General features: G+C 33.5%; 1 long non-coding RNA gene across 1 annotated transcript; it reads right to left on the bottom strand.

The window, feature by feature from the left end:
- Positions 1-61,296: 61,296 nt before the first annotated feature.
- On the bottom strand, positions 61,297-284,849 carry LOC127561883 (uncharacterized). Its single transcript, XR_007953559.1, has 3 exons — positions 284,714-284,849; positions 284,475-284,626; positions 61,297-61,460 (listed from the first exon to the last, which is right to left on the bottom strand). It is a non-coding gene; the product is annotated as an uncharacterized LOC127561883 (long non-coding RNA).
- Between the last annotated feature and the right edge of the window lie 3,509 nt (positions 284,850-288,358).

The raw sequence follows: 288,358 nt of genomic DNA, 5'->3' as shown, positions 1-288,358 counted from the left end.
GAGACAGAAGGACAATAGTAAACTGGGCTTCATTCTGGAAAGGACTGGGTTAAAGTTCCAACAATGATATACAATGGTTGTGTGACACTGAGCAAATCATTTACCTCTTAGTGGTCTGTGTCAATTCTTTAAGTCAATACATTGCATAGAAGATGTCAATCTGCATTGGAAGAAGGAATTTTCCCATCTAGGAGTTCCCTATATCAGTGAAACCACAGGTTTAATCCCTAATCATCTAAAATAAATGAAAATTTTACTATTCATTCCAATATGTTCATGATTATTTTGAATCACTTGGACATTTATAGCCTTAATACTTTCAATGACTCAAAATAACTTTTATCTGTGACAGTTATCTTGATCATTTATGAACCCTGTGAACTTGGTTAAGTTATTCTCCTCTATGAACTCAATTTCATTATCCGTAACATAAAAGAGTTGGAGTAGAATGATCTCTAAAGTCCCTTCCAGGTTTCTAGTAAAGTAGTTAAACAGGAAGCATGCAAAAATTAAAAAATCCTATCTCCTCTTTCTCTCCCTCTCTCCCTTCTTCCCCTTTTTCTCGCTCTACCCTCCCTCCCTCTCCCCTTTCTTCCCTCCCTCCTCTCTCACTTCTCTCTGTCTTTCTTTCTATTTCTCTGTCTCTCCGTCTCTCTTTGTCCCTCTCAGTGTGTGTTTCTGTCTCTATTTCTGTCTGTCTCTTGTTTCTGTGTGTGTGTTTTTCTCTGTGAATCTCTCTGTGTCTCTGTCTCTCCTCTCTCTTTCTCTCTCTGTCTCTCTCTGTCTTTGTCTCTGTCTCTCTCTGTCTCTCTCTCTCTCTCTCTCTCTCACACACACACACACACACACACACACACACACACACACACACAACACACACATATACACATTACCAAAAACAACCTGCTGTCAGATTCTTATCTTTAGCTTCTGAATTTTGTATTTCATGCATTAAAATAATAGAGCTGGAGCATAAAGGAGTATCAGAAGACATCTATTCAAATATATTCATATTACAGAGAAAACCGAATCTCATAGAATATAAATTACATCCAAGGTATCACAAAGATAATATGAGAGTCAAAATTTGAAGTCAGGTCATCAAACTAAAGGATTAAAAAAAAAGGAAAATATTGGAAAAACAGAGGTAAAATATGCACATCAATGCACTGTTGATGTAATTGTGAATTGTTCTAACCTAACCTTTCTAAAAAGAAATTTGTAATCATGCCTCAAAAAAAAATCATGCCCAAATAGAATATGCCCTTTAACTGAGTGATATGATTGCTAAATCTAAGCCCCAATGAGATTTTTTTAAAAAGAGAGAGAATAATGTCCTATATTTTATAAAATTCAGAGAGTAAGCATCAATTAGAGTGGTTGAAGAAATTATGTTATATGAATATATGAGATACAATAAAAAATGAAAAAGAGCTATATCAAAGAAACCCAGGAACACTAGTATAAAGTGATACAAGTGAGCAAAACTAGGAATATAAACTGATTAAAATGTATAACAGTTGTTTAAAAAAGTAAAGGATTTTTAGAAATATTCAACTAAATGATCAAAGGTGTTTCCAAAGAACTGACAAAAAAGAATGCTATCATATTACAAAAAGATGATGGGTGAATATACAAATTCGGAAATGGATTTTGGCTGATAGAGGAATTGTTTTTTATGCTTCTGTGATAAAGGGATTATGTCTTTTTTCTTTTTGTTCTCTTGTTTTCCTTTCTTTTGCTTGCTTTCTCCTCTCTTTCATTCCAGTGAATGATAGAAAACGAGGGAGAAAAGAACTACTCAATAATTTGGGATGGGAGGAAGAAGGGAGAATAGAAAGAAATCCAAAGGAATCACAAAATTCTATTCTACAAATAGGTAAGATAAATTGGAAAGTTACATATGAAATGTATTATCTATTTTAAAAGAAAAGCTCCACAATTTTACATAAACTTCCTGTTATATGCTGCATATGGCCATTTTATTTGGTATTAATTGGGTTTAGAAAAGTAAAAAATAAAAGTGAAAAAAAACCTTTTTAAATCATCCACTTAAGGCTGATTCTTGACTCCAGAAATTCACTAAAAACTGAAAAATATCTCTCAAATATCCATAGAGTCTACATGTACATATGGCATACTGATACTTGACAAGATTTCACATTTTGGACTATATGTTTCGTATTTCTTCCCATTATGAAGAACAGAAAGTCATTTGTCCAGTAGGATAAACCAGAAACTAAATCCATAGGAAACTGAGGGGGGTGGGATGTTAAAACTGGTTATAATATCCTGTGCAACAACGTCTGCCCTGAATGTCATGCTGTGTGTCATAGGCTGTCGCTCCAATATATCCAATGTCACAACCCAATTGTAAATGACATCTCTTGATAAGTTATTGCTTGTAGAATAACTAATTGCTTGGGGTTAGTTAATTTATTAAGCATAGTAAATGATTAGTTTAAAGAAATTCCCATTCTGAAAAGAGATGGCAAAGGTCCTCTTCTAAAGTATAAAGTGCAAGAATCTTGTTACATTTGAAGAAAACCTATACACAAACACTGTTTTCTTCTAACACCAAATGTAACTTTTTTTTTCTTCTTTCTCATCACAAATTCATAGAATTTTAGAGTTGTAAGGGACCTTGGCAGACAACTAGTACAATCTATATTCAAAACAAAAATTCTTGTCATATATTCAATAAGTGGCTATCTAGCCCCCATGGAAAGACTTTTCAAGGAAGTTCAATCTATTTTTGAACAGCTGTAATTGCTATGAAATTTTTTTTCCTGACATCAAGACTAAATTTGTGCCCTTGCTACATCCAACCATTCTATCTTCTGAAATTAAACAGAATGAATCTCATGTATCTCTTTCATATGAGAGTCTTTCAAATACCTAAAGACAGTTATCATGTCCCTCCTGGGCTTTGTCTTCTTCAAGCTAAACAATTTAAATTCTTTTATCTGTTCCTCACATTTGAATTTGACTCAAAACCTTCTATTCTGATTACCTTCCTCTGCCATTTTCAGCCCAAAATATCAATGTTCTTCTTAAATTATGACACTCAAAATTGAATACAATACTTCAGGTGTGATCTGATCAAGATACAATAAAGAGTGCCTGCCACTTTATCATTTTTCCCTCTAAAAAAAAAGAAACTATTCTTCTCCTAATTTGATTCAAAATCCTACTGGTTCTTTTGACTATCATTTCATATACTTATATTGAAATGGCAATCTACTAAAATTCCAAGATGTTTTTTAGACAAACATGTGTCTAACCATATGGCTTTACTCCATCACCTACTTTTTTAAAAGGTTTTTTTAATCTAAAGTTAAAATTTTTAATTTTATATTTATGAAAATTTAACTGATTAGATTTAGCTTATTGCTCTAGTTTTATGATCTTTAGGGAAAATGATTTTGTTATCTAGTGTGTTAACTATCATTTCCACCACTGTGTCTTCTGAAAATTTGATGAGGATGATTTCTAAGTCTTTATCCAAATAACTAATAAAAAAATGTAAAGTAGCAAAGAATGAAAGCACATTATTGGGACACTCAACTACAGACTTTCTTTCTAGGTGACATGGGGCCATCAATGTCTGTCCTATAAATTCAGTCTTTCAGAAACTTCTGTCTCCATTTAATTATATTTTTGTGCAACACATATTTCTCCATATTTTTACAAGAATAATATAGGTTACCAAATGATATATATTTTTTTAAAATCTAGATAATCTATAACATTTCCCCAGTTTCAAGTTTAATAACCCTGATGTCCCTTTTTAAAAAAAAATAGTGAAAAGGTTTAGAGTGCCAGATGGCTCAATGAAGCTGAGATGAGTCAGGCAATTACCTCAGAAGGAGCCTATAAAAAAGAGGAGCACACATGAAAAGTCAAATTATTTCCAAAAAGTGTCAGAAATGCCTACTATGTGAAAGCCAGAAATTATTACCTTGGCTGAAATATCCATGATCAAAGCTGAGATAAGCCAAGAATCACTTTGGTATTAGTCACATCCTAACAAGTTATATTAAGTTCTAACTAAACTTCCAGGAGTTGACAAAGATTTTTTAAAATATTTATTATTTGATAGAATTCCCTCTCTCACTTTGAGAATCATCCCTAATAACAAAGAATAAAAAAATAAAATGGGAAAAAATAGAAAAGCAAAATTAACAAATATTAATTAACAAAATCTAACTACATGTGTTATTTCATCTTCCTTGTCCTCTCATTTTTGCAAAGTAGGATGCATGTTGTGATATGTCTTCTTTGGGTCTAAGCTTTATATTTAGTTATTACTATGCAGTGTACATCTCCGATTTTTTTATTGTTATTATTCTTTATAGATACATGTTATTTTAATAGTTATACGGTATTGTATGGTATTCTTTTGTTTTAGTTATTATCCAACTTTATTGTAAAAATCAAGATATAAAAATATTCTTTCAGTTTTTCCAGCTTTTCCTTTATTTTACAAAAACAACAACAAAAAAGACATTAAAAACCTTTTCTGTCATTTGCACAGTGATATATTCAGGCAGTTGCATCCTTCTCTTCCTCCCCTCCCACTCATAAAATCATGCTTCATTCTGGTCCAATTTTCTTTCCCTGGGTGCTTTGGTTCTTTTTCTACTATGGTAAAATTCTGAAATCCTAGAATTACACAAGGAAGAATAGTAACAGGTGCAGAATATGAGGAATGGCCTAAAACTTAAGGTACAAGGACTACTTGTAGGGTTTCTGTCTCTACCCAGCCACAAGGGTTCCACGTGACTTTAAGCTTTCTGACTTTATCATGTTCAAAATAAGGAAATAACGAAAGAAGTCACAGAATCACCAGATTAACTTGAGGAGATATTGTTGTAGTTTCTCCTTCATTCTCAAAGAGGATCATGACATCAGGCAGGTGATACCAGGACATGCAAATTAATTGGATTTAAGTGAGGGAGGGCTATTCAAGATCACCTGTCTCACTTTCTTCTCCAGAGCATCTGGGTTCAGTAGTCAGATATAAATCAGAATGGCTAAAAGTGGCCCTGAAAGCAATGGGAGATCTTGGCTTTTTTAAGTCAAGTTCAACAGGTCTCAGGTTGACTGAGACCACACCCATTAAGTGATTAAGATCCAGTAGTAATTGAGGCAAAGAATCTCTTTTTTTATTCCTTTCTGTTAAAAATAGAAATAGAGACAGAGAAGGGTAATTGGATTACCAAATCTCCTACTAAGAAAGACAAAATTACAGAATGCCAAAATTGAATAGGAATTTAGAGTTACCTACTTCACCTTACATTTTCATTTTACAAAGCAGGAAACTGAGATTCAGAGATAAGAAATGACTTACAAAAGATCCTAGGACTCTAAAGTCAAAATGAAGACTTTTAATAAGTTGATTGCTGTCTGTGAGTGAAAAAAGAGGATTTTATATAAAAGATGTTGTAAAGCCAGGAATGACAAATACAACCCAGATCTCTACTATAATGTTCTTTCCACTATAGCATGGTTAGGGAATGCTGACATAGTAGAAAAAGTACTAGATGTTGGAATCAAAAGATCTGAGGATGAACCCTGGCCTTGGCTCTGATATTCAATAGCTGAGTGATTCTGGGTATATCACATTACATTTTTGAGACTTTATTTCTCCATTCTAGAATGGGACTCATACTTGTATTAAAGGTTTTATTGGGAGAAAAAGTTCCACAAAAATTACAGCACATAGATTTAGATCTGAAAGCATCAGAAGCCATTCAGTCCATCTTCCCTGCTTTCTTTACAGATGTAGATACGAAGTCCAGGGAGGTTAAGTAACTCGCTCAACATCACACAGGGAATATATGTGAATGACAGGGTTTAAACTCTGGCCCTCTGATATCAGAGCCAGTATACTTTCTATTCTATCACTCAGCCCTGAGTAATGTTAGCTACTATTATAGATAATTTTAAGATTAAGGTATTTATTAGCTTCCAGATGTCCTGACCCCATTCATATTGGCTTTATTGTTTTTACTGCTTCAGTTATACACTTACATTTTGATAGCACAATATTTTGGAAATGAAATACCATCTCTAGACCATCATTGGTCAAGTCATCAAGTAGTCATAAATCAAGATCTTCCTCATCTACTAACCTAATCCCAGAAGAAGCAGCAGAAACTCATTTTTCTTTCCCTTTTACTGTCAAATTTTAATATGATGTCTTTGTCACAGTGCAAAGGAAGGACAGTGTGAGACTAAGTATAGCATCCTCAAAGTCATTCTTTAAAAATGACTGTCAAAGTACAGAGCATCAATACCACAAAATAACAGAAACCAACAATAAATTTAGTTAATTTTCTCAGCAATAAATTGAATTATTGAATTGAATTGAATAGCTTATCATTTAGGAATTACCCTTATCATTTTATTAATAATCAATATAAATGTAATTTTCTCAATGTGAAGAACTTGGTATGTGAATTCTCCTTCTATATATAAGGCCTAGAAAGTTGTATATGGCACAGAAAGATTGATAACTTGTCCTGTATTTTTTAAAAAAGTATCAGAGGTATTATTTGGGCACAAGCTCTCCTAACTCTAAGCTCTAACCATTTCGCCATATTAATGCTATCATTAGCAACTGTGATTTCATTAGAATAGGAAACTGCTGAATGAAGAAACTCTCTCTACCAATGCAAATTGTCATCACTAAATTTTATAGTCCTAGAGAACTGCCCAGAGCCTTGGGAGTTGTTAAGATACATTAGGGTTTCTGCTATATAGGAGTAGTATACCATCTTTGATGGTGATGACAATTAGCCTTTTCATAATGAATAAAACTTCTTCAAGTTATGACCATAAGGGTCACAAGAACCCAGAATAATAAATTTAATGTTGGAAAGAAAATTTAAAGATCATCTAAGTCAACTCATATTTTGCAGATGAGATGGAGTTTGGTTGTGTGAAGGCCAGCAAGTAAAGACAATATAGCAGTATTTTAAAGTTCATGAGTGAAGTATAAGAAGACTAGAAATGTAGAAAGGTTGTACAGGGCTTTAAACATCAACCAGGACTTTATATTTGATCCTCGTGGGAATAGCCATTGGAGCTTAGGGGGAATGAAGTGATTAGAACCGTACTTTAGGAAAATCACTTTGGCAAATGAATGGAGAGTGGATTGGAGTGGGAAGATGTGAGACACACTAGAAAATTATTGCAACAGTCCAGATAAGAGGTAATGAAGACTTTTAATAAGTTGATGGCTGTCTGTGAGTGAAGAAAGAGGATTTTATATAAAAGATGTTGTAAAGCCATAAATGACAAGATTTAACAACAGATTAGATATATAGGGTTAAGTCAGAATGAAGACGTGAAGATGAAACTGAAATCATAAGAACAGATAATTGGTAGAATGGTAGAATCTTTAGCAATAATAGAAAATTTGGGAAGAAGAAAGTATATGTGTGTCTGAGTATGCATGTGTGTTTGCATGCATAAGCATGTATACAACATTTGGAAATGTAGAAAATGAATTCTGTTACACATTGACTTGGATATAACAACAGAACATCAACTTTGAAATGTTGAAAATGCAGCTGTTAATGCTTGATTGTAACTCAGAAAGGAGACAAGAGCTAGATATATATTTCTGGAAATCATCTGCATAAAGATGATAATTGAACCCATGGGAGCTGAGGGGAGCAGAAAGAAGGGGGAAAGAAGTGAGAAAAGAAAGAAAAAACAACAAAACATTTACAATAAGAGAATGAAATTAAGGAGATATAGACAAGAAGAGTAATTGGTTGCTGTTATATAGGGTTTAACATACAAAATTTCAAAAAATAAACAATATAAAATAAAAGTTTTCCCAACTATTTCTGTTTTCTGTTATGTGTTAAATTATTCATGTTTGTGGATATTTGTCAAGTTCAAAAGTAAAAGAATAACTCATTTCAAAGGAATAAAAATCCAAATATTCTGCATGAACAATGCAGTGACTTAAGAATGTTTTTTTTTAATTATAGGATTTGATACAGAAAACTATAATCTTTTTTTTTAAATTGTAACTTTTTATTGACAAAACATATGCCTGGGTAATTTTTTTATAACATTATCCCTTGCACTCACTTTTGTTCCACTTCAACTTCTCTCCTTTCACCCCCTCCCCTAGATGGCAAGCAGTCTTATACATGTTAAATATGGTATAGTATATCCTAGATACAATATATGTGTGCAGAACTGAATAGTTCTCTTGTTACACAGGAAGAATTGGATTCAGAAGGTAAAAATAACCTGGGAAGAAAAACAAAAATGCCAACAGTTCACACTCATTTCCCAGTGTTCTTTCTTTAGGTGTAGCTGCTTCTGTCCATCATTGATCAACTGGAACTGAATTAGTTAGATCTTCTCTTTGTCGAAGAAATCCACTTCCATCAGAATACATCCTCATACAGTATTGTTGTTGAAGTATATAATGATCTCCTGGTTCTGCTCATTTCACTTAGCATCAGTTCATGTAAGTCTCTCCAAGCCTCTCTGTATTCATCCTGCTGGTCATTTCTTACAGAACAATAATATTCTATAACATTCATATACCACAATTTACCCAGCCATTCTCCAATGATGAACATCCATTAATTGTCCAGTTTCTAGCCACTACAAACAGGGCCGCCATAAACATTTTGGCACATACAGGTCCCTTTCCCTTCTTTAGTATTTCTTTGGGATATAAGCCCATAATAGCACTGCTGGATCAAAAGGTATACACAGTTTGATAATGTTTTTGGGCATAATTCCAGATTGCTCTCCAGAATTCACAGAATTCACAACTCCACCAACAATGCATAAATGTCCCAGTATAAAATTATAATCTTACATGTAAAATGATAGACATCCAAAATTTATAGAAAACTAATTTTAAAATTTTATAAGATTAAGAGCTTGGTGATCAAAAGAAATTAGTGATTTTCTAGAAAAAAAAAAAACTATCAATTCTCATTTAGATCATTCTTCAAAATCACCAATCACCAAAATCATCAACAATGCTAAGAATAATACTAGTTAGTACTTATTTATCACTTTAAGGTTTGCAAAGTGCTTTATTCTTATTATCTCATTTTTTCCTATACAAAAACCCTAGGCCATAAGTATTATTATCATCTCCATTTTATATATGAGAAAATTAATTCAAAGAAAAATTAACATAACACTAACCACTGCATCTACTAATCAGAAAAGTATACATTTAAACAATTTTTAGATATTTCCTCAGAGCCAACAAATTGGCAAAGATGGTAGTTCTAAAATGGTGGGGAGGGAAAATTTAATTTGCATTGGCCTTGAGAAGACAGATACTATAATGTACTGCTGATGAAAATGTGAATTGTTTTGAAAGTTATGTTGTTTTAAGAAATTATTAAAGAAAAATTATTTATATCATTGAATTGAGAGATCCTACTACTATTAGTATCATATGTTAAAATAGGGATTTAGGAAACTTATTAGAAGCAAAAGAAGTGATCTGACTATCCAACCCATTTCCCCCATCATTTAAAACCTACTATTTTCCAAATGGGTGTTATTGTGGTAAGTACAACTCTGTGGGGCTGGCCACATTGTTCAAATGCCAAATGTATGCTTGCCAAAAAAGACTATTTTATAGAGAACTCACTGAGGGCCAATGATCATCTGTTGATAAGAAGAAGTGATATCCTCAAGTTCTTTCTTAAGAATTTTAGAAATTATTGCATGACATGGGAGACACTGGCACAGGACCACCCAGCATGGTGTATTCTCATGGAGAAGGTGCTGTGCTCTATGAACAAAGCAGAATTGAAGTAGCTAAAAGAAACACAATATGAGACGAATAAAATTAGAGAAGCTACTCTAAATATTCATATAGACTATTTGTGCCCAACTTGTGGTAGAGCATTCTAAGCTCATATTGATCTGATCAGCTACAGTTAGACATTATAACTTGATGCTAACTAGTAATGTCATTTTGATCCTCTTTGAGAATGAAGGACAACAATCAAGTAACCAACTAACCAAGACGTTTTTCCTTAAAGAGGAAAGATAGTCATGCATAAAATTATTTATATAGAGTCAAATTTAATAGCATGAAAAATTGGTATGTAGTCAGCTGACTTTGGGTAACTGGGAGCTTTGGACATTCTATACCCACAGAAAATAAATTTTAAAAAACCTCACTTCCCACTTAACTTTGACTTTTCTAATGGTTTTCCCCTACTTCTCAATTTTATTTTGCATTTTGTAAAATATTAATTAGAGGGAAGACAAAATATATTAGTTACTCCTCTTCATGAATCTATTTTTTGATATTCCTCTATTGCTTCAATGAGCAAAGGAAGAAATAATGAAAGGAAATGTAAAGAAAGCCTGGAGCATCCCATGGCTGGTCTCATATTTATTATCCCCTTCATAAAATGAGGCTCTATCTCATGAGGTCTTTGAGACTCCATTATCTATCTTTTTTTCCAAAGCTAGATCTTTCAGAGATAGATTTTCCAGAGAAGATCTCTTCCACAGAGACAGTCATCTCTACCTACCTTTAGACAGGGGTTTCATGACTTAGGAATGGAGAAATAGCAAATAGCTACACACACACACACACACACACACACACACACACACACACACACTATGCCATTTAAGTTTGTATATGGCCTAAATATCTTGACAAGCATTAATTCTCCCTAGCCAGTCTCCAACCTTTAAAGCTTGCTATACAAATACAATAAGTAGGTTTATATTTAGTAACATCCCAGCAGGAGTTAGAGGGCAAAACCAACTCAATTCCCTAAGAATCCTTCCTCAATGCTTCAATTTACCTGCTCAGTTTCCAACATTTCACATAAATCTCTCTTCCTCAACAGTTGTTTGCCCAAGAAGGACCCAATGACAGTGGGATACTGCTCTGATAAGCAAGGAGTCACCTTTGCTATCTGCCTAGATTTTTGCAGCAACCTAAAGGCCACAGGACTTTTCCATATGCCTGAAGTTTTGCCCTTCAAATATGCTCCATACTATAATTTAAGTGTGAGTTTTTTTAGAGAAGGGACTATCTTGCTTGATTATTTGTGTCCGCAACTCTTATAGTAATGCTTAGCTAATATTAATCAACTATAAATGCCTTTTGTACTCATCCATTTACTCATTCATTCATTACTCATTCAGGATTTTTGTTCAATACTCCGTATTTTCGGACATAGTTCATTCATAGGTGACTATGGACAAGCACAGGAGGCTTAAAAAAAGATCACTATCACATTGCTAAGGAGATAAATAATAACAGAAGACCCAAATATACCAAAAAAAAAAATTCACTATAGCATTATTTTTTATAAAAAATAAAACTGATGGGTAGAATATAAAATTTGGGGAATGGCTGAAAAAAAAAGTGACAGAGAAGTATATTGGACCATAAAGCTTGTTGAATGTGAAGAATCCCAAGAAACATGCATAGATTTATCTGAAGTGATGCAAAAGGTAGAAAATAGAACAGAGAATAATATACACAATGACTACAACAATCTAAACAATGACAGTATTAAAGGACAATAAAACTCAAGTCATGTGCCACAGAACATCTGGGACTCTTGTGGTATTTTTTTTTCAGTCATTCAGTAAACTGCAAAATGGAAAGTGATTTGTACTATCAATCACTATCCATCAATTAACCATCATTTGTTAAATATCCACTATGTATTAGGGACTGTGCTAGATGCTAAAGAATACATATATAGAAATGAGGAATTTCTTATCCAAAAGAATTCATGTTCTACTGAGGGAATATCACATGTTCACAGATAAATAAATGTAGGATAATCTACAAAATAACTGGACAGTAAAGAGTACACACTAACAACTCAGGATTCAGGAAAAATCTATTGGAAGAAGTACAATGGGAGCCAAACCTTGAATATACCTAGGGATTACAAGATGTAGAGGTAAGAAGGAAGAATATTGTAGGCATGAGGGGACAACCTTGTGAAATTACTGGAGTGAACAATGGGGAATATTCAATAGACATAGAATAGATAGAGGGAGTAATGTGAAATAAGCCTGAAAAGATAGGTTGGAACCAGATTTTTCAGGGTATTTAAATGTCAGAAGCGTAATTTGTATTTTTTCTTAAAGCAATGTAGAATCATTTCCTTTGTTTTTGTTTTTATTTTGAGCGGAGTAGTGACATAATAGAACCTATGCTATTAGACAGTTTTACTGAACTACTTTCAACAAATAAATAGTACTCACTAACAAGGGGATAAAGAGGAAGGATTTGGGGGATTTTGTTTAGAATAGTCATGTTGTATAAAAACAGAATACATCAATCATTAAAACAAAATGAATATAAGAGTTAGAATCTCTTTCCCCAACCCTTGTCAAGAGTTTCTTTGGATAAACCCTCAAGGAAAATGCTTGACAGTGGGATATAGTGGGTGCATGGTTCAAGAAAAAGAAAAGTTCAACTCAGGACTCAAGTCTTAATCTTGTAGAAATTGCTTCTCTTTCTCTTGAGTTTTTTCATCTGCTCAATGACAAAACTGAGTTAGGGTAGTCTCTAAGATCATTTTTTTCTCTGATATTCATTGACTGAGGTTGCTTGTGACATACAGAATTCACTAATGCTTTTTCAAGGGAAAACAAAACATACCTATATATGAATAATCCACCAGGTGATGCTCTAAAATTATACCTCCTCATTTCTATTGTGCATACAAAAGCAAGAACTAGCAGGCTTCATGACTCTCAGTCTTTCTGCTTTAGTATTTCCCTCTTTCTTTAAATTCCAGATATTAAGTTTAAGGTCAAGATATTCAATACTGAATAACTCCCATATATCCCTTGCTGCTTAGCTCCCCAATCTTGTTTTTATTCCTTAGAATGTCCTCAAAAGAATTATCTAAATTGATATTTAAATCATATTGCATATATTAAAGCAAAATCATATTAATGATAACAGTTAAAATAACTATTTAGCTTTGAAATTCAGGAGTATTAGAACTCATAAGATCTGAATTATTTCTACTCTATTTTCTGTATCTTTTTATATATTTACACAAAGACTTTATTAGCCAAGCTTTGTCTTAGGATCACTAAGATTTGTGGATGATAGGACTTATCATCTTCCCCCATGTTTCCATTGGGAAAAACAAACTATAGTCACCTGCAGAATACATGCTGCCAAGTTTAAATTCCAGAAATTGTCCTCATTCTTCCATTCCAATAGGGGAAGTTTTCACATGCTTGCAGTAGACCCTCAACCCCTACCACCACCATCCCACCACCACCCCACCACCAATTACCTGATGGATTTGAAACCTGTTGGTTACTTTCAACCTAGTTTAGCCCACCTGATGAGATGGTTTTACCAGGGTGTGGCCGCTACACAGTATGCAACTTCTTTAGAGCCACAGGTGATCCAATCCCTATTATTACCCTGACAATCTGTTGTTTATAGTATGCTAGCCTAGAGCTATACAATTCCATACTTTTGTCTCATCATGCTTCACAACAAAGCCTCTGGGATAAGAGAAACAGGGTTCCAATCTCATCTTTGATATATATAAGCCCATGTGATATGATATACACATGAAAAATGATACCATAAACAAATTAAGAAAGCACAGAATAGATTATCTGTCAGATTTATAGATAAGGGAAGAATTTAGGACCCAAGAAAATATAAAGAGCATTACAAAATGTAAAATAGATAATGCAACTAAAAGGAAATAAGAAAAGGGGACGGAGGAGAGAGGGGAGGAATTTGCAACAAATTATCTCTGAAAAAGGCTTCATTTCACAAGTATATAGAGAACAAAGTCAAATTTGTAAAAAAAAATACAAGTCATTTTCAAATTGATAAACAGTTAAAGAATATGAAACAAAGTTTTCAAAGTTTGAAATACATTTTCAAACAAAGAAATCAACGTTTTCTATAGTTATATGAAAAAGTACATTCAATCTCTATTGATTAGAGAAACGCAAATTAAAACAACTCTGAGATACCACTTCACACTTATATTAGTTCATATGTCAAGAGGAAAATGTTGGATTTTGAAGGGAATATAGGAAAACTGGGACACTGATTCACTGTTAGTGGACTTGTGAATGGATCCAACAATTCTGGAGAGCATTTTGGAACTATGCCAAAGGGCTGTAAACTATGTATACTCTTTGATCTAGCAATATTATTTCTAGATTTGTATCTTAAAGATACTTCCCAAAAGGGGAAAAAAAAACTTATTTGTACAAAAATATTCATAGCAGCCCTTTTTTTGTCATGGATAAGATTTGAACATCAAAAGGATGCCCATCAATTGGGGGATAGCTAAAGTATAATATATGATTTTCATGGAATATTATTGTGATATAAGAAATGACAAGCAGGATGATTTCATAAAAGCCTGGAAAGATTAACAGGAACTGATATATAGTGAAGTGAACAGAATCAGGAGAACATTGTACATAGTAACAGGAATATTGTTTGATGAAGAAATATGAATGATTTAGCTATTCTCAACAATACAATGATCAAAGACAATCTCAAAAGACAAATAATGAAGCATCTATACCCCTCTAGAAAAAGAACTAATATCATTTACCATTTGAATATAAATTGAAGTACACTACTTTTCACTTTCTTATTTTATTTTTGTTATTTCAGTCTTCTTAGTCAAAATGACTAATATGGAAATGTTTTTACACAATTGAGCATCTTTTGCCTATATTTGATTGCTTGCTATCTCAGAGAGGAAAGAGGGGAGAAGAGAGGAATAGAATTTGTAAACTAAAACTTTAAATGAAAATGTTTAAAATTTAAAAAATACTAAAGGTTAAACATTGCTACAGAAAAGGTTTATCTATAATATATACCTATTGTTTCAAATGTGAACATGTGATGATTAGGCTAAGAAATCTAATTTCTTTTTCCATTTTTGAAACCATTCTTTTCTGCTTATTAACTTCAAGCTTCTTATTCTTTGTAATGGTATAATAATCAATAAGGAATTATAAAGTATCTACTATATACCATATAATTTGTTAGGAGTTGGGGATATAAATACAAAAAGAATATCATTATTCTATTCTTATGGAAATGTTTATTATATTTCATAAATTGAAAATAAAATAAGTAAAATTTTAAAATAAATAAAGAAGTGAAAAGATAATGAAAGGAAAAAAAGATTTTGTAATTAATTGGATAATATGGGGTGAAGAAGAGTGGAGATTCTAGTATGCTGGTGAGCTTACAAACAAGGATGGTGTTTATCTTCAATATAGGTGGGTAAGTTGAGAGAAGGGGAAAGAGGGAAGACAGAATGTAATAATGAGTTCAATTATGGAATTGTCCATAAAATCCATGACATATTCATTTCAAATATTTAATAGTCAATTAGTAGTGTGAGACTAAAGTTGAGGAAAAACTGGATTTGAAAATGCAGATATAAATATATATTTCTTTTTATCTAAAATAACACAACATCCAAAATTGTACAGCTAGTGAAATCCTTTCATAACCATTTACTCAGACCAAATTCCTCATTGTATAGATGATGAAACTGAGTATCAAATATATGACCAGAGACACCTATTGAAGCATTAGAATCAGAATTTGAACCCATATTACTTATATGTAAATATAAAATTACCAAAGCTATATTAGTTGCCAAAGCTAAAGGTCTTTTCTAAGTCATTTTTCTTCTTGCGTTTTCTGATATATTTGACATTGTCAACAATTCTATCCATATATATATGAGACACACACATATGGGACAGCAACTATTCAGGCATCCATTGCCTGAAGGCCAGGTATATTATTTCATCCTCTCTCCCTTCTTCTTCAGTGTCCTTAAAGAATTTTGGAGGTATCTAGTTTCTGCCATCGTATCAGCCTCCAGAGACAGTGTCTCCTCAGTTTTAAATGTTATCCAATCTCATTTAATAATTTACAAATTAAATTTACTCTTACAAAGAGCAACTATTTATTTCAAAGCTATAGGAAGAAATCAATATGCAAATATCTCTTCCCAATTAATGGGAGAATATACCCTCTCTACACCACCTTAGTCTGGAGAGAAGAAGGTGACCAGATTCACAATTTAACTCAGTTCCTATATAGCACAAACTTAAAAGGACAAATAAAATATATCAGACCAAAATCCTCCAAGTCTGATTCTTTGGTCTACAGGGCCAAAAAGAGAGGCAGGGAGTAGCCCTCCCTCCTATCTTGTTCAATTCATAGTGCATGTCTTTATGTGAACAGTACCTTTATCTCCTCTCCTATGCAACTGGAAAAAAAGAGCGAGGGCGAGAGCAAGAGCGAGAGAGATTGAGAGAGACTACTAGCCTGGCTGTGGTAAAGATGTAACTCATTCTAAGTATATAGCCCCTAGAAAAAAAATTACTCCCAAATACATGGGAGCAGGAGTTCTCCCTGAAACAGATCCTTGAAAGCTCCTACTAGGTACCTCCATATTAGGTGATCTCAGTACACACAAAGCAATGGCCTACTACCTATAAATAATTTTATTTAATACAAATATTATTTACATAGTATAATATTGTAATCAAAAAATAAATAAAATTTGCGCATTACACAAAGTATGTCAGACACTAAACTTGTAAAAAATTCAGTAAAAATGGCTGATTTTAAAAGGAAAAAAGAAAATTTTCATTCATGAGTCTCCCAGTTCTCCTATATTGTGTCCAGTTCTCAAAGTAAAGAATACCATGACACAAGCAAGAGAAGCTTAAGGACTTTGACTGAAGTAGACAATCATAAAGGCATATCTCAGCTCTAAATCCTAGCTTTTCTCCCCAATTAATTTCCATGTTACTTAAAACTATCTCTTTCTCACATAGCCTAATATTTGTCTTAAAAACATGAAGCAGAACCTTGTTTAGAAGGGTTTTTAAATTAGCATGAATGCACAAAATTATTTCCAGCTACCAAAATTAATTATCAGTTTCATGTTATCAATTATTTCTTCGTCATTACACATTTAAGTGATGGCATAAATACAAAATAATGTGATATGAATGAAATTTCCCATTCTTGGATTCAGATATATTTTTTTCGGGTCAGCAGATTATGTTTCTTCAGATTCTTACAATGGTTCCTGTTAATCAGATGAAGCTCCTCCCTAAAAATGCAAAGAATCCAAGCTGAATTAGAAGCAGAAAAGTTTTTTGATGGAAGAAAATCAGATACTACTACCATGGCACCCCAGAACAAAATACAAAAGAGCCCCCAGCTTCAGAAAGGCAACAAGCAATTTATGGTGGAAAACCATGAAGGGGAGATGATGAGAGGATTTAGGGTAAAGAATGGACAGTTTTTGTAATATTCTTTAAAATGTAATTTTCTCTGTGAGCAGGTTTCTTGGGGGGGCTTCTAGAGGCAGCCTTAGTTTCAGTTCTGAGTAATCACCCCAAATGCATCCAGGTATTAAAGTCAAATCCTTTATTGGAAATATAGAGTTAGTAATTTTATCTGTGAATGTGAAAGGGATGAACTCTCCCATAAAACACCATATTAAAAGCCAGAATCCTACAATTTGTTGTTTACAAGAAATTCATTTAAAGCAGAGTGATACATTTAGAGTAAAGATAAAAAGCTGGAGCAAAGTCTATTATGCTTCAGCTAAGCTGAAAAAAATTTAAAAAGTAAGGGTAGCAATCTTGATCTCAGAACAAGCAAGAGCAAAAATAGATCTAATTAAAAGAGATAAGAGAGGAAACTACATCCTACTTAAAGGATAAAGTAATGTCAATACTAAACATATATGCATGCACCAAGTGTATAGCATCCCAATTCCTAGAGGAGTTAAGAGTGCTGTAAGAAGAATTAGAAAGCAAAAGTATACTAGTCAGGGATCTCAACCTTGCTCTCTCAGAGCTAGGTAAATCAAACCAAAAATAAATAAGAAAAAAGTTAAAGAGATAAATAAAATCCTAGAAAAGTTAGGGATGTTAGACTTTTGGAGAAAATTGAATGGAGACAGAAAAGAATATACTTTTTTCTTGGAAGTTACATGGAACCTATATAAAAATTGACCATGTATTAGGGCATAAAAACCTCAAAATAAAATGCAAAGAGACAGAAAGAGTAAGTACATTTTTTAAATCATAATGCAATAAAAATTATATTCAATAAAAGGCCAGGGGAAGATAAAGCAAAAATTAATTGGAAACAAAATCTAATCCTAAAGAATGAATGAGTGAAATCACAGAAACAATCAATAATTTCTTCCAAGATAATGACAATAATGAGACAATATACAAAACTTTGTGGGATGTAACCAAAGTAGTAATAAGGGGAAATTTTATATCTCTAGTTGCTTCCTTGCATAAAATAGAGAAAGAGAAGATCAATGAATTGGGCTTGCAATTAAAAAAGCTACAAAAAAGCGCAAGTTAAAAACCCCCCAATCAAATACCAAACTTAAAATGCTACAAATAAAAGGAGAGATTAATAAAATTGAAATTTAAAAAACTATTAAATTAATAAAACTGAGAGTTGGTTTTATGAAAAAAAACAAAATAGGTAAAACTTTAGTTAATTTGATTAGAAAAGGGATAGAGGAAAATCAAATTTTTAGTCTCAAAAATGAAAAGGGAGAACTTTCTACTAATGAAGAGGAAATTAGAGCAATAACTAGAATTTATTTTGTCCAACTTTATGCCAATAAACTTGGATAGCCTAAGTGAAATGGAGGAATACATACAAAAATATAGATTGCCCAGATTAACAGAAGAGGCAATAAATTATTTAAATAGTCCCATTTTTAAAAAAGAGATAGAACAAGCTATCATTCAACTCCCTAAGAAAAAATCCCCAGGATCCAGATGGATTTACATGTGAATTCTACCAAACATTTAAAGAACAATTAACTCCAATAGTACATAAACTATTTGAAAAAATAGGGAAGGAAGGATTCCTACCAAATTCCTTTATAACATAGATATGATGCTGATACCTAAATCCAGTAGGGTAAAAACAGAGAAAGAAAATTATAGATCAATTTCTCTAATGAATATTGATGCAAAAAATCTTTAATAAAATATTAGCAAAGAGATTACAGAAAGTCATGCCCAATACACTTGGTGCTATACTTAGAGAACCCTAGAGAATCAACTAAAAAGCTATTAGAAACAATTCACAACTATAGCAAAGTTTCAGGATACAAAATAAATTCACAAAAATCAGTAGCATTTTTATATATTATCAACAAAGTCCAACAACAAGAAATACAAAGAGAAATTACATTTAAAATAACTGTCAATAATATAAAATACTTGGGAGTCTACCTGCCAAAGCAAAGTCAGGAACTATATGAACACAACTACAAAACACTTTCCACATTGTATGTTCTCTTCTTTTCTAAATTACAATGGTTCTCTCTGGGAGCAGGTTTCTTGGGGAGGTTTTTTGGAGACAGCCTTAATTTCGGTTCAGAGTAATAATCATCTCAAATGCAGCCAGGTGTTAAAAGTTTAAATCCTTTATTGTCTCTTTCAAAATAGCCCGGTTAGTTTTCTTAGAGGCCTATCTCCCTCCTTGGTTCCAAGAGCTCTTACAGCTTGTCTGCCAGCTTCAGCTTCCAGCTCTCTCTCTGAATCTTGGTTCTCCTTCTTTCAACTGACTCCAGGAGTGCTTTATATATGATCTCTTAAAGGTGTGAACCCAAAGGTTGACTCCTCCTCTGAGAGAGTAGGATTGTGGGAGGTGTAAACTAGTGAATCTCATACTGAATCCTGAAATCTCCCAAACTTGTGAACTAATGTGTGAGCTAATATGTGAACTCTCAAAAATGTAAACATAAGCATTATTTCTATCAATTTCATTGAGTTAACATTTTGTAAGGATTCTAACACTGCACAAATAAAATCAGATCTAATCAATTGGAAAAATATCAAGTACTCATGGATAGACCGAGCAAATATAATAAAAATTACAATCCTACCTAAATTAATCTACTTATTCAGTGCCATACCAATCAAACTCCCAAGAAATTATTTTACAGATCTAGAAAAAATAATAACAAAGTTAATCTGGAAGAGCAAAAGGTCAAGAATCTCAAGGGAATTAATGAAAAATGCAAATGAAGTTGGCTCAGCTATGCCAAACCTAAAACTATATTATAAAGCAGTGATCATAAAACCATTTGGTACTGGCTAAGAAATAGAGTAGTTGATTATTGGAACAGGTTAGGTACACAGGTTAAATAGTCAATGATTATAGTAATTTAATGTTTGACAAATCCAAAGACTCCAGCTTTTGGGATAAGAACTCACTGTTTGACAAAAAAAATGCTGGGAAAATTGGAAACTAGTATTGTAGAAACTAGGTATTGACCCATAGCTAACACCATATAATAAAATAAGATCGAAATGGGTTCATGATTTAGACATCAAGAGTGATGTTATAAGCAAATTAGAAGAACAAAGGATAGTTTGCCTCTCAGATCTGTGGAAAAGGAAGGAATTTGTGGCCTAAGAAGAACTCCAGTTCTTTATTGAACACAAAATAGATAATTTTGACTATATTAAGTTAAAAAGTTTTTGTACAAACAAAACTAATATGAGCAAGATTAGAAAGGAAGCAATAAACTGGGAAAGCATTTTTACATTCAAAGGTGTTGATAAAGGCCTTGTTTCTAAAATATATAGAGAATTGACCCAAATTTATAAGAATTCAAGCCATTCTCCGATTGCTAAATGGTCAAAGGAAATGAACAGACATTCTTTATATGAAGAAATTGAAACCATTTCTAATCATAAGAGAAGGTATTCTAAATCACTATTGATCAGAGAAATGCAAATTAAGACAACTCTGAAGTGCAACAACTCCTCTCAGATAGGCTAAGATGACAGGAAAAGATGATGAATGTGGAAGGAGATGTGGGAAAACTGGGATACTAATACATTGCTGGTGGAGTTATAAAGTGATCCAACCATTCTGGAGAGCAATTTGGAACTATGCCCAAAGGGCTATCAAAATGTGCATACGATTTGATCCAGCAGTGTTTCTACTGGGCTTATATCCCAAAGAAATCATAAAGGAGAGAAAAGGACCCACATGTGCAAAAATATTTGTGGCAGCCCTTTTTGTAGTGGCAAGAAACTTTGTAGTAGCCCATCAATTAGAGAATGGCTGAATAAGTTATGATATATGAATATTATGGAATATTGTTGTTCCATAAAAAATGACCAGCAGGATGATTTCCGAGAGGCCTGGAGAGACTTACATGAACTGATGCTAAGTGAAATGAGCAGAATTAGGAGATCATTGTACACAGCAACAACAAGATTATATGATGATTAGATTAATTCTGATGGACGTGTCTTTTCTCAACAATGATTGAGGCCAGTTCCAATGGTCTTGTGATGAAGAGAGCCATCTACATCCAGAGAGAGGACTGTGGAAACTGAATATGGATCACGACATGGCATTTTCACTCTTTTTGTTGTTGTTTGCTTGCATTTTATTTTCTTTCTCATTTTTTCTCTTTTTGATCTGATTTTTCTTGTGCAGCAAGATAATTGTATAAATATGTATGCATATATTGAATTTAAATTTTTTAAACATATATTGGATTACTTGATGTCTAGGGGAGGTTTTGGAGGGGAAGAAGGGAAAAATTGGAACACAAGGTTTTAAAAGCATCAGTGTTGAAAAATGATTTGTGCACGTTTTGAAAATAAAAAGCTTTAATTAAAAATTAAAAAAGAAATTTTATATATATGTATGTATATATGCACGCATCTTAAAGGTATAACTTAATTTATACCTTTAATTTATACTTTTATACCTTAAAAGGTATAACTTAAATTAGATCTTTGCTGTTTGTAAATTATTCCCACAGTCTGAACTAACACAGGAATATAACAGCAACAATAATAAACATTTGTCTAAAACAATCACATTATGCCAAGTACTTTACAATTATATCATTTTATCCTCACAACTTTGCGAGGTAGGTGCCATTATTAGCCCCATTTTGCTAAAGGGGAAACTGAGCCAACCAGAGATTAAGTCTCACACAGAAGGTCAGATTGATGGTCACACACCTAGTAAGTGTCTGAGACTGTATTTGAACTCATGTCTTTTTGCCTTGAGGTCTGGCACTCTGACCTCAGCATCTCCTAGGATATAAATCTTCTGTACTTGGTATTGACATCTTAGGCCTCCTTTCTTTCCTCCTCACTTCAACCAGTGAAAGTGTGAATAGAGAGTGGATTGGGTGTGCTGGAAATCAGGCATACCCAGCCCATATTTTATCAACGTAACAATCAACAACTATTTTTAAGTGCCTACCATGTGTCAATCAGTATGCTAGACCCTGAGGAATGCAAGTACAAAGAATACTATAATCTTATTCACTGAGAATTTACATTCCAATGGTATGAAAAAACAAATAAATATTAAAATATATATAATATTAATATAAAGTTAACAAATACAAATAAAAAACAAGAAAAATATTTTAAGAGAGAGAGAGCAAGAGCATTTAAGGGGATCAGGAAAAACTTCATGAAGATCATAATGTCTTAGCTTAGCTTCTTCTTAAAGAAAGAGAGGATTTCTATGAAATAAAGGTAAGAAGGATGTACATTCCACAAATAACAAATGTTCATGGCAAAGGCATGGAAAGAAAAAGATGGAATGTCGTGAGTAAAAAACAAAGAGAAAGGCAGTTTTCCTAGATCACAGAGAGAGGGAGGGAGAAAAGTCTAATGAGACTGAAAAGCCATCTTGAGACTATGTAAGAGAATCATGTGGTCAGATTTATATTTAAGGATATACTTAAGGTCAAATTTATACTTTGGCAGCTGTTTATACACAAGAGGGATGTCAGTCTGTAGATGAGGGTGAAAAAGAGCATTTATTAAGTTCCTATGATGTGCAAGCTACTATGCTATATGTTTTGCAAGTATCTCATCTGATCTTTAAAACCTCTGTGATAACTGTTCTTTTCAGTTCATAATTGAGGAAACTGAGGCAGATAGCAGTTAAGTGACTTGTCCAGAATTATATAGCTAGTAAGTATCTGAAGACACATTTAAATTCAGGTCTTTCTAATGAACAGCAGGATGAATACAGAGAGGCTTGGAGAGACTTACATGAACTGATGCTAAGTGAAATGAGCAGAACCAGGAGATCATTATATACTTCAACAAAGATACTGTATGAAGATGTATTCTGATGGAAGTGGATTTCGTTGACAAAGAGACCTAACTCAGTTTCAATTGATCAATGATGGACAGAAGCAGCTACACCCAAAGAAAGAACACTGGGAAATGAATATAAACTATTTGCATTTTTGTTTTTCTTCCCGGGTTATTTATACCTTCTGAATTCAATTCTCCCTGTGCAATAAGAGAACTATTCGACTCTGCACACATATATTGTATCTAGGATATACGGTGACATATTCAACATGTATAGGACTGCTTGCCATCTAGGGGAGGGGGTGGAGGGAGGGAGGAGAAAAATCAGAACAGAAGTGAGTGCAAGGGATAATATTGTAAAAAATTACCCTGGCATGGGTTCTGTCAATAAAATGTTATTATAAAAAAAAAATTCAGGTCTTTCTGATTCTGGACTCAAAACTCTATTCACCAATCTACCTAGTTGCTAGGGAGGACAGTTAGAAGTCTATAGAAATAAGGAGAGCTTTTGTAGACATCAAAAAGTTAAAGAATGAAGTACCATTTTATTGAATCAATTTGATGTCAAGCAACAGGGAAAGTAGATCCAAATGTTAGCATCTGGTTCCTTGGAAAGCTCATTAGCCAATATCAGTAATTGATGTAAAGTTCCAGATTTATGTCATGAATTAAGCCAGTGTATAAAGAGAGGCCTCTTGCCATCTTGCTAAGAACAAAACCAGAGTCTTTTCAATTTCATCCTGAGTAATTCTTATTGTTGGTCTGATAATTTTCACTATGAATCCCTAAAGATCTGGATTCTAGATAAGGATTACTTTTCAAACTTTCAGGAAAGGTATAGGAGAGAAGGAAGTGTGCTATATTTACTTCCATATAAGTTCAGAGTACACTTTAGTATCACATTAAATTTTCTTTAATGGTTAAAAGAACAATGAAAAGTTGGGGTTTTCCCCTGCATTTTCTTGTTCTCTGAACTGACATATTTGTGGAAGGCTGGTTTTTATGAATAGCAGGCAAACAGTAGAATTGACAATAAGTATTTCTTTATGTTCAATAATTTTCTATAGTATTCATTATTTGTTTAAATAACTTTTTCTAACCTATTGTTATCATGTATATATAAAGCTGAACTGGTTTTCTTTACAAAGTGTTTTAGTGGATATTTGCTTTCTCTTCTTCATGCATTCATTTTCTAACTATGACTGCTAGATTGTAAACTAACCATCAGTGTCAAAAGGATTGATTAATGGGGCTCATTCTCTACTTAATTCTAATGTTCTCTTTCAGCAGTTATTTTTTTCCTTAACAATGTGTTATTTTCCCAAAATAAATAACACAGAGAACAGAATGGTAGAATTATATGAGACTTTGGTGATTATTTAGCCCATCTCCCTCATTTTATAGACTGGCAAAAGGAGACCTAGTTTGAATGACATGCTCTGATAGCAATGGACAGATCTAGGAACAAGACTTAAGTTTTTTGTTTCCTTTTTCCAGGAAAAAGACATTATGGTATAATAGAAGTAGGACTGGACTAGATTGGTATTCAAGAGACCTGCATTAGCTAGGTCAACAACTAACTGTGTGATCTTAATAATAAGGTAATAACTACCATTTAGATAATGTTGAAAATTTGCAAAGTACTTCACAAATTATCTTATTTATTCTTTCCATCATTCCAGGAATTAGAAGCTGTTATTATCCTTATTTTATGAATAAAGAAACTGAGAGGGGGTTCAGTAATATGCCCAATGTCCATAGATAATAGAATCTGGATTTGAATTCAGGTCTTCCTGACATCAGTTTCAATACTCTCTTCACTGAGCCAACTAGCTGTCTTGAATAAAAGATGTAAACATTCTGGTCTTCAGCTTTCCCATCTATACAAGGATCATTTCTCAATTAAAACTATACTGCTGACTGGTAAAATATGTTATCTCTCACTGAAATTATCTTTTATGTGATAGATGAATGCTATGCAATGTTATTTATTATGCTTTTAAAATGATGAATATGAAGAATTCAGAGAATCATAAATTGAAAAAAATAAAGCAATGAATACAATAAACTTTTTTCCTTCATTTTAAAAATTTTTTATCAGGCATAACTCTCTGAAATGGGGAGTGGGAGGCATATGCTAGGAAATTAATGTAACAAAAATAGTTATCATTTTAAAAATAGGGAGATAATAGAAACTATAAACTGTAAGCCTGTAAGATTGTTTTAAAATCCTGTGGCCAAAAAAAAAATTTTAGAATGAATTAAGGTATAGTTAAGGTACATGTAGAGAGAAAACAATGATTATTAGAGACAGAGAGTACCATTTGCCCCAAGGGAAGCAATTAGTTATCCTTTTTATAAGACAGAACATACCTGCCTAACCTTATTTCTTTTCTTTTTGACAAGGTTACTAGACTAACATATCAGAGGATTCAGAACCCATTACAAATAAATGCAGACTTGAAAAAGGACACATATGTAAAAATATATTTATATTTTTGTGGTAGCAAAGAATTGAAATTGAGGGGATGTCCATCACTGGGAAATGACTAAACAAATTATGATATATGAATAGAATGGAATATTATTGTTCTATAAGAAATGAGGAGCAAATAAATTTCAGGAAAAACTTACTAAGATTTACCTGAACTGATGTTGAGTGAAGTAAGCAGAAAAATGAGAAAATTGAACACACTAACAGCAACACTGTGTGGTTATCAACTATGATAAATTTAGCTCTTCTCAGCAACGCAATGATCTAACAAAATTCCAAGAATCTCCTGATGGAAAATGCTGACCACATCCTAAGAAAGAATTATGGAGTTTGAATACAGATCAAAGTATATTACATTCACTGTTTTTATTTTTTGCTTTCTTTCTTGCTGTTTGTCCCTTTTCTGAGTCTTCTTTTACAACATAATTTATGTAGAAATATGTTTAACATGATTGTCTATGTATAACCTATATTAGATTGCTTGCTGTCTTGGGAAGGGAGGGAAAAGGGAAAGAGGGAGAAAACTTTGGAGCTCAAAATTTTATAAAGCACATGTTGAAAACTATCTTTAGATGAAATTGGAAAAAATAACCTATTATTAAGTAAAAATAAATGCAAAACATTAAAAATGCAAACTCCTCAGTCTGGATTTTTTTTCAACTTTTTTATTTAAAGTTTTAAGTTGCAAATTCTGTTCCTTCCTCTACCTCCTTTCTCCCCTCCTTACTCTCTGAGTGGCAAGCAGTCAAATATAGTTTATACATATGTAATTATATAAAAAATTTTCCATATTAATATTTTTGTATAAGAAGATTCAAATAAAAGGAAAAAATGAGAAAGTGAAAAGTAATATGCTTCATTCTATATTCAAATAACTTTTTTTTGAGAGAAGGATAGTATGCTTCATCATGAGTCTTTTGGGATTGTCTTGGATCATTGTATTGTAGAGAATAGCTAAGTCATTCACAATTCTTCATCAAATAATATTACTGTTACTGTATACAATGTTCTCTTAATTCTGTTCGCTTCACTATGCATCAGTTTTTATTAGTCTTTCCAAGCTTTTATGAAATCATCCTGCTTATCATTTTTATAGTGCAATAATATTCCATTAAAATTATGTACCATAACCCATATGCACAAAATATTTTGTAGCAGCTCTTTTTGTAGTGGCAAGGAAATGGAAATTGAGTGGATGCCCATCAGTTGGGAAACGGCTGAAAAAGTTATGATATTGAAGGTAATTGAAAGTAATTAATGTTTTATAAAAAATGATGAGGAGGTTGATTCCAGAAAAGCTTGGATAGCTACATGAACTGATGCTGAGTGAAGTGAACAGAACCAGGAAAACAATGTACACAATAATAACAAGAGTATGCAATAACCAAGTGTGACAAACTTAGCTCTTTTCAATAATGAGATCATTTAAGGCAATTCCAAGAGACTTATGATGGAAAGTGATCATCAATTTACAGTTATAAGAAGTAATTGTAGATGCCATTGTATCAAATCTCTCCCTTCCCTTCCAAGCTGATGTGGAAGAAAGCTGTATAAGAAGTCACAGGACCACAAGTTTAAAACAAGAAAAGGTCTCAGAGACCATATAGTCAAAGAGCTCATTTTACAGATGGGAAAAAATGAGTCCCATTGAGGTTAAGTGACTTGTATAATGTAAAGGGTAGAGCTAGGATTTGAAACCAAGTCTTCTGTTTTCAAATCTAGTATGCTTAGGACAATATCTCTTAATCAATACTTTAATACTTATCTGAAGCCCGGTCACCCTTAAACTCTAATCTCAATTCAGCTTTTAATACCATTCTAACACAGTGGCAAATGGCTTAATTACTTTGGGTATTCCTCTCCTGCTTTCATTTTCCTACTAACACAATTGTGCCAAAATTTTTCATTTCCCCATCTTTGCTAATCAAAAATTTGCTTTTGATTTTGGGTATGATTAGTTGTTTCATTTACATAGCTTTCTTTTTTTTTTTTTTCAGAGAACAGAACCAAAAAAATCTTCTGTAAGTTAGATGTCATGGAAGAAATTAAGTCAGCATCCATCAAACAAAGATTTACCCCATAAATACAATGGTGAGATACATAGACAAATTTGTTATGTCAAAATTAATGAGAGCAATGATACTCATATCCATGTTGCTCCCATGGGCTTCAGCTTAGAAAGAAAGAATGATAAAACTTTTATAAAAAGGAAAGGAGTGATTCTGTTTATTAGATTCTAGTGAATAAATTAGAATTGATGATTAAAAGATAACCTCCCTCCAAAAAAACTTACTTTATTTCACTTGGGGAGGAGTGATTAGAGAGTTGGTGGGACAGGGAATATTGAACTCCATTTGAGAATAAAAACAAAAGAATCATGGCCCAGTGGAATTGGCATTAGATTCAAAATCAAAGTATATAAATTTAAATCCTGCATTTGTCCTCTTAGTATCTATAAGACTTTGAGGAAATTAATTAAACTCCCTTTGCCTCAGTTTCTTTATCTATAAAGCAAGATTGGGGTGGAGAGGAGAATTGGGCTCTAAGATTTTTTTGAGCTTTAAATTTATAATCACTAAGGATGGGGAAAAGAAATGACAATTTAAGGCTAGGCTGAAATTTTCCTTTCTTTTCCCTTTCCCCAAGATAATTGGGAAAGTGGCAGTGAAAGGGGAACATGCAAGCTACCAATGGCACAGGTTCACCTTTCATTGAAATACCACTGGTGGAGATGAGTGGGAAAAGGACTAATCTCCAGATAAGAAATTTAAAGCTATTTTCTTCTCTGCCTTGTTAATTTTAACAAAAGAGTCCTACTTGCTGACATCTTATAATCCCTGGAAAGATATCATAATACTAACCAGTACTGGTTTAGCAAATATTAGGTGTTTTTTTAGACATTAGTGGTTATTTTTTTTTCCTCTTGGGGATTTTTTTTAAAGTTAGTGCAATAAATTATTCTAAGTTATTAAACAGGTGGGTAAAAGGTATCTCTATGCAAAGAGACCATAAGATCAAAGCAAGAGGAAATAAAGTCAGGAAGAGATAATAATAAAAAAAGAAAAGGTAAACCAAGACCTAGGACAAAGGAATAATATGATTACATACTATTAGAAAGTCAGAAATATGGGAGTTCTAATCCCAACTGAGACAATTGCTAGCTATATGATTCTCTGCCCCTTAATTTTTTTCTTCTCTAAAATAGAGGATTGGTCTCAAGGTACCTTTCAACACCTAAGTCTACAAGCCTATGATTCCATATCTAGAAATTCAGTACATACTGCCTAAAATGAGACCAGGAATATAATAGAGCAAGTTGACAAAGTAGATAGCAGTACTGAGCTTAGAATCAAAATCCTTGCTCTGATTCATATTAGTTGGGTAATCCTGGATCATTTAACCAGTATGTGCCTCAGGCCAATATAATGCCCTACAACATTGCTACTAAATTACATGTGTATTTCTATATAAGTTATAATTCTACTTTGATTTGTGAAAACAGTGCTCAAGGTTGTGGAGAGATATTTTATCCTGGGAATTCATTGTGGTGATTCTTCTAAGATCATATTCAAATAAATCCTAAACAGAAACTGCACTGTCCATTCATTGCTCTCCTGGTCTAACTCCAGGAATGAAATTAAAATGAGCAAGAACTCATGAGGTTATATTGCAAGGGGTATTCCCAAACTCCTATTCACTCACAATTCAAATAATTTCTATGGGAATTAGGATGGCTTCTAGACCAGATCAGTAAATATGCTTTAGATTCTTGGCACATGACAACCAACCTATTCTCTAGGACTATCTGCAAAGACATGAAAATCTGTCAACTGTCAAAAAATATGGGTCATCCAAGATAAATGAACTTCTTATGGTTACTTTTTTTTTAATGACTTCAACTAACCCCACTTTGTACTCACAAGTTTGAAACAATGTAGAATAGCTTTGGGACCAGAGAGCAGAGAAGACTCTATCTCATTACTGGACTTGCCTATAAAGTAAGTTTCTATAAAGGTTTCTAATTCATTCCTTAATGTGTCAAGAATAAATAAGTGACACCAGAGTTCTATATGCTGAATATAAATGAGCTAATCATTAAACTGGCTACTATTGAATAAAATAGTCCTAAAAAGGTAAAATATCTTATTCAACAGGTTTTGATGGCCAAGTAGATAGGCTCTCATCTGTAGTCATACAATATGTTATTTTATGAAAATCCATCCTCTTATTTAAAAAAAATTGTACATAAGCAATCTGAAAATGATAAAGAACCTTCCATGGAAATTCTTCAATAAATGCAAGAAAACATCCAAGTGAAAAAAAAAATGTGCAAAACCCTAGATCTCTAGGGACAGCACCAGAGCCAAGATAAATCACATTTGTCTTCCTCCCTCCTTTCCAAAAGGAAGTGTTAAATTAATACCTTTTGGAGGTGATGATCATTGATGGCGACATACTGCTACTCTACTGACCTTTTGAAGAGTAATTTGCAATCTATTCACAGTCTTTCTATCAACCCAACCACTGAACTACTGATCCTTAATAGATTGACCATCCATTCCTCTTTATTTCACCTGGTAGAGAGTTGTACTCACTGAATATTGAGATCCCAGTGGAAGCCTCAGCAAAAGAAATGTGAAATACAAAAACCCACACAGGAATACTAGTCACCATATGGGGAGCTCCACTAAATGAGAGTCTATACAATGAATTTCTCAGAGAAGCAATAAAACTCCTGAGAGTTACACACACACACACACACACACACACACACACACACACACACACACACCCTTTGTACCAAGATGAAGTAGAATTTGTTTTCTAGTTGAAATTAAGACTTTCAGTCACAAGACTAAGAAAAATATTGCAAGGACTATCCACTAAGTAAACTTTTCTTTCATTTGACAAATCTGCATTGATTACTCAGATTGATCAAAATGGTCACATTTCTTGTGCCAAGGCTAGTGTTCATCTGGCTGTTTTCTGTCTTACATTTAAATGCCCTGATATCCCAAAAGATTGTTTTCCTTCTAATGAGTTAGGTCCAACTTGATAGGACTCATTAAATTCACTTTAATTGTATCTCTTACCTTAGTTTCTTCCTCAAAAGATTTTGGAGATTTTTAACTTTTTTCAATCATTCTGAATTAAAACCACTTTTGCACCTATATTCTCATATACATAAACATATTTTAAAATGCACAATACAAGAAAAATACCCATCAATTTCAAGAGGATAAGTGGCTATGATCTGTGAGCTGACTGTATACAGCATTATTGGAAAATGCAGTTTGATTCAATGTCTAATCTGCTGTGACATTCGAGTTTTAAGTGATGTTCAAGGAGATGGAAGGGTTGGTTCCAAACATCTCCCAATGTGCACTGGTCTTCTGTCTGTTAACTTGCTAATGAACCATGATTGAGTAAAGTAATGAAGAGTTTACAGAGAGCCCCAGGAAACCAATTTCCAATTTTGCAACCAGCAGGCTTTAACTTCACTGAAGCCTTTGCTAATTTTGTCTGGAAGCGGGCGGACTTGGATACTAAATGCCATTTCTGCTTTGTGAGTCAGGCAGACTTTTGTAATGTCCATATAGTTGCCTACTAATGAATGTCTCTTCTCAAAATCCGTTTCCTAACCCCTCCCCCCAATCCCGAGTTGTTATAACTAGGCCAAGTGGCTAAAAAATTATTACAGTAAGAAATGAAATTATAATCACTTTGAAAATCAAAAGTATTGAAAGGCACTGGCAAAGAGATATTTTAATCTACAGTAAGATTTAAGTGAAGCAGAGAGAATTATAAGGGAAATATGTCAGGTAACCTTTATTAAAAAATTAAATAAGTATATGCAATATATTTATACTTCACTTGTTACTGAAATTCAAAGGAAAGGCTTTTAAAAAGCTATCTAGTATATAAGAATATGTATCTGCTATCAGTATTTTGATGTATAACTGTACAATGTGAGCTATCTGACCTCAAAAACACACATAAACACATAACAAAGGGCTAAAATCATAGACACATAAATGTATTAAGACTATTATAAATCAGAAATGCTGAGGGTCAAAAGATGCATGACTGATATGAATATTTTTTTATAAAACCGCACAGACAAACAGGGCTAGGGCCATAATTCCAGATAATGTGTGACAGAGGAATACTCTTAAAAGTCAAGTCCTATAATTCTTGCTAGTTTTAAACAACTTTTGTTTGTTGCTCAACCAACTTGGCATTAGTGACCAGAAATATCTCTCACTATATAAGGAAATGCTTGAACTAAGTACAATTTATCTGTCTTTGAAATCCTTCAAGAGTGCTTCCATCCAATTCAAAAGAGAGAAAGGGGTTAGCTCTATGGAAACCTTTCTATAGCTGACTTTAATGACTTATATAAGAAGAAAAAGTAACAGAGATGAAGGAGAAACCAGAAAGTAAAATAGAAAAGATGTGTTAGAAACTTAAAAAAAAATTTATTAAATCAATAATAGCAAGTAAGAAGTGCACAGGGTAGCTTTCCTTTGGAAAAGGCTGCAGCAAGCAGCAGACTATAGATGAAGAACACTACAGACATCAGATTGAAATTTTTCAATAAATTCGTTAGTTTTGCTGAACTGCTTACATACTGTATAGGAAATACAGTTTCCTATACACTTGAACCTGTGTGTGTGTGTGTGTGTGTGTGTGTGTGTGTGTGTGTGTGTTCACACTATAAAAGGTGGTTTTCTGGTAGGATAAGATAGGATAGATCAGTGTAAAACAATCAATGTAAAAAAAAAAACAGATATCACTAAAATTTTGCTTTAGAAATTAAAAAAGAAAGAGCTGTCAGTTCTTTCATTGGAAAACAGAGTTGAGAAGGAAGTAAAACTAATCCTTTTATTCCTTCCTTCTTTAAAGATAATTTGTATATGATCTCTCATCATCAAAAGCTACTTCTAGTAAAATATACTTCTGAAGTAAATGGAAGGCAGTCAACAGCATATTAAGGAGCAAGATGAGCTATCCAATTAAAACAAAAGAAAAAGAAAAGGCCACATTTTCTCTTCTTTCAGAAGCAGAGAAAATAAAAAGCACCATCAAGATGAAAATCACTGTAGACATTCCAGCCAGAATGTTGTTATCTCAGTCATCCTTTCAGTTGTTCCAGCTGAGTGAAGACTGTGGTACTCTTGGGGATAAAAATCTAAGCATTTCAGCAGCAGCACACACACAAAAAGACCAAAATGCCTATCAGTATTAGCAAAGTTGGACATTTCTGTTGCATTTGCCTTGTGGAATTTGAATGCTTATTTAAAATTTAGATGTCTTTTGATTTAAGGAAGGAAGGTTAAGGAAGTAAGATATTGAACAAACCCAAGCTTAAGGATTTTGAAATGCCTTTGACATGTTTTAAACCCCCTTTCCTCTTCAACCCTGTGGATGTCTAAAAAGAAGTTTAATAAATGCTGACACTCAGTTAAATTAACAATGAACAAGCTATGTGAAAACACAGTGGGATCTCAGGAGCCATGCTATAGAGTGCTCCAAAGACTGTTCTGTCAGTCAGGGATCCCAAATTCTAACCCTTTAGATCCTAGATCAAGAGGCAGAAGGAATCTCTAAGATCATCTAGCCCAAACTTTTTATTTTACAAATGAAAACACTGAAGCCCAGGAAGGTTTATATATTTGCCCAAAGTCACATAGGTCTCTAAGAGCAGAGCTAGGTTTGAATCTAAGGCCTTTGATTTCAAATCCAGCATTATCCCCACTTTTCTCTTTTTTCTTACTCTCAGAAAAGCCATGGATAACTGTTTCAGGCAAGTTGGACAAGAGCATTACAGCACCACATTTTTATCAAGTTGTCAATTAACAGGTTTATTGCAGTCATCAATTTTCCACACTTGTAGAGAAATAGAGATCACACCATCTCTGCCAAATGTATGTGGACCACTTAAGTAGACTAAATGAAACTTTGACCTATTCTTGGTGCTATGAATATTGAAAAAAAAAATCCAGTCAGCGCGATGCTATACTAAAGGTATAATCACTTTCTATAAGATGAATGAGCCACATAGGCAGGGCCTTTTCTAAGAATGGCTTTATATTCATACAAATTTTTTCTCACCTTCCTAAAATGTACCCTCTGTGGCCAATAATGTAGATTTTCAAGATGTTTATTTAAAGTGTGGTCTTTAAATTAGGGACAGAGATAAACTGAGTTCAGAATCTACATAGGAACCAGGAACATGTTGATATGAATTTTTTATTTTGAAATATTCTGTTTGAAATATTCTTTGACTTTATATTACTCTCATTTCTTGATAGACCTTCTTTTCCCCTCACCCCAAAATATCATTCTTCCTTGTAACAAAAAAAAAAATGTTAAGCACAAACAAATATAATGATCACATCTGACAATATTTACAAAATTCTGCCCTAGTAGGTCCCCATATTTCTGCAAAGAAGAGACATCATAGGATCAACAAAGCACAAAGCTAGAGTGGAAAGGGTACCATGGAGACCAAATAATCCATTTTAATTTTATAGTTGAGGAAATTGAGGTTCAGGTAGGTTACATGACTTATATAAGGAACATTCTTGGGTTGGGGGGGTGTTTGTTTGTGTGTGTGTGTGTGTGTGTGTGTGTGTGTGTGTGAAAGAGAGACAGACAGAGAGACAAAGAGACAGAGACAGAGACAGAGAGAATGTTTTTATTTACATTGTTATATATATATATATATATATATATATATATATATATAGAGAGAGAGAGAGAGAGAGAGAGAGAGAGAGAGAGAGAGAGAGAGAGAGAGAGAGAGAGAGAGAGAGAGAAAGAGAGAGAGAGAGTTATCTTGGTTCTGTATCAGTTCAGTTCCTACAGCTGTTCTATATCAACTCATATAAAATCTTTTCATGTTTCTCCAAATTTCCTCATATTCATCATTTCTGTTGATCTAATCTGTATCACAGTTTTTGTATCACAGTTTGTTCCATCATTATCTGAGATGAATACCAATTTTGTTTTCAGTTTGTTGCTGCTTCAAAAATTGTTGAATGATTGCAACGTGGAAGAGGGATAAGACTTAATTATTAAGTCCAGAGGAACTACTAGAAGCAAAAAGTAGTAGCTGCTAAAATACAAATTCAGTCTTGATGCAAGGGAACTTTCTAACAATTCGATTCATCTAAAAGGACCTGGACTAACTCAGGAACTTATAGGTTCTTTCCACTAGAAATCATTGAGCAAAGGCTGGATGATCATTTGTATATAAATTACACAGGAACTCCTTTATACTTATAGGTTGTAGTAGATAGCTTTAAAAATCTGTTCTGGTTTTAAGATTATGTGACATCTAACTGTGTCTTAGGAAAGCTGTAATAAATGCCACTTGATAACAAAAGTGCTAGTTATACTCTTCATAAAATGCTTCATAACGTCTGTGTCTCTGTCTCTTCCCCTTTTTCTCTTCTCCCTCTCTCCTTCCCTCTCTCCCTCTCTCTCCCTTTTTTCTCTCTTTCTTCTTCCATTTTTCCAGATCCATCTGGATCCATTCATCACCAGATCCATCTCTCTCCCTCTATCTTTCTCTTCATCCCTGCATCACATGAACATTTTCGGTATTTCCACTGTGCAAATATTACTAATGTCAATAAAATCATATAATTTCTTTTCTTGTTCTTCAATAGCCTATTCTAAGAGCAGTCTATTCAATTTAGATAATCTCAGTGGAAGGTAGACTAGACTCTTCAGTAAATACCACCAATTAATAAGCAATTTGGAAATATTGGAACCAGAAAAACAAAAATGATACTACTATATCAAAGTAATTAAAAAATGTAGCATTCCTATAGCAAGGACTAGTGATAATAACTCATCAGTTAGCCCCAAAGACAAAGAATCTGAATAGCATATCTTTTCCATTGATTGGAATAAGTCAAATAGATCCAGCTCTCTTTATATCACATAGGAAAAAAGTGACAGAAATTCCACCAGTTTCCACATCACAAATTTATATTTAGCATCATAAATCAGACTAGAAATGAAAACATGTCATAAGAAGAAAACATATGGACTTATTGTAACATAAAAGCTTCTGTTGTCCAAAAAAGATAGTATATGCTTCATACTTTTCAAACCAATATATTGCCTCACTAGCTATACATTCTGAGTTTAAGGTGAGTTCAAATATGTGCCCAAGTTTAGAAGGGCACACAGTTACTTATAATAGCTAATTGTTTACTAGGAATTGAGATATCCCCAAGAGATTAGTATCAGAGATAGTGGTAAACATAAGCCCTTGAGCACTTATGTTCTTCAGATGAAGAGTAAATCAAGAGAATTAAACCATCATAGTGAGAAGCAGAGTGATTGATAAAGAGTAAAATATATTGTGAATGGGAGCAGTAGAGGCAGCATCATGTACAAGGAACTATCAAGTACCTGATCTCAAAAATCTATCTGCATTAGGGGGAGGGGGGGGTGAAGGGAATTTTTCAAGAAAGGCTCTATGTTATAGAGAGATAAGGAGGAAATATTAAAAAATTTAGCTCTCTCTCATAGAGATACTGCCTGTGTGAGAAAGAATGAATGATAGGGCAAGAACAGGTTTTTATACTATGGTCCCATATTGAGTTCCTGAGTAAGTGGGAGTCTGTATCTTAATGTCTTCTCTCATGCAGGGATGAAAATATTTTAAAACAATAAGGAGGGTGTTCCAGTCAGAATACACACACACACACACACACTCTTAATGGCAAATTACTGAGTTCTCAGTAGACTCTGTAGTCAAAATGAAGATAAAGGATAGGAGAAGATGAGATACTTGAGGATGGGGAGTGGGAGGTTACATGTGATGAAATCATGTGTATGTCCACCAATGACTATAGGTGAGTCTGTGATACTCTACCAGGGGTCCTCAAACTTTTTAAATAGGGGGCCAGTTCACTGTCCCTCAGACTGTTGGAGGGCCGGACTATAATAAAAACAAAAACTTTGTTTTGTGGGCCTTTAAATAAAGAAACTTCATAGCCCTGGGTGAGGGGGATAATTGTCCTCAGCTGCTGCATCTGGCCGGCGGCCGTAATTTGAGGACCCCTGTAAGCACATAATAAAAAAAATATGAAGTTGAAATATATGAGTACACTTTCATTTATTCTTTCAAAAATTTTGGATGCCTATAGGTCTTAAGTATTGAAGATATAAAGATAGGCAAATTTAATTTAATACATAGAAATCAGTATTTTTATTTAAATTCTTCAAAAAGTCCTTGAGAATTACATGTATCTCAGGAGGAAAATGGGGAAGTATTAAAATAACCTAATCTCTAGCCAAGTAAATCAAAGAACAAGGGAAACAAGTGATTTGTTCAATGTTATATGATAAGTCAATGATAGAGTCAGAAATAAATCCTAGTTTGTTTTTTTCCCTCATTCTCAGCCAAGTTCTAAAATCAGCATGATTACATGCACCAGGAAATAATGATAGAGATTATCATACATGGGTTCCTCAAATAGAAATTCAGGAAATCTTCTTATAAAGTCCCAAACAATATTGGTCAAATTAACCCTTCACTGTTACTGGAATAACTACCAAATTTGCTTCATGGCAGACAAAAAGTCACGAAGACCAAGACTGAATTCATCTCTTAATTGTGTGCTTCCTATCTCCAATTCTAAAGGTAAAGTATCTCTAGAAAATGGGCCTTGCTAATAAATGGACCCTTTTGATTCAGTCATTGAAATTGATTCAAATTACCAATATTTACATTATTCCAGTTTCCCACTTTCTTTCTGGAATGCCCCATGCTCAGGAGAGATGTTTCAAAAGTATATTTTGCACACATATCCTTAGTCATAAATTGAAAATGCACTTTGAAAGGACTGCATCACTGAAACACTTCAATTCATTTCCAGTAACTGATTTGATGACATTTGCAGCAAAAGCCCTCCCATTATCTACATTTTATTACTTGGTAAATTTAGCAGAAAGGAGATGCAAAATATGAAAACAAGAAATGTGAAAATAATGAAACTTTAATGTAACACAAAAACTGGGACAGATGTAAAGTCACAAAGAATCATTAAATACTTCCCAGACCAACTCTTTTTTATCTCTTTCATCCTTTCACCATCAATTATTCCTAATGTTGCTCCTCTTTTTCTGCTAACCTTATGGGAGAAAAATTAATTTGTGTTGTTTGCTTATTATCTCCATCTTAGGTATCTTCTGCCATCTCCATACCCTAAACCAATTCACATGGAAGTTCTCTAGGTAAAGAAAATTCTAATCATCTCATCAGAAATGTTATTAGTCATTTTAGAAATTAAATAGTTTATCTTACCCTTGTCTTAAAAGGAGCAAGGCAGAAAGGAGCTTCCATTGTTTTTGGCTTTGGTTCAAGTAATCTGCTTATCTAAAATATGCTTGTTTTTTAGGTCCACAACATATTCCATTAGAAGCTATATTAGTCTCCTTAGCATGGATCAATGCAGATGAAGAGTGCCCTCAGTCCAGCTCATTTGTCCTTGTCAATTGTGGGAATAGCCACCCAAATACACAGCATAAAATGATGCTAGAATAACCTGAGCCTATCAACTTTGTTTAAAGGAATAAGAACTATTAAGTCTTTAAGGGCCAATTTTACAATGTGATAACTTTAAAAGATGTAGGCAGGGTGCTTACAGCAGTCCTTAAAATCATTGTTATAAAATGCAACCTACTTGACTATTTCCTTCTAATTTTTTGTCTTTCCTAGAAATAAGCACAAAATCTAACATACTGAACAATATATAGTACAGTAGGTACTTAATAAATCAAATTGAATTAGCTGACATACTATAGGTTGTAATGAAGCACCTAGAGTTCTTAAGAAATCTCTTCAGTGCAATTTTTTCCTCCCTTCCTCCCTCCTTCTCTCCCTCTATTCCTTCTTTCCCTCCTTCTTTCTTTCATTTCTTAATTTCTTTCCTTCTTTCTTCCTTTCTTCCCTCCAAGTATTAAATAGCTTTTGATTTCATCAGGAAATTTCACATAGGAAATTTGTGTAGGGAATTCACATAAAGAATTCTAGATAGGAACCTCCCTCTACCAAAGCAAATCAGTAACTTTCCTGCAATTTAGAGTCTTTGGAGATTTGCCTGGAGAAACAAAGAGATTTAACCTGTCAGCAGGCTTCCCATAATCAGTATTTGTCAGAGTAGAAACTCAAACCCACATTTTCCTCACCCCAAGACTGGTCTTTTATCCTCTCTTTCATACTTCCTTTCTTCCATTCCTTAATAATATCACCTGTTTATATATGATAATCTTAAAGATATTCTATATTGGACACAATATGATACAGTGATAATTATGGGGGACTCAGGTCTTCAAATTTCAGCTCTGCTATTTACTACCTGTGACGATTGACCTGAGCTTTTGCTATATACTACGCACTATGCTAAGTGGTAGAGATAACACAGAAAGACAAAAAAAAAAAAAAATGCTTTCTGATGCTTTCTGTTCTCAAGGAACTCATAGTTTAAAGGGGAAGACAATATGTAAATGATTAGGTAGAAACAAGATATATACAAGAAAAATTGGACATAATCAGTAGAGGAAAAGTGCTGGGGGAATGTAAATCAGAAGGTGAGAGTTTAGCTAAGACTTGAAGAAAGTCAGGAAAATCAGGAGAAAGAGATTTTAAAAAAAAGGTAAACCGTTCCAGATTAGGAGACAGTCAGTGAAAATGCTCAAAATCAGGAAAAGGAATATGTTCTTTGAGGAAAAGCAAAGAAGCCTGAGTCCCTTAACAATATGAATGGAAGTTGGGGAGGTGTAGAGTATATAATAAGCAACTAGAAAAGTTGGGAGAAGGGCAGTGTTACACAGTGCTAAATAGAGGATTTTATATTTGATCATGGAAGTCATAAAGAATCACTGGAGTTTATTGAAAGGGAAGTTACATGCTAGTGTGTGACATGGTCAGACTTGAATTTTGGGAAGAGCACTTTAAGAGTAGAAATTTGTGGCAAGTAGACCAAACATCAGGCTACTATCTACTGGACAGATCACTTCAGTATCAATTATAAAATTGAAATGTTGAATTAGGTAGCTTTTATTGTCCTTTCTAGCTCCAAATCAAAGATTCATTTAATATATTCTTCCCAGATAGATAACCAACATGTATTTCAATTTGACAAATACTTATTAAGCTCCTATTCAAGTGTTATGCAAAAAAGTATGATGGATACTCAGGATACAAGGGTGAAAAAATATATTCTGTAAGTTGTTGATTTAACCAAGAGAGGAATAGGAAGAATTAGGTATATATTCAAATAACTTCAGGTTGTGATAGAAGGATCCAAGAAAAATGATTGAGCAAAATTTGAGGAGGGTAATATTTTCATTTGGGGTCTAAAGGAAAGGCTTCATGAAAGAGGTGGCAGCTATATTGGGCTTTGAAAGTACTGAAATAAAAGAGAAAATAAAATGGATAATTCTAATCAGAGGAAAATGTGTGAATACAAAGAATGTAAATGTAGGGCAAGATCAGGTTATAGCTACTTCTCTCAAATCAGGGATATTAAAAAATATGAAGGTTAAGGAATATGAAATAAGGCTAGAGGGAAGTCGGAGTCAAATTTTGGAGGGCCTTGAATGTCAGGAGAAAATGAATTTAATTTTATATCATCTGATCAGTTCTCAACTTCATTTGATTTCAAGTCTAAAATGGGAAAATAGGTGATGAAAATTTGTAGATTTTATCACTGCCACAATCTCAAATGAAACAGTAAGTACTTATTTTGTAGAATGACTTAAGAAAATAAGATTATAGATTTAGAGCTGGGAGGAAATTCTGAAATCATTGAGTCCAAATTCTTAATTTTATGGATGAGGCTGATGGAGATTAAATGAATTGTCCAAGGTCACTTAACTAGTATCTGAGGAAGGATTAACTACAGACCTTCCTGACTCAAAGTCTAGATCCACATCTACTATAAGATGTTGCTTCTAACAAGGAATCACAGAATATTTTAAGGTGATCATTAATAATTAGGTTGTATATATGATAGTATTAAGGAAAAATTGAGTCAATATAGTGCACATTTGCCTTTGTACTCTGAAGCTCTAACCTAGAGTAGAAGTGATCCTCAGTACCTTAAAACTATGCCAGCAGAACACAATGTTTGGCAAGTCCTATGAAACTGGGTCCATCCAGAGAGGAAATATGTGTCTAGATGTCTAGGTGACATGGTGCTTACAGTGCTGACCTTTGAGTTCAAATACTGTTTCCAAGGTTTATTAGCTGAGTTATTCAGCCAAGTAAAACTTTCTCAGTATCAGTCTTTTAATCAGTAAAATGGAAATAATGAGGGAGTTCTTAGTGTGAAGTCAAAATGGGGGAAAGAAGCCCAGGACACTGTTTGAGTTCTCCTAGTTTCACATGAAACCAACTCTCTGAATGGAGACTGAAGAAATGAAACTGTTCTATAATTCAAGATAGATTGGAAAGACTTCAAGAAAGGTCAGAAAGGGTGTTCAGCCCAGCTGAGATGTGTCTAGAAAAGCCAGTGAGAAGGTCTTACTCACAGTAGATCAGCACCTGAGATCCTCACTCTTGGCTCAATAATAGAGCAACCAAGAGAGAAGCCTCCATTTCCAGCTCAGAAGGCAAATTGCCAGCTAGAGAAACCAGCATGCTTCCTGGAAAGAGCAGGTAGGGCTTCAAGTTGCAAGGAAAAAAAAAGAAGAAGAATTTGAATATCAAGGAGCCACAGTCAGGATTATCCAGGATCTGGCAACTTCTGGAATACCATATTATGGAAGACAAAGGACCTGGAATTACAACTAAGGATTAACTGCCTAGCAAGTCTGAGCATCATATTTCAAAGGAGAAGATAGATCTTCAATGAAGAGACTTTCAATCATTCTTATGAAAAATCCAGAACTAAACAGAAAATTTGATCTTCAAACACAGGATTCAAGAGAAGCACAGAAAGGTAAACAGGGCAAAATTATATATATATATATATATATTATTTAAAGATTAAACTGTTGATATCCTTAGATGGGAAAATTATATTTGTAACTCTTTAGAACTGTATATGATTTATGGGCAGTTAGTGCATTCATGGATGGAGGATGTAGCTATGAATGGACTCTGATGTGATATCAAAGAAAAAGATATTTGAGGGATGGGAAAAAGGATTGTACTGGGAGAAAAGGAAAAGGGAGATAAAATGGGACAAATTATATTACAGGAAGAGGACAAAACAAACAAACAAAAAAAACTGAAGCTTAATCTCATCAGGTTTGGCTCTAAGAGGAAATAGCATAATCACTTAGTTGGGATATAAAAACTTATCCTATCCTATGAGGAGGTAGGAGGAGAAAAGAGGAATAAAAAGGGAAGGACTAGACAGAAGAGAGGATCAAAAAATGAGGAGAAAGAGGTGAGAGAAGGGGGAAGGATGGTAGAAGATAGGGTATATAGACAGCAGAATGATTTAGAAACAAAACACCATCAAGGAGGAAAGGTTGAAAAGAGAGAATAAAAGAATATACCGGGGAGAAAATAGAATGGAGGGAAATACATAGCTGGTAATCATAATTGTAAATGGAAATGGGATGAACTCTCCCATAAAATAGAAATGGATAACAGACTGGATTAAAAGCCAGAATCCTAAAATATGTTGTTTACAAGAAATTCATTTAAAACAGAGAGATATATACAAGTAAGGATAAAAAACTGGAACAGAATTTATTATGCTTCAGTCAAAGTAAAAAAAAAAAAAAAAGCAAGAAAAGCAATTTTGATCTCAGCTAGAACAAAAGTAAAACAAAGATCTAATTAAAAGAGATAAGGAAAGAAACAACATTCTGTTAAAGAGCACTATAAACAATGAAGTAGTATCAATAGTAAATTAATATGCATCAAGTGTTAGAACATCCAAATTCTTAGAGAAGTGAAGCCAGTCACAGGAAGAAATAGACAGCAAAACTACATTAATTAGGGACTTCAAACTCCCCCTCTCCAAATTAGATAACTCTAACCACAAAATAAACAAGAAACTGGGGGAGTTAATAGAATCCTAGACAATTTAGATATGATAGATCTCTGGAGAAAATTGTATAGAGACAGAAAGGAATATACCTTTTTCTCGACAGTGCATGACACACAAAAAAATTGACATATATTAGGGCATAAATACCTCCCAATCATTTGCATAAAAGCAAAAATAGTAAATGCTTCCTTTTCAAACCACTATGCAATAAAAATTATATTCAATAAAGGGCCAAGGAAAGATAGACTAAAACCAGTTGGAAATTTAAAAAATCTAATTCTAAAGAATGAGTGGGTCAAACAACAAATCACAGAAACAATGCATAATTTCATCCAAGAGAATGACAATAATGAGACAATATAACAAAATTTATGGAATGCAGCCAAAGTACTTCTCAGGAAAAAATTTAAGTCTTTAAATAGTTATATGAATAAAATATAAAAAGAGGAGAATAATGAATTGTATATGCAACTAAAAAAGCTAGAAAAAAAAATTAAAACCTCTCCAATACCAAATTAGAAATTTTGAAACTAAAGGAGAGATTAATAAAATTGAAACTAAGAAAAGTTGTTTATTGAACTAATAATAAAATGAAAATTTGGTTTTATGAAAAACCCAACAAAATAGATAAATTTTTGGTTTAATATGATTAGAAAAAGGAAAGAAAAAAACCAAATCACCAACATCAAAAATGAAAAGGGTGAACTTTGCATTAATGAAAAAAAATTAAAGCAATAATTAGGAGCTATTTTGCCCAATTGTGTGGCAGCATATCTGCCAATCTACCCAAAATGAATGAATTTACAAAAATATAAATTACCCAGATTAACAAAAGAGGAAATAATTTACTTAAATAGTCCCATTTTAGAAAAAGAAATTGAACAAGCCACCAATGAACTCCCTAAGAAAAAATCCCCAGGACCCAATGCATTAACAAGTAAATTCAACCAAACATTTAAAGAGCCATCAATTCCAATGTTATGAAAACTATTTGGAAAAATAGGTAAAGAAGTCCTGCCAAATTTCTTCTTTGACATAAATATGGTACAAATACCTAAACCAAGAAGAGCCAAAACAGAGAAAGAAAATTACAAATCCTCCTTCCTAATAAATATTGAAGCAAAAATTTTAAATAAAATATTAGCCAAAAAATTACAGTAACTTATTTACAGCAGCTTATGAACAGGATAATGCACTATGACCAAGTGGGATTTCTATGAGGAATTAAGGGCTAGTGCAGTATCAGGAAAACTACTACCATAACTGACCACATACATAACGAAACTAACAGAAATCATATAATAATAATGAAGAAAAAACTTTTAACAAAATACAGCACCAATTCCTATAAAAAAACACTCGAGAACACAGGGATGAAGGAAGTCTTCTTTAAAGTGATAAGCAGCATCTATCTAAAACCATCAGCAAATATTATCTGTAGTAGAAAGTGGACGCATTTCCAATAACATCAGAGTGAAACCAGAATGCCTATTATCATCATATTATTCAATATTGTACTAGAAATGTCAGTTTTAGCAAAAAAAGATTTCTTATTCTAAAGGAATTAGAATAGTCAAGGAGATAAAACTATCACTCTTTGCTGACACTATGATGCTGTACTAGAGAATTCTAGAGAATCATCCAAAAAAATCTCCTTGAAACAATTAACAGCTTTAGTAAAGTTGAAGGATGTAAAAAATAATGTCACACAAGTCATTAGCATTTCTATATATTACAGACAAACTCTAGCAACAAGAGATAAAAAGAAAAATTCTGCTTAAAATAATTATAGATAAATTAAATTTGGGGGATGTTTATTTGTCAAGACAAAACCAGGAACTATATGAACACAATAACAAAAAATTCTCACATGAATAATGTCTGATAAAATACTCATGAATAGGCTGAGTTAATAAAATAAAAATGACAATTCTATCTAAATTAGATTACTTGTTCAGTGCCATTTCAAACTGCCAAAAAGTATTTTATAGAGCCAGAAAAAATAATAATCAAATTCTTCCGGAAGAAGACAAGTGCAAGAATATCAAGGGAAACAATGAAAAAAAATTAGTGACCCAGCAGGGACACTAATGGGTCTGTATTTCAAGGAAATCATAAAGAAAGGAAAAGGTCCCACAAGTGCAAAAATGTTTGTAGTAGCTCTTTTTATGGTAGCAAAGAATTGGAAAATGAGTAGATGCCTTTCAATCGGGGAATAGCTAAATAAGTTGTGGTATATGAAGATAATGGAACATTATTATTCTATTAAAAATTATGAACAAGCTGATTTTAGAAAGCCTGGAAAGATTTATATGAACTGATGCTGAGTAAAATAAGCAGGAACAGGAATACATTGTACACAATGACAGCAAAATTATGTGATGATCAACTATGAAGATCTGGTTCTTCTCAGAGGTTTAATGATCCATGGCAATTCCAATAAAGTTTGGATAGAAAATGCTATCTGCATCCAGAGGAAAAATATATGGAGAATGAATGTAAAACAACAAATTCTATGTTCAATTTTTTTTCTTTTTATATTTTTTTTCTTTTGGTTTTTCCCTTTTATTCTGATTTTTCTCTCCCAACATGACTCATAAAGAAATGTGTATTTAAAAAAAAATAATAATGTACAAGAATAACTAGGGGGAGAAAGAAAGCAATAAAAATGGAGGAAAATGGAGATAATTATAGCACCTATCTTATAGAGTTATTGTGAAGTGCAAGTAATATTGTATATAGAAGGAGTCTTGCATACTTTACAATGCTATAGAAATACTATTTTTATCCAATGTTTGGCACATACTAACTACTTATTAAGTTTTTGTTGACTGTACCTTCTCCGTAGACCTGATTAGCTAAATTCAGAGACTAATTGGCATCTTGATGCTATGCTGATTATTCTTAGCCATAAAAATTTATAAAACTATCCCCTAAAAGGACTTTTATGATATGCCTTAGTTGAGGGAACAACCTACATACAAATGAATCATGAATTTTTTTATATTTTGAGAAATGGATAAGACACTGTACTTGCATTAGGAATCAACCAAAAGACATTTAGTAAGTGCCTACAGGGCAGCTAGGTGGCACATTGGGGTTGGAATCAGGAAGAGCCATGATCCTGAGTTCAAATCATGTCTCAGACACTGACTGTGGACCCTGTACAAATCACTTATCCCTGTTCATCTCAGTTTCCTCATTGATAAAATAAACTAGAGAAGGAAATGGGAAACTACTATAATATCTTTACCATGAAAACCTAAAATGATTTTATAGTCAGATACATGAGCACATAACAACAACTATGTGCCAAACATGTTGAGCACTGGCAGTACAAAAATAGAAGTGAAAGTGTCCCTGCCTTCAATATATAATATTCCAGAGGAAAAGAAAACACATATACAATAAACAAAATGAACACAAACTAATTTCTAAAAAAAGAAATTTATCAGATTGAGTCAGGGAGGGGAAAGAGATCAGAAAAGATCTGATGCTGTAGATGCTATTTGAATAGACAATCTGGATTTGAACACAGATTTTTTTACCTCAAATAAGTTGCAGAGTCAAGAAGTATTTATTAAGCATTTTCTAATAATATAACCATTGGTTTTTTGATGCAAATAAAAACAAAAAGAAAGATAATACCTCCCTTCAAGAAATTTGTATCCTACTGGAAGAGGTCAACCCATGAAAAGAAGCTAAAAAGAAGGAGAAGAAAGAAGGTATGAGCTTGGGGCCATGATAGAAGAATCTAGATTGCAGTTTGACAACAATTGAAGAAATAGATGGCCTAAGTCCCTTCTTGAATTATACTACACAGCTTTCATTCAGTGGTTCTGATAGGTCCCTAAGCTTCCATTAATTATCAATAGTTCATTATTTAAAATAATTTTACAATGACATTGCTGTAATAACCCACCACAAAGGTATTATTTATATTATGAAATATCTATGGCAAATTTCAAATTGCAAATCATCCACTCAGAACAATTCTTGAGGCAATATGAAACAATACATAGACAGAAATCCTGCCCTTGAGGAATTTATATTCTACTGCAAAAGATATGAATGTATATAGGTTTACATAAAATTGATATGAAGTAATTTTAAGATCAAAAGTCATTGTGGCTAAGTGGACTAGAAAAAAAGTGTCTTAAAGATACTTAAAGACACTAAAGAAGATGAAGGTTGATTATCCTTTTTTTTTTAAATAATAACTTTTTATTTTTGAAATACATGCAAAGATAGTTTTCAACATTCACCCATGCAAAACTTTGTGTTTCAAATTTTTTTCCCTTCCTTTGTCTACATTCCCCTCCCCTAGGCAGCAAGTAATCCAATATAGGTTAAACATGTAATTCTTCTATACATTTTTTCACTTTTACCATGCTGCACAAAAAAAAAAAAAAATCAGATCAAAAAAGAAAAAATAAGAAAGAAAGAAAAAAAAGCAAGCAAACAACAAAAAAGGTGAAAATACTATATTGTGTTCCACATTTAGTCCCCGCAGTCCTCTCTTTGGATGCAGATGGCTCTCTTCATCACAAGTATATTGAAATTGGTCTGAATCACCTGATTATTGAAAAGAGGCAAGTCCATTGGAGTTTATTATCACATAAAGACTGATTAGTCTTAAAGAAAATCAGAGATTCAAAAAGACGGAGCCTATGAAAAAGAACATTTTAGCTATGGGGATAGCCAGAGCAAAGACTGATATAGGAAATGAGGCATCATGTATATAGCAAAGTAAATATACCAGTTCAATTGAGCCATAAAGTGTAAGAAAAGGAATAATGTGTTTTTAAAAAATTGGAAAGATAAGGAGCCAACATATGAAGACATTTAAATGTCAAACAGAGAAGTTTATATTTAATCTTGGAGATAATCAAAAGACTCTGGAATTTATTGAGTAAGTGATGTGACATAGTGAGACCAGCACTTTCAGAAAAAATATTTTGTTGACTATGTGGAAAAGATGAACTGAAGTAAGGAGAAACCTGATATAGGAAGACAAATAGAAGACTATGACAATACTGTGGATAAGAGATGATGAAGAACCTGAGGTAAAGGGCTGATTGTGTGAATAGAGAGAAGGGGCTATACGGAACAGTTGTTGTGGAGACAAAAATGATAAAATTTAATACTATAATGCTGCCAGAGTTCCTCCACCTACCCACACTCAACCATTAACTCTTGCCTAGTTATTGCTCTTGCACATTCCACTATTTGCATTTAGGTTTAGGACATAGGACACAGCTTAGGACATATAGGTCATTGAAAATTTGGAAGGAGTAACTCTTAAAGCTTTAACTTACCTTATTTCTCATTGTAAATAACTTTCAGGTCATGGGGGAAAAGGAGGAAGAAAGAACATAGAATTAACTGAGGAGAAATGCCATAATCTGTAATGAAAGGGTTACAGAAAAAGGAAACTGAAATCAATTCAGTGACATGGTATTGAGAGAAGTGATTATTTTTCTATGATATTAATAACCAATTATTAAATTAGAATTGAGGTTTTTCATTTCTGTTCTCTCATTCAGGGACAAGTGCCTGGAGATCCAGTCTCTGAAGAACAAGACTGATAGGGTGAGGTTGACATAATCTTCAGGATTAGAAATTTAGGAATAAAAAGGACATATTTTAATTCTCTCTTTTATTGAGATTAAGTGACTGACCTTAAGTCATACACTCATGCTCAGTGATTTTGGTTACAACCTCACCCAACTAGGGAATCTTACTTTTGTTTATAGTGTAAACAAAATCTAATACAGATTATTCCAGTCATAAAGCCTTGAGTCATAAAGCCTGTATGGCTCCCACTGTATGATTCCCAATTCAGCTAATAGTGAAAATCAATCAAAGTGGTTGGTGTAGAAATGGATTCCTCTGTCTAGTTTGCAGGAGGCAACTAAGCCTCACAATCAAGTCATATTCTCACCCAGAGAGCTGAATGAAGCCATTTAGTCCACCTTCTCCTCAATATGTCCATTAATTGTTCACTAATCAAGGTTGATTTTCATCTGTCAGAGGTACCTCCATTTCTAAAGTCATTTAGGCATTCTGGGATCTCCATGTCTTTGGTTATCAAGATAGACCACTAACCATCAATTTATTGATTGTCATATAGCCTAATTAAGAAATGGATTATTAATTACTCAGAAACTGTCTCTTCTGCTTTTAATTCATATCATTATGGGAGGAGGGAATAATTGCATTTGGATACAGAGGGCTTGAGTTCAAGTCCCGACTTGATATTTATAAGTTGTGTAACTTAGGGTCAGTTTCTTAATCTCTCTTTATTGTAAAAAAGAGAATTAAAATAGACATGTTCTTTTCATCCCTAAATCTATGCAAATATGAAAAAATAAACAAATATACATGTATATAGATGGTCCCTCCCTCAAAAATCCTGTAATCTAAATTATGTGAGATTATACAGGAATACACATAAGTATAATATAAAATTATAGCATGATAAGAATATAAAAGCGGTACAAAGAAAGTGCTAAGAAAACTTAAAAAGAAAAAAGGCTTCAGGTTGGGAAAAAGGATCCATTTATCAGGAAGGACATCATGAAGAAGATTGTAAATAAGGTAGGTTTTGAAGAATAGAAATTATTCTAATAAGTAAAGAGGGAAAGAGTAAAGAGGATATAAAGAAATAGTATGATAAAGCCTTGCACATGGGAAAGAGTAGGACAAATACAAAGAATGGAAATCAGTTAAGTTTGATTATTTAAAAAAACTACATGAAGGGGAATAGTGCATAAGATTAGAAAGATAGGTTGAAACCAGATAACAGATGACCTTGTATGTCAAGTAATATAATTTGCACTTTATATTGATGAGCAATTGGGACTCCTTGAAAATTTTTGGGAAGAGAAATGACATGATTAGTTTGTGCACTTAAATAATTCTGGAAGCACCATGAAGGATAGATTGGAACAGAAAAACTAAAATCAAAGAAACCTGGTAAGAAGTTATTGCAATAGTCTAACATCAAGGAAAAACTATATTTCACCCTTCATCTCCCACTTATCTTTTCCTGCCATCTACTCCCACTATTTGATCCACTCACACAAGAAAAATGTTGATTTTATGTCCCATAAAACTTTATCTCCAAAGGTCTCACATCACATTATAGATGGTAAAAAGAATCACATGTCATACCCTGAAATATAGTTTCCAGCAAACTGGTATGCTACAGTCATTCAGTGTCAGGGATACTGCATGAGACTTGAAGGGAAAGAAATTTCAGATATATTTTCTTCAGTTTTCAAAGAATGTTTAACTTTAGCTTTTCAGGATTACATGGCACCCAGTCAGCCCTCCCTCTGTAGTTTATGAAATATGTATTCCAAACCATATTCACAATTTCTGCTTCATTCGTGCTTCTTATGTTATTCATTTCTCAGACTAAGGAAAATTGGTGATTTAAGGAATAAAGAATAATAAAGAGAACTGAAATGAGTTGGTTTTTTAACTATTTACAAAGTCACACATACATTTACATTAATATATCCTTTGTCCTTTGATTTTTATTTTTATTGTTCAGTCATTTTTCAGTTCTGTCCAACTCTCTGTGATTCCATTTGAGAGGAAAAAGGGGTTGGCAAAGATACTACAGTGGTTTGCCATGTCTTTCTCCAGTTCATTTTATAGATAAAAGGATTGAGGCAAATAGGGTTAAATGACACAGCTAGGATCTGTCTGAAGCAAGAGTTGAACTCAGAAAGACTCATCTTCCTGACTCCAGACCTAGCAATTTATCTGTAGAACCACCTAGCTGCCCTTGGATGTTCACTAATATATCCTATATCTTTTGAATTTTTACAACTCTATGAGAATAATTATATAGATGAAGAAATAGAGATTCAGAAAGTTTGTTATCATGCATGTTACCATGCAAGGAGTAAATTGCAAAGTACATATCCAAACCCAGGTTATCTAACTCTAAATCCAGTATGTTTTTCATTTTCTCATAATATTTCTAAGTAGAACCCTGATGATGGAATGCATCCAGGATTTTTAAATTAGCAGGACTATAATTTTAAAATTAACACAAGGCTTTTAAAAACTGAGATAGGGATTTGTGTTTTGGTAGAAATGTTTAAAGTGATAACCTTAAGCAGACTCATAGCTAACATTTTGAAGCAACGATATGAATATCATTTGAAGCTGCAAAGATTTTGTACCAGAGGAAATATAAACTGTGTACCAGGAAAGCAGCACTAAGCATGTCCTCAAATATAAGCTCTGTTGTATAACTGAAAGGCTGCAAGTGTTTTGAACACCTTGGGACTTCATTGTTCCCTACCCTAATTATACCACTCCTGTAGAATATGAATATTTAGTGCCAGCATACCAAATGTGCCATAAAGTAAGAGGACAAATAATTTCTAAATTACTTTTATCACTTCTTGAAGGACTTCCACAGATGTACTAATCCAGTATAGCCTGGCTTAGAGCATCCTTATGTAAGATAATTTTCAGTCAGTCATTTCTTCAGTCATAATTCCATCTGATATTTTCTTGGCAAAAATACTAGAGTGGTTTGCTGCTTACTTCTCCAGGTCATTTTATAAATAAAGAAATTAAGACAAAGTTAAGTGACTTGGCAGAGTCACATAGATAATAAATGATTAAGACCAGATTTGAATTTGAAAAGATGAATGAATCTTCCTGAGCCCAGGTTGTACTCTATCCACGGCTCTATTTAGCTACCCTTACCAAAAAAAATCTACTTATCAGTTAATGTCAGTTAATAATCTCCCCCCCAAAAAAAGCTAAATCAATCCAAAAAAGGAGCAAAAAAACTCCAGAAAAATGTAGAATCTTTTATTTTAAAAAATACAAATAACAGTAATAAATTGTCTATCATGCCTGTAAAAAAAAAATCACATTTGATAAACCAAAGCAAGAATATGAGTCTGCAATGTTGGTTTCACATTTATAGCAGGAGTTTTTCCTATGGATAGACTGTTTGATCTCATATAAATTACATTTTCATATAAATTACGTTTTTGGAGAATCACATGACTTCACTCCAGTTTAATTAAATCAGGAAGACATTAGGCTATTCAAACAATGTATGTGGTGGGTTTATTCCCTCCAGTCACTAACTTTTGCAGAACAAATTCAATACTGTTAACATTTTTTGAAGGATTAGTTGTTCCAGAGCTAAAAGAAGAGCCTCTAACATTTGCCATAAATGCTTCTGTACCTTAGGCTCTGACAATGGGGAGGATGCTCTAAGCATATTATGATGTGCCAGGCAATTTCTTATTTAAGTCAATAACATTGCTTTAATGGATATTGGTGTCTTTTCCCTAAAGATATAACTCCTGCAAATATTTGGTTTTTTTATAGAAGAGCACTGATTTGATTCAGTTCAATTGAACAAACATTTATTAAATACGTAACATATGCCAGGCACTATTCTGTGTTCTGAAGATATAAAGAAAAAATTAAAAATAGTCAATTCAGCAAGCATTTATTAAATGTCTCCTCTGTTCTTGGCATTATGATAGATTATGGAGATACAAAGCTAAAATGAAACATTTCTCTGCTCTCAAGAAAGGCTCCTCTTGTATAGCACATGAAGAGCTGAAATCAGGGTCAAGAATACCTGAGTTCAAGTTCTCCCCCAGACATATATTGGCTTTGAAACACTAAACAAGATATTATACTCTCTAGTATACTCTCTAGTGCTTTGGGCAACTCTCTTAATAATATAAGTTGTAGAAGAGGTATCAAACTATGTTGGGCAAAATATATCTAGGAGTTTTTATATCAATAAAATAATGGATACACTCCCTATCCAGAATACTTTGACTGGCATATAAAGAATATGAGGGAAAGCACAGTAAAATTCATCTGGAAAAAAAGAAGCTGAAGTCAAATTATGATGTGTTTTAAATGAAAAATAGAGCAGTTAGTATTTTATTTTAGAAAGAATAGGGAAACGCTAAAGCTTTCTGAATAGGAAATGGTAAGCCTTGTGTTTTAAGAATATAGATCTGCAACTCTGATGGAAGTGACTATCTTCGGCAATGAGAGATCCAATTCAGTTCCAATTAATCAGTGATAAACAGAACCAGCTACACCCAGTGAAAGAACACTGGGAAATGAGAATGGACTGCTTGCATTTTTGTTTTTCTTCCCAAGTTATTTTTACCTTTCTAAATACGATTTTTCTTGTGCAACAAGAAGAACTATATAAATATGTACATGTATATTGTATTTAAGATATACCTTATCATGTTTAACATGTATCAGACTGTCTGTCATTTAGGGGAAGGGGTGGAGAGAAGGAAGGGGAAAGGTAGAACAGAAGTGATTGCAAGAGTCAATGTTGAAAAATTACCCATGCATATGTTCTGTCAATAAAAAGGTATAATAAATTTTTTTTTAAAAAGAATATAGATATGGTAATTCTGTGATGAATTGACGGAAGAGTTGGCATTAGATAATGCCAACTAGCTAAGTAGGAAATTGTTGCAATAAAGCAGACAAAAGGTGATAAGGGGATAACTATGGCAATATTTGTGAGTAGAAAGAAGAGAATGGATGTAATATATATAATGTAAATAGTTTTGACATGTCAATTTTTTGGATATGGAAGTTAGGGAGAGAGAAGGAAGTCAAATAGGACTTCAAGACTAGGACTAGGCTGATGACATGCTTAACAGAAATAAAGAAATTCTAACCCTCAAGGATCTTACATTGTAAATATAAAATATTATAAATAAATACAAAGCCTCAAGGGGAAGATTGTATAACTACACAATTGCTAGTTGCATAATTAGCATGCAAAACTGTAGTTCTGAATAATTCTTTTTCATTGAGATGGAAAGTAGATAAAGAAAACCAGGTGTCTTAAAAAAACTTTGAAATGGATATTTAAGATAAGTTTAAACCAGTCTGTTACTCATCTATGTAACTGAGTAATCCCATGGTATGTTAGTAGCAATAGAGTATTCACCACACACAAAAGAGAGAATAAAGTCAGTGACTTATTTCAGTGAGAACTCAGACATGACACTTCTAAAACGTTTGCATAAAAAACTCCATTCCAATTCTGTTAGGTGGAAGATATCTCACAATCTTATATATAACCTGGAGCCTTGATGAATAACATCTCTTACTTAATTAAATCAGATTATTCTATTCCCTAAAAGAAGGTTATTCTAACAATGGAATAGTTTATGATCCTTTCTGGATCACAAATGGAGTCTGATAAGTCATAGTTACAGCCAGATCTAAGAATTTTAACCAGAGGCCATAGAGAGACACTGAAGCTTTCTGACTTGTGGGTTTAATAGGAAGCTGGTAGTTCTATAAAGAGCAGATTAGAGAATTGAGATGTCTAATATCAGTAAACTAAGTAAAAGGTTGTTGCAAAAATAAATAAAAAAGCAAAAAATGATGAGGCCCTGAAGAGGATCTCTGTGGTCCTTGAGAGATCGTCATTGAAAACACCAATCAATCTCTATTTCTATTTTCTACAATCCAAAACTAGCCAATAGCATTAGAAAGATATGTGGACTTTTTTCTTTTCCCTTGATCTGATTTTGAAAATTGTATACTATTCTTCTTCTTCTACAGGTTTCGAAGGCCTTCAGCACTAAGTGCTATAGAGAAATACATAAAAGATGAAAATAGCAAATGAAAGAAAAATGTTATAGAAGTTGAATGGTTAAATCTATTCTGAGAGAGAAAGACAAGAGAGTCAGAGAGAGAACGTGTGAGATTTTTTAAATTTTATTTTCAACACATTTCTTCTTCCTTGTTCCTTTTCCCCTCCTGTGTACAGCAGGCTCAATCTTGTAGAGGCTTCAATTAATTCTAAGTTTTTTTAGCTTAACAAATTTAAAGATTTTTGGTTTTGAGGTTATAAAAAATTCAAGAATCTGTTTCTACAACCACTTAGCTCCAAAAGTGGGAGTCTTAAGTTTATGAAATGTACACTTCTCTTTCTCTTTCTTAAGGTTTCCATCATTTTGTTGGTTAGAGAATGTTCTCCCTCCACAGAGCTACCCAAACAGGTACTTGGCACCCAATTAGCTTTGATCCCTTAATTTTAAAACTCCCAGAATCAAATGATTTACTAGTCTCAGACACTTAGATAACAAGGATTACAGGTATATACCACCATGATCAGTCAGGCTTCAAGCCTATAAAGATTAATAACAAATCACTTTTTAACTATGACCCCAAGGGAGCATAATCCTTGACCTCTGATTTTCTGGATAGGAAAGAGCCATTTAACCTCCCAAAACTTCCCACTTTGAATTTTGGCTTTTAACAACTGATTTTGGATAACTCCCTGCTGCATACTCCTAAAAGTCTTGAAAGTTCTCTCATCCTTTTTGTTTTTTGTTAGTTTGTTTTTGTCAGAAATAGTTTATTGAAACAAATATTGTAAACACAATTAACATCTACTTTTGTTTTTTACATTGAACTTGGTGCCTTTCCCCGGTTGTCTCTGAATCCTCTCATTTTTGGAAGTAATGTAACCTCTGAATTGTTTAGTATATAGGACACTAGGATCCTCTTCCTAGAATAGCATTGATTCTGCCAGATTGACCTATTTTTTATTCAGATACATTCCATAACTTCAGTATTCAGAGCATAGGGAGTCTAGTTAGTTTATTTTTTCTGCTTAAATGAAGGTGAAATAAGTTTATGTTATTGACTATTGTGAAAAAGATATAATTGGCAAATAAATACAATGGCTATAAACTGTGGGATCTGATTAAGCTTTCCTTCTGTATGTATTTATATGTATATGTGTATATGTATACATATATAAATACATCTATCATATTCATATATATATAACTACCTAGGCTTTGTTCTAAGTTTCCCCACTAGAATTTCACTTTTTCATTGATCACTGGAATTCTTTTCTTTCTCTCTGCCTCCAAAGGTGTAGTTTGCTACTTTTCCACTTAATTTATGCTTTTATCTGCTGAAACCCTAATCTCTTTATTACTATTGTTGCTTCTTTGTAGAGTGAAATGGGAGGGGCACCATGGATTGTGTCATCATTCTTTGATAAAGCTTCCCAAGACCAAATAGTAAATCAACATATTTTCAGATCTCCTTTTAGAAAGGTCTCCCACAAATAATAACTATCAAAAATTTCTTCCTTACCTGTCCCATTCCGCATACCAAAGTCCTTACTCCTCCTATGTAATACTCCTAGGTAGAGCATTGCAAATAAATTCCTCTCATCTCTTTTATAATATAAAGAACATAGGTTTTCCATCTCCACTACCATTCTACTACTGGTACACAATTCCCACTAAATTTTGGGAGACTAACTATTTTCATTTGTCCTTTAATTCTCATTAAGCCCTGAGCAGCCAGCTCCAAAGCCTTTCAAATTGCCTGAAAAGTTTGATAAACTTCAAAGAGAAACTTAAAACACTGCATTTGGAATAAGCAACAATTTTTCCCTGATTTCTTCTTGTCAAAGAAAAAAAAATTATTGTTTCTCCTATATATGTGTATATATACATATATGAATAAGAACAATATTATATTCGTATTTTAATGTTTTTACTCTGTTGTCTATATGTACATGTCATATGTAACTTTCTGTCTCATACTCCTACGCTCTATTGAAGAATTGATCAAGTAATCTATATTTCTTTTTAATTGAGACATTCTTGCTTCTTGAAGTTGCAAGGGAAGAACCAAACCATAGACATGCTAATAGAAAACATGACCAAATTCTCCTATGAATTAATAAAGACCATAGGCTTGAGAAAACAGTCAATGGGAATCATACAGAATTAAAAGCTATGCATATAGTACAGAGCTCTATGCATAAGGTGTGTCAATGGGATACAATTTTCAAGTTCTAGTTGGACCACATGAAGAAAAAAGTAATTCTTAGAAAATATATTATATCCAGTGAACAAGTGCTGTATGTTGTTCTAGAATTTGCCTTTCATGTGGGAAAGACAATTTCTCACAGTTCTTCAGAGTAGCAATGTTTAATTTACTGATCATCCTTCTTAGTAATGTCAATCTCTAGGAGCAAAGCAAGACAAAACCTAGAAAGTTAATTAAAACTTCTAGAGGGCAAAGTCCTAGCTAAGTGATAGAGTAATTGTTGGGCTTTTTAAGTAAAAAAGACAATCTATTTTGGTGGAAGTTGCAAGGAGACACTTTTAGGCTCCATGTAAAAATAAATTTCATAAAAATTAGAGCTAAATGAAAAATGAAATATACTGTATCAAAAAGTAGTGGGTTTATTTCCCTAAAGGTGTTCCTGGTGAAGTTTATTATGGAAAACTTTCCTATTTAGATTTATTTTGTAAGAAATGGACATATAAGATCCCTTTCAACTGTAATACTATGATTCTTTCCATACTCAGATCAGAGATCAGTAATCATAGTACATATTTGGGTGATAATATATATGTGTATATATCTATATGCCATGTTAATTAATAAGGTTGTACAAAGCAAAATATACATCTTACCTTATAATTTGATAGATAAGGTATTATGAGCCAGAACTTGAAACAAGGTGTTAACTCAATGGAATTAATAGAAACAATGCTTAAGTAATTGGTTCACACATTAGAGCTCACACATTAGAGTTTACAAGTCGGGAGATATCAAGTTTACACCTCCCACAATCCCACTGTCTCGGAGGAGGAGTCAACTTTTAGGTCCACACCTTTAAGAGATCATATATAAGAAGCTCTCAGTCTCAGCGAGAGTTCAGTTGGAGATAGTGGGAGCCAGGAGTCAGAAGTTAGTCAGTTGAGTTGGAGATTGAGAAGCCAGGAGTCAGAGTTGAGCTAGAGGCAGAAGCTGGAAGAGCTAAAAGACAAGCTGCAAGAGTTCTTGGAACCAAGGAGAGAGCGAGGCCTCTAAGAAAATTAACTGGGCTATTTTGGAAGAGACAATAAAAGATTGGATTTCAACTCTTGGCTGTATTTGAAGTGATTATTACATTGAACTGAAACTAAGGCTGCCTCCAGAAAACCTCCCCAAGAAACCTGCTCCCGGAGAACGATCATATATTATAGAAAAAGAAAAGAACACTACAATAAGGCAAATGATGTTGATGTCAGTAGGGCAAATTTTTGACATTTAATAAAACATTAAAATTATGGGCAAGAAAGGGTGAGACTAGTTATAACTCAGACTTCCTTAATCAAAACCTTTTTATAAAATCCTTTCACATAATTACTAATAATCCTAACATTTTACATATCCTTTTCAATATGTAATTCTGAGCTTTAATTTCCTTTAATAATGTTCTGGTCTATAAATTAAACATATATTTGTCAAAGTACCCTCAAATTCTAAAATGTGGATTAATGGGAATTTTTCTATATTTTTCCCTCTAACACCAAATTTCATAAATATACTCTTTGAGCTTGCGTTTATGGCTGTAAATAGGGGAGAAAGCAGCATCTCAACATTGAAAACTACGTCAGTTGTGGACACTCCCATAATTAGGAGTTCATTTTTATTCCCATTCAGCCAAAGTTCAAGCTCTGAAAACCTTTAGAAATCCCTGTTGACTATTATTATCAGCTTGAGGACTTGAGGATTCTAGGAATGGTTTTAAACTCTAGGTAAATCCTGAATTCTTGGATGTATCATTAAGCTTCCCTAGATAATGTGCATCACCAAAAGAGCTGATGAAATGGACTATCATCTTAACAAGGACCTCTGATTAGAGAAGATTCAGGACCAAGTCCTTTTACATCTTGGATTAAACTAGCCTCAAGATTGTAACATTGTAGATATACCTCATCATTTCTAAAACTGTGAATCCTGTAATTTACCTTACTGTATCTGTCTTAACATCATCTGAAAATTTCGAGCTCCCACCTTATCAATATTACAATCATATTCCCCCTTTGTGGTTCTGTCTTTGGGATTCCATCTCCCATAGATATTTACAAGAAGTTTTTTGTTTTTTGTTTTTGCTTTTTTATCATTAGTTGTTCTGAAATGTCTCATTGTATGAGGATAAAAAGTAGGAAAATGGTAATTTAGCTGTCTCCCAAGTCATACATTCTCCTGACACATTCATGGACCTTATTTTGTTTACTTTGGCACAGTTTTGCCAAATATCACAAATGACATAATGTACTGTGAAATGCACTTGGTTTGGAATCTCAAGTACTGAATTTTAATCCCAGCTCTGGCACTTACTATAAGACCTTAGGCATTATTATATGAATTTGGGCATACAAATCACATCTCCTTAGGATTCCATTTCAGTCTTTCCAGACAATAATCATTGAATTCATCCTCCCTAACAAGGAAGTAACCCTCATACAGGCCTTTTTCTCCTGATCCTCAAGACCAATTCCTCCTCATTTTTCTCCTTAACCCCACCCCCATCTCTACCATTCTTATCTCTATTCCTTCCCCCAAGCTGATTCTAAAATAATTGTTTCTGCCAGCATCCACAGAGCTATGAAAAGAAAGGAATATTAGTGATAGGAATGGTGGGAAAGAGAGTCATCATGTCAACTTCTTCTCTTCCTCCTTGTTTTTATCCTCCTTCTTCCCATTCTCATTCTTCTTCATTAAAGGATCGGTATTAAATTGTCAAAGATAAAATAATGAGCTGGAAATTAATATAAAAATTTTAGAAAGCATTTAGGAATTGTGCAAGTGACTAAAATATTCATATTCCTTAGTCTAGAATCTACTACTACTAGGCAGATGTCCCAAGAAGGGCCCTGAGAGCAAATTTTTATTTAAACCAAATATTTCTAGCAATGCTTTCTGTAGTAGTGAAAAATTGGGGGGGGGGGGGGGGAAAGGTAGAACCTGTCATTGAGGAATGGCTTAACAAACTGAGATACATACATATATATATACATATATACATATATGTGTATATATATATATAATGTAATGTTAAGATGTTATAAAAAAAATTATAAATATGATATATACAGAATCACATGGAAAGATTTACATGAATAGATACAAAAAAGTGCCAAGAAAACAAATATACAATTACAACAATGAAAATGGAATTAGCAACGACCACAAACAAATAAACAATGAATATTGCAAAATTCCAAAGCCCAAGCATGGTCTCAAAAAAGCTATATGGAGAGAGACTTTCATCTTACTCCTTTGAAGGGATGAGAAATACAAAGATAAGAAACATTGCATATAATTTGATGAGAGTAGAGCTGATACATTGCTCGGTGTTGATGTTTTTTTCTTCTACTTTTTTCTTCTAAAAAAGCTTTTAGAGAAGGAATAACTCTGGGAGAGGAAGAATATTAAAGAAATTTCTGTTATATAAAACCAAAATATATCAATAAAATTTATATTTAAAAGAAAAGTAAGATATATTTTTGGAATGTTTCACATATATTGGATTACTTGACATCTGGGGGAGTGGGTAGGGGGAGGGAGTGAAAAATTGGAACACCAGGTTTTGCAAGAGTCAGTGTTGAAAAATTATCCTTGCATAAGTTTTTAAAATAAAAAGCTTCAACAAAAAAAATTAAAATTAAAAAAAGAAAGAAAAAAGAAAAGCATGAAATTGGACTGTGTGTTCAATGAGATGCTTTCTAGCCTTAATTCTATGAACCTAGTGCTAGAGAGAATGTGGCATAATAAATTGGATTTTAAATCAAAGTACCTGGGTTTAAATCTTTGTTTGGCTACTTATTACATGTGACCTTAGGTGACAAGTCATTTACCTTCAGGCCTCAGTTTCTTAACATATAGAAGCAGATGGTAGGACTAGATGGCATCTAAGGCCCTTTCCATTTTTAAACCTACTATCCTACTAATACATAATAACAACTGTCAATAATGAAATGAATAAATGCCTTTCAACATTCAATAACACCTGGGGCAGGGAAAAGGAGGCTCAAAAAGAGAAAGATATTATGAGTTCTGCTGTTCTATGTATGTCTGGGAGGACAAAATATATAAAATCAGTTATAGTACTTCTTAATGCATAATATCTTTAAACAAAACACAGGATAATTGACAACAAAATGACTTCTTGGTCTCTCCTGCTCTCCTTTGAATACTTGGGACAAGCTATTCTGATGAATGAGTCATATCAATAATTTCATTTTTCCTGCTTCATGCTAAAGAGACAGCTAGACCATGGCATCAGTGGAAATTATATCCTAAATTACTTACAACCTATCAACAGGAAAAACTATTCTTCAGAGCAGGTAAAAATTCATCTTCAATGTTTATTAGACCAGGGCAAGGACATTTCACTAAATGCTTGAACAACCAAATATCCCTCCTATTCTAGTAGGAAATCTCTGAGTTATACTTGAACTTGAAAAGTAATAATATTTCAAAGGAGAAGCATTACAGTTTAATGTTACTCTTTTCATTCAAGAGCACAAAGTGCTGGGCTTTATTTACACAATGATATAAATTTGATGTTACATGTTTAGGTTTAGTAACATCACAAAATAAATCATTTGAAATTAAATTGTAGAAAAGATGATTATAAATTGAACAAACACTTGATTAGGACTTAACCTTAGGGAATATAAGAATAAATTATACAAGCTTCCATTCAAAAGTGTCACTTGCTTTGTTTATTAAATTCAAACTTAGTCAAGACTTATCAAATTTTACCTGGAGCCAAGGAAGTTAGCAGTTTAGTGAAGAAAATATTACACAGAATCATAGGTAGAGTTTTTCTTTATGGAGCAGCATGAAACATGTCCCCGGACTTTGTATAACAACTTCAACTGGAAGAAAAGGAAAAAGAGAACATTAAAACAAAGCAGAAGAGAACAGAACAACATCCCATAGAGGAAGAGATACTTTTATAACACCAGATTATTACACTTAAAGCCCCATCAGGGATTGGAAGAATATTTGAAATAGAGGCATGAGATATAGGAGCTCTCTAAGGATCTAGTAGCAGTGTGGAAGGAAATCATCTTATAACTTGTTAATTTAATTATTGTTACAATGAGAAATTAGGCTACTCTTTTTCAATTTTACTGAAGGAATAATAGAGTAACCCTCTAATTTTGTTGCTTTCTGGGAAAGCACCATTCATTTTATGCTAGTTATGACTTTAGATTATGCATAGAACTCTAAGTTAACAGATTAAAATACAAGGTTCCCAAATGATTTGTGTTCTCATATTTATAACAAATCAAGTTTTCTCAGAGAAAGAATTTTTTTTTGGACAATTATTAGGAAAACTGGAAAACAGTTTGGAAGAAATTCACTTTGGAATATATTACATCCAATATGATGATGGACTAAATATAAAAGCTCTTACTATTAAAAAAGTTAGAAGAGGCAACTAGATAGCACAGTGGATAGAGCACCAGCTGTGGAGTCAGGAGAATCTGAGTTCAAATCCAGCCCTAGACACTTAGCACTTCCTAGGGTGTGATTCTGGGGAAGTCACTTAACCCCAATTGCCTCACACAATAAATAAATAAATAACCTTAATGTTAAAAAAAAATTAGAAGAGAATGAAATCAGACAGTTTTTATAACTTTATCAATAGAGTTCTTAACCAAACAAGAAATGGAGGGAATCACAAAAGTCACCTTATTTTATCTTTGTGAAATTGAAAGTTTTTGCATTTTTAAAAATGCCAACAGTGCAATTAGAATAAGAGAAGTTAGTAATTTGGGAGAAAAAAAAATTTTTCATCAAGCATCATTTTTAAGTGTCTAAGATTAATTGCATATGGTATATGTATGTTTATGTATATACAATATTTTTCCAAAAATTATAAACATTTATTTGTATTTATTCCATATGTGTATGTATGGAAACAACACAAATATGGAAAGAAAAGCTACATTTCTCAATGAATATAGTTAAATTATATTAAAAAAAAACAATTCTCAAAAGACTATTAAATTTTTCAAAACCATATAAAAGTTTTTACACTAATAAGTAAAATGCCCATCACAATATCTTTGAAGTTTCCCCTTAAACTCAGAAAATATAAAACAAAAGATGTAAATAGTCAGTGGTAGAGAAGCTTTGGAAAAATAGGCACATTAATACACTGTTGGAAAAGCTGTGAATTGGCTCAATCGTTCCTAAAAATGATTTGTATTTATGAAAAGAAAGTGACTTAAATGGTTATACTTAGTGCTTTATAGATCCTACTAATGAGCACAAATCTCAAAAAACCAAAAATAGAAAAGTTCCATATACAACAAAAGATCTGTAGTAACATTTTCTTTTATGAAGAAGTAAAGAATTAGAAACAAAGCATATTTACATCAATTAAGAAATAGTTAAGCAAACTGTGGAACATTGGGAAATTAATGTGCTATAAGAAATGATAAATGTGAGAAATTCAGAGGGAAAAAAGAAGACTTAGAAAAACTGATATAGAGAGAAACAAACCAAAATCCAGGACCAAAATTTATAAAATGACTAGAATAAATTAAATGGAAATTAGGAAGAAAAAAAACTAAACAATAAACTATAATATGGACAAAAGAAGACTTTAAAGAAGATATGAGAAATGGCATCTCTCACTCTTTATGGAACATTATGTGATACTGCCATATTCCTCTGCTGTGTTGGTTATTTTAGCTGAAATTTTTTTTATTTTTTTTTTTATGTTTAGTATTAGGGATGATGGCTCTCTGGATAAGAGGGGGAGAAGAAATATTTTCAGAAATAAAAGTGACATAAAAACAAGATATCAACATAAATTTTGTAAAAATAAAGGTTTCAATCACTTTAGTATGACATTTGAAAAGCTTCAGAATAACCTTCCCTATTATTTGTACAGAAAAAGCAAATCATATGTGTAGTTTTCAAAAAGCAAAATATACACTAAAATCTTACAAAATGTCATTTAGCAGAAGATTTTAGTGAAGGTACTTGGATAAATCCACAAAAAAGAAACTGAATAAAATAGAACACATGAAAATGGAACATTAGAGCTGAAAAAGATTTTAAAGATAATTTAAATCTGTTCTCCATGATATAGATAAGGGAGAAGGAAAATGACTTGTTCAAAGTCACACGAGAACTTAAATGACAGAATTGTCATTATCAGTGGCTACTGCTAATGTACCTGAGAACATTTTAACCTTTTATCTTTGATCCTATCAATTATGAAGATCAATGGAAGATCATGATGAAATTTGATTGCCCAGATTGCATGGATTCTACATAATGGATGATGCTGTTTTACTTTCCCAGTCATTGATAAAGTTATGCTAGGATGTGAATTTGCTCCCAGGCTTTTTTAGTGTAACGTTTTCCAAGATGTTGTCAGATGCCTTCAGTGAAGACTAAAATGACATTAAAATCAGTTACCAGAAATCAGTTGATTTCTGTTGATCAGTTGAAAAGGTTACAAGCCAAGACTAAAGTAAAGGGTTCTGTGACTTTTTGTTTACAGATAATTCTGCACTCAATGAAGCTTCTAAAGCTGAGTTGAACAGAGTATTAATCAATTCTTCATTGCTTGTGTTAATCTGAAAACGCCAAGAAAATAGAGGTTTTTCATTGACCAGCACCTCATGATTTGAATGTGGAATTATTGTTTACATCCAATGGAGAAATTGTGATTGTTGTGGACAAGTTTATTGACCTTAGTAGCATACTTTTCAGGGATGTCCACATAGATGATGAAATTGAGGCACACATTGCCAGCATTAGCACAGTGTTTGGGAGGCTTGAAAAAAAAGTGTGATGGAGAAGAGGTATTAGGCTACCTACTAACCTAAAAATCTATAGAGATGCAACTCTGACTTCAATGTTGTATGTCTATGAAACCTGGACAATTTAACAGCACCACACAAGAAAACTGAATTGTCTTAAATTTGAATTGTTTTAAGTAGATTCTGGAAATTACTAGGCAAGATAAGAACTGAGGTTCTTTCTTGAGCTGAACTGCCAAGTTTTCAAACTATACTAGCGAAAACAATTCCAATAGGTTAGCCATATAGCCCAAATGCCAAATGTTCATTTACCTAAAAGATCATTTTATGCAGAACTCTCACAAGACAATCATTCACAGAGAAGTCAAAAGAAGTGATTCAAGGATAATCTTAAAGTCTCTCTGAAAATCCCTGGTAAAACTGTAAAACAAAGGAAATGCTAACACAGGATTGCTCAACATGGTGCACTCATATCAAAGTTAGTAATATGTACTATGAAAATAGTATCACAGGTACATAAAAGAAACATGAAATGTACAAATCTACAGATGCTCAAATAGACTATTTCTAGCCAATCTTTTGGTGTTTATAATGGACCAATTAGCCACAATAGAATATTCTGTACCTTTACCCTAACAACATGATGTCATTAATCCTTTCTAAGTATGGAAAAAAAAAAACCCAATATTCCACAAAAATGGATCACTGAACCTTAAGATATTTTTTCTCTAAAATAAATTCTATATAGGCCTTTTGTTTTATATTATTATGGGAATTAACTACCTTCTCCTATTTTACCCCCAAAATTAAGTGTGGCTTGTTAAAAAAAAAAAAAAAAAAAAGCAACTAAGGATAAGCACCTAACATGGTCTCATCTGACTATACAAAATATTCTGCCCTAATTGCCACTTACATCTTTGCCGAGAAAATCTAGTAAAGAATATATTATCTGACTTCCTAGACCACTATTTTTCCCCAGTTACTTAGCTTTCTAGAGATACTTTACATTTACATAGCTGTAGTTATAGTATATACATTTCATATTGTTTTTTCTGATTTCTCTTTTATCTACTCATATGAATCTGCCCATTTCCTCTATATTCCTCATATTTCTCATATTTTATTGTATAATATTCTACAACTTTCTTATACTACTGTTTGTTCAGCCATTACTTAGACAATCAACTTCTACTTCTTGTATTAATTTATATTTTGTTCCATGTTTGCTTCATTTTTTTTCTTTTAAACAGACCTGTGATTTCATTTGTAGAGTTAACTTCTCACATGAGGAAACTAGAACTACTAACATAGATATCACCAGCCCTATATCTTATAGCCTTACAGAGTTTCCTAAGCATTAAAATTTAAGAGACTTTTTCAGGATCACACAGATATTACCTGTCAAAGGCAGAATTTGAACTCAGATTTTCTTGATCTACTACATCGCACTGCTTTTCTTTCATACAATTATTAGAAAATGCTGTTATAAATATTTATTTTGATATTTATTGTTTTTTTTTCTTTCTTTGCCTTTCTTAAGGTATATGACCAATATTAGAATAATAAAGACAAAGATTTAAAATAATTTAGTCACTACTTTTGCATTATTCCAAATTGCTTTCCAGAATGATTGGAACAATTCACTGTTCCATCATTAGCAAATTAGGGATCATCTCTCCAATGTCCCTCTAATATTTCCTATTTCTATGCTTATGCTGTTTTGTCAGGGCCCAAAAAATTGAAGTTTTATGAGCAAAACCAAAAGTCCTTCAGGAGGAGTGAAAATAATTAAACTGAAAAGAATTTGTATAAAACTCCATGTTCACATAAGCAACATGAATCTGAGTCATTTGTGCACCAATGAAATAGGTCATTACATGCAAACTACAAAGGAATTAGACAAAAGGAGTTCAAGAGGCACCTTGCCAATGAGCATATAGCTTAAATGGTATATAGCTAATGAAAAGGCTGACCATCATTGACTGTAGATTCTAATACACCAGCTCATAGTAAATTTCTCTTTGGGTATATTACATCACTGGCAAGAACTCGTGGAGGTGGAACTCACTGAGTCAAGGAACAGATGGGCCAACCTTTGCTCAGCTTAACTTTGGATCATTTGGCTGTGTGTACTTTGTAAACATAGTTAATGGTTTTATAATTGCTTTCAGTAGGTATACTGGTGCTCATTTCTAAAGTTCTGGCATAAGAGGGTGTCTTCTGTTGTTGTTCAGTACTAAATTTAGGGCCAATAGGACCTAACTAAACAAATGAATACATGTCTCTGACCAATAAATATTTGGATAATTGTTGGGAAGTTTGAATAGGTTGATTTATAATAATTAAACCCAAATGCATGTTGAAAGAGGAATACTCATATGATGATAAATTTAGAACAAGAAAAAACTTTAGAGGTCATCTATTTTAATTCATCTCATCCTGCAGATGATAAACCAAAGTATGAAAAGGTAAAGTGTCTGGCTTAGTAAGCTTACATTGGTAAGTACAGTAAATATCAGAGTCAGTATTTTAACCCAGTGCTTGACACCAAATCAAGCATTCTTTCCACTATACCATAATAAAAGTCAATGATATTGAGTAATGTTTCAACATTTAAGCTTAAAGGAAAATACTGGTCATGTTTTGAAGAGAGGATGAGCAGAATCAATAAAGGAGAATCGATCAGTGGGTGTCTATTAAGCACCCATTATATTCACAATCCTGTACTAAGTACTGGGTATAAAGTAACAAAAGTGAAACAGAACTTGTCTTCAGGGAAACGAAGTTCTAATGTGGAAAATAATGTATATGTGCATTTTATATATATATATAATATATACACACACACACACATATATATACACACACACATATATATACATATATATAGTACATATTTACATATACATATTTATAATGCATAATTGGTCTCCACAAAGAAGTTTTAGGAGGAAGAACACTAGCATGGAAGATGAGGAATCAAGAAAGGGTAATAGAGGTCTCAACTGAGCTGAATTATGAAGAAACTCAGAAATACCAAGAGGTGGAAGGAGGAAGGAAAAGTATTAGGCTATTATGAGCCAGAACTCTGAACTTGAAACAAAGGATACTTACAAAATACTAAGTCAGTGCAACTGATAGAGACAATAGTTATCTAATTTAGCATGGTTCAGTATGATTGATTTAATCCTACAAGCAGATGCTATGGGCCAGAGTTTGAAACAAGGTACTAAGTAGAACTGAGGAAACAATGGTTAAATCTAGTTTAGCATTAATTTAATCCTATAACAAATAATGGTTTCCTAATGATATAATGATTGGTGTATATTCAGTGTGGAGCATATAAGCTAGAAACTCTCAGGACCAGGAGAGACAAGTGCACTAGAAGCTCTTGGAGGCTGAGACAGATTCATTCCATCGCCCATCTTTGTGGTGGTTGGAGACTGAAGCACAAACCTTTGGATTCAGGGAGATTCAGAAGCCAGAAAAGGCAGACAAGAGCTCAAGCTCTCGGAACCAAAGAGAGAGATAGGGCTCTAACAAAACTAGCTGAGCCGCAAGGGAAGGAGATAGGACTTTGAAGGAGACAATAAAGAATTTGGACTTTAACTCTTGGCTGTACTCGTGTAGTGATTTCTAAACTGAAACGAAGGCTGCCTCCAGAGACCCCAAGAAAACCTCAACAGAGAACATTAGATTTTAGAGAAGAATATTACCTTAGGCTGTGACTGCAGTTAGTGCAAGGGCATGGCTATGGGTAATGGAGACACATAGATGTAAAACAACAAATAGGCAAGCCACTATGGCTAAATTATAAATGGATAAAGAGAAATATAGTTATCCTGGAAACAGAGAAACAGGTTTGGTTTTTGAAGTTTTCAAATTTACCTGCATGATTTAGGTTTTTGAAAAATTTTAGAAGAAATTTGATTTGGTTGTTTTACAGAATGGGGGGGAAGGGGGAACCACTGTCCCAATGTTTACTACAATAAGACAACTGTGATTTAAATTCATTCCAGATAATTATTATTTGTATAAGCTGAAGCAACTCACTTATTCTTCCTGGCCCTCTGTTTTCTCATCTGTAAAATTAGGAAATTGGGCTAGAGGTTCTCTTATGTACCTTTCATTTCTAAACCCAAAATGACATTTTATTTGTTTAAGGGTAAAATAGTTTGAAGAAATAGTTTAGGGTACTTAATAAGATACTTTGTCCGATAAAAGTACAGAAAAGACCTGCTTTTATGATTTATGATTATAAAGATGGCTGCAATGAATTGTTTCCCAGTAACTAATTTGAATATGACTAGTTTGGAGCTGGGAACTGTTTGGAGGAAAATGTGGATGCTGAGAGCTGATTGAAGAAAATAGAATCCACTGCTGTTATGAAAGTCTGGCTTGGGTTTACTGCCTTATTCTTTAATATATTCACAACTTGCTATTTGCCTGAGATTGACAATCTCTGTACTTTATCTGGAAACCAGTTTTATTAGAGAGCTCTGAAGTTAGAAACTTATTAGAGGAAACCCCTGATTCCCTTATGATTTGAAAAGCAAACAATACTTGGCTGCCTTGCACTGTCTATCTATAGTTTGAAAGAGGAGGAATCTCAATATGACTGTTCTGCCCTCTACTTATTTCTTCAGATAGACTAAACAATATTTTCCCAGAGCACAGAGCAGACCTGCATAGTTTTGTAGATTCCAGGCTTAAAAGAACTGCTTGTCACTGAAAGAACATTAACAATGCCATTTTATTAAAAGAGCTTAACATTATTTCCATGGCCAAGAATAGCAAAAAATTAGTTTGTCCAGTAAGAGAACAGAGAAATCCAGAAGAAGAATACTACTTATCAAATGATATGTGTTTTGTATCATTTCCTAAAAAGACATTAAATTCTACAGAACAGATTTGAGTTTCCAGGGCACAAGTGTTCAATCATTTAGTCATGTTCAACTCTTCTTAACTCCATGGACCATATTGTCTGTGGTGTTTTATTAGCAAAGATGCTGAAATGATTTGCCATTTCCTTCTCCAGTGAATTAAGGCAAACAGCAGATAAGTAATTTACTTAGTCACTCACCTAGTAATTGTTTTAGACCAAATTTGAATTCGGGTTTTCATGACTTTAGGCCCAGTACTTTCCTCACTGAGCCATCTAGATGCTTCTTTCCTACTCGTGTATTGTTGCTGTTCAGTTGTTCAATTGTAACTGAATTTATTTGACCCTATAGACTTTGTCCATGGGCTTTTCTTCGTAAAGAATGGTTTGTATGCAACAAGAGAACTGTTCGGTTCTGCAAACATATATTGTATCTAGGATATACTGCAACATATCCATCATATAAAGGACTGCTAGGGGAGGGGATGGAGGGAGGGAGGGAAAAAAAAAATCGGAACAGAAACGAGTGTCAATATAAAGTAATTATTAAATAAAAATTTTTAAAAAAAAAGATGTAGAGCATATTAGAAAAAAAATAAAATAAAAAAATAAAAAATAAAAAATAAAAAAAAAAAGAATGGTTTGCCATTTCCTTCTCCAGTAGGTTCTCATCTTATAGATAAGGAATCAAGACAAATAAAAGTTAAGTGACTTGTTTAGGATCACATAGCTCAAGTACCACATTCCTAATGGAGAGTGCCCATTCTCCTCTCACCAGACATTATATGTTAGAGTTTGAGACAGGTTTTATGTGTGAGCAGTTATATTTTGACTATTTCTATTTTAATATTCTCATTTTATAAATATTTTGCTTTAGAGTTGACAGCATTCTTTTGTCTTTTTTTTTTTTTTTTTTTTGCAAATAGGAAACATATTAGTAGGAACTCAGCAGCTACAATAGTGAATAAGAGAAATGTATACCCCCCCTAAATATTAGGCTTCCCCTAGTACCCAAATAGGATATTGTAGTTTTCTGGCCATTCCCCAGGTAACTTCCTTGACCTAATGGTGAAAACAGGTAGGCTGAGTGAACCAGTCCTCAACCAATAAGACAGAGAGAACTTCAAGATGTTTGGGGACTGAGCAGTTCCCTGTACTCAGAATATATACTATACTTTTTTTTTTCTTATCTTTTCTTTTTAACACAATAACAAAATCCTTGAAGAAATGCCTCTTCCTGTCCTAAATTTAATGCAAGGAGTGGTGATTTGTGCCATTTAAAATTAGAAAATAAAAGTGAACTTAACATGTTATTTGAGGAAGGTACTTTCATTCCTACAGAAATAAAAGCTCATCCCTATGAACAGGCATTTGACACAGAAACTTAGAACCAATTATTACAAAATACTTACAAAACTAAAAATACTACTCTTCTGAAATCCATTCTCAATTTCAATAATCTATATTCCTGTTTTCCTTATTGAACAGCTCCTTATTAAAGATCATCTACAAAGGTCTTTTTTTCATGCCTTTCCCCACCTTCAACTATTAACCTGCTCTCTCTTTTGAAATTACTTTGTATATTATTTGTATATTATAGACTTGTAATGGAAAGAGCCATCTGCATCTAAAGATAAAACTAGGGAGACTGAATGTGGATCATGGCATTATATTTTCACCTTTTTTGTTGTTGTTTGCTTGCTTCTTTTTTTTTCTTTCTCATTTTTTCTCTCTTTGATCTGAATTTTCTTATGCAACATGATACATGTGGAAATATGTTTAGAAGAATTGCACATATTTAACGTATAGTGGATTATTTACGGTCTAGAGGAGGAGAAAAGTGGTGAAAAGAGAAAAAATTGGCACACCGACTTTTGCAAGAATGAATGCTGAAAACTATCTTTGCATATAGTCTGAAAAATAAAAAGATTATTTTTAAAAGATTAAAAAAAAAGAAATTTCTTTGTATTACTCTATATTGACCAACTTTTTGTGTACCTCCACAGTAGAATGCAATTTCTGTCTGTCTGTCTGTCTGTCTATCTATCTATCTATAATGTTCCCTTTTAATTTTTGTGTTTCCAGCACCAAGTGCATTGCTTTTATATGTAGTGTAGGCATCTAGCAAATGTTGAATCCAGAACAATGATGTAACTTCACTCTAAAAAGGAGAGCATTGTTTTATCAATTATCTGGTTACTTAATGGTTCAAAAATTTAGTTCAATTAAATAGTGAGTACTTATTGATTTTAATGATTAATCAATTGTAATTGAACACTTAAAGCTAAGAGGAACTTCAGAAGTCATTTAGTCCAACACTCACTTTACAGATGAAAAAACTGAGACCAAAGAAGTTGTAAACTTTCTTGGGGTCATACAAGTGTGATATTTAAAAATATTTGAGAAACTTAATTTCTAAGTAATTTAATCTTTCTATTAATAAGGCTAGTGGGATATTTAATAAAAAGATGGCAATTTGGCTAACTCTCTTAGACCAATGACAATCATGGTGGTGTTGTGCCACAGTTCTCTTTTAATGTCCTGACCCACTTTCCCTACTTGTCCTATTTAGTTACTCTGCCTCAGATTATAACCATTCCCTCTTAATGTTTGGTAGGATAAAGGTCTTATATCTTAGACCTTAAGGTATACTTATTCCCTCTTAATGTTTGATGAGATAAAGGTCTTTATCCATTTTAGACATCATTAGAATATCAGGAGCCTCTCCAGTACCTCCCATTATGTCATCCTTGGTGCCTCCCCCAATTAGGTCATCCCCATCCAGGTACCTCCCCCATTATGTCATTGTTCTTGTTACCCTATAAAAGAATCTTGTACCCCACAGTCCATGCTGGATTGAGTCTCATTCAGCATTTGGTCCCAGTAAATCTCTCCATTTAATAAACTATTAAATTGTTCTCTAATCTCTATATTGCTCAGTTTCTCTGGCATTACAGCGGTAGGGTTCATATCTTATACATACCCCTTCAAAAAAAATTATTTATTGAACAAAAAGCAAAATAAGAAAAAAACAGTATAGAAAAAAGAAAGAAAAGTAAAACAAAACAAAACAAAATAAACATTGTCAAATGCCCTTGCATCAGGGAGGATTCAAAATATGTAGCAATAAATTTCCATCTCAATAAAGCATATATATTAATAGAAGAAATTGTATGCATGAATGTCCATCTTTTTTTTTCTTCCTTGTAGATTGTTCTTTTGTTCTCCACTGAGCACTTTTTATTTTATTTTTTTCCCCTTTCATCCCCCCCATCTCTTTCAAACAAACTATAATTGAGCACTGATATATTTATACATACATATACACACATATATACATATTCACTCACAGATTGATACACATATACATATATTTTTACATACACAAATATAGACCTGCATGCATAGATACCCACATATACTCAGACATACACTTACATATATACATACCCAATTATCTATATGTAAACATGCACCTAAAACAATATATATATATATATACACACACACACACACACACACACACACACACACACACACATAATATAGATTTCTCTCTTGACTGAATCTTTAAGCTTGACTTTGCCTAAGAGTACTAAGCCCTACTTTTTTTTCCTAATAAAATCTGCTTAGGATCCTTGTTATAGTGTTTGTATATCTCTTATTTCCTATCCCTGATAGCTCTTCTACTTTAATTGTGCTCCTTAACTATCCTTGCAATTACCTAACCTTCCCTACCCATGGATCCCTCCTTTATCTTCTCTTCCCCACCTCTTCCTTCCCTCTTTTTCCCTTTCCCATTAATATACACAATTTGTCCCACTACTGTTACTCTACACACTCTTCTATACCCCACCTTATCCTTTAACCCTTGCCCATACTTTGCCCTACTTTGTCCCATTGTCATAAACCTACACATCCTTCTATATACTCCACCTCATCCTATTCTCTCACCCCTTTATTATTTTGTGGATTTTGGAGTGTTATACCCTCTATTGTGTATCTAGTTATCTATTTACCTATCTGTCTATCTATCATGTTCCCTTTTAATCCATTCCTGATGTGAGTGGGTTTTCAAAACTACAAACCCTCATCTTCACTCTAATGTCTCTCTATCAGTTCTTTCTTTGCACCTCATTTATATAACATATTTACTATTTTTTACCTTTTCCTAGACATTATTGCTTTTTAGAATCAGATCATACTCAATTCTGCCCCAATCTTTCTTTTGAGCTATCCAATTACGGATGTCAATCTTAAATATATGATATATAATCCCATGTGTGTGGGACAGGTCGGGCACAAGATCCCCTTTCTCAGTTAATCAGAGACATCATCAGGTACAAAGAAAAAGCATTTATTTAATCCCTGCAGGGAGAGGCCCAGACACACCTGGGAGCCATCCCAGCTCCCACTATGTGCTAGTGGAAACTGGCCAACTTCCCCCTTGTCCAGTTTAAAAGCAAAAGACCCAAGCCTTCTCATTGGATAGACTAAAAGGACATAACCATCCTTGATCAATGGTCACCAATGTTGGCTGCCTCCCACAGGTCACATCATTTCCTGCAACTTCCTGTATCCCAGGATTCAAAGTTCATCCCACCAGAAATCAAATGACCTCCCCAGGGTCCCAGCTGTGGGAACAGGGATCATGTGACTCAATACTGAGAAATACTTCATCCAATCAGTCCCAATCACATGTAAAAAAACATAAACTACTTGTCCATATTGAGTTCTTTGAAATTAATCTTTGATATTAGATCTTATATGTAAAATTTCCTATTAAGGTAGGCTTTGATTGAAACAAAGTGCTGAAATCTGCAAGTTCATTGAATGTCATTTTTTTTTCATTCAATATGATGGATAATTTTTGCTGGGTATGATATTTTTGACCACAGACAATTCTTTTGATTGCTGGTATATATGATCCCAGTATCTGCAGTTTTTTACTGTGGCTGCTGATAGGTCCTATACAATTCTAATTGTAGCTCTAGCATATTTGAATTGACTTTTGTTATTGTTTCTTGCAAAATTTTCTCTTTGACCTGGAAGTTTCAAAATTTGTCAATAATATTCCCATGTGTATTCCATAAAGGATCTCTTTGAGGCAATGACCAATGGATTTTTTTTTTCTCTTTCTACTTTCCCCTTCTGTTCTATCACTCCAGGACAATTTTCATTGAATACTTCTTGCTTTCTTGTGACAAGGTCATAGGAATAGCATTTGAATTGACCCTTGAGAGAAAGATTTAAACTGAAAGAGATTTTGAGCAAATTTCAGGTGTAGGACAACCTGCATGAATGTACATAGTCAAGATAAGGAAGGATAAAATTGGCAAATACATGGTAGTCCAGTTTGGCTAAAAAGAAAAGTATATGAAGAAAAGTGCAAAATAAAAGTAAAAAAGATCCAGATAATAGTTTAATATCAGGCTGCATTCCCACTATAAGAAGACTTTATGCAATGACCATAAAATATGGATCTTAATTTTTTTAAAGTATATTGATCTTCAAAGATGATCAAATATTAAGTGACTGAAATATTAATATGTGTTATTGATGCATCAAATAAGGGTTCAAAGGATCTCTAAAAATAAGGAAAGTTTTGCTCTGAATTCAATTTTCTAGAACTAAAGTAATAAAATATTTTCTTTTTAAAACTTTTTTTCATGTTTTTATTGGTATCTTTTGCTTTGGCATCAACTTCATTTTCCTATATAATCCTCTCCCCTGCCCTCCTCCCTAATCTAATTTTTAAACAAAGAAAAAAAAAGCCCACTCAGAAATGTTAATCAATTCATCTACCAAATGTGATATGAGCAGGTTCCCACAGCCATAATCCCTTTGTCAGAAGGAATATCTACCAGGATATCCAGCCATGTAAACTAAAATAGTTCTTTTTCTTAAAAGATATTGAAATTCTCTTAGAAACGTGATTAACTCAGAGGACTAAAGGTTCTGGTAGTTGATGTGTCTCTGTGATCACCTGAGTACAAAAAAGTTATAAGGAAATTGTGAGGAGTGAATATTTCACTCTTGCATTTAACAACTAATTATTGAATTTAGGACCAAGGTTTTTCTCCTATTCTACTTCCTCATCCAGAAACCAACCAGTATACAAAATCTCTCTTAAGACCTAATCAGACAGTTTAAAAAAAAATTCTAAGCTTAGATTCATGGGTATATTCCTGCTCATTGCCTTTGCTCAGATAGATCTGGGGAAATGTTGATTCTCCCTTTTGTCAAGATACATGATATGGAAATTAATGTCTCTATGATCAAGATTTGGATGAACCAAGTTACTACCCCAAGACCCTAACTTTAATATAGCCCACCTTCCATTATATTAACCAATCAAAGTTAATTAATACCTCTCAGGAACTCCTACTTTTTGAAGGACATATAAACTGTGAGCCCACCACCAGTAGGAGTCTTTAGTCTAAGAAAGTCAAATAATCATCTTTTTATTAATAATGTGCTGGCTTTATTAATAAAAATGTTAAATCATCTCAAAGTCCAATTCCATTGTTTGAATAACCATTCAAACAATGGAATTGGACTTTGAAATGATTGACTAATTGAGATGACCAATACTAGCTTAAGGAGGTTGTTTTGAAATGAATCAAGGTTATATCATCTCTGAATATCATTTGCTACTCTAAAAGTCCTTGCCCTGTTATGACTAAACAGAACTTGTTTTGTTAAATACAAAATGTTCCATAAATGTTTTTTTTTTCATTCCAAATGAAAACCTAAAGTATTGTATTGACCTGGTTGTGCCTGTTCTACTCTAGACGTCTACCTCTGAAAAGAAGAAAGTAACATTCTCATATTTCTTTGAAATAATTAAGAATCTTCTGTACTAATTATTATATTAATAAGTTATTGTATTAGGTGGTTTTTACTCCCATTTATATTTGTAAAACAATCAATATGTGAATAAGTTAAAAAGACCCTCAGGAGATCATAAACTAATTATCAAATTATCTCTACAACCAGAATTCTATCTCTCAGATTAAAAAAAAAAAAAAAGCAATTACAAGCTCATACAAATATTTCTACCATGCTCTAAAAGAAAACAATAGTTTCTGGAAACAGTTTAAGATAAATCCCATATATTGCCTCCAAACAGACAAGCAGTTAGAGTACTAAAATGATTCTAAGCATCTTTCTTTTCTGAAATGATTGACAATTCAAGCGCTTCTTCCACTATATATTATTTGTAACATTGTAGAATTCTTTGAAAGCAAGGAGGAACTGTTCCTACTTTCTTTGTATCGTTAGTGTTTGGCATGGTGCCTAGCACATAAATGCCAATAAATGGCAGTATTGGGCAATAAATGATTATTAAAAATAGGTTGCGTAACCACTCTAGGTCTCAAATTTCCTCATCTGTAAAATGAAGACAAGAACCTTTATGCAGGAAAATGGTGAAGAACAGTAGGTAAAAGGTTAGCTTGGAGCAAAAACATGGATTTAGATTCTACTTCTGATACATACTGGTTTTTTTTTTAAATTCATCTTTTTTCCCATGAGGCAATTAGGGTTGTGACTTCATCTTAGTGACACCGCTAGATGTAAAGTGTCTAAGGTCAGATTTGAATTCAGGTCCTCCTGACTTCAAGGCTATTTTAATCCAGTGTGCCATCTAATGGTCCCCTATATATTGCTTGTTATGAAGACTCAACTTGTTATCTCAGGCAATTCTATAAGACTAAAAATTACAGGTGAGATACTAATTTTAAAGACAGAGAGGCTTTCTACTAGAAGAGATACCCCTACAATGATGCAATCCCTGGTCTAGATTAAGACAAACTCCTGATACCATCCCCTCTCACATTATTACTGTAAGGGAATTTCTTTTTCACTGTATTACTCAAACAAATGTGAGATATTTCGCACCTTCCAGGGCCAGCAATGAGGAGAGATAGCAGAACTGAATAATTAAAGGCACTGATTCAAAAACTTTCCCAATAGGCACAACTCAGGGAAAAGCTCATATTCAGCCAAGAATCCCAATGTAAGCTTCTGTTTAGCTGAATGGTGACTCAAAATGACATTTCCTGTCATAACATTCTTCGAAAACCCAGTAAACCACCATTGTGAGGGATCTTGCTATTCCACATATTCAGTTATACTTCAGGTCTAATCATGTCCCTTCTGCACCCCACCATGCACAATGCATTTTCTCACTAGAAACATAGATTACCTATAACAGGCATTCTCCTTCTGCTTATGTTGCAATGGTGCCCATATGTACCTTTCTGAGACCAGTTCTTTCTAGACAATATCCTTATAACAGATACTGAAACAATGGCCTATAGGGGAAATGGGCAAAAGAAAAGATTTATAAATTGACATCATTTTTTTTTAATTTTAGAAATTTTTCCTTCCTCCCAACTCCACTCCCATCCCCAAAAGGCAAGGAGCATATAAAATTTGCTTTAGGGAAAAAAAAATTGAAAGGAGACAAAGAGGATAGTATGAAAGACTTTAATTATTGAGAGCATAAAAGTTCTATTATATAATGACATTCTTTAAGGCTAATTAAATATAAGTTAAAATTAAATATCTTTTATACAAATTCAGTGTTTTATTCATCAATGATTATATACAATTAGCTAAAAATGAACACATTATATAAAATATATAGGGAAAAAGAAAGACAAAGACAAATGACAACCAAAAATATTCAAAGAGGAAATCTGCTTCAGGATTTCTTTATAGTTATCCTAGTTGCATCTCAGGTTTTCTTTCTACTATAACAAGGAAGACTTTACTTCAATGCATTTTTTGTCATTTCTATGTATCACCTCCTTTCATTTTGCCTCTTGAAAAAGAAAAAAGACACCTTTTTCCATGAGACACCTTCATTTATATAATACTAGAAAATTTTTTCCAAACCCAACTTGATACTTCATAGCTCCTTAAATAGCAATCATCACTGAAAAGATTTAAATTAAGCATCATTTCAATCCTCTCTCCTCAATATGATCGAGTTCTGATGTTTCATTTGTATATATCTCCATGGTGTAGGAGGTCCAGGAATGATGAATGTTTATACCTCTTTTTCACATATAGAATGCTATCCTTGTGGACTCCCATATTCTGAATATACTTTGCTTCAAAGTTATGGTGTTTAATTCATTTAATTAATATTATCCCCAGGTTTAAACATAGTGTTTCATCTACTAAACTTGATGATGGATTCTTGCGGTTTGCTTGGTGAAGGTGTGGCTGCTAAACATAGAGAGTTCATTAATGAAGATACATTATTTAAAGCATATTGAACACTGCCAGCATGACTAAATGTGGGGTATTCAATTTTGTATACTGTATATGTCAGATTGCTCCCTAAATCATCTGGTGACCTGCCCATAATTCCTTAATGGGAAAGAAACTGATCTTACAGAGACATCAGTAATTGCTTCTCTTCCCCTCAAATCCCTACACACCAAAAGATTAAAATTGAATCTTTGGAACAAGTAACCCATAACTGACTTCTCAGCAATTTGATCTTTTTAGGCCTTTGTGTATAAGCTCATTTCTTCTTGCATGAGGATTTTTTTTTTAATGGAGATCCATGATTAATCATGTATATTGTTTGTTCATTTTCTGTTTCTAATCTTCCTGTCTCTTGAAAGGTTCATGTCCCTTATTTTCTTCCTCTGTGTATTTTAGGCAGTCATGTTTGGGAAGTTGCCATGCTAAGCTATATTTGTAAAACCTATTAAAAGCCCAGTCTTATTCATGATACAATTAGAGAGAGAGCAGCCACCTCTCTATATACCCCACAACACAATCATATGAGTGGGGATTATCTGCAAAATGGATCCACAATGCATTGTAATTACCATTTTAAATCATTTTTAAAACAGAAATTATTTAACCCAATCATCTCTCTTTGGAGAATATTTAGTAACATGCTTTTCATGATGAAAATGATGAGTATTGCTTCTAATGATGAGGGTAGATTTGTGATAATCTAGTTACACATTCTGACTAACTCTGCTTGCAACAAACTAGAGACATTTGCAATGCCTGGACAGAGAGAAAAGAATAATGAAAACTCATGTGATAAAGGTTTGGGGTGGTGTGGTCTTCACTTGTGAATTTCATCATGTGGAAAACTTTCTGGTTTGAAAATTTCTTTCTTCAATGCAGGTAGACACTCATCTGCTATTTCTAGTTTTAGAGAGTTGCTTATGGCACTGAGATGTGTTTTTTGCTAATAATTACAGAGCTACTATGTTTCAGAGATATAATCATAAACAAGATTATAGTTTTAGAGCTGAAAGGGATCTTATATGTCATCCAGTCCAATTCTTTCATTTTACAGATAAGGAAATTGAGAGAGAGATAGTTTAAGTGATGTGTCCTAGATCACAGAGCTAGAAAGTATTGGATCTGAACCAAAATCTTCCTGACTCTAAAGCCAACTTTTAAATATGAGACTTGGACCAAGGTCTTTACTCCAACACCAAAACTCTATTCGCCTTGACATATTGCTTCTCATTTGGCCAAAAGGGATAAAATCAAAGAATTAAAATCCATGACAATTATTTTATTAACTCCATGATCTATCCATCATTCCTAATGATATAAAGCATATCTTATAATAAATTAAATTATTAGATTAGTGTCTATATTAGGATGCTACCTAGAACATTAGCTACCTATGGAACTTTGGTAAATTAGTTGAGGACCTAGGAATATTAGCTAAAGAAGAGAAAAATTGAAGGGAGCATGATGGCTGAATTTAAATATTAGATTGAATGGTGTGTGAAGGAGGATTCATAAGTGCCTAGATATAGAGCTGGAAGAAATATGACATGTTTTTATTTGCCTGGAAAATAGAATTGGGAACAATGGTTAGATATTATGGGGAAGTGATTTTTTTTTTATCTTTGAAGATAAAGAAAAAATTATTCCTAACTGAAAGAGCCATCCTAGAGTTAAATTGACTGTTTCAGAAGGTGCAGTATTTTACTTTTTTGGAGATCTTCAAGCAGTGGCTTGATGCTCTTGAGTTTGTTTTATAAGAGATCTTTGGCAGAATGTGGAAGGAATACTGTATCTGGAGTCAGAAATGACATGAGATCAAATCTTAGTTCTAACACTTATACTTTTGTGAGCTGGGATTGTCATTTAACCTGTATCATCGGGAGTTTCCTCACCTAAAAAATATGGCTCTAATGTCCCATCCAGTTTTGAGCTATAATATGAGACCACCATATATTCCCCCGTATATAAAAAGGAAATAAATATTTTCACCACTATCTCACAGATTGTTGTAAGAAATATATTCTGAAAAATTTCTTTTTTTTAATAACTTTTTTATTGATAGAACACATGCCAGGGTAATTTTTTACAGCATTATCCCTTGCATTCACTTTTGTTCCGATTTTTCCCCTCCCTCCCACCACCCCCTACCCCAGATGGCAAGCAGTCCTTTACATGTTGAATAGGTTACAGTATATCCTAAATACAATATATGTGTGCAGAACCGAACAGTTTTCTTGTTGCACAGGGAGAATTGAATTCAGAAGGTATAAATAACCTGGGAAGAAAAACAAAAATGCAAGCAGTTTATATTCATTTCCCAGTGTTCTTTCTTTGGGTGTAGCTGCTTCTGTCCATCTTTGATCAATTAAAGCTCTCTTTATCAAAGAGATCCACTTCCATCAGAATACATCCTCAAACAGTATCGTTATTGAGGTATATAATGATCTCTTGGTTCTGCTCATTTCGCTTAGCATCAGTTCATGTAAGTCTCGCTAGTCCTCTCTGTATTCATCCTGCTGGTCATTCCTTACAGAACAATAATATTCCATAACATTCATATACCACAATTTACTCAACCATTCTCCAATTGATGGGCATCCTTTCATTTTCCAGCTTCTAGCCACTACAAACAGAGCTGCCACAAACATTTTGGCACATACAGGTCCCTTTCCTTTCTTTAGTATCTCTTTGGGGTATAAGCCCAGTAGAAACACTGCTGGATCAAAAGGTATGCACAGTTTGATAACTTTTTGAGCATAGTTCTAAATTGCTCTCCAGAGTGGCTGGATGTGTTCACAATTCCACCAACCATGTATCAGTGTCCCTGTTTTCCCACATCCCCTCCAACATTCCACATTATCTTTCCCTGTCACTCTAGCCAATCTGACAGGTGTGAAGTGGTATCTCAAAGTTGTCTTAATTTGCATTTCTCTGATTAATAATGATTTGGAGCATATTTTCATATATCTATAAATAGTTTCAATTTCTTCGTCTGAGAATTGTCTGTTCATATCCTTTGACCATTTATCAATTGGAGAATGGTTTGATTTCTTATAGATTAGAGTCAATTCTCTATATGTTTTGGAAATGAGGCCTTTATCAGAACCTTTGATTGTAAAAATGTTTTCCCGGTTTATTGTTTCCCTTCTAATCTTGTCTGCATTTGTTTTGTTTGTACAAAAACTTTTCAATTTGATATAATCAAAATTTTCTATTTTGTGGTCAATAGTGATCTCTAGTTCTTCTTTGGTCATAAATTCCTCCCTGTTCCACAGGTCTGAGAGGTAAACTAACCTATGCTCTTCCAATTTATTTATAATCTCATTCTTTATGCCTAGGTTATGAACCCATTTTGACCTTATCTTGGTGTACGGTGTTAAGTGTAGGTAAATGCCTAGTTTCTGCCATACTGATTTCCAATTTTCCCAGCAATTTTTGTCAAATAATGCATTCTTATCCCAGAAACTGGTATCTTTGGGTTTGTCAAACACTGTATTATTAAAGTTATGGGTTGTTTTGTCCTTTGAACCTAACCTATTCCATTGATCAACTAATCTATTTCTTAGCCAATACCAGATGGTTTTAGTAACTGCTGCTTTATAATATAATGTTAGATCTGGTACAGCTAGGCCACCTTCATTTGATTTTTTTTTTCATTAATTCCCTTGAAATTCTTGACCTTTGTTTTTCCAAATGAACTTTGTTATTATTTTTTCTAGTTCATCAAAGTAGTTTTTTGGGAGTCTGATTGGCATAGTGCTAAATAAATAGATTAATTTAGGTAGTATTGTCATCTTTATTATATTTGCTCACCTAATACAAGAGCATCTAATATTTTTCCAGTTGGTTAGATCCTGAAAAATTTCAAAGGACCATACAAATATGTCCCATTACTGTGGTCATTATCATCATCTTAATCATATAATAAAAAATATTCACAATTACATTTATTCCATGATTGAATATCAGAAACTGAAATGGGATAAGTTAATGGTTTAGGTATAAGGGACAGAAAAGAAGAGGTGTTCAAATTTATAAGAAAGGGAGAATACTGGAATAACAAAGCATAGCCTCAGAAGAAAACTGAAGACAAATGGGAAAAGTCATTGAACATTCTATTAAAATTGGGGGTTAAGAAGCTTGGTTTTAGTAATAAATTAGGAAAGGATTTCATAAGCATGGAAAATCATTCCTGAATGTGTTTAAGAAATGATTTGTTGTAATGGGCTGAGGCTTGAGTTGATGCACTGAGGTCCCAAGCACATGAGGCTAAATAGTAATTGGACCATACTCTATTAATATATAAGCTTGGAGAAAGAATGGCCCCCACCCACTCTTTGTGCAAGTCCTGATGTGTTGTATAGGAAATGACGATTTTGGTGGGTGGAGGCAGGGGAGTGGAAAAGGAAGGGGAAGGAGAGACTGCTTGCTTTTTGTCATTGCGATGACCTTTCAGCTTGTTTCTCTTCTTCTTTTTGCTTTTGCTGAGGCAGTTGGGGTTAAGTGACTTGCCCATGGTCACACAACCAGGAATTGTTAAGTGTCTGAGGCTGGATTTGAACTCATGTCCTCCTGACTTCAGGACTGGTGCTCTACCCACTGAGCCATCTCCTCCCCTTCCTTTCGGTTTTTTAAGCAGGGCTGCTGTTGAAGGCCTGCCAACACTTTCACCTGTTCCTATCCAATGGAAAACTGATACACCAGTGTGGATAGAACAGTGGCCCTTAGGTAGTGATAAAATTCAGGCCTTATTAGATATAGTACAGGAACAGCTTGAACAAGGACATTTACAACCTTCTCTAAGTCCTTGGAATTCCTCAGTGTTCGTTGTAAAAAAGAAATCAGGAAAATGGAGGATGCTCACTGATTTAAGAAAAGTAAATGAACAGATGGAAACTATGGGAACTCTTCAGCCTGGACTTCCATCTCCTACTCAATTGCCTAGAGAGTGGCCTCTTTGGGTCATCGATATTAAGGATTGTTTCTATTCTATCCCTCTGGATAAGGAGGATATGAAAAGATTTGCCTTTTCAGTGCCCAGCGTTAACTTAGCTGAGCCTTATAAAAGATATGAATGGACAGTTTTGCCACAGGGAATGAAAAACAGCCCCACTATGTGTCAAATGTATGTTGCTGCTGCTCTTGCTCCAATAAGAAAAGCATTTCCAAAAGTTATGCTATTACATTATATGGATGATATATTGGGATGTGCACCTGAGGAACAAATGCTAGAAGCATGTCTACAAAAGACCATAGAAACACTAAGATACTACAAATTATACATAGCTGAAGAGAAAATTCAAAGACATGCTCCTTTTCAATATTTAGGATATGAAGTATACCCTAAAGTGCTTACAGTACAAAAACTGTCCTTAAGAACAGAGAAGCTAAACACCTTAAATGATTTTCAGAAATTGATAGGAGATATCCAATGGATGCGACCAGTGTTAGGCTTGACTACCTATCAGTTACAACCATTATATGATATTTTAAGGGGAGACAGTGCTTTAAATTCACCACGCCAGCTTACAAAAGAAGCTCAAGAGGCTTTGAGAGAAGTTGAACTGGCTTTATCCAATGTGGTTGAAAGAGTCACTCAAAAGCCCTTGGAAATATCAGTTTTTGCCACACAAGAGGCACCCACAGCAGTCCTTCATCAAGGAGACAGTGTGATAGAGCGGGTGAACCTCCCGGCACAACCAGAACAAAGCCTTACTCCTTACCCAGTGCTTGTGGCTAGAATTTTGTAAAAGGCCATTAAGCGAGCAGTACAATTATCTGGGGCAAGATCTGATAAGATATACACCTTTTACACCAATACACAAATTAATGTGTGTTGTGAGACCATCCCAGAGTGGCAAATTTTATTAGCCATGGCTCCAAATTTTATACATGGGTCTCCATTAAAGATAACCAGACTTTTACATAATTGGCGATGGATTCTTGAAGAAAAAGTTTCTAAAGTTCCTCTTAAAGGACCAACTATCTTTACAGATGCATCCAAACACAATATTTGTGCTGTATACTCTCATGACTTAACTATAAAGAGAGTAGTCAGAACTTCTTTTCAGTCCACTCAGCAGAACGAATTATATGCAATCATGTTAGCTCTCACTTATTACCCAGGAGACATAAATATAATATCTGATTCAGCCTATTCAGTAGGTGTGGTACAAAGAATTGCCACAGCCCAAATAAAATTTGCAGCTTCTAATATATATCAGCTCTTTAAGGAACTTCAGGAGCAAGTGAGAAAATATCCAGGTAAGATTTATATCTTGCATGTCCACTCACATAGTGGACTCCCAGGCCCTACTTTTGATGGGAATTCAAAGGCAGATAGCCTTTTAACTATGTTAGCCAGTACGCCTTTATTTCAGGAGGCCCAGGAATCCCATTCTAAGTACCATCAGGCTGCTCGAGCTTTGCGTTTACAATTTGGGATTACAAAAGAGGAAGCTAGGAGCATAGTAAAAAGCTGTACAGCTTGCCTTCCTTTCCATGCTCCTACACTGCCTCCAGGGAAGAACCCTCGTGGTTTGAGACCCAATGAAATCTGGCAAATGGATGTGACCCATTATAAATCTTTCGGTCATCTGTCTTTTATCCATGTTGTGGTAGACACCTTTTCAGGATTCACTTTTGCCATACCAGCAGCAAAAGAGACTGCCCGAGTGGTCACTGAATTCCTCATGCAAGCATTTGCCATTATGGGTGTGCCACAAGCAATAAAAACAGACAATGGTCCTGCATACACCTCCAAACATTTTGCACACTTTTGTGCACAGTATAAGATTTTACACACCACTGGCATATCCTTTAATCCTCAAGGACAGGCAATAGTAGAGAGGAGAAACAGGGACATTATGATGCTCCTCCAAAAACAAAAGAAAGGGGGAGCCACAGGTAACCCTAGAGAACTACTAAATCTAGCACTTTATACTATTAACTTCTTGATTTTTGACAAAGATGCACTGGCTCCGGCAGACAGGTTTTATAACCCACCAGAAGGGCAATGTCCAGTGCGAGCAGCTCCACTATCTTTAGATAATCGCCAGGTGATGTGGAGAGACCCAGAAAGTGGTGAATGGAAGGGACCAGATAGGCTAACTGCTTGGGGGAGAGGGTTTGCTTGTATCTCTACAGGTGGAGAAGGAATCAGATGGGTGCCAACGAGCCGTATTCGCCTTGTCCATCACAGAGAGACAGAGCAGACCTTGAAACGAAGGAGAAGACCCAAGAAACATCGGGTGGTTCTGTTGCTGACTGTGCTCACCATTGAAAGAGTGTGGCAGTTATGGCGTTTGACCCATGGACATAGAAAATCACTGGACTTCAAAACCCTCAGAAATCATTGGATTCTCTGAGACATAAGACTGTTGTAGGACTTTAAATCCCTCAGGAATCATTGGATTCTTTGAGACATAAGACTTGAACGCCCTCAGGAATCATTGGATTTTCTGAGAAATGATGAGACTATTACAGGACTTCAAAATCTACTGGAATCGTTGGATTCCCTAAGACAGAAAGACTTTTGCTGGACTTCAAAAACTTGGGGGAATCATTGGATTCCCTGATATGTGAAGCAATGGACAATAGATTGGTTTTGGACTATCTCTTGGCTGCTGAAGAGGTGTATATGTGACTGCTGTTTACATACTCTCCTTCTAGGACTTCTGGCAATCTTTTACATCATAATGTTGATTTATATTGTTTGTTATACCGTTACTTGGGTGTAAAATTCATGTTTGTTACACCACATCAAGCCTGCACTGACTGTGGGGAGAGTCATCACTAATAGTCTCTGCGTTGTTGCTATGTGCTATGTGTTCCCATGCTGATGGGTTTGTGCATAATAAGACCCTTGAGCCCAGAAACCTGCTAGCAACCCCCACTTCCCTTTGGTGCTTTTCATCTCCCTTCCTTAGATGTCAGGGAGGGCATGATTATCTCCTTTTTAGTGCTTTCACCTCCTTTCCTGAGAAATCAGGGAGGTTGTGATCACCTCCCATTGGGGGCTCTGACCTCCCTGAGGAGTCAGGGATGGCATGATCACCTGTGTTCTAAAATAAAAGAAAGCGAGAGATGTAATGGGCTGAGGCTTGAGTTGATGCACTGAGGTCCCAAGCACATGAGGCTAAATAGTAATTGGACCATACTCTATTAATATATAAGCTTGGAGAAAGAATGACCCCCACCCACTCTTTGTGCAAGTCCTGATGTGTTGTATAGGAAATGACGATTTTGGTGGGTGGAGGTAGGGGAGTGGAAAATTTGTTGGAAGTGTCATGAAAAAAATTTAAATCTAATAAGTTCATAAAGCATTTTCTAAAATTTGTTTTAAGGTAAAATTTTTATCTTCCAGATTAGAGCTCTGAATATATCATTGTTACTAGCTCAAGAAAATGTAGCAAGTCAGGATCTAGCTAGAAAAAAGAATATAAAAATTTTCATAATGTCTAGAGAGATTAGACAATTACAATTACAAATTTTGAGGACAAAGATTTAGAAAATGATTTAGAGTGTAAAAATTGAATAGTTAATGACTTTACTGACCACTTTGATTTGCTTGAGCTACCTTACTATCCAGAAGATAGTATCAGAATCAGCCAATCCAGGAGGCAAACGGAACATCCCTTGTTTGACATATTAGAGAACCTTTGTGGTTCTTGCTGAACTCAGAACTCCCTCTTCTCAGCCAGAAACCACAGGACCAGCTCAGACTGGCTTGACCCCCAACAAACTAAGGGGGCTCAGGGGACTTTCACTCTGACCCACTTCCCTTTACCCAGTGGGTATCTCATGATCTCTAAGAACAGCTCAGTCCTACATGAAATTTGATTAAAAATCAGGTCTTGAAGCAATTGTGCCCAATCCTACTCTAGACTTGAGATTTTGTCTTTCTAATTCCTATTGCCCAATCCCACACCAAGCTCAGTTCTAATTGAAGCTACGTGGGAAAAATAAAAGCATGCATACAATCCAATTCTATTTGTCTTTCTTAGACCAAATTCTGAGGTTGATATTTTGGTGCTGTGACTCTGATAGGACAAGTAACTGGAGATTCAACCCTTCCCTCAAGAGTTTCACAATTTGGTGCCACAGAACTTTGTTCTGAAGTTTCTGTTGTAATTGAGTCTCTTTTCCAAATCCTGCTCGTATGTTGGACTCTCCCTTATTCCATCACAGTCCACATTTCTCTCTAAGCCAGCTCCAGGGCCAGAGACCCTCTGGTGGTGATGCTCTGTATTGCCTCCTCTGAAAGTAAGGAAATACGATTTATTTTGTCATGGGTCGGTCAGATTCTAAATTAGAATTGACCAAAAAGCTGTCTCTTGAACGATCAGTCTGATAATCATAAATATTGCCAATGCTCATATTAGCTAACTAAAAACAACCCTGAATTATGCTGGGGTTCCTATAATTGGTCCAAATTGATTTAAAACAAATTAAGTCCAAAGGCCTCTATCAGAGTGGGAATGTTTCCCCAACTGATTTGCTGAAAGAGGCTTTTTCCCTAAAAATTCAGGTAACTGCCTCACCATCGCTGTGCTCCTCAGGACCCTCATTTTCTCCTTCCCTATCTACCCTTCCCTCTTGCTCTACTGTGCCTGAAAGTCCCCTTCCTCCTGCTGTGGATCCTCCACTTTATTCATCCCATCCCTCCATTTAGTTCTAGATTGATAACAATGACTCCATCCTACCCACAGAACAAATTTCCTAACTCAATCCCATCAACCCCTCCCTCTATTAAATTCCTCAGTCAGTTTGTATCACATGATACCATCTTCTTCAATTCTGCTTAGGTTGCAGGGATCAGGGATTTTCCCCTTCTGATTGCTTATAAGGTAACTTCAGACTTTTTGGACCTCTCTAAGTATATTGCCTTTCTTGGAAAACTGAGTTTTCTGTTCTGACTGCCCCCTCTGTCTCTCTGAAAAGTAATGCAGGGCCATTTAGGACCTCAAGGCCTCCCTCTCAAACCACTTGATCTTAATAAGTATACCCTTCTCTGTTCTAGTTGCAGACATGTATTAGCTATGTAATCTTAGGCAAGTTATCTTATTTCTTTTTGCCCCAATTTTTTGATTTGTAAAAAGAAAAAAATAATGATACCCACTTCCCAGCATTATTGTTGTGAAATCAAAATAATATGAGTATAAAATGCTTAACACAGTGACTTGCATAGGCTAAACACTACATTATCTAATAACTCTAAAATGGTTTTAAAATATCAAAGATAAAATATTTTTATATGTAAGAACTTGAAAATTCAAATGGTGTCATTTGAAGTATTTTGTTTGTGTTAATATTTCATTTCTAAAATTATATTGTAAAATTACTATTATAAGACAGAAATGCTGTTAGACAAAACTTCCCTTTTGAGCTGGATATTATTATGTAATAATATGATAAAAATATTTGTAAACTGTGAAATATTTAATGAAATATATTTAATTATAAAACATGTAATAATAATAATATCATTTATTTGATGTGTCTGAAGTTCCAGAATGTGGGTAGTTTTAATTTATAAGTAAAGAATTAATGAATGTTAATTTTTTAAATTATCTTTTTATTAGATACAGTTGCTTCATACTTGATAATTTTATATATGTTTTTAGATGTGATCAATATATAAGCGCAATGTTGAATTATTGATCTTCTGTGTGAATGAGTCTGATTGGATGAAACTTTCTCGTATTGAGATTAGGCCCAAATTACATGATTCCCTATTCCCAGAGCCAGAAGATGAGGTCTTGAACTCTGAGTCCAAGAAGGATCCTGGGAAGTTACATGATTTCTAAAAGGACAGATAGGAAGTTACAGGAAGTAGTCTATGGGAAGCAGACAACATTGGTGACCATTGATCAAGGATGGTTATGTCCTTTTAGTCTATCCAATGAAAAGGCTTGGGTCTTTTGCTTTTTAAATCTTAGACAAACCAGCAAATGGCCAGGTTCCTAGGGCACATGGTGGGAGTTGGGATGACTTCCAAGTGTGTCTGGGCCTCTCCCTGCAGGGATTAAATAAATGTTTTCTCTTTATACTTGAAGATGTCTCCAATTAGTTAATTTGAGAAAGGGAGTCTAGCACCCATCACATACATGTGAAAGGTAATTTGGAATCTCATTCAACTAAATGAAAGTTACCTGATTAACAATTAATTAGTTTGTTTCAAGTTTAAAATACATAATATTATTGATGGTATTATTATATTTCTAAATGGTTTACATCATGTAATTTGGCAAACAAAAAATGAATGGATTAAGAAGCAGTTGCATCATTCTGCTGACTATGAGCTAAAATCTTCTGAAGCCCTGTAATTAAGAAGTTATAAATTTCCAAATTTTCTCTATATTTCACCTAAAATTATTTGGCTATCATTTATAAAAATTATGAGATTGTTAGCTAAGTTATTTGCAGTTATTATTATAATGAAATATTTACATAGGTATTTTAAAGTGAATAATTGGTGATTATATATAAAAAAAAGACCTTGCAAAATCTCCTTTATAAACTTAGAAGGATTCTTAGAATCATCTAGTCATAAATTTTTATCAATCCTATACAAGGTTTTTCTGAATTGTAGAATTTCTGCTGAGTAAATGGGATACAAAATGGGAATCCTTGCAAAAAATGGGAATGAAATTTTCAAGCCTACTTATAATGTACAGTGAGTATATTTAAAGAGAAAGGGGAAAAAATGACAGAAAAATTTTAAAGGCATGGTAAACTTTGTTATTGTGATAAGGCTAATTTAATTGGGTATCTTTTTATTTTAGGCTTATAAAAACTTTATCTCCTCCTCATTGTAATCATCTTTGAACAAAAAGAAGGTAGGGACTAGGAATTTTGTAATAATTAGGAATTTATTTTGTTATAGTACTTTAGTGATATATTTATATTGCTTAGACATTTTATACCAACTTTGTTATGATAAATTCCAATTTTGAAGATTCAATTTTGTTTTTAAGATAAACAAGATATTTCTTTCATTTTAGAGATTCTCAAATAATTTACTTCATAAAAATTCCATGACTATTCATTTTAACATCAGATTAAATTTTAATCTATTTTTAGAAAGGGGAATACTATTAAGAAGAAATGTTAAAGCTTAAAAAAATTGTGAAAAATTTTTGTGAGATTTTTAGAAGACCTACTAAATTTCATTTGTAAGCTACTTTATTGCAATAGTAATTTGATACTGATAATAATGTCTAAACCATCTGTGACTGTGAGACTTCAGCACTCTGAATGTCTTTTGTGGAGTTTCATTCTTATGTTTGCTCATAAAAGAAATTTGTCCATATGATTCTATATACTAGGCTACCTATCATGATTTATGCCTTGAGGATTAGTTTTCATTTTGTTACAACCATGTCCCTGCGTATCGCTCTCATAATCAGTTTTTATTATCAGGGTAGACAAAAAGTGGAAGTTTTTTATTGCCATATTGAATTGTTAGTTATTAGAATTATTAGTTGTTAGAATACCAAAGTATCTAAGTTATTGAAATAAGCTATAAGTGGAAAAAACCTTGCTGTTTTGATCTGAATTTGTTGTCATTCCATGGCTTAAGCAAGACTTAAATGAGTATTTAAACTTGTTATATCTATTAGATTCAGTTCCTGGATTATCTCATTCTTTCAAATGATACAAATATAATTAGATAAAGGTAAACAAACTTGTGAAACAAAAATGTAAATTTATTAAGTTGTGAGATTAACATTAGGAATCGCTTGTTGTTGTTGTTTTTCTTTTTCTTTTTTTAAGGAATAGGATTATAGTACAGACAGCTATATTATGAAGAGTAGTAATTTATGAGCTTGTGTTATCTTAATGGGAAATCTGATTTTACTTAAATTCATCATTTAATTTGGAATTTGAACAAGAAATAAAATGTATGCAAACTACTTAAGAGTTACCCATTGGTTATAGGGATTCTGAAAGCAGAAGTCTATGCTTATGTCCATTGAATATGATTAATAATTGAACATGTTTTACTATAGACAACATTTCATAAAATCTGTTCTCTGTATACAATTTAGAATTATCGCAATTGCACATTCTAAGACTTTTGTTTGTTACTAAGGATCTTAAAGCAAAATCATTAGTGTAATGTTGAACTTAAGTAGAATGGGGCGGGGGTGGGAGGGGGGGAGAACATAAACTTAGCATGAGTAATAGCTATATCAAAATAAGTTGTGATTTTTCTGTGATGGATCTTTTACTATTACCAATGTGAGATTAGATAAATAACTTATTGTCTACCATGTATGACCCTTGAGAGCTGAACCCACCTGAATATTGAAATTTATCTGGTTATTGGAACTTGTTTTTTAAGACATTATAGCACTGTCAACTGATAATTATTCTGAATCTGACTCCAGATATGATCATCAAGGAATGCTATTGCACAGATAATTCATAATGACAGGAACTGTATGGGATTCTACATATATGTGGAGTTCTCTTGAGAAAGCCTGGGAGACTGATTATTAGTATGAGCTGAGGTAGGATTCTCCTGACTCAGTTCCCCTAATATGATATTTCTTGAATGGAAAATTTCTCACCTAGCTGACTTTAAACTTAGCTCAATGCAATTAGCCACCTTCATAACTACTGTCTAGAATTGACATCAAACTAAAGGAACACTTTTCTTTATGTCCCTATTCTTTTATAGCAATTTTCTATAATCCAGAAGATATATAAGTTTAATACTAAATCTATTAAATAATAAATTGATACTGGAACATCTCTGAGTTATTAGAATAGGATATAAGTGTGAACAACTTATAATTTTAACCTATATTTATCAGGTGATAATATAGGAATAATATCCTCCAAAGGGGAAAATGATTAGAAAAGGTAATAAGCTGTAATGTAAAAGATTTTTTTTAATTAAATGGAATAGCAGATTTTGAGAAAAGCAACAAGATTAGCCTGTTCTCTTTAAGAACGATAGATAGATGATAGATAGATAGATAGATAGATAGATAGATAGATGTATCATGGGGATTTCAAAATGTATCATGGGAATTCAAGCTCTAGGTATGTTTTGGTAATAAAGATTTACTAAGAATTAATCAATTAATTAAGGATTATATATAAAAATTGTATTGATAATGGTTTTAAAAAGTGAAATTATTTCTCATTTAAGAATCTGTGTGAGAATTTTAAAAGGCAGAAAAACAGGCCATAAATGCACTTCTTAGGGGAAAAAAAAAGCACCAGGATCAGACAAATTTATAAGTGATTCTGCCCAACACTTAAAGATCAACTAAATCCAAGATTTGATAAATTATTTGGAATAATAGATAAGAAAAGGATCCTACCAATTTGCTTTTGTTAAATAAATATAAAACTGATATCTAAAGCCAGGAAGATTGAAAACAAAAAAAAAGAAAATTATAGACCAATTTCATTAATGAATATGAATACAAAAATAAATGGATTTTTCCTTATGTTGAAAAAAGCAAGTTTATACAAACCGCGAGCAAGAATTTTTTGTAATGAGGATAAGCTAGAGATACTATTAAGATCAGATGTGATACAAAGATTGTATTGGAAATCCTAACAATAGCAATAGAAGAAGAAAAAGAAATAGAAGGAATCAAAATTTTAAATGAGGTAATAAAACTATCTCTTTTTATAGACACTGATGCATCAATATTCCTGTACATAAAATAAACCAACCCTGCAAGAAGAGATAGTAAGAGATACCCCATCTAAAATACCTCCACAATGTAAACACCTGGAAGTTCATTTGCAAAACAAATGTAACAACTGTATTAGTATAAATGGAGAAATGTAAATTATAAATTGGTAGGCATGCCACAATTTCCTTTGATTGTTCTACCTCGGTTTCCCTTAATTGTTCTACCTCAGTTTCCCTGAATTGTTCTGCCTGGTTGCAATATTCCCACTCCTAACCATTAATGCTGATATAACTTAGGGCTAGCCATTCTGAGGTTATAAACGGTGAATGTTTAATTAAGATCTTCTATATTAACTTCAGACCTTCCTATCTTATCTTAATATCCAGTGCTCACTCTGCCTCCCCCATCCTATCATTGTTCTTTCCAATCACTAAACCCTGTAAAGAATCTCTAGGACCCCACATTCAATACTGGATACTTGGAGATGAGAGTCCAATCCAGTCACTTAATCAAACTCTCCAATAAATTAATTATTATAACTCTCTAATCTCTACCCTGCCTCAGTTTCTCAGGCATTACAAGAGTAGCTAAGGAACTTTTTTTTTTTTAGTGTAAAGGGAGAAGGGTTAGCAGTATAAGATCTTAAATTATAAGGTAGTAATTGTCAAAACTATCTGATACTGGCTAAGAAATAGAAAAATAGCTCATAAAATTTAAAAGAGATTATTATATCAGGTACAGAATTTAAGTAAGGATAGAAGCAGCAAGTGACAGATGAAATAAAATTCTCCAAAGTCTCAAAATTGGAGGACCAAATCTACATAATATTACTAGCAGAATAATCTAAGATCCTTTAGATTTGGAACTAGAGAAGCAGAGCCTCTTTTAGAGTTGTCCTGAGAATAAAGCACATTGTCCAAGAAAAGATACCTAAACACCAAATAAATATTGAGACATCTGGGATTCAAAATGTGCTGGTTAAATAGATATTGGGAATGGGTTACTAGAATACAAGGAGAGGATGCTGATGTTGGTGATAATCATTGTGTTGCTTTGGCCTGTTGTTTCAAGATGTTTATGTTTAAGTTTTCTTGGTTACCTTGGTGACATATAAATCCCCCTTCTCAGAGCACCATTGGGAGTCCTCTAAGTAATTTGAGGTACCTGATGTAATCTAATTATACAAATATGCGAATTGTAAGAAAAACACTATTGCATTGTTTACCATAGCCACATGTGGTTGAATCATTTCTATATATTGTTTAGAGACTTAATTTTGGACCTATGTTATGCTGAACAGAAATCACAGATTAAAAGACTAATGCAAGAAATTTTCTCTAAGGGCTCTTACCAGATCCTTCTTACTACCCCCACAGCTACCAAACTTGTGGATATGGACTCTGGTATTTGGGAAAAAAACAAAAACAAAAACAAAAACAAAAACAAAAAAAAAAACTTCTGTTCCTGAATAGATGGCTGAACTCTCCAGGAACCTCAAGGTTCATTTTGACATTGTCGCTATCAATTCCACTGATTTAGTACCTTGTAAGAATCCTTTGTGTCAAATTCAGAGGTCTGGCCCACAACATCTCCCGCTTTCTTTTGTTTTAGAACATAGGTGGTCATAACCTCCCTGACTTCTCAAGGAGGTGAGAACCTCAAAAAAGGAGGTGATCACACCCACCCTGATGTCTTAGGAAAGGAGATGAAAACACTAAAGGAAATGGGAAATCAAATCAGATTAGCAGCTTTCTGAAGGGACTCACTCTTAAAACAGGTATACATAAATCCATCAATATGGGAGGTATTACACATAATTACATAAATTACATAAGTACATAGTAACATAACACAGGCTAATAGTGATGTAACAAATAACATGAATCAACATGAGGAATTACACATGTCCATAAGTCCTAGAAAGTCAAAAAGGACTCTATTGTGCATTACTTCATGTGCCAGGAATCCAATAATTCCTGCAAGTTTTGAAGTCCTGCAATAGTCTTATTATGTATTAGGGAATCCAATGATTCCTGATGGTTTTCAAGTCCTGTAGCAGTCTTTATCAACAATTTTTTATCTCAGGAAATCCAATGATTCCTGCAGGTTTTGAAGTTCTGTAATAGTCTCATTATCAGCCATGCTCTTTCAGTGTCAGATGTTCTTTAGGTCTTCTCCTTTGTTCTGAGGTTTTTCTCTTTTTTCTGTCTCTCTCCAAGGGACAATGTGAATATGGCTCATTGGCGCCCATCTGATCCCTTCTCTAGATGTACAAATACAAGCAAACCTTTTCTCCCAAGCAGTTAACCTATCTACTCCCTTCTATTTACCACTTTCTAAATTTCTCCTCATCATCTGGCAATTGGAGATGTTCACACTGGACACTGCCCTGCTTTCTGCTATCTGATTGCTTTTCTGCTGATTGATCATGTAATCACTTTCTGCCATCTGTTTGCTTTTTGGCTGATTGATCATATCAGAGAATTGAGCTTCTAAAGGTGTAGCCCTCACCTGTTTTTTATTTGATATCTTGGAGCTGGGCCCTGCCTCTCATTTCTCTGGGTTGATCTACATTCTAAGGCCCAGGGGAAGCCTCTGTTGATTTTATACATGGGGTTTTGGGTCTTGTTCTCTCACTCTGTCTTCTCACTCTATCTCTTTGCCTACATCGGGCTTTCAGATGTCCAATTTTTCCACACTGAAAGCATCTACGAGTTTCTCTTGAAGTCCCTTGCCAAGAGGGACCTGCCTTCCCATGTTCATCATAGTCTGGGTATAATAAACACTTGTGCTCACTGTGACACAGCATCTTATGATCACCTCTAAAGGAGCATCTTTGTGTAGTACCCATATAAATCTTCTGCAAACCTCATTAGCATTTTCCTTAGCCAGTTGTCTTATCATAATTCTTGTAGCTACATTTTCTCCAATGGTTCTTGTGACAGCTGTCTGCAAATGTCCCATAAAATCAGCAAAAGGTTCATTGGGACCTTGCATTATTTTTGTGAAGGCTTCCCATTAATCTTTTCCTGGGAGAGATTTTATGGCCCTATCCTATTTTTGTTATTTTATAGTAAAAAATACTAAAATATATATATATTATTATTATTATTATTATTATATAATTAAATAATACAATAAAATTTATAATAATTTTTTAACTTCATAATTTTAAAATTCCACATATAAGCATAATGTTTAGTATCTCTTACTTTTAAAGTATATAATCCCAAATGGTACAGTGAACAACAAACACAAATTTTCTTCTGACTGAATTTATAGAATGTTAGAAATAAAGATTTAGAGTCAGAATAGATCCATGATTATCTAGTATTCATCCTCAATTAAGCTCAAAAGACTTAATGAATTGTTCAAAATTAGAAAGATAATAAATGGAAGAGCTAGAATTTTAATTTGCCTTAATATGAGAAGTTTATACAGTATTACACCAGGAGTAAAAAAAAAAAAAAAAAAGGATCAAAATCCTACCTGTATTACTTGCTATGTGACCATAGGCATTTAATTTGACTTTATGAACATTGGGTTCCTCATCTGTGAAATAGATAAAAATACCTTTGGTACCTACCTCATAGAGATGGGAGGTTCAAATTGGATAATGAATATAAAAGTAATTTGGAAATTTTAAAGCATCGCATAAAATGTCAATTATTACTAAATAATTCTTGCACGATTTGACAAGTTATTTAGCCTCTCCATTTTATAAAATCATTGAAAATATAGTTTAAAACTATATTCAGTCAGATCCCAATTACAACAAATAATGAATCTATTGAAGTGGTCACATATACTAAATTTCATGCTATTTGAAGTTATAGTTATGTAAAATATGATCATTAGTGACCACAGAAGAGATTCAGTATTTTTAGTAATTGAGATTTAGGTATATTCACCAAAAGTATACAATTATTAAAAATAGATAAAATTCATTTTGTATATTTGGCACCTTTAGCTTTTTGTACCTAATCTATTTTGGCATCTGTTTTTTGTGGGATGTTTCTATTCATAGTCAGTGTAAAGACTTTCTATTTTTCCTGTTATTTGCAAAATTCATAATTTGGACTATTCAGATGGATTTCAAGGTCCCTTTTAGTTTTCATCTATGATCCTATGATTCTCTATAATAGTTTCTTGAACTCTGAAATTGTCCACTTCTCCTTTATAATTTTTCAGTAACAATGATGTCATGACCTTTGTTCTGTGAATTTCTTCCCTATCTAAACTCTGATCAATACAATGGCCAACAATGATTCTGGAAGATTGTTGAAATATGCTCCCTTCTTTTTCAAAGGAACATAATTACATAATCATCACTATGTAAATCCTACAAATATTGACATAAAGACTTATTTTTAAAATGTTTTACAGAAAATGAGATTGAAAATACTAAAAAAAAAGTGAAATTTGAAGATGAATTGTGGATTGTGTTTATATGCTTTTTTCTTGTTATTAAAATTGCTAATTTAGTACTTAATAATTCCTTAGAGCCACTGACAAAGATGCAAATCTGGCCTTCAAAAATAAGAAGGAAATAGAAGTAGCTACTGCTCCATTAGAATGACCTGTAGTTTTTTACCTGCACAGTTGGTGTGATTAACCAAAATATTTCATCATAAAGGAGAATCCGCATCTGAAAGATTTGTTAAGAATTCTTAAATTAGCCCTCAGAAATCTGGGAACAGAAAAAACTTGAATGTAGAAGAAAGCTGAAAGAATTATTACTGAAGCAATGAACATAAGGTAACATTGAATCCCTGGGTATAATAACTTTCACCAGTATTGATGAATCCTACTAGTACTTCCCTCACTAGAGTGAGCCAAGTATGTCCTATTTGAGTTCCTCCCCACAGTATAGAAGGGAGGGCAGAAATACAAAGGGGAAAAGTAAGGGAAGGGAAGAAGGATCGCTAGAAGATAAGGAAGTAGGTGAAGTAGGTTAAAAAAAATTACTAAGAGAAGGGAGAAAGATGATAAGAGATAAGATAGTGGATGGGGTGGGTGAAAAAACACTCCACTAAGGTGGAAAGAAAGAACAAAATTATATACAGGGGAGAAAATAAGATGGAAGGAAATACAGAGCTAATAATCATAATTGTGAATGTGAATGGGATGAACTCGCCTATGAAACGGAAACAAATAGCAGAGTAAATTAAAAACCATATCTTGTTTACAGGAAACACATTTGACACAGAGAATCACATACACAGTAAAGGTAAAAGGCTGGAACAGAATTTATGCTGTTTCAGCTGAAGTTTAAAAAAAAAGCAGCACAGCAATTCTGATCATAGATAAATCAAAAGTAAAAATAGATCTTATTAAAAGAGATAAGGAGAAGAGTGCCTTTTGTTAAGGGTATAGTAAATAGTAAATGTATATGAACCAAGTGCATGAGCAGACAAATTCTTAAAGAAGATTTTTAAAGCACTTACAGAAAGAAATAGACAGCAAAACTATTTTAGTGGGAGATCTCAATCTTTCCTTCTTAGAATTAAACAAATCTAACCACAAAAGAAACAAGAAAGAAACTAGGGAGGTTAATAGGATCCAAGAAATGATATTATAGATCTCTGGAGAAAATTGAATAGGACAGAAAGGAATACACTTTTTTTCCTCAGTATTACATGGCACCTACACAAAAATTGAGCATGTATTAAGGCATAAAAACCAGTTATGTTTCTCCCATGATTGTGACCTCACTTGAGCAATTGCTTTGGATTTTAGGGATATTTCAAGGAATGGCATGGCATAAAAAAAGATGACCTATAATCTTATGTTCTGGAAAAGAATTTATTAAGTGCTTGATTACTATGTGCTCAATACTGTGAATATAGATAGAATAACATAACAATATCTTATCTCATATTCTGTTTAGAGAAGACAACTCATATAGCAAATGACAATATTTGGAGATCTGGAGGGAACAGGGGCAAGTGAAAAAAGTTGGTGATTCTTAGGACTCAGTGTCAGAGTGGAAGTATTATAGTTAATAACTCTCTGGTCATCATTAAAAAGATGTGAGCAACCATGTCTTCCCCATAACCTAGGCCCACGATAAGAGAGAAAAGAAGGTCCTGGGCATGTAGACAGATAAGGTGAAACTTTTAGGGAAAGAAATGCCATTTAGTTTGATAGACTTCACTAAAATCTATTCTAAATCTAATGAATACACTTAGGATTCTTGACCAGGCAATGTCTAGGCCCTATGTCAGTTAAAAGTATTTTCAGATACTTTTCAGCTATATAGCTTTAGTTTCTTACTAATGTTTAGTTTATCTTTATGCCTGAATGTATAATATAGACAATTAGATAATAAAACCTATTTTATTTTAAAATAAATATTGCAAAATTTAAAGAGCAAGTATTATAACCTTCAAAGTAGTACCTTGGAAGACTTCAAACTTTTCCCAACAATGACACCATTGCAATCCATGTTTTTTATCTTTTTTTCTTTCAGAACCAACTCTGCATCCTTTAGAACATTCTTTTCAATATAGACTTAGTGCTGAATATTCATCCTTTGAGGATATGCTTTTTTTTTTAAATAACCAGCCCAATTCTGTATTAAATCTGGTCAGTAACTAGGGGTGATAAAGTTGGTTAAATCCACTTTTGGACAAAACTGAAATGCGATGAAGTACAGGATTAGTTTATTTCTGAAAATCAAAAACTAACTTTAAAGGCATTTTCAGGAGTTCTAAAAATATTTAGATAAATGACAGCATTAGTTAACTAAGGTTGCAGCCACAAAAAGGAATTAATTTGAAAAAGAATAGGAGATCAGGGAATAGACTTTTAATTTTATGTAGAAATAAGAGGGCAAGGGAATAGGTTGGGAGGGGCAGTATAAAAGGATGTGGAGATTAACAGGAATGGAATAAGGTGTATAGATTAGAGAGGGAAAACCATATTTTTGGAAAACTATAAGTCTTCTAAATTCAAATAAAAAAAAAAGAGAGCAAGAGGAAAGAGTCCAGAGTGAAGATGAGAGGGATCACTGGGGGACTAGGTTAAGTAATAGGAGAGCAAGATAATAGGTAGAAGTAAAGGAGAAGAGTCAAGAGGGATAGGAAATGAGATAAATATTGGAATATTACAGAAATATTATGTAAAAATAAGGGTAGTGATTATGATGTCAGACAAAGGGAAAGCTAAAATAATTTAATCAAAAGAGAAAAAAATAGAAAAATTACACTATATGTCAGCCATGTTAATCAATATTGTTTTAAACTATTTCAAATAATGAAAAGGCATAAGGGGAAATGTTGCTGTGGTATAGGAAACTCCTCTAGCTGATGGAGTTAGAAAAATATGAAAAGATTTAGATTTATGAAGGGAGATATTATTCACATTCAGAGAAAACAGAGGACAAACAAACATATACATAAATGCATATGAATGTATATGTGTGCATATAAGTATGATTATAATTATTGTTATATGTGTGTACATGTATGAATATGTTCATGTATGTTTATGTGTATGGATATATACATGCATGTGTGTACTCATACACAGGTATATCCATGGTTAATTGTAGCCTTCTTGATTGCAGAGGAGGAAGCAAAAAAAAAAAAAAAGAATGATGTAAAAAGTATACAGTAGAGAATTAAAGATAATTTACAAAGAAGCAAAGATGGACAGGTCTAAACACAATGTGTGGTATTTATTACATAGACTTTCTTGAAATGGAACTTTATTTCTTTATATTTTGAATCATCTACTTTATATTCAGCTAAATACAAGGCAATGTTTTCTTTTTTTTCCTTTCCTATTTTGTATTTAACTTTAAAAAGAAAAAAAGAGAAATTGATGCTGGGTTTTATGTGATCATCTCCTTATCTCTAAAAGCATGATAATAACATGGCATAAAAATTTAGCCTTTTTTAAAATCATATATTCATATAACCTATTCACACATTCTGAAATTCAGCAATTGCTTCTCTTATCAGTTGGTAAATCTTGCCATTGGATCACTTTCTCAAGCTTCTTTTCACCCAATTCCCTCTTTTTTCTTGATTTTTCTTCCCACCCATAACATCCATTTGATTGCATGAAACCTGACTAAATACATGAAGAATCTATGAGTTGATAAATATAGCGAATTCTATTCACCAATGCACATCACAAACCTAAAGAAAAGTACTAAAGTGTTGTCTGAGACAATACTGAAGTTAAATGAGTTATCCAGAATCATATAGCTAGTAATTTCAGAAACAAATTTTGGGCATAATTCAGTGAGCAATCTGCATCAAGTCTGGCTAATTAATCATTGCTTCACACTGTCCTTGTGGTCTGATTCTTTAAAAATCATCCAGTTGTCCTTCCTTTAGTTACACATTGGATAATGTGTTGTCTTGTCCTTACTATACAACATTTACTAGAATTAGAACATGCACTTTAAATATTTGAGGTTTTTGTTCTCCTAGCTATAGGGATGGATTTCTGCTGACCAGCCCACACTCCTCCAATTAGTCTCCAATTGGATCTGCAGTGTATTTGCATGACATCTGACTAGAGTTAAAGGGGCAGTCTGCTACCATGGAACAAAGCAAAACTAACAAGGAACTCCTGACCTCAGTCTTATTAACATGGCATTCTAACTGACTAAACTGCACACCTATTTTTCCACATTAAGCATTCTTCAGCAAACATTGTGGCTACACTTACTGGTCTGCAGCACTGTGGTTTTGTTACTGCTTCAGGACAATTTCCTTCCCAGGGAATGTCTTATATTGATTATCATTATTGTATTTTATCATGTACCAGAGAAGACAATGCTTAGATTAAATTTCAACCATTTATTTTCTAATAAAGATTTTTATTTACAGTAATGCTCTTCAGATTTTTTTTTGGCACACTGCACCCTTCTGTTGAAAGGTCAATCTGAAACTATTATTTTATAACCATAAGTGGTTCCATTTCTCTGAAGTGGATTGCTGCTTGCTTAAACATGCTGTTGACCATCACAAGTACTTAGGAAATTAAATTAAATAAGAGCCTTAGGTAAATGGTCTTTAGAATGAGATCTAGTCATGTTCTAAACTCATATTAAAGATAAAATGTCATAAGTTCATTTAATATTTTGACTGCCTCAGAAGTTTCATTAAAGTTTCATAGGCAAGTAATAAAGTTTGACTTTAATGCTTTATTATATCATGGATGTGGCCCTGGGCTCCCAAAAGCTATGCCATTACAGTCCCAGTTCAAGCAAGTTAAACTAGAACACTTAGGCATACTAGCCCAATTATTATCGGCATATCTGTCACCCATTAGCTAAGCTAACTAAGCTCAGTGGGGTATTATCACCCTAAGATTGTATATAAAGTATTTTTTTTCAACCATAGCTATTCATGAAGACACTTTATAGAGGCAGTGAATTGGTGGCAATCTATACCATTGGATAATCACAGCTTTTACTGACAATGATTTTTAAAAGCTAATAATCCTCCACTAAAGTCACTTTTCACTCTCAAACATCCAAAATTTTTTTCTCAAAGATACATCCACTAAATTAAATATTTTTGTTAATGCTCATTTGAGGAGCAATTTGTATAAAACTAGAACATCAATTCATAAAGACATAATATAGAGTGTCACAGATAGTGGGGGGACTCTGGGTGAGGTAAGACCCTTCAGCCCAGAGGGAACTTGCTAACAGTATCTGGTTTGGCTCTCCATCTCCCCTAAGGGTTCTTGGCCTTCCTGAGAAGTCAGGGGATACAGTGACAACCTATGTTGTAATTAAAGCAGAGTGATACCAGGTAGCAATCTACATACAATAGCAAGTTGTACGCAGTATATGCTTACCACATGCACAGGGTGGTTTTGGTTATATAAGGGTATGAGGGTATATAAGAGTGAAAAAACTCTGAATAAATAGATTCCATATTTCCACCATCCTCAGGAGTCTCACCTCATCACTCCTCCACTAAGATGGTATGTTTTTTCACCTCAGTGTGGGGACTCTAGAAAGCACAATATGTTTTGTCATCCCAACTTGGGGGCTCTAGAGAGCAGGACACAACAACATAAGAACTGATAAATTAGAATGAAACCCAGATCCACTTGTATTTTAGTGACAATGCTACCAATGGGAAATTTGTGATAAGAGAGACATAATTGTTCTCTAATAAGGCAGCTAGATAGCACCATGGATAGGGCATGGGGTATGGAGTCAGAAAGACTTGAATTCAAATCCAGCCTCATATACTTACTAGCTATGTGACACTGGTCAGAAGCTTAACTTCTGCCAGCCTCAGATTCCTCATCTATAAAATGAGTATAAAAAAATCACCTACCTCCCAGAGCTGATGTGAACATCAAAAGAGATATTTATGAAATGCTTAGCACAGTATTGGGTACTTAGTAGATGCTGTGTAAATGTTGTCTATTATAATTAACAACTGATGATGATGATGTCAGAAGTATAGGATTATATCAAATACCTATGATTTATCTAAGATCTTCTTTATTTATGTTCTTGATTAGTATCATCTTTTGTAATCATGAGAATTTTTTGTTTCTATTGTGATGAATGGATTGAATGAGGGGAATTTATTATGTATTTGCTATGTACTAGACTATAGAACTAGAAGTTCTGAAGAAACAAACAAAAGCAAGCAAATACAAACTTCTGCCTCAAGATTAGTTGGAGAAATTGATAAATGGTCAAAGGATATGAACAGACAATTTTCAGATAAAGAAATTGAAAATATTTCTCATATGAAAAGGTGCTCTAAATCACTATTAATCAGAGAAATGCAAATTAAGACAACTCTCTGAGATACAACTACACACCTCTCAGATTGTCTAGGATGACAGGAAAAGATAATCCTGAATGTTGGAGGGGATGTGGGAAAACTGGGAAACTGATACATTGTTGGTGGAATTGTGAATACATCCAGCCATTCTGGAGAATGATTTGGAACTATGCTCAAAAAAAGTTATCAAACTGTGCATACCCTTTGATCCAGCAGTATTACTACTGGGATTATATTTCAAAGAAATCTTAAAGAAGGGAAAAGGACCTGTATGTGCAAAAATGTTTGTGCCAGCCCTCTTTGTAGTGGCCAGAAACTGGAAAATGAGTGGATGCCTATCGATTGGAGAATGGCTGAATAAATTATGGTATGTGAATGTTATGGAATATTATTGCTCTGTAAGAAATAACCAACAGGATGATTTTAGAAAGGCTTGGAGAGACTTATATAAACTGATGCTGAGTGAAAAGAGCAGGACCAGGAGATCATTATATACTTCAACAACAATACCATGTGATGATCAATTCTGATGGATGTGACTCTCTTCAACAATGAGAAGAACCAAATCAGTTCCATTTGTTCAATAATAAATAGAACCAGCTACATGCAGCAAAAGAACTCTGGAAAATGAGTGTGAACCACAACATACCATTTCCACTGCCTCTGTTCTGCTTGCATTTTTTATTTCCTTCACAGGTTAAATCATTCATTATTGCAAAGTCCGATTCTTCTTGCACAACAAAATAACTGTATGGATGTATACATATATTGTATTTAATATATACTTTAACATATTTAATATGTATTGGTCTACCTGGGGAGGGAGTGGGGGGAAAGAGGGGGAAAATGGAACAAAAGGTTTTGCAATTATCAATGCTGAAAAATTATCCATGCATTTATCTTGTAAATAAAAACTATAATTTTAAAAAAAAGATTAGTTGGAGAAAACAACATGTAAAGGGGAATCAGAGGAAATAGAGTAGATATGCTAAAATTTAGATGGCTTGGAAATTGCTAGGAAAGGCTCTAATCCAGAGCCACAGTGTTGGGTTACATAAGATGAAAGCTCATCTGTCAGATCCCAAGACCACAGAGGAAAAATTTCAGTTTCCAGATAGGGAGAAAGAAAAGGGCACTAGGATGATGGCCACAGGGCAAGTGGCATATTTCAGAAATGTTGTCAATGAAATGAAGATAATGTTTCTTTTGATTTGTCTTAAATTTGCCTCCTTTTAAACTTTAAGTTATAGTATGTTAGTTTGAAAATTCTAAACTTTAATAAGTCCATGGTAATTCTATTCATACTCTTAAATCATACCATTATTCCTTCTGCAGTAAAAATGTCAGGGGAGAAGAGAAAGCTAGAAAAAGAACAAATTAAAAACTCCCAATCAAATACCGAACTTGGAATTCTAAAAATAAGAGAGATTACTAAAACTGAAAGTAAAAAAAACCAAAAAACTATTGAATTAATAAATAAAATTAAGAGTTGGCTTTATAAAAAGCCCAACAAAATAGATAAACCTTTAGTTAATTTAATTAGAAAAAGGAAAGAGAAAAATCAAATTTTTAGTCTCAAAAATGAAAAGGGAGAATTTTCCATTAATGAAAAGGAAATTAGAGCAATAATTAGGAGTTATTTTGCCCAACTTTTATGCCAATAAATGTAACCTAAGTGAAATGGAGAAATACCTGCAAAAATATAGATTGCCCAGATTAACAGAAGAGGAAATAAATTACTTAAATAGTCCCATTTTAGAAAAAGAAATAGAACAAGCTATTAATCAACTTCCTAAGAAAAAATCCCCAGGACCAGATATTTACATGTGAATTCTATCAAACATTTAAAAAACAATTAATTTCAATACTATATAAACTATTTGAAAAAAATAGGGAATGAAGAACTCCTACCAAATTCCTTTTATGATACAGACATGGTATTGATACCTAAACCAGGTAGGACAAAAACAGAGAAAGAAAATTATAGACCAATCTCCCTAATGAATATTGATGCTAAAATCTTAAATAAAATATTAGCAAAGAGATTATAGAAAATCATCCCCAGGATAATACACTATGACCAAATAGGATTTATACCAGGAATGCAGGGCTGGTTCAATATTAGGAAAACTATTAGCATAATTGACTATATCAATAACCAAATTAACAAAAACCATATGATTATTTCAATAGATAAAGAAAAAGCATTTGATAAAATCCAACACCCATTCCTAATAAAAACAATAGAGAGTATAGGAATAAGACAGTCAGTAACATCTATTTAAAACCATCAGTAAGCATCATATGTAATAGGAATAAGCTAGAACCATTCCCAGTAAGATCAGAGGTGAAATAAGGTAGCCCACTATCATCATTACTATTCAAGATAGTATTAGAAATGCTAGCTTTGGCAATAAGAGAAGAAAAAAATATTAAAGAAATTAGAATAGGTAATGAGAAAACCAAATTATCACTCTTTGCAGATAATGTGATAGTATACTTAGAAAACCCCAGAGAATAAACTAAAAAGCTATTAGAAATAATCCACAACTTTAGCAAAGTTGCAGAATACAAAATAAATCCACATAAATCATCAGCATTCTTATGCATCACTAACAAAATCTAACAGCAAGAGATACAAAGAGAAATTCCATCTAAAATAACTGTTAATACTATAAAATATTTGGGAATTTATCTGCCAAGGGAAGTCTGGAACAATATAAGCAAAACTAAAAAATACTTTCCACACAAATAAAGTCAGATCTGAGCAATTGGAAAAATATCAAGTGCTCATGGATAGGTCGAGCAAATAAAATCAAGATGACAATATTCCCTAAACTAATCTATTTATTTAGTGCTATATTAATCAAACTCTCAAGAAACTATTTTGCTGACCTAGAAAAAATTACAACAAAATTCATCTGGAAGGAAAAAAGGGCAAGAATAATGAATTAATGAAGAGAAAAGCAAATGAAAGTGGCCTAGCTGTACCAGATCTAAAACTATATTTTAAAGCAGCAGTCATCAAAACCATTTAGTACTACCTAAAAAAAAAGAGAAACTGATCAGTGGAAGAGATTAAGTTCACAGAGCAAAATAGCAAATGACTATAACAATCTAGTATTTGACAAACCCAAAGACCCCAGCTTTTGGAATAAGAATTCACTATTTGACAAAAAACTGCTGGGAAAATTGGAAACTGGTATGGCAGAAAGTAAGCATAGACCCAAATCCAACACTATATACCAAGAACAGGTCAAAATGGGTTCATGATCTAGACATAAAAATTGATATTATAAACAAATTAGAAGAACATAGGATAGTTTATCTCTCAGATTTGTGGAGGAGGAAGGAATTTGTGACCAAAGAAGAACTAGAGATCATTATTGACCATAAAATAAATAATTTTGATTATATTAAGTTAAAAAGATTTTGTACAAACAAAACTAATGCAGACAAGATTAGAAGGGAAGCAATAAACTGGGAAAACATTTTTATATACAAAGAATCTGATAAAGTCCTCATTTCTAAAATATATAGAGAATTGACTCAAATTTATAATATCCAAGCCATTCTCCAATTGATAAAGGGTCAAGGGATATGAACAGACAATTTTCAGATGAAGAAATTGAAACTATTTGTAGCTACATGAAAGGTGCTTTAAATGTTGAAAACTATCTTCATCTATTCAGAAAAAAAACTATTGAGGAAAAAATTAAACATGCAGAGTATGAAAAAAGATACTTTTTTAATAAAGGAAAGCAAAATTTAAAAAAGTAATGTGACAACCAACTTCATTTAGGAGTGGGTCATGAGTTTTCTGCGTTTAGTTCAGGGCTGTATCCATGAAAACTATAATGTCTTCTCATAACATTGATTTAGTCATTCAAATATCATCATAACTCAAGACACATTCAATTTTGGTGTACCTCATTCCCATCACACTCTTTGCAATTCTTGCTTTATGAACTGTAATCATATTGGTACTTCAATTGCTTATAGAAAAAGTATGTCAATAAATTGCTATTTGATTCTATTTGTCATTTGTGAAACTTCTCAGGCCAAAACACTCTTCCCTATCCACCATTTTTGTATTTGTATTTTTAAAAGTAGAAGGCATTATCTTATATTTGTATTTGGATACTCAGTATTGAGAACAGTGTAAGTATATAGTTGACTAATAATTGCTTCTTTGTTAATTCATTCATTCCCTTTTTTGCAGTGTTAATAATATAATCACCTTTGAAGGTCATTCTTTTAACATAGATGATATGTCTTCATATTTAAGATTATCAGGAAATACTTCTCTGTCTTGTATAAAGGTCAAACATTTTATGTCTGCAGAAGGATATCTCCAATTATTTTGTATCTGGCCTCTTTAAATTAATTTTCTAATTCTCAACATGGCATATTTATAAGAATGCAACAATGGATCTAGTATATACATAAAGTGTATCAACTCACTTGGTTAATGTAACTCTCCCACATAGAAAAGTTGAAGAGCTTGCATCTAAGTAAGTCATAATGACATGCAAGGTAAATACCTTAGAAATATTGTAGAATTTGTATAGACATTCTAAGTGGTAGCCAAGTCATATGAGTTTAGAGGTAATCTGCAAGGACTGCTATAGAGAGATTATTGATCTCATTTATATGGGTATTCTCTATTATGATAAAGATTGTAGTCCACTATGTCCTTTTATCCTGTGTTATTCTTATCCACATGCTCCAGTAAATCCTCTTTAGGTGTCCAAACAATTAGGTAGGACTTATTTTTGAGTTTGGCTGACAGTGTGTAGACACCAATAGTGCATAATGATTGTCCACTGATTACATAGGTAATTTCTTACTCTTACCTACTTTCTTTTCTGGTCATACATGACTACAAGATAAGAGAATAAAAATGAAAGCATCAGGTCCAGAAGGCCAAATATTCATTGACAAAAATCAGTTGAAGAGGATATTTCTAGGAAAGCAGGCCTGTGAAACAGACATTTGGAAAAAAAAAAACATTATAAGAGAATGGAGAAAAATTTCAAGTAGAGAAAGATAATCACTGGGGACATGAAGATGGTCTGTAGAAAATATCTACTTACAAATATGAAGTTTCTTCTGGAAAAACAATATTTTATAATGAAAATGTTGCTTCTGAAATAAGGAAAGAATTGGATTCAAACCTGGCCCTAGACATTTAGCAACAATGTGATCATGGGTTGGCTCTGAGCCTTGTTTTTCTCTTCATACAGTACTAATATTTGTTCTGAGGATTAAATGATATATATAGATCTAACTATGGTTGAAGATATAAGTTGTTTGACTGAAGAACAGTTCTAGTTGATCCCCTTCTCTCTAGCTTCCATACCTCTGTGTGTGAGATCACTCTTTGCCAATTATTCCCTTCAGGTAGGAACATCTCTCTAGCCAGTACTCTTGGTTCTAACTCTAGAGGCAAAGAAAATGAAAAGGATTGTTGCTCAAGGCCACTGGCTTAGAGTAAGGCTTCCTCATGCTTCTAAATAACAACAGCAATAACTAACATTTCTATTGTGCCTCATATGTGCAAAGCATTATGTTAAATGCTTTAAATTATTATAATCTTTGATCCTCACAACAACTTTGGGAGGTAGGTACTGTTATAATCTTTATTTTACGGATGAAGAAACTGAGGCAAACAGAAGTTAAGCAACTTACCAGGATTACAACTACTTATATTCTTGCTGGTTCCAGACTTAGAACTCTATCCACTGTGCCACCTAGCTACCCAAGCCTCCTCATACCAGACTCTGGTTGACTTAAGTTGCACCTAGATTCCTTCTTGGTCCAGATTCATTTAATCACATTGCTCATCTGGGCGAACTCTAATAATAGCTACCAATAAAATGCTATTTATTCTTGAGATTCCAACTTATAAAAATAATCTTGAAGATCACAAAGAGAATTTATTTTCTTTTCTGTGTGTCTCATTCTACTATTTTTAATCCTCCAAGACCACACACATCCCAAAGGGGTTGAGGGGGAGGAAGGAAAGGGCTCAGAGAAACCAGTTCATTTGGAAGTAAATAGCCTTTTTTTTTTCAAAAAAGAAAAAAAGATAATGGTTCAGAAAAAGATCCACAACAAAGGAGATAGATAGATAAAAAGTCTACCATTATAGTTCATGGTAAACAGGACAGTTTTATTTTCTTCTCAACAGGACCATTTTCAGAGCCTCTTTAATCTCTCCTTCTAGTCACCTCCTACAGTTAGCCACTATTGAAGCTGACAGTGGCAATATCTCCCTTGTAGTCACATACCATCATGAGTGAGATCTCTCTTGCATTCACTGAGGCCTTACTCGTTCACATATACTTCTCATCTTTCCCAAGATTTTAGCTCTTCCTTTTGGATGAGAAAACACTGAGGATTTCTGTCCTGTCCTGAGAATTACTCAATATGACCCTCACTATCACAACCTTCCAGTAGCTTAGAAAAATTATCTAAGATTCTGAGTTGTAGATGAGGTGCTATACTTCATTCGTATATGGCTTTTCTTCATTGGGAGTTCCCTATACCATTAAAATCACAGGATTTCAAGTCTGATCCAAAAATTCATCAAAAATGTTTTATTTGAAGGAGAAGATGTGTATAATCACATGTATGTTCATGAAGATGCATAAATATACACACAAATATTTATATAGCTATAAATAATTTTCAAAAATTATATATGTATCACTTTCTCCCTATGGTCTTATGCTTATGGAAATTTGAAGTTTGTAAATTATAGAAGTTTGCATATCCCATTATATAATACTTTATTTTTATGTTTTTATTTAAAATTTCCTATATATACCCATATAAAAATAGTATGCATATATTATCTTTACCAGGAAAATATTCTTTATTCACATGTTTGTATTATATATACATATGAAAAATAATATGTGTTCATATATTCTCTTCTAAAAAGATAAGAGTATAGGTAGGAAACAACTATTCACATATATATGTATATACAGATATGTGTATATTTATGTAATTAATTTTTCCACATGATTTCAAACATAATAGATATAATTTAATCATCCATAAAATCATTGAAAAAAGTCCTGGGAAACATCCTGGGAAAATGCACAGAAAGATATTTTCTTAAGTTATATAATATAATATATAATATAATGTTAAGTTATATAATGTTTCCTTCTTCATCTACTTTTTTAACATCTAATAAAAAATAGATCAGTTTTCAGGGAAAAGTTTAATAGCCAAAACCTAAGGAAATGTGTGAAAACTGATCTCCCAAGAAAAAAATATTCCAAACTGAATATCCAACTGCCTATTTCCAATGGATGCTTATACAATAGACTCCCGCTCAGTTCTTTGGTGAAATTTGTAATTTAGAATAACATCTAGCTCAAAAAACAAAAAGGTTTCCAGTAACTGATTAGAAAGCTAAAATTGTATATTATATGTGCAAAACCTAAAAGCAAAATATTGCAAATAATAAGATTACATGTAAATTGCAAATAATAATATTACTTGCAAATATGAAAAATAAAGGCCTGAATGGTGAGAGAATTATACTGTCCTTATCAATATATATAATCCTATAATCTAAAGGCTAGATCTGTGATCATTTGATCCCTCCTTCAAGGATGCAGATCACGATCAATCAACTACCTGCCTATCCTGTTGAACTCTTGCCCATATCATTCTATAGTTGCAAGAAGGTATTCTCCCAAAATCCTGGGGAGAGGCTTCCTCAAATTGTTTGGATGATATCAGATCCTTCCAAAACATGTGGATCATGCATCAACTTAGAGGGAGACAGGATGGGGAAGCATTTAACCCTTAGGTGATGGAAAGAAAATTTATGTATGACTACCATAAAAAAATTATCTCTGTAAATTAGGTCTAATGCCAATGTATTGCATATATCTTTAAAAATTTCACCTCAGACTCTACTTCCAAGAGTCAAGATGGTGGAGTAAGCAGTGAATCATTACAACTCTCCCATATTCACTTCTAGGTAAACATAAAATAGCACTATAAAACATGTCCTGGAGTAGAGGAACCAGAAAAGAGATGGAGGAAAATAATGTGTTACCCCAGCAAACTTGGAGGATCAGAAGGGTATTCAAGTAAGGGGCAGCAAGCCCTTCCTCTGCAAACTAGCAGGAGATTCTGAACTCCAGTGTGGTGGAGCATTCAGAAGCCTACACAAGGACCCTACCATACCTTCACATAAGCAAAAGAGCCAGTGGACTCCAGCTTGAGGAATCAACACATGCTTCAGTATAGCCATAGAGTGGGCAAGCATTCTCCAATGGCAGGGCATCCCCGTGCTTTGGCACAATCGAAGGCAAACAGGCATCTTCCAGTAGCCAGAAGTGTATATGCTTCAGTAAGGTTGACAGGTATCCTCCAGAAGCCAGTCACCAGGGGCTACAGCATAGCTCTAGACAAGCAAGTGTCCTCCAGAATCAAATACTATGTGCTTCAGAGTAGCCTTGGGGAAATATAGAAACATTCCACACTGCCTCAGCACATTTCAGTCAAAATTACTAGGACTTCAGTTCAGCACCTGCTTATCTTCCAGACCCCTAGATCTTCCAGCAGCACCAGTCACTCTTTAACTCACCTCTTCAGCAAAATACCAGACAGGGACCCCCATGGGCTACAGGGCAACATCAATGCAGAATCAGTTGTTTGCCCAGGACCTGAAATCACTAGCATAAGAAGCCTAAGATAGAATTCCTTTTACCTTGGGAATAGAACACCAATTTAGGGGAAAAAAGAAAGAAAGAAAGAAAGAAAGAAAGAAAACAATTTTTTTAAAATAATAAGCAAAAGGCAACAAAAAGAATGTGACTATAAAAAGTTATCATGATGATAGGGAAGACCATAAACTCAGAAGAGGACAATAATGTCAAAATACCCACATGCAAAATCCCAAAGAAAATAGGAAGTGGTCTCGAGTTTAGAAAGAACTCATGGAAGAGTTCCAAAAAGGATGTTAAAAAGCATAGAAGAGACGTAGAGGAAAAATTGGGAAGGGAAATTAGAGTGATTCAAGAGAATTATGGGATGGGGAATCAATAGTTTGGAAAGCTGCTTAAAAAGTAGAATTGGTCAAATGGAAAAGAAAGCAAAAAAGCTAATTGAGGAAAACAACACTTTAAAAAGTACAATTGGGCATGTGGAAGTTAATGATTCTGAGACACAGAGAAGCAATTAAACAAATTTAAAAGAATGTGCAGGGAAGAAATAAAAATAAGCTAGTTTACAGGCAAAAACAACTGATCTGAAGAATAGATCTATGAAATATTGGATTACCTAAAAGTAGTAATCAAAAAGAGGAGTTGGACATCTTTCAAGGAATTATCAAGGAAAACTATGATGATGTCCTGGAATCAGAGGGAAAATAAGCATTGGAAAATATCAACCAATCACCTCAGGAAAGAGATCCCACAATAAAAACTTTAAGGAATATTATATCTAAATTTCAGAACTATCATATGAAAGAAAAAAATATTACAAGTGACCTGAAAGAAACAATTCAAATACCAGAGATCACAATCGGGAATACAAAGGACTTGACAGCTCCATAACTGAAGGATCACAGGTCATAGAACATGATATTCCAGATGGCAAAGGATTTGGGATTACAAATAAGAATCACCCAGCAAAATAAGCACAACACATCAAGGGAAGAAATGGTCATTCAATGAAATAGAAAGGTTTCAAATTTTTATAAGAAGACAGATGTAATCCAAATATTTAATCTCCAATATCAAGACCCAAGAGAACTATAAACAAGTAAAAAGGGAAAAGAAAACACAGGGGATTCAATGTAGCTAAATGGTTTACATTCATACATGAGAAGAAAATACTTGAAATTCTTTAAAAATAGTATCATTAATAGTACAACTAGAAGGAATATATATGTGTGTATGTGTGTGTATACACATATATACATAAAATGTAGCTATAAGATGAATTTTAGGGAATGACACAAAAATATTAATATTAATGGATGAGAAAGAAATACACTAGGCACAGAAAGAAAGAAAAGATAGAATAGTGTGAATTATTTCATATGAAGAGGCATGAACAGCATATTACAGTAGAGAGAGAGTTGAGAGGATGGGCTATAAGCATTTCTTGAATTCTACTCTCACCAGTATTGACTCAAAAAGAGAATAATATGCACAATCAGTTGAATAAAGAAATCTATCTTTCCTAAGAGGGTAGGAGGAGGGGAGGAGATTAAGAAAAGGAGGCAGGATGAAGCTGACCGAAAGAAGTAAAGGCAGATTAAGGGGGGTGATAGATAGAAGCAAAACAGTGGTGAAGAAGGAAAGGGTGAAAAGAGAAAAAAGAAACACAGGAGGAAAAATAGAATAGAAGGAAACACAAAGGTAGTGATCATAATTATGAATATGAATGGAATGAATTCTCTGATAAAATGGAAGATCATAACAGAGTGAGTCAAAAATCAGAATCTTACAATATGTTTTCTATAAGAAACACATTTAACAGAGAAAAGTAAGGGACTGAAGCAGATGCTTCAGATGAAGGGGGAGGTAGGAAAGCAAGGATAGCAATCCTTACTCAGACAAAGTAAAGGCAAAAATAGATCTAATTAAAAGGAATAAAGAAGGAAACTATATCCTGCTAAAAAGCACCATAAACAATGAATCAATATCAATACCAAACATATCTGTACCAAGTGGTAGAGCATCCAAATTCTTAGAAGTGAAGTTAATCCTCACCTGAAATATTTGATAAGTCCAATGAAAAAGTAAACAAGAAAGAAACTGAAGAAGTAAATGGAATTTTGGGAAAATTTGGGAAAATATAACAGACCTTTGGAAAAAACTGAATGCAAACAAAAAAGATTGCATATTCATTTTTCTCAACAGGTCCCTGCACAAAAACTGATCATATAATAGGGCATAAAAATCTCAAAATCAAATGTAAAATGGCAGAAATATTAGATGTATTCTTTTTGTTTCATAATGTAATAAAAATGACATGTGACAAAGGGCAGTGGAAAGATAAATTAAAATGAACTGGTAACTAAGTAATCTAATCATAAAAAATAATTAGGCCAAAGAATAAATCAAAGAAACAATAATTTCATTAAAGAGAATAACAAGAATGAAGCAATATACCAAAATTTATGGAATGCCAGCAAAGCAGTATTTAGAGGAAAAATTCTTTCCCTAAATTCTTACTTCAAGAAAATGAAAAAAGATCAGGTGAATGAATTGGACATGCAAAAATTTTTCAAAATAAAAAATAACAAATCAAAAATCCCCGATTTTATCACCAAATTGGAAATCCACAAAATCAAAGGTGATATTAATAAGAATGAACAAATATTTATTTTAATACATTATTTATTAAAATAGATTTTAAAATCTATTTAACTTAATAGATTTAAAAATCTATTGAGCTAATAAATAAATCTAGGAAATGGGTTTTATTTTTTAAAAATAAGATAGACAAGCCATTGGTTAATTTAATTTTTAAAAAAATACTAGCAAGATAATTACAGCAATATATCACAAGCACTATTCCCTATGACCAGATGAGAGTTATCTCAGGAAGGCAGGATTGGTTCAATATTGGAAAAACTATTAACATAAATCACCACATCAATAATAAAATCAACAGAAATCATATGATTATTTCAATAGATGCTGAAAAAGCTTTAAACAAGATATAGCACCCATTTCTATTAAAAAAACACTAGCATGCTTAGGTATAAGTGAAATTTTCCTTTAAATGATAAGCAGCATCTATCCATAACTATCAAGCTTTATATGGAATAGAAATAAACTAAAAGCATTCCCAAAAAGATCAGGGGTGGAACAAAGATTCTCATTATCATTGACTATATTGTCAATATAGTACTAGAAATGTTTGCTCTAACAATAAGAGAAAAAAAGAAATTGAGGAAATTAGAATAAGCAGAAATTATAATAAGAAATATATTATCATTCTTTGGAGATAAGATACTTAGAGAATTCTTCAGAATCACTTCAAATAATTAACAAGAAGCAAAGTTGAAGGATATAAGATAAACTCACATAAATCATCAGCATTTCCATATATTACCAATAAATTTCATCAAGAAGAGAAAGAAAGAGAAATTTCATTTAAATTAATTATAGACAATATAAATTATTTGAGAGTCAATGTACCAACTTACCAAGATTAACCCAGGAAGAGTATGAACACAGTTACAAAACACTGTTTACACAAATAAACTCAGATCGAAACAAATGGAAAAGTATCAGTTTCTCATGGGTAGGCCAAGCTAATATAAATATGACAATCCTGCCTATTAATTTAATTATTCAGGGTCATACCAATCAAACTACCAAAAAACTATCTGATAGAGCTAGAAAAAATAACAACAGAGTTAACCAGCAGCAATTCATGAGCATTCCAAACTTGGGATGGAAAATGACATCTGCATCCAGAAAAAGTATTATGGAGACTGAATGTAGATTGAAGCATAATATTTTGACCTTTTGTGTTTGCTTGCTTTTTTTTCTCATGGTTTTTTCTCTTTTTTTCTAATTTTTCTTGTACAATATAAGAAATATGGAAATATGTTTAAAAGGGTTGTACATATTTAAACTATATTATTTTTGTTTGCTTGTGTTTTGTTTTAAATAAGTAAATAGATTAAGTAGAACATGAGAAGGAAGTTTGTAACTAAGAATGCAAAACTTTAACAAATTCCACACCAATTATAACTATATAAATATTCTACTGGATGTGTGGCCTAAATACTGGGCGCATTCCTTCTGATGATACAGATAATAACTTATCTGTGGCTGCCCAATTTTGGTTACTTTAGTCCAAATCTTCTCATAAATTCATGTGGGCACAGGGTTGGGACAGGAATTGTTTTCATCAGTGAACTTTTGTACCCCCTTTTCCAATGGGCCAATTAAAAAAAAACTTTTTAAGGAGATTTTTCAGAGAATTTGTATGTCTTTTTTTCCATTTGGCCAATTATACCTTTAAAGATATTCTTCTCATTGACTTTGTGTACATTCTTCAATATCTGTTTTTAGTCTGTTTAATTATTATGTGTTTAATACATTTTTAAAATATTATTTTCTTCAATACTTTTTTGTGTCTCCTTTAGCAAGCTGTTGACTTATTTTTCTTTTTTTCTTGTGTCACTTTCATTTCTCTTTCCAATTTTTCCTCTAAATCACTTACTTAGTTTTCACAATCTTTTTTAAGCTCTTCTATGTTCTGAGACCAATTCATAATTTTCTTGGAGACCTTTGACTTTCTTTACTTCTTCTGTGTATGTCTTTTAAGCTTCCTTGTTACAAAAGTAATTTTCTATGGTCAGAATTTTTGTTTTCTGTTTGCTCATTTTCCCAGCTATTACTTGACTTTTTATTCTTTGTTAAAAATAGGGTTCTACTTTGGGGGTGGAGAGTGAACTGTTTCAAGTTTCATAGTTTTTGTGCAACTGTTTTCAGATCTATTTTTAGGAATCTGTAAGTTTTCAATTCTTATTAGGGATATGATCTTAGGAGAGTGTTCACTACTTTTCTGGCATATGCTCTGCTCTAAAAGTGATCACTAGCCCTATTTTCTGTCCTGGAACTATAAGGAGTGTTCTCACTCCACTGTGGCCAAAAGTTCTAGTGTATTAGTATTTCTGTTTGCCCTGGATTGCCATTCAGGACTGTGATCCCTATCTGAATATTGGCAAAGCAATAGAGATCTGTTTCATTGCTAGCAAAGAGACCCATATAATCTTCTGACCAATTGTTCAAATCCCTTGCCATCTGTGAGCTGAGAATTCTGGAAGTAGTTGCAGCTGGCACAGTCTGAACAGGACTGTAGTCCATTCTCGCCCCAGTGCAACTGATCTTTTCTACTGATCTTCTAAGTTTTCTTTGGAGTCTGTGGGCTTAGAGGTCTGTAAACCCACCATTGCTGCCATTAATTCAATTGTACTCAGTCTTCCTCCTGGTTTGCTGAAGTATGGTCTACACTGGCAAGACCTGTACTGCTCTGTACTCCACTCTCAGCCTAGTATAACAGATCTTTATTGATGATCTTTTAAGTTGTCTTGAACTAGAAAGTTATTTCACTGTCTTTTGTGGGTTCTGCTGTTTTTGTTTAGAGTCATTATTTAAAGGGATTTGGAAGGATTTGGGAGAGAGCTAGGTGAGTCCCTGCCTTTACTCAACTCTATTGGCTCTGCTCTATCCTTTTATTTTTCACTCATACACAAAGGCATAAATATATGATAATTCATACAAAAATATCTATCCTAATTTTGCCAGAGTTGCCAGATAAAGTACTTTTCCCACCTTTTTTTTCTATAAATCATTCTTGTCAGACATTCAGAAATTCCAAAATTTTGCTAAATGTCTTTTACAGAGCTTCTTATTGTTATGTGAAACTTTAAAATTAAAAAAAATAATAATTATAAATTCCTGGCTTATTTTTTAATTCTACAAAAAAAGTCCAAATGAAATGCAGACACTTCTAATAAATGACCAAAAATGAATTTTTATCTGGAGGAAGGGAAAGGTATTCCATTCTATTTCAAAACAATAGAAAACAAAAACAAACACTAATATGTGATGCACTGTAAAAGGGAAATAGAATAACTATAGCAATTCCAAGATGTGAAATTTCATTTAAAAAAAAACAATTAGATAAACATCCAATAAAATTTGCAGCAAAATATTAGAGGACAGCAAATAGGAAGAGATTAAATGTTTAATTATGAGAACATATAGCAAAGAAGAAAAACTAGATGAAAACTACCCTTTCTTGGTACATAAGAAGGAATATAATACTAAATTGCCAAAATTCAGGCACAGCACTTGACAAATGAAAAAGTGCTCTCAATACTAGATTCTGCTATTTTCTATGAAGTATTAATGGCAAATTCACCCACAGCATGGTTGAGATAAGTTGAAATGTGGGGATCAAAAATGCTAGAATTAACTAGCAAAGAGAAAAATTTTTAAATGACAATCACAGAGAAGTAGAACTTCAGAGAGAGAGAAGAAAGAAAGAAAGAAAGAAAGAAAGAAAGAAAGAAAGAAAGAAAGAAAGAAAGAAAGAAAGAAAGAAAGAAAGGAAGGAAGGAAGGAAGGAAGGAAGGAAGAAAGGAAGGAAGGAAGAAACAAAGGAAGTTAGGAAGGAAGGAAGGAAGGAAGGAAGGAAGGAAGGAAGGAAGGAAGGAAGGAAGGAAGAAAGGAAGGAAGGAAAAGAAAGGGAAAAGAGCAAAAAGGAAGAACAGAAGGAAAGGAAAGGGAAGGAAGGAAGGACAGAAGGAAGGAAAAAGAGTAAAAAGGAAGGACAGAAGGAAGGGAAAGAGAAGGAAGAAAGGAAGAAAAAAGAAAGAAAGAAAGAAAAAGAGAGGCAGGGAGATAGGGAGGCAAGAGGAAAGAAAAGAATAGAAAGAGAGAAAGAAAGAAAGAAAAAAGACTCCCATGTAGAGGCATTAAACAATCAAAGAATGGAAATCCTTAAAGTTATATTGAGAAATTGTTTCAGCCTTCAGTGTTCTTAACTTCAACCACTCGATTTTTTTCCTTATAGACTGGTTTAATTTTTCACTGTGAGGAGCTGTTGGTATAAAGCATGCCTCATTAGCTCATGGGAGGGAGCTGGTCTTCATTAATTCAGTTCTCACTTCATTTGCTTTGCACACAGACATAATTAGCTTCAAAATAACTTAGGTAACTTCAATAGATTTATTGCTCCAATTTTACTTTGCAGTAAGTCTTTTCCATTCCTATTCCAGTAAGTTTCCAGACTTAAGATTCAAAAAGACAAAGCTTGCTTTAGAGAGTGATATGAGATTGAATGGTGTTACAGAAAATATTATCATTATTATTCAATTAATAAGAACAGTTAACACTTTAATACTTTAGCTTTTCACTAGCAGAATGCTGTCATTTTCTTTCCTTGGAATGTTAGAATAATGCTTGGATTCAAAATGAAAGTATTTTCTAGAGAGGTGGAGCCAATGTAGATGAAGTAGAGTAGAGTTGAAGTAGAGTTGGACTCACTCTCTGCCTAGTCCCACCACACCTTCAAACAAATATAGAAAATGCACAAGATGAAATCTTGATCGGGAAATCCAAAGGAAAAAATCATGGTGAGCCTTTTTTTTTTTTTTCAGTACAGATGTGCAAAAATAAAGTCATAGTTCAAAAAAAAAAAAAGGAGAAAAAAATATTTCAGAGTAAAAACATCTAATTTGAAAAACAGATTAATTATTATAACTAATAACTAATGATTATATAGTATTTACTATGTGCCAGGAAATGTGCTAGACACTTCCCAATTTTTAGCATATTTGATTCTTATAACAAACTTAAAAGGTAGATGTTATTATTACTGCATTTAGGAAACTGAGGAAAGCAGAAGTTAGGTGATCTGTCCAGAGTCATACAGTTAGAAAAATATCTGAGGTTAGATTAGAACTTTGGTCTTCATAATACCAGACCTATCCTCAGGAACAATGGCAATAACCTCTGAATAACATACATCTTCAAGTCTTATTCTTTGGTTTGTATTAGCGATCAGAAGACTAACAGAGTTACCTCTCTTATGCAATGCAATTGGTAGGCAATATTTTGTACAAGGGACACAGTTGATATGACCTGATTCGTTTTATGAAAGTATTGGTGGTGTATGTGTGCTTCTGTTGATACATTGAGCCAAAACAGAACTGGTTTCCCTACTATTATATAGTTCTCTCTGTGTTTATGAGAAATAGATGAAGTAGAAAGAACTTTTAAGTACATTGGAGCTCTTAAAGAGAATACACTTCAACAGCTATTAGAGATATTGTAATGTTTTTTGGTGTAGCAAAGTCAAGTACTTCAAAGGTCATCTAAGCCAATAAGAAAATTAAATCAGTATACTGAAGCATAAAGGAAAATGTGTTCAGAAATTAAAAAAAAAAAACAGAAGCAAAAGCTGATTATGGCTGCAAAATATATTAAGTATTCCTGAGAAACAAGAAGTTCTAGAGAGAGGCCTGGCAGATTTGAGGGTCTGTTATTGTTTCCTTTACAATGCTACATGGGTTTCTCAAATTTCTAAAAACACTATTAAAAATAAAACTTTCCTAACCACTACTATGAAGAAAATACTCATCATAGAAAAAACAATAAAAACGTCAAAGTATTGAAAATTGGAAGAAAAATGGTAATCTATTGATGAATCTTGTTTGTTTTTTTTTCCTTTGAGATTATACCGAAACCAGTATCAAAAGAAAACCTGGGGTAAACCTATAAGATTTGATCAATTTTGGAGATTTTTTTACTACCAAAGAACTTGGGAATCTTGTATCCATTGAAAAAATGATTAACTCTAATGAATTTATAGATATTCTTCAAAATATATTTGTTTCATCATGGTAGAAATTTCCAGATGGAGATAGAATATTGAAATATGACTTTATTACCATACTATGCATCACAAAAGATTATAGTATTTATAAAAGGGGTAAAAACAGACATGCTCCAATGATCTAGAAACCAGTATTATTTAAACTCCATTGGTTTAAATGGGTATGCTCTGTACATACCCTTTGATCCAGCAAATTTTTTTGCTGCTAGGATTATATCCCAAAAACATCAAAAAAAAAAAAAAAAAAAGAGAAAAGGACATTTTTGTACAAAAATATGGCAGTTCTTTTTGTTGTGCCTAAAAATTGGAAATTGAAGAAATACTTATCAATTGGGGAATGGTTAAATATGCTGTGGCATATGATTGTGATGAAATATCATTGTGCTATCAGAAATGACAAGCAAGATTATTTCAGAAAAACTTAAATGAACTTATTCAGAATGGAGTGAGCAGAACCAGGAAAACATTGTACAATAACAGTAATATTGTATAGCAAAGAACTATGAATGACAGCTTTTCTCCAAGGGCATTGATCCAAGACAACCCTAAAGGATTAAGACCTTATTTCAATTATCTCATCGGAGCAAGACTCAAGAATATATAAGAAATATTAAATGAGCTTTGTCTAATTTGTAAATCAGACCAGCCTAAATATTCTATTTATTTATTCCTGTCATTGCTCTCAACCAATATTCAATTTCCCATCTCCATGCTTTTGCATGAGCCATTTCCCTTATTTGGAAATCAAGTCTTTTTCACCTTGCCTCCTCATTTCCACTTTATAGAATCTCTATTCTCCATCAAGATACAATTCATGTATTATCTTCGACATGAAGCTTTTCCTAATCTACTGTTAGTCCTCTCATTCCTAAACAACCTTATATTTAACTGTTTCATGTTTACCCCATTTTTATTCTGCATATATGTATAGTTACCCCTCTACATTGGGGGAATTTAGGAGCATAGTACCTGCATGATCTGGAAAATTCATGTAAAAATATTTGGTCCTCTCTTTCTACCAGTGAAGCCTGAAGTATTACAGGATTAAAAGACAAAATATATGGATAGTATGCAGTAATATGCATATATTTTTATATTTCTGAGTTTCTAAACTTGTTCTAGCCCTCACATGTCATCTGTAATTACCACAGAACTCTCCCCACAATTCTCATTTAATTTCTTATGCCAACTTGAGACCATGATGATGAAAATCATAATGTGGAAAGGATAACTATATAATTTTCTCTCCCTTGTAAGAATATAAATTCTTTGAGAGCAGGAATTAAATAATTATAGATCATCAGATCACAGATTTAAGATATAATGGAGTTTATAAGTCATCAAGTTTAAGCTCTTCATTTACATAGGAGCAAAGGTGCACTGCATCAGTGGGTTGTCTATTTCTTCCAGGTATTCTTATATTCCAGTTCAGAAAATGCTTGTTAAATTGAACTGGTTTGAGATTGGATCAAATTGTTTGGATAGGACCAGCATGTAAAGATCCAAAAAAATTCATGTGTTTCTTAATTTTGCTTAAAATAGGAAATTATGAAATATTATTATTAACAATAACAACAATAGCTCACAGTGCATTAATGTTTGCAAAGTACATTTGTTACCTCATTCTTGTGTGTGGGTGTCTGTTTTGTTTTTTGTTTTTAGTAGAATAACAAGGTAAAAACAATACTTAAAAGAGATTAATGTAGGTTAAGGATTCATGTTAAATTGGATAAGGAAAAGCCTGGAGTCAGGAATGCCAATTAGGAGAAAGATGCAATAGTCCTATATTGAAGTAATAACTTAATCTCAGCTGGTTGCAGTAAGAGGGAAGGGAAAGAATGATAAATAGGATATTTCAAAGGTAATATTAGGAAGTTTTGGTAACAGATTGGATCTCATCAGATAAGGGGAAATGATGGCTCAAAGATGATTCACTTCACACCAGTGATGAGACATTATTAGATAGATCATAGAATCATAATTTAGAACTTGAAGGCACCTTAGAGTTTCAAAAAATTGCCATGCTCACTCTCTCACTTATTTTCAATTTCTCCTTTCTACAAGCTCATTTCCTCTATCATGCCCACTCTTTCACTTATTTTCATTTTTTCCCCTTTCTATAAGTTCATTTCCTACTACCTACAAATATGTTCGTTTCTCCTCTATTTTGGGAAAAAATGCTTTCACTTGATCCTTCCTTCCTCTTTAATTACCATCCTATTTTTTGTAGCTAAACTCCTTGAAAAGACCATCTATACTAGATCCTTAAGTTTTTTTTTCTCCTCTCCTCTCACAATCCATAATTCTGACCTTATCATTCCACCAAAATTGTTCTCTCTAAATTTAATGATCTAGTTGAAAAATCCAATGAATTTGTCTCAATGCTTCTCCTTGACCTCTCTGAAACCTTTGACACCATTGATCATTCTCTCTCCTCCCTGATACTTTTTCCCCTAAGTTTTTCAGATACCATTCTTCCCTGATTTTCCCTCCTTCTCCATCTCCATTGCAGGATTTTCCTCCATATTATATCTTCCAACTATGTAATTGATTCTCATGGTTTTGTTCAGAACCTTTTCTCCTATATTACTTCACTTGGTGATCTCATTGTAGGGACTCAGTCACTAAGTCTATGTTAATGATTCTCAAATCTCTACCTTTTCTACTCTAATCTCTCTGTTATTCTCCAATCTTACTTTTCCAACTGCCTTTCAGAGCTCTCAAACTGCAAATACATCCAAAACAAAACTCACTACCTTTCCTTCTAAATCTTTCCAGCTCCTATCTTCCCTAGTACTGTAGAGAATAACTTCATCTTCTCAGTCACTCTGGCTCACAACTTGGGAGTCACGCTGGATTTTTTATATCTCTCACCATTGCCATATCTAAATTGTTTCCAGAGTCCACCATTACAGTATCTCTTCAATATCATTACCCCCTGTCTCTCCTCTGATAGCCACTTCTCTAGGGCAGGCACTTAGCACTTCACTCTCATCATTTTAAGAGCCAACTAGTAGATTTGCCTATTTCTAAACTCAACCATTGTGAATTAGTAGCTGATTAAAGTGATTATGTCACATACTATCCCACTCAATTACCTCCAGCGACATGCTATCACCTCCAGAAACAAATACAAAATACCCCATTTGGCATCATAACTTACCTTTCTTCCCCAATTTATCAGTCTTTGTACATCTTACTCCCTAAAAAACATTCTTCAATCCAGTGGCACTGGCCTCCTGGATGTTTCACGAACAAGACATTTCATCTTTCTGTTCTGGGAATTATCTCTAATTCATTCCACCCATTCCAACAATATTCTCTCTCTCCTTCCTCCACTCTGTTACTCCTGATCTCCCTGCCTTCCATTACATTCCAACTAAACTCCCATCTACTACAGGAAACCTTTCCTATTCTCTTACTTCCCCCTTTTGATAATTTTTTTTATTTATCTTGTTACATTGTGTTCTCTCCTCCCTCCTTCCCTTCCTCCTTCTCTCTCTCTCTCTCTCTCTCTCTCTCTCTCTCTCTCTCTCTCAATGTGTTTGTGTATGTCTGAGACATGTAAGTTGTCTCTTACATTAGATCGCTAATTCTTTGAGAACAGGAATTTTTTTGGCCTCCTTTTGTATCCTCAGCACTATGTTCCTGGAACATTGTGGGCACTTATTAAATGTTTATTGATTTATTGATTTTGATTGCTATAGATCATCTAGTCCTACCTTCAATTTTTATATATGAAGTCATGAATTCTAGAGAGTAAAGTGGTAGCACATGAGAATAAAATATTCAGGATGTACAAAATGAATCAAATAATTATGGATAATTAGGTCTTCAAAATGAATTAACCAAATTTGTCTAGATCTCCAGACATAGTTCTATGAATTAGGGTAGCAATGGAATCATCACTTTATAAATGGGGACATAGAGAAGTAATTAAGCCTCAAACTGTGTCTAAATCATGCCACAGTAACTGTTTGGGAAATAATTTTAAAATTCAATCAAAACCAATAACTTAGAGTCATGTTGAGAAAAAAAATATATAATTTTGATGAAATTACATTTTAGTTAATTAAATTTAGGCCAACTAGTTTTACAAAGAGGACACAATCTCAAAGTTCTTACTTAGTTCTAAAATGTGTTCTTTCAAACCAGTCTTTTAAGTTTGCAAATGGTAGTAACATGACAGAGATGAGATTCTTCAACAACCAATACTGACCTGTGGTTATTGCAACTTACATTTTGTACCAAGCCATCAATTAAATCACATTCACTTTTACTTCTAGTCCTAAGGATCACTGCAGTTTCAAAAGATATATATAATGAGAGGAGGTTACCTGCTGGCTTAATGAATAATTCTTAAGCCCTAACACAGAAAACTTACTTTTAAAAGCAAATAGAAATGTTAACAGTAGGATTTCTGACTAATAAAATATCCTATTAAGAATGTAGGTTATAAGAATGCTGATCAATCTGCAAATGCTTCTCAGCTATAGTGTTCTCTTCCTTTTTCTTTTCTAATTACTTCACAAGGCATGAAGTCACAAAATTTCTATATAATTAGATCAACTGTCGAAACAAAAGTATTGTTTCTAAATGCTGATTTATTCTTTTGAAAGACCTGCAAACTTTTAATTTAAAAAGTTTAAGGAATCCTAGATTTTTAGATTGGAACTATGGGTCATTTCAATCCAATGGCTTTATTTTATTTATGAAGAAAATTAGCCTGAAAGAAATAAAATAACTTTCCCAAATTCCCCTCCCTGGGTTAGTCAAAATTTGAATCCAAAACTTCTGACTCCAGACCCAGCACTGTTTCCATTGCCTCATGATACCTCTATTCAGTTACTGTGATTTAAAATTTTCAGAAACAACTATCATCTATTTTGTGTGGTTTTTAATGATTTTTGAAATACCCAATTTAACTGATTCAAAAACATTTGTGACCAAAACAAAAATATATCTATCTAGCTTGCCAGTGACTGTGGCAATTGAAAGATTAAACATTATCTAAAATTTCTAAGAAGTTCAAGTCAACACTACACACCTTTCAGATTGGCTAAAATGACAGGAAAAGATAATGACAAAGATTGGAGGGGTGTGGGAAAACTGGGACACTAAGGCATTGTTGGTGGAGTTGTGAAGTGATAGCACTATTTTGGAAAGCAATTTGAAACTATGCCTAAAGGGCTACCAAATTGTGCATATCTTTTAATCTAGCAGTATTTTTCCTGGGCCTGTATCCCAAAGACATCTTAAAGGAGGGAAAGGGACCTACCTGTGCAAAAATGTTTGTGCCAGCCCTTTCTGTAGTGTCAAGACACTGGAAATTGAGTGGATGCCCATCAACTGAAGAATGGCTAAATAAGTTATGGTATATGAATGTTATGGAATATTATTATTCTATAAGAAACAATCAGCAGGATGATTTCAGAGATTCCTGGAAAGACTTACATGAACTGATGCTAAGTGAAATGAACAGAACCAGATCATTGCACACGGCAACAAGATTATATGCAATGATCAATTCTGATGGACATGGCTCTTTTCAGCAATGAGATGATCCAGGCCAGATCCAATGATCTTTGATGAAGAGAGCCATTTACACCCAGAGAGAAGATTGTGGAAACTCGGTGTAGACCACAACATAGCATTTTCACTCTTTTTGTTGTTTGCTTGCATTTTATATTTTCTCATTTTTTTCTTTTTGATTTGATTTTTTCCTGTACAGCAAGATAATTGTATAAATATGTATTCATATATTAGATTTAACATAAATTTTTACCATGTTTAATATATATATTGATTACTTGCCATTTAGGGAAGAGGGTGGGGGGAAGGGGAAAAAATTGAAATACAAAGTTTTGCAAGGATTAATGTTGAAAAATTATCCATGCAAATGTTTTGAAAATTAAAAAGCTTTAATTTAAAAATGAAATCAAGGTCAAACCACATTATTCTGTTTAGTTTTTGTGTCATTTACCTGAATAAAAATACCTATTAATTGAAGTAACATAAAGAAGGTTGACTAAGTCAGAAATTATATCTGCAATATAATTGAATTAACACATACCTTTTTAAAAATATATTTTTTTCATTAAATTAAACTATATTTTATTATTTCATATAATTTCATAAAATGTTAAAAAAAACTTTTACTATTCATTTTTTTTAAAGTTCCAACTTCTTTTTACCCTCCTGTGCCTCCCTCACTCCTTAAGAAGGCAAGTAATGTGGTATCAATTATACATGTGAAGGAGCTGTCATGTACTCTTTAAAATAAAAAAATAATAATAAAAAATAAGAAAACCTTTTTAGGTTCTCTGAATTTGGAATTTCCATCCTACTGTGTTAATTGTATTCACTCAAATCTTCTTTTACTCCTATTTCACCTTACCTGATAAATACTTCATAATTTGCACATGTGTCTTAAAGCTGTTGAATGATCTTTCAATTTAAAATGTGGAAAGTCACTGTTTTCCACTTATTCAAACAAAACCCAAGATAATGTGTTTTGAATTAAAATGTTCTATTTGATGGAAAGTTACTAATTTCTATGGGGCAAATGAGTGAAAATTATGTCAACAATGATAATAGTTTACAGTAAGAAGAATAACTATCCATTTGCCATAAATATTTGATAGCTGCTCACACAGTTGATTTTACACAAATAAAAAAAGCCCTTTTCAGATGTACAAAGAACATATATTGTCTCAGTCAAACTTATTTAATCTTTCTAGCCCAAATTTGTACATGAAGTATCTTTTGCTCAAAGCCACCAAAGCTTAGAAGACAGATTTTTTTCAGTAACTCATTCAATGCAAAACTCATGATCCAAAATTTGGCTCCTTTTTCCTGATTAGGAGCAAGAAATTCATCTTTAGAAAATTCAAATATAACTGAGATGTTTTTCACTGATTGTGTCCATCATAGACTCTGACAAGCCTTAAAAGTTGATTATCTTTTCTTCAAAAGACATCATTTGTCAAGACTATAGTCCAAGACAATTTCAAGTTACCAAGATGAAAGATGTTAACCATTTCCACAGAGAGGACTAAAATTCTGAGTACATGTGGAAGAATGATTTTTTAAAACTGTCTTTATTTTTTCTTCCTTGTGTGTATGTATCTGTCTTTTCTTTTACAACATGGATTATGTGAAAATGTGTTTTGTATGACTTCTCATGTATAACTGATATCATACTTCCAGCTTTTTCAAACAGTAGAAGAAGGGTGGGAAAGAGCTAAAGAATTTGTGACAAATTATTTTACGTAAAATTGAAAAATATTTTTAATATTTTATTTTATTTTATTTAATAATAACTTTATATTGACAGAATCCATACCAGGGTAATTTTTTTACAACATTATCCCTTGCACTCATTTCTGTTCTGATTTTTCCCCTCCCTCCCTCCACCTCCTCCCCTAGATGGCAAGCAGTCCTATATATGTTAGATATGTTACAGTATATCCTAGATACAATATATGTTTGCAGAACTGAACAGTTCTCTTGTTGCACAGGGAAAATTGGATTCAGAAGGTAAAAATAACCTGGGAAGAAAAACGAAAATGCAGATAGTTCACATTCGTTTCCCAGTGTTTTTTCTTTGGGTGTAGCTGCTTCTGTCCATCATTTATCAATTGAAACTGAGTTAGGTCTCTTTGTCAAAGAAATCCACTTCCATCAGAATACATCCTCATACAATATCGTTGTCGAAGTGTATAATGATCTCCTGGTTCTGCTCATTTCACTTAGCATCAGTTCATGTAAGTCTCGCCAGTCCTCTCTGTATTCATCCTGCTGGTCATTTCTTACAGAACAATAATATTCCATAACATTCATATACCACAATTTACCCAGCCATTCTCCAATTGATGGGCATCCATTCATTTTCCAGCTTCTAGCCACTACCAACAGGGCTGCTACAAACATTTTGGCACATACAGGTCCCTTTCCCTTCTTTAGTATTTCTTTGGGATATAAGCCCAATAGAAACACTGCTGGATCAAAGGGTATGCACAATTTGATAATTTTTTGGGCATAATTCCAGATTGCTCTCCAGAATGGTTGGATTCGTTCACAACTCCACCAACAATGCATCAGTGTCCCAGTTTTCCCGCATCCCCTACAACATTCATCATTATTTTTTCCTGTCATCTTAGCCAATCTGACAGGTGTGTAGTGATATCTCAGAGTTGTCTTAATTTACATTTCTCTGATCAATAATGATTTGGAACACTTTCATATGAGTGGTAATAGTTTCAATTTCATCATCTGAAAATTGTCTGTTCATATCCTTTGACCATTTATCAATTGGAGAATGGCTTGATTTCTTATAAATTTGAGTCAGTTCTCTATATCTTTTGGAAATGAGGCTTTTATCAGAACCTTTAATTGTGAAGATGTTTTCCCAGTTTGTTGCTTCCCTTCTAATCTTGTTTGCGTTAGTTTTGTTTGTACAAAGGCTTTTTAATTTGATGTAATCAAAATTTTCTATTTTGTGATCAGTAATGGTCTCTAGTTCATCTTTGGTCACAAATTTCTTTCTCCTCCACAAGTAAAATTGAAAAATATTTAAGAAAATAAATAAAAATAAATTTAAAATAGAAAAAAAGAAGTAATTTGAACAACCAAGAAATGTAAATCTAACTTGTAAAACCATTATGCATATCAAAATCTGGAGAAAATGAAGATATAGCACTTTAAAATGCTTTTGAAAGATGACTAATCAACCAAAAAAAAGTCTTCTTGGTAGGATTCAAGTGAGCAATTACATACATAACGAAGAATATTAGGATCATATACATAAAGTTGGAAATAACCTCACTGGCAATCTAGTCCAAATCTCATTTTATAGGTGAGAAAAGTCAGGCCTAGATAAGTAAAGCAACTTGCTAACAATTATACATGTATGAAACATTGCAGGGAGGATTTGAACCCAGGATCTCTGCAGAATCAGGGATCTTTTTATCAAATTGAAGCAGGTTGTGGTCCCTTTAAGAAACTATATTTCCTATTGATCTGTGATTCCTTTCAGATTCCCAGCTCCTCCTGGCTGAGACATATCCTCCCCAGACAAGTTGTCTTTCCAGAATACCAGAGCCTTTGATTCAATTACAAATCCTGGTCAAAAAAAATCCCTTTGAATTCCAATAGGAGATCCGGACTTGTCCCAGCCCCCATTCTGACTTGCTTGGGCCACTAGCCCCTACTGGTTCTGATCTGCTTGGGCTTCCCAACCCCCACTAAGAGACCCAATATAATAGCATCCATCGACTAAAGTTTTTGCAGATGGACCTCGGTAGCTCACTCAGCTTCCAGGACTTTCTGTCCACTGAGAACTGCATTCTCAGTGCAAAACTCCATTTTCCATAGATCTGCCACTATAGAAGTCAGTCTCTGGGTAAACTGATTTCTATCTAATAATAAACTTTCATTTTGCAACTAATATTCGGGAATGAGTGAATTCTTTCATTCCTAGAACCTGCAGTCAATTTAATGGGGATTCTTAATAACTCTCTCATAGATACTAACCTCTAGACTACCAAGAATCTAGATCACTCTAAACCTCATCAATATCATGTTAGACTATAAGCAAAATCCACTGCTTTCCATTCCACTTTTGAATAGATCTAATGTTATGAATTTTTTCTTTACATCAAGCCTAAATTTACTTTTAGAACTTCTACCCATTCCTCCTAATTCTCCCTTTTTGGGTCAAACAGAACAAGATTCTACCCCATGACAGCCCTTTCAATATTTGAAGAAATCCATCAAGCCTCCTTCTTCTACCTCTTCACTCTGTCCTTCTCTTTTATGGACTGATCATCCCTATTTCCAGATTAAAATTAGTAGTTGAGGAAGTAGAGGAGCCAGAGAAGGGAGAGTTGCAATTTTTTTCTTTCACAATGTTCAATTTTTAGAATTTTTTTCCCAATTTTTATATCAGATAGGTTTAATATAGATGAGAACTACATTATAAGACCAAAATGAGTTCTCAGTGTGCTGAAGTCTGGGTCAAAATGTATCTTTTTTTCAGGAGTCCAGAGTTTTTAAGAATGAATTTTGGTAACAGAAGCCATCAAGTGATTTTTTCAAGTGAGTTTTTCCCCTCCTGAAAATAGAAAATAAAATTATCATTATGCTCATGATTCTGCTTAATTTGGGATACTTTTCCCCGTTGCTTTAGCAAATGAAGTCCCATAGGCAATAAGATGATTGACCTGCCTGTCACATTTTAAGTTAAATCAAATTTTATTTCATGCTAGATAATCCTGAAGGGAGGAAAAAGTATGGGAAAGGAAAGGGAACTTGGGGGAAGAGGGCAAAAGGCTGGGAAAAAGAAGGAAAGGAGGATGCTAACTATATTTTCAGGTAAATGTCATTGAAAAGAATAGACAAAGCAGGAAAAAGACAGAAGAGGAATATAAGTTTTGAGGAATAAGCAGATCTGTTTTGTTTGGATTTTTTTTTAATTTTTAGAAAATCCCCATTAGAAAAGAGAAAGCAGATGAAAAATTGACTTTCTCAGAGTATTTCAAGCAAATTAAAAGATGATCAGCTGTGGTTTTTCAAAATATCACCTTATGATTTTTAGGGAAATGCTAATAACGATCTCATTTCTTTTATAATAAATAGGGCAAGTTGACTATTGTCGAATAAACATAGTGTTGTAGAAGTTTAAGTCTCCTTGGGTTCTCTGTTAATGAATGCTTTCCTTAACACTTAGAACACCTGTTGTCAGGCCCTTTAAGAGCCCTCTCTTTTCTAGCAGTATAATAACCCTTAATATTTTTCAACTAATCTCCCCTTGGTATTTTAAGGAAAGAGAAGGAAAAGAATTGTAAAATTGCATCAAAGTAGAGAGAAATGTGAAGCCTACAGATACAGTAACCTTTTAAGCACGGCCATTTGTGGAGTATCTATTTTGCACAATACAGCCAGTCATACAATGAATTTCAGATATACCTCAGTGTGCTTCAGGCTCTCAGGAGATTGTCTCTTACATTGTTTGCAGGGCATACCTTTGCCGCCTGTGAAGTATCCAAAGGTAGAAGCTGCTTATTCTCTTTTAAATGTTAGCGGCCCAGCAGGTCAAAATATAAACATTAAAAAAAATAAAAAAAACAGAATCGCAAAGACTACAAAGAGTCTACCAAGAATATAATCAAATGAAGTCCAATTGACAAAGCCCCAGGTTTCAGACCCCATCAGATTGCAGTTTTATGAATATTTTATCAGCCATTTGAACAATGAGGAGTGACTGACCTGCTTTGCCTGGTTATCAAAGAGTTCTGTGGTCATTGTGTTATAATGACACAAGTGTATCTCTATCACAATTGTGCTGCAGAAAGCAATTTCTTTCATTTTCACCTTTAAAAACTGCCAAGTAATTAACTTCACAGCAGTTCCGTTTGGCAAAGGAGCAGTAGAGATAGAATGAAATATTCATTAATAATTGACTATGAAAACTGTAGTTAAACTATGCATGGCTAATTTCACCACTAACAGAATAGAGGGCAAATCGTACCCCTAGCTGTTAGAAAACAATTCTGGGTGAGCAGGCTACAATTCTGAAGTAGTAAAGAAAAAAAAAAAAAAAAAGAGAGAGAGAGAGAGAGAGAGAGAGAGAGAGAGAGAGAGAGAGAGAGAGAGAGAGAGAGAGAGAAGATCAAAGAAGGGAATAAAAGGGAACATCCATTATAGCAGGAAGGTTGGTATTTTGCAGGACAAAATAAAACTAAATTCAAATAACTTTTTCTTCAAAATTTAAAAGTATTTTCTTTCCATTATCTTACATGACAGAGTGAACTTAAAGCCAGGAATAAGGGTATTTGAACTCTGACTAGTTAAGTGATCCTAATCAATTCACTTAATAACATCTGTGCCTTAATTCTTCATCTGTTATATTAAGGAATTGGTCTTGATTGCCTCTAACATCCCTTCCAACTCTAAATATATGATCTTGTCAATTACATGACATTTCTGAGAAGTCAGGAGTATGAATATTTATGAAAGGGGAAGAAGGGACCATGACATAAAGCATAGTGAAAGCTGCATCAAATTCTATGAGGCTAAATTTTTTTCCATAATGATGGTAACAGAAAAGGGGGATGGAGAGAAGTAACAGTCACACTGCTTGGGTGACATATATAGCTGTTACTTTGATTATTGGACTCTAAAAATGATATCCTTATCTTACAATGAGTCATTCTGTAAAAACTGAACCATAGCAGTAGAATGAGAGTCATATTGAGAATTGACATTCTCAATTTAAATGAAGCAAAAAAAGATTTAAGGAAATTGCAGTTGAATTTAAGGATGATTAATAAATTCTTCTTTGAAAAAAAGAAAAAAAAACAGTTGTTGGAGTTTGTTTTCACTATGGGCAATACAAAAGGAAGTAAAGAAAAAATGCTGCCTGAGACATCTGTTCATCTTGCATTGCAATATTCATGATGAACAATAGCAAAAAGAACACAATGAATTTAAGTGCCACTTATAAGCCAACATTTTGTTTATGAGGAACCAGAGAAATCCAAAGAAATCAGTATAATCCTCCTTTTTGGTATGTTGAAATGTAGAACTCAAAAAATATTCCAAATTAAATTAATGTCCAACTTACATTTGTCAGGCACAATGCTATTTCCTGGGGATAAAGAAATTAAATGAAAACAGTCTTTATCCCTAAGAAAATTACATGTTATAGGTGGGGGAAAACATTTAAATAGATAAACGGACTATTCAAAGAGGAAATAATAATAATAATGAGAGAGAACAGGAAATATTTTTATGTAAAAGTGATATCTTAGATGCCCCTTGAAAGCTAAGGATTCTAAAAGGCAACAGAAAAGAAAGAGTATATTCCAGACTTATAGGACAAAATAAGTGAAGCAAGGAACAGAGTTCAGGGAACAGCAAATAAACCAGTTTAGTTACAGCAAGTAAACCAGTGTGTTAAGGAGAATGATGAAAAATAAATGTGAAAAGGTAAGAAAAAAACGACTGTGAAATTCTTTAAATACCATCTAAGAATTTTGTATGATATTCCAAAAATGAAAGGAAATTGGGATAAAATCTAATATAATGTATCCTGTAAGTTTTAGTCTAATTATTAATGAAAACATAGAGCTCCAAAAAAGGAACATTTAAAATACTTCCACAAAGAAACTTGCAAGCTGGCCAAACAAGAGAAACACATGAAAGGTAAATAATAAAATTATCAGAAAAAAAAATTGAATAGTGAAGACAGTTCTTTGATTTTTCTAGAACATGTCTGTTTTTCGAAAAAGAAATCTGATCAAGGATTAGAGAAAGATCAAAGAGTAATCAACAAATAAATCTAAAGAGCTGGGATTTAGGTGGAAATTAAAGATCAGAAAAATGTAAGGAGGAAGAATGGAATTAATATCTAATGGACCAAAACCAATTTTCCTTTTGAGGATCAATCAGTGTACTTTTTTGGTTTGAATGGACAACATAGTACCAAGTTGCTCAACTGGAGAGCAGGAAAGCTAGATACAGAATAAAGAAGTTCCACTCTCATCTAGTTTGAATGTGAGTAAAGAAAAATTAGTTATTTCAATTTCTTGACAAAACACATTATGGAAAAGTAAAATAAGACTGATGGATTTAAGGGCACATTGGTTTCACCTTGTAGATGAAATGTAAGGATACCATTCAAGTACATTCTTACAGAATTTGAGAATAAAGACTTCATATATAGTAGCTTCATAATAGATTTTATTTAGGAAGAATTAGAACTTTACAGGACCATCTTCTATGAGCAAGGAATATTTTATGAGACTTGGTCCCACTGCTTAGAAGGGAGGATGTGTAGGAGTGAAATCTACTACCTTTGAAATCTTCAAATGCCCTAACATAAGAATGAGATAAAGGAGGAAGCACAATACTTGAACTTCAAAAACATAACCTTTCATTAGGGACATAAAGATGATAAAAAGGGATATATTACTATACTGTCTATAAATGAGAGGAGTGGATTCAGGATAGCTTAGTCACAGAGATAAAAAGAGGGAAATAAAAACTAGCATACTTAGAAAGGGATGTGAAAAAATGTTATTTAAATTAAAAAGCTTCTTGGGATTGGAAAGGAAGAGACAAAAGTAATGGGAATAAGAAGATATTTAATATTACCTTTTTATTGTTAACATCATAAAATATAACTCAGTATATAACTATTTTTTAAAAAGAGACCACAAGCTAAGAAATAGAGAAATTATAAGCAAAAAATTAAAACCAAATCAAAATAAATACATCCTTTAAAGATCATGTTACAATGAAAATAATAATACATAAAATAAAAGCAAGATTTCCAATAGAGGTTGCCAAAACATGAATGAGTTAATCAAAGAAAAAATAATTAAATTAGTTAACTGTTTAAAATAAGATAACAATAAAATAAAATAAAAAAATTGGAGAATGAAAACATATCAGTTTTAGAAGGAAAATATATAGTTAAAATAAGGGGACAAAATGATAATCTAAAAAAATTAAGAAATAGAAAAACAAATTATTAGACTCCAAATGAGGATAAAATTTTAAAAATCTTTATAAATTAAAGGATAAATGGACAAATGAAAAACTACAAAATCAATAAGCAAACCTAAGACTCTTTTTTGGAAATTAACAAAATAAACAAATCTTAGCTAATCTAATAAAAACAGAGGTATAGGAGTGAAAATATGGCATCAAAGTGAAGGAAAAAGGTGGAATCACAACAAAATAAATAGTAAGAAATATTATACCTTAATTTATTCAACCTATATTCAAACAAAAGAATTTAAAGGAAATGGACATATGCTTGTTTAAAAAAAAATACTCATACTAACAAAATAAGAAAAAGAAATCTAAAATACACCAAGACAGAAACTAACACTGAACAAGCCATAAAGGAAATACTACAGGTAGGAAGAAAGGAACTCAGGTGCTGAGAGAATTTTTTTATGTATTTAGAAATAAATTGGTATCTATGTTACATAAATAAATCTCAAAAATTGTGATAGAAAGTATTCTACTGAACTCTATTTATTAGATAAATATGGAAAACAAGAAAGAAATATAGTAGCAGAAGAGTATAATGAACCAATATCACTAATGAATATTGATGATAAATTTTAATAAAACCATAATTAAAAAATACTATAGCAATGAATCAAAAAAATTATTCACTATAACCAAGTTAAATATTCAAGGATATAACTAATTCAATATGAAGAAAATAACAAAATTATCGTTTTAAGAATAAAATAATACTATGTCAATAGGCAAAGATTTTTGACAAAATACAATACACATTTTTATTCACAATCATAAAAAGCTTAGATAGGACAGAACCATTTTAGTACAATTATATATGTATAAATACTCATATGTTGTGTGTGTGTGTGTATTATACTAGCAAACTAGCAATACTAGCAAACAAAAGCTAGTACTGTTTGAAATATAGAAATGTTAGCTAATTTCCCAGTTAATAGATTAGCACAAAGCAAGGATTTACATTCTTCTCAATTTCATATCTCATATTTCTAGAAATGTTATGGAGCCAAGAAGATGTAGAAAAGTTAAGCTAAAGGCATAATAATTACCAAAATGGAGGGAAAAGATACCTATTTGCAAATTATAAGCTCATTTCCTTATAAAACCTTAAAGAAACTACAAAGAAATTAAACTGGTATCATCAATATTTTCAAAAATGAAATATAAAATAAATATGCAAAAATCATTTTTTCTATATAGCAAAAGCAAAACCAAATATAAAAATGTGAGGGATGGAGGATAGAGGGAAAAAGTCAGAAAGACAGAATCAGAGTCAGAAAAAATGAGGAAGAAGAGAAAAGAGGAGAATTCCCATAAAATATCTGAGTGCCCACCTACAAGGCTTGCTCAGGATTTACATAAATAAATTATGAAGCACTCTTTTCAATAAATCTTTCTTGATTTAGAAGTAGCATCATAGGTGCATAGAGTGTAGCAATTTCCATTTAGTGGTCCACAAACTCCTTAAGATTTCACAAGGATGATCCATTTGTGATAAAAATTCTTTGATGGCATCTTAAGCAGTACATAATTGCCTAATTACATTGCATTTTTTTTTCTCTTTGACAACAAGAATGTGCATGTTTGAAGCATGCTGTTTCTTCAGTGATTTGATTTGATTTGATTCAGTGATTGTGGGTACACTGATTTTGGTGACTGTGAATGGATTACATCAAATTCTAAGTATGACATGTTTTTGCAGTTTCTCAACCTCCCATAATTTCCCAAATTGCCACAAGAGTTTAACATTCAAGCATTAATCAATCCCCAATGAATGCTCAGAAGCCTGTGCAAACCTTCATTTTTGTTTTGTACATTGCACACAAGTAGCTCCTTATTCTCCTCTGGTCCCCTGTAATCATATTGTACATCAGCTATATAATCATACAATCAAGAAGCTTTGAATATTTGTGTTCCTGAAGCTGAAATATCAGACTACTTGAAAACCATGGTTGTTGAACATGCAAAAAAAATCTTGAAACCATCATTCCACAGTACCATGCCATCACGAATGTATAGAACAGTTTTCTCCCATTGCATTATTAAGGTTGTTTTCTGACTAAAATTTATCTTTCACTTCTGTTATTAGTATATTCTCTTTCAGATTTTCAAATGGACTAACTAGGATCATTGTTTAGTGATTCAAAAGCTTTTTTATGAGAACATAGCTAGTGGACCAATTGCAGAAGAGAAGAAACTCATGTCTAAAGAAAATCTTTCCTTGCAAAGGATAGTTTACATACAAATATTGTATAAAATTGGAGTTTAAAGTACATTTATCATGTAATCCCGACAGTTGTCAGTCATTAGAAAAGTAAATGTTTATATTGTAACTCATTAGCCATTTTTATGAATAAGTTTTTAAAAATCAATTTCCACCTTTCACAAAGATAGCTTATAAAATCTTCCTTTCTAGCATATGTTTGTGTGAGGAGGAACTTTTACTTTATTATTGTTTTAGGTTAAAATATAGAATTAAACATAATATAGTACTAAATCTGTTTGCTCTTGAGCCAAATAATGTACCTTTTTCAACATAAAGTCCATCAAAATTAAATCTATACATGGGTATTATATAATATTAAATATTTCATTTAAAAATATTTCTATTCAATGAAATTTGTAAAATAAAGAAATTTAATATAAAATATTGTACATAATAATAAACATAGGGGATCTTTTTGGTTTCCTTCTTTTAATTTTTATAGAACATCCTACATAAAATATTCCTAATTGCTTTAAATTTAGAGCTTTATAATTTTATGTTCAGATTTTTCATAATTGTATAAAATAACATTTTACATAACATAATCATGTGATATAGATTTTAATTTTGAGCTTTGGGATCATAATTTATTATTGTAGTTATATTTAATTCATAAATCAAAAAGAACTTACTAGTATTCTGTTAAATTGCCCTGAGGCTTTGCAACATTTTGTTATTGGTATTGAAAACTGTTCCTGGAACCAAAAACATTGAGAATGTTTGGTATAGTGGAGAGAGCTGGTTTTGGAGTCAAATCTCATATCTTCATACAAAATAATAGAGTTGAAGACCTCTAAGGTCCCTTCTAGCTCTAAATCTATGATGTTATGAATTGCAACAATGTTCACTGCTCATGTTTGGGCTACACCAATGACAATATTGCATGAATTAATTTACAGATTAAGAGCTAAACCAATCCAAATACTAATGGTCTCTTTTATAGAACATGTCAAAATAATAACAAAAATAACATAGAAAAATATGCTCTAAAACACAAAGGGAAATAATGAAAGGAAAAGTAGGAATAAAGAATAAATAGCACTTCTAGACCTCAGACTATATTATAGAGCAGTAATTACCAAAATGATTTTTGACTGGTTAAAAAACTGAAAAGTAGACATGTTCAAAAGGTTATATTAGCAAAAATCAGATATAGAGAATGAAAGGAGAAGGCTTCCATGAATGGGGAAGTATTTTTAACCAAAAATGATATAGAGGTTTCTCTTGTGTGCATATGAATATTCTCTCACTTTTGTTTTTTGTATGTCCATTGCCTAAAGACTATAGAGAAGTTATTTTGTAAATTCTTTTTTTTTCCATTTACTAAGGTGGTACAAACTATAATTTTTTTTTTTTTCCTGAGGCAATTGGGGTTAAATGACTTGCCAAGAGTTACACAGCTAGGAACTGTTAAGTGTCTGAAGCCAAATTTGAAATCATGTCCTCCTGACTTCAGGGCTGGTACTCCAGACTAATAATTTCAACGGAATGTAATTCCTTTTCCAAAGCCCACTGATATAGATCTCCTCTGTTGGTAGAGATGAAGAGAAGAAGGCTCTATCCTGATGGCAAGGAGAGGGTGGGGGAATTAAGTTGGTGAGAGGTAAGAGCTTCAATTATCAGCCAGTCCCCACTGTGGGGACTTTTCATTTTAGGAATCCCTTCAGAACTCACCCAAGCAGAGTACTCTTCTTGTTTACTATACAAGTCAGTCTTCAGCTTCAATAGAGAAGTTAGAAGAAGCCAATCCCACTTCAGGTTGTTGACTAGAGAAGACATGAGAAGAACAGACAATTTCCACATGTGGCTACCCCAGCTTGCTGTTTTGGAGACTGACACATTTTCCTCAAGTGAGACTAAGGATATTTTCTCTTTGTTAAGCTAACTTATCTCATTCCTTTTTTTAAAAATAACTTTTTATTGACAGAACCCATGCCAGGGTAATTTTTTACAACATTATCCTTTGCACTCACTTCTGTTCTGATTTTTCCCCTCCCTTCCTCCACTCCCTCCCCGAGATGGCAAGCAGTCCTTTACATGTTAAATAGGTTACAGTCTTATCTCATTCCTAATGAAATAGCTTCTTCATTCTGCATTATCTAACATATATTCTCCTTTATATAATTTCTTTGATTTCTATTTTACTATGATATGAAAAATGGTTTTCTTTTCTATTTGCTCTATATGTTCATTGTGAAACTAATATTAAATGGAAAGGGGATCAAACTTTAGACATGGACTTTGTAATCCTCCTGCCTCCAAGAAACAGTAAAGTTAGATAGAACCCAATCACAACTCATGCAAAAACAATATTTAAGAAAGCAAATAAACTTATACTTCTAGCCTAGTAAACTAACACAAAATATCTAAGATCAAGAGTTATTCCTTAATTAGTGGCTAGTCAAAAAATATAAACATTTTGTTTCTAGAAGATTTGTGAATTATTAATAGTCATATAAAAAAGATTGTTCCAAATCAGTAACAATAAAAGAAATTTAAACTAAGATAATTTGAAGTTTCATCTCACATCTAACAAATTGGAAAAAAAGAAAAAAAATGGTGATTTTATGATTTTTAAATGACGTAAAAAATTAAACAGTGATATTTTTAAAATAAAGAACATGATCAATAGTAGATTTTAAGTTTATTTCCTATAGTGGTACCTATGTTATACCAAAAAGATTTAGAGAAAGGCTCCAAATAATTAGAAGTTTGTTTGAAGGATTTATGAGAAAATATGAAAGTCACATAGAATGAGAAAGTATGAGTGACTAATGAGCTAAAGTTTAGATTCTATAGCATTGGAGGGAATTCTGGCCTCAATGATTATCAATTAACTATTGAGGTATCATTTAATGTACTATGACTAAATTCTTCTATAAACCCAATTAAGACCAGATCCCCACTTATTGACCTAAAATTAGGAAATGTACTGGAAGTATGTCAGAGCAAGGATTTAAAAGGATCAGAGCAGGAAAATAAAGGCAGAAGAGATGTGTAAGCCTAAGTCACATAGATCCTATTTTGAAATTGGTCTGAAAGAACTCAGGGCAAACACAGCATTATAATTTTGACAATACAAGCAATGAAAGTGAGGGGGAAATTACAACTCCTATGTTCCCGTTGTATGAGCTACTCTTATTGGATAGATTTTCTATGGGAGACAGAAAGAGACAAAGCAATTCCATCTGACTTTCCATCATATATTCTTGATTCTTCTTTTCTTTAATGGTTCTCAGTAAAAGTATAAATCAGCATTTTTATAGTATCAAAATGCTTATTCTAAGCCAAATCTGGAACCAGTGGCTCGAAGACCTAATTTAGTCTTTGAATTAAATGGTGCAAAGATATTAGTATGCATATTTTCTTGAGGAAACTGATGTTCAGAGAGGATTGGTGAATATTCCATGCTAAATAAAAGAGCTGGCATAAAACACGGGTATTCTGGGTCTAAATCTAGATATAATAAATAGGAGAAATTTATTTCCAAATGATGTCATATCTAATTAAACAAGTGATAACTATGCATCAAACTGTCTTTTGTTTCTAATTTAAGAATTGTCTGATTGCTATATAAATCTCTCCATGGTGTTATTTAATTGAATTTGGAATTCCTTAATGGGAAACTTGATTTAATGCTTTTTACCACAACTATCTTATTGTTATGAGATTATTTTTTTTCCTTTTTTCATATAAAACCTGCTAAATGATTTTGGCTGAAAGAATGGCAAGAAGCTCAAAGGACCTGCTGTCTAATTTTAGCCTTTCATCTATAAAATCTCTGAAAATCCTTTTATGCAGAAAAGAAAACAAAAGGCAAGGGAAACATTTTCCCCCAAATTGATTTTCTTTATAAATCTCAACTTCCCTGACTATGTTGTCTATATCTTCAGAGCCCTCACAAAAAAGGAGAAAAAAGGTAAATGATTAGTCTGTACAATTAAACTCCAATATGTATGCTCATTCACTTATCTGTTGTTAAGTTTCTGCATATATAAACTGCTTTGATCTCAGGATCACTAAACATTTTACAAGTATCACTTACTGACAATTAAGACTCTTTGATGATTCCTGGTGTTCCTACAGGTGCTTGGGGCATGGAAAGACTAAGATGTAGAAATTTGTTTGACAAATTGTGGAAAGGAAATTTGAACCACATAGTGCAAAATGCCCTGGATTAGGAAGCAGGAGACTTTGTTTCTACTTGGGGTGTTGCCATTAAGAAGTATGGTGGAAGTGGAAGTCTTCAAGATGACAGGATAAGGAGAAAATTGCTGTAACTCTCTTATAGTTACCTTCAAATAACCATAAAATAGCATCCCACATAAATTCTGGAACAGCAGAACCAGCAAAAAGATGAGGTGAAACAATCTTTGAGCTCAAGAAATTTGGAAGATCAGAAGAAAAGTTCTGTCTCATTCAGGTAAAAGGAGAGCACACTCAAGGATAGGAAGCATCCCAGCAAGACAGCAGCAAGCTCCACCTTAGCAACCCAGCCAGAGAAGCTAAGCTCCAGTGCAGTGAAGAAGGCAAATGTCAACATTTTGGGGGGGGGGGGAATGGACAGATTCTGATTCTGAGAACGACAACATACATCAGCACAATGCTAGGCAAATAGGCAGATGTCAACCCTCTGGGTACTTAAGCCAATAGATATACACCAGCAGCCAGACTGTCACATGCCTCAGTGTATTCCTGGGGAAATGCAGAAATACCTCCCCTGTCTTTACACACTAGACAGCATACTCAACACAAAGGAAACTGCCAGATTCCTGTAGTTTTTACCAACACCAACCACTTCTAAGCTGAGTTCTTCCACACAGCATCAAAAACAAGGGTCACCCATGGGGTGCAGCACCAGGTAAACAGGGCCTGCAGCTCCTCGTACAAGAAGCCTAAAACAGTGTCCCTTCTAACTTGGGAGCAGAGTTCAAATTTAAAGGAAAGAGAAAAGCCAAAAAAAGATGAACAAAAAAAGAATCTGATTATAGAAAGTTATCATGGTGACAGGGAAGATCAAAACACAATATCAACAACACTATCAATATAATATCAAAACAGGAGCAAAACCTCAAAGATAAATGGGAAATGGACTCAAGCCCACAAAAAACTCATGGAAAAATTCAAAAAGGGTGCCTAAAATTATAAGAAAGGGAGAAGAAAAATTGGGAAAAGATGAGAGTGATGCAAGAGAATCATGAAAAAAGTCAATGGCTTGGAAATAGAAAACAGTTGCTTAAAAAACTAGAATTGGTCAAAAATTGAAACAAAGTTTTGCAAGGGTGAATGTTGAAAACTATGCATATATTTTGAAAAAAAAAAGAGAGAGAGAAATGATAAACAGGTGAATTTCAGAAAAACCTGGAAAGACTTACATGAACTGATATTAAGTAAAGCTAGCAAAAACAAGAGAACATTGTACTCAGTAATAAGATTATGTGATAACCAACTGCGATGGACGTGGCTCTTTTCAACAATTAGATGGTTCAAGGTAATTCCAATAGACGTGATAGAAAGTACCATTCACATTCAGAGAAAGAACTATGGAGACTGAACATGGATCAAAGAATAAGTATTTTCACCTTTTTTGTGGTTTGTTTGCTTGCTTTTTTTTCTTTCTCGTGTATTTTCCCCCTTGATCTGATTTTATTTTTTTTGTATGAAGCATGATGAATATGGAAATATGTTTAGAAGAATTGCACATGCTAAACTTGTATTGGATTTCTTACTGACTTCTAGAAAAGAAAGGGAGAAAAAAAGAGAGTAAAATTTGAAATACAGGGTTTCACAAAGGTGAATGATAAAAACTATTTTTACATGTATTTGGAAAAATAAAATACTATTAAAAATAAAATAAAATAAAATTTTGAGTTCCAAATTCTCTCCTTTCCTCTTTCCCCACTCCCTGCTGGTTATGCATGTATAGTCATGCAAAACATTTCCATAAGTCAAATTGTAAAAAGAAAACATAATGCCCCTTCTCCCTGAAAAAAAAACCCCTCCAAAATAAGAAAAATAAAAATCTATATTCATACACCATCAGTTCTTCCTCTGTGCATGAATAGCATTTTTCATCATAAGTCCTTCACATCTGTCTTGGTTCATTTTTTTGCTAAGAATCGCTAAACCATTCACAGCTAATAATCTTACAATATTGTTATCATTTTGCAATAGTACATTTCATTTTGTGTCACCTCCAGGTTTTTCTGAGAGTATCTTGCTCATCATTTCTTATAATACAATACCTATTACATCATAATCACATACCATAATTTATTCAGTTATTCCCCAATTTATGGGCATTCCCTCATTTTCCAATTCTTTATCCCTAAAAAATAATAGCTCCAAATATTTTTGTACAAATGTGTACTTTTCCTTTTGGGGGTTTTCTTTTATTTCTTTTGGGATACAGATCTAGTAATAGTATTGTATAGTTCCAAATTGATTTATAGAATGGTTAAATCAGTTCACAACTCTACCAACAAGGCATTAATGAATTTCACTTTCCCCACATCCTCTCCATCATTTTTCATTTCCCTTTTTTTTTCCTATTAGCCAATCTAATGGGTATGAGTTGGTACCTCAGAATTGTTTAAAATTGCATTTCTTCAATTAATAGTGGGTTAAGGCATTTTTTCATATACTAATAGTTAACTTTATTTCACTCAAAAACGGTTCATTATCTTTTGATCATTTATCAATTAAAGAATGACTTTTATTTTTTTAATTTTATTTAATTCTCTATATGTGTAAGAAATAAGGTCTTTATCAGATAAATTTGCTTCTAATTTTTTTTTACAATTATTATTGCTAACTAATATCCCTCCATTCTATTTCCCTACTTAGTTGCTCTATTTTCTTTCCTTTCACCCTATCTCTCCCTCAAAAATTTTTCTTTTGATTACCCCCTCTCCCAATCTATCCTCCTTTCTATCATCATCTCCCTCTCTTATCTTCTTTCCTTCCTGCTTTCACATAGAGTAAGATGGATTTAAATATCCAACTGAACATATTTGTTATTCACTCATTGAGACACTTCTGATGAGAGTAAGGTCCAATTACTCTCCCAAATCTCTTCTCTTTTTTCCCCTCCACTGTAAAAACTTTTTCTTGTCTCTTTTTTGTGAGATACTTTACCCCATTGTTTTTCTCTTTTTCTTTAAGACATTAATCTCTCACCCCTTAAATTTTTAGCTATCTCCCTTTTATATTTAATTCATGCCTCTCCTGCCCTCTGCCTATATATACTTCAAATTACCCTAACGATGAAAAAGTTCTTGGTTGCCAGTATCTTCTTCCCTCATAGTAATGTACACAGTTTAATATTATCAAGTCCCTTATGCTTCCTCTTTTCTATTTACCTTTTTATGCTTCTCTTGAGTTATGTATTTGAAAGTTAAATTTTCTATTCAACGTCGTTCTTTTCATGAGAAATACTGAAAAGTATTGTTTTTCATTGAATGTCCACTTTCACTTTTGCTGGATAGCTGATTCATGTTTGCAATCCTAACTCCTTTGCCCTCCAAATTATCATATTCAGACTGTCCAAGCTTTAATGCTAAAGCTTTAAAGCTGCTAAATCTTGTTATTCTGATTATGATTCCATGATATTTGAATTGTTTCTTTCAGGATGTTTGCAATATTTCTCCTTGGCCTTGGAACTCTGGAATTTGACTATAATATTCCTGAGAGCTTTTATTTGAGGATATCTTTCAGAAGGTGATTGGTGAATTCTTTCCAATTCCATTTTACTCTCTAATTCCAGAATATCAGGTCAGTTTTCTTTTATTATTTCTTAAAATATGATATCTAATTTCTTTTTTGGTCATGGCTTTCAGGTAGTTCAATAATTTTAAATGGCCTTTCCTAAATCTATTTTCCAGGTCAGTTATTTTCCAATGAGATATTTCACATTCTCTTCTATTTTTCATTCTTTTCATTTTGTTTCATTGTTTCTTGATTCTCATAAAATAATTTACTTTCATTTGCTCAATTCCAATTTTTAAGGAATTCTTTTATTTAGTGAATTTTTGTTCCTTCTTTTTCCATTTGTCCATTCTGCTTTATAAGGCATTCTTCTCATTGGATTTTTGTATCTCCTTTACCATTTGGTCTAGCCTATTTTTTTATGGTGATATTTTCTTCAGAATCTGTGTGTGTATTTTCCTTTACCATACTGCTGACTCATTTTACATGGCTTTCTTGCATTATTCTCATTTTTCTTCTCAATTTTTTCTCTATCTCTCTTACTTGATTTTCGGAATCCTTTTTGAATTCTTCCATGATGTGTCTTTTTCTTGGAGACTTTGGATGTAGGAATTGACTTTTTATCTTCTTTTGAATATGTGTTTTAATCTTCTTTGTCACCATAGTAACTTTTATTATCAGAATTGTTTTCTGCTGTTTGCTCATTTTCCCAGGCCACTAATTAACTTTTCATTTTTTGCTAAAGTAGAACTCTGCTTCTAGGGTGAAGAGTACACTGTGCGAAGCTTCAAGGATTTTTGTGCAGTTCTTTTCAGAGATCCTTTCAAGAACCTGTAAGTTTTCAGTCCTTCCAAGGTGTTATGATTCAAGGACAGGTGTTTATTTATCTTATGGCCTATGGGCTGGTCTATGAGTGACCACAAGCACTCTTTTCTGTGAGCAAGGTCCCCTTTTCACTGCTCTAGTGTGATAGGGTTCCTCCTTATCTTGGCCCTGTGCCCTGGTACTGAATATAAAGTAGCAATCCAGCTTCAGTGCTAGCAGGGAGACCCATATAATTTCCTTCTAACTAGTTGTTCATCCTGATCATCTGTGGGCTGAGAGTTCTGGAAACCTGCCACTGCTACCATTGACTCAGTCTACTCCTGATTTGCTAGGACAGGAACTATGCTTTCGCAGCCTCATATGTATTATGCTCCACTCTCACTCTGGTGAGACAGATCCTTCCTTCTGACCTTTTAAGTTGTCTTGAGCTCGACCATTGTTTCTTTACATTTTTGTGAGTTATGTCCCTCTAGAATTTGTTTAGTCAATATTTAAAGATACTTGGAGAGATTTTGTGAGAGAGTTCAGGTGAGTCCCTGTTTTTACTCTGCCATCTTGGTTTGACACTTATAATTCTTAAAAATTGCATTACTAATTGTATAGCTAGAAGGACTAAATATAAACAAAGGGTACTGGTATAAAGTGAATTTGAGTGAATGGAATGAAAAATAATTCAGGGATGAAAAAGATGTACAAAAGGTGCATCAGGTACAGAAGGAAGAGATGTTGAATAAGACAAAACTATTACACGTGAAAAGATGTGAAAGAACTCTTACAATGGAGAGGAAGATGGGAGAGTAGGTGATGGATTGAACCTCACTCTCATCAATATTGCTCAAAGGGGTAACAATAAACACACTCTATATTACCTGACAAGGAAGTAAGAAGGAAGGAGATTAAGTAAAGGGGAGAGGGAGGTACTAAAAGAAGGGAAGGCAGATAGGAGGAGTGATGCAGCCAAGCAGTTTTCAGATGAAAAAAATCAGAGCTATAGGCATATGAAGAAGTGCTTTAAATTACTTTTGATTAGAGAAATGCAGTTTATAACAATTTACACTTATCATATTTGTTAACATGACAAAAAAGAAAAATGACAATGTTGGAGGGGATGTGAGAAAATCAGGATTCTAATTTACTCTTGGTGCAGTTGTGAACTGATCTACCCATTCTGGAGAGCAACTTGGAATTATGCCCAAAAAGCAAACTGTGTGTGTCCTTTGATCCCTGAATAGAACTACTCAGTCTATATGCCAAAGAGATCATAATAAGAGAAAAGAACCTTTACATACAACAATATTTATAGCATTCCTATTTTTGGTGGGAAAATACTGGAAATTGAGGGGATGGTCACCAATTGAGGAATTGGTGCCATGGTATATGAATGTAATGGAATAGTATTGTGCAATAAGATGAATGGCAGATTTCAAAAAACATGCAATGACTTGTTTGAACTGATGCAAAGTAAATCAAACTGAACCATGAAAACATTCATAATATCAGCAATATTGTATGATGATCAATTATGAATGATTTAGCTCTTCTCAGCAACACAATGGTCCAAGACAAGTACAAAGATTCACACAGAAAAAAATGCTTTCCATATCTAAATAAAGAATTGATAGATTCTGAATGCAGATTGAAGCACATTTTTAACTTACTTTATTCTTTTTTTTTGCATTTTTTTTCCTTTTGATGGTTTTTCTTTCACAACTGCGACTAATAAGGAAATACATTATGCATATTGCTGGTATAACCTATATCAAATTGCCTAACCTTTTCAAAAGAAGGGAAGAGACAGAAGGAAGAAGAAAAATTTGGAACTCAAAATCTTTTTTAAATGAATGCTAAAAATTGCCTTGACATGTAATAAGGAAAAACACCATTTTTTTAAAGAGGAGGAGAAACACTGTGGCCTTCTTATTTCTCTTTGGGCCTCAGTTTTCTTCTTTCTCAAGTGCAGGGATAGATCATTCATAATAATCTTCCCAGTTTAACATTCTTTGGAAAGAAAATGGAATTTTTCAGTTTTTATATCATGTTGTTAGCAGAAATCCACTAAGATTTATTACTAAAATGAGAATAATAGTATGTCAACAAGTTTTTCATGATACTGTGTGACCACAAATCATGAAACATTATTTAAAAATCAAAAATGGAAATGATCCTAAGTGGAATGGAAATATGCATGATAATGAGCAGGTAGCAATGTATATTATCAACTGTAATTTAAAAGGGGATAACCAAGATGACATTATTGTGGTCATGTCTTCCAGAAAAGAGGAGGAAAACTGGACCTAAGATATTGAGACATTGAAGAACCAAAAGAATGCCTTCAATGCACCAGTAGATTATCTCTATAGGATTTTTGGCAGGACATAGATGAAAATTTCATCAGTTAAGGAGGCAGGAGTAGAAGAAGAAAAGAAGTAGTGAGATTAAAGGTTCATCAAAATATCCACATCCTTTGATCATTCACTCTGATGTTTACTCAAGCTGATTACCAGGCTAGTTTCAAGTAGGTCACTACTGAGAATTATTAAATCATACAAACTAGGGTGCTATATCAAATAAAGCCCAATTCCTCAACATTTTAGGTCCCTGCCAGGATTTTATAGCTACCATAGTGGGGTTAGTGTCCACAGAGTTCCCACTATACATCACCATTTACAATATTCATTTATTTTGCTCTTTTCCTTCACCAATACAATATGGATGGTGGTTTAAGTCGTCAAAGAGCATTATTGTTGGTATTGTTTTTGTCAATAATAATAAAGAAAAGTATTATTAGTCAGATACTAAGGCAAGTGACTGAAATGAACAAAGCTTTGAATTGAGAAATACATATAGTGATACTGAGTGTAATTACATTGGAATTTTAAACAGCAAGTGAAAAAAGGCATCACTCTAATAAAAATTGTTCTGCGACTTAGAATAATAGAAGATAAAGCTACAAGGCCTCTGAGAGGTCTATATTGTCCAGAATTGTCCTGACCTACAGTCCATGAATTTTTTTTAATATTTTGATAAGAGTATTTTGAAATAATCTGATTACTTTGTAATTCTTTAAATGTTTTTATGAATTTAAAACATTATTCTGAGAAGTCCATAGATTTCACCAGAATGCCGAGTAGTTAGTAACACTAAAATGTTAAGAACCTCTGATCTAGCTTAACTGTATCATTTTATAGATTAAAAAATAACTTGAGCCATGAGAAAAATAACTTCACCAAGGTCCCAGATCCTCTGACATCTAGTCCACTGCACTTTGTACTATGCTCCTAGAGCAACAACATTGTAATAACTAATAATACATTTTTCAATTTTTAGTTCCTAGAGTCAGAAAGACTGTGCTTAAAATTGAAAATGAACTATGAAAATCCTAAATGATCAAGTGTCATTTTTTTATTATAATACCTAACATGCCTTATAATTGAGTTTCTGAGTTTCTGTTTAAAGCCAAAAAACAAGCTATCCTTTGTCATATTACTCAAGGACCAGAGGGAAAACAACAAACAACATGGAACAGCAAGAGGCAAGTATCCGAGTGCCACAAGTGTTATGTTTGCTTGCAACAAAGGTGATAGTTTCTCAAGAGGTTCATAAAAAATAAATACAACTGTTGTCAGTTCCCAAGTACCAATGTTTCCCTGGAACAAAAATATTAGCGAATAAATCATTTTAGATTAAGAAAATATCTATGTAATTTAAACCAGTCAAAAATTTAGTATCATCTAGCTGGCTTAAAAATCATCTGGAACTGCCTCTTTAAAAAAAAAAAAAAAAAAAAAAAAAAAAAAAAAGGTAACCTATTAATGTCATTTAACACAATTGATTCATGAAGGAAAATTCCTAAAGAAGTACTAACATTGAAAGCCAGAAAAATCTCACAGTGGCTAATTTTGTGTTGTAGCTATTTATATGACTCTTACCAACCAAGATAAGCCCAATCCTTTATTAAATGCTAGAATATTTCAGTTTTCTCAGAATTCAAGATGATGTGAAACTCTTGATTACATAGCAGTGAACTTAGAATAAATAATATTATTTTAAAATAAATACAAATAGTTCATCTATTGGTGTTAAGTCCAATAACAAGTTTAACAAACCCTAACAGAAAGAGAAGGGATATTTACCTTGAAATTTACATGTCTTCCCCCTACCGAAAGGGTGATCATGGATATACTTAAAGAATTATAGGAATTTGGAAGGAGAAATATTTTGATATAGGTTTCCTTTGTAAATTTATGCATCTTATGCATTTTAAAACATTATTCTGAGACTTCACTAGATTGCCAAAAGGGACTATGAAATATACACAAAAGAATAAAAAATTAAGAACCCATGGGAGTAATTTTTTTTATAATTAAGTTCTTCTATCATTTCGGAGCAATCAAATTAATCAATCAATGGGTATTTTTAAGCAATTATTATTTATCAGAGACTCTATGAGGAATTCAAGAGATTCCTTTATTCTTTTTCCATTGAAATTCAGTATCAATACTTTCTATTCAAGGAAATAGAAAAGATATGATGGATCTTCTAGTTCATCTTCCACACTTGGGAACTTTGCAAAAAAGACTATTACCTAAAGATAAAAGTCTTTCTGAAGAGTCTTACCTTTGGGAGTAAATACAATAAAAGCAGACACAATAACTAGATCAGTGATCATTCATGTTCATTTGAACACAAATGGAATAAGAATAAAAAGAAATACAAAATGATCAGTGGTTCTTAGAAATCTCCATTAGATATAGCACTGAAGACTGACAATTTTCTAAATGCTTGAAGGGAAGGCAATTCCTTCCTCTTCAAGCAACATCTTTATTTTTTGCAATTTTTATGTTGCTGCCCCTTGGTTTTACCAAGTACTAGATAAAGATATTGATGAATAGATGGTCCTAAAAGTGGCTAAAACTAGTACCCTTACCACTGTGCCATACTCATCTGATTCTTATTCTAGATGACAGACCCATAATGGCCTCTTCAGTCAATTGAGAATGCCTTTCATATTCCTGCCTCTGGTCTGATTCATATATGTTCACTACTAATGTGTTTTCCTCAGAGATTCTTATTTCCAAACCCTAAAATTTCAAATGTTTCTGTGTATGGGAGAGAATAGGCAAAACAAATACATGTTACTTACCTTCATTATGCAATGTTTTTTTTTTTTTTCCCACAAATATGAAAAAGAAAGACTGAAACTTTCTTGTTCTAGCTATTACTTAATCTAAACTGTAATTCTATTTCCATGTTTAGTCTTAATCTTTTTTTACCTTACACTTTGAGGCTACTGAACATAGTCATGCTACTGTTACATAATCTAAAAATTCCGCTGACACTTTTATTTTAAACATATATTAGGAATTAATAATTATTTCTCAGTTAGTATATAAATTTATATTTCTTAATTTTTAAAATGTTATTTATTTTTAATATAAATTTATTAATCTTCCTAAAGTTAATTTCCTGTGATATCTGCTTTTGAAATGTAAGTACCCCATTGTACTGAAAAGGCTGCTCCTTCAAAACTGTCATTCATGCCTTTGAACTTTATACTTGGTATTTGATTAAGATACATGGAAATATAAAGCAGGTATACTTGCCATACACCTAAACTTTCTTTTCAGACATTTATAAATCAGTTGATTTTGTGTTAAGCTCTCTAAAGTCTTTAAGTAAAGATGATAAATTTTTCAAATGATTATCTGAGATTAAATTTATTTCTGGTAAATAGATTTATTGCTCCACTGAATTAAATCATCTTTCACTAGCTCTTCAAGTGAAATAATCACCAAACTTAGCACTGGTTCAAAGACTAAAAGAAAACTGTGGTTAAAAATAAAATTTTTTACAAAATATTTTAGGGACATATTATGTGCAAGGTACTGCCAAGAACAGTTGTGATTAAGAAATAAAAAAAGAAAGAGCCTCAACAATCAAAGAACTTAGGTTCTACTAGAAAATGACACATACTCCAATGTCTACATTTATTTAAAGAAGATGTTCACTTGCATCAGACATGTAATCTTAATAATATAGGGACAGGTTTGTAGGAATTCTGAAAGTCTGTATAAATACACACATAGAAATGCATATATGCATGTGTACATATGCCTATATATGTTTATGTTCATATATAAATAATAATTTGTGTTGCATATATAGAAATTAATTAAAGAGCATTTATAAAATGTTTGTTACATGCCATCGACTATTTTAAGCATTCTGATTACAAATGAAGGAGAGTGGAGAGAGAGGGAAATAGAAAGGGGGGCAAAATTTTGCCTTTAAGCACCTTACATTCTGATAAGGAGACTATATAAAGAGGATTTCATAGGGACATAATTTTGATCTGGAAAGAAAGCAGGATGATAAGATGATTATGGGGTCACTCAAATAGTATTTCCTTGCCTATCAATAATAATATTGATTGCTCTCCCCAGAACAAGAAGCAAAAAGCAAGGAAGAGAGACAGAGAAAAGGAAGAGCATGTGCAGCCAGAAAGGAGATGGAGAAATAATCTAGGTACAAGGCTAGATGGGATATAAAGGTCAAACTTGTTCTGGGATCTGAGGCAAATTAGATATATTAGGCTGTGTGCTATTTTCCACTCCCTCAGTTACCAGTCAAGATACTAGACTACAGATTAAGAGTTCCAAAAATGAGTATATTAGCGTCTCAAGAAGTGGTAGCTTATATAATAAATTTCTGAAGTACTGAGGTCTAGGTCCAGTGTAGAAGGTGCTGATATGATTGAAAAGAAGCAAGGCAGCGATAGCAGGCAGATGGCAAGAAAGCTTATGCATTTATAACACACATTCACTTATACAAATAAATATGTAGTTAACATGCTTCTTATGTTTTTTCTTTTTTTTTTTTCTTCCAAATGGGTGATTTCATTGCTCTGGAAAACTCTGTGTGTAGAATCCTACAAAGATCACTAATCATCTGCAATCAATCAAGGAGATTGCTTCAGGCATTGAAAGGTTGAGTCTTGCCCCTTGTCACACTGGCAGTATGTATTTGATAAGATAGATGATTGATACATAGATAATAAGTAATTTGACAAATAGATAAGTGTATAAATAAATGCATTACACAAATAATTTTTTTAAATATTAAATATATGTATAAAGGCTTCTAGAAAATAAAATTAATCCTTTAAAACAGCTTTCATTTGTAAGAATTCTTTTAGGGAACAAATATAGCCTTGAAATTCTAAGGAATGTGGTATAATGAGGGGAAGATAGAGGCCAGGAAGCTGATTTACAGCTCTCCTAGGTTCCTTCCCTTGCTGATTTATGGAGGTGCCATGGAAATGCCAGTAGAAGAAGGTTGTTCACTTTTTCAGGGAATGGTTATTGCTCTGGCACTCAGTCAAGGAACAAAGAGAGCAAAGAAGCAAACCTTAGAAATTAGGATAAGTAAAAGGTACAAATATTTTCAATAATTTAAGTATACTCCTTTAATCATTATCAGTTTTCACCAACTCAATTACTGAATGAAATACAAGGGGCTATCTGGTGCATTGTTGTTGTCAATATTTACTTTTTGGTACCCATTAATGTTATTGGTCTCTGACATAAATTCTTTTTCTTTTTCTTGCTGAGGCAATTGGAGTTAAGTGACTTGCCCAGGATCACACAGCTAGGCAGTGTTAAGTGTCTGAAATCAGATTTGAACTCATGTCTGCCTGACTTCAGGGCTGGTACTCTATCCATTGTACCACCTAGCTGCCCCTCTGACAAATTCTAAATAGATTTTATTTAAAAACATTGTACAAAACCACCTAGATAAGTCATAATGATAACTTTCAGTAATACTCCCCCTAAGATTTCAATTATCTACAATTTTGCTGGTAAGGGTGTTCCCTGGCACAAATTATCATTCTTTTGTTGTTTAGAGTTTATACCTTTAAAATATATCACTTTGTACTTCTTCTGGAGATGATTTTCTCTGGACACTTGTTCTTAGATGATATGAATATGAATCATCACCAGTATCATAACTGAAAATTTTCCAACCTGGTAGAACCTGCCAGATCTAATATTCACTGGCATAGCTTTTGAAAACTCAGTCACCTACATTCCATAAGGAATTATCAGAAGCAAATTTCAATGGCAAATCAGTGATGTGACCCAAAAAATAAATTAAGAAACTAAAAATATAAATTTTAGCTTCCAACTGAGTAATTATTGGTTCCTAACATAAACCTAAAACAGAAGTAGCATGTATGTATTATAATATCATCATAAACCAGAGCGATCCTTAGGTTAGTAATTCAAGAATACACCAAGGACAGTAACAGCAAAGTTACGGAGAGGTTTGCAAGTAAATACTGGGGCAAGTGGCAGGAAAAGTGCAGGTAAAAAAAAGGCTTTGCACTGATTTGGGGGTAAAAATTACTTCAGAATCCTGCTAATGGTCTCTATTTAGCATCCTTGCTCAAAGAGAGGGTCAGGTTTTCAAAAATACCCAGTTATCCCAAGTCAGAGTAATGAAGTAAGTGAGGAAATAGGCAGACTCATAAGAATCAGAAGGACCTATAACATGACAACATGACAGGTGGTTAACTAATTCAGGCTGAGATCAGAAGGACCCAAAAGGCAGTGGTAGGCAAAAAAGAGGGACAAAGAATGACTGCAATAGAAAAGAATAGCTTAATCTCAAAGCAATTGTCTCTTCCAACCAAGGAATTTCCAATGCACATTCTATTGATAATGAACCAGTTTGAAAGATTAATTACCCTGTATTCACTGGCAAAAACAAATAAGGAAGCAAATCTGATTAAAGAAAGCTAGGAAAGGAGGGAGATATAAGGCCAGATCTTGACGGTGATAATCATAAAGTTTTATTATAATATGAAATAATAACTACTCCATTAATCAATCAACAAGTATTTATTAAGGGACTACTATATGTCATTCAGCTAGGAGCTGGGAATACAAGTACAAGCAACACAACTCATAATGTGCTCTTCATAATAATTTAACATTGAATGAAGCTGAATACTGATTTTCCTTCATGGAAAACTGGTATGTCTATTCTAGTGTAATGTTAATTAAGTCCTAATTCAACTTGGTCCTTACTTATCAAAGATATTCTTACATTTAAATTTATACTTTTTACACTTATGTTTCAAGGCATTTATAAAATTATTTATTGCTTTAATTTGCAGCAATGATACAGGGAAGATATAATCTATACTTAGAAGTAGAGTGGAAAAATAGATAGAATGTTAGATTTAGGGTCAGGAAGACCCAGATTCAAATTTTTCCTCCAATGTTTACTAGCTGTATTACCTTAGGAAAGTCATTAGCTACTGCCAGCTTTAGTTTCCTCTTATAAAGAATGAGAAGAATTACCAGCTCCTATTGATGAGATGAAAATGATGAGGTTAGTGGTAGTGAAAAGGGGTGAGAACTGGAATGGGGAAATCCTCTCTGGTAGGTGCAGGTCCAATACAAAAGAATTCGTGTATGGCAAAATCTGTATGGCAAAAAAGGGAATTTTATTGTTCACTAAGAAGGAAGCTTTCTTAGTGGGCAAAACTCCTCATTAGGAATTTTTCAATGAGAAGGCACCTTTGCTAGGAAGACAGACTTCTTAGTGGCAAGGTCCTGTCAGGAAGGTAACAAAGATTAACACTGAGAAGAATATCCCCACGGTGGGCAAAAGTCCTGGCAGGCAGCTTTGCCAAGGCAGCTTCCTTGGCCAGCATAATCCTGTTTAGAACTTCTGGAAATATTTGAGATTCAGAGTTATCTTTTATTAGCCTTCTGAGGTTTGGGCTTCAATGCTCCAGGCCTAGATTTCCAGTTGAAAAGAGATTCGTTATCTTGGAGTTTCAAGCCATTCAATAGGACTATTAGGCCAAGATCTCCAACTGAATGAGACCACTTGACTTGGGGGGGGGGGGGGGGGGGAACGTTGTCTGAGAAAGGTATGCTTTTCCCAGGGGAGAGCCTGAGATCCCGAATCACCCTTCTTTTAAATTAAAGGGGACACAGTTTCAGGGTTCACCCCCATCATTATCTCCCAGGGTTAATTGTAAGGAACAAACAAAATGTTTGTAAAGTACTTTGCAAGCTTTAAAAATTATATATATATATACACATACATATATATGCACACACACATATATATGCTAGTTATTAATATCTAGACAAAGATTAGAACCTTTTCCTAAAGAAATGAAGTTGTGACAGTGGAATTACAGGCATTTGGCAATAATTAAAGGATTAATCTAGTCAAATGAGCATGATTCTTAGAGTGAACAAGAATCCTATATTCTAGGTCTAATTTTCCTACTAACTTACTATGTGACCTTATATAGGAAATCATATCTAGAACTAGAAAGGTTCTCCATGTTCATTAATTTACTGCTCTAAGTTTTCAGATGAGAAAACTGAGACTTGGGGAAGACAGAAAAAATTACCCAAGAAAAGCTAGGTATTAAGTGGGGGAAGTACCATCGGATAGCATCTGAGTTGGAAATTTTAATTTAAGCCCTATGACCTTGTATCTATAATGTACTTGTCTGTAAAATGATATGATTACATCACATTTAAGACTCCTTTCTGTCTCTGAAATCCTATGATATGATTTGGAAAATAGGGAAGAGAATATCAGGTGTGCCCATTATCTCCTTGTTATAATACCACCTAAGCAATTTTCTCCTCCATCTCCATATAAAGCTAGTCCTGCTTCATTACCAACACATATTTGTGATCATTATGGGTTTGCCTGTCCAAGTCTAGATAGTTGTATTATTTATAGATTTTTCTACTGTATTATATTCTAGCTTCCCAAGCTGAAGTGTCATAAAACTGATTAGTTTTACTGAGCAATATATATTTGACATTAAAATTATATGACAGTGGTAGTAATAATCATAGTGATAACAAAAATAAACATAGATCAAACACTGCATAAGACATAAAATCTGCCATAGATCTGGCCCAATAGATTTACCTAAATTTGACAGGCAAAATGAACACAAAGGAAAAGGAAGGGGGAAGTAGAAAAAAAATGTGCAACCCAGACTGAATAAAAGTCAAGGAAAAACTATATTGTATCATACAATCTGTTAAAGCTTGAAGTGATTTTGGAGATCAACCTTTTCACTTTTTAGATGATCTAGTAATGGGTATATACAATCAAACCAAATAAGAAACAATCTCTCAGTTAAACACATACAAACACTCACTCACCTCTCTTTTCTGAAGATGAAGCTCTTTATATTACCAGGAAAACAATCCAAGTTTCACCAATAAAGGATGCTGTCTACATTTATGTTATTGTAGAGAAGACTGAAGTAATTGGGTCAGTTTCAAGATAGAATGGATAGACATATCAATGAAAGAAAGAAAAGCCGCAGCGTCTCTATATCCACTGAATTTAACCCAAGTGAATTTCCTCTTGTGCTTTAGGGGTCATTATACATTATATCGTTATCCACAAGTGTATACACACACACACACACACACACACACACACACACACACAACCACTCTCTGATCCAAGTCAGCAACACAAATGTCATTTTAATTGACAATAAAAAAATCTATCTAGGGACAAACACAACCACAATATTGGAGATCATATGCAAATAGCTATACATTATGTATCATAATTTAGTTGTATATCTAGAAGAATTCATTGTATCAAAAGCCATTTTTCAAATATCCAAATTATTTGTTACCAAATAATTTTAGTCATTTCATTTCTCCTGTAGCATGAAACATGATTTGATTAAATAGCTGTTTGATGATAGGAAATAGTGTTTCATTAAGCACATCTTTTCCAGGTAAAGAATTTACATTATATTGATGTGGCATCTCTTTTTAAATGTCCCAAATAAGATTGATTGCTATTTCACTATGCCAATTTTTTAAAGAGAGGAAAATGGTAGGAATTATCAAACAAAAATCAAATGAAGGACATCAAACTTAAAATGAGGAAACTTGGGTTTGAGTACTGATTCTACCATTTAATAGACCCTTTAGTAAATCAATTCATCTTTCTAAGCCTTAGTTGTTGTAGGATCAAATCAATAAATATATATATATATATATATATATGTATATATACATATATATATATATATAAGTTTACAAACCTCACATAAGTGCAAATTATTGTTATTATCATTATCACCTCTATTTGTCTTTCAGTGTCATTCAGATGTATCCAGGAACAAGTCATTACCCTGGTATTGGTCTTTTATATTTAATATTCTATTACATAAATGGATAAAATAACTGCTTTTTATAATTGAATAAAATTATTCAGATATAAACTCTTATTTTCCCAAGGTTCACTGAAAACATACTTACAACAATATAAGGAGCTCTTTGCAGATGATATGATGGTATACCTAGAGAACCCCAGAGATTCTACCAAAAAGCTATTGGAAATAATTCATAATTTTAGCAAAGTAGCTGGCTACAAAATAAATCCCCATAAATCCTCAGCATTTTTATACATCACCAACAAAACCCAACAGCAAGAGATACAAAGAGAAATTCCATTCAGAATAACTGTTGATACCATAAAATATTTGGGAATCTATCTACCAAAGGAAAGTCAGGAATTATATGAGCAAAATTATAAAAAAGTCTCCACACAAATAAAGTCAGACTTAAATAATTGGAAAAATATTAAGTGCTCTTGGATTGGCCGAGCGAACATAATAAAGATGACAATACTCCCTAAACTAATCTATTTATTTAGTGCTATACCAATCAGACTTCCAAGAAAATATTTTATTGATCTAGAAAAAATAACAACAAAATTCATATGGAACAATAAAAAGTCGAGAATCTCAAGGGAACTAATGAAAAAAAAATCAAATGAAGGTGGCCTAGCTGTACCTGATCTAAAATTATATTATAAAGCAGCAGTCACCAAAACCATTTGGTATTGGCTAAGAAATAGATTAGTGGATCAGTGGAAAAGGCTAGGCTCACAAGACAGAATAGTCAATTATAGCAATCTAGTGTTTGACAAACCCAAAGCCCCTAACTTCTGGGAAAAGAATTCAATATTTGATAAAAACTGCTGGGATAATTGGAAATTAGTATGGCAGAAATTAGGCATGGACCCACACTTAACACCATATACCAAGATAAAATCAAAATGGGTCTATGACCTAGGCATAAAGAATGAGACTATAAATAAATTAGAGGAACATAGAATAGTTTATCTCTCAGACTTGTGGAGGAGAAAGAAATTTGTGACCAAAGATGAACTAGAGACCATTACTGATCACAGAATAGAAAATTTCGATTACATCAAATTAAAAAGCCTTTGTACAAATAAAACTAATGCAAACAAGATTAGAAGGGAAGCAACAAACTGGGAAAACATTTTCACAGTTAAAGGTTCTGATAAAGGCCTCATTTCCAAAATATATAGAGAACTGACTCAAATTTATAAGAAATCAAGCCATTCTCCAATTGATAAATGGTCAAAGGATATGAACAGACAATTTTCAGAGGATGAGATTGAAACTATTACCACTCATATGAAAGAGTGTTCCAAATCATTATTGATCAGAGAAATGCAAATTAAGACAACTCTGAGATACCACTACACACCTGTCAGATTGGCTAAGATGACAGGAAAAAATAATGATGAATGTTGGAGGGGATGCGGGAAAACTGGGACACTAATGCATTGTTGGTGGAGTTGTGAACGAATCCAACCATTCTGGAGAGCAATCTGGAGTTATGCCCAAAAAATTATCAAAATGTGCATATCCTTTGATCCAGCAGTGTTTCTATTGGGCTTATATCCCAAAGAAATACTAAAGAAGGGAAAGGGACCTGTATGTGCCAAAATGTTTGTAGCAGCCCTGTTTGTAGTGGCTAGAAACTGGAAAATGAAAGGATGCCCATCAATTGGAGAATGGCTGGGTAAATTGTGGTATATGAATGTTATGGAATATTATTGTTCTGTAAGAAATGACCAGCAGGACGAATACAGAGAGGCTTGGAGAGACCTTCATGAACTGATGCTAAGTGAAATGAGCAGAACCAGGAGATCATTATACACTTCGACAACGATATTGTATGAGGACATATTTTGATGGAAGTGGATTTCTTTGACAAAGAGACCTGAGTTTCAATTGATAAATGACGGACAAAAGCAGCTACACCCAAAGAAAGAACACTGGGAAACGAATGTGAACTATCTGCATTTTTGTTTTTCTTCCCGGATTATTTATACCTTCTGAATCCAATTCTCCCTACGCAACAAGAGAACTGTTCGGTTCTGCAAACATATATTGTATCTAGGATATACTGCAACATATCCAACATATAAAGGACTGCTTGCCATCTAGGGGAGGGGGTGGAGGGAGGGAGGGGAAAAAAATCGGAACAGAAATGAGTGTCAATATAATGTAATTATTAAATAAAAAAACTTAAAAATAAAAAAAAAAAAAAAAAAAAAAAAAAAAACAACAATATAAGGAGCAAAAAAAACAATAAGGATAATATGAAGAACTTCATCATGCTCCCAAATGATTATGTTCTCTGTTAGTTTTCTGTACTTTAACTTTTTTTGTTGTTTCAATTAATTTGGGAAACCTGAGTTTGGGGTACAGTAACATCTCTTTAAAATTCTGTCCTCTAAATGAGGATAATTTTCTATGTGGGCATCAAATATTCTAGCATTCTCATTATATTTGAGTCTATTTTATGTGATTGTACTAAATAAACTGTTAAAAAGAAAATTCTATGTTTAGACCTTTGCCTTAATTAAAGAAGTAAAATTCAGGAAGAAAAAGTTTAAAAGGAGTTTATTCATGTATACTCAATTGGGGCATTGAAATCTATCTTACCCTGAAGAAAAATAGGAGAGAAATGGGATATGGAAAGGGGGGAAGAATAATATAAGAGAGGACATACTGAGAGAAAGAGTAGTCAGTAGCACAACCCTTTTGAGCAGGGGCTTAGTGAAAGAAGAGAGAGAATAAATGGGAGGAAATACAGTTAGCGATAGCAATTGTAAAAAATATTTCAAAGCAAGTTTCTCTGATATCTTATTTCTCAAACACAGAGGTAACTGAATCAAAAAGGAAAATGACCTATATGTACAAAAAATATTCATAGCAGCTCTCTTCTCAGGGTAAAAAAAAAAAAGAAAAGAAAAGAAAAGAAAGAAAGAAATTGAGGAGATGGCCATCAATTGGGGAATGGCTTGATAAACTGAGGTATATGTTTGTGATGGAATATTATCATTCTCTGGGAAATGATGAGTTGGATGCTCTCAGAAAAGAAAATACCTGGAAAGTCCTCTATGAACAAAATGAAATGTACTATATGCAAAGTAATAGCAATGTTCTGAGATGACCAACTGTAATGATTTTACAATTTTCAGTAGTACAATCATGCAGGACTACTCTGAAGGACCTGTGATGAAATAATCATGTAAGACCAAAGCTTTTTGATTGGATCACATAATCATGAAAAGGTGGGATTGGTGCTGCCTTAGCTCCTCCCTAAGTATTTTAATTTGCCCACATTTCAAGGAGATAGAGTAAGGATGTGGCAGCTGGGATTAATGTGAAGAAAACACAATTAGAGTACATTTGGATTATCCTCTCCTGCAGCACTACCCTCCCCAAAGTCAAATAAAATTAAAACATTAGGTCACTTTAAAACAAGTCTTCATTAATGACTGATTTTACACAAAACAATAAGTATATGAAGTAGGTATAGCTCTTGCAGTCAAAAGAATCTGGGTTCAAATCTACACTGATATAAGTAACTACTTGCTGTGTATCTCAGGAAAGTCACTTGGACTTAGATAGCGTGTTGTGCAAACCTAAAAGTTAAATATTTTGAGTTGTTATTATTTACTATGTCATTGATAAGATGCAATCTGTATTTATAGGGAAATTTCTCAATTAGGAAGTTCTTGGCACTGATAAAATAATAATTCTTTATGTTTCTATATTAGTTCAAAGAATATGAAAAGAGGATTGGCATTTATGTGTTTGGGGTTCAGCACTAAATGATGAAATTGATGTTCAAGCAACAGATGATGAGACTGAAAAGAGCAATTGGTACCAAAAGTTGGGCTTCAGTTATGTGAAGAATTCATACCAGCCATTCTTTTTGCCAAAAGATAGTATTGAAGTTGGAAAAGGGGATCCCAAAAGTTTGAGGTATCTCAAAAGAATTTGCAGATTTGAATCCATCTCCTACTCAATTTATTGCAATAGTAACACCATTACAAAAGAGGCTGGAATTCTAAGGGAATTTCAACAGAGAAACAGAAGCAAGGAGATATTTTTATCCAACTTTCAGCCACAGATACACTAATTCTATGGCTCACAGGTAGGAAGGAATAGTTTATTTACTATTGTCTCAGGAGTTTGATCTGTGGGAGTTTCCTGAGGCCAGAGGCTATCTGACTAAGGAATCATTAAGCAGAACTCTATTGGGATTCAACAAAGAATTATAGGAAAAAAATTAACCTCAGGAGTTTGATATAAATTGGATTTCTGATTGGACACAGCAAGATGGTGTAATGTAGGAGAAACTGAGGCAGGAGAGAGATTAGAGAGTTTTTAATATTTTATTAATGGGAGAGTAAAATTGACTGGACAGGACTCTCATCTCAAATTATCCAGTCAGACAGAGATAAAGATATACTGGGACCAAGGAATCCATGTTGGTCCCAGGGCTGGAGGAGACTGTCATCCCAAAGAATCCAGAGTCCAGCATACAGCTGCCAGCCTCCAGCCTCCAGCTTCCAGCCTCTAGCAATGAATGGAGGAACCCCAACTTCTTAAATACCTTTTCTCTAAACAAAGGAAGGGGTGAGAAGCACGGGATAGGGGAGGCCATAAATCCTAAAAACCCAGAAACAGGATGTGTCTGAATACACAGAGATAAAGATGTCAGTGAGATATCTTGGAATATTTTTAAAGGGATATTGTAAATTCTTGAGGACAGAAAAGAGTCAGAAGGTCTACTCTCTTGTTTGTCTTGCTAACAATTTATAACCTTAGACCGGGGATTGTGTGTGGGAGAGGGGGGGAGAGGGGAGTTTACAACTTAGGGGTTTGACACAGAACAGTTAAAGAAACTGAGACCCCGAACTTCATCAGCATCATAAAAACATTAACATTTTGTGACTCCTTGACGTATAAAATTATTTTATTAAAGTCTGAGAGATATCAAGAAACCTTGGTAAGTGAAGTGGCTCTAGAGGCAAAGGACTTCTCTTGACTGTTAATTCATTTCCTGTATGATCTTCCACAAGTCTCTTAACCTGTCTAAATTCAATTGTTAAGTGAAAAGTTGAACTTGTTTTCGTGTGACAATTAGATTGCACAGTAAATAGAGGACCAAATTTGAAGTCAGAAAAACTCATCTTCCTGAGTTCAAATCTGTCCTCATGAAGAAGGGACCCCAAAACTCCTTGACTGAGGCAAAGTTTCTCCTTCAAGGAGTTTTAGAGAATGTCACTTAACCCCATTTGCCTCAGTTTCTCATCTACAAAAACAAGCTGGAGAAAGAAATGGAAAACTACTCCACTTTTTTTGCCAAGAAAATCCCAAGTGGGTTCACTAAGAGTTGGACATTGCTGAAATGACTGAACAACAAAGTTGACTTATAAGACTACTTTCAGTTTAAAGTCTTATGATTTTCTTTAATGAAGGAAGGGAAAATAATATGTTGAAAAAGTGTTTTTCAATGATTTACAAAGGCAGACCTCACCTTTTCAAAAGGATTGTGTTTGGAAATTTGCTTGCAGGTTAGTTAGCTGGAACTTGGATCTCCTTTCCCCAAAGAAACAATGCATTAAATGGTTTTTAGGTTCCCAGGGTAGCTCACAAAAGTCTATTTACAACTCATAATGGAATTGAATAGTGCACCATTTGAAATGCAAATTGTAGAAAATAACCCTCTGGAAAAACTAGTAATTAAACAAAATAGAAAAAAATAAAATAAAAAATAGCTTTTTATTTATTTTGAGTCTTAGTGCACAAAGAAAATCAGGTTTAATTAAAGTGTGCTGGAGAGGTACAGGAAAGCTATTAAAAAGATTCTAAATATTTTGAGGTTCGTAGAATTTTAGATTTGGAAAGAATGTTCAACATCACACTACTAAACCTAATAAGCTGTCTTAAAACTTCTTCAATATTATCCCTACAAGTATGCCTCACTTAAATTCAATTCACACACAAGTTGAGACGTCATTTTCACTGAGAGATAATGGATGGTTTGGGATTTTTTTTACCTTTTGCTCCATGGAGAACTCACTACCCAATTTAAGCCCCATCCTCCAATCAATGGTTATTCTATTTATTTCTTAGAGAACTCCAATTGAGTAAAAATCTACTGCTTTTCTGTAAATTCTTCCCACTGGTCCTCATTTTTTTTACTCTTCATAGAACATTTGTCCTACAATGCAATAGCAACCTTGCAAATATTTAAAGACAATTATCATTTCTTACTTTTCTTTTGTCCAAGCTAAACATATGTTCTAAACCATTTTTTATTCTTGCTGCTGTTGCAGCTGAAGACACCCCAATAATATGAGGATCCCCAAGTCAGTGTCATGAGTTTGGAAAAAAATTTGCACACTCAATTTCCAAGGGATAAAGATTTATTATAATTGTGATGCCATTTGAAGCAGGCTAAAGTTCCAAGGGAATTTAGCAAAGAGACAGAAACAAGAAGATAACTTTGTAGGAAAAAGAAGCAAAGATTAGGTTGAAATGCTCATTTTATGACTTAGAGGTACAGTTGAGAAGTGCTAGGAGTAGGGTAGTACTATTTTTCCTATCATTGAATTCTATGGCTAACTGACCAACAGATTGTTCTTTCACAGCCAGCATAGTTTGTGGCACTCCCAAGGCTGTATAGATGGCCTTAGGATTTCTCAGGAATTGACACATTCTCATACCTCATCACTGCCTTCATCTGGGACTTCTCTAGAGTATAAATGCCCCTCTTTAATTGTGATATCTAGACTATCATATTCTACTCTAGTTTTAAGTCTGCTCAATGAGTAGCACAAAGGGATGATTTCTTTTGCTCTAGACAGAAAACTTATACCTAATGGAAATTAAAATTACATTAAAGGTAGCATATCATGAACAGAATGCTGAACACTCATATTATGCATATCTTTTCCGTTCTGTCCTTATATGTGTATTGTTTACCCTGAAAGCAGGACTATATGATTATTTCTATGGAATTTCATATTATTAGTCAGTCCTAACACTATGACCTGTCAATTTTGAAATTTCATTTACTAACTAGCCTTTCTAACACTATCTTAAACAATATGGATATGTATGTATAATGCAAGCTTCTTAAGAGAAGAGACCATCTCTTTTGTATATAAATTCCAAATACCTGGTGAAATGCCTGGCACACAGTAGATCCTTAATAAATTAGTGCTGGTGATAGACTAGTTAATTGATGTCTTCTATGTCTTTCTCAAAATCAGTAGAAAAAAATGTTGAATAAAATAGAGCTGAAGACATAATGCTGAAACATGCCATTGGAGAATTTGTTCTATGTTAACAGTCTTTAAATAAGGCATTCTGGGTATGATTACTCAACTTAATATAATACTCAAAGAAATAGAGCCTCAGGCTTCAGGCGCAATATCAGAAGTAGAGTTTTTGTAGCACATGCAAGAGATATTGTTTGTATTGAGAGTGGAAAGGGGGTCCCATACCAGTGTCAAGAAGTGTTTGAAAAGAATTTGCAAGCTTGAACTCATCTTCTAGTCAAGGGGCAAAGTTTATTGAAAGTAATTATAATGCCATTACAAAAGCAGGCTGGAATTCTAAGGGAATTCAGCAGTGAAACAGAGGCAAGAAGACACACTTATCCAGTTTTTTAGCATTAATATACTAGTTCAATGGCTCATAGGAAGGAATTTGGTTATTACTGACCAGATTATCAGTCAGACTATAGTCTGTTTGATCTGTGGGAGTTTCCTGAGGCATAAAATCTAGAATCACTAAATTATTGCCAGAACAGAATTACCCCCCCGCCTTAAAATCAGGGGATCACAAAATCATAATTTTTGCCTCACTTCCTAACATTTTCTTTTTTTTGGATAGGTTTAGAATAGATGCCATTTATTAACTAATTTTTCTCCAACTTGTATTTAACTTATTTGCACATATTTTTGTTGGGTGGAAAAATATAAGTTCCTTATGTTGAGGAACTGGTTCATTTTTGTATATGTTTCCAAAACATCTGTAACAGTACACAACATACAGTTTAAAACTGAATTGAATGCAGAGACTTAAAGAAGTACTAGATAATTGGAATTCTAGGATCCTATTCCATGGAGCCTAGTTTTGGTATGTTATTACAAGGAAAATTTAACTAATAAATAAAATGAGGCCATTTCTACAAGCATAATGTCATTTACTAATAGGGCTATGTAATTTGTTAATAAAAGACAGGTCAATGAAATGCTTTCATTTGTGCTAAAAAATTCCAGCAAGGTATGACAGAGTCTTTATAACTAGATGAGTCTTCCTTCCCATTGGTCTGACAGTAAATCACTGTGACCTCTCTAGGCAATTGCAATTGGTGGATATTTTAATGAGGAGGTACACTAAAAATTCTCAGATCCTATTTTCATTGGGAGTGAGGAAGGCAATGATCTGGCTTTCATTGTAGCCAATCATGCCCTTCTCCAACTTCTAAGAAATGCAAGTTGCTAGCAGATTTAATCAGAAAATAGTAGACCAGTTTACTGTAAACTTTAATGAAGGGAGCAAAAACAAAGCTCATACTAATCAAATTAGTTGATCTAACTCAAATTGGGTCCTTTTTATGAAATAAAAAGAAGTCAGAGTTCCAACTAATAAAGATCAGATTCCCTTAGGAGCTAAGAGTAATCACATTATTTGACCTTCAGAAATTGTCTGGCTTTTTCAGGAGTAAGATATTAACAAAAATAGGAGAGAAAAGGATGAATCACAAATTAATAATTGGTTATTACTGTAATAGTATAATACTATTTGCCCTCATATGAGTGTTTGTTTTCTGAATGCCAAAGTGTTAGGAGATGGAAATAGTAGAAAGTTTGAGCTAAAAGTCTTAATCATTCATACATATATATATATATATATAGAGAGAGAGAGAGAGAGAGAGAGAGAGAGAGAGAGAGAGAGAGAGAGAGAAATGGATGTGTATATAGAGATGGATTTATATATAATTATATTTATATATGTGTCTGTATGCATCCATACATATATAGAGTCATACATATATGGTATCCCAAAAGTCTTTGTGTATTTTGAAAGCTATTAAAGCTTAAAATAAGACAGAGACATAAAAAAGAGACAAAAACACAGAGAAAGAAGTGCCATATATAATCTTTCAAGTACATCACTCTTTGCACTTAAATAGCCATAGTATCAGGCACATATTAAGGCTTAATAAATGTTTGTTTATTGATTTAGTCTCTTAGGGACTATCTATGCCAAGACCCTTAGACTAAATTTTTTACTACTTCTATTTCACAGTTCTTTGATACTCGAAAAGCAAACATTTAGACCAATGCCAGATTTTGGCTTAAGATCCTGGAAATCAAATCATCTATTATTTTTTCAGACCTATGAATTAATTCAGCCAGCATTTATTAAGGATTTACTAATGCCTACATATTCTCTCTCTAATTAAAACAAGTTATTTGAAATTGATGAGATTAGATTCAGGGAGCCAAAATGATGAGATTAGGGTTCCTGGTGGTCAGGGAGTTAAATGATGAGGTTAGTGGCAGGGCTTGGGGTTCAGGGAACCAAATGAAGAGGTTTGGCTCCTCTAAACTCCACTTAGGGTCTGGTGCAAAGTAGGGAATTTTGGGAACCCCCCCTTCTGGAGGCGCAGAGATTCTTCATAAAAGAATTTACAAATCTGAAAAGCTAGGCTGATAAAAAGAAGTTTATTATAAGTATTTGGAAGTCAGTCTTTGCTATGTATGAATAGAAAGGCTGAATTCTTTACTGGCAAGGTCCCAATAGAGAAGTAAAGTTTTTAGTAGAGAAATCCCGACAGAGAGATATAAAGTCTTAGGTGAGAATAAAGAGAGGGTAACAATGAAAGAGAATATTCCAGTGGGCAGAGGTTTCCTTGGCATAGCATGGCATAGCATAGTATGCTCTTCAAAGAAAGGATTTAAGATTGGCTTTTTTTATAATAGAAGCCTTTGGCTACAAGCCAAGGGGCTGGTGGGTGGAGTTTCAGCTTGAGCTGGAATTTAATAGAAAATCTTCAATTCAATAGGGTTGGAATTCTCCAGCTCAGGACTCAACCAGCCCCACCTAAATAACAGAATGAAGCTGTTTATCTTGTTTCCCTCGGCGGGGTCCCACAGACGCAGGGTTCTAGAAGAATCTCTCCTTCAAGGAGTTTTAGAGAGTTTCTGGGTCCCTTCATCAAAATGAGGGAACTTTTTTTGCTAATCTTTGTATCCACAGAACTTCTCACAATGACATGACATACTAAGTGCTTAACACCATAGTAAATCCTTAATAGGCAAATAGATGGAGAAATGGAGTGACCTTCCAGTCCTGGAATCAGGAAGATCTCAATGCAAATCTGCCTTCAGACATTTACTAATTGTGTGATCCTGGGGAAGTTACTTACACTCTTTTGACTTCTGTTTTCTTATTTGTAAAATGTGATTAATAATATCATCCCCAGTGACAATGAGAGAATTAAATGAGATAATAATTATAAAGTGCTTCACACAGTACCTGCAAGTAATAGGAGCTAGAGAAATGTTAACTATTGTTGTTATTAACTATTAATAAAAGCTTTTAAATTATCTGGCCAACTTAGCTCACATCTCCTTCTGCCTGAAGTTTTTCTTGGCCCTCTTAGTCACCAGTACCTTCCTATCTAAGGTTACTTTGATCTACTTTACGTGGTTTTTTATATACTTATACATATGTTTTGAATGTTTGTATATGCATATAACTTGTCTTTCTCTTTAAAAGGTAAGTTATTTAAAGGTAAGGACAATGATTTTTGCTTTTGCATCTTCAGTCCCAGGCATATTGCCTCATATGTAGCAGGGTGGTGAATGAATGAGTGCATAATTGATTGATCATGTAAATCACATTCTAAGAGAAAAATGTTTAGAAAATAAAGTCACCAAGAAAATTCCATTTACTCGCAGAACTATTTTTTTCTAGCTATTTTGAGACAGAATTAAAAGTAGTAGCACATAAAAGAAAAAAAGAAAGAAAAACATTTCTCTAAATCTATGTATTAATTTTTAAATATTCTAGAATCAGAATTAAAACTAGATATTCTGATGACCAAGACAAGCACCACAAAATATACCCAAGGCATGCAAGAATATAAATTCAAAAATAGAGTACAGAGACCTTTAATTTCAAAGCTGTAAACATAAGGCCTCATGGGAGGAGAGATATTGGAACACTATCTTATGGGTTAGATATACATCCTAGGATAAAGCTATTGTGAACAGAGAATCTATAAAAACAATTATAGGGAGGCCATTTAGAACTCTGGTAAAGAACAATACAGGACGAGAAAGAAGCTTGTCTGGGATCTGGTTGTTAGAGTGCCATCTAGTAACTTATCATTTCAACTAATTTTTCTGTTCTATATACAAGTGTTTCAACTTGTTGAAGAAAAATAAATTATATCATATGCTCTAATTTTAAGAGCCCAAGGAAAATAACTGATTATCTCCAATCCAGTCAGAGAAACTGAAGGATTAGTGATTTACAGATGTATTATTATTCTAGTATTCTATCCGCACCATCAGGAGCCACTTAACAATTTGCATAGATCTTATCCTGGATGATCACTTTTTGCTGGGTATTTTGTGATGAGCTGATTTTGGAGTCAGGAGATCTGGTTCTGATCCCAGCTCTGTTCCTAACCAGTTGTGTGACTTAATGATTTTCAAAGCCTTAGTAATAATTAGGGTTGTAGTGAATAACTTATAAATGGACTTTGACCTCTATAACATTCAGGTGACTACTCTGTAGTTGAGATAAATTGCCTTTCTATGATACAAGGAAAGTTTCCTTTTTCTTTCTTTCCTTAATTTAAGGTCCTGAAAAGCATTCACATTACAATTATAATGACAAATGAATATCGCAATCTTGAAGGTAATTCATGCCCTAAACATTGCTTGAATAGTGAATTAGTGAATTGCTTTATAGTGAATTAGATTTTTTTTGTTGTTTATATTCTGAGAATTTACAAGAACATCACAGATTATGCAGAATTCAAAACAATGTCTTAACAAAACAGTCTAAAACAAATTTTTAAATAACTGAAAATACTGGATAAAAATGCTAAATCCTGGGAGAATACCAGAAAATCATCTATAATCAATAATATTTTAGTATTCAAAAAAATTTACATTAGATACAGTTGAAATTATATGAACTTAATGAAAACATTAGTTTATCTTTTCACAATTGCATTCACATAATGAGAGGCAACATGGCATGGTGTGTAAAAGACCATCCTTATAGAAAGAAAAACCTGATTTCCTATTCTTCCTCTGATAGACATTAATTGGGTGACCATAAGCAATCTATACATTCCTCAGTGACCTTAAGCCATTCTCTAAGACCATAAGTTATAGATGAATTGTTCATCCACATTGTTGGAAGAAATTATCATATTCTGTGAGTTGCCTACATAATGAAATCACAAGTCTGGACCAATTTTTAAAATCATATAATATGTGTACTACATGCTCTTAAATATTCCTAATAATTCATTGCTTGAGTTTTGCCCTTATTTAATTTTGAATTACCTACAGAGCATTGAGACCAATACATTTAAGCCCAGAACACATGTGAAAGATTAGTTGAGCTTTTCCTTGGAAATGTCAAGTCTATGATTTATTTCTTTTTGCCTAATAGAGAAATGGAACCAGGGACAGTTACCAGTGTAAGAACTTCCCATAAACATTTTTTTTTCTTTTAAGAATATGCACCTTGGAAACAGGAAGTTTTATTGTAAACTTTAACTGAGTGATAACGTCATTCTTATTAATAATGTGTAAAACATGCACTTTTATATAACATTTGCTGTGACAGCATCTGAAGGGATGACTCACTGATCTCATCGGCTTTCTTCTGGATATTCCTGGAACTAATCTTTCTAAACACCTTTGAGATGAAGGACTGCATATTATCAGCTCACAACTTTTTAAAAATGCACAATTATTATATGCTTTCATTGCACAGAAATACCCAGGATGAATGGGATCAGTTTAATCTCATTTTGCTACTCTGTCTCTAAAATGCTTAAAGAAATAACTTTCTCATGTTTAAAAATTAAGAGTTAAATATTTATGCATCATTCCACTCTTTGGGATGGTTCTATAGGTTAAAATCAAAAACAAAATTTTTAAATGTCATGTGTTTGGCCCCAAAAAGAGATATGAGAATATAATGCCCTCTCTTCTTTGCGAAGGTGCAAGAGTATATGAGTATATATATTACATATACTATCAAACTCAGTTGATGTGTTAATCTTGCTAAGCTGCTTTCTTTTTTCTTTCTTTTATTCTATGTTATTAAGGATGGCTTACTGGGTTGGGAAGGAAAAGGAAAAATACAGAAATTAAGAGGATGTAAAAACAAAAGAAACCAATACATTTTTAGTGGTTGCCGGGTGATAGTGACAGAAGAGACTTCTAAAATTCTAAAATAAAAAATCCTGGCATTTAGAAAAAAAGACTGTGCCAAATCTTTCCTAGGAGGGTATCTGTAAAAGAGCTTCAAGTACTGAAGCATGTGCCAAGAGCTATGGTGTCTTAAGAGAAGTCAAGTTTCAGTAAGCACCAGAAGATAGAAGGAATATCAGATGAAGAAACTGTAGCTGTGGAGCAAGAAAGGACCCTATAACTCATCTAGTCTAATCATTTCATTTCACATATAATGGAGTTTAATGGAACCACAAGAACCTGGGATAAATGGCCTCTCTTGCAGGATTTATTTAGCCAGATATGATCTGAAATACCCCATTCTGTCTCTCTAAGGAAGACTATTATTTCTGTCTTTGTAGAAAAAGGAAGGATGACTGTGCTGGAGCAATTTTTCCTTTCCTATCTTCAAAAGTGGTATTGGAACTGGAATTATAGTTCCCAACTGTACATCAGATATTTACAATACAGGACTCTGATACTTTCCTAGGGGAGGTCGAGATAAAATGTATTTTCCTTGATAGTTCTAAAATGAAGGACAACTTACTCTCTGCAGCTTAGCTCCTTCCAACCAATTGTTTATCCAATCTTAATTAACAATAAACATATTTATTAGTGTAAACAATAAAATGGTAACCAGGGAAGTTTATAATTACTCTAAACAGTAGAATGCAAGAAAGAAAGGTTTTTGACTTGTGAGCATGAAAATATCTCAGCTCAACCCAAGACAAGATAGTACCCTCGGAAATCATTACTAATAGTATCTGGGGTTCAGACCTGGGAATCAAAGGACTATTTCATGGCCAAATTTCTCCATATGCCTATGATTCTGAAGAAAAGTGCTTCATAACACCATTCAAAGACTGCACCTTGACTTTTTTCCTTACTCACCTCTCTCCACTTTTCTACTTTTATGTAAATCTCCCACATATATATGTGTTACAGGCTCAAAGATTTCTTAATTAATAAGGAGTTATGTCTCTCTCCAAGTATATTGTATGTAGAGGCACTTTCAATGACTTCCCAAAGCCCACCCATATATCTAATATACAAATAAGGAAAATGACATTCAGATTGATGAAGTGACTAATCTAAAGTCATACAGCTATTAAGGAGTAGATCAAGGATTTGAATTCAATTCTTCTATTTCTAAATCCAGCAATAGTTTCAATATTCCATGACAAAGAAAACACAGAAGTCACTGGAATCAAAGAGCTCTACTGAACAAAGTATTAATGTTGAATTTTCTAAGGAGGGTGGGGTAAAGAGAGAGACAAAGAAGTAGCTGGTTTTTCTCCCTTTTGCCACTAATCCCCTGATTTGCCTGCTGAACCTAAACTGTTTCTCTAAACTCTGAACTGTTACTACTCTAAACTGTTTCTAATTGTGTTTACATAACATGGTAGTTTAGAGACAATTTCTAATCCTGGATATAATACTCATTATTTCTATACTTCTATCCCCTAGGAATATTAGATTCAAGGCCAAAATGACATGACATAACATAGGGCATGAGTGTAAGATTCTTATTTATTAATCTGCTGTTACACAGACTGAAATTGAAGAAAAGAAGTTTAATTTTGAGTTTGAATTCATAATTCATTATTGAATCTAGCTATTAGATGGTGCTCTATCTGAGCTATTCCTGTGCCATCCATGTGCCAACTATCAACATTTGAATAGCCTGAGATTTCCTTATTTATTACTAGACAGAGCTAGTAACATTTCTCAGATCTCAGTTTTTTCATCTGTAAAATGAGGACATAGATGATCTCATCCATCTTTATCCATTCTAATCCCCAAATCTTTTTAGCCTTACCTTGGAAGGAGTATTAAATAGCTTTAAAAACAACTTTCCCTAGGTGATATTTACCTATGATATAGACAGAAGAAGTATAAGAAAGAAGATTTAGTGTCTCAAACTACAGCAAGGCAAAGAGGAGTGAAAAAGTTAAATTAACCTTTTAGGGTCTTGAATAATCAATCAGCATACTTCACTCAGTAGGCCATAATTTCTTAAGTGCCACCTTCCTCCATATGCATATATATTTAAAACAGCAATAAATATGCCAAGGTCATGTTTATCTGAATCTAATGGAGTCAAGCATAAATATCAAGTTGTTAACAATCCACTGGGAATGGGAGGGTTTTTTTTTTTCCAAAAATTAAGTAATTAAAATGGAAAGAAACTGTTTAATGTTGAGGGGGAGAAACTGAAATGTTACTATATTAGATAAGGGAAAAGCTCTTGGCCACATAATGCCATTAAAGTGATCAGAAAGGATGTGGTCTTTTAAATTGCTTTATTTCCCTCAGCAGAATATTAATTTCAGGTGAGTAATTTAAATTGCATTAACAGCAGACTTCTTAAAATGACAGTTCATTTAGTTTGGAAAGTTGCCGATATTTAAGATCCCTATCCCATCTCCCCCGACCCCCACCCCAGGATGCTGCTTCACACTGGTTGTTAACTTATGCCAGATTGCATATTGTTTTTTTCCAAAATACCGTGGGGGTGTCAAACACTTTATTGCAAACCTGCTGTTTTATGAAAAATGCAATGTAAATAAACCAGAGAGAGACTTCTGTAAATTGCCCTATTTTAGAGAGAAAACGTTTCAATTAGATGTATGAAAGCAACTGACAGTTTTATGAACCAAATCATTTTGAAAATATCCCTTATACACACTAGAGATCATCATAATTTCAAAGACCATATGGTTAAAGTAGATCCACAAGATCTTCAAGGACAGGGAAATGTACAATTTTAAAGAGCTAGCCCAGCATGCTCTCAGGCTCCTGGGCCTTGTGTTGACAGCCTTTTGTGGTAACAAACCTGCCACCTTTGGAAAGATGTTTCAAAAGTTATTTAGCAAGAAAGGAGTACTGATTGATTGTAATAAACAAAAAAATAACATTCACACAATTAGTTCTTTTTTGTGTGTATAAACATGCATACACATTCAAATATACTGCCTACAAGGACTCTTGTGATGTCCTAGCAGATTTAAACAATCAAATCAAATCAGAAAATTCCATAAATAAATGTGAGCCCTAAAGAAGTCAATGAATTAAACAGTAGGCTTAATGCTTGCTTGTTTATTTAATCAGACACCTAAAAGAGGAATGTGTTGCTCTAGAGGCAGCTGGTAGCAAAACAGATACAATACTGGGCCTGGAAAGGAAAATTAGGGTTCAAATCCAATCTCAGGTGCTAGCTGCATGCAGTTGGGCAAGTCACCTATCCTCTGATTACCTCATTTTCCTCACTTCTAAAATGAGGATGATAACAGCATCTACTTCTTTGAGTTATTGTTAGCATCAAATTAAATAACATATGAAAGTTCTTAGAATAGTGTCTGGCATATAGTAGGCACTATACAATTATTTATTTCCCTTCTAGGTTGTCCTACAATAAAGTTCAAGTTAAATCCTCTAAAATAATGAAGAAAAAAAACCAACTTCATCTATGTCTAGAAATCAAGGGGAAATAGAATCATATAATTATACAGATGATGAAGCTGTGATTCAGTCCAATCATTCTAGGAAATTATTTGGATATAGGGGGAAAGGAGGGAAAAGGGGATTACATTACACACACACACACACACACACACACACACACACACACACACACACTTTGAACAAAGAGTATCACTTCTGAATTTAAAGTCCAATGAGATAAAAGACAAAAGGAAAGGTCACCTATATATTAAAATAGAGCAGCAGCATTTCTTCTGATAAGGAAAAAACTGGGGGAGGGAGGGTGGAAATCCATTGTTTAAGAAATACCTTAGGGAACAGCTAGGTAGCAGGAGGACCTAAATTCAAATCTGATCTCAGACACTTAACACTTCCTAACTGTGTGACCGTGGGCAAGTCACTTAAACCCAATTGCCTCAGGGAAAAAAAGAAAGAAAGAAAGAAAGAAAGAAAGAAAGAAAGAAAGAAAGAAAGAAAGAAAGAAAGAAAGAAAGAAAGAAAGAAAGAAAGAAAGAAAGAGAGAGAGAGAGAGAGAGAGAGAGAGAGAGAGAAAGAAAGACAGAAAGAAAGAAAGAAAAAAGAAATAGCTTAATAAATTATAGTATAGTAACATTAACATACCATAAGAAATGATCATATAATCAAAAGTCAAACCATATGAATCTGAAAAATTCAGACACCTAGAAAAAATTTTGAATTGAATCATAATAAGGCAAGTAAATAAGTCAAATTCATGCAGTGACCAAAATGTTGTAAGGTAAAACAATACCAAAGGTGAGGAATTCAAATTAATGAAATACATAATATTTACATTTTTAGTAGCAACCTGCTGTTCTACAGGTTCAAATGGAAATGCATTATCAGATATGATGAATGTGATGGTTTATTTGCTTTATTTTAAACAATATGAGTTGTATTGAGGAGGAGCTATTCAGATAAGACAGAAAAAAAAAAAATCAGTGAAACAAAGAAAATCCGTGTAAAAGAAGTTAAATTTTATACTGGGTTCAAAAGAGATTTATTAGTAGTATTTATTTTACTTCTTTCAATTATATGTAAAGATAGTTTTCAACATTTGGCTTTTATAAAATTTAGAGTTTCAAATTTTTCCCTCCACCCTCCCAAATATGACAAATAACCTGATATTAGTTATATATGTGCATTCATGAAAACATTTCCACATTAGTCATGTTGTAAAAGAAGAAACAGAGCAAAAAGGAAAAGCCACCCAAAAAGTGAAAATAGTATGCTTTGATCTACATTCAGACTCCATAATTCTTTCTCTGGATATGGACAACATTTTCTATTTTGAATTCTTTGGAATTGTCTTAGAGAATTGTATTTCTGAGAAAAATTAAGTCTATCATAGTTGACCATTACACACTGTTGCCATTGCTATATAGATTGCTGTCCTGCTTCTGCTCACTTTGTGTAGCATTAGTTCATATAAGTCTTTCCAGATTTTCCTGAAATCCACTTGCTAATGAAATGTCTTATAAAATAATAGTATTTCATTACATTCATATACCACAACTTGTTTAGCCACTCTCCAATTGATGGGCATTCCCTTAATTTCCAATTCTTTGTCACAACAAAAAGAGTTGCAGTAAATATTTTTGTATGTGTTAAGTCCTTTTCCCTTTTTTATGATCTCTTTGGGATACAGATTTAGTGGTAGATTGCTGGATCAAAAGGTATGCACAGTTTGGTTGTCCTTTGGGCATAGTTCCAAATGCTTTCCAGAATGATTGGATCAGTTCACAACTCCATAACAATGTGTTAGTGTTCCAATTTTCCCACATCTTCTCCAACATTTAACATTTTCATTTTCTGTTATATTAGCCAGGTTGGTATCTTGGAGTTGTTTTAATTTGCATTTCTCTAATCAATTATGATTTAGAGCATTTTTCATATGACTACTCATACTTTAATTTCTCCATCTTAAAACTGCCTGTTTATATCCTTTGACCATGTATCAATTAGGGGATGCTTTGTATTCTTGTAAATTTGATACAGTTCTCTATATATTTGAGAAATGAGGTGTTTATCAGAAACACTAGAGCTTTGTGCTTCCTTCTAATTTTGGTACTAGTGGGTTTTTTGTGCAAAAACATTTTAATTTAATGTAATCAAAATTTTATATTTTACATTTAATAATGTTCTCAATCTCTTTTTTGCTTATAAATTCCTCCTTTTTCTGTAGATCTGACAGGCGAACTACTATTTGATCTCTTAATTTGTTTATGATTTCACCCTTTATTTATAATTACGTTAACCTCTTTTGATCTTATCTTGGTATGTGGTGTGAGATGTTGGTCTATGCCTAGTTTCTACTATGCTATTTTCCAGTTTTTCTTGCAATTATTGTCAAGTAATGAATTCTTAACATAGGAGCATTTATCAAAGAATAAATTACTATAATTAACTACTGTGTCTTGTGTACCTATTTCACTGATCCATCACTCTATTTCTTAGTTATCAAATAGTTTAATGGTTGCTGCTTTATAATATAGTTTTAGATCTAATATGACTAGGCCACTTTCCTTCACATTTTTTTTTATTAGTGCCCTTGATATTCTTGACTTTTTGTTATTCCAGATTAATTATGTTATCATTTTTTCTAGCTCTATAAAATAAATTTGCAGTTTGCTTAGTATGGCACTGAATAAAGAATAATTTAAGTAGAAATCATATTAATTATCTGTCTATAAATAATCAATTTTGTTTTGTAACTGGATTCATATACTTCATAGATTAGTCTAAATGCAACTTATCTTTCTTGTCTTGATGAAATTTGTTGTTAATATATAGAAATACTGATAGTTTTGTGGATTTATTTTATATCCTACAACTTTGCTAAAGTTGTAAATTATTTCAAAGTAATTTTTAATTGATTGTGTCAGATTCTCTAAAAATACTATCATATCATCTCCAAAGAGTGATGGTTTTGTCTCCTCATTTGCCAGGCTAACCTTTTCTGTTCTTTTTCTTCTATTATTGCTAAAACTAATATTTTTAGCACAATAATGAATACTAGTAGTGATAATGAGAATCCTAGTTTATCCCTGATCTTACTGGAAAGGCTTCTAGGCTTCTTCCATTACAGATAAGGCTTGCTAATGATTTTAAATAGATACTGTTCATCATTTTAAGAAAAGTTCCTTTTATTTCTATGCTCTCTGGTGCTTTTAATAGGAATCAGTACTATATTTTGTCAAAAGCTTTTTTTTAACATCTATTGAGATAATTATGTGATTTCTGATGGGTTTTTTATTAATATGATTCATTATGCTAATACTTTTCTTAATATTGAACTAGTCCTGTATTCTTAATATAAATCCCATTTGGTCATAGAGTATTATCCTAGTGATAAGTTGTAAGTAATCTCTTTGCTAATATCTTATTTAAAATTTTTACATCAATATACATTAGGAAAATTGACCTATACGTTTCTTGCTCTGTTTTAGTTCATCCTGATTTAGTTATCAACACATAAACATAAAAGGAATTTGGTAGAATTGCTAGAAATATAAAATAATATTTTATAGTAATATATAGTATTGAATTAATTGTTCTTTAAATGATTGATAAAAATCACTTCCAAATCCATCTGTCTCTAGAGATTTTTTTAGAGAGTTCATTGATGGCTTGTTCAATTTATTTTCCTAATATGGGGTTATTTAAACATTTTTTTTCCTCTTTTGTTAATTTGGAAAATTTATCTTGTAAACATTCAGTTATTCCATTTAGATTATCATATTTATTGGCATACAATTGGGCAAAATATCTCCTAATTATTGCTGTAATTTTCTCCCCATTGGTAGTGAATTCAAGTTTTTTTCATTTTTGATCCAGGTAATTTTTTTTTCTTCTCTCTTTTTTTTAATTAAACTAGCCAAAGGTTCATCTATTGTAGTGTGTGTTTTCCCCATAAAACTAGCTCTTACTTTTATCTATTAGTTTAATAGTTTTCAAAATTTGTGATTTAGTATTTAATTGATATTTAATTTGATCTCTTTCTATCTTTTTAAAAAAATTATAGCCCAAATCATTGATGTGCTTTTTTCCTATATTTTATTCATGTAAACATTTAGAGATAAAAAATTTTCCCCAAGATCTGCTTTGGTCCCATCCCACAGGTTTTTGGTATATTGTCTCATTATTGTAATTCTCTGATGAAATTATTTATTGTTTTTATGTTTTTATTTGACCTATTTATTCTTTAGGAATAGATTATTTAGTTTTCACTGAATTTTAATGTGTTTTTTCCATGGACCTTTATTACATGTAATTTTCATTAAATCATAATATGAAAAGAATGAATTTAGTTTCTGTAGAGTTCTAATTGGTTTCTAGAGGTCTCTGGACCAGCTTTCATTTCAGCAAAGTAATCACCACAAGAATAGCCAGAGATAAAGTCCAAAAATCTTTATTGTCTCCTTCAGTCTTGTCTCCTTGCCTAGGACTTGGGCTAGCTTTCTGGAAGTCCTCTGGAATGTGTCTTGTTTTCTGTGGGAGAAGCAGGAGGACCACCATGACAATCTCTGTCTTGAAGTCTGTCTCAGTCTGTGAACTTGTGCTCCAGCCTCCAATCCTCCCTCTTCCCCAAATCTGTTCCAGTCCCCTTCTGAGTCTATCTCCTAGCCTTTATCTTCCCTGAGACTGTCTCTGGCTGAGTTTGTCCCAGTTTATATGCAGTATACTGTGCATAAGCCAATCATTATATCACCAGGGACATTATTTGTTGTAAGATTAAATCAATCATATCAATCATACTAAACTAGAGAACTATTAATCACCATGTTAAACTAGATAACCATTGTCTTATCAATTCCACTGAGTTAACACCTTGTTTAAATCAATCATACAAAATTATAGACCAATCTCCCTAATGAAGTAAAAAAGAAAAAAGCAGGGGTAGCCATCCTGATCTCAGATCAAGCAAAAGCAAAAATTGATCTAATTAAAAGAGATAAGGAAGGAAACTATATCTTGCTAAAGGATAGTATAGATAATGAAACAATATCAATACTAAACATATATGCACCAAGTGGCATAGCATTTAGCTTCCCAAAGGAGAAGTTAAGAGAGTTGCAACAAGAAATAGACAGAGAAACTATAATAGTAGGAGATCTCAACCTTGCACTCTCAGAATTAGATAAATCAAACCACAAAACAAATAAGAAAGAAATTAAAGAGGTAAATAGAATATTAGAAAAATTTGGTATGATAGATCTTTGGAGAAAAATGAATGGTGACAGAAAGCAGCATACTTTCTTCTCAACAGTTCATGGAACCTATACAAAAATTGACCATATATTAGGACATAAAGACCTCAAAATTAAATGCAGGAAGGCAGAAATAGTTAATGTTTTCTTTTCAGATCATGATGCAATAAAAACTACATTCAACAAAAAGTTAGGGGTAAATAGACCAAAAAGTAATTGGAAACTAAATAATCTCATCCTGAAGAATGAATGGGTGAAACAGCAAATCATAGACACAATTAATAATTTCATCCAAGAGAATGACAATAATGAGACAACATACTAAAATCTGTGGGATGCAGCCAAAGCAGTAATGAGGGGAAATTTTATATCTCCAGATGCTTACTTGCATAAAATAGAGAAAGAGATCAATGAATTGGGCTTGCAGCTAAAAAAGCTAGAAAAAATAGCCAATTAAAAACCCCTAATCAAATACCAAACTTGAAATTCTAAAAATAAAAGGAGAGATTCATAAAATTGAAAGTAACAAAATATTGAATTAATAAATAAAACTGAGTTGGTTGTATGAAAAAAAAAAAAACAAAAACAAAATAGATAAACCTTAAGTAAATTTGATTAGAAAAAGGAAAATCAAAATCTTAGTCTTAAAAATGAAAAGGGAGAATTTTCCACCAATGAAGAGGAAATTAAAGCAATAATTAGGAGTTACTTTGCCCAACTTTATGCCAATAAATTTGATAACCTAAGTGAAATGGAGGAATACCTATAAAAGTATAGATTGCCCAGATTAACACAGAAGGAAGTAAATTGCTTAAATAGTCCTATTTTAGAAAAAGAAATAGAACAAGCCATTAATCAACTCCCTAAGAAAAAATTCCAGGACCAGATGGATTTACATGTGAATTCTACCAAATATTTAAAGAACAGTTAGCCCCAGTGCTATATAAATTATTTGAAAAAAAAATAGGGATTGAAGGAGTCCTACCAAATTACTTTTATGACATTGACATGGTATTGATACCTAAACCAGGTAGGTTGAAAACAGAGAAAGAAAATTATAGACCAATCTCCCTAATGAATATTGATGCAAAAATCTTAAATAAAATATTGGCAAAGAGATTACAGAAAATAATCTCCAAGATAATACACCAAGTAGGAGTTATACCACAAAGGCAGGGATGGTTCAATATTAAGAAAACTATTAGCATAATTGACTGTAACAATAACCAAATTAACAAAAATCATATGATCATTTCACTAGATGCAGAAAAGCATTTGATAAAATTCAATACCCATTCCTATTAAAAACACTAGAAAGTATAGGAATAAATGGATTTTTCCTTAAAATAGCAGTAGCATCTATTTAAAACCATCATCACACATCATATGTAATGGGCATAAACTGGAATATTACTATTCAATATTGTATTAGAAATGTTAGCGTTGGCAATAAGAAATGAAAAAGAGATTAAAGGAATTAGAGTAGGTAATGAGGAAACCAAATTATCACTCTTTGCAGATGATATGATAGTATACTTAGAGAATCCCAGAGAATCAACTAAAAAGCTATTAGAAATAATCCACAACTTTAGCAAAGTTGCAGGATACAAAATAAATCCACATAAATCCTCAGCATTTTTATATATCATTAACAAAATCCAACCGCAAAAGATACAAAGAGAAATTCCATTGAAAATAATTGTCAATAGTATGAACTATTTGGGAATCTATCTGTCAATGGAAAGTCAGGAACTATATGAGCAAAACTACAAAACACTTTCCACACAAATAAAGTCAGATCTAAACAATTGGGAAAATATCAAGTGAATATACTAAACTGATCTATTTATTTAATTGCTATACTAATCAAATTGCCAAGAAACTACTTTACAGACCTAGAAAAAATAAAAAGAAAATTCATTTGGAAGAACAAAAAGTCAAGAATTTCAAGGGAATTAATGAAAAAAAAATCAAATTAAGGTGGCCTAGTTGTATCAGATCTAAAACTATATCATAAAGCAGCAGTCATCGAAACCATTTGATACTGGCTAAGAAATAGACTAGTTGATCAGTGGAATAGGTTAGGTTCACAGAACAAAATAGTCAATAACTATAACAATCTATTGTTTGAAAAGTCCAAAGACCCCAGCTTTTGGGATTCACTATTTGACAAAAACTCCTGGGAAAATTGGAAAGTAGTATGGAAGAAACTAGGCATTGACCCATACTTAACACTGTATACCAAGATAAGGTCAAAATGGATTCATGATCTAGATATAAAGAATGATATTATAAATAAATTAGAAGAATATAGAATAGTTTACCTCTCAGACCTGTGGAAGAAGAAGGAATTTGTGACCAAAGAAGAACTAGAGATCATTACTAATATTAAGTCAAAAAGTTTTTGTATAAGCAAAACTAATGAAGATGAGATTAGAAGGGAAACAGTAAACTGAGAAAACATTTTTACATTCAAAGATTCTGATAAAGATCTCCTTTCCAAAATATATAGAGAAATTGACTTAAATTTATAAGAAATCAAGCCATTCTCCAATTGATAAATGGTCAAAGGATATGAACAATTTTCAGATGAAGAAGTTGAAAGTATTTGTTGTCATATGAAAAGGTGCTCCAAATCACTATCGATCAGAGAAATGCAAATTAAGACAACTCTGAGATACCACTACATACGTCTCAGATTGGCTAAGATGACAGGAAAAGATAATGATGAATGTTGGAGGGATATGGAAAAACTGGGACACTAATAACATTGTTGGTGAAACTGTGAACAAATCCAAACATTCTGGAGAGCCATTTGGAACTATGCTCAAAAAGTTATCAAACTGTGCATATCCTTTGATCCAGAAGTGTTACTACTGGGCTTATATCCCAAAGAGATCTTAAAGGAGGGAAAGGGACCCATATGTGCAAAAATGTTTGTGCCAGCCCTTTTTGTAGTGGCTAGAAACTGGAAACTGAATGGATGCCTATCAATTGGAGAATGGCTGAATAAATTATAGTATATGAATGTTATGGAATATTATTGTTCTGTAAGAAATGACCAACAGGATAATTTCAGAGAATAAATTAAGAGAGACTTAACATGAATTGATGCTAAGTGAAATGAATAGAACCAGGAGGTCATTATACGCGGCAAAAACAAGACTATCCAATGATGAATTCTGATCGATGTGGCTCTCTTCAACAATGAGATGATTCAAACCAGTTCCAATTGTTCAGTGATGAAGAGAGCCATCTACACCCAGAGAGAGGACCATGGGAATTGAGTGTGGAATCACAATATAGCATTTTCACTCTTTTTGCTGTTGTTTGCTTGCATTTTTGTTTTCCTTCGCAGTTTTTTTTTCTTTCTAGATCCAATTTTTCTTGTCCAGCAAGATAACTATATAAATATGTATATATGTATATTGGATTTAACATATATTTTTACACATTTAACATGTATTGGACTACCTGCCATCTAGGGGAGGAGATAAAAGAAAGAGGGAAAAATTTGGAACAGAAGGTTTTGCAGGGTCAGTGCTGAAAAAATTACCCATGTATATGTTTTGTAAATAAAAGGCTATAATAACAATTTTTTTTAAAATGCTATCTTTCTCAATGGTTCTCTAACACAATTCTCTTTCCCATGGAAAAATAATAAAATGGAAGTTACTAATTCCCAAGGGTAGTTGAATATCCTTCACAAGACATTAAAATAGGATGGATAACCATTTATTTAATATTAAAAATATAATACAGGTACTTAAGCCTGGAGCATTATGCATGATATTTGCCCAGTTGGTTGAGAGATGCTGAGACAATGCTACATGACATTGTGAGAAGAGGATAAGTTCAAGACATTTGACAAAGAGACATTCCTTCTTCAAGGGAGAATATGTCATTTCAGATTACTTTAAGAAAAAATCTCCAGATATAGAGATAGAAATAGACTTTGAAAGTGGAAAATATGGAGAGTAAGCTGACTCCTTAGTATGTTTCTTATGTCTATCTTGCCTTGTTTAGAAACCTTATATTCTTATCAGGACACAGCAAAATAGAATAAGTAATACTACAAAATCTCAGCAGCTCTAAATTTCTTCAATCCTAATTACTTATTTAGCATAGCAGAAACTACACTGATCTTTGAATCAGAACACCAGAATTTATGTAGGAAAATTGGGATGCACTAATGTTCTGTTGGTGGTGTTGTGAACTAACCCAACCCTTCTATAGAACTATTTAAAAAAACATGCCCAACCTTTGATGCAGCAATATCATTACTAGGTCTATATCTCAAGAAAATAAAAATTAAAGAAAAAAAAAAGGAAAAGGATCCATACATACAAAAATATTTTTACCAGCTCTTTTTGTAGTGGTAAAGAATTGGAAACTGAAGGAATACCCAGCAATAGGGAAATGACTAAACAAGCTGTATTATATAATTGTGATGGAATACTATTGTGCTATAAGAATATGATGAACAGAATGCACTCAGAAAAACCTGCAAAGCTGTACATGAACTGAAGCAAAATGAAGTGAAAAGAATATTGTATACAGTGACCATAATATTGTACAATGACCAACTATGAATGACTTAGCTCTTTTCATCAATGCAAATTCCCAAGACAATTCTAAAGGATGATAATAATAACAATAAAAATGCTATCTACCCCCAGGGAAAAAAACTGATTAAACCTAAATACAGATCAAAATCTGGTTTTTTTAACTTAAGTTTTACTTGGGTTTTGTCTGTTTTATTTCACATCATGACTAATATGGAAATATGTTTTGCATGACGGTACATGTATAACTTTTATTAAATTGCTTAACTCTTCAGTAATAGGAGAGAGAAGGGGGAGTAGAAGAGAATTTGGAATTCAAAAGTGTAAAAAAAAAAAAAAAGAAAGAAAGAAAAGAAAAAAAGGGAAGGAAGGAAGAGAAGGAAAGAAAATAGTTGCTTTTGCAATTTGTTTTGTTTTCCCAAAAATGTTAAAATTCAGGGAAAAAAAAAAGACCGAAAAAGAGGGGATTTGTTGGGGAGGTGGGGGTGGTGGGGAGTGAGGAGGCGGGGAGAGAGAGAGCGAGACAGACAGAGAGAGACAGAGACAGAGACAGAGACAGACAGACAGAGACAGATAGAATCAGAGACAGACAGAGAGACAGAGAGCGAGAGCCAGAGCGAGAGCGAGAGAGCGAGAGAGCGAGAGAGCGAGAGAGAGAGAGAGAGAGAGAGAGAGAGAGAGAGAGAGAGAGAGAGAGAGAGAGAGAAGGAGGGGGAGGGGCAAAGGGAAGAAAGGAGGCAGAGAGGGAGGGAAACTAATAAGGTTTTGTGTTCTTCAGGATACAGAGCATAAATCATGGAGGTAGAGAAGCTATAGAAATTGGAGTTGCAGCCAAATAAAAGGCAGGAATGGAGATCTTTAGGGGGTAGTAGAAATGGAAAGATCAGACAATAATTCCTTTTCCTTCTATCTTTTGCTGATCCCTAGCTTCATTTGTGTACCAATCAGAGAAATCTAAGAATGAGTTTTCTTGCCTCTCCCTTCTCATAATTCCCAGAATTTTAGTAGAGAATATAAAAGCCAAGTGAAATGGTTTTGGTAATATTTACTCAAATTAGGGATATATAAGGATTTAAATGAAATTGTCTAACTCCAAGTAAAATGGATATCTTTAACCAAGGGTTCTTTGAGTCAAAAGAATATTCTTCTGATTTATACTGTTGATCTGGCTATTTATTGTTCTTTGCTTCTGAAAACATCAGCTGGCTTTTGTCAAGAGACTTTCTTAGTCATTAGGTTTCACAGTTAAGAGAGCACAAGACCTCAAAGAAAAGAATTTCAGCAAATGGCAGGAGAGAGACCCTTGGTTATTGAACTAACTAGAACTAGACCGTTGCCCAGCAGGAATGGTGCAACAGCCAGAAGCAGAGGGCAACATAATATCATCAGAGTGCATCTACAACTCCACAAAAAAGAGATATAAGTTGCCCTGGTCATGTATGTGTCCTAGGTTTATGGGTTTTTATGTATGTATTCTCAGAGTACAGTCTTCCTACAATTTCATGCATATGCCCCTTGAATAGAACTTGCTACATATATTCCTGTCTTATGTGTTCTCTGAATGTGAGTACATAACTATATAAAAACTCTAGTAACCTGTGGAAGCGTGCATGTGATATATAAATGGTAGAATTTTTCCTATCCATTTACTTGCTATATTACTGAATGTCTCTTGTTTTCAACTGTTTTTTTTTTCCTGGTTGGCAAAAGTACATATATCAATGGGGTTTTTTGATAGAGTGAGAACTAATTCACACAGTATCTCAGAATTGGGACTTTTTTGTGTGAAATGGAAGAGTGAGGTCCTACATAAATCCAAACTTTTATTGCAAGGAATCAGAGAAAATTTTCCAGCTAAATGCTAGATAAAAATAAAAATTACAAACATATCAGGTTTTATTTGTTTTTAGCACAAAAGAAATAAAAATTAAGGGCCAAGAAACTAAGAAAGGTACAAGATACCTTTTTTTTAATTGGAAAAATGTATATTGTTTATAGTAGGTCAAGCCAACAGCACAAAAATAACAAACCCATTGAAATTAACTTACTATTCCATGTCATACCAATAAAACTAAGAAATAATTAATCTATGAAATTTGAAAAAATAATAAAATTTATCTGGAGAAACAAAAGTCAAGAATAGCAAGGAGATCATTTTTTAATTTCCATATTTCTTTTAAAATATATCCTATTTTCATATCAACTTCTGAATAACTCTGTGGAGAAATGCAACATATATTGTTATTTACATTCATCATGAAGCAGTAAAGTTGCATAATGAAGAAAATGCTGGGAATAAATTCAGGAAGACCAGTTCAAATTTTATATCAGACACTCACTAGCTCTGTTACCCTAAGCAAATCATTTAACCTTTGCTCTAATTTCCTCAAAACAAAATGAGGGCAATAAGAACGTCAACCTGACAAGGTTGTATAAGAATTCAGTGAGATCATATTTGTTTAAAAAAAGAAAAAAAAGCAAAACAAAACAGCTTGGCACAGTTTCTGGCACACAGTAGGAACAATAAAAATATTTGTTTTCTTTCCCTTCCTTCTCACCCATTTTATAGAGAAAATTAAAATTCAGACAGGTTGCAGTGATTTACTAAGAGTTAACATAGCTAATGAAGTGAAATTTGAACCCAGATATTCCTGATTTCCATGCCAATGTCAGATTGTCCTTGAGGTTATTCAACTTGGTTTGGTGCTATTGGGGGATGGGGAATCGCCAAAGTGAGATGTTAGGACGAGTCAATTATTAGTTCAACTCATTGAGTAATAATCTTTATTAGCAAAAACACAGAACATAAAGATAAAAGCAGAGTTAGGAAAAAATACCTATTTGTCTCATATCTAGATAATTGCTAATTGTTCTATTTCATGTAAGCTGTGAAGACTCAACTTAAATCTCACTTTCCTTACATTAATTAACACATTAGCTGCCAGGAAAACTACCTTTGACAAATGATTACTAATTAAATCCAACCTTGCAGATACTCTTGCAAAAAGTGTCAATTCTTAAAAGATTTTTACTAATCGGCAAAGTTTCAGTAGCACATCCCACATTTATCAGTATATGTTGTACAATGTATCTTCAGCTTTCATTGAGATTCTTACTTTATAACAACCTGACTTAAAAAAAAAGTTTCTATCCTAACTCCTTCCAAATATCTATATACCAATTCCATTTCCTTAACTGAAATTAATTTTGAAGACATTCTAGCACAGATGGAAAGGAAATAATCAAATAACGAATGTTTATTGAGTGCCCATGTGAAGAAACCCCATATCACCATCTAGCACTATTTTTTTGTTTGTTTATTTTGCACTTGCTTTGAATAGCAATAGAAGTGTTTGTATTTTTTTTCTCCTGGGATCATCTCCTATATCAAGTATCTTCTTTTTAACCCCTAAGAATAACTATTCTTATTAGCCAAGGTGTATTGGCATTAATTTTTAAAATGATACTTCAAAAGGATTTTGCATTCTCTCCTAAGAATTCTTTTTTCCCTCTTCCTACACTATCTTACCTTATCATTCATAGCTTTACCTGATTCATTGGTACCCTGTTTTCATATCAGTAAAAAGGAGTTGAATTATTAAATATGTAAGTTCCATTTCTGTTCTAAATGTCTATAAGCATAGTTTTAATAGCAACTCATTTTCTTACATATGACCTTTAATATAATCATTTTTTTAAGTTGTGCCCAACTCTTTGTTACCTCAATGAGGTTTTCTTGCTACTACTAAAAGTGGTTTTGCCATTTCCTTTTCCAGATCACTTAACACATGAGGAAACTGAGGTAAAAAAAAAGGATAAGTAATTTGTCCAGGTCACACAGATAGTTAAGTATCTGAGGGTACATTTGAATCTCTTCCAGACTCTTGGTCTTTTACTCTAGCTACTGAACCACCTTATATCACCCCCATGTGACACTGTAAAAATCATGTAATCTCTCTTCATTTCTATTATCTCATTTAACCAGTGTGACCCCAAAATCTTATTGCAGTTTTAAGATTTTAATAATAGAAAATTCCACTAACACTTTGAGAACATCTCAACCATGGTCATAGAATCAAGAGTTTCTCCTTCTCTTCCTCCTCTTCCTCTTCCACCTTCTCCTCCTGCTTTTTTTCTTCCTCCTCCTCCTCTACAAGGACCTCTGAAATTCCCCACCCTGACTGCCTCACAAAGCTATCATAAGGACCAAATTAAGTAAGATATGATAAAGCATTCTGTAAAAACTAACAAGCACTGTATAACCATATGGTAATATTATTGTGATCACAAGTGTTTTTGTTGATGTGTTGGTAGGCATTCTTTCACCATTTCATTACTCTTGAGATATCAATATAGATAATAGCTCTTCTATATTATTATCACAGGTTGTGAGGTTCTTGCATATGTTATTTTATAAATTCTTCCTAGAACTATAATTTGATTTTTTTTTTACCTGAACGAAATGACATGAAAGCAACTTGAGTGGGTAGCAAGGTGGATTGAGTGCTAAGGATAGAATCAGGAAGAATTGAGCTCAAACCTAACCTTGGACACTTAACTAATAGTGTGACCTTAAACAAATTACTTAAGTTTTGTTTGCTACAATTTCCCCAGTAGGAAAAGGAGAATGATAATAGCATCTAGCTCACAATATCGTATGAGGATTAGATGAGATAATATTTGCTTTAAAAAAAAAAAAACTAGGAACTTCTTCCTAGGGGAAGGGAGTTCTAGTAAAAAAGAAGAAAAAAGAAATCCCAGAAGACTAAGGGAGATTGTCCCTTCTCCCAGAGAAATTAGACCATCTCATAGCTTCCTATTCAAATTAATCAACTATTAATTCTTGAAAACAAGATGTTAAGGTCAACTGCTTCTTTAAAATAGGTATCCAAAAAAATCTGATTCCTGAGGAATTGAAGTGCAGTAATAATAATCCTTACAGTAAAGATAGATGGCTTTTTGAGGATACCAAAAGGAGACTCAATAAAGAAATGGGGGGAAAAAAACCTTAAAATGTCATGTGGAAAAATAGCATGCTGGAAAAGACCTTACAAATCAAGTATAGCGTTCTTTAATTTTCAGTTTCATGGATCCCTTTGGCTATCTGGTGAAGCCAATGGACTACTAGGAATATTATTTTTAAATGCATAAAACACTTAAAATTACAAAGAAAACCAATTATATTGAAATGTTCAAAATTGTATTTTTAATATTCAACTTTTTTTTAATTACAAATTCCAGAAAATAATCCTTAATTCTACGTTTAAATTCCTTGGTTTTGCAAAGGAGCAAAGTGAGGTACAAGTGGGGATCACTCCATTCTCTAAGCTTATTGAAAATTGCTTGAGGGTAACAAAATTTGAAGGAAATAAAGAGCCTGGAGATAAGGAAGGCAGTGACATGTCCATAAATACATGATCCTCTAGTTTAGGAGATTGGGATTAACTTTCTTCCCTTCCTTGTCCCACCTAAATTGTCTCCATCCTATATTGCCCCTTCTTGGGAGATCATGCTGAGGAACTAAAAAAGAATTTCCAGGCCTAGGAAGCATTTTCCTCTTAGGGCAGCTCTTTCCTCATCCAAATCCAGACTCTCAGAAGTATTTTCCTGTCTCTACATTGAGCATACCACACTTTCAACTCCAGGGCTCCAAGTCCAGAAAAGTTTGACAAACAGAAAAGAGAAAATTTTCAGAGGAGTGAAAAGGTCTTTAGGATCCCACAGACATGTTTTTAATTAAATAAATAATGATAAGACCAACACTGCCTCCTTTCTCCACTGAATGGAACGCACTCTCTGTGGGTCAATCATGAGTGAGAGGAGGAGCCATTCCCTATCTACTGCTAATACCTGGGAGATGCCTTTTCTACAAGTAAGGAGATATGCCAAAAGGTGATTCTATTGATTTTACCTCTGCCTTATGCCTTATATCCATCTCCACACACATTCCTACTGAATATACACATAATTAACTGAATGATGAATTAATGAAGTAATACCACTACCGTATAGTTACAAATATATTCAAGTTACTATGGCAAGCATTTTTCTCCTATTATTATCTCAGTCACTTGAATCAAAAGACTATTTTAAGGCAGAATGACAGGCAAAAATAATAATTCAGATTTTAGAAAAATACTTCTGCATTATAGTCTGGTGGATATAACAATGGGCCTATAGTCAGAAGATAAGGATTTTATTTCTAGATCTGCTAACCATTTGCAATCCTCAAAGTTCTGTCCTTTGTTCTTTCTCCTTCTTCCTTTTTACTGACTCACTTGGTTATCCCATTAGCTCCCAAGACTCACTTGACATTGATTTTCAGAACTATTTATCCAACTCTAACCTATCTCTTAATCTATATTCATTTTATCTATAACTTATATCTTAATCTAGAATCTATACTGACTGTTGGATATCTCAAATTGGATTACTATTGACATCCCCAACTCAATACATCCAAAAGTAGCTGAACTCAATATCTTTCCTAACAAATCCATTCCATATTTTGAACTGATATATTACTGTCAAGGGAAGGACAACACCATCTTCCTAGTCAACCAGGATTGCAACCTGGTTATCATCCTTGAATCACCACTGACTCTCTCACTTCTCTAATGTCCATTTGGTAGCCAATTCTACCTTTGAAATATATCTTATATATGCTTATGCTCCCTTTCCTTTTTTTACACCATCAACTCTGTGGTATAGACCCTTATCACCTCATACCTGGAATGTTGCAATAGTCTTCTGGTTGATCTCTCTGGTTCAAGTCTCTTCTCACTGTAGTCACTTCTTCATTCAACTGACAAAGTACTTATCTTAAAATGCAGTTCTTCCCATATAATTCCCCTACTCAATAAATTCTACTGGTTCCCTATTACCTCCAGAAATATAAAAACCCTGTTTGGTTTTTAAATCACTTCACAGCTTGCCACCTTCCTATCTTTCTGATTCACTCAAATGACCAGTTAACACCTCATACTGGGGATAAGGGACAATTAACACCTTGCAATTTTACAACACTACTTTATAATTAACACTTCACTAACCTTTTTTTTTTCCTATAATTAAGGCTATGATCTAGTCTCCTTTACACATGAATTATTCTTATTTTTATACAGTACCACTTCTTGTTGAATGACACAAATTGCAGAAGAGATAATAATCTGGGTAAAAAAATAAAAGAAGTCTAATGAAGATGATAGACAAGGAAAAGTATTACTATTCTCCTTCATGGATTCAACAGTCTAGTCAATTAGAACTTAGAATTGTCCTATAATTGCATAGTATCTGCTCCTATCTACATACAATCGATTCTCCATGTTTGTAATGCATATATCCCCCTCTCTCAACTTGTTCCTTAGATTTCAACACTAAACAAAAACTTGTTTGCCTCTTTCTTCAAAGAACAGTTTCACCTTTCCGTGAAGTTTTTTCCCATTCCTACAGCAGAAAATGAATTCTCTCCACAAATGTTCTTAAACTTCTATATTTAGACCTCATTTTTGCCTTTTTGTTACTTTCCACCTCATTTCATACTTAGTGTTGTTGCCACATCCTCTCAAATTAATTGTGAACCCTTTGAAGAGAGGAGACTGTGTTTGGGTATTTGTTTTTTTCATATTTCTATCCCCATCGCCCTAGTTCTAAGTCCATAATGGAAGCTTATTATATACCTCCTGAATGGAACAATTGAGATACAAGAATCTATCAAGCAATCAATCAATAAATGTTAATTAAGTATCTACAATGCGCCAAGCACTATGCTTGACACTGAAGAAACAAAAACAAAAATGAAACTGTTCTTGACCTTTATGAGCTTATATTCTGAAGAGATCAGTAAGGAATGGAATCAAAAAACTAAATGCAGGAGATACATTTAGGGAGAAGGGAAGAAAAGTGCTTTCTTTGAAACAGAAAGATGAAAAAGTATAGAGAAAAAGAGAGGAATTTTGAGAGAGATAAGACAAAAGATAAAAAAAGTGTCTAAAGAATTGCCTTGAGACAATCAATCAATAGCTATTTATTAAGTTTCTCCAATATATCAGACACTGTCTTGGGCACTGGAGATTGAAAAATCAAATAGTCCTTATTCTAAAGGAAAAAAATATATATCAATGAAGACAATGTGCATCCATTAAAGTAAGGAAAATACATACAAAATAAATACAAGGTCACTTGGTGAGGAAAAATAACTAGAAATAATGGAGCAGATCAGAAAGGGTTTCATGTAGAAATTGATACTTAGCTGATCTTTGAAGGAAATTAGGAAATCCAAGAGGTGGGGTGCACTGAAGGAATGGAGGACAGTGTAGTACAAAAGCATGTAGATGGGAGGTGGTATATTATATATGATGAAGAGCAAGGTCAATTTGACTGATACATAGAGTTTTAAAATCAATGTTTTAGGTACAAAAGGGAAGTAATTTATAAGACTGTAAAGGAATGTTCAAAGAAGCTTTAAAATGCCAAAAAGAGGGATTTTCATTTGACCTTAAAGTGATAGAGAACTACAATTTCACTCTTTTTCAAAGACAAAACTCTCTGTGTGTATGTGTCTCTGTCTTTCTTTCTCTCCCTCTTTGTCTTTCTTTCTCCTTTTTTCCCCCTCTCCCCTTCTCTCTTTCTTTCCCCCCTCCTTAAATTGCTCACCTGGAGATATATTGTAATCTGTCTTGTAATCCATATAACTCTTTATGTATATCTATTTCTTTCAGGATCCCTAAATCAAAGGTGATATTAGCATTTTCTTGTTATTCTACCAATAGTTTTTAGCTTCTAATTGATTTACTACTGACTTTTGCTTAACAGAGAAGTGATAAGTGCTTTACATGCATTGTACAAAATGAGTGATAGTTCCTGGAACTGCAAACTACTGAGGTATATATGTAGTATTTAAGGTTTTTTCACTTTGTCAAATAAAATGATTATCTTTGCATGAGCTAAAAAGTATCATGCTATTAAGCATACTTATTCGGGAGACATAAAAAGATTTTTTCTCTTTTCTCTCTCTTTTTTTTTTTTTAACAGTATAGCCTTATGCACCTAAACAGAATGTATAGAATATACAGAATTTAGATGTGTATAAAATTCTAGATATTGAATCCATCACTTATGACATAAATTTTGTTTGCCTGCAGACCCTCATAGATCTAGCATCTAAATATAAAGATTGAGTTGGCAGTGTAGTATCAACTCTAGTCGGAGATAAGAATTTTAGTGAAACAATTAAGAAGTTAAACAAGAAAGTTCATGCCATTGGTCACCTATGTAATCTTTGGAAAGTCACTCTTAACCTTTTCACTTCTTTGCATATAAAATGAAAAGGTTGAACTAAATGGCTTATAAGGGCTTTTCCACTTTTAAAACTATGATTCTATTAACCTAATTGTGTAATGGCCTGAGGTTCGAGTTGATGCACTGAGGTCCCAAGCACATGAGGCTAAATAGTAATTGGACCATACTCTACTAATATATATGCTTGGAGAAAGAATGGCCACGATTTTCCCCTAATCTAAATTTCTGACTCCAGCTGATTTTAAAATATGCGGTCATCACATAATTGGAAACACCTTTTGTACACTGAAGCTTTGCCACTTCCATAAAAGAAGCAGCAGAATTCTAAGAATTTACTGAGCTCATGTCCATAAACATTGCTGAAGACTTAACACTTCTCTGATGGGAAGTAAACAGCTACAGACCCACTGTGACATTACAAAACTTTGCCTGAGTGGTGCTGTCCCAGAAGCTGATATTTCAGCATTCACCAACTAAGCAAATTTTTTCTCTTTCTTATATTTCAGTACTAAAATGATAAGGCAGAAAAGAAAGTAGACATGAAAGGACTAATACCTTTCCATGACTAGGAGCTGTGGGAAGAAGCATTGGGAAGAAACAGATGAGGGAGTGCTTGCTTGCTACTTGTTGTATCAGCTCGTTATTTATTTTTCATTCTATTTTAAATGTTTAATTGCAATTGATGGGACAGGAGATTTGGTAGAAAATAGAGACTCATTCATGAGTGTGGTTTTGAATAAATTATTGAATCAAATAAGTTCTAGGAACATGAATGCTATAGTGAGGCACTAAACCTTTTATAAACTAAATTCACAGCATCCTTATGTCAGGAAAATGTATATGTATATGTGTGTTTATAATACATATATACACATACATGTAGTTATTCATACATTGTGTATACATGTATATGTAAACACATACATACATTTCCCTTCCATTCCCATCACTCTGCTTCCACTCTAATTTCTTGCCTGAATTCTTCTTCATTCAGCAATAACTATCTCAGTCTGGGTGACCACATTATGTTAGCAAATATTTATTCTATATAATAAAAGAAATTAAATAAACAAGGCATGTCTTATAGCCCTCAAATAGGTGATCATCATGTGAAACTGTCATGGTAGCAATCTGCCTGTCTTCAGTCTCATGCTGACTAACACCCAAACTCTAATCATGTCAATCATTCAAAAAAAAACATCATTGGCTCTTCATTTTATATAAAATTAAGTTAAAATATTTAAACACAGTATTCAAATCTCAGTTCAGTCCCCAATTCTATTAGTTCCAGAATTAGGTCCCCAACTTTATCTTAGGTACCTTTTGTTCTAGCCAAACTAAATTACTCTTTTTTAATTAATATGCAAAATGTTTTCATTATTTCTTACCTCAATGCCTTTTTTCATTCTCTTCCCTCCACTTGAGATGTCCTTCCCCCTTCCCTATTTTCAATTTGACTTAATCCTAACAATTTTTAAATCCCAGCTAAAATGTCATCTCCTCCATGAAAACTTCTTCTAGTTGGGAGCCAATGATAGTTATCATTTTGATGATAATGTTTGATGACAATTTATATTTCTTAGCACTTTAATAATTGCAAATAAGTTCTTGTATATTACCTCACTGGAGCATAAAAACCTACTGTCGGTACTAAGATGAGAATCAGAGGGATAAAAGAATTTGCCCACCATCCCATAGTTATTAAAGACAGAATTATATTCAGGCCTTCTTGACTTTTTGTCCAGTGGACATTCCACTGCTTCATACTACTTCTCAAGTCTACCTTGTATTATAGTTATGTATATATTTTTAATTGTTGTTGTCACCACTCCCCCCTGCTACAAAATAACATATTTCCTGAAGCAGAGATTGTCTCTTATTTATTTCTTTATCTCTCACAGTAAAGCTCACATAGTAAATGGTCAATGAAGCTGAATTTTCCTCTGCAAATTGTATGGCCCATCGATTTTGAGTGGCTGTGATCTCTTTGATCTCATTAAGAAAGCACTTACATATGCTAGGACTTCATGCAATTAGCACAATGTCATTTGAAATCATCTATGCTGGCTCTCTATCATTTGGACCTTTTATTGTGCCATTTATTGTGCATATGTCTCCCTGATTTATGTGTCACTTGCTATTAATAATTAGAGGATCACTGAACAATCTTATCTGTCAAGGAATCTCGTCCAATTTTAACCTAGCCATGAGAGATACTTTATTGAGTGAGGGTTTTTAATACTGTTTTACTTTCCTATGTCAAAGTCATTGTTACCATAAACAAATAACAAACAGTGGGATCATACTTTACTCCTTTCAGACATTTGAGGAACTGAAGGTATAGTATGTCATAGAAAATCATTTGTGAATGTCTACCTGTTCTTTTGTCAAAAGGATGAAGAATGCATTTTGTCCAGCTTATGACTGATTATAACACTTAAACTGTCCATCTACTTGATAGACAGTCCATTGAGTTAGTCCATTGTTACAAAGATGCTGGACAGCTACTACAAATTGACAATGAGCTGTGCCCAGAACTGAACAAGAGAAAGAGAACAAGCTAGATTGCATTTGTTATGTCATACAGTATTTTTAATGATCCAAAATTTAACCATGGGCACAAAAACCTATGTTATATTCCTATAAAACATAGAATGTCAAAATCTCTGAAGAATCAAAATTGCAGGTGATTCAAAGAACAATAAAGAGCTGTCATGAGCATATGTATTCTGAAACACTTTACAGATGACTTATTCACAAGAAATAGTGCAAAGAAAGACAGAATGAGAAAGAAAGTGATCCACTCATGTAATGAGGATGAGAGATAACACATAAACTTGAATAATGTCTGCACAAAGAATGTTGAAGATTCATAGTAGAGGGAGACTTTTTCAGTTCCTATCAGGAAGATTTTTAAAGGAACATGGGCAGATGGGATAGCTAGGTTATACAGTGACCTTGGAATCAGGAAGACCTAAGTTCAGCACCAGCTTAGATATTTACTATGTGACCCTGAGCAAGCCACTTAACCCCAGTTACTCCACACAAAAAAAGTGGACAGGAATCAAAGAAGATCTGAAGCTATGAGTGCTTTGTAATCCTCAACACTAAAAGAAGTACTCACACCAGTGATTTCACAGATCCACTGAAGTATGAGCACATTCAATTTATATAAAGGACAATTTTGTCACTATGAGATTTGGTATTAATATTTTCAAAGTATAACTATGTATATTCCCCCAATTATTAATATAACAGTATTCATCTATTGATATAATTTAATAATTATTATATATTATATATATTATTAATACAATAATAAATCAGACTGCTTTTATAGATTCAAGATGTTTTCCATCATATAAGTTTCCTCAGCTATGAAAAATATTTTTTGTTTGTTTGGAAGAGTGGGTATGGATTTGTGATTTCATTAGTAAAGAGAACTCTAGTGAAAAAACTCCCTTTACCAATGTAACTCACTCATTGTTATTATTTATAGCCTTAGAAAATTATTTAAAACATTAATGTGATTTGTGATTTGCCCAAATTAAGTGATTTGCCCATTACCACAAAGACAAAAATGTGGCAGGGACAGGTAATCTCGACTCCACAGCCAACCTTCTCTCTGCTGTGCCATACTGCCTCCCAGAGTGGACTGCATATGTAACTAGGTACAATTCAGATTTGTCCTAGACTTCCTTTGCCCGCAGACATTCCACAAGAAGAAACTTCAAATACAAAGCCACATAATTTCTCCCACCTCTGGTTCAGGGTGACTGCTGTTGCCATTCAAGTTCCTCCCTGAATAGTAATGGCATCTATCCTCCCAGGGCTACTTAATCCTCCTCAGTTCACATATCAAGACTCCCTGGAGACTAAACTGGATACTCAGGCTCATTGTAGTACTGTCATCCTTTCTTCAGGTCCCTGCCTCCCAAGGACCTTGACTGACCCTGCTGCTGGCTTTGTTTACACATATGGAGTGGAGAGCTGGCTCTCTAAGCCATTTTGTCACAGATCCCAGAACTTCTCTTGACAGGATTCCTAAAAATGCCACATAAGCAGGTAGGGAAGCAAATAGAATTCAGACTGAAATCTACAGATGTTAGATAATAGAGCTGGCTAAATGGGAAAGGGCAATCTCAAGGAAAATTAATGCTGTGAGGCAAATTCTCCCTCAACTCTTTAGTGAAATCAGAAGTCGTATATATATATATCTGCTCGAAACAAACAAAGCTGCATGCTTCATCCTACTGAGCAAATAGCAGTGAATGTAGTATATTAGATGCTAATGCAAAACATTCAAATAAAATAGCTGCCAAGCCTATATGTCCACTCTGACAGTTAGCAAGCAGCTAAATGTGAATTGGTTAAGAGGGCTCACTCAACTTCATCTCTGCAAGATCGTAGGGATGAGAGCAGCAAAGTATGACTATAAAGAAGTAAGACTAGATTTCCCATGTGGTTGGAGGGATCAGTCTCATTACCTCCAAGTAGCACATTGTGAGCTACCATCTCATCTATAATTTCTGTCATTTTCTCTATTTTTTTAAGGACTCATTAGGTCCAGTACCTGGTCTATATCTACTGTCACGATGTAGAACCATTTTTCTCTATTCTCTGATCAGAGCTTTTCACCATGACAAATGCTGCATGCAGGTTTCAGCTGCAGCAATCAATAATGTAACAATCTTTATACCATCTCCAAAACTAATCAGGATGCTTAATGGCTTTTTAGATAGAGTCTGATGCAGAATCATAATGTCCCAATAAGTTTATAATTTTTAAAGTGGTAAGAGCAGGAAGATAAGAACAAAACCCTTCCTTGAAAATGTACTAAAAAACAAAAAAGAAAAAGAAAAGAAAAGAAACTGTTGGGCACTTACTCCCCTCATCAATTACTTGTCAAATCCAAATAATATGTTCAGACTCCCCCTACTTGAAAATAGACTCCTTAATAAACACAGGAGAAAAACAATAAAAAGGCTAACCAGGAGAAAGGTCATGCTTTGTCTACTTTAATACATTTCTTATCACTAGGAGGAAGGAGGGAGGTTCCAGAGCAACAACCTAAGGAAATTAGCAATTTTCTAAAGGGATCCATTCCCAGTGCATTTTAATCAACAGAACAATCAACAAATACCTGTAACATTCCAAAAACTGTGCTAGGGGTTGAACGTACAAATATAAAATTGAGAAAGCTCCTGTCCTCAAGGAACTAACATTCTATTGAATATGAGTATTGTGGGCAAGGAGGGTGTAGATGTGATGGATAACCCTCTGCTATTCTTAAGTTAGTAGGCAATTGCATACTTCTTGGCCCAGACATAGTCCACTCTAGTTCCTGCCTCCGTTGGAAACCCAGGAAATCTAGAGTCATTTACTTTACTTTAAAAGAAAGAAAATATTTTTCGGTATAATAGATACACTTGGATCAGTAAAATAAAGGTTTGAATTCTACTTTAGTCACTTAAGTAAGTGACACTGGACAAGTAATTTTATTAAGAAAACTCAACTTTTTATCTGTAAATTGGGATAAAAATATTTGCACTATCTACCTTAAGGTTGCTATAAGTCTCATGTGAGATAATGTCTATAAAGCACATTACAAACCTTAAAAGATAGATAGTATTGTCTTTATTGAATTTAAGCATGAAAACATGAGAAATCAACCTCAGCTGTGTTTTTATGAAGGTCATAGGAACTTATTGACATGGGAATAAATTGTAAACCCATCATCTTAAACCAATAGCTGAAGTAACATTTAACAATGATTTACAAAGGGAAGTCCAGACTTCAAAGTCATCACTGATACTCCTCCAAAATTGTCTATAAGAGTTTATAAATTCAACCTGAATTTCCTGAGAGTGAAATTCACCTTTCAATCATTCAGCAGTTGGTTCAGCATTCTCACAGTAACAGTTTGAGCTTTCTTGGTAGGAAAAAAAAATGAATTCTTTTATTTCTCAACTTTAATTTGAAGGAAGACCAGAGAAAGCATTAATAAATTCTGACATGCACACAAAACACTAAAGGAACCAAAAAAATGAATAGCACTTTGACAAAAACATGCGATTCCTCTCACCCTAAGAGAATCTAAAACTGCTTGAAGTCAAAGAGAAATATGATATGTGAAAAGAATACATTTGACTTTTTTAATACCTAAACCCCATGACATAAGTCAGAAAGAGGAAAATTGTATTGTCAAGAAAGCTTTTAGGGATAAGAAAGAGGCTTGGATGCACTTATTCCCAGCTATAGTTACTGGTTTTACACAAAAACACAAAAAAAGAGACTTAGGCTGTACAATTTTTAAAAACTTAGGTTGAAGAAAAAAATCATATATACACACACTGATTTTAAGTACCTTTACACAAATAAACTTCAACAGTTCTGACACTTTTTTCAAAGATTCTTAACTCCAAAAAATGATTTTACTGTCTCTACTTTCTATAATACAACCTTAGGAATATGTCTGGTGCCTCTGTCACCTAATATCAGAGTTAGAAAAGCTCATCCTTCAAACTTGAAGAAAAAACATCATTACACTTCCCTCCCCCCTCCACCATCTCTACTTCCTTCCCCTTCTCCAATTGTGTATAAGATGAGGGTTAGAGGAAATAAAAATGGAAAAAAAGTTAAAATTATAAGAATGTCACTTTTAAAAGATTATATTCCAGGTTAATGGAAGAAGCAAACTTTGACAACTTAGATTCAAGAGACAAGTGTTTAGCAGTAAGAAAAATAAAAAGAAACAAGATATAAAATGCAACTTATTCTTAACTGCTGATCCTCAATCTATTGTGCATGTCATTGACAAAGTTATTGGGCTGTGAAACTCTCCATGGATGAAAATAAGCTTTCAGGAGACCTATGATTAAGAATTCCCTTAAGTTCACAATTTACCATCTCTTTTGTCTTTCTTTTATAGATTGGGTGTTATAGCTTTCAGAATCTCTGGGTCAAACAGGGAAAGATCAATTTGTTCTCATTTGAAGAGAAGAATGGAAATGGTTTAAAGGCTATGATAGTAAGTTTAAGTGGCTACAGCTAAAGCTTTCACTCTAAAAGTCTTCAGTTGTAGACAGACTTAGAGTGCCTATATACTAACCAGATAAACCAGATCTTGAAAATTTCTTTCAGCTCTAACACTGATGGTGAAAGAAGAAAGGAAAAAAGCTACCTCAGGAAACCAAATATCCTTCCTTGGCCACAATTCTCAAATACATTTGGGAATTTATATATAGATATATATAGATAGATATTGTGTCTTTGTGTTAAAAAGTAAGTTTCTTCATAGCAGGGATCATGGGTACTTATCACAATGTTTGACCCATAATAACACTTGAGAGATGATATTCATTTATACATCTTATTATTCAAATGACATCTATTTATTGGGAAGCAAGGGGAAAAGATCTAAAAGGAAGAAATAAGATATAGTAAACTGTTTTCACATACTCAAATTGATTGCGGATGTCATTTATCCATGTTCATATTTCCTTTATATATGTAGGTAGATTGTAATGGATCCATGTCTGTCTAACATATTATTCCTGTTCACAGTTTCTCATAAGTTCAAAACAGGGATTCCCCCAACATTCTAGGAATATTCTTCTTTCTCCTCCAATACAGAAATATCAGAGAAATAATCAAATTATTCACCTGTATCCTTCTATCTGGACTTTTGATCAGCCTATCTAATGTTTTCATCACAGAATTCTTTGATGACATCCTTTATTCCTCTACAGTCTTTAGTTCTTCATTTGTTATGTGTTGTGCCTTCATATTAATTATATATTAATTTATATTAACCAGGCATCCTTCCACTGACTTTTGAGAAGTGTTAACTTTTAATTGTTAAAAAAACAATAGTGCTCATGATTTACAGTGATATATAGTAAACCTGCGGTGTAGTAGGGAAAAAAACAATGACCTTGGAGACCCTGGTTTCAAGTCCCAGTGCCACCATTTATTATACTTGGGGTCTCTTCACCTCAGTTTCCATATCTAAAACCTGGGAATAGTATCCCGCCTAAAATTAAAACAAGAAAACACGAATAGTGCCTTAAAAACTCTACTAGTCCAATGCTTTTAAGGGATCTATGATTTTGGCAATGTAGAAAATCCTTATTTTGAAAAAGATTTTAAGGTTTTGGAAAGGGCACCAGCTCTGGAATCAGAAGACCTGGGTTCAAATTCCATCTCGGATGCTTGCTGTCTGTAGCATGGGACAAATAGCCTAATTCCCTGAGCCTCAGGTTCACCCTCTGTAAATCATGAGGATTGAACTTGATGGTTCTGAGACCTCTTCTAGCTATAAATTTGTGTTCCTATTTCTTTAACAGATTGTGTGCATCAGTTTCTGTGACAGAAAATATCCTGAAAACATCCTGGTAAGGAGCTTTCTAGGACTTAAGCTATTTTTCAGATATATAATGCATTGTCAGGCCTATAGGTAAAGTATTGCTTTGTTGGTAGGCCCTGTCAGATCCTGCACTCTGATGATTTCTGATAACTCTGACTTCAATAATCCTGGGTCATGCTCACTCAAGGTTGGGCTGGTAAACATTTAATAACTGACTCTCTAGGGAAAAATAAGGTATGTCTGACACACTTTAAATTTAATCTACATTATTAGTATTTTCCTCATTTGTCTCTTAAGGGTAGATAATCAACAAAGCAATAAACCAAGCCTTAATTGGCCAATTTCAAAGATGTAAATGCTCCCATTGGAAATTTAACAATAAGATCTTAAGTCAGGATAAACTAGTTCTAGCACACAACTGCATCCACCCTATGATGAGAAAGTAAAGGGCTGAGTATAAAAAAGGGTATCAAAATATAAACTCTCATTATTCAGCATTCTATCAATAAGAAATTTCTTCTAGCATTCTGCTAATACAGAGTACCTAAGTAATATAAAACTGGGGCTAGATGAAGGCTTATTGATTAACTAAACATAATGATATTAATTATCTTTTTCTGATACCTTTTGTTGACATATCATATTCACTTTCAAATATATTCTTCCCTCTTTTTTTACTTAGTGAGCCATCCCTATAACAAAATTTTTAAAAATGAAAAATCAGTAAAACAAAACTAACTCATTATACATCTTATAAGCAACATTCTGTATTAATAATCTCCCATGCCAACAGGGATAAGAGGAAAACAATAATCTGTTCATGTTCATACTGATACCAACGAAGCACTAGAGGACCCCAAAGTGATCTTGGCAATCATTAAATGATGTGGACTTTTATTCATAAGTCATACATCTAGTAAGTGCCTGAGCCTAGATAGGAACTCAGAACCTCCTGATTCCAGATCTAATGCTCTGCCCAAAGTACCACTAGTTTGAAGGTTAAGACAATCTATTCCTTTTGTTTTTCATTAAAGGAAGAAGTGGATTTCTATCCATTGTGCCATTAAGCTTCCTCTGAAGATACATTTGCAGTTGAATATTTTATTTCTGCTCTATTATATGAACCTCAGAAGTCTATATGTGCTATATATGGCAATATCCAAATCACTTCCAGCCTAATATATTTAACAAAGCCTTGAACTAAGAGTCAGTAAAAGAGTTTGATTCTAATAACTCTATCACTAATAAATTGAGAATGAAAAACAGACAAGGAAATTTTGTCCCAAAGTTGTAATGGCAATAACTTCCCTAACTAGTAGAAGGTACACTATGTCTAGCAGGGATTCTTAACCTAGGATCATTGAATTTGTAGGGGTTTTTTAAAAATATTCTGACAATTACATTTCAGTACATTAATCTCCTTTGTAATCTTATACATTTTATTTTCCACATTAAAAAAAACTCTTCTGAGAAAGTTCTATAACCTTAAAATGACAAAGGGTTTCATATAAGCTCTCCCCTCCCCCTGTACAAAAAAAGGTTAAGAATCCCTGCTCTAAAGCTATGGGGATTAATTGCTATTTTAAAGATATTTTTTATCAACCTAAATTTTGTCTTCTATATAAAGATAATCTAAAATGACTACATACTATGTGTAAGCCTGACTTCTCTTCCTTGCCTTTTCTTACAAAAAATTAGAGATATTAGTAAAGTAAATCAGTTAACTTTTATATGCCTTCATGTCCAAATCTAAAGTATAAAATATCCTATCATTTTGATAGCTGAATTTTTCTACTACATTCTACTACATTTTAAATTTTTAGAATTCAACATGATTAATCATCCTAACACATTATATACCTTCATTATGTTATTCCTCTGCCCAAGTACCTTTAAAGGTTCCCTTTTGTAATCATAGGATCATAAATCACAAACATTTATTAAGTGTCTACCATGTATCAGGAACTATGAAAAACTCTGGGGACTTAAGAAAATAAATCTAAAACAGTTCCTATCCTCAAGTAGCTTAGATTCTATTGGATGAAATATGAATATATAATAGTATATGCAATGTATATATATATATACACACAAAATAAAATTAACATAATTTTTAGAGGCCTCTAAGCAATTAGAGGGACCAGGAAAAGAAAGTTGAAGAACTATATTCCAAGAATAGGGAAGAGTTTATATAGAAATATAAAGATGAAGATGGAGAGTTCAATGATAAGAAGCCCAAAGTTCAGATTAATTTTACTATAAACTACATAAAGTCAAGTATAAATACTATACCTGAAAAGGTAGGCTGGAATTATATTATGAAGGGCTTCAAAATTTTCTAAAAGGAAGTCTGTCCTATAACTTAGAGCTGGAATGGACTTAATAAATTTCCCTGCTTTTACTGGTAAGGAAACGGGACAACATAAGTTTAACATTTCGTCAAAAGTAACATGGGAACTAAATTGTAGAGCCAGAATATTAACTTAAATGATTTGATTCCAAATTTATTGTTCTTTTTTCTTGTATCATAGTCCCTAATATACCAATACTACTAAGCATTCTGTCATCAGGATTCTCCTACTTAAAATGTCTTCCATCCCTGCCTCTTTCTGACTATAATCTCTTGCATACATTGTTATATGAATGGTTATTGTTGTTATTGTTATTAATTTATAGACTGGGAAAAATTGGGAAGAACTGGCCAATCTGCAAACAATTAAAATTCTTCATAAGGGATCATAAATTTGGAGATATAGAAAATGTTAATGTTCTTGAGTTCTCCTTCATTTTATGGATGTGAAAAGAGGCCCATGGTTAAATTGCTTCCCAAGGGTCACATAGCTAATAAATATCTGAGGCAGGATTTGAACTGAGGTCCTCCTCAGGGCTCTAAGTCCAGCACTCTATCCAGTGTTACCTACCTATACAGAATTGGTCCAACATAGTAGAAATCTTACTCATGTATTTTAGCATTTCAAAGACACCAAAGCACTACTCAATCTACTTCTTTGATATTCAAAACCCTTCATTACTCATCCTATCTTATCTTCCCAACTTAAAGCCTTTGACTCAGGCAAACTAGTTTTTTCATCTCGATTCCCCACAGACATCAAGCTCCATTCTACTATTGTTCATCCTGTGTTCCTTTTCTCAATTTGTTGCTAACCTGTCAATTTATCAAGGAGGAAGAAAAACCCCACATCCAACATGAACTTTTCTTTGATAACTTGAGCCAAGAGCAATCCTTCCTCTTTATGAATATTCATCATAATTATCTAAGATCTAGATGGAGAAAAATCAGGAAGCTCATCAAGTTTTACCAGAATCTCTGGAAATCCACATGAAACAAGCCTCTGAACAGAGTCAGACAGAATGTACTCTGGCTCAAGACAAAATAAAAAAATTTCAAGAAAGGTCATTATCATTGGGATGAAAAGGGTGTTCAGTCCAGGTCAAAAGACTCTGAGAATGTTGGTGTGATGATCTTCATCACAGTAAATCAGCAATTAAGACCCTCAGTCCTGGCTCAGTAGAGGAGCAAATCAGTGGGGCAGCTTCCAGTCATAACTCAGAAGGCAAATTCTGGGAAGCCAGGTTGTTTCCTGCACAGAGCAAACACAAGGGGATTCTGTGTTCAAAGTCAAGGACCATCTTTGCCCCGAAAAGAGCTCAACCATAAAAGTAAAAAAAAAAAAAAAAAAAAAGAAGAAGAAGAAGAAGAAATACCAAAAGAAAAAGAAAGAAAATGAGCAAAAAACAAAAAAGAACCTTGACCATAGAAAGCTACTATGTTGATAGGGTAGACCAAAACACAAACTTAGAGGAGGACAGAATGTCCACAGAGAATCTCAAAGAGTGAGATGAATTGGTCCCAAGTGCAAAGAGGCTTCTTTGAAATCTTCAAAAGGCAAATAAGAGAGGTAGAAGAAAAAATGAGAAAACAAATGAGAGGTATGCATGAGAGAGTCAACAGTTTGGAAAAAGAAGGGAAAAAAATTGTCTGAAGAAAACATCTCCTTATACAGTAAAATAAACTAAATGGAAAAAGAGATACAAAAGCTAACTGAAGAAAATCATACATTAAAAATTAGAACAGGCATTATTAATCAGAGAAATGCAAATTAAGGCAACTCTGAGATGCCACTACACACCTGTCAGATTGGCTAGAATGACAGGGAAAGATAATGCAGAATGTTGGAGGGGATATGGGAAAACAAGGAAACTAATACATTGTTGGTGGAATTGTGAACACATCCAGCCATTCTGGAGAGCAATTTGGAATTATGTTCAAAAAGTTATCAAACAGTGCATACCCTTTGACCCAGCAGTGTTACTATTGGGCTTATATCCCAAAGAGATTTTAAAGAAGGGAAAGGGACCTATATGTGCAAGAATGTTTGTGGCAGCCCTTTTTGCAGTGGCAAGAAACTGGAAAATGAATGGATGCCCATCAATTGGAGAATGGCTGGGTAAATTGTGGTATATGAATATTATGGAATATTATTGTTCTGTAAGAAATAATGAACAGAATGGTTTCATAAAGGCTTGGAGAGTTACATGAATCAATGCTGAGTGAAATGAGCAGAGCCAGGAGATCATTATATACTTCAACAATACTATGATCAATTTTGATGGACCTGGCCATCTTCATCAATGAGATGAATCAAATCAGTTCCCATAGAGCAGTAATGAACTGAACCAGCTATACCCAGCGAAAGAACTCTGAAAGATGACTATGAACCACTACATAGAATTCCCAATCCCTCTATTTTTGTCCGCCTGCATTTTTTATTTCCTTCACAGGCTAATAGTACACTATTTCAAACGTCGATTCTTTTTGTACAGCAAAATAACAGTTAGAACATATATGCTTTAACATATTTAACATGTATTGGTCAACCTGCCATCAAGGGGAGGGGATGGGGGGAAGGAGGGGAAAAATTGGAACAAAAGGTTTGGCAATTATCAATGCTATAAAATTACCTATGCATATAACTTGTAAATAAAAATCTATAATAATTTTAAAAAAAAGAATACTGATGCAAAAATCTTAAATGAAATGTTGAAAGCTATCTTTGCATGTTTTTTAGAAAAACAAAATGCTACAAAAAAGAAAATAATAGTATTTTCCTTCACAAAAAAAAATAAAATAAAATAAAAAAATAAAAAAAACTAGAACAGGGCAAATGGAAGCTAATGACTTTACTTTGTGAGACAGCAAGAATCAAACAATGGAAGAAAATGTGAAATACCTCATTGGCAAAACAGCCGGCCTGGAAATTAGATTCAAAAGAGACAATTTAAAAATTTTGGGGCTATATGAAGGCCATCACCAACAAAAAAGCTTGGATAGCATTCTACAAGAAATCATTAAGAAAAACTGCTCCAATATTCTAGAAATGGGGGGGGGGGTGAGGGGAAAGAAGGGGGAGGGAGAATACTCATTGAAAGAATCCATCCATCCCCTTCAGAAAAAGATCCCACAAGGAAAATCCCAAAGAATATTGTTGCAAAACTACAAAATTACAATCTCAAGGAAAAAGTATTGCAAGTCGCCAGATAAGAACAATTCACATATCAAGGAGCAACAATATTAGCCAGGATTGGGCAGTATCCATAATAAAGGATCAGAGGGCCTGAAATACCATATTCAAAAAGGCAAAGGATCTGGTGTTATAATCAAGAATTAACTACCCAAGGAGATTTAGCATCATCCTTTAGGGAAAAGATGGAGCTTCAATGAAGTGAGAGACTTTCAATCATTTCTATTAAAAAAAAAAAAAAGAACTAAACAGAAAATCTAATATACAAACACAAGATACAAGCGAGCCATAAAAAGTAAACAGGGGTAAGGAAAAAAAAAAAAAAATATATATATATATATATATATATATATATATATTTTAAAGGTTAAACTGTTTACATCCCTAGATGGGAAAACAATATCTATGTCTCCTGCAAATTTAGCTGTCTTTGGGACAGACAAAGAGGGGCATCACATGGACCAAGGGTCTGGTTGTGAATGGATTCTGATGTGATGATGTCAAAGGAAAAGACATTGAGAGATAGAAAAAGATCTGTATTGCAAAAAGAGGAAAGGGAGGGGGTGGGGGGAGTGGGGGTGGTAATAATGGGACAATTAGTTCACAGGAAAATAATATGTCAGAAACTAGGCATAGACCTACCTTCTCACACCCAATACCAAAATAAGGTCAAATTGATACATGATTCGGGCATAAAGGATGATAGCATAAACAAATTAGGAAAACAAGGGATAATTTACCTATCAGAACTTTGGAGAATGGAGGAATTTATGACCCAAGAAAAATTAGAGAACATTATGGAAGACAAAATAGACAACTTTGATTACATTAAATTTTTTAAAAAATTGCACAAACTAAATGAACAGAAACAAGATTAAAAGGGAAGTACAAAGCTGGGGAAAAATCTTAAGAACCAGTATTTCTGATAAAGGTCTCATTTCTAAATTATATAATTAACTATGTCGAATTTTTAAGAAAGCAAGTCATTCCCCAAATGATAAATGGTCATTTTCAGATGATGAAATTAAAGCCATTTATAGTTATATAAAAAATGCTCTAGATCACTATTAATTAATTAATTAGAGAAATGCAAATTAAAACAACTCTGAGACACCTCATACCTCTCAGATTGGCTAAGATGACAGGAAAAGATAATGATAAATATTGGGGGGATTTGAGAAAACAGGGACACTAAAACATTGTTGGTGGAATTGTGAAATGATTTAACCATTCTGAAGAACAATCTGGAATTATGCCCAAAGGACTATAAAACTGTACATACCCTTTAACCCAGCAATGTCATCGATGGGTCTATAATCCAAGGAAATCATAAAGGAGGGGGAAAGATCCACATATGCAAAAATGTTTGTAGCAACTCTTTTTGTGTTAGCAAAGAATTGGAAAAGGAGTGGCTGCCCATCAATTGGGGAATGGCTGAACAAGTTGAGGTACATGAAGGTAATGTAATATTATTGTTCTATAAAAAATGATGTACACGCTGATTATAGAAATGACTGGGAAGATTTTCATAAACTGATGTTGAACAAAACAAGCAGAACCAGGAATACATTGTACACAACAACAACAAGAATGTGTGATGATCAACTATGAAAACCTTGGTTCTTCTTTAACAGTTCAGTGATCTAAAGCAATCCCAATAGACTCTGGACAGAAAATGCCATGTGCAGCCAGAAAAACAAGTAAGGAGATTGAATGTAAAACAACATATACTATCTTCACTTCATTTTCTGTTTTTGTATTTCTCCCATGGTTTTTCCCTTTTGCTCGAATTTTTTCTCCTAGCGTGATTAGTAAGGCAATGTGTATTAAAAATCAATAATCTTCTTAGAATAAAAAAAATAACAACCTCAGATATATGTCACAGAATAAGAGACTCAGAGTTGTGAGCAACTTTAAAAGTTATCCAGTTTAACCTGACAGTGGAAAAAAAAAGTCTCTTTTACAACATAAAAGGTGGCTATTCAGCCTTTGTCTGAAGATATCTAAATAGAGAAAATTCACTCTCTCCAAAGGCAGCCCATACTACTTATAGAAATTTCTAATTATTAGAAAAGCTTTCCCTATTATCAAGCCCAAATATGTTTCCCTAAAGCCTGTAATGAAAGGTAAACAAACAGAAACAAGAGAGAAAAAAAATCAAAATTATAATTTCATAACATCATTATTTTACTTCACATTCACTAGTCATAATGCAGTAGTAGCCCAAGGGAAACAATTTATTACCTCTTTCAATGCCTTGCAAACAATGGATGTGTTTAATTTATTTTGTTTTGTTTTAACTATACCAAGTTGGAACATTCTCCATATGATCCCTTTAGAGAACAATAAAAACCTGTGGGCCATTTTGTCACACTAAGAAAATGTTTATGTTTTAAGTTAATAGTTTAAACACATTCTGTGACAGTATTCAATCTACTCTCACATAATCTTGAGGTAAACTAATAAAATGATTAGTAATTTGGACTTGAGAAAAGAAAAAGTTTCAGAGGGAAATATACAGAGGCATGATTGAGCTCAATATGCAAATATTCTAGCACTCTTTTCTTCCCTAAAAATTGCAAAACCAGGAAAAGGCTTTCCTGATTTTCCCTGTATGTTACTGTTCCCTCACCTCCAAAATTACTTTATATTTTCTAATACAGAGGCATACTATTTACCTACTAGGAAGTAAGTTCTTTGAGGGAAGGAATTGTTTTTGTCTTTATATTCCCTAACCCAGGGTTTGTCACACAGAAGCCACTTAATAATGCTAGTTGAATTGATTTGAATTGAATTGACATATACTTTATATTTAGGAATTGTTTGTTGAATTGATTATTTCCTGCTCAATTAAAATATCACCCTTGAAAAGTGGGGGGGGGGGGGAGTGGGCAAAGCCAAGATGGCATGAACAAGCCAGGAAGATGCCTGAGTTCTATCCAGTTTCCCTCAGAAACAATGTTAAATCAAGCTCCTAAAAAGATTCTGGAGCAACTGAACTCACAAAAAGATGGGGTAAAATAATTCCCCAGCTTAAAATTACTTAGAAGGACTTTAGGGAAAAATTGTCTCCTTAGTTAAAAGAGACACAGTTCATTTCAGACTTGTCCAAGTAAGCCAGCAAAAGGCTCTTAGCCACTGCACACATCAGCAACTTCAGTTCTGACTCAACAGGCCAATGACATAGCAAGTTATGATTCCTCTAGCTCTAGCAAATCAGGCAAACTGTCAACCAAAAACCTTGACACAACAGGCACAACTCTGCTGGGCCACCCTAGTGCAGTGGGAAAGACATCAACCCTTGAAGGCCTGACTCAGAAAGCCAGTGACCAGGAACTTGCCACTCCCAAATACAAAATGTGCCCCAGGGCAGAGCTCAACTTTAAAAGTAAAAAAAAAAATCCTCAAAATATGAGCCAAAAAAAAAAAAAAAAAATACACAAAAAGCTCAGACCATAGAAGGTGACAGAGAAAATGAAAATATAAACTCAGAAGAAGAAAGAATAGTCAAAATGCCTACATGCAAAGCTTCAAAGGGGAATCTGAATTGGTCTCGGTCCAAAAAAGACTTCTTGGAAGACTGTAAAAAAAGATTTTTAAAATCAAGTAAGAGAGGGAAAAGAAACGTTGGGGAAAAGAAAAGTTGAATAACTCTCAATCAAGATAATTAACAGCTTGGAAAAGGAAGCAAAAAAATTAATTGAAGAAAATAATTTCTTAAAAAATACATTTGAAATACATTGTTAATGGAATTGTGAATTTGTCTAACTATTCTGGAGAGCAATTTGGGAATATGTCCAAAGGGCTATCAAACTGTGCATACCCTTTGATCTAGACATTTTATTAAATTTATGTTTATATAGGGGTATAATGGAATACTATAATGGGTAAAAAAAAAAAAAAAAATTACCCAATGGTAAACAAATTCAAAAATAAAGATTACCTAGAAAAGAACTCCATATTTAACAAAAACTTCAGGGAATGGAGGTAGGGGAGAAGTTTGGCAGAAATTAAAGTTAGACCAACATCTTACAAGATATTCAACAACAAATTTTAAATTATGTCACCACAATATTAAAGATCAATCATTAAAAATAGAAAAGAAATAAATCATATACCTTTGTAAGATGTGATTAGGAGATGAATTCTTAATTACACAGGAAATAGAAGCAATTACAAAAGAAAAAAATAGATCCTTTTGTTTACATTGAAAACTTTTTAAAAAATCAATACCTTGCATCTAAAATAAGAAAAGAAGCAGTTAACTGTGGGGATAAAGAAAAACCTTTTAATTAAATATCTCTAAGAGTCTGATATGCAAGATGTGTGGGTGTAGAGGGCATTACATGTGTGGAACTATCTATTATATGTGTACAAATATACATGTGTATCCATGCACATACATATGCATGCATACCTACACCAACATATATCCCCCAGATGAAAAGGTAGTCAAAAAGAAGCTCTCAAAAGAATTGCCAGTATTAATCATATGAAAGTTCCACTTTACTACTTATTAAAACAACTCAGATTTTGCCTTAAATACAACAAATAAACAAAAATTACAACCTAGGAATAATCAATATTTGAAGGTTTTGAAAAGACAGTTACACTAATACATTGTAGGTAGAGTTGTAAATTGCTACAACCATTCCAAAAAGCAATTTAGAGTTATGATAAAAAAGTAGTTAAAATATTTATACCTTTTGAGTCAAAGATTCCACTGCTAGGTTTCAATCAAAGAAGATCAACAAAAAGAGAATAACTATACCCATCAAATATGTTTAGTGTAATTTTCTACAATATCAAAAAAAAGGAGCAAATTAGATGTTCATCAATTCAGGATGATTAAATAAATAAATATTGGTACAGAGATATAATAAAATAATATTGTACTATAAATAACAATGCACTCAAATAGAAACATGAAAAAATGTATTTGAGTTTATGCAAAATGAAGTAGACAGAACCAAAATATATATATATATATACACATATATATATATATATATATATATATATATATATATATATATATATATATACAATAGCAAGAATTTAAATAGAAGTAAAAACCACAAATTAATCAAAACTGAATGATTTGAAATTACAAAGACCAAGTTTGAACAAAGAGCCTCCTGCTCCATGGAGTTCAGAGGTAAGGGTACCAAATGTGGAACACTATATATAATCTCAGATTTTGTGTGTGTGTTGATTGACTTTGCTGAATTTCTTTTGTCTTATTCCCCTTTAAAAAAATCTTTCTTATAAATGATAGTTCTCTGGAGGGAAAAACAGAAGAAACATGGATAATAGAAAAGATAGCAACAAAAATGATTTAAAAATAATAAATCCTACTAAATAGAAGGTCATGTAAATATAAGCTGAAAAATAAATATTTATTACATATTAATTATATTCTTCTTTTAATTAGTTAGTCAGAATCTGTGATTTCATCAGTATAAGAAATTCCTAATGTAGAAATTCCCTCCACCAAGATATAGTAGCAATTTATCTATAAGTTGTAATGCTAGGAAACTGTCTCAGGCCCAGAGTTATTAAGTTTATTTATCATAATTACTTATTAGTCAGAAGATGTGACGATCAATGTAAGGAATACCTGAAGTATAAACTCCCTCTCTAATGAATATTGGCCACTTATCTTTGATTTACAGTCTTAGAGTATTGACACTGACTTTCACAAAATTACCATTATCAGGTTCACAGAATCATAAGTTTCAAGCTAGAAGAGACCTCATTTTTCTCATCTCCTCATTTGAGAGCAGAGAAAATTAAGGTTTAGAGAGGTAATAGGAAATGTCCAAAGTCTCATAGCCAGTAACTGGAAAAACTACATTTGGATTCAGGCCTTCTGACACTAAATCTTATTATTTCCACTGTGTGTGAATGTGTATTTGTGTGTGTGTATAGATAATTATACCCACGTGTATATGTGATAATACACATGGATATATATGTCTGTGTACATGTACATATATACATATTTTATATATACATATAGGGATATATCAATATATGGTGACTGTGTGTGTATATGTGACATAGGGTATTAAAAAACCATTCATTTTCATTTAAATAAAAATGCTTTATTATCATCAATACTTTGCTTGTCTTCTTCCATTTCTTTGCTATTGGTTGCATTCAGGTCTTCTATAAGACAGACATGAGAGGAAAACAGCAAATCTATAAGTGAGAATTTGTACCAGCCCAAGCTTCTTTGTCCAGTGAGAAACTTAACCCAAGGTTTCTGGATAGGATTCTAGCCAAGAGAACCATGAACTTGCTCAAAAGAAATGCTACAGGCATAATTATCACATGCCTTGGAAACTTTCTGAGCCAAACTCTTGAAAAACTTTACTAAGAAAGATCATCATATCACTGGCTTTACTTAAAAGATATTTGAGAGTGTTTACAAATATTACTTAAAAATAAATGTTTGTACCTATATACTAAATGCTTAAGGGGTTTTGTGGGGTGGGGAGAATAAATATATTTTAGGGTTTGTTTTTGTTTTTGAAACAAGGAAAATATTTCCCATTTTTTGAAATTTTCTAAATAAATACCAGATAATTTAGTACTTGTAGCAGGACACAATGATTGATAAGCTCATTCATTAGGATTAGATATATAGCAATCTCTTCAACTGAAAGCATTTGTTAATTTGAATTTAGAACTCCAGCTTTTTATTACAGACATGAGTGCCTATCAGGAAAAGAGACTGCCCTTAAAGAAACCTAAGCTCAGTCAATATTTTCACATAATTATAGTTGTAATGGAGTCCAGGCCTCACTTAAGCTAATGGTAATTATTATCCTTCAGAACTGAGCTATAAATCCTATCCTAATTCATGATTTAGCCTATCATTCTTTCTGGAGTTTTAACTTGTCCATAGTCAAGCCACATCATCTATGCCATTTTTGAATCCTATTAAGACAGATATTTAAAAGCTAACAAACAAAAATGGCCATTCTTATTTGACTTATTAGAGTCATAGAGTATTGCATTTGCATTGGAGTTCTCAAAGATGGCTCCCAAAAGTCAAATAACCAATAATACTAAAAGCATAAGACTTTTATTTGGTGCATTTCATCTCACCCAAGGAAATGTCTTATGCCTTAATTTGAGATACCTAGTACCATTTTGGTAGGCTACAGGTAATCTAAGAGGGAGTAAAGAAATCTCAGAGTCATAGTCATCCAAGTGAAAAGTGCAAGGTACCCTTTAAGAAATAGATAGTTTAGCTGCTGAAATGATTAGTAAAAGAGAGCATTTTAAAAAGGAAAGAGATCAACCTGGTAAGAATGAAAAGTAAGTAATATCCCTTTCAAAGGTAAACAATTTAGTGACTGAAAGAGGAAGAAAAAGAACATTTGCCTAATCAAAGCTGCTAAAATTCATGTGTGAAGAAATGAAGTTTTCAAATGAGATATGAACAGCTTGTTTACTGAAATAAATATAAAATGAACTTTTGCACAAATAAACAAATTTAAATCATCTTTAAAAGTATGTAAGATAGGCAGCTAGGTAGTGCAGTGGATAGAGCACCAGCCCTGAAATCAGGAGGACCTGAGTTCAAATCTGCCCTTAGACATTTCCTAGCTGGACAAGTCACTTAACCCAATTGCTGCAGCAAAAAAAAAAAAAAAGAAAGAAAAATATGTAAGATAATTTGTTTCATTATAATTTGTAATTATTTCATACACATAAAATTGAAGATTTTACACAAACAAAAATTAATGCATTGAATCCAGAATAAGAAAGAAAGTAGTTGAGTGACAGAGAAAGAAAAATAACTTTGCATTAAATATATCTAAGATGTATGTTGAATTATTTCTCTACTATCTATGTGTGATATATGTGTGTATATGAATGTATGTGTATGTATAAATACATACATACAGCAAGTACATCCACACTGACATGTCATCAAAATGGATAGCTAAAGGATATGAAAAAACTCAAAAGTTCTCACAAGAATTGCAAACATTAACTATATGAAAGAATGTTCCAAGTCATTAATATAAAGAGAAATTCAAATTAAAACAACTGAAAGATTTCACCTTAAATCCAACAAACTGCAAAAATTACAACATAGTCAATGCTTGGAGGGATGTGAAAAGACAGTCACACTAATTCATTGTAGGTGAACTTGTAAATTACTACAACCATTCCAAAAAGTAATATAGAATTAAGATGAGAAAGTAGTTAAACTATCCATACCTTTTGAATCAATGATTCTACTGCTAGGCAACCCAAGAAAGTCAACAATAGAGTTCCCATATACATCAAAAAATTTGTAGAATCATTTTTTATAGTAGCAAAGAAATGGAAGCAAAGTAGGTGATCATTGATTAAGCATGGTTAAATAAATATTTAATACAAGGATATAATGGAATAAGTGTAATATAATGAAGAATACAGTACAATAGTACCATAAATAATAATGAACTCAATGAATAAAAAGAAAAATGAAAAGATTTGAGCTTATTCAAAGTGAAACAAGCAGAACCAAGAAAACAACAATTTGATATAACATCAATTTCAATAAAAATAACAAACACAAATTAACTAAAACATAGTGTTTTGACATTACAAAGAACAAGCTTGACTTCCAAAGAAGACATATGAGACCATCCACTCCCACTCTATGGAAAGATAGGGGTCCATAAGTGTGGACCCTTGTAATTGACATCAGATTTGTGTGTGCGCATGTGCACACCACACAACACCTACAGGCAAACAAGAAAAAGGGGGGAGGAGGGGAAGGAGGGAGGGAGAATGTATGTAATTGATTTTGCTGATTTTTTTCTACTTTTGCTCTTAAAAAACACTTTGTTATAAGAAACAGTACTCAGGGAGGGAAAAACAGAAAGGATGGAGAGAAAATATAAATAACATAAAATAAAAGATTAATTTTTAAAAAGATAATTTTTTTTCATGGGAAGAGAGTTTGGTGGATGGGAGTAAAAATGGATCTTTTGTTGAAAAAAATGTGTGAATTATAAGTGTGAAGAAGCGGTCTTCAAAGACAAAGTGTTTAACAAACTAGTTTGAGAACTGGGAAAGAACAGAGGCTGTAAAGCATGGGGACTCCTCAACTCACTTGCATTTGATTGTTTTTAAGACTTAAAAGGTTAAAATTCACAAATTAAGAAATCAAGTATTCTGTTTTTAGACTATGAGATTATTAAGTAGTGTTGGTTTTATACCTAACAAAAAAGTATAATTTGTGAATTATTTTATCTCTAGTCACAAAATAAACATAATAAATGACTTTTATATAACAAGTTTAAAATGTGCAAAGTACTTTACAAATATTACCTCATTTGATCCTCACAACAACAACTGGAAGGGAGGTGCTGTTATTATCCCCATTTTGTAGATGAGGAGATTGAGGCAGAGAGAATGTTGATGAAAACATAGTATTTTAACCTTATTGTTTGTTTGCTTGTTTGTTTTTTTCTTTCTGATGTTCTTTTTCCTCTTGATCTGATTTTTTTTTTTTTGCACAGCATGACAAATATGGAAATATGTTTAGAAGAAGTGTATATGTTTAATCTATATTGGATTGTATGCTGTTTTAGGAAGAGGGGAGAGAACAAGAAAAATCTGAAATGCAAGATTTTTCAAAAGTGAAAGTTGAAAGCTATCTTTGCATGTATTTGGAAAAGTAAAATGCTATTTAAAAATGTTTTAAAATAGGAAGAAAGAAGTTTCCAGCATTTAAGAAAAACAGTAGAGCAGGGCAGGAAAATGGGGAGGGGCAGCTGTATAAAACCAAAAGGAGCTTATTTTAAGAAAAGGTGGTTCCTAAATGGATCTAGACCTATGATGTCTGTAGCATGAAGAACTTCAGGAGGAAGTCCCATAGGTAAACACTTTTCCTATAACTTATACTATTGCCTAAGAAAGTTGCTTAAGGACCCAGAGATTAAGTGACTGACACTATTCACTACATTTTAAACTTTAAACTCACAACCTTTTTTTGCCCAAGAAATTTTTATGTAATCTTGGATATATAGGCATGTAAAATAGGTATACAAATCAAAATTTTCTAATAGTAAATATATAATATATAATTTATTTTAAAATAATTCTTTAGTATACATATAATTTTACCATTTGTTAAAGATGAAAGCAAATTTATAATTTGCTAATGAGATGCATATGCTTAATTATTTTTATATAAAGAATTTAATCTTAGTGAAATATTTGATACCTTTATTGTTAAAAAATAATTCAGGATCCATACATTCAGTTATGAGATCCCATATGGGACATCCACAGTTTACAAAGCTTTGTACTACATCATAGTAACTCTTTAAAACCATCAAATCAGAAAAGTTTTAGACTATGCCTTTTCATTGACTCCTTCTAATAGACAAAATTTGATTCTAGTCTGTTGAGGTTTAAATGCTGGAAACTTCTTTCTTCCTGGCTATTTTTTTAAAGGATTTTTAACAATGTCAGTATAGATGGACCATGGATATTAGCAGATCAGGCTGGTAACACTCTTGTTTCTGTCACATTAACAGTACAATCTGGAACTTTTTTTTATAATACCAAGATTTCGGCACTAGGAAGACAAAAGGATTCTTATGAACTAATCTCTAATCTCCAAGCCAGGTATCTGTTAAACACAAGACCCTCAAAGAAATGGATCTTTCTTGAAAACAACTGGGAATTTTCTCAGAGGTTTGACCTTTTTACTTCACTCAGGGTTTTCCCTAAGGGAAAGTTGGTGAGACACAGTCATTTAGTGCTTGGTAATTTGCCCATATAGTCCCACTAATGGTGACACATACTGCACACAACACACCTGGTAGCAGTACAGTATTTTTTCTGCCTTCTTTAATTTTAGAAGATATTGTTTTAAAATGTCCCTGGGATCAGACTTTATGTATGATATGCCATTAGGGAGTGGATATTTATGATCAAACTACTATCCTAAAATGTATCATAAAAAAGGGTTTATGGTAAATTCTCTTCAGACCATTAGCTACCATAATTCTCAAGTTCTTCTCTTAGCCCTTTTATTAATAGAGTAGAGTCCTCATTACCACCCAAATGTTACTTTAGACATTCACTATTAGCTGGTTTTCCTAATGCTTGCCTTATATAAATCATCATAATTATAATAATTATTATTATTACAGCTACATATATATAAAGCACCTACTATGTGTCAGGCACTATGCTAAGCACTTTACAAATATCTCATTTTTATCCTTAAAACACCCTTAGGAGGGAAGAATTATTATTATTCCCAATATACAGTTTAGGAAATGAATGCAAACAGAGGTGAAGTTACTTGGTCCCACATCTAGTATAGTGACTAAGGCCAGATTTTAACTCAGATATTTTTAATTCCAAACCCTATCTGCTATGGCACCTATTTTATAAATAGTCTCAAAACCCATCTGTCTGATATAATTATATCATATATTTTTATTGTGTAATATATAATTTTAAAGAGGCATGATTATTATCCCAATTCTACAGATAAGGAAACTGTAACTTAAAGAGACTGTGATTTATCCACTTGCCATCAGTAAATGTTTAAGCTAGATTACTCTTTAATTCCAAGTCTATGCTCTTTTCACTGTAAGGCACTCTTAGGCATTGCTGAGGTCCCATCTTCTTGAAGACAAAGAACTAAATCAGATAACTAGAAGGATTTCAGAAACCTAATTGTCACTAAATACAGAACTTTAACTAAGGCAGGTTGGTCTGTTCTTTGTCTAGGCCACTAAAATTTACACAACTCATATGGCATAAATGTTCCAAAATATATATTGTAAGTAGGAAAAACTGATTAAAATAGAAAGCTATGAAAGAGCATGTTTTCTCCCTGCAGTGACTATAAGTCACCAGCTTGGTTCCCTGTTACAATGGCCTCCTCAGCAATGGCCTGTAGCAAGGGTTCTTAAACTGGAGTCTTTGGACCCCTAAAGGTTATATATGAACTTGGAAAAGAAAAATAAATTATACCTTTATTATCACCAGTCCCTAATTGACGTTCATTTGTTCCTTCAATTATTTAACATTATCCTAAGAAAGGGACCATGGGCTTCACCACACTGCCAAAGGGGTCCATCTCACACACCTATACTCCCCCACACACCTCGCACACCCTTATGTTATGATGTCCTGCAGTACCTTCCCCTGAGACCACTTGATCTGAATTGGAAACATATCTCATGCTATTTGTTCCAGGCTTAAAAATTGCTAATTATATTTCTAAGTAAGCAAAAGGATTTTTTTTTTTTGTTCCAGCTCTACACTTTTACTGGTGTAAGAAGCTAATGCAACTTTTCTGCAATTATAGCATGGAGAACTTCAGGAGTCTAAAAGTGTGATCTGGGAATATTGGAGAATTATTGACTTGTTGATTTGTGTCAGAGATGGAATTTTAACCTACATCTTCCTGATTTTGAAGACTAGCCATACAGCATGCCATTTTTTTAAAAAGTGTGTATATATATAAATATATTTGTATATATACAAATAGATACACATACATGTGTTTTGTGCATATATGTACATGTACACATCTGTAGACATATACATGTATATACATGTGTATGCACATGCATGTAAATGTCCTTGAATAAATCTTCCATGAAATGTGCTATGCAGAGAAGGATGGGTAGATACACAAAAAGCACATAAGGAATGAGAGAACTAGACCTCACATAAACTGAAGGGAAAGTCATTTCCTTTTCTCATTATTACTTTTGTTTCCCATATCACTTTATAAAGTCCACTTAGTAAAACTGACAGCAGTGAGTGTGTTTTGCCTTTGGGTACTGTCATGTGCACATCAGGAGGAAACGCAGACACCTTCTAGAGGTCTCTGACAATTCCAAAGGAAATCTTTTTTGCTTTCTAGTTGCATCCACATGGGAGACTCGTGGCAGTTCAGATGAACCAGGCTCCTTTAGTGATGAGAACAGACAGCATTGGAAGGAGCAAAGTCGCTTCTGCACAGTGAGCCGAAGGAGAGTAATCACAGACAAAGCAGGTAGCAGAAACTTCAAGGACTCATGGGACGCCCAATCTGAAGCAAAGTGACATTGATATCCCCATCTTGCAAATGACAGAGGCAGATAAATTGCTCTGTCAAGAAACAGTTAGAGATGGGATGACCCAGTTTAAGAAAAAATAATCTGCTAACTACAAAGTCAAAGAAATAGAGCAAAAAGCCGCAATGGCCCCCATGCACATTAGGTACAGCCATTATTCAAAGGAGAGACTGGTCTACAGAAAGGGGGCCCAGCCTGGATGTAGCCAATGCCTAAAACACAGAGAGAGCCCCAAAACAAAGCTTTTGTCTCAAAGGAAAATCAGTACCTGAAAAAAAAAAAAAAAACTTGCCATAGGATTGACTCTCCAAAGACAATAAATTGATATATTTTGTTGAATAAATGGGGAAATTTTCAAATTGTCCAACATGGGTAATCTGAAGCAAACAGTACTAAAATGATCCATTCAGATTAAGAATGTGAAGAACTTGACAACATAGTCTAGAAGGAAAAAAAAAAAAAAACAGTGAATGGGAAAAACCATAAGCTTTGAAATGAGTAAGAATGTATTAATGAGAGTTTTGGTTTTTTCTTTTTGTTATTGTTGTTGTTTTTTTAATACTTCGATGGAAAAACTCAGCCAGAGAGTGACTTAGTTCTATTCCCATTTCCATGCTTTTTTACATGCTCTTTTTTCCTACCTAAATTATAGAACCTCACCACTATGACACATCCATACCATGTTTGGAAATACATGCCTTTTCCTACATCTAAAGCTCATCGCCATAATCAAAAACCAAGTGTTATGTTTTATCTTCATTCTTTTGATTGTGTAGTTTATTATTGTATTGATCAGACTTGTAAAATTTTTAATTTTTAAATTTGTCTATATTGTTCTTATCATTATCACTATAGAAAATTGTCTTAGTTCTTTTTACCACTTCAATCTACAAAAATCTTCCCAGTTTCTTTTGAAATTATCCCAATTCATCATTTCTTATAATTCATGATCTTCCATTGCACTTATATACTATAATTTCCTCCCAACAGAAAGAATGTTTCTTTTTGACTACCATGAAAAGAGTTACTATTAGTATTTGCATATGTGTGTGTGTATATATATATATATATATATACTCATAGACATATATATTTTTTCTCTTTGATTTCTTTGGGTTATAGTTCTAGTAGTATGGGGTCTTTCATTTAAAAAATAGTGACAGTCATTAATAGTTAACATTTATATAGCACTTACTAAGTGATAGGTACTATGCTAAGTATTTTACAATTATTATTTCATTTGATACTCACAATAACCCAGGTAAATAGGTACTATTATTACCCCCATTTTATAGATGAAGAAATTGAGGCAAAAAGATATTGAATGATTTGTCCAAGGCCACACAGCTTATTAGAGTCTGAAACCAGGTTTGAACTGAGATCATTCTATCTTTAGGCCCAATAGTTTGTCCACCTCACCATCTCTACCAGTTTGCTGCTTCTGCATGAAATTCTGCCATTGAGTTAAAAATAAACATACACATAAAGGTATTCATAGAAATATACACAAATATCACAATATGTGTATAAATATGTATAAAATACAAGGATGGCTTATAAATTAAACTATTATCATTTATTAATCCCTTAATCAGGGACTTTTTAAACTTGACTACATATCCCTGAAGCATAAGATCTCTATTAAATTATGAACTGCCTGAGAACACACACTAAATTTTATTTATTCTTGTATTTTTCCAGTGCCTGCCTTGCACACAGGAGGCACTTAAGTATTTGTTGAACAAATCAATGAATGTTTATGATAATGATCATAAACTACTAGTGAAAATAAAATTCAAATATTAGATACAGGCTAAACATGGGGAAAGATTTTTTTCCATCTTAGTGTTTTATCTATAGTCACAATTTATTTATTTTTTTGCAAAGGAGCAGAGCAATACATGAATTTTCAGTATTGTAAAACACATTGAGGCCTTGCTAAACAACAAATTTTATAACCTCTAAAAGGATGTCAATATTTTGCCATCTCCAATACTCCTGATGCAACAGATAATTCAGTTTAAAAAAATTCAGCAAACTTAGAATTAGAAGTCAGGACTCAGTTTTACCAGCCTTGTAAATTTCAACAAGTGATTTAATTTTTCTCAGTATTCTTTTTTACATCTGCAAAATAAGATTTACATCACCTCACAGCATTATATAAAAACAGCCAACACAATGATTTACAAAGGGCTTTGTGAATGTTTTCTCATTTGCTCTACATAATTCTGTGAGGTAGAATCTCTTCTTATTCCTATTTTACAAATGATAAAATTGAGTCAAATGATTTGCCCAGAGTCATATAGCTAATAATGTCTAATGATTTGAAATCAGATTGCCCTGACTACAAGTCTAGAGCTTGATTAATTATACCTTGTCAGACATGTTGAAGAGAGAATTTTTTGTTTATGTATAAATTAGACTAGATGGCTTCTGAGGTCCATGCTAACTCTGAGATTGTCATTCTGTGAAATCAGGATAAAATCATTGAAATTAATGTTGGGCCAAATAGTGAATAATAGACAATGTGTTATTTTCCTTATTATTAAGAGTAGTAAACCAACAGCACCACCATGAGTAACACAGGAAAGAATTAACAGAATTGGTCAATATGAAAATCTACTTTTATGTCATGTTATGTCTACATATGGTACCATTCATAATTTAGGTTTTTTTATTAAACAGACATTGTTAGTTTGCCAAGAATAATATCTAATTATTTCTTCAATGAATATGAATAAGGCCATAATGTTTCTGTTTCAGAGTTTCTCAATAAACTGTTTTCAGACAATCCAAAGACATACTTAGCAGGCTATAGAACTGGATTAACAGTAAATATTGTTGTCCCGTGACTATTTTTATTTTCAAGGCTTGAATTCTTTCCAGATAATGATTTTTTTTAGTTGCTTTATATTTTTTCCTTAATAGAATGCAGAATACAAGCTAACTTGGAGTCTCAGTATAACACAAATGCTTTAACAGAAGACTTGGTATTATCAGTTAGATTGACCTTTTATCGCTTTCAAGGTGATTTACTATTGGAAGTACTTACTTAGATACTTAGACATTTAGACAAACTCATGATCTCAGTGTAGTGTATACTCCCCCTAGCAGAGCAGAAAGGAACCTTCTATCATATTCCTGTTATTCTTGTTTATTTCATTAGCATTTATGTTACCTATATTGACAGGAATGGTGATAACCTTCTTTATAATATTTCCAACATATTCTATTGTAAATTCTTTATAAAAGTAGTATAAAAGCATTAGTATCTCAATATAAGAGTATTTCCTCTGTAGTAGTATCCAAGATTATCCAACAAACCCTAAACAAAGAGTTAGAGTGAAACTTTACTGATGTATTCCATTATTTCATGAATAATAGATAGACTAGAAGTCCCCTTAAGGGAAGAAATTGTTTTGGTTTTGTCTCTGTATCATAAGCTCCTAGGACAATGCCTGACACATAGAAGGTATTTAATATATGTTTAGTGATTTATAAGTATAACAAGCTATGAGCAGCATTTCTTTTTCCATAATACTAAAATAATTACTTATTTTTATTGTTAGAGCTACCAATTATTAAATGCTTTAAAGTTTGCAAAGCAATTTGCATTTAGCATTTTTTTCTTACAACCATGTGAAGTAGTGCTATTTATTATTATTTTCAATTATTATTCATTATATATTCAATTAATATTCTTTTTTAAGTGAAGACACTCAAGCAGACTTAAGTGATATGACCAGAATCACACAGCTAATAAGTATTTAAGGCAGGGTTTTAACTCAGATTTTCCTTATTTCAAGTCCAATATTATTTACTGTACAACCTAACTGCTCCTAAAATGAGTGATAGAATATTAAAATAAGTTTTAAGAGATGTGACCTTGGGCACATCAATATTTTTTAAAGTAATAGTCATCTACACTTCCTAAAGCTTATATATACCCAATTTTATCCTTGAAACTTTAGTTGATTCCTCTTTCTCTTCCTAAACTTCTCTGTTCCACTTTATTTTTTTTTCTTTTAAAGAAACTAAGCAGACAGTGACCTCTAAAATAGAATGCAGATGTACTTTTTCCTGTCTTAAGGAATTTGAAAAAATAAAATATTATAAAAAAATTTAAATAAAAAAAAATAGGATGCCAGAAAAAGGAGAGTATTATGAGGAGGGAAAGATATGAAAAAGTAAAATCCTTTTTTTGAGCCTTTAAAACTTCATAAGTGAGTTACTTCCTACCTTCCCAGTTTCTTAAACTTTAAGATTCTCCATACCAATTCTATAATTTAGCAGCATTGGCCTTCTTGCTTTTTCTTACACATAGTATACTATCCCCCATGTCTGGAATGATCTTCCTTCCTATCTCCACCTCCTTCCCTGTATTCATTCCTTCAAGATTCAGTTCACATTCTACCTTCCACGAAAGGCTTGTTCTAGACCCCCAAACCACCTCTCCTTCATGTGCTACTAATACCTTAAGATATCCTCCCACTTATACTGTAGCTGTGTTGTGTTTTCAGAGTTGTATGTATTTCCCCCATTAGAATGTGAACTTCTTAAGAGCAGGGATTATGTTTTGCCATTCTTTATAATCTTCAATTCTTAGTGAAATACCTAGCAGAAAGCATTTAATTTACTTGTCAACTTGACTTCACTTCATCCTCCTTTTTAGATTTTTGTATTTTTACGGAAATTCACAATCTCATAATGCATCTCAGAATGAATCTTAGGTTATTCATGGTTATCCATTCTACCTGCTCCTTCCACAACACCTTTCAGTTCCATCCCTTTTTTTCCACACACACAGAGCTATCATCCTAATTCCATATCAATAGCTTCCTAATAAATTTCCTTACCTCCCAGTGTCTCCCACTTCAAATCTCTAAGCCAGCATCCACATAACAATCACATTGATATTCCTAAAGCACAAATCTGACAGAAGCTTAAAGTGTTATCCTATTGTAAACATAAGGTAAAACATAAGTTTTTCATTTTGGTATTAAGACAATTTGTCTTAAACTTCTCTTTCCAAGTTGCTTAGACATTATCTCCCTCCAGATAGTCTACCTTCTAACCAAAATGGCCTAGTTTCAAGAATCAGTGCAATAGATAGCACTCCATCTCCCATCTTGGTATCTTTGGACAGGCTGCCCTCTATGCATAGAATGTTCTCCTCTTCAGCTCCATCTCTTAGAATCCCTACCTCCTCACTAGATTGAGGTCAAGTATTACCTCTTACAAGGGGACTTTCCCTGTCATCTTAGTTATTTATGCTTTGTGCCTTCCAAGATTATTTTATTTCAGTTTTGTGTATAATTTATATATGCTTGTCCATGTATATGTATATGTAAATGTTAGTTGCCCCAAATAGAACATAAACTTCCTAAAGTTAGGGATTATTTCATTTTTTTATATACACCAAAGCAAAGTATTATTTCTACCATAGGGTAACAAATGCCTTTTGAATTAAAGTGAATTCATGCTTCTGATTCAGTGAGATAAAGAATACAATGGTGGGCTAGACCCAGCTCCTCTAGTTAAGTCATTTTCAGTCATAGCCAACTCTTCGTCATCTCATTTGGGGTTTTCTTGGTAGAGATACTGGAGTAGCTTACCATTTCCTTCTCCAGCTCATTTTGCAGATGAGGAACAGAGGCTAGTAAGTCAGAAGTCAGATTTGAACTCAGAAAAATGAGTCTTTCTGATTTCCAGCCCAGTGTCCTATCTATTGTACCACTGCACAGTCCCAGAACACAGCTCCTAATGGTTTGGCAAAAGCTAATTGTTAACGTAATAAAGTGCGCTTTTACATCTCAGAAATCAGCAAGCATTGATTTATTGTTTTGTAATTGTCTAGACCCAAGAAAGTTGTGGAGAAAATGTTAATAATATAAATTACATTTAAAAGTATGTCATACATAAATTTATTTTTTTCAGAGTCAGTTATTAAATATTTACCAGTACACCCCTTGAAATAATGTGAGCATTAGAAGACTTGCATTTTAGTCCCAAATCTGCCATCAGCAGAGATAGGAATTTATGCAAGTAAGAACCTCAGTTTTCTCATCTGTGAAATTACCTCAGGTTTAACTGTCCATTTCCTCAGAGGGCAGGGCTTAGCCATGTTCCAAATGTCTCCTAATAAGATTGCCTCCCTGCTCACAATAAGCAAGAAGCTACCCTGAATGGCAAACCATATGAGATCTACCTCTGCCCTCGGACAAGAGTCCTGCTTCCATTGACTATCTTTATTCCCTTCCAACCCTGCCCTTAATGGGGAACAAGGAGAAAACACTACTGACTGGAATTTCCTTTTCTACTACCTACAGCTGCATCTCTTGATGAAAACACAGTCTCCCCCACTGTTACATCTGTCATTTTAATTTTTACTCATTTCACATCTGACATCTTCTAATCTAAGCCTCCTCCATGCATATGAATGCTGGGTTATTATAGCATCTGAGAACTACTGTGCTCATTTGTACTCTAGATTTACTTTGGTTCATCATTTAAGACACAATTCATCACCCCCAGCTGCAAGTTTTACTGCTAAATACTTGCTGTTGTGTAACTCTGTCACTGAGTATGATCTTTTCCTAAACTGGTGACAGAAATAGTCAAAACTGACAGAAAAAAGATCTTGAATTCAGCTAGAGTGCATTGAATTCAACCAGGTGACTATAGAAAGCAAGACAATAACTATAAATCTTTTCCCTAGATTCCATCTATTTTCAGATTCTTTCTTATTGTGACATTTGTAGCATATGAATTCCCACAGAAAGGAAGTTATGTTCCTATTATTGTATGAAGCTTTACCCCTTTCAGAAAATAAAATCAAGTTAATTTTTTTCTACTTAACCCCTATATGAAAAGTGTTGTCAAATATCTGGAGAGCATTTTCACCCAAGGTCAGTCCTAGGTAGTGGTTACAAACATAGAACTAAAGGAGCTTTGTATTGAATTGAATGTTGTATATTTTCATTATGCTTGCCTCTGTGTGTGATAGTTTGTGTGCCCACATGTCTGAGTGCAATTGATAGACTAGCTCTAGCCCCTGAAAGAGTTGGAGGAAACTCAGGCCTCAAGAAAGGAGTTCTATCCCAGATACCTTCAACTTATATTACTTCAACTTATGGTCTTTTTCCTGGCTCTGCTTCTAGCTACATAAAACTAGGAAAGTCAGTTAACCTCTATAGACTTCATTGTACCCATCTGTAAAATGAGAGTTGTATATTAGATGACCTCTCAGGACCTTTTCAGCTCTTAAAACCATTATCTTATAAGTTATAGGGATATGCAATTTCTTGATTTGTAGGGCTTCCTAGTTGCTATTCAATCAAAAAGCTTCCGTGGCTCTCTATTGCCTGTACAATAAAATACAATCTCCTCAGTTTGGCATTTAAGAGTTTTCACCATCTGGCTTAATCTATCTTTCCAGGTTAAGTACATATTATTTCCCCCATAGGCCTGCGAGATATAGAGTTTGAATGGGGGCTTAAAAGCCATCTAAACTGATCCTTTCATTTTACAGATAAAGAAGCTAAGGATAATAAATGACACCATAGGTTATATATATATAGTAAAAATCAAGGGGAAAATTTGAATCCAGAACTTCTGACTTCAAAGCCCTTATTACCCTACAATTAACTAATATTCATATGACCCTATTTTTAGAAAAAAGGATTTTCAGGCATTTCAATGGGGAGAAAAACAGAGCTGGGTTCAAATACCATCTTACTACTGAAGCATCCTTGGGAAAAACATTTTTTCCTCTATAGGCTCTAGTTTCTTCTTCTATAAATGAAGGAGTTGAAATAGATGATTTTTATAAGTGTGTGTGTGTGTGTGTGTGTGTGTGTGTGTGTGTGTGTGTGTGTAAAAGCAAGGCCTTTAAGCAGCTCACAAGTCATACTGTATCGGCAACTACCTACCTAAGTTTATACAGGACAAGCTTAGGGTTTCATCACTTTCCTAACACCACTATATTTTTCCTTTGCATTCAGATTTCCATGGTAATTTTTTCCCTTGAAACAATGTGATCATTGTTTTAAACTGTCTTAGAAATGAGACCTTCTTTTTATATGAATCTGTTTGGCCTTCCAAGTACTTTTCTTCCTTCCATTACATTAAGATCGATTCAGGTGATAGCAGCATGATCAAAATAATTCACAGCCTAAATATGTCAATCATTTCAACTATGTTAACAGACCAATTTGGATTGACATATGTTTGAATCAAGCAAGTATCTGATAACTGCCCATTCAAACGGCAGCCAGTTCCAAAGAGTAATACAGTGCTGATTCAGTGACTTTTGAACATGGTTTTTCATAGGGTCATAGTTTTATAATGAGAAGGGATTTTATAATAGAAGTTATCAAGTAAATCCCTTCAGTTTTGCAATTGAGGAAACAAAGGACTAGAGAATTAAATTATTTGCCCAAAGTCATATAATAGATAAGTGATGGAGCAAAGATTTGAAATCAGGCCTTTTCATTTCAGATTTGGTGATCTTTTTTTTTTTTTTTTTTACTATCTTCCTTATCAAAATACTTTATAAACTTTAAAGTAGTTTGCATATATAAAATATTATTTATTGTTATTTTGCTCTAGTTCCTTAATTTCCTTTGGGTGGAAGGCAGGAAGGGAGAGGATCTGGACCCTTGATTTTTATTAGGCTAGATGAAGCATTTATTAAGGGTTTACTATGTCCAGTTATTGTTCAGTTCTTTGAGTAGTGTCTAACTCTTAGGGACCCCATTTGGGGTTTTCTTGGCAAGTACATTGGAGTTCTTTGCTACTTCCTTTTCAAGCTCATTTCACAAACGAGGAGACTTAGATAAACAGGGTTAAATGACTTGCCCAGGGTCATATAGCTACTAAAGGAGTCTGAATTTGAACTCAAGTCTTCCTGACTTCAGGTACAACATTCTATCTAGCCTGTTATAGTGCCACTTAGCTTCTCGGGCATTATGTTAAATCCTGAGGATGTAAGTACAAGAAAGAAAAGTAATTTTTGCTTTCAAATATCTTACATCTAATAAGAGAAGATACTATAGAAAGAGGAGCTAGAACTAGGAGTATGAGAGATATCTCCAAGGCACATGGATAAGAGTCAGCAAGCAATAATACAATCCTTCAACCCACTCCCCAAAATGCAAATATTCATTTATCAAAGCTAGAGGACCTAAGGGTGGAGTCCAAGTTTCAAATGGGATACAAATTTTCAGAGATAAGTTTTGTTCAAGTTACAGCCAGGGAGTAGAATATATTCTTGAGACATAGAAAATTCTCAGAATTTTCTCTGTCAATGCAAATAGAAACTGTCCTATAATGTACATATATTCTCATAGCACAATAATATTCCAATCTATTCTTATACCACAGCTTATTCAGACATTCTTCAACTGACTAGGCACATACTTTGTTTCCAAGTCTTTGTTATAACAATGGGTACTACTATGAATGGGGGCAGCTGGATGGTACAGTGGAAAGAGCACTGACCCTGGAATCAGCTATCTTATTTGAATTCAAGAAAATGAGTCTTTCTGGTTCCAAATCCAGTGCTCTGTCACTGGACTACTGAGCTACCCATAATTTTACTATAAGGCTAAAACAAGATCATGTGTGTAAAGCACTACACAAATTTAAAATGTTTTAGATTATGAATGATGATGTTGATGTCAGTGATGAAGATGATGGTGATAACTATGTTTGTCGCTCCATAGAATTGTCAGAGGGAATTAGCAAATTTATCCCATTTGCTTCCATATTACCACAGGAGAAGTACTGGCAAAGTGGATTAAAAGCTGAGATACAAAGACTAAAGTTCAAATACTATTTCTGATACATGCTATCTTTGTCACCACAGGCAAGTTCAATATTACCTCTGAATACTTCCCAGAATCTTTTGAAATTTGAAGTTTTGCATGAATAGAGAGAGATCCTACTACTAAAGAAACCACAGATCTAGCTCTGATCTACACCTGAAAAAAAAAAATTATTCCATTATTTTAATTTAAAGAAAGTTTCAAAGCAGAAGTTAAGTGAGGTAGTTACTGAACTCAAAGCTGGTCTGAGACACTTTCTAGCTGTTTTGACTCTGGGCAAGTCATTTAACCCTGTTTGCTTCAGTTTCCTCATTTGGAAAATGATCTAGAGAAGGAATGGCAAACCATTCTAGTACCTTTGCCAAGAAAATACCAAATGGGTTATTTTCCCCAATGTGAATTCATGTCCAATGCGAATAAAACAATTCAACCAATACTATGAATACTTTGATATCTAATGTGTCTACCTTTATGTCTTTAACTTTCTTGGAATCATGGCTCATTTAATTTTTCTGCAAAGTCTTTTTAATCTAGTAACAGGCCCTGATAACCATTAAAATTTTTTTCTATTTAGGAATGAGGGGAGTGAAAAAAGACAAATAGTTTCCTGTCATACCTCAGTGGCTTTTGAAGGCAACAGTGTTTCCTAGTGAGGATGCGCCAGTCAATATAATTCAGTGATCTAAAGAACAAAGTCACTTTAAATAGTACCATCAATTGACAAGCTAAATATTATGCAATAATTAAGTTTTCACGATAATGCAATCTCAGGTGGTAAAATGGAACAGTATGCTTTAAAATAGTCATCCTATAATTCAGTATCAGTGAATCAATAAGTATTTATTAAAGATCTACTCTGCTCTAAGGGAAAAAAGGAATTAGGAAGACTTATCTTCCTGAGTTCAAATCCTGCCTCAAACTCTTATTAGCTGTGTGACTTTGGGCCAGTCACTTACCCCTGTTTGCCTCATTTCCTCATTTGTAAGTGAATTGTTAAAGAAAATGGCAAACCATTCCAATAATTTTGCCAAGAAAGCCCTGAATGGTGTTATAGAGAGTCAGACAGATTGAAAACAACTTAATAACAATAAAAGTGCCAGAAACTGTACTAAGCATTGAGGACACAAAGAAAGGCAAAAGCTAGTTCCTGCTTTCCAGAAGCTCACAATTTACTGAGAGAGACAACAAGCAAACAACTACGTATATCAAGCCCTATTTCAGAATTAATTGGAAATAATCAACAGAAGAAATTCATTAGAATTAAGGAAGATTTGGAAAGGCTTCCTATAGAAGAAGAAATTTTAATGAAGCTTGGCAATACTGAGGAAAAGTATTCCAGATATGGGGGTCAGTTAGAGAAAATGCCAGTGTCAAAAAAGATGGAATGTCTTGTTCTGGGAATAACAAGTCTGATGTCATTGCATCAAAAAGTACATAGTGGGATGTAAGATCTAAAATTAAATTAATATTTATTAAGTGATTACCATATTCAGAGCACTAAACTGGACAATGATGGAGTTACAATGTTTCAAGAGAGTATAACAATTTATAGACAATGAAATTGCATCTTCCTCACATGAAAACCAAAGGGAAAGGGTTTTTTTTTTTGGTTTCGTTCTTTCTTTGTTTCCTCAATCTTTAAACTTGGTAGCACAGTGAACAGAATATTGGATTCAGAATCAGGAAGACCTGAGTTCAAATCTACTCTCAGATATTTACTAGTTGTGTGACCTTAGACAAGTCACTTAAATGCTGTCTTTCTCAATTTACTCATCTATGAAATGGGAATAAAAATAGCACCTATCTCTCAGAAATGTTATGAGAAAAAATGAGATTCTATTTGCAAAGCATTCTATAAATTTTAAAGCACTATAAATGCTAGTTATTATTAATAAGAGAGGATGGGCAATCCAAATATATCTTGAAACTGATGATTAGTAAAAAACTGGAATATGAAGTTAGATTAGTTTAGTCCTGAATTTACATGCCCTATATACTTAGAAAGGACACCTTAACAGATTTACAATATTGTTGAAAATGATCATTTTGGACAGATTTACTTTCTAATTACTTTTTTAGTCAGTGCCAATGAATCAAACATAATAGCTTGAAAGATCATATAGATTTACAACTATAAGGAATTTTAAAGAACATAGAGTCCAACCTTCTCTTTATTGATGAAGAATCCGGAGCCAAAAGAGTTAAATAAATTCCCTGGTTACTAATAAATGTTGGAGACAGAGTATGAACATGGGTATTTCTGGAACACTGATCTATTACTCTTATCCATATTTCCTTTAAGTGTCCTCTTGGGATAAGGCCTAATATGTTGATTGTTTCTATAGCATGCTAATACTGCAGATGCCTATAAATTAAAATCCTTGGTGATTAGAAATGTTTTTGGCCTAGAGCATCCTAAATTGGCATTTGCCTATTTCCTCAGAATACAAACTAATAAGAAACTGTTTTTATCCTGAATTATTGTTATGGTTTTTGCTATTTCACTTCAATTAAATCCAGAAAACAAAAGGCTTACCTAAGGATAGCAAAATTATTCTGCTTTCAAATAATCTAGCACTGCCTAGGAGAAACAAAATGTTGGTTTCTATATCTTTTATTGGAGAGAGTGTAGAGGGAAGGGTATCTTCCTACCTCTCCATGTTATCACAATAATACAAATTATAGTCTAGGGTATTATTCAGAAGACAAAATTTGATAACAAAAGAGATTCCAAGGAAAAGTTGATACATCAGTTAAGTATTAAATAGGACTTTCAATTTCATTATTAAAATAAAATGTTTAAATATTACATGTGGCTATATTTATATTAAAAATCAAACATCAAGGAAAAGAGAAGAAATTTTGGCCTTTTATTCTGTCAGTAGAAATGTCTTTTGCAGCTATGATAGGCTTTGCACAGTAGGAGAGCATTCTCTCTTACTTCTCTCTTCCTTTCTCTCTGCATCCAATCAGTTGCCATGTCATCTTACCTCTTTAACATAACAGTTAATATTTACAAAACACTTACAATGTGCCAAATATTGTGCTAAGTGCTTTACAATTATTAATGTTAACATAGTGCCTACTATGTTCTAGGCCCTCTGCTAAGCACACATTTGATCCTTACAACAATCCTTCAAAATAGGTTTAAATTTGGCTAAGAAGACAGGAAAAGATAATGATAAACTTTGGAGGGGTCGTGGGAAAACTAGGATACCTAATGCATTGTTGGTGGAGATATGAAATGATCCAACCATTCTGGAAAACAATTTGGAACTAAGCCCAAAGGGTCATAAAATTGTGGATACCTTTTGAGCCAGCAGTGCCACTACTGGGTCTGTATTTTAAAGAGATTTAAAAAAAAAAAAAAAAAAAAGGACCCACATGTGCAAAAATGTTTAAAGCAGCTCTTTTTTGTGTTAGCAAAGAATTGGAAAATTAGTAGATGCCCATCAATTGGAGAATGGCTGAATAAGTTATGATATACAAAAATAATAGAATATTATAGTTCTATAAACATGATAAATAGGCTAATTTCAGAAAGCCTGAGGAAAATTTACATGACTTGATGCTGAGTAAAACAAGCAGAATCAGGAAAGCATTGTACATAGCAACAGCAAGATAGTGTGATGATAAGTCATGACAAACTTGGATTTTCTCTTTAGTGATCCAAAGCAATCCCAATAAATTTTGGGTAGAAAATGCCATCTGCATCCAGACTGCATCCAACTGTGGAGACTGAATGTAAATCAATACACGCTATGTTCACTTTTTTCCCCCCTTTTTCTTTTGTTTTTTTTTCCTCTCATGGGTTTTCCTTTTTGTTCTGATTTTTCTTTGCTAACATGATTCATAAAGAAATATGTTTAAAAAAAATGAATGTACATATATGACCAAAAGCATTTTTACATGTAACTGGGGAAAATAAATTTTTAAATAAAATAAAATAAAAAACAAAACGGGTGTAAATATTGTCTTCATTTTACACATGAGGAAACTGAGACAAATAGAAGTAAAGTAACTAGCCAGGGTCACAAAGCTATGTCTGAAGCCAGATTTAAACACAAATTTTCCTTGATGCAGCTGTCTCTTCTGTACTTATATAGTCACCATTCTATTCCAAGTCTCTCACTTCTAACCTAGATTATTAAAACATTCTTTGCTCCTGGATTCCAGGTCTCCTCTTTCCAATCCTTCTTTCCTACAGATGGCAAAGGAATTTAAGGCACAAACCTGAACTTGTCACTTCCTTACTTAGCAAGCTAAGGTAGCTGTCTATTGCCAAATAATAAATAAAATAAAATGCCAACTCCTCATTTTTGTATTTAAAAAGATATAGTTCCATTTTTAGAATTTCAATTTTCAATTTACAGGATTGTTTTATATTTCTCCTCTTTACACACTCTATAATTCAACCAAAAATGATCTTTTTTTTTTTTTTACAATTTCTCAAGCTCAGAATTCTCTCTCCCTTTTGATATAATCAGTGCCACATACCTAGCATGTGCTCCCTCTATCTCTTCCTCTTGAAATCCCTAGCTTTCTTTATCATTCAAAACACCTAATTTTCTCTTTTTCCTCAAATTTTCATGTACATATTGACCCATTTTTATGTTTTATTTAGCCAATAATATAAAACTATATAAAGGGAAAGAACTGTTCCCCATTTTTGTTTTTATATTATCAGTACCTATCACAATTCTTTACACAAGAGAGCCTTAATAAATATTTGTGGGGTTGACTTTTATTGAAATATTGGTAGGATTGAATTCAATAATAATTTAAATATTAACAAAAACATAAGTTATTGGGAACTGGAGTATTTAGTGCTTCTTTTAAATCTGAAATACAAGAAACTGTAATGCAAAATGATTATGGACCCTAACCAATGTAATTGACAGTTCATATTAAGTGCTCTCAAAAAAGGACCAGCTATTTATATCTATTAATCCAGTAATAATGTCAAGAACAACTCCACTTAATATTTTTTCCATGTGCATTTTTATAGAGACAAATCTAAAGTCTAACCTCAAATTCTATGTTTTCCTTTTTATTCAAGTCAAATAAAATTTGACTTATGAATACTCTGTGGTGTTCTCATTTGCCCTCTCTTCCCTACATTGAGCTGGGTCTTTTAACAGACAGCCTCTAGTTCATACAGCTGAGTCACCTCTGCTTTTTCTAAATAATACCTTGAAGATTCAATAGCATGCCAACTATAAATCCTCTATTCATGATTGATGAAATGTGTAAGACTCCTTTTCTTTTTAGTAACTTATTCTTTTCAGTTCTAAAAACACTTTTAAACTTTTTACTCTAGAACACAGGATGCAAGACGGAAATGGAATAAAAGGGAGAAAGACAAAACAAAACACTGTGGAATTTTCAAAAAAACATTATCATTAGAAGAACCTGGCTTCAAGTCTTGCCTTTTATTTATTACCCATATGATACGACCTGATTCCTTCTTGTACAAAGTGAAGGGTCTGAAATTGCTGTCTAAAGACTCTCCCAGATTTAAATCAATGTTCCCTTTGGATTATCTGGGATGCAGTCATCAATTTTCATTTGTATTCACATGTTGGGCATCCAGGGCAAAGGTTGCATTCAGATTCTAGGAGAATTCTATATGGAGTTGCCTTTCTAAAACTATAGCTCACAAGCCTCTATCAGTGTACTTTCCATTAACAGCCAGGAAAAACAAGTAGATCCACATCCCCCCAAAAAAAAACCATTTGCAAAGATGGCAAAGTATAAATAGTTGCCAAAGAACATTACTTCTTGAATCCCTCTTAAATGTAGCACATACTCTCCTACAAAAACATACAGTATCTATAGGAAGAGTAAGGAAAAAATTTAAATGGTAGAGAGACACTCATATAGGCAATACGATTGCTATCAGAGCATAGGGCACCCTCCCAGGAAGACAAGCTAGAGGGGAAGCCTTCATGAAAATAGTGCAAGATCCAAATGAACCCTTTGCTGATTGTGGAATGTCTGCAGACAGCTATCATATGAACTATTGGTGAAAATGTAATAACAGAAATTATGATAAGACAACTTGCTAGAGAAATCTAATGAGGAGACTCATCAATGCTTTCAATATGGTAAAGTAGAGCATCTGAAAGCTCAATGTTAGCCTAAAAAACAGGATGGGAGAACAAAACCCAAAATCCCATCATCAGAATGTAGATTAACTCAGGGAAATGGGAAGTGGCACTTGGCTTCAGAGCCCCGGGCAAAAAACACTTGGGGCATGATGGGAGCCAATGTTACACTCAGAGAGTTTTTAGAAGCTCAGTACATGATCAATCATTGTTGACTGATTTTAAAAAAGTAAATGAACAGATAGAAACTATGCGAACTCTTCAGCCTGGACTTCCATCTCCTACTCAATTGCCTAGAGAATGGCCTCTTTGGATTATAGACAATAATAGACATTATCCCTCTAAATAAGGAGGATATAAAAAGATTTGCCTTTCTAGTGCCCAATGTTAATTTAACTGAGCCTTATAAAAGATATGAATGGACAGTTTTGCCACAGGGAATGAAAAATAGCCCCACTATGTGTCAAATGTATATTGCTGATGTTCTTACTCCAGTAAGAAAGCATTTCCAAAAATTATATTATTACATTACATGGATGATATATTGGGGTGTGCATCTGAGGAACAAATGTTAGAAGCATGTCTACAAAAGACCATAGAAACCCTAAGGAACTACAAAGGTGAGGGGCAACTATGCTTCTGGTACTAAAAGGCTTCAATTTCTTTTTTCTTCTCACATACCTCTTCTTAGTGTCAAGGGTAGTTCATCATTGAATCCATAGCCAGCTCTATAACCTGTTATTATTTACTCCGTGAAATTGCTTCTTTCCTTAAACAATTGCCTCTATATCCAGGTCTGAGTGGAAAGAATGTATATTTGCTAAATATATTTCAACTGTGTTTCAAACTCTTGAAATGAATTTTTTTTTAACTGCTGAATTGAATGTTTCCTATTAGGCGAGTAGCTCTATTGCTAGATACTATGACTAATGGAGAAAGAAAGAAAATTTTCTGCACGTACCACTCCCCTGTAGGGAATCCTAGTGAGGAATCCCAGTGAGTCTCAGGAATGCCTTTGTGTAGATTTGTTTGCTGAGAATTTTAATATGCACTCCTAGCTATTTGATAAATTTCAGGAAGCATTAGGAGAATTGGCCATCCTCCTGGCCCTTTAGTAATAAATATCCTTTATGGCAGGTCTATATTATTTATTGTTAAATTCTATGTTAATTCTGGAAACCTGGCCAGTTTCTAGAATAAACATAATTCTCCTAAAGGAATTTAAAAAATCTCTTTGATGGACCTCTTGTGATAGAACATATCCATACCTAAATGGGGCTGCTCTGTCTTCAGAGTCACATATCAAATGAGAATATTTAGCATGGTACTTTCTTTATACTCAACTTAAAATGGAAATTTAATAGAATTTTAAGAATTCAGTTAGGAAGTTTGGTGCCACTTGTGTAACAGACTCCCACTCAAGACTATGATCATATTCTCTTAGCTAAAGGAATTCAGATGTGGTTGCTTCTTTGTAATGGTGATGTATATTGTATATTGTCTGTTTATTTCTTAGGTTGTCTTAGTGATCACTGTGTTTGTTAATTGTTCATTATGCTACATATTTCCTCTTTTCTTATATCTAATTTAAACCAAGGTTCTGAGCAGTAATAAATTTGTACCCATCCTCTTTAAAACTATTCCTTTTGAATGCAAATTCCTACTCTAAACTAACCCAACACCTCTCTCCTTAATCTGTCACTACTCTCTGGTATAGATAGAGGGATTATACTCTGCAAAACTATTCCCAACCTGAACTCCCTCAAATTTTAGATTATCTTGACTGCAGCAACTAGGTAGTGTAGAGGACAGAGCATCAGCTCTGAAGTCAGGAGGACCTGAGTTCAAATCTGGATTCAAACACTTAACACTTCCTAACTGTGATCTTGGGCAAATCACTTAACCCCAATTGCCTCAGCAAAAAAAAAAAAAAAAAAAAAAAATTATCAAAAAAAGTTAGCTTTTAAGTAATATCAGCAGAATGATAAATCTTTTGTCTAGTCAATGGGAGATTCTCTTAATGCAATTAAGTAAATTATTGAATTTCTAAAAAGATCGCATCTTTATAGTCAGTTTAACATCTCATTACTTATCCTTTATTTTCTAGAATTATACTACAGTTACTCAAAGACTAAATCCTCTATAGTATAAAAGAAAAAGCAAATTTTGATGGTTGAATTTTATAAGAATATCAAGTTTGCATCCCAAAAGAATTTGTATTATCTCAAGGTCCTTTAATTTCATAAAAATCCAGTACAGCTTTATTAAGAGTACATCAGCATATATTTATTAATTTCATTTCTTTGTTTGATACAATTATTATTAACTAAATCAGAAAAAAATCTGTAGCTATAGTTTATTTATATTTTAGCAAAGGATTTGACAGTCTCCCTCTATTCTTGGGAAAGAGAAAGAAAGATGCAGTAGACAACAACATCATTAGATAGATTCAAAACTCACTAAACAATTAGGCCTAAAGACTAATCAGTGATGACCTGATGTCAACTTGTAAAGATATATCTTGTACTATCCCTGAGAATTGTACTTGGTCCTATATAGCTTAATATATTTAACCAAGACTTAGGAAAAGGCATGGATAGCTTCCTTATAAAATCTGAATATGACACAATACTGTGAGGCACAACAAATAAGTTGAATTTATCAAAATCCTAAATACCTTTGAATGCTTGAATGTTGGTATTGATGAGGGTTGGCACAAGGCAGAGGGTTGTGGGAACCCCTTCTGGTCGGTGCAGGTTCTTCATAAAAGAATTTACAAACCCTAAAAGTTAAACTGGCAAAAAGAAGTTTATTGGAACTGAAAAGTCAGCTTTTGCCAGGAGGCTAATTTCCTTAGTGGCAAGGTCCTGACAGAAAAGTAAAGGTCTAGCAGAGACATCTTGGCAGAGAGATAAAGAGGGGTTAACGCTGAGAAAAGGGTGTCTTCTCAGCAGGCAGGAGGTCCTTGCAGGCAGCTATGCCAAGGAGAGGTCCCTTGGCCTGGCATATACCTGCTTTGGGCCTCTGCAAAGAAATGAGTTACTCTTTAAGAGATCTGAATTGAATGAGATTCCTTCAATGCTGTCACTAACCCCAGGCCTAGATTTCCAGTAGAATGGGACCATTTGTGGGAGTAGTCCTGAGCCACTCTGCAGCTCAATAGGGGTCCATATAAATCTAGATCTCCAGGTAAATGAAATTACTTAAGTTTGAGGTAAGTAGGGAGTGGTCCTGGACTCAATTAGTCCCACCAAAATAACAGAATGAAATAACTTTATCTTGATTCCCTGGGGTGGGTTTCTCCCAGAAGAGAGTTTCTCAAGTGCTCTCCCAGAGTCAGGATAGTTTTAGGGTTCCTGTCATCAGTATGAATCAAATAAGATGAACATTAATATAAATTAGCATAGAGTCCTATACTTTAGTTTCAAAGAATTAGCTCTAGATGCTTTACCTGGTTTTAACTAAACCATCTTCATCATGTCCCTGGACCAAGTACTCTCCAGGAATTCCTCCTACCCTCCCAATTTTCAACTTCTTTTTGTATACTGTCTTCTCCCATTAGATTGTAAGTTTCTTAAGGGCAGAGACTATCTTTCTTTTTGTTATTTATGGCCTCCAGTACTTAACACAATGCTTGACACATAAGAGGTACTTAATAAATAGTTATCATGGCATAACATTTGAAGAAAATAAGGATATTTAACCTGAATAAAAGAGATTTAATTGTAACATGATAATAAGTTTTCAAATATTTGAAGGATATAAAAGAATGATTAAACAAGTTCTTCTTGGGCCCCAAAGAACAGACCAGAACAAATGAGTAGAAATTGAAGAGAGGCAAATTTAGGTTTAAAGTAAAAAACAATGATTTCTAACAATTACATGTCTCTCAAAATATAATTGACCACCTTAGGAGATAATAGCTTCCCTCCTACTAGAAACCTTCTGGCAGTCTAAATGAGATCTTGAATTTAAAAAACATTTGTTAGTACTTGCTATATATTAGACATTATTTTAGAGAGGATTCTTGTCCCAGTATAGATTTGGACTTTCTAACCTTTGAGGTATATTCCAATGCTGAAATTTTGTGCTTTTATAATTCTCACTCTTCAAAAGTTCTAAATTTCAAAAGTCTGAAATGTCCACTCTGTAGGATAACAGCTAGATTTCTCAGTCTGCCTCAATCATAATCCTAAGCCCCAAAGCAATCATCATAATACTAGAAATACCAGACCCTCTCCAGTCAATATTTATTAAGCTACTGTATGTAGAGATGCCTTTGAGAGGATAAAGAAAGAGCAAGGTGGGTTAAAATTAGCAAACCAAGGACTTCACAATTGAGATGAGAAAATAGAATACATACACGAAGAATGATTAAAGAACATATCTATTTAAAAAAAAAAAAAAAAACCACAAAAACAAGTCCTTTTAGGAGGGGGAAAAACATTTATAAGCAGAAAAACAGCCATAAGTGTAATGCTGGAGAAACTGAGGCAAGATAGAGATTATAAAGTTTTTAATATTTTATTTGAATTTCTGAGAAGGAGAGATAGTCTGGAGGCAGAGCAGAATCCATTCTGCCTCCAGGGCTGAATTGGACTTTCATCTCAAAGAATCCAGCATAGAATGTGAGATTCCAATGAATTATATATGGCTCCAAGTAATCAGGGGAGACAAAGGCAAGGGATGGACTCCAAACACTGGTAAATGGCGGGAATTTCCAGGAATGGACCATCAATTCGATTCTGACAGGTTGGGGATAGGACCATAAATTCTTGATAATTTAGGAGGAGTTAGGAGCCAGAATGTCTGAACTCCCCCTTATCTGAGATTAAACATTTATAACCATTGTAACCCTAAAGTAGCCAGCCCTGAGTTATATCAGTCCTAATAGTTAGGAAGGAAGGTTTTGCAACCAGGGGGATCGAGGCAAAACAATTCAGAGAAACTGAGGCAAGACAATAAAAGGAAACTGTGGTACAACAAGAAATTGAATAGAATTGTGTGGAATTAACTGAGAGAAAACACTCTCATGGGAATGTAGCCTTAAACTATACCTTAATTGTGACTTAAGACTTTATATAACAAATAGAGCTATAGCTTAAAAAGATGCAGGTATTTGTCCCCTCCTATCTCCCACCACTTTTAATTAACAACTAAGTACTTTTTTAAAGGCTACTTATTCTTTTATTTCTGAGTTAGATTTTCCCATTAGAATGTAAGCCCTGGACTTCTCCAAACAATGGGAAAAAAGATTAGGTGGAGGTGGGGGCTTAAAGGACTTCTTTTTTCAGGTTATTTAACTTTGTGTTTTGCAGTTTTTACTTTGCATTTCTTTACTGACAAACATGTTGTCAGATGGGAGATGCCTTTTCTCACTAGATCATAATAAATCTCTTTTTGCTTTTCTTACTCTGATAATCTCTGATTGTTTTTGTATTAGATACCTCCCACACAGAATGAAGAGTGGCCTAAAAGATCATGTTCTATAATATATGAAGGTGTGAAAATGGAAAGAAGGATCAATTTGCTTTGATTTCTTATACAAGGTATTCCAAAAGACTTTATGCAGTTGTTTACTTATATACAAGTAGAATTAGATCAACTAGTCTGTAAAGGTTGCCTCAAAAGAAAATACTGCTATTTTTAGGTTTTCTGTTTTCTGTGAGACTATCTAAATTTGGTCCATAGTAAATGAAACTAGCTAAGTTTTTTATTTACATTCAATTCTGCTAAGAATTTACGTAGAATCAGCCAAAGTCAACAGCCCAAAACTGACAATCAATAAGTATTTATACCATAATCTTTCCTTTATTAGCTATTGTTAATGTCCAGTAATTTTATTGTTTGTGGTGCTTGTGTTGATCAGGTCACTGTTACAAAATGAATTTCCTGTTATTTCCTCTAATATTGTACTCAAGTGTTTTCAATAAAATTATGTTGAAAATTGCTCTTTTTATGAGACAAAAAAAAAAAAAAAAAGAAATGGATTGAACTGGAGGTTTTCTGAGATTCCTTCTAACTTTGAGATTTCATGATTTCTTGAATTATTTGATAAATAGACATTAAAATCATAATAAACATGTAAAGGCAGGAAAAAGGATTCAAAAAATCAAATAGGAAAATGTATGGAAGAGTTCTAGGAAGAATAAAATTTTGAGTTAAGTTCAGAAAACAGTATAGCTTAGTAGAAAGCTAGGGGAGGAAAAATTTCCAGATGGTTTAAATAAACCAAACACACTCAGAGTCATTTCAGAGTCATACATATTGGTCAGTATGTGTTGTATATATGTATATATGTATGTATGTGTATCTTATTTATATTATAAATAATATATTATACATAGTAGATATGCATACATATATGATGCACACACAAATGTGTGTATCATATATGGATACATGTGCATATATACATACACATATATAACTATGCATTCATATACATATATATACACAAGCACACACATATAAATTTAGGAGAAGTCAGGGAGTTCTCTCCACAGATAGAAATAAGACTTCTTGGGAGAGTATCCTCAACAGGGATCAAAAGATAGTAAATTGGAGATAAGAGGCCAAACTGAAAACAAAGAAATTTATGAGCATGCTAAGAAATATTGCTCTCAGTGAATAGCAGCTTTATCTTTATATGGTATAAATTTGTTTTTTTATAAGTTTTCAGACGCTCTTAAAGTACATAGCCAATCAGTAGAATTCTACAGGAAATAAGATAGATAGGTAAAGCATTCATAAGATAGAGACTAATAGAGAAAGAGGAGGATCCCCCAGGGTAGAAAAGAGAAGTATTTGGAATGCAATTGAAAGGAAATACAATCAGAGTAAGAAAACATTTCCTATTCAAGGGCAGTAGATAAGATGAAATGACCAATTGTGAAAGAAATCCTTTTAGATAAAACTGCAGTGTCTTATCCAAGGATAAGTAGTTATAATAACAATAGATGAGACTGTCTGCATTGTAAGGTCCTTGCATAGTTTGTTATATTATAGTTCTCCTTCAATATGTTTTGGGGACTTTCCACAACAACTTTCAATGCTATTAGGTGGCTGAAGCATTAGTCCATCAAGATTTGAAAAATAACTACCGTCCTTAGTTTTCTCACAAGAAAGAAATAAAATTTCATCTCAACTTTCATCTCATAGCCACAGAAACTTTCACCTTATTCCCAGATGATTTGAATAAATAAAACCCTCCCAGCTCAGAGTGAATGAATAGAAGAAAATTTAAGGACCCCTTGCTGTTTCTGGAAGTCAGACTGACCAGAAGTGTTGTGACTGTGGCCAAAGGGAAGTAAGCACATGCCTTGTGAATTTAACACCACAAGAAGTAGAAACATTTTTGGAAGAGTGTGGCTGGGGAACATAGCTGTGATTTGGAGAAGAGGAGACACTGAGATTGAGCCCCTGTACAGGAACAAGAAAATAATAGTAAGGAGGACCTGAGGCCGAGGGTGACATTGCTTACAACTTTGGATTAAATCTTGATTATAATAATAAGGTGCTAAAAATAAAATTAAAAATTAGTAAGCAAAGGAAAAAGAATCCTACCATAGTTAGCTACTTTGGTGTAAAAGAAGATCTGGGCTCATATTCAGAGGAAGATAGTAAGGTGAAAAAAAAAAAAAAAGCCAGTCCTACCCCAAAGAGTAACATCAAATGATCACAAACCCAAAAAAAGTTCTTAGAAGAACTGAATGAACTTAGAAAGAAATTCAAACATCAAACAAGAGACATCATGTAAAAAAAAGGAAAAAAAAAATAAAAGTAATCCAAGAAAATTATTAAAAGAAAGTTAACCAATTGGAAAAAAAGAGGTCTAAAATCTTAAGGAAGAAAATAACTCCTTAAAAATTATAATTAGGCAAGAGGAATTGAATGATATTATAAGACACCAAGAAATAATTAAATTAGAAAAGAATCATCTCATTAGAAAAACAACTCATCTGGAGAACAGATGGAGAAGTATTATGAAAATTGTGAGATTACCTGAAAGTTATGATAAAAGAATTAAGATACAATATTACAAGAAATTATTAAGGAAAATTGCCCTGAAGTTATAAAATAAGAGGGTAAAGTAGAAATAGAAAGATAGCCACTTTTCACCACCTGAAAGAAATCCCAGGAGAAAAATACAGGAATAAAATAGGCAAGTTTCAAAACTCTAGGTTAAGGAGTAACCATTGTTAACAACAAGAAAAACAAAATAAATACTGTGGAAATACAGTTAAATAACATAATTCTAATAAATTCTAACAACATAAAAAAAAACACTTTATGTTTTTAAAATAGTAAGTCTTTAAAATGCCTTATCATCATCCTCATCATTAATCAGGTTGGATGAAGGGAAAGAGAGGAGGAATAAATAGTAAAAATGTTGTTTAAAAAAAAACTCAAGAAAAGTGAGTTATTTAATAAATTGTTATCAGATGTGATAACTGGAGAGCCATTGAGAATGGTCAACGGGAAAGCCAAATGATAAGGTCTGGGAAATGAATGGAAAATAATGTCATAGATACAGAAAAAGCTCCATGTAAAAGATAGTATTGAAATTTGTCATGAAGGAAAAGAAAGATTTAGTGAGGCTTGGATAAAAAGGGATCTGAATCCTAATCACAGAAATTAAAAAAAAAAATTTCAAAGACACAGAAATAGGAAATGAGAATACTCTGTGTGAAAAACAGATGAAAAGAGTATGTCTGGATCACATATAATGAACAGCACGACTGGAGAGATAAGTTGAGGTCAAGTTGTGAAGAGCTTTAAAAACTAAATGAACTGAGTTAATTATACTGTATGAATGTGATCAAATATTATTGTGCTATAAGAAAAGATGAAAGGTAAGATTCCAAAAACACTTGGGAAGATATGTCTGAACAGATACAAACTAAAATAAGAAGAAAAATTTATATAATAACAACAATATTGTAAAGATAAACAAACTTTGAAAAAATTAAGAATTCTGATCAACAGTTCCAAAGGACTCATAATAAAACAATTTATCTCCAAAGAGGTAATGAACTCAGAAAGCTGATTAAAACATAGTTTCTTTCTTTCTTTCTTTTTATTGTTTAGATTACTATTAATTTAGGAATTTATTTTGCATATCTCTCCATATTTGTAAAGGATTTTGCTTTTCTTGCTTTAATAAATAAATTTTCTTTCTTCTGCATTTCCTTCCTCTTTTCATTGTAAGGGAATTAGGGTTAAGTGACCTGCCCAAAGTGATACCGCTGATACATATTAAGTTTCTGAGACTGGATTTGACCACAGGAAATCCTGAGTCCAGGCCTGATGCTTTCTTCACTGTACCATCTAGCTTATCCTCCTTCCTTCCTTTTCAAAGGTAATCTGATCCTCTCATCTAGTTTAATTGTGTTTAACTCATTGTATACTTGAAGTGATTATCCAAAATACTTGTGGTTGAACTCTAAATTTTCTGTCTAACTGCCATAGTCTGAGTAGTAGACATTCTTAATTCCGTTGGCTTTTCTATTGTGGATAGTTAAGCCAATCTCTTTTGCGTAACAATATATCTTATTTAGGAGACTGCAATGTTCCAGGGCTTGATGAAATCATCACAATATCAAGCAGGAACAGGTGCAGGATCTCACCATTAATACTACTGTAGCTGCTGCTGCTGCTGCTGCTACTACCATTACTTCTAATAACAGTATGTAATGATGTTAATGATAATGATAGTATTTATTTGATACTTTAAGTTTTGCAAAGGACTTTACAAATATCTGCTAAAAGGTAAATATTATTATATCTATTTTACAGTTGAGGAAACTAAAGTAAATAAAGTATTCAATAGTATAAAGAAATAAAGAAATATAATTACAACTAATATGACAAAAATGGAAAATGATAAATCTTAGGGGGATGTGGGAAAAACTAATACACTGTTGGTAAAGTTGTGAACAGATTCAACCATTGTGTAGAGTAATTTAAACTATGCCCAAAGGGCTATAAAATTGCATATCCTTTGATCCAACTATATCAATATCCCAAAAAAAAGATTAAAATTGGGGGAAAGGACCCATTTGTACAAAATATTTATACTAGCTCTTTTTGTAATGGCGAAGAATTGGAAATAGCAGAGATGCCTATTAATTGGGGAATGGCTGAACAAGTTGTGATATAAGATTATGACAGATATTTTTGTGCTATAAGAAACGAGAAATGGGATGATTTCAGAGAAACCTGATAAAAGTTACATGAATTGATGCTGAGTAGAGTAGAATCAGTTCATTGTACATAGTAACAGCAATATTTCATGATAAAGAACTATGAATGACTTCACTGTTCACAGTAATAGTTTCAAAGAATTCATGAAGAATCATGCTATCTGCTTTCAGAGAAAGAATTAATATTATTTGAATACAGACTGAAGCATACTATTTTTTTCTCCCTTTCTTCCTTTCTTTCTTTCTTTCCTTCCTTCCTTCCTTCTTTCTTGTTCAAGTCTCCCTGTGCAAAATGATAAATATGGAAATGTTTATATGATTACACATGTATAACCTATATAAAATTGCTTATCATCTCAAGGAGAGATGGGAGAGGAAAAAGAGAGGGAGAGATAGAATTTGGAATACAAAAGTTTTTTAACATTAAAAATTGTTTTGACGTAAATTGGAGGAAGAATAAAATATTTTTAAAAAGAAGTTATGAAGGAAAGTGGCAGAAATGATGTCATCAAAGAAATATATGATTGAGAAGAAAAAAAAATGTGCTAGTTAAATGACAAGAGAAAAAGACAACCTGCATACATTCTTCAATTTGTATCCCTTTAATGTTAAGAATACTAAAGAAAACCCCTAGCATATGGAATAGATTTCTTAGGACAAACCTGTAGAAGGCCATAAATAAAAGTCACACAGCAAAGACCATTATGGCTGAGCTGCAATCTGCATTGCTAGAAAGATTCTTATATTAGATAACAGATCCTTTGAAGTATATTTATATTTTCTAATAGGGTACATGTTGTATCCCTCAAACAGAATGTAAGCTTCTGATAGTCAGCGAGTATTTCATTTTTTTCTTTATATTCTCAGTGCCCAGCATAATGTCTCACACAGAGCAGGTGCTCAATAAATTGAACTGAATTAATAACAATTGACAATTCAAATGGATTGTGGGAGCTTGTTCATAAGGACCTGTAAATACACTGCTGGATGATAATTGTGTGTTTTTTACTATAAAGTAGGATTCTAAATTTTGTTTTGCATTGTGCAAAGCTGAAACTCCTGTGTCTTTTGTTAATTAGATATTGGTTTAGATTTTCGTTAGCATTATGTTCTCAATCTCCTAGAGAGGTTTAATTTGGTCATTCTAAATTGGAAAGCATTTGACTTCCAAATTAATTATCCTTCTCATTCTCATATGTAAGGTTGGATGGCAAATATGTGATTGATGAATTACCTGATTTCATTCTCTTTTTGCAGATATACTATAGGAGATAGGGACCAGAACTTTTGGAATCTATAGCTTGTTTTTTCATGCCTGGAGCTCACACTACCAAGTGAAAGTCAAAATTCACAGATTTTCTCACTCACCAAAATCTGGTCTTCTTTACTTCCTATCATGCTAGACAAGAAAGAATTTGGAAATGGTAATATTTTAGTGCATCTGCTATCCCATCAATATAGCTATTTACCCCCGGTGACAGAGATTATAAACTATTCATGCCTGCCCATCCTGTAAAACTTGTCATTTCCTCACCATATGTTTTAGTGATTTTTCCTGTCGGTCTCTGGATGCCTCAAAGATACCAGTGTAGCATAGAGACAGTCCATCAGCTAGCTATCCCTAGCTCTCATCACCATGCCAGCTCTTCTATTGTTTTCCTCATACATTTTCTTGATTATATTCTTCAAAGTGCTTCTCCAAATACCAAAGAACCTTTTTATGTTCATTTCTTTTACAAATCTCTGGCAGTTTCCTCCTATTCTTGGAGAAGTGATAAAATATTGACACTAGATAGATAGATAGATAGATAGATAGATAGATAGAAAGAAGCATTTTTTAAGTGTTTACTATGTACTGGATACTGAACTAAGATCTGGGAATATAAACACAAGGAAGACAGTTGAAACGGTCAAAGAAGTTTCATTCTAGTAAGAGATGGTTTGAAATATAGCCAACATGTCGATTTCATTTTTCTGTCATTCTTTGCTGCAAAGGGGAGGTGTCAGGGCAGGAAAGGGGGAAAGAATCACTGGGAAATGTCCATGTTTTAAAAAGTCATCAATGAAAAATTTTATTAAAAAAATTCAAAGGGAAGCAGAAGGAATTGTGTTTGTCCTTAATTTTATGAAAAACAAGTTTCAATAACCTGGAATATTTACCATTCTAAATAAGCTCTCAGAAAACTTTTTTTAAAGGTTCTCTTCCCCCTGACAATTCAACCATCATGATCAAATTGGGAAAATAATATAAATTTCCCCGTGCATCATATTGTTCGTACCCCTTGATAGTAACTATTATGAAGCAGCTTTCATTTTTACTGGGACCTGTAAAGTCTGATAGGTACTATTAAGGAGAACAACAACAATTGAGACACTCCATCAAAACCTGTCATATTTCAATAGAATCTTGACAATGGCAGCAACAGAAGCAGCAAATAGCCCAAGTGTCCCTGACTGCAAGATGTATTGGAGAGATAAAATTCCTCTTCCTTCTTTGTAAAACAAGCCCTTTAAGAATGGGGGGTGGTAGGGATATTCTGCACTACTGAGATGGCAATAGCATCCACACTGGGGAGTAATTGAAAACGTCTGTCTCATTCTAGATCCTCTGAGACAGACCAGCTGTGGTGTGTCATTTGAAAAGTCTTCTGAGCCAAGTCATCCTTCTCATTAGACTTCTTAAACACCACCTGTCTATACTGGGAAATTTTTCTGCAACCCCAAGAAGTGTTTAGATGTTCCCTTAAGAAAGATATGATGAAAAGCTATACAACTGAATTTCTCAAAACATGGTAGAAATTTATGCTGTTTCTTGAACATACTATAGGTCCCTTTATAAATTTAAATTGTCCCTCATGTAGAAGACTAAAGTAGAGAAGCAGAGTGGTGCTATGGATGGAAAACTGCCCACAGAATTAAAAAGATCTGGTTTCAAATTCTGATTCTGACACATAGTTCATTATACCATGGATACATTACTTAATTAAGCTCTCAGTACCTGTCCCCATTCTGTCTCAGGTTACTCACTATGCCTGTATGTTAAAATGACTTACAAACTGGTGCAGGGAGTTTCCAGGTAAGAGTTACCTATACGGAAAAAAACACATGAGCCTTCCATTCTGCTTCCTACCTTATTCTTAATCGATGCCCCTGATTAAAATAATAATAATAAAGCACCATATGCTGCTACTTATAACTCCAAACAGTGTTCTCTCCCTCCCCCAGAACACCCATTTTGGTGATGTTATTCATCTTGTTTGAGTAAATATTAACCCAATTCAGTTAGGAGTGTAAGCCTTTTAACTCATTGATTCTAATCTTGGCAATTTAATGGGATTCTTCAGTATTTCTCATCTATCAATTCCCACGGTCAGACTTTCAAATGCTGTGCACCTCTTTCCATTATGGATATAGTCACAGCTGTGAAATTACCTCTGTCACCTTTGCCACAAGTTTATACATGGTTTCTCCTAAAGATGACCAGAGTATTTCAATCAATACAGAACACAGCAGGCTGAGGAAGGTGATAGGTTGCAGGAAGTGTGAATAAACTAGAAGTTCACTGTTGTCACCTTCAGGGTGAGAGTCTAGGGTACATGTCAGAGATCCACTCACTGCCTTTAACCCACTTTCACTCTGAGATGCACATCTTCCTGAGGTTTTATTACAGTGGCTCCTTTGTGGATAGACCAAGAAATAAGAGATTCGGGAAAAGTATAGTAAAAAATGAGAGGAAAATTATGAGCTGCAGACTGTAAGCTACCGGAGAATAACTAGGATTGTGAAAGGCTTCAACTCTTTGCCAAATAAGAATGGTTTGAGAATGAACTGATATTTAACCTGGTGAAAAGCAGACACACTTGGCTGTGAGTAGGGTTAAGTGTGTATGGAAGTGGGCATTGTGAGGGAAATTTCTCTAAAAATCAAAGTTATTTCACAGTAGGATGGGCTGCCTTGGAAAGTAATTAATTTCTCCTCACTGATGGTCATTAAATAACTAAATGGCCACATCTCAGTTATTTTGTAAAAGTTTGGTTTTTTTTTAAATATTTTGTTGATGTCTTTAGTTTTTGCATCTTGGGCATTTCTGAATATGCCCCCAGACCTCTTCCCCAATCTCATTTCTCCGGGAAACCTTCCCCATGACAAAGGTGCATATAATACAATAATCACATATGATAACAAACACATTATTCTACACCTATAATCCTTCACTTCTTCAATGAAAGGAGAGAAGAAAATTTCCACATCATTCTTCTAGGTCAAAATTGTTTACTAAAATTACTAAGCATTTAAACTCATTTTATTGTTCTGTTTATTTACTCCAATTCAGCCAGTGTGCATTATTTTCTTGGTACTGTTTGCTTCACCCTGAATCTGTCCATATAAATCTTCCCATGTTTTTCTATACTCATATTTGTAATTTCTTAGAAGGTAATAATATTGCATTCCATTCATACCACAGTTTGTTCAGCTATTTCCTAATTGATGGACACTTATTTTGTTTCTAGTTCTTTACTATGACAAAAAGTTCTGTTTTGAATATTTTGTTATTTATAATACTTTAATTTCAATCAATCAATAAACATTTATTGAGTACCTGCTATATCCATTGCATTGAGTATTAGACTTTGGAACTCTTTGGTATAGATGCCCAGAGGTGGGGTCTATAGATCTAACAGTATGAAAAGTTTAGAGATTATTTCTCTTCTCAATATAATATTGTTTTCTATTAATAGTTGGCCCAAATGACAGCTTCATCTATAGCCCAATTTCTTAAACTGTGTGTCATGATCATGATCTTATATGGGAGCTCATAACTGAAAGTGTGTAGGGAGGAAGGGGGGGGAGTAAAATTATAATTTATTATCAGTAAATGTTTGATTTGTATACTTATTTTATATACCTATATACTTATCACATAAAAATTTCCTGAGTGAAAAGGGGTCACAAGTGGAAAAGGCTTAAGAAACCCTGATTCATAACATAATGTACTGTAGGAAAGATTTTTTTATATGGTTTATACTAGATTGCTACAGAAATGTCTTTTGAGTCTGGAAGTTTTAAAATAATATATCAAATATTTTTGTGCCTTATTTTCCATGTTCTTCTATGGCAAAAGAAGAAATGTAGAAGATTCAACATAACTTGAAATGGAGATCCTGAAATCTTGTTGAAACCTATAAATATTTTGTGAGAGTGAAGTTCAAATTGACAGACTTAGAAATAATTTTAGGCTTCCCTATTATAAGGAAGGCAACATAATCATGTTAATAAATATATATCATGAGCTATAGTTAATTGACAGACTGGTCAATCAGACAAACAAATCTCAGTATCTACTACTGAGAAAACAGGTGTTGTTCCCAGTCCTTGATGAAAATGCAAAGTCAAACAACAAAACCTCCTTTAATTTCACAGTCTGTGATTCTTTCATAAAACTTTTAAAGATCAATTATGCTCTATCAGTGTTAGATCCAAGCTGAACTAAGTGATTTATGCATAAAGACTCTCATACAGAGAGCAATTGTTGATTGAGTCACTTATCTATATTAAATATGAGCACAAGAGATTATTTTCGGAAACAATTTAAACTTATAGACACTTGGCGCACTTTTCAGTTCATCACCTCAATTCGTGTTTTATATTTTTAAAAGCTCATTTTGAAATAACCAGAGGACTTAAGATTAAGATATCATAATTCATTCTTCCTTTGTAGTCTCACTTCATACAATTTATTCTGTTCTGAGAATTTTGTGCTCCAGCAAAACTGACTTCCCAAATTATTTCCTTTGTTTTCCCCTGTGTTTTTCTTCAAAGCAGTCCCCATGTCTAAAATATCTTCTCTTCCTCTCTTCCTCTTTCTCTATCTCTTTTCTTCTCAAGTTAATTCAATTAAATTCAACAAATGTATATTCATCTCTTATTATACATCTACTATATATCAAGCATTATAGTAGGCCCTACATATAGACAAAAATGAGATAATTCCTGTCCACTATGAATTTATATTCTTTTATTAAGAATACTAAATGTTCACCAAATGTATGATATAAAAGAAAATTGAGAAAAATAAGAGAACTAATGCCTTGAGTGCTAAGGAAGACTTTTTGAAGGCGATGGAATTTGAATTATTTCTGGAATGAAAACATTTATTGCTTTCTTCTCTTCTGAGAGGAAAAATTAAGAAGGGAGTGTATTTCAGATATTGGAAGGTAGACTTAGAGAGGTAGGAGATGAATTATTGAGTTTAGAAAATGGTTAATTGTTCAGTTAGCCAAGCATTTGGAAATTTTTTTTTCATAAAGAAATAATAAATATATCTGAAAAGATAGGTGAAAGAAATTTTGAGGAATTATTTTAAATAACACCTTTGAACTTTATGCTATTGGAAATAAGGAGCCACTGGGATTTGAGAGAGGGAGGGAAAGGGAAATGAGACAGACTTATGGGAAGATTTTTTTTGGTTAACTTTGTGGAGAATAGATTGCAAAGGAGAATCACTAAAAGCAAGGAGGCCAATTAGGAAACGATTAGCCTAAAGAAGATGTGTTAGAGGTATAAAGGAGACTGGTTGCTGTGTAGGTAGAAAGAAAAGAGCAAAAATGAGAGTTGTTAAGGAGGAAGCCTCGGCCTTTGATTCTCTACTGCAGTTGGGTGTTGAGGGGAAAAAAAAGGCAAGGATATTGAAACTGAGAGATTGAAGAATGCTCAAAGAAAATGGGTTATATTTTGTGCATTATATATTGAGTTTGAAATTGCTTTATAATACCTATAAAAGAAAATTTATACTGAAATCTGATGAAATATTACTGAAATTCAGGTAAAACAATAAACATGGATTTATGAATTTGAGAGTCTTGTTTTGTAAAGATGATACTTGAATGCAAAGACATCAGTGTGATCTCCTTGATCATTCAGTCGTAATGATCTTTACTCTACCCTGAATATTTCTTGGAACTTTGTTTACACCTTTTAAAGCACTTATAATATCTTATGGTCATTTGTGTATCATTCATATATTTACATGCAGGCTTCATAAGGGCAGGGATATTTAATTCATTCAATAATTTTTGCTAAGAATAAACTATATATAAAATATCATGCCAGGCATTCGGAAGATAATCAATGCATATATCCTGTCTTCAAGAATCATATAATATTTGATGATGATGATGATGATGTGGAATAGCTCACATTCATATAGTACTTGTTATGTGCCAGATACTGTGCTATGTACTTTACAATTATTATTTCATTTGATCCTGATGACAATTAACTTATCCAGAAGTTATACAGCTAATAAGGCTGGATTTGATCCCAGCTTTTCCTGAGTCCAGGTCTCTTTCCATCCTGCCAACTATTCCTCCAGGTAGCTAATAGAGTTACCTGGTCATCTAGGAGCATAAAGCATCCTAGTCATGGATTGTTTGTGTCTCTCAGACTTGATGGGTGTCTAAGATCACTTGAGTTGCTAAATTCTAATGATGTATTGACCAGATATATTTCCAGATAGAGATGAGGGGGGCCTACAACCAGATGTTAAATGCCATTGTTGGGGCAAAGTAAACTTCTTTTGTTAAATGTTCAGTGACTTATAAGCACTTAATTTTGTTTCAACACCAAATCTGAACTAAGGAGATGTTGGCATTAGAACTCCTTCCAATAACCACACTGTCTCCATCTAATAGTTCTGATATACTTTTTAATTTCAGATCATTATAGATGTCTCACTTTTTTTTTAAAGAATGCTCCACTTATGCTATTAGAGTTAGTTTTCTATAATCAACCACTTGCTTTTTGCTTTATAAGTTATCTATGGAAAATTCCCAAGTTATAAACTAATTCCCCAGGCCATATGTAAGAGACACTGTGGTATAGGGGAGTGACAAAATTGGTGCACTGAATTTGTAATCATAAGATCAGAGATCAAATCCTGGCTTTACCATTTATTTCTTTCTGTGATCTTTGACAAGTCACTTCATATCAATGAGTTGCTGTTTCCTCATCTGTAAATTAGGAAGATAAATTTACTTATTTGAAAGCTATAGTATTATGCATTATGATATAGGAACAGAAATCAGACACACTTTCATGTTCTTGAAAGAACACTGTTTAAAGGTGTTTAAAGGTCCTGGATTTTATCTATGAGGTCACACAGACTAGCTATACGAACTTAGATTAGTTCCTTAATATCTACGAGCCTTACTTTTACTACCTGACAAAGAGAAATAGTAATAGTTGAGATCTATCTTACAGGGTTAATGTGAGGAAAGTAACTTATAAGTTGGGAATATTATATATATATATATATATATATATAATTTTATAATGATACTATGTGAAATAGTATCATTATGACATTTCTTCACTGGCTTGCATTATCTAAGCCCATGGCCCACCTCAGTAATATTATTCATGCTAATAGAGTGGAACAGATTTGTAGATATTTCATGGCAATAGATATGCTTCAAGTAATTGATGGTTATTGACTCTGGAATATAGTTTTATACATACTCTGAGACAACTGAGTGTGTAAATGTAGTGCCTCATTCTTCCAGGTTCCCAAGCAATAAAGTGACTGTACTGACAAAAAAATAGCTTTCAGGCAAATAAGATTAACTATAATACTAATAATCATCACAGCTTACTTTTTGTGATACTTTATTTATATAGAACTTTACATATATTATTTTATTTGCCCCTTACAACAACCCTATGAAGTAGATACTAGTATTTTATAAATGAAAGCAGTAAGGTTGAGAGTCATGAACTGAGAGGTCAGGGTCACATAACTAACAAGGATCTGAGGTAGAATAGGAACTCGTCTCCTGTTTCCAACATTAGTCTTCTATTCACGCCATAGATAAAATTTCAGATATAGGGAATAAAGACTGAACCTGTGATTTCATTGGCCTAAGGAACTCCCAAATGATAAAGCTTTTTATTCCAATGTAGGTCAGACCTCTTCTGCAGCTTATACATAGTTTTTGAGTGGTTATTGCACTGAGAAGATTAAAAAGCTTCCCCAAGGTCACAGTCAGATGTCAGGAGTGGGACTTGACCTCAGATTCTTCTGGCTTCAAGTCTAGTTTTCTATCAACTATCCCACACTACTTCTCCAACAAACTTCAGAAAAAAAAAATAAAAGCAATTTTTGAATGATGTATTATAAACAGTATTTTATATTATTTAATTATAGAATTTTTAAAGACTATTCCTTCTTGGTGAAATAGATAAAAGCCTAAAATCAAAAAAGACCTAAGTCCAAATGCAGTCTCAGATACTCACTAGCTATATGATCCTGGACAAGTCCCTTAATCTCTGCTTGCCTCAGTTTTCTCATCTATAATACAGGGATAATAATAGCTCCTCTCTTCTGGCGTTGCTGTGAGGATAAAATGGAATAAAATGAGATAAAACTGTAAGGCACTTAGCAGAGTACCTTGTACATAATAAGTGCTATACCAATGTTAGCTATTATTATGATTACATTGGATCTGATGTAATGAAGATACAGGTAAACCAAATACTAAGAAAACATTTTATGATTCTTCTCTCTCTTTAATTAATCACGATTTTAAAATAGCCCAAAGGTGCATGGAAAGATATGGCCGGTACAATTAGATCGTAGTATGTTAGTTACAATAACTTGAAAAAAAAAAAAAGGCTATAAAGGACATGAACTAGAACATGGTGATCATTAAAATGGGGACTATCATACAGTGAGAATGAGGCAATAAATGAATGCTGCATTCATATTTCTGAAATATTAAAAAAGCACAAAAGAAATCTGCAGTGTTCTATTTAGATTCACTATTAAAGGTTTATGGAAAACAATAAATAAGAATAAAATGAAATGGAAAGGGAAGGAGAAGAGTAGCAATCTGCTTCAATAGAAAGAGTGACCATACCATTGTATTGACCAAAGTATCAGTGGTTTTGTTGTTTTTGTTTAAATAGTAGTAATTCAACTGATAAAAGGGGAACAAATAGCTCATAGACCTAGTCACCTGCTGATCCTATATAAACTAAGCCTGAAGTTATTTAAGAGATAAGTGCAAGGCTGGGGAGACTTGAAGAAGGAATGAAACAGTAACATTATCTATTCCAGCATTATAAGGAAACCCACAAGGACATGGGAATTTGGGGGGTTTCAAGATTCTCCTTTTCTATGTAAGTTCTCAGTATATATCACTGCTACTCTCTTACTTGGAGAAGAAACTTAAGGGGAAGTGTCCTTTGTTTGTTTCCTCAGGGAATATTTGTATGGGCACTCCTTTTATCTGTTTAAGGATACAGAGGTAAAAAGTGCCAAGTAATCAATCAGTCCAGGAAATACCAAATCAGCAACTACTGAGCAGAATGTCCATAGACTTAACTAATTGTTACTGATCTCAAGACTTTTCTCTTAGAATAGGCCCTTTATTTTGGCACATAATTTTGGATGCTAGCTCTTAGCTATGCTTTTTGGTCAATGAAAACAAAGTCTACACTTTGAATGTTCTGATGTGCTAGCTAAGTTCAGTTTAAGGATCTCCTATCTACCTTATTTTAGTGCTTAATGTCAGGTGTTGTACTAAGTACCCAGGATAAAAAGAAAGGCAAAAAAATCACTGTCTTTATTCTCAAGAAGGAGATAACAACATACAAATGACTGAATATGGAAGAGATTTACAACATAAATGGAAGGTGATCTCAAAGGGAAGGTACTAACTGCCTTGGGGGAAAGTAGTATTTGAAATTACTGTTGAAATAAGTCAGGCAAGCCATGAGGTAGAGATGAGGAGGAACATTCCCGGCAACAAAAATTCTGGATTTTCAGACTCCAGCATACTTCTCTAAGCTTACTATACTTTAGTCTTCTTCATACATTACAGCCAAAAGGATATGATGGAGTGAATGTACTCAAGCAAAAGACCATGTCCCTAGTAGCAACCCCGTAAGGAACAAGATAACCCTATGGAATTATCTTGTACTAATAGAATTATATTATATAGACAGCTATTCTGTACTGATTCCCACTGTACAATCTGAAGGTTAAGTTATGGATGTCAACTCCTGAGGCTATCTTGTATCAACAGGATGACCATGACCACCAGATGATTTATTGACACATGCAATTGGCATAGTTAGCACATCTTTCTCTGGACCCTCTGACATCAAAGATCCCACCTCTCCCCTTTTTAGTTGCAAGTTCCACTAGAGAATTTAGAGAATTATGGTGTCATAATAAAGATTTGCCCTGTGACTTAAAGATGATTTGAGTGAATTCATTCCAGTTGATTCCACACTTTCATGACTTGTTGTACTTTATATCAGATAGATTTCAGAGGATCCATGAATTGGATCAGGAACGAGGAAAAGGGAAAATATATATACACACATACATATATATATATTCCTAATATAATTACTTTCCTTTTAAAATCCCATCTATTTTACTTTATACATTTAAACACATTATTTTAAGCTGGGATTCATAGGTTTTCAAAGAGATCTATATACATACAAAAGCTTAAGAACTCCTAGTCTACAGGTAAGAGTAAAGATCAGAATCCAAGGAGCTGACCTCTGCTCCAATCTATCCCAAATCACACCGATTCATACTTCTATAAGCAATGGTGCTGTTTTTCAGTTGTTCAATCATGTCTGACTCTTAATGAAGCAATAGTGAACCTAAACACTACAGTATTCTGAGTTCAGAGAGTTGGGGGAAGTATGGAGATGACATGGTCAGATGTATGCTTTGGAAAGAACCTTTTGACAACTGAATGGAAGATGGACTAGAATGGGAGAGTGAAGACCAACTAGCAGGCTATTTCAATAGTTCAGACAAAGAACAAAAAAACCAACAAGGGAGCAAAGAAAAGCAAGGAATTTTTGAAACAAAGTGGAGTATTTATTATATAGGTTTTCTTGAAAGAAAAATTTATTGTTTTATATTGAATTCTCTCTTGCAGTCAGCTGTGTACATGACAATGTTTTTCTTTTTCTTTTCTCATTTTGCATTTAAGGGTAAAAACAAAAAAAATCTACAAAAAATAATAAAATATAAGCTTATAAAAAAAAAAATTGTTCAAGCTTGAACTAACAAAGTCCTGTACCAGGGGAATGGCAGTGTTAGAGAAGAGAATAGGGTATGTGTAAGAAATGTTAGAAAAGTAAAAAATGAAGGGTTTTGACAAAAGATTGGATAAGACAGGGATAAGTACAGTGAGAGAGTAAGGAGTTGAGCATGGTACCTAGTGGGTACCATCTGAGGGAGAAATAGGAAAGTATGGAAGAGGGGAGAACTTGGGGAAGGAAACGAAAACAACGAATTCAGTTTTGGAAATGTTGAGTTTAAAAATTTTATGGGACATCCAGTTTGAGGTGCCTAGTAGAAATCTGGAGATAGAAGACTGAAGGTTAGAAAGACTGTAGGGCTGAATAAATAAATTTAAGAATCATCAGCAGATGACAACTGAATACATGAAATCTGAAGAGATCATGAGGTAAAATAGTATAGAGGGAGGACCAAGACAGAGCCATGGATATACATAATTAGTAGGTATGACTTAGATGAAGACTGAACAGAAGAATCAGTCAGGTAGAAGGAGAATCAGGAGAGTAGTGTCATATAAACATAGCAAAAAGAGTATCAAGCATAAAAGAATGATCAGCAGTGGGAAGAGTTGAGAAGCCCATTAATTTAGCAAATAAGAAACATTAATATTTTTTGGTAAGAACTCTTTTCATTAAAGAAGAAGTTTAGAAGCTAGATAAGAAGAGAGTAAGAACAAAGAAAATGGGAACTACCTATTAGTAAAGTCAGCCTTCTTGAGGAGTTTAAACACAAAAACTAGGGGAGATAAGAAATGATAGCTGAAAGATAGATGGAAGAGGTCATCTTGTCCATTTCTTTATCTCTAGGCATGAACTGCCTAAACCATTAAGGAAACATTAATCCATCCCATGGAAGGGGTTTCTAGGGAACACAATTTAATATGAGAGATCCTTAAACTGGGACACTAATGCATTGTTGGTGGAGTTGTGAACGAATCCAACCATTCTGGAGAGCAATCTGGAATTATGCCCAAAAAAATTATCAAATTGTGCATACCCTTTGATCCAGCAGTGTTTCTATTGGGCTTATATCCCAAAGAAATACTAAAGAAGGGAAAGGGACCTGTATGTGCCAAAATGTTTGTAGCAGCCCTATTTGTAGTGGCTAGAAACTGGAAAATGAATGGATGCCCATCAATTGGAGAATGGCTGGGTAAATTGTGGTATATGAATGTTATGGAATATTATTGTTCTGTAAGAAATGACCAGCAGGATGAATACAGAGAGGACTGGCGAGACTTACATGAACTGATGCTAAGTGAAATGAGCAGAACCAGGAGATCATTATACACTTCGACAACGATATTGTATGAGGACATATTTTGATGGAAGTGGATTTCTTTGACAAAGAGACCTAAGTTTCAATTGATAAATGACGGACATAAGCAGCTACACCCAAAGAACAAACACTGGGAAACGAATGTAAACTATCTGCATTTTAGTTTTTCTTCCCGGGTTATTTATACCTTCTGAATCCAATTCTCCCTATGCAACAAGAGAACTGTTCGGTTCTGCAAACATATATTGTATCTAGGATATACTGCAACATATCCAACATATAAAGGACTGCTTGCCATCTAGGGGAGGGGGTGGAGGGAGGGAGGGGGAAAAAAATCAGAAAAGAAACGAGTGCAAGGAATAATGTTGTCAATATAAAGTAATCATTAAATAAAAAATTAAAATTAAAAAAAATATATGAGAGATCCTTGTATATGTAACTTCTTCTTAGTATCCACCTTTTGCTCTAAAATTCAGAGAGTAAATGGATGAAACCCTAAGAAACCTACAGAAACAAATCAAGCAAAATATATGTATGAAATAAATCAAGTCAACAGTATATTTAAAGTATCTTGAGAGAGAAGAAATGGATGTACACAGTCATAGAATAGAAATGCAAGAGGATTCAATACAAGAATTTTTAAAATAAAGGAGAGAAGTAACCAAAGAAAACAATATCCTAGAAACATTTGTTTTTTCATATAGCTACAATTCATACTCAGCTGTACCACCACCACTGCCCTCCAAATAGGTACAATTCTAATTATAGATTGATTCTGAAAGTAAATAGTAATTAATAAATGAGTAAGATAGCAATTATTTAGGCAAAATAAATTGAAGACAATTAGAATCCTCATTTTTGCTTTAAGATTCCTTTTAGTAATAGATGCTCCTGCCCTTTTCCAATACACACAGCATGCCTTGTTAGGGAGTCAGTAATTCATTCACTTGTTATTATGTCTTTGCAATCCACATCTGAGAAAAAAAATCTGTGTCTGAAATGATTTTGTTTTTTAGTCTTCTGTTAGAGAAAAGCCTAAGTGTGTTTATTTTTCTGTGTTTCTAGCCAAGCTAAGATAAACTCTCCATGAAAATAGCAAATCCTTAGAGAAAGAGTATTAAATCCAAGAAAAATCTAGTGGGAGGGACAAATAACCCCATGCCACCCATCATAGCAGAAGCATCTCAAATCCTTGTTGCCCCCCCTAGCCCTCCTGTCATCCTGTGAAGTAAATGAATTGAAGTATATTTGCAAAGTCCTCCTGCAGAGACAATCAGATTACAAGGATGGTTCATGAGAGCAGATAGCAGCTTCAATAAGCTTATTAGTACAACTCCTCCCATTAACCACAACTTATAGGAAAAGCAAAGCAATATAGAATAACTAGGCTCAATAAGGATACAAGGAAAAAAATCATTGTAGATTACATCATCACTTTGTCAATGAATGTTTGAATAGTCAATCTATATGCTTTCTCACCAATACTTAAAAAATGTAAGAGTATATCAGTATACTATAAAGTACTTTCTCTGACATTTTAACATCTAAATGTTTCTCTTTTTTGAATGGGGGGAGCATTAAAGGAGAGAAATACATTTCATTTTAACTAAACCTGTCAATCCTAATGCATTTATTAGGCATCTATTATGTGTCAACCACTATGTTAGGCACTGGGTATAAAAATCAATCCATAAGTTTTTATTAAGTGGGTACATCTGCCAAGCACTAGATATAAAGACCACCCCCCCCAAAAAAAAAGAAAGAAAGAAAGAAAAAAGGAAACAGTCTTTGCCCTCAAAGACATTGGAGGAGATAACAAATGTATGTGTGAATTTTTGCATGTATATGTATGTATTATGAATGTGTCTATATACACATACATATTTATATTTTATATATGTGTGTAAATATATTCACAGATATTTGTGTGTGTGTGTATATATATATATATATACATGCAAATAAAAAACCCAAAGTATAAATGGATATGAACAACAATGTCCAAAAAAATGATCAGCAGGAACTATTATTTAGCCTATAATAAAAGACAGACAGACTGCATGTCATCTTAACAAGATTCCAGCAATATTATCATTTTTATTTGAGCTGTCTTACTGCTACTTAGTGTTAATAAAAAAGATAGCATGGCATAGGGGCTAGAACCTGCCCCTTATCAAGATGACCTATGTTCAAATCCTTCTTGTGTCTGACACATTTTTGGCTGCATGGGCAGGTTTCTTAGCCTCTCAGTGCCTCTAGGCAACTCTTCAAAAATATAAGTTATAAAACAGTTGTGTTCTACATTGGTAGAGGGTAATTTCCTCCTCAGTAGGTTCCCTACATAATTGAAATCATGGCTATGAATCCCCATCTCATTCTTTAAAAAAAAATGTTATAAGAGGTCAACTTTTAAGTATCTTTGTACAGCACCAATCAAATGTAATTGTGCTGGATATATAATATTGGAATACATTCTTTTTCCTCCTTCTATTGTGAAAGCAAAAGACCAACTGGACTATCCCAATTTTCTAGTTGTGTCTTTGTTAGCATATTTTTTTAAAGAGGGAAAAGCTTGGGGTTATGAAGATAATATATCCTGCTTTTATTGTATGTAGTTTTATTCTGTGTACCAGAAACAATTAGGCCATGTAACCAAATAAGGTCTGGAATTTTTAGAATATATTTTGGCATTGTCTGAATGAAATCAGGTATATTCCTATCCAGTACAGATCCTCAAACTGAAATAACTCAGCTGGAAAGGCTGATAGCTAAGGGAGCATACAGGGAAAGATTTAGACAAAAAGCCATTATGAATGAAATTGGAATTCTTTATAACAAAGACCATGGAGACAGAGAAAGAAAGAGAGACAGAGACAGAGGGACAGAAACAGAGGCAGAGACTATATTATCTGGCATGAAATTACACAGGGGTAGACCTAAAACATAAATTTATTCATTTCAGTTCTACTACTACTTTTACAGTCAGTCTACTCTTTACAATGGAGACAATAATAATAATAATAGAATTTATGTATCATTTTAACATTTGCAAAACTCTTTATAAATATTATCTTGAATCATTCACAGGGAGATAGGTATTATTATTATTATCCCCAATTTAAAGACAAGGAAGCTAAGACATATAGAAAGATATTAAATAACTTGCTCAGAGTCACACATTTAATAAATATCTAATGCCACATATGACTCAAGGTATGGTATTCTATCCACAATGCCAAATTTTTTTTTCTATTTGTCTATATATTAACCTCACCTTCCTCCTAAAACACCCAGCAAAGTGCCTTTCCTATAGTATTATTAATGAATATGTAATATATTAATATTTAATAAATGTAGTAATTTTAATATGTCTTGAATCAATTGAATTCTAGAAAACTTTGCTTTCAAAATAATTTTAAGATAAACATATTTCTAACCTAAATAACTATACATACAATCAATTAAGAAGTATTTGTTAAGTGCTTACTATGAGCCAAGCACTTGTAAAATTAATCTAGGTTCAGAATTCATATTTCAACAGGCATAGTCTTAAAGAGAGTGGGTACAAATTTATTCCTGCTCAGAACCTTGGTTTAAATAAGACATAAGAGAAGAGGAAACTCATAGCACAAAATTAATACACAATTAACAAGCACAGTGGTCACTATAACAAACAAACAACATACCACATGTATCATCACTAGTCTGAGGAAGCACCAACATCCAACTTCCTTGGCTGGGAAGACTCATAGTCACAAGCTATTTTGAGTCTCAAGTGAGAGCCATTGCTAGTTAAGTTTGAAAAACACTTTCTAGCCCAAATCCTCAAAGTCCTATTCCACTAAGGGGTTTTTACAGGCTGAGTGAGAACAAAAAAGGCACTACCCTTGAGATATAGCAGCCTCCCAAGTATAGGATACTCCATCATAAGAAGCCTACCAAGGAGAATATTTGTTCATTCCTTTAGGAGGACTGTATTTACTCAAGGAATTGGCCAGTTTTCCAGGGTAAACATAGGCTTTCAATAAAGGATACATTAACCAATTAATGTATAGGAGAGTAGCCTTTCAATTTTGTGTATGTGGTTTCCTGGAATTCCATCAGATAAATAAATGCAAGCACCTTCTCATGTTCTCTACAAAAAAATTATACAAAAGACATGGCTGAGACTTTTTTAAGATTCCTTACTCACTAGAATTTCTTACAACACTACGCTAGGTTCCTGAGATACAAATAAAGTAAAAAACAATAGCTGCTCTGCTCCCAGGGATCTGATGCCCTAACAGCCATACAAATTTGAAGATAACCTTAAAAGGTACAATTCTGGAATCTGGGAAACATAGGAAGACCTCCTGCAGAACGTAGAATTAATTTGAGTCTTGACAGAAAGAAACTGAATACAAAAATGAAGAGGTGTATAGAGAAAATATTCCAGGCATGGAGGATAGTTAATACAAAGACTCAGAGACACAAAATGGAGTTTCATGTGCAAGCGATAGAAGCTAGATAATCATTGTTGTATCTTAGAGTGCATGGCGAGGAATAATGTATTTTAAAAATTGCAATTAGGGAGGCACCAGGTTGTGAAGAGTTTTAAATGCAAAACTAAGGCCTTTTTATTTGATTCTGGAGGTAATAGGGAGAAACAAACCTTGCTATTGCCCTTTGGGGCTTCTTTAAATTTAGTGTTTCTGTAACAGTGTTATAGCATGATTCATTTCTCTACAATCATTGTTAACTACATCAAATAGTATTAAAAAGAGGGGCTGTCATTCAAGGTTAGGATTGGCACCATAAAATTTCCTATAATTGTTCAATTCTGGGCCTAGTTCATTATGTATTTGCAACATATACCCACAATTTATGTACTGATGAACCAATTCTATGTGTTATACATACAACTGCATATCATAATCTAAATAATAGGCATTCTTTACAGTGTATTTGGCTTATTCACTGTATAAAATTAGGCAGAGTTCTTTTGAGTAATTGTAAACTTCACTTAGGAGGATCTACAGTGGCCTAGGGCTTGAAAAAATCAGCACAATATCATCTACAAATAGGAGCATCTGTGGAACTAACCAAAGTGGCAACTCTTTTTGTCAAACATGTATCCTTATTTTGTGATGTTAGTATTCAAGTATTACAAAGTAATTTTCACAGATGCTACTTTTAAAGAGTTCTATTCTTTTTTACAACTCTAAATGTAGTACCATAAAAATATATTTAAAAAAAAATTTCCTGACCAGCAGGATGATTTCAGAAAGGCTTGAGCTTATATGAACTAATGCTGAGTGAAATAATCAGGACCAGAAGATCATTATATACTTCAACAATACTATATGATGATCAATTCTGATGGACATGGCCCTTTTCAAAAAAGAGATGAACCAAATCAATTCCAATAGAGCAGTAATAAACTGAACCAGCTACACCCAGGGAAAGAACTCTGGGAGATGACTATGAACCACTACATAGAATTCCCAATCCCTCTATTTTTGTCCACTTGCATTTTTGATTTCCTTCACAAACTAATTGTACACTATTTCAAAGTCCAACTCTTTTTATACAGCAAAATAACTGGACATGTATACATATATTGTATTTAACCTATACCTTAATATATTTTAACATGTATTGGTCAACCTGCCATCTAAGGGTAGGGGTGGGGGGAAGGAGGGAAAAGTTGGAACAAAAGGATTTGCAATGGTCAATGCTGAAAAATTACCTATGCATATATCTTGTAAATAAAAAGCTATAATAAAAAAATAAAGTAACTACCAATAGTTAAAAAAAATTTCCATTATCATTGGTCTACCTTCTTTCTTTAGATCATATAGTAAACAGTGGGTATGGAGCCAAGAAGACCTAAGTCCAAATCTAGTCTCAAATATTTACTAGCTGTGTGACCGTGGGCAATAAGGAATATTCAGAGATGAATTGGGATTACTTAGCCCATTCAAACTCATATTTACCTTTCTATATGAAGATCTTTCTACCACCATATTCTCATGTTCTCAGTGTTCTCATTTGTCTCATGGAAAATAACAGCACTTAACTCACAAGAGTGTTGTGAGGATTAAATGAGAAAATGTTTGCAAAGCACTTAGGACACTTCCTGTCATATATTAGGGGCTATACAAAGATTTCTTCCCCTCTCCCCTCTTCCCCCTACTTAAAAAAAAAATAGTGCTCATTGGTCAGATGATTAAGGATTTATAATCCAAGAAGAATTTCAAGAGACAGACATGAGAAAAAGATTTCTAGGCATAGGTGACAGTCCCTGCCAAATCAAGGAGGCAGGTCAATGCATAACAAATAACAAAAAAGCTAGGTTAGCAGCAATGTAGACTATGTCACTGAGGCCAGATTGTGAAGGGCTTTTAAAAAGTGTAATGCATTTTATTACTATGCTTTGTTTTTACATTGCCTAGATTCCCCCCCCTTCCCTTATCTCTCCCAAGAACTGTCTTTTATAATAAATTTTTTTGCAAAGAAAAAAAAAATCAGTAAAACTAATCACACTTTTTAAAAAATCTGACATTATATTTCATACCTATGAAATTCAATTTTAATGTCTTTCTCTTAGTGCTTCTCCAGGGCCATTTGTTCTTTATAATCTGTCAAGAGCACTCAAAGCCAAAGAGAGAAATTTGCATTTTATCCTAGAGGTCAAAGGGTGAAAACTTCTTGAGCAGGAAAGTGAAGTTTAATTGTAAGTTGCTTTGAGGATAGGCCTCAAGTCTTAAACTTCTCCCTTATCCCTCTCAATGTCTATTCCAGGGAGAGTCTGCACAGAGTGCTCAATAAATACTTCTTAATTGATGGTTGGAATGGTTGTCAATTCTTTGACTACTATAGGGACACACATAGCTGTGTCCTATGGGGCCCATCTATCTCACAGGTCACAAAATGTGTGTCTCTGTAGCTCATCCCTCCACGTGGTACCTATTGCTGGGGTTCCTCGTTTTCTCTATGACTGCTACATTGCTTTAAATTATATTTTGTCCTGTCCTTGAAGCATTTCTTCTGTCCATTTCACATACAATTACTTTCCTTCAATTTGCCACATAACAAGTGCTTTGGTGTCCTGGTGTCATCCATTCTCATCGCATTACTGGCCAAGCACAGCAGAACTGTGATAAGCTGGGCTTGGATGCCTGTGGAGTGACTCTGCTCCCAACCTCTTTATTGAGGAGTATTTGATGTGAAATAAAGCAAGCAGGTGTTATGATGAATTCTGTTCAGAAGTCAAATAGAATGCTACCTGTTAGGAGGTCCAGACATCACAGGCAAATTATAGGTGGATTCTCCACTCTGCTTCAGGGCTGTCTAGTTGGTCTAAAAGCAGATTCCTCTTCAATACTAAGCCTGTCTGCTGGAAAATTGCCTATTAGAACAAAGCCTGGTGGTAGAAATACCTTCATAGAGAAGAATGAGTATGGGACTGAGTGGGCTAAGTAATCAATTCATCTCTGAATATCCCCTATTTTTTCCCATTCTTTTTAGTAACTTCTTTTCATGGGAAAGACTCAGGTCCTTCATGCTCAACTAATAGAACATCAGGTTACAATATGTAGATAATATCTGTGCAAATCATTCCTCTTGCCTAGGACAGTCTTCCTCTCCATTTCTAAATGTTGAAATCCTTCTTTCTCTTCACTTATGACCCAGCTTAAAACTGAGAAATGCAGGGAGTTTCAATGATTGAATGAGATCAGCCATATCCTTTGTGACCCAGATAAAAAGCAAACTTACCCCTCTCTAAGTCAGTCAGTTCTGATAAAAAGAGTTCTCAATTTGAGTTTTTCCTTTGAGCCTCTTATAGAGTACAAGAAGAGGAAAGATAATTTCTTTCTTCTGTCCCTCCACCATTAGCAATGGTATCTTGTAGTCAAAGCACATGATCACACTCAGTGAGGATCCAACTGCATGGTTGAGTGGAATCAAGTAGGAAAAAACAAAAGGAAAGAGTTCTTGGGTACTGAAACCAGAATTCTGCTGTTTAAGAGATGACAAGCTTCTGAACGGAAACGTTGAGATAAAAGAACTATGTAGACTTCCACTATCATGGATATAGGGTTCTCTTCTTCTTACAACTTGATAGCAATACATAAGACCAGGATCTCAGTTCAGCCTGAAAATAGAGATAATAGAGACCACAACCAACCACAAATATCACACATATTACCCAGTAGCAGACTTGAGTGATCCAATAGAGCATTCACCCAGAAAAGACACCATGTCCCAGGAGGAGAAACAAGAGCATACCATAAAAAGACATCAGAGGTTCTTACAGAGCCAGGGTATAAGTGTAATGCCAGAGAAGCTGAGATAAGACAGAGATTAGAGATTTTTAATATTTAATTATTGGAGAGCTTGGACTAGTCAGCTGGATTGTCTCAAAGCACTCAGCAACAAGCAAGTAATTCCAGAGACTTTTACAGGGTTCCAACAATCAGGGAAACAAAGGCAAGGGGGGCAGGGAGAAACATTTAGTAAATCACAATTTCAGGAAGGACCATGAGATAAGCCATCTAGAGTTTTATGACTCTTTGTAATGGCAGAATGGCCAGAGCTCCATAGCTTTAATTATATCAGTCCTAATGACCAGGAAGTGGGGGGGAGGGGGAGGACAGGAGGGGGAGGGAGAAAAAGTTGCCACAGAAAAACTGAGGCAGAACAATTCCGAGAAACTGAGGCAGGGAAACTGAGATATTACAATTCAGGGAAACTGAGGCATAACATAACTTGCCAAGCAACATATGTTCCTAGCTTTTCACTCGTAAATTCTATGTATATGTTCATTCTTTCGACTGACACAATGTATACTTGTAGAAGATTGTGTCCCAGGTATATATAAGAGTTATATTGCTGTAATCTTATTATGCCTTTGTTTTGGAGATTTAAAAAAAAAAAAAGACTCAACTTAAGTTTCACACTTCACATAAAGCACAATCATAAAATAATAGCAAATAATAGCAACAACAATAGTGATGATAATGATGATAGTAATAGTAGCTAATATTTATGCAATGTTTACTATGTGTCAGGCATTCTTCTTACTACTTTATGATTACATCTCACTTGATTCTTACAACTCTGGAAGGTATTATCCCCATTTTACAGATGAGGAATCTGAGGCAGAAAATGGTTGTGACATGCCCAAGGTGATTTACATATCTAGTAAATGAAAGAGCTGAATTTGAATTTAGATCTTCCTGCCTACAGATTTAGCATTCTATCCACTACATAGAACCTCAGAGTTAAGAACGATTTGGGACATTTAGCCCAATCAAACAGGGATATGTTCAGGAATTAGTCATCCAGCCTTAACTTAAAAACTTGCTGTGTGTGTCTCTTTCTCTCTCTCTCTCTCTCTCTCTCTCTCTCTCTCTCTCTCTCTCTCTCTCTCTCTCTCTCTCCCTCTCTTTCTCTCTCTCTCTCAAAGTAGCTCATTCAAATTTAAGGTACAGCTGGTTCTTAATAGATTTTACTTTTCTTTTTCCCAGATGAACATTTTCAGTTTTTTCAACTGATTCTCATATAGCTTTAAGTCAAGGTTCTGCATCTTGCTTGCCTTCCACTGGATATTCTCCTCCAGATAAAGGAAAACTCAGCTATCATATGATCTGTCCTGCTTCAATCTCTTATGCCTTCCTTTTTGACTTTTCTCTTTCCTATAGACTTGCCATAATCTATATTGTGTTCTAATTATTTGTATGGATGTCTCATATAGCTCCAAATGTAAATTCACTGGGGATAGTTAGTTAGTCATTTTTAAAAATTCTATATCAATCAATTTAGCACTTCAGCTAGTAGATATTGTAGGGATTTTATCAAATTAAAACTTCTACTACTCTTATAATAATAAGTGCTATTCATATGATGAACTCTGCACACATTATCCATTTTGTTCTCATAATAACCATAGGAGATAAGTAGTTAACCTGTATTAATTCTCATTTTACAAATTAGGAAACTGAGGATCAGGGATAGCAATGCCTTGTCGAGGTCACACAAGAAATCACTACCTCAAATCTCCTGCTCTTTTCTATATTACTACATGCCAATTCTAGGGATTAATCAGGAATCAAAGTCAAGTTAGCAGGCTAATGTCAGAAATAAAAAGATGAGGGTCTGAGATGGCCCAAATTAAGCTGCCAAGCCAAAGATAGGAACACCAAAAGCTTTCAGGCTGGAATATGTTCAGGGAGAGAGGAATAAAGCCAGCAAGGGATGGAGAAAAGGGAGCACAGAACCTAGGGGTAAAAGGATACCTAAAAATAATTAGCTGCTACATTTAGTCCATTTGACCCAAGGAGAAAGGATAAGATATATTTCTCTAGCCCTGCCAATTTCCTTTCTGAATCCTCACCCTTCTAATAAAACAAAACTGAAAACCATGGTGCTCAATGTTCTGATCCCACATTCTACACCTTTGCATGAAGTTTAGAAAAACAAAGAAATGACTACAATAGAATCCACTGAGTTGGATAAAAGTCATATGACCTGGACTGACTCCTCTTAGTTTCTGGCACACATTTGTATATATTTTCATACTTTTGCACCTTCATCACTTATTTATTCTCCCCTACCTGAATCTGTACCTAGGGGCAACAAATAAATATCAAATTAGCTCAACGACTATAGCCAAGATTTGTCCTTGTTTTCCCCCCACCAATAAAGTCTGGCTCAAGTTCTCTCCTAAGGATTTTCTCTCCACTATATGTTTCCACAATTTTGCTCACCTTTGGAAGGCAGAAAAAATTCTGGCATCTCCAGTGAAATAAAATAGCTGTAGAAAACTCTGCTTTGAAAGGACCTCTGGGCTTGCTGCCTAGATGCTCCGGGCAAGTAAAGATTTGAATTCTATTGAATTACAATCTAGTAAAGCAGGCAGAGGGAAGGCAGGAAGCAGCAAGGGAGCTACAGCCTCGTTTGCTGCCTGGGAGGAAGCCCAGCTGCTAGGGCAGAGGCTTCTTTAACAGCTGGAAACAGCAGCTCAACTTCCTTCAGCAAAGCTCTAAAAGAAATATTTTCATGCAATAGCTTAGATTTAGAAATGGCAGTGCCCCATCAGGGAGGCCTATAATCATTTATACATTCCAAAACTCCTCCAGAAGGTTTCATACTCTCAATGGATTATGGAAAAAGACAGATGGACCAACTGGAGCCAGGAGAGAGGGAGAACAATAAGCTTTTATTACTTCAAGACTATGTAACCCACCAGAAAGGTGAGCAGAATTGGAATTAAACAGTCTAGGCCCAAACCTTCAATAGGCCACTTGTTATCTATGTCACTTAACTTTTCTACATTGTGCATGATGCAGGTGTCATGACTTCGAAAATGCCTTTTGACTCTAATATTTTGTGATTCGTTATTCAGAAGAAACAAAAAAAAATTTAAGTATTCCTTTAGATGAATTAAGGATAGGTAGAGAAGGAGCTATGAGAATACGGTGGGGAAAATTTGCCTTAACGCTGTATATGAGAAGCTTTCCTCTCTTTGTGATGTTGATTCTGTTTCTGATAAATTGTAATTTCAAGAACCTAATTTGAGGAGTCTTTGTGATACAGTTGATATATATCCCAACCTTTAAATCAGAAAGAATTGGGGGGGAGGGGAGGTAGGGAAGAATAATGAGAGAAAAAAGAAAAAGAAATTGTGAGGGAGAAAAGAGAGAGACAGAAAGAGAGAAAAAGACAAAGAAACAAAGAAAATAAGGTGGAAAAAGAGACAGAGACAGAAAGACAGAGATTGAGATAGAAAGAGACAAACAGAGAGAAAAGGAGAGAACGACAGAGCGATGAAGAGGAAATATTATATACTAGAGACAGGGAAATTGGACCTATTATTTCATTGGTTTAGAAAAATCCCTTTAGCAATGAAGGTCAGCACCTGCTCAGTAACTTATCATCTGAGAGATGTCTGAGGCACTGAGAAGTGAGGTGACTTGTCCAAGGTCCCAAAGACACCACAAATCAGAAGTGAAACTTGCAACCAGATCTTTCTAGCTCTAAACCTTTTATGTATATATGTATGCATATAAGTATATATATATATATACATATATATATAGTATCATATAAGTTTATGTATAATCTTTTTTGGAATTTTTGAGAAGCTCATTTCTAAATTTATCACAAATGATATATGAATATGGGAAATTCCCAGTAGGGAAACTCATTCCATACATGGAGACTACAACCTATAATTTAATAGGTAGGCCCCATAATATTTCTTGGCCATAAAAAGGTTAAATGACTAATCCAAGGTAACATAGCTACTAAAAGTACAAAGCAGTATTTGAATCTAAGTCTCTTCATCTACTAGATCAGTGGTCCTCAAGCTTTGTTCTCAATATCTTTATCCTATTAAAAATGATTGAGGATCTGTCCAAAGAGTTTTTGCTTATGTGGATTATAGTTATAGATATTGATCACATTAAAAATAAAAATCAATTATGAATCTGTAGACTCTCTGAAAGTATTTCAGAGATTCCGAGGATGCTCTGGACCAGACTTTGAGAACCCCTGTAATTAATACTGAGTGGGATGATGAAGTCCTCTCAGGGTTAGAGACCCTCAATGCCTCACCATTTGGCAGGATGTGAGAGGTTATAGAAAATATACATTATTCTCTTTGCTTTTCTGCTGTGGTATATTTCCATGAATAGATTGTACCTCCTGAAACCCAGCAGATGGATTAAATGGGAAGTGGGAAGGGGAATTTGCCATTCAGATCTATATAATCTGCTTTGCTGAATACACAGGCACACTTCTCTGTTGACATTACATTTGATGTTTCAAGAGGTTCCTTTCTGGAGAAAGCTAATAAACTTTCCTTTTATTCCTACATTTATCTTGAGGCTCTGGAATTATTGATAAGGGTCTTCATGTCCTATACAATAGTTTTTTCACTGAACCCAAATACCTCTATTTCTAAAACTTTTTTTTTTAGACCACATCTGTTATTTCATTGGTGCTTGGAACTTTCAAAGAGGAAACTTATTTCTGCAACTGTCCTTCAAAGGATAATCTTCAAACCTAAAATTTGCATTTGAAAAATACCACATAAATTGAATTGAATCAAAGTAAAAAACAGATATATGACTACTTGTTTTTCTCTGAGAGAATGCTAACTGCATGAAAAATACAGGTGTGTTTCCTGTGTAATTATGAAAAAGAGAAATTTGACTTTGTGAAATAAATTAAGCCATCTCTTATATGTATCTGTATATTTGATTATTCAATTTGTCAGCACTTACAACTGAAGAACATTGAATCATTTGGGGCCGATTTTAGTTTCCACAAAACCTTAAAGAAAAATGGTTTTCCCATTTTAGAGTGATCAATACCTTTAGAGTGGGTTGTATTTAGAAATATGAGCTCATGTTAAAGAAACCCAAACACTTCTTAATTAGCTTAGAGTAGAAAAGTTTTAAGTTCTACACTGTTTTTTCTTCTCAATCACCTTAAGCATAAGACAAGACAAAATTAGAGCAAAAGAAGGAAACTCTACTTCTCATTTCATTTCAACTGAACAAACATATTTCATGTTAATTCATATTGTCTAATAAGCATGGAGGTGGGATGAAGAAGTACCCAATAAGGAAATTAACAAAAATGGGAAAATTATTTTTAAAGAAATAAAAGGCACAGATCCTGACTTCAAGGAACTGACTTCACGTTCCTTTCATCTGGTTGATGAAACAACATTTGAAATGATATATATATATAAGGCGAAGCTACTCATTCACAAATTTAAACCAAGAACATACAACTAAGATCATAAGTACTAAGAAATATTAAAATAGAGAATGGAATCACCTAGAGAACCATTTTGGAGGAGCAGAGACAAGCAAATTCCCCTTAATTATAAGGAGTAAAAACAGAATAAAGGTAGAAGGAATAAGGAAAATAAAAATATATTTCCCAATTTTTTTTTAGTAACACCAAGAAAGCCCTTAGAAGGTCCAGAAGAACCAAAATGCTGTGTCTAGAAAGACATTATAAAACAAAAATCATTACAAAGTACCATTAAATGTAAAATCAGTACTTACTGTCAACTCTTTACATAGAGTGATGAGGCTGCTACAAAATAAAGAGAAAGCAAGAGATTTGGTTCCCTGAGCCATTTCCAAAATTGCTATTGCTATTAAAATGTAGTTTGGTCCCAGAATGACAATACTATTTATTGCTATTATTTTGGCACATGTAGCTTAATACAAGGCCCTATAAACCTGAAATCCAATTGGGTAAAGAGACTTGTAGTCCATGTAATTATCTTCCAACAATCTTGTATTGATGCTATAAAGCTGCTTCTCCTAAAAGATTCTTTAGCCACCCCCCAGAAATGTGAAATTTAACACTCCCATTTTTATTCTACCAATTGAAATAACAAGGAGGAGAAGGAGTTTATTTTGATGACTCCCTACTCCTTCAGGCTCAGAAGCAACAGACTGAGAAATCAAGTTTTAGCATTTTCTATAATGAGGAAACTCTCCCACCAACATTGATTTATACTAAAATAAAATAAAATAAAGATTCAATCCTTCTACGTTGAATTGATGCTAAGAAATATGAAATCCAAGGAAAATGTCAGCTCCAAAATATGCAACAGTTAATGCTGTGAGACTATAGCATGAGCACAATAAATCTATTAGAGAAAAACCCCAATATACAATGAAAGAAGAAGGAAAACAAACATCTATTAAATAACTACCCATGGGTCAGAGTCCAGGGTATTCTCAAAGCTTCATATCTAACGAAGAAACAAGTGGATCAACAGACTCTCATCTATTGATAGGACCTTGATGAAATCATTTCTTGAAAGGACCATGCAAAAAGCCCATCCTCTCTCTTAATTAATTACCTCCTTTCTCCTTCTATGAATAACAATACTCTGCTAAAAGATATCCTGACTCCTTCTTCTCAGGTAAGCTACCTGTTGACTGTAGCCCAAAATTTCAGTATATTATGCTCTCCCAACTTTTACTAATTACCAGACTCACCTAGAGTCTTCTCTGTTTACTTTTTTACACTAATAAAGTCTTTTGTGACTAAAAGAAAATCTCTTTGAATTCTTTCAAACAAACTATAAACTGTGACTCTCAAATACTTCATTTCTATATGCCAAGTCTTGTGCTAAATGCTTTACAGTATTATCTTAATTGATTCCCATAACAACTAACTCCCAGAAGTGGGCATTATTATTATTTCCATTTTACAGATGGAAAAATTGAGGCAGATGGTGATTTTTGTGTGGCCCAGAGTCACATACATAGTAATATACATACATATACATATGTGTGTGTGTGTGTGTGTGTGTGTGTGTGTGTGTGTGTGTGTGTGTGTGTGTGTAGTAGGTATCTGAGCCCAGATTTAAAATTCTTTTCTCACTCCAGGTATGGTTCTTCATCCACTCAACACCTAGCAACCTCTATTCAACAGTTTACCTAGTTTCCCTGCAGTTATTCCAGCATCTATGCCAGAGTTTGATAGCTAAATTTATTTTTCTTCACAACTTTTTCAATATAGTGTAATGAACAGAGCCCTGGACTTTGAATTCAGAAGTCCTGCCTCTGTCAATCAGTATCCAAATGATCTTGCCCAATTCATTTAACTTCATGCAATGCAGTGGAATAGAATGTAAAGAGAACTAGAATCAGAAGACCTGTGTTCCAATATTGGCTTTACCACTCATTACCTATGTAACCTTGGACAAGTCACAGGGACTGTTTTCTCCTCTGTAATTGAGGGGGTTGAGCTAAGTGAGCTCTAATGTCCTTTCCAGCAGTAAGTCTATGATCTTCTCTGTGCTTCAGTCTTTTAACATGACTGTCTTACTTAGTTTTTAGAGAAACCAAATTCAATTTCTTTGAACATCCTAAAGGATTAATCCATTTAAACTTGTTCTCCATACTATAGGGAATGGGGGTAGGGAGGGATTGTTGGAAAGTGTGGGATTTATATTTAATATATTTATTATTAATACTTAGTTAAATATAGCATATAATTAATTATATATGTATGTTTGTATATCATATAATCATATTAATAATGTAACAATTAACTATTTAAATGTGATATTTATATAGCACATACTAAGTGCTGCACACTGGAAGAATGCTTTTCATAAATATTATCTCTTTCAAAATAATAACTAGTAAATACATGGTGGATATTTGGTGGGAATACTGGACAAAATCATTTAAACTCAGTGCTCTAAGCATCCTACCAAGACATTAAGTTTCAAAGGAGGTACCAAGTTATTGGCAGAAGGAGCTCCTTTATCTGAGGATTTCCTATATCTGAAAATTTCCTGTGAAAGCACAGGACTAGTTTCTTTCTCTTATACTTCCTTCAGTATCAATTATACTTTTTTCTTTCATAGAAGGAATTAACTTTCCCAGCACTACCTCAGATTCTGCTCTACTTATTTCTATAGCACAGCATGATACATTATAAGGAGAACTAGATTTGGAGTCAGAGCATGGGCATTCAAATCTTGCCTTCATTATATATGAACATTTGACCTCCTTGGACCTCAGTTTCTTCTGCTGTAAAATGAGGGAGTTGGATTCTGTGGGCTCAAAAATCTACTTTAGCTCTAAATCAATGCTTCTTATGGATAGCGATAAAGCTCCAAAGGGAAAAAAAATACTTTATATAGATTCATTCAAAAAAATTTAATTAAGAGTTTATGTTAGAGATGTTGCTATGGAACTATATTAACATCTCAAAGCATAATCAAGCAATGGGATGAAAGTCTCAACTGGGATTTAGAATGTGCTTTGGAAATCTAAATGCGGATTAAGGGGGTGGGAATTTACAGAAAACTTCAATGTGCAAGAGATGGGGGGAAGACAGTGGGAGAAGGACAGAGGAACAGAGTGAAGGAGAAGAGAGAAAGAGAGAAAAAAGGAAAGGGAGATAGAGAGGGAAAGGGAAAAAAGGAAGGAGTGACAGATAGAGAGAGATACACACAAAGAGAGATAGCCATGGCGAAGTGAAAGGAAATGGCCAAACAGGGAAAAGTCATTTTCCAATAAAGAGATTTCATAATTGAGATAATAAAAATTTCCTCATTCTGTATCTAGACTTCTAAATTTTCACAATTGTGTGGAACAGTGACCACTAATCCAAGATAATTCAAATAGATGTTTCTCAGAGCCAGAGCAAAAAGCAGTTTATTCAGTTTCTGCTGGAAGTGAGCGTCACCTTCAACTACTGTGGTCTAGTGGAGGGAAGCAAAGGACAGGCAACAGAGCAAGGTTTTTTACACTCTGAAACAATTTTACCCCATTTATGGCCCCACCTGTCCCTGACTTAATATCATGGCTCACCATCTATTATAGAAATTCACTCCACCCTGAGGGTACAAGAACAGGGAATTTATAGATTACAAAGTGGTTTGTACAAGATTAAACAAGGGTCCAAGCAAGGAGTTTTCCTGGAATTATAACCCTAAACTTTGGCTCTCTTCTGGGGTTCAGTTTTCTAAGAAGACCTTACATCATACTACTTAATCCCTCCTCTTATTATTGACCATTTGAGGACTTCTCACACCAATCCCAATACAATTTTTCAATTTCTATAACTATCTTACCTTCAGAATTTCTCCTATCTTCTTGACTTACTGGCTCCCACTCCTGCCCTCTGGTTTGGAATAGTCTGAACTTTATGGGGAACACTAACCATCAAACTTCCTCAGAATGTCAGTTTTCTACTTCATCAAATGCCAAAGTAAAAGGAATAGCCAATTGGATCAGTGTAGACATGCCCACTCAGTTCCCAGGCAAAGCAGGTTTGAGAGTGCTGCTTCCACAATACTAAACAAGGTTTGCTTGGAGCATGCTCATTTGAGAAATTGCCAGAGTTATCCTCAGTCGCATTCTAGACTCCGGTACACACCACTACAATCCCTAGGTTTTGGAATTCTTTACCCTGCTGAGGCAAACTGATTGATCTCCAGAGGTAAGGGACTAATATAAAGCATAGCAATTCTCACCAGGAATGTTATTTTGGGAACAGGAGGAATTCACTCTCGTGTTTTTCCATACCCAAAGGGAATTGTACTATCTGGGCATGGGGCAACCTGTAGCACAGACTTAGAAATTGCTTTTTGTTTAGATTCTTTACAGAGTACCTTACCAATTCTACCCAGGCATTGGTGTTTGTTACCTGGCTTAAGTCTTTAAGAGTTGATTCCAACTCTTCCTAAGAAATTTAAATCTATTATGTGTATAACCAATTTTACTCTTTGATCTACATTTCCTAAATATCTAGCCCTTGTAGCAAACCAAACATTATTCCAAATTGGATGGTCAGTTCCACAAAAAAATCTCTTTTTTTATTAGGACACAATTATACCTACTTGTCAAGCCTAGTCAATCCTCTACAATTCTATAATTTGCAAACATCAAATGGAATTGTTTATGATTATTCTTCACCAGTAATATTAATCCAAATCTTAACCCTTTGTCCCCATCCTAAGCCCTAAATACTATTGCAGCAGAAAAATAGGATAAATCCTATAAAACCTCCCCCCTTCACAGGATTGATGGACACCTTACAGGGAACCCACTCAGATATTGGCTAATTTGAGGCCCATTCACTAACTAGTTCTAGTTCCTTCCCAAACAACTGAAACCCAAAGTCTTTTGGAATATGGGGTAATGATTTTATCTTCTGAAGCTACTTCCTAATAAGAATGGACATTGAGCTGGGTCATCCTACCAGGTCCTTGAGCTGATTTGTGAAGGTACTCGATCTGATTGAAGATCCAATGGGTTGAATCAGCCCCCTGAAGCTGTTCAACAGCTATCTAATGCTGGTCATTTAAAGATGAATTTCTCAGAGCCTAGAAAAAACCAAACCTAAGAGAATGAGAGAGAGAGGGAGAGAGAGAGAGAGAGAGAGAGAGAGAGAGAGAGAGAGAGAGAGACAGAGAGAGAGAGAGAGAGAACAAAGAGCAGAATCCTCATTCTTGGGAGGTGTGCTTATATCTTCTCTGAAGATTCTGTAAATAATTAGACATCATCTCTTTTTTAGAGCCTACATTTATACTCCAAGAGCAATTTTCAGAAAGGGGGAATTCCATAAGAATAAATAGGTATTCACAAAATCCTTCATTAACAGGTCTCATTTATCTATCAAAAGCAGGATAGTGATAAAGATTAACCTAGACTTCTGCATGAGACATATGTATAAAGCCTCTTCCAGTATTTTTTAAAGATATTCCCTCTCTTTTGCCTGATATTGGATGGACTGGGAAAGGTCAATATGGATTGGCCAGCAGCTTTTAAATAAAAATTATTCAAAAGGAAACACTATACATACTATACAATACTATATAAATGTTATTCTCACAGAAGTAATAAAACTTAAATAAAAGTGACTTTCCCATTGATTAAACAAAATATTCCACAAATTATATCCTTCTAAGAAATCTTGAATATATTAAAATTCTCTTCTCTAAACCATATAAAAGATATTTTGCCTTCAGTTTCAATAATCAATAAAATTACAGGTCCCACAGACAGTTGTATCAATTGTTTTTACAAGTACATAAGATTCTTAAAGGACCTTATTTCATACAGACATATATATTTAGAAAAAGAATAATGACCAAGCCAACTACTCATTTACCTAATAGAAAATAAATTGATTATATATTTTCAGATTGAAAACAGTAAAATATTACATACTTGATCTGTGCTTATGGCTCCTATTGACTACTTACTCTGATTACAGAAATTTGCTATAAGATGAAAAAGCAGGAACATGATTATGATAGTATCAAAACTGATCCTTCAAGGCCTCAGCCTGAGGACACAGTTGACAATCAATCATGTAGTAACAATCCCACTTTAGCCAATTCAGCTCTCAAGTGGTGAGTTACTAACAATAATTCATCAGATAATCATTCCCAAATTCAAAGCTCAAAACAATAACAGTTATAATCCCAAGAGATTTCATCTCAATAGCAAGTTTCAATAATCAGGTTTTAAATCCTAATCTATCCCATGTACCTATAGAGCAAGAAAGCTATAAATCATATTCACTAAACAATGAGACCATGATGCACTTAATAAATATTAGATAATTTGCTATATGGGTTTTGAAATAACCACTTTCAGAGAATTCGCAGTTAGAAATCTAACAAACTTCACTTCCAAATTTCTTGTATTGCTAAGTGGTAGAACCTTTGATATAGCATCACAAGTGACTTTGCTTTAAAACAACCATAGATTTGAAAAAGAAAAACAAACATTCAGTTATTAACACCATGTAAATGTAAGCTATTACTTGAAATAATAGAAACAATTAATGTTAAAGTAATTTCATTTAGCCAGCAAAGTGGCAGAAGTTGAGGAGGGGGACTTAAGCTCTGGTGAATGGGTTTGTTTTCTCACTTCTAAGAAGCAGGAAGGAACAGCCACTCCCAGTGAGGGAAGGGTAGTTACCAAGCCTTCACCTTCCCAAGCTAACCGATCTTTCCCTTTCCCTTTAACTTGTGCCACATCCTGTTTCTCCTAACTCTACTATGCTTTCCAATACCACTTCTTATACCCAACTCTTTTAGGGTGCTAAGTCCCTCTCAGAATTTAGCCTGCCAGCTAAGGGCATGCAACAATCTTATGGATTTTTTCTTTTCTCCTGGCAAATGGCAGGCTTCACTAAGGAACTTGCCTTTTCCATCATAAATCTACCCTTTGTCAAAGAGAATGGCTAATGTGAATTCTTCACATAATCGAATTCCAACTTTTTGTGCCTATCATCTGGTGTCTACATAACCCATATAATAATAACAATTTTAGGTTTCAATATTATGACAATAACCCAAATAACTTAATTAGCAATTTCACAATTTTTATAAGTAAAAGCTAAATAGACATAACACACAAAAATGGATAGAAATTTCATGTAATTTCTAGTCAAGTTGCCAATTTTAACATACATACCAATTGAAAAATATTATTTTAAAAATCAATACTTTAGCTTGTGAGATTCTAACTAGATGTTCCATTCAAACTATCAATTGCTTTTGCAAATCAATCTTTCTTGTTTCTTATTTTTTTAACCACCTTTTTTAAACTTTAAGATTCACAATATGGATAATATCTAAATAACTTTGAACCAAATTTCATAAAACTTATACATATATCCAGAAAAGATGACTAAATTTTAAAGCATAGCTCATAATTTTTACAAATTACCCAAAATCTAATTTAGAAAGCAACATATTTTATCTTATTAGGAAATACAAACATGTGACCTTTTTAAGTAATTTACCAGTGAACTTTGTTTTAATAATCATTTTTTAACTTCAAATCAACTTCTAGTAGCAATATTACAATATTAATGCACACATATTTTTAAAATCTTATCCCCAAACTGTGTCAATGGAAAGTTATTTTATCATATACCATTTAAATTTAAACACACAGTAATTTAAGTCACATTTTTGGGAGAAGACTCCTCTTCCCCCTCAAAAACTCTCTTCTCCTACACTACCCAAAATCTCTGAAATTGTAGTAAACTATTTGAGACCTGAGATGGAGATCCAAGTTCCTGGGAGCAAAATGACAATGGCCTCTACCTACCCCCACTAAATTTTGTACTCTTCCCTATGTGGACTGCTGTCTCCAAGCCACGTGAAGATAGACCACGCGGTCTATCTCTTTTTACAGACTCCAGATTCCCCTGAGAAGTTGGAACTCTGGGAGTTGGGAAACATAGGGACCCATCTAGAGAGAAACTGAGGCTAACTTTCAGAGCATGGAATTTTGGGGGAGCCTACCATTCTTTGGAGAAGCTGGACTACACATAAGTGCGCACAGAGCAGCCCTGTTTATTCCCTGTTCCTTCTAGGGAGAGAAGCTTGAAAACTTAAAAAAAATTCAGGTTACTTTGTATCAAGATGCACAAAACAGGGGCAACTAGATAATGTAGTGGATAGAGCACCAACCCTGAAGTCAGGAGGATCTGAGTTCAAATCTGGTCTCAGATATGACACTTCTAGCTTCCTAGTGTGTGACCCTGGGCAAATCACTTAACCCCAATTGCTTCAGAAAAAAAAAAAAAAAAGCACAAAACAACTACTTTTAAATCCCAAAATCCTCATTTCTTTTACTTTGTAATTCAGCTGACTGAGAAAAACATAGAAGACAAAACACAAATTCACACTCACACAAAAATACAAACTGAATTTAAATTTCTTTTCTTTCTGTCTGTAGAGAATTGTTTTAATTCCCTCTTGAAGGAATCATGGGATTATTAGATCCTCTCCTTCCTTTGAAGGAGCATGAGAAAGAAATAGAAGTGGTGTGGGGCTTCTGTTCCTCTTCCTTACCACCCTCCCTCTACATCAGCAGCTGCCCCATCTTGGCTTTCTTCTGGATTGAAAGCCTCCTTAGCATTTACATATAAATTTAACTTTCGACATACCCAAGTCTTGGAGGACCCCATATTTGGGCCAAATAGTACCATCTCCTAGATCATACCCTCCTCATATGGGGCAACACTATTTTATCATTTTCTTCTTGTTTTTCCCTTTATACCTAAGGGACTCATTCCAATTTTTCAATTTCTTTCTAAGGTTCATGCTTCAATTTATCAGGCTTAGACTGTTCTTTGCTCATTTTAGAATGTGGTAGGGACCCTTCTCTTTCCTTAAACTGCAGATCACAGAGCCATGGCTCCCCTCCAGCAGTCACCTGGAAGAGCTTATTAGGTGCTGCCCCTTTTAATGGATCACTGAATCCTTAAAGTTGGAAGCTGCTGTCAGTATTCCCAAGTCAGAGAACCCCCACAATCATGATTTCAGGGCCCCCATTTGGCTTAATTGTGGGTTATACATATATAACTTACGTGACTGATTCTCTTACCAGTCAGCCAGGCTTTTTGTCTATTAGTCTGTCAGAGCTTCTTTTGGTTTCTTCTCTAGTGAGTCCATCTTTTTGGGATCCTACTTCCCCACAGCAGGATCTTCCCCTCAAGTCCAAAGACAATTGGGGCTGTTCCTTCAATAGGCTCCTGCCTTTGGAGTAACGACAAGAAAGAGCTGACAGTGAGAACAAATCCTGGACGAACCCCCAGAGAATCATATGGGACAGCAACCACTTACCCAAAATAATTCAAATAGACATTTCTCAGCGTCAGAGCAGAAAGCAGTTTATTCAGTTCTGCAGGAATTGGGCATCACTTTCAACTCCAGTCTAGTGGAGGGAAGCAAAGGACAGACAATAGAGCAAGATTTACAACTTTACCACATCTTGAGCCCCAGCTGTCCCCAACTTAGTATCAGGGCTCACAGTCTGTCACGGAAACCCATTCCACCCTCAGGGTACAAGAACAGGGAACGTATATATTACAAAGTGGTTTGTGCAAGATTAAGCAAAAATATAAGAGAAGGTACAAGGGGAGTTTTCCTGGAATTGTAGCCCTAAACTATAACACTCTTCCAGGGGTCAGTTTTCTGAGGCCTTACATCCTCTCCATCCCACTTACAATGAATATAACCAGTAAATTTGTCTAAAAATGGCAAAATATTTCCCTAAATCATTCCAACCTATATGAAATTTTATTCAAATAGGTTATGATGCTTCATCTATTAGGAAGCATTATCAGTAGACATACAGAAATCTTGACCATTATAATAGATCTTGGAACTGATGTGTCACTGTGCATAGAAAGAAACCCATGTAAATATTTTTTAAATACTCATTTAATCATATTTAATCATATGAAAAAATTATTAAAAATTATTTTTAAAGTATTTTTAAACACTGAAATCATATTTTACAATCACATTTGATAAGATAACAAAATTGTATGTACATTTGTATATATGTATGTTTTTGTTTGAAACTACATGTTTGCCATATAGCAAACAGAAGGGATAAACAAAGACAGGAAGTAGAGTGAGAGCTTTTCCAATATTCTAATCAGGAGTCTCTGTGTATTGCTGATTGTATCTAGTGATTGCTTAAGGAAGGTGGCAAATACTGCCTGAACTAACAAAATAGTGTTAATCTGCTCACACCTGAGCAATTCAGTACAGCTTGGAGGAGAAGGGATTAAACACTGCAGTCTGAAAAGCAGTATCCAAGGAATCCCACCTGAATAAGAATCTAAACAGGCAGGCTACAGGCATAGTTCTATTGGAGGATCAGGAGGTAGAGAAAACAAGGAAAATAATACTGTGATTAGTAAGCTTCCTGCTATTTGTCTTCCTGCCAGAGGAACTCAGTAACCATATGACTTAAATTCTTTACGATCTGTCTGTTTAAGAGCAAGGTGAAAGATTCTAAGGAATGCCTCTCTATGTATTGTCTGGCTAATGAGATAGAGGACAAGCGTTAAAAGATACAGAGAATAAGGCAAGAGAGGACCTCCAAGTCTAATCTTGTGCCATTTCCTTATTTTAAAAATTGGAAAACTTTTAAAATTTGGGGACGTCAAATCACTTGCCCAAAGGTCACAAAGACAGAACTTTAGAAGCAATCTGTAAAGGAAATGATAAAGAAAAGGATTCTGAAAAAAAAAAAAAGCAGAAAGAAATTAAAAACAAGAAACAAGGGGTTGGTAAAGAGAAGAAATTCCAGAGAAAAAGAAACTTTGAGGTCCTGGTAACACACTATAAGTGTAACTTCTTTCAGTCTTCTGTTGAAGGAATGGTAGCACATTTATAGATGGAGGATACAGAGGCCCCCCAGATGCTAGCAGATAAAAAGAAAGGAAGAAGAGCCATGTAAGGCTTCTGGCTAAGAAGGATACATGTAGAGACTTGAAAGTTCAGATTCCCCATAAACATACAACTTAAACATGAAATAATACTAACTAGCATTTTATATAAGCTGCAAAGCTATGTTATCTCATTTGATAATATATATTATAACGTGTATATCTCACTAGCTTTGCAACCCTTCAACAGCTAGCTGTTATTATAGTATATCAAAAAAAAGATTAATAAAGAAAAATTTAAAATTTTCCACAAATTTCACTAATCCAAGACTGCATACAGTGAGAGACCTTATTAGAGACCTGAGGAAGCACTGACCAGATACAAATCAAAAAGGAAGGAAGAAACAAAGAAAGGAGGAGAAATAAAGAAGTTTTTGTAAGAGTGTAGAAGACAACAGAAATAAAGTCAGAAGGAAATACATATTAGCAGGACAGCTTTGAAATTTATTATATACTATAAGTTATAAATAATAAAAATTAGTGATTTCACATATAATCTCCTTTTATGTTTTATATCATAAATGGAAATGCTCATTTTATTTCACATTTACTAGGTTCAGAATTCTGTTAAATTAGAGAAAATGTTATGTGATGGTGATTGGTCACTATTAAAGGATAAATTAGCTGCTTTATGTTGAAATAATATAGTCAGTTCAAGTATTACACGTGATCTGTCAGTGAATTTTAAAGTCACCTGCAGATAACAGTTTCTGCTGATTCAAGTAGGATTTTTATGTGTGGTGGAAAAACTGTCAATGAAGAAGTAATTCTGGGAAATGTGCAGGGATCTATGCTTCATGTTAACCATGTAGATGGTTGGGGAACCTGCTTTTGAAAGTACATGACCACAAATATTCTGTTACCATTTCCTATCTATTTTCTATGTGGTGAAAAGAGGCCTTTTGGTTACGTGATGAAACAGCCTTTAGCCAAGAGAATTGTGCTGAATTTGGAAATGAACTTCTAGGTCAATTTCTTGGTAATAATTATTTTAGGTTTAAGTTCAACCTCTCCAGGGTTTACAGAGGTGGAGATAAAATAGGACAGTGTGCCCCTGACGTCAAGGAAATGCTTTAGGAAGATAAATTTTTGTTCTGTTATAGAGAGAACTTCTGTCCTCTCTACTTTCCATTAAATATAATTTTGTAAGAACTATTAGACATTAATTGATTGTCGGTGATATCAAAAAGATGTCAACTGTTTAAAGAGATAGTGGAGCACTAATCTTTGGATCATACTGAGAATATGTTATTGGCTCCAAACAATTGATATTTACTGGAATAGAAGCTTTATTAAAAGGTATTAGAAGGAAACTCACAATCTCTTAATACTACTCATAGGACCTAGAGGGGGAGATTTACCCAACCATTGAGGAACCAATTTGCCTATGAAAATAGGAATTGGAATAAAAACTCTTAACAGTTTATGTGGAATGCATGTATTTTATTTGGGAATTCCTGATTATATATAAAGTATGAAAATATATCTCAATTCTGATGGACATGGCCATCTCCAGCAATGAGATGAACCAAATCAGTTCCAATAGAGCAATAATGATTTGAACCAGCTACACCCAACAAAAGAACTCTGGGAGATGACTATGAACCATTACATAGTATTCCCAATGCCTATATTTTTGTCCACCTGCATTTTTTATTTCCTTCATAGGCTAAATAGTACACTATTTCAAAGTCCAATTCTTTCAGCAAAATAACTGTTAGGACATGTATACTTATATTGTATTTAATTTATACTTTAATATATTTAACATGTATTGGTCAACCTGCCATCTGGGGGAGGAGATGGGGGGAAGGAGGGGAAAAAGTGGAACAAAAGGTTTGGCAATTGTCAATGCTGTAAAAATTACCCATGCATATAACTTGTAAATAAAAAGTTATAATAATAAAAAAATAAAATAAAATGAAAATATATCAAATTATTTTTAAAACCTAAATAAGAAACTAAAGAACTCCATGACACTCATAGGTTTTTTCATCTTAAGGTTTACTTAAAGTGCTATGTTCTT

The sequence above is a fragment of the Antechinus flavipes genome, chromosome 4, assembly GCF_016432865.1.
Source record: "Antechinus flavipes isolate AdamAnt ecotype Samford, QLD, Australia chromosome 4, AdamAnt_v2, whole genome shotgun sequence".
NCBI lineage: Eukaryota > Metazoa > Chordata > Mammalia > Dasyuromorphia > Dasyuridae > Antechinus > Antechinus flavipes.
This window is presented reverse-complemented; position numbering and strand designations above follow the sequence as displayed.